Below are 212,832 nucleotides of genomic sequence, written 5' to 3'. Positions count from 1 at the left end.
AATTTTTTTCTGAAACCTGTCAAAGATCCCACATCACCCAAGCCGGGGATCATATCACACCTGAGCCAGGGGTCTCCGTGTACCTGTGGGGTGGGTTCTGGTCCTTGTCCCTGAGTGCCGGGCCTCGCCAAATTTCCAACTGTGGCCAAGCCTGGTTGGGCCATGTTTACACCACCCCTCGTGGGCCCCCCTTTTCCCCTGGGTGCCCCCCTCCTGGGTGGGGACGGCTGGCCCCTGCCTTTCTCCCTTCTGGACCAACCGTGGGCCGGGTGGATGGCTGCCTGGAGCGCGGAGCGGGTCTCCCTTGGGGGGTCCTGGCTCGTACCTGGGGTTGGGGCAGGGGGATGCCCAGAACTCCTGGGTGGTGATGGTAAATGGTAAATGGCGTATACTTATATAGCGCCTTTCTTCCTACAAGGACAAAGCGCTTTACAGTCACAGACCCATTCACCCAGTCACACACACATTCTCTCACACATTCACACACTGGTGGCGGCTCCGCTGCCAAACACAGGCGCCCGCCTACCACCAGAGGCAAGGTGGGGTTCAGTGTCTTGCCCAAGGACACTTCGACTCATGGGCGATGTTGCGATGATGAGGTGCTCGTCTCGGGCTGTGGGCCCCCTTCTCGGGTGGGGCCCTTTGTTGGGCCCTCCCAGCGCGGCGGGGGGGCTGCTCTCCTGGTTGGGCTGGGGAGGCACTCTCTTTCCCCCTATGCCTCCCTGCTCTCTGGCTCTGGGGGCTTCGCGGCGGTCCTGCTGGCCCTGGCCTGGGTGGCGGATGTGATTGCCTGGGGGGCGGTTGTTCCCTGCCTGCTGCCGTGTGGCGTTGGGGGTTTTGGCTGCCGCAGCTGCTGCGGCGGGGGTCTTGGTGTGGGGATGGCTGGGCACTCTCTCCTTTTCACATTCCACCATCCATTTTAGAATGACATAAACACTCAGTTGAGCACAGGTGTTAGCTCACCTTTGCACTAATAGTTTGCGTGATTGAATGAAATATTTCACACTAGTTGGTTTGAAGGCATAAGTATGCGTGTGTGAACACTATCTGTATTGTGTACATGTTGACATGTGGACATTTTTGCAGCTCGCAGGTGTGTTTACCACATTTGAGTGTGTGTGTGGACAGGCCCCGCCCCTTTGAGATTTGTATTACATCTGAACCTTACCGTAATGATAAACAGCCAGAAACTTGTTGCTTTATGCTGCTTCATGGTTTTACCCCCCCCCCCCCCCCCCTTCCTATTATCACCCTCTGATCCCCTCCTCTCTCTGACATCCCTCTCTCTTCGTCCCTCCTTTCCTTTTCTGTCCGGTCCAACACAAAAGATTTTCAAATATGATTAAAATGAATAAAGTTTGGCCTCAACTACAAAAGGGGTTTATTCAGACATACCTCTGGTTTGTCTGAAGATTAATAACCCCTGTTGTTAAAGTAAAATGTGTCCAACACAAGAGGCCGTCAGCTCTCATCTGCCTGCCCAGCTGTTGGACAGGACAAGTAAAAAAGAAAAACAGAAAAGATCCCACATCACCTTACCGACCCATTCCCCTGATTAATGCAGAGCTCAAAATAATCAGCAAAGCTTTGGCAGGAAGGCTGGAGAAGGTAGTGCCTTCTCTCGTACATCCTGACCACACAGGATTTTATAAAGGGAAGACATTCTTCCACTAACATCCGTAGATAAAATAACTTCATAGATCACACAAATATCAATAAACAAGAAGCAACCATTGTGTCACTGGATGTAGAAAAGGCTTCTAATTGGGTTAACTTTAAGTACCTAACAGTCACCTTGAATAAATTTGGCTTTAGACAATCCTCCATTGATTGGATTAAAATATTATATGCTTCTTCGAATGCTCGTGTCAGAACCGATGATCAAACATCTTCAAGCTTTAACTTACAAAGAGGAACCAGACAAGGCTGTCCACTATCTCCATCTTAATCTGCACTCTTTATTGAACCTCTAGCTGGTGCAATTAGGCAAAGCCAAGATGTTGAACGCATTCAGACCAGAAATGTAGAACACAAAATAAGTCTTTATGCAGTTGAATTTTTATTATTTAATCCAAATTCACAATCTTCTATTTGCAAAACCATGTCCCTAATTAATACATTTTCCTCATTTTCTGAATACTCCATAAATTGGTCTAAAAGCACAATTCTGCCAATTAACTACAATCATCTAAACCCATCATCCATTAAAATACCAACAGCCACCATAAGGTACTTAGGTATAAATATTTCTTCTAGGCTTTCTGATCTATTCATTGATAAAGAAACCTCATCAGTGGCTGTACTTCCTGAGGAGGCTGAGGAAGTTCGCCATGCCCCCAAAGATCCTCAGCCAGACCTATAGCTCTGTTGTTAAGTCCATCTTGACCAGTTGCATCACAGTGTGCTAATACAGCACTACCTCCATGGACCGCAAACGCCTGCAGAGATTGGTGAAGACTGCATCCAAGATCACCAGGACTCCTTTCCCCTAGCTGCAGAGCATCTACAAGCACAGGGTTCACAGGAGAGCTGCCTCCACCATCAAGGACCCCACCCACCTGCAACAAGGTCTGTTCACTCTCTTCCTTTCAGGACGGATGTAGAGGGGTGTGAAGTGCAGGACTACAAGACTCAGGAACTCTTTCTTTCCCTCTGCCATCAGATTCCTCAACAGCTGACAGGAATCTGGAACAAAAAACAACCTTTGAAGGCTCCCCAGCGGGTCATCAACACCACCCAAAAGATCGTTGGCTGCCCTCTCCCTACTCTGGAAACCCTCCACAGCTCCCGCTGCCTCAACAGAGCAAAAAACAAAAAAACATCATCAAAGACTCTTCACACCCCGGACACTCCCGGTTTGACCTGTTGGCATCGGGCAAATGCTACAGGGTCAAGCTAAAGGACATAAAGATTTCAGAATAGTTTTTATCCAACTGCCATAAACAAGTTAAGCCTGGATCTCATCCTACAATTTATGTTAGTTTGCGAGCTTTCTTACATTAATTATTTTTGTTATTATTATTATTTCTCCGGTTTTTAACAATTTTTACATATATTGAAGCATTTTTTATTTAGTTTTATGTATTATTTTTGTAGTGAGTTGATTACATTTTTTTTAAATGGATCAATACTGCACTGACTAAAAGGCACTTTTAATTTCATTGTATGTATGACAATGACAAATAAAGATCTATCAATTAATGTTTATTATTGCTGCTCTTACACCTTAATATTCAACAACATCGATGTGTATCATACTGTTTAGTTCATGAAAGTCTCTTTCTTGTCATGGTGCCTCTGTCAGACCCCTCCCCTCTCTGCTTGGCTCCTGATTCAACACAGCTGCTTTCACTCACCTCATCACCCGCCTGCCTTCAAAAGGAGATCCAGGACCAGTATTCATCGCCAGTTCATTGCTCCTCTATGGTGCATAGTATGGTTGCCTCGTTCATAGCCATAGTTGTTGTTTTGCTCTTGCCTAAGCCTTGCTCTCCGTTTGTCTTCAGGATTCATTCACCACGAGTGGCCGCAGCAGTCATCCACCTCCCGGATTCAAGCTCAAGAACTCTTCCTGTTCCACCACGAGCCTCTGCCTACACAAGGTTGTTTCCACCAGTGACGCCACGGGCCGCAGGAATGAACCATCTTCACCGTGGGTTCTTCTCGGACGTTACAGCTCTGCCAAAAACCATCTACAAACCAAGAACCGAAAATTAAAACCCTTCTTACTTACCATCAAACTCACCTGTGTTTTTTTTCAGGGTTCCAGCGTCTGGGTCTGTCTGTTAAGCTAGCCATGACATTTCTTACAATTACTCTGAGCTGAATTTGGACAACAGCTGATTAGTATATAGGTTTTGTAATTTACTGATGCACAGTTATATTTTATACTTGGGGTGAATGTTACAAATTATATCGTAAATATCCTATCCTATCTTTTAATTCATTAAATTATTTATTTTTAACTTGTCCTGTCCAACAGCTGGGCTAACAGATGAGAGCTGAAGGCCTCCTGCTTTGGAAATATTTTACTATAACAACAGGGGTTATAAATCTTCTGACACACCAGAGGTATGTCTGAATAAACCCCTTTTGTAATATGAGGCCAAACTTTATTCATTTTAATCGAAATCTTTGTTGTTGGACTGGACAGAAAAGGAAAGGAGGGAAGAAGAGAGAGGGATGTTAGAGAGGGGGTGATGGAGAGGTAATAATAAAAAGAGGGGGGGTAAACCATGAAACAGCATAAGGCAACACGTTTCTGGATGGTTATACTCATTACGGTGAGGTTCAGATGTAATTCATGTCTATAAGGGCTGGGCTTTTCCACACACACCCTAAAATGTTATAAACACACCTGTTGGCTCCAAAAATGTCCACATGTCAACATGTACACAATACAAATATTGTTCACACACGCATTATGCATATAAACCAACTAGTGTGAAATATTTCATTCAATCACGCAAAATAATAGTGCAAAGGTGAGCTAACACCTGTGCTCAACTGCGTGTTTATGTTCTTCTAAAATGGATAATGGAATGTAAAAAGGAGGGTGAGTGCCCAGTCATCCCCACACCAACACCCCCGCTGCAGCAGCACCTTATGGCCTTTAGAGTGAACAGCAAAGTAAGCATCTCATTGTACAAGGAAACCCGTATCCTTACTGTACATATTACAATAAACCCATTTGAAGCTCCTCTGTGGCAACAGTGCGGTTTTACATCCTGGTTGTGAAACAGCTCTACATTCACTTTAGGGTGTTGGAGCGTTCGTAGAAGTTTTCTCATCCAATCCATATGTTTTTTATGGATTTCGAGAAGGCCTTTCCACTATGTTCCCAGTGGTGTCCTGTGGAGGGTGCTCTGAAAGTATGGGGATGGGGAGTCTTACTGAGGGCTGTCCGGTCTCTGTATGACCGGAGCAAGAGCTTAGTTCCCATACCCGAGAGTAGGTTGGACCTGTTTCCTGTGCATGTTGGATTTATGCAGGGCTGGCTGGTTCTGCTCGTAGTCAGAATTTCTTGGTGCACCCAGGGGCCAGAGTTTTCTTTAAGATGATCTTACAAAGACAAAGTTGTCTTCTGCTACTGCCTTGACTTGAATGATTTAAAAAATGCACCACCACCTCCTCAATCTCATTAAACCTGCTACAGCTCTACTGTCCTGGTTTTTCTTGCAGCAAAGTTATTTAAACATCATCACTTGACAACAGCTTTAAGACCAAATGGTTTACACTTTGGTCTTAAAGACCAAAGTTGTTGGACCGGACCGGTCCAAGGTTCTGGTTGTGAACACCATAAAGGATTTTGAGAAGTGTTAGATCAAGGACGTCTGAACCAACACGCAGTAATAAATCAAAGAGTCAAATATAATTTTAAGAAATGAGACGCCTCGGAACTGCTCTATCTCTAAAAGTCTGAAGTGACCCTGATTTTCAGCACAGTTCTGACCTGCAGACAACTTTCAGCACCGCTGATAACAGCCACAGAAGGATACAGACCTTTGTCTAATGTCTGCAGACATAACAGCAAAGAGAACTATAAACTCTCTTTAACGCTTGTGCTATCCAAGGCACTTAGACATTGGGAGTTGGGTCATTTAGAACCAATAAGCAGTGCTCTGAACCTTTTTTCTTCAATGATTTGTGATCTTCACTGGTTTTCCATGGATTACATGAAATCCTCTTCACCTTTATCCACCTTTGTCATGGTAGGGAGAACACGTCAATGTAAGGATTGGGTCATTCGGACCCCTTAGGATAGCGCAAGGGTTAAACCCAGAAGAATGGCTGTTAATCAGCAGAAGGAGGAATACCAACCTTAGAGAATCGACAGAATATGGACCCTGTTATTTCTCAGCATTACAATAAAATAAATATAATAAAAATGCTTATGCAATTATTGAAGATGGTTAAATGATTGATTTCGAATTATATAACTTAACTTGCTCCAAAAATTGTTTCTTAAATTTTTTCTAATGAAACATAATTAGCACATATTTTTTACTTTCGATATTTGATCTATTTATGCTATGAATGTTTTTGAAACAGTGTTGTCTATTTTTCTTATGTAGTATTATTTTTTAATGATATACATGATTTTAAGTCTATTTTTTTACATAATAATTAATTAATTCATCTTTGTCCTGTGCTTTATTTATAACAAAGGATTCTTAATTCTGTCAGATAAAAGTTATAAACCAGATATTGATAAATCATGTAATAAAATGGTTATCGTAGAATTCGCTTCCTTCCACTCCCTTTCAGGCAATATTTAATTTATATCTAATTATAAGTTTGATATGTCATTGTATGAATGTATAACTGATGATTGTATCATTTTTCTGTGTATTTTTCTTATTTAATTGCTTGAAATAAACCATTTCAAATCAAAATCAAATCAAAACTTTTGAAATTAAGGTTCCTGCTTTATGAAGGCAATTCTTCCTGTAACTGGAAGAATGGCAGAAATTCTCAGGTAGCAGTTAGCAGTGACCTTATCCGTTAGAGCAAGGTCTATTAGGGACTTCCAGGGGCAACGAAATAAGATGGACGCATAGTGGTGAGCTCCGATTCCTCGGCGGAGAGAAAGGGCTTCCTATTCAGTAATTATAAGACAAAACTCCTTTAAATCGAATACGTCAGGAGGCATACTCAAGGATTCGGAAAAATTCGGCAAAACACACCAAAACTGCGAAAACGAGGAAGACCACGGAGAAGAACCCATGTTAGCAGAAAATGCAGCAGCTAGCCCCGATCAACAGGTCCTGCTCCAAGCGCTAGCCTCACTCTCGAAAAACCTGAAGGACTTCAAACATGACATCAAACAATAGCTTGCCGAATTCAAGAACGAAGTCATGAAGAATTTGAAAGACGACCTTGCGGATTTTAAAGAAGATATTCTTCAAAAACTGCTAAATCAAAACACGGAGATAGCAGAGGCACAAACGTGGATAACTGATTTGGACTCAGTCTGCTTGGAGATGAAAGAGACGCTTTTGACGGTGGTGAAAGAAAATGCCAAAATGCGCGACAAAATCGTTGATTTGGAAAGTCGCTCCAGAAGAAATAACATTTGGATTTACGGTGTTCCTGAAGACAAAGAAGGGGGGGTCTGTCATTGACTTTGTGAAAGAACTTTTTAACAAACACCTGTCCCTTCCGGAGGAAACAGAGCTGCAAATCCAACGAGCGCACAGGGCGCTGCTCCCCAAAACCGCCGCCACGGCCACTCCAAGATCAATAATAGTGAACTTTCTACAGTTCCACGTCAAAGAGCTGGTTCTTCGCAAACCCTGGCAGCAGAAGATCTAAATAAACGGCAGACAACTCTATTTCAACAATGACTATGCGACTGAAATCATGGAGAAAGGTAAGGCGTATGGTCCTGTCAAAGTGGCGCTAAAAGGAAAAGAAATTCGGTTCCAAACGCCGTACACGAAGATGCGAGTGCACTGGGAAACGGGTCTGAGGATCTACGAAACAGCGGAGGAGGCAATGGAGGATCTGAAACGGCGGGGAATCCAAGCAGCAGTGACGGCAAGCGCGAACACCAGCGTGACAGCGGCGGAGCGGCTGGAAGCACAATGCACAAGGGTCAACACAATGCACTTGTCTCTAAGGAGAAGCTGACAAAGTTCAGAAGAGCTTCAGAGTGAAGACACGGAGATGAGTGTGATGATAACGTTCTTTAACTGAAGAAAAGAGAGGGGAGGAGAAAAAATAGGGATCTGCTTTCCCTTATAGAAAATTTATGTTTTTAGATCTTATTCTTTATTATATTGCAGTTTTGTCTTTAGTGTAAAGTGAACTCATTTTGAACTCATCAGGACTTATTCTCCAGTGACCTTCAGTTATGCTTTATAGTTTTAGCAGCAACTAGGACCTCTTTGTGCAAATCTAGGGACGAATCCAGAGACGCAATAAATATGTCATGGACTACAGATCTACTATCTGGGTTGAACATCTTATCCTTGGGAAAGTGTTCAGATTCTTGTTCTCATGTGGAGGTTGGAGCCGACCTTCACCCTGGATGCCGGTAATGGAACCTAAGGTTATCCAGGAATGAGTGATGGGGACTCTTTTCATCGATGAACTGAGTGCACCCTCGTATCTGGTCCGACGGCAGGGAGGAATGAATCCAGAGGCTGATACTCCAGCTATTGCCCAAAGGAAGCAGGCGGGCTATCAGCTGACGGAGGAGTTTCAACACACATGTTTAAAAGACTGTTTTGGTACTTTTCTGTTGTTCTCAGGAAAACCAATGAATAATGCGCATGTAACTTGTGCGTCTGTAGGTCTTTTAACTTGAGAACCCAGATATCTGCAAAAATGTCTTTAATCTGTGTTAGAGCTATTGTCAGGGCAATAAACTTTGTGTATTTTTAATCCGGTTGAATCCTTGGTTTGCTTTACACTCTCGACTCCTGAACACGCACGGATGGAAAGATCTAAAAGCGGAAGATTTCTTTCCTACAATTTTGGTGACCCTGACGTGATGTCAGGGTGTAACGAACGCGGAACCGAACGGACCGGATTATAATGGTATATTTTATGAGATTACGAGACTTTCGTCGTAAAGTCAGGGGACAGCCCCTCCACGTGTTCGATTCTCCTGAGGGCCCTCATACAAAAGGTAAGCAGTGCTTATTGTAAATTCTGCATATTGATTACGTTTAGGGCTGCACGATATGAGGAAAACTCGCGATATGCGATATTTGTGATTAATAATGCGATAACGATATAATTTGTGGTATATAAACAAATAGCAAAACAACCAAAAACATTTCCATTTCACTTCAACAGTTTAAAAATTATACTCCAAATGACCCTTGTCGACGTAAGAGGCAAACATCAAACATTAAAGGGCTCATCTGACTGATCAACAAGGTAAACGGGTCCTTCCGATTGGTTAAATGCATAAAGGGATTTATTTCATTTGTTCAATATTTCAAGCTGCCATGAGTTTGTTTTAGCACATTTAAGGTAACCATTTATTGCGATTTTCGCCGTCTTTTGCGGTATGCATATTGCACAGCTTGATGTCGCGATAACGATACATTTGCGGTATATTGTGCAGGCCTAATTACGTTATTCAATTATTGAATAACTCTAATTAAAGGAGAAATCAAGTGTGGACGGCGTAGTGCGCGTACCCCATGAGTGATGGGTTTACTCATTTCCTTTGACAGGAAGTCCTAAAAGATGAAGGGTTGGGAATGTTAGGTCCAAAACCTGCGGCATTTCGGTGCGCGAAAACAGAAGAAATAGAAATGAAGATTAAGTTCACCCGAGTCCTTAACAGATTCGGAGGGTTGTCTGTTAGCCTTTGACATTTTGATGTATAAAAACAGTATGAATAAAGATGGTTAGGTTCACCCGTGTCCTTAGAATTCGGAGGGTTTGCGTCTGTTTGGACCTAAGACGCCTTAAGGCGGACGAAAAACAGTGTTACATAGGACCTAATTCTGCGCGTAGGATGATTTGGAAGAACAAATGACGCGTCGACCTCAACAAATTATTTTTTTATATACGGAGAGAAACCAAAGAAGGATTCAAAATAAACATGAAAGGTGAATTTGACAGAAGAAATTAGAAAAATTGTGCATTTTGTCCGGACAACAACAAAAACGACAAAAACATGACTTGACGACTGACTATGACGACAATACAGACGTGATTGCTGATGAATGGAATGAATGTATGAGGTTTTGGAGTCGTGACTGCTTATGAATGAAATATATACATGAGATTTTGGAAAGTATGGGATGAAAAACTGTTTGAAATCTGCGAATTTTGGCTTTATTTTCAATGTTTCTGTATGGATTGTTTTCTCTGGACGTGGCCATGTTGTTTCGAATTAGCCAATGACGGGACGTTTTAGTTTCTTCCGAATGCGTCGACGGCTCTGATTGGCTTTGTTTGTACCATGTGTTCGGCGTGATGTCGGACCTGTGCTAAACTTTCACGGACCAAAGCTGAAGAGTTTGCGATCTTATTTGTGGTAAAATAATGGCGGACAATGTAATTATTGAGAGTGGTCATGACCTCAGTTGTAAGACGTCGATAAAAACAAATTTTAGTGGTCTTGGTTCTACGAAAAATAGTTTTAAGCAGGAAGGCGCCTATGTGCAGCGCTTCCGACGGAAGTTTAAGCCACAACAGCAGCTTGAATAGGCGGACGGCTGCAGGACCTCTCTGTTCGAACGAAAATAACTTTCTCGGGAGTTTGCCTAAAGTATGGCAAATCAGTAAGGTAGGGCAGTAAGGTAATATCGGTCCAATATATTTTGTGTAAAATAATTTTGCAATTACTTCGGTTTGCTTATTTTGAATATATGTCTCTAATTTATTTGTATTTCCTAATTACCATGATTTAGTTCAGTTTTGCTCAAAGAAATGTTATTGACACTAATTGTAAGTATTTTTTGGTTTAGATCTGGACTCCCTTAAAAAGAATGTTTGCAATGTTTAATTTAGTTTGTATGTTTGTTTTAATATTTCCCAGATTACTTAGTGTTGGTGTTAAAGATTTATTGGTGTTAAATGATAGTTTAATGTCATGATTTGAGTTTGTTGTCTTGTTTTTCGTCCTTGTTCTTGTTCTGTCTTGTTTGTTTCTGTTTCCTGTTTTATTTTGAAAGTTCTCCTGTCTTGTCTGTTTTCTTGAGTTTTACTTCCTTTGGTCCCCATCTGCCCTGATCGTGTTCACCTGTGTCTTGTCTGCCCTGTCTGTATTTAAGTCATGTCTTTGCCTTCCTCCTGTGCTGGTTCATTAGTCTTGTCATGGTGTTTCATGTCATGCTGTCTCTTGCCACGTTCCATGTTTCATGTTCCTCGCCACGTCAAGTAAGTTTTGTTTGTTCAGAAATCCTGCTCTGCAGCGCTTTGTGTTTGGTTTTTGTTTATTAAATCCATTAGACTCTGATCCTCGTGCCTCCGCCTCTGCTACTGGGTCCTACCGGCTCTCGAGCCACCCCACCACCGTGACATTTAAAGCAGATCTCATGTTTTGATGTATTTATGGTTTGAAAAAAGAGTGTCTTCTTCCTCTTTCGGCTTTTCCCATCAGGGGTCGCCACAGCGAATCATCGTTTTCCACCTCACTCTATCATGAACATCTTCTACCCTAACATTAGCCAACTTCATGTCCTCTGTTAAGACATCCATATATCTCCTCTTTGGCCGTCCTCTTGCCCTCCTGCCAGGCAGCTCCATCTCCAACATCCTTCTACCAATATATCCACTATCCCTCCTCTGAACATGTGCAAACCATCTCAGTCTGGCTTCTCTGACTTTGTCCCTAACACAGGCAACATGAGCCGTCCCTCTGATTTACTCGTTCCTTATCCTGTCTAACCTGGTCACTCCTAAGGAGAACCTCAACATCTTCATCTCCGCTACCTCCATCTCAGCCTCTTATCTCTATCTCACTGCTACCGTCTCTAACCCATAGAGCAGAGCTGGTCTCACCACTGTCTTGTACACCTTTCCTTTGAGTCTTGCTGGCACTCTTCTGTCACACAACACTCCTGACACTTTCCTCCACCCGCTCCAACCTGCCTGCACTCGCCTCTTCACCTCTTTTCCACACTCCCCATCACACTGAACTGTTGACCCCAAGTACTTAAACTCCTGCACCTTCTCCACCTCAGCCCCCTGTAACCTAACGCTTCTACCTTGATCCCTCTCGTTCAGACACATGTATTCTGTCTTACTACGACTGACCTTCATGCCTCTTCTTTCCAGAGCAAACCTCCACCTCTCTAGCTGTTCCTCCACCTGCTCTCTACTCTCACTGCAAATTACCATGTCATCTGCAAACATCATTGTCCAGGGAGATTCCTGTCTTACCTCGTCTGTCAGCCTGTCCATCAGCATAGCAAACAAAAAGGGACTCAAAGCTGATCCTTGGTGTAGTCCCACCTCCACCTTGAACTCCTCTGTCTGACCTACAGCACATCTCACCACCGTCATACTTCTCTCATACATGTCCTGAACTACTCTGACATACTTCTCTGCCACTCCAGACGACCACATACAGTACCACAGCTCCTCCCTCGGCACCCTGTCATACGCCTTCTCTAAATCTACGAACACACAATGCAGCTCCTTCTGACCATCTCTGTACTTTTCCATCAACATTCTCAAAGCAAAAATGGCATCAGTGGTGCTCTTACGGGGCATGAAACCATACTGCTGCTCACAGATCTCCACCTTCTTCCTAAGCCTGGCTTCCACTACTCTTTCCCACAGCTTCATTGTGTGGCTCATCAACTTTATTCCTCTATAGTTGCTGCAGTTCTGCGTGTCACCCTTGTTCTTAAAGATCGGAACCAGAACGCTTCTCCTCCATTCTTCAGGCATCTTCTCACTCTCTAAAATCCTATTGAACAACCTCGTTAGAAATTCCACTGCTGTCTCTCCTAAGCACTTCCATACCTCCACAGGTACGTCATCAGGACCAACGGCCTTTCCGCTCTTCATCCTTTTCAGAGCCTTCCTAACCTCATCCTTTCCAATCTCTGCTACTTCCTGCTCCACAACAACCACATCTTCCTCCCTTCTTTCCCTGTCATTTTCCACGTTCATCAGCTCCTCAAAATACTCTTTCCATCTTTTCTGTACACTCTCCTGGGTTGTGACCACCTTTCCATCTCTGTCCTTAATCGCCCTTATCTGTTGCACGTCCTTCCCATCTCTGTCTCTCTGTCTGGCTAGCCTGTACAAGTCCTTCTCTCCTTCCTTTGTGTCTAACCTGTCATATAGCTCATCGTAAGCTTTCTGTTTGGCCTTTGCCACCTCTCTCTTCACTCTACGCTGCGCTTCCTTGTACTCCTGTCTACCTTCCTCAGTCCTTTCTACATCCCACTTCCTTTTAGCCAACCTCTTCCTCTGGACGCAGTCCTGTACTTCCTCATTCCACCACCAAGTGTCTTTACTGTCTTTCCTCTTTCCAGATGACACACCTAGCACCTTCCTACCTGTTTCCCTGATAATCTCTGCTGTAGTTTCCCAGTCATCTGGAAGCTCATCCTGACCACCCAGGACCTGTCTCAACCTCTGCCTAAATTCCTCACAAGTTTCTTCATTCTGTAGCTTCCACCACTTGGTCTTCTTTTCTGTTTTCCCTCTCTTCTTCCTGAATTCCAGAGTCATCTTACACACCACCATGCGGTGCTGTCTGGCTACACTCTCTCCTACCACCACTTTGCAGTCATTAACCTCTCTCAAATGACCTCGTCTACATAGGATGTAGTCCACCTGAGTACTCCTACCTCCACTTCTGTATGTCACTCTATGTTCCTCTCTTTTCTGGAAGTAAGTGTTGACTACAGCCATTTCCATCCTCTTCACAAAGTCCACCACCATCTGTCCTTCCAGATTCCTTTCCTTCACACCAAACCTGCCCATCACCTCCTCATCACCTCTATTGCCCTCACCAACATGCCCATTAAAGTCTGCTGCAATAACAACTCTCTCTCCTCTGGGAAAACTCTCTATGACCTCATCCAACTCACTCCAGAATCTCTCCTTCACTTCTAACTCACAGCCAACCTGTGGCGCATACCCACTGACTACATTCACCATCACCCTTTCAATTTCTAACTTTAGGCTTATCCTCTTGTCTGAGACTCTTTTCACCTCTAGAACACTGTTTACAAACTCCCCCTTCAGAATCACTCCTACCCCGTTTCTCTTCCTATCAACACCATGATAGAACAGTTTGTATCCTCCTCCAATACTACGTGCCTTGCTGCCCTTCCACCTTGTCTCCTGCACACACAGTACATCTACCTTCCTTCTCTCCATCATGTCTGCCAGCTCTCTGCCTTTCCCTGTCATTGTACCAACGTTAAGAGTCCCTATTCTCAAACCTATGTTCCTGCCTTTTCCCTTCTCTCTCTGGCCACGGACCCTTCTGCCTCCTCTCTTTCTTCGACTAACAGTAGTCAAATTTCCACCGACACCCTGTAGGTTAACAGCATCGGTGGCGGTCGTTGTTAACCCGGGCCTCGACCGATCCGGTATGTCTAAAGTGTTGTGGATGATTCGCATGGTTATTTTGGCAATTTTTACGCCGGATGCCCTTCCTGACGCAACCCTCTCTATTTATCCGGGCTTGGGACCGGCACAGAGGCAACTGGCTTGCAACCCCTGTGGCTAGAAAAAGAGTATACGTGGATGTTATACATCTGTGATTTCTAAAGCAGAAATAATGTATAAATAATAAATGAGGTACTTTCATAGAATATTAGAGTTATTGGTGTTGTTTCTGCCATTTGGGGCTTTGATGTTACTATATTTTAGCAATTGTATGTTTTGCAGATTTAAGGAAAAGTTTACATTGTAAGATTGTGTTACTGTGTTACTTTAGCAATCATGCAAATTATTTTTTAGGAACAGCAAGTCCTTATTGGTAAGTTAAATTAGGGGTTTAAATGACAAATCATGATGCTCCGATTAGTCTCAGTTTCTTGATTAAGAAGTGAATAACTAGCTGCCAGAATGGACCAGAATGCATCTAAGACAATGTATTTTTCAAAGATTTTGCTCCACATCCGTCATATCGTTCAAAGGAAAGTTTAGGGATTTTTTTCCTTGTCTGTCTTTCAACATTGATTGACTGACTTGCATCCACGGAGTTGGAGACGGTGAAAACTGAACATGACACTAATAAATTTTCTAAATGTTTTTTCAAACAGCACATAGCTTTAATGTTGCAGGACAGGTGAAGAGCAGACCCCTCCTGAGACCTCATAAATGTTTACACAGAACACCCCCTCTGCTTCATTGGGTGAGTGACAAAAAGAGCATTTCTCAGTTCTCTGGCTTCACATGAAGGAGCCGAGTTAGGAGTGACTGACCCTTAGGTCAGCTCCGCTAATCAAATGAAGCCATGACTGCATGCAAGGAGAATGCATTGGAGCGTCTGCGAGGTGATAAGAGTCGATTTAAAAATACATCTGATTCATCACTGCAGAGCACATTTGAAGAAAAAGGGCAGAGGGAGAAGTTGAACAACTGAAGAAAAACAATCATTTACACTGCAGGAAAAATTCACTCGGAATAATAAAGGTGTAAAAAAAAAAAGCAAATAACATGATGAGTTTAAATACCCTCAGGACCTGCAGCAATGTTCAGGTATCGGAAGCCGGGACAGGAGGACAGGTATCCACCTCCTGGGAGACGTGAGCCACCCAGGGGTTCCCCCAGCAGCAGCTGGAAATGGCATCTGTGGCGCTCAGGACAAATGGCAACGACTGCCCACAACAAGGTATCCAACAGCACCGCATGGCGGACATGAACAGCACCCACGACCGCTCCAAGCTCCTCCGCCGTGGCGAGGACCACAGGTGGCAAGTCGGACAAAACCATTTGGTGATGCAGGAGCTAAGGTCCCTTTGAAGCTCAGAGGTAACCCATGATGAGTCTAGTGGACACTCCATCTGCTCTGACAAATGAACATGTGACTCCTCAAAACCTGCAAAAGATCATCCGACTGACTTTTGACCAGATGGTGGAACATTCATTTGTGCATTCACCACACACGCCTGTGAATCACTTGAAAAATCTCTAAAAAGGGCTGTACTCAGCTATTCCAACTGTAAACCACACACACATACATACACATGCAAGCGTGCATTAAAACACAAACACACACAATTAGAAAGATATTACAAAATAAATAAATTCTATCTAAGACAACAAACAAGGAAACACTTAGTTTTGTTCACTTTTTTAATAAACAAAAATCCAAAGTGACTTGTTACAAGACCCAGTGCATAATACTGCATCACACAGCAGAACATTTCTGAATTTTGTTTTCTTCACAAAGTTACACAGGAGAAATATTTCAGCAACAGGTTGTCAATGCAGCTGTGGGGGACAGCCACATTTACAGCAAACTTACTTAAGCAAGTATTTAGCACAATCAAATGCAGCCTGTAAAAAAGATCTAAAGGATTTCTCAAACATTTTTTGATATATTTTGATGGCATTCGGTGTTTCAGAGGTGGAAGGTCACCTTTTGTTTTCTTATTTGTAGCACATCTGGTTTCATCACCCATATGTAAGTAATGGGACATGGATTCTGATGGTAAAAAATGTTTATGATTGTAGCAAAAGTGTCAATTAAAGTTGTGGTTAAGGTTAGGAGTGTCTTTAGAGTGAGCCTGCAAAAAACTAAATGCTGAAATTAGGATTGACCTGCAATGAACTGAATTTCCTGCTCAGAGTGTGTCCTGCCCTCACTCCAACTGCTAGTATAAACCCAGCAACCTTGGTGACCCTTCCTTTACTAAAGCAAGTGTAACAGAATATGTTCAGGGTGTTTATTTCCAAATCCAAGAAACATAAAAATATAAAAAGGAACAATAGCTTTTTGCTGTTACATCACCATGTTTGTCTTGTTTCTGAAAGGCAGGTTATAAATGCATTGTTGTTGAAACCTATATTGTTTGTGGGTTCTTGTGTCTTTTCCCAACTAGAATTTTTCCTCCTAAGTGGTCTTACTGCCCATTCACAGCTTGAAACAAGTACAGCAGCCATGGGGTGGCCGTGGTGCAGTGGTAGGGCAGTCGTGATCATGATAGTAAGGATGCAGGTTCGATTCCCGCCTTGCACACCCATGAGTCAAAGTGTCCTTGGGAGTGTCCTTGGGTAAGACACTGAACCCCACCTTGCCTCTGGTGGGAGGTTGGCGCCAGTGTTTGGCAGTGGAGCCGCCACCAGTGTGTGAATGTGTGTGTGAATGGGTCTGTGACTGTAGCGCTTTGGGCCTTGTAGGTAGAAAAGCGCTATATAAGTATACGCCATTTACCATTTTTACAGCACATGGCCATTTTCAAGGTGTCCACATAAAAAAGGAACAACAAAAGTGTATGCATTTCTACAATGGGGGAAAAGAATTTGGCAGTCAGCGATTCTTCAAGTTGTCCCCCTAAAAGAGATGGGAGATAGGTATGTCCATCTAAGATACACCTCAACTGTGAGAAACGGAATGTTAAAAAAGGATTTAAGGTAATCACATTGTTTGATTTTAAAGAATACATTCGTATAATGGTGGACAAAATAAGTATTTAGCTCCTAAAAACAAGCAAGAATTATGTTCCTTACAGACCTGTTACTTCTACTTTAAGAAGTTCTTCAATCCTTTACTGGCTACCTGTATTTCTGGCTACTGTTTGAACTGTGTTAAAAACGCCTGTCCACATCCTTGAATAGTCAGACTGAAACCTCCTCACCAAGACCAAAGAGCCGGTTAAGGACACCAGGGACAAGGTTGTAGGCCTGAACAAGACTGGGGTGAACCAATGCACAATAAACAAGCTGTTGGAGGAAAAATATTAACTATCTGAGCAATTATTAGAAAATGGAAGACAAAAGAAAAAATATTGATAATCTCCCTCCACCTGGAGCTTCATGAAAGATCACACCTGGTGGAACAAATAATTTAGAGAAGGGCAAAGAAACAGAGCATGACTGCACTGGTCAGAGAGCTGTGACCCAGTAACAAAGGTTACTATAGTAACACGTGATCTTATCATGGATTCAGTGCTCCAAATGTCACCCTGCTTAAGCCAGAACATGTCCAGGCCTGTCTGGATTTTGCTAGAGAATGATCCATCTGGATGATCCAGAGGTGGATAGTGGGAAAGTCATGCAGTCAGATTAGACCAAAATTGAACTCTGTTACAAATGCGTGCCTCTTTGGTATAAATGTCACCTGAAAAAATGCTGTGTTGAAGCATGGGAGTAAAGATATCATGCTATGGGGCTGTTATCTCTCAGATCCAACAGGACGAAGAGAATGAATCGAAACTCGCATTAGTGAGAACATAGAGAATGAAATGTGGCTGGATCTTCCACCAGCAGAACAACAACCCCAAACACATTCCCTGTTTTGTTTTTTTAATCCTGTTTCTCACAGTTGAAGTGTGTTAATGTGGGAGTGCGGTAAGGAGAGAGAGGGCCGGGGTGGCAGGTGTGACAGAGACAGAAGTATGGGAGATAGGTGACATGTACTGAAGCACTAAAAGGAAGGGGAAATATGATAGGTGGACATCAACCCCCACGAAAGACAGTGAGTGTCTGTGTCTGAGTCTGTTTCTTTTGCTGCTGTAGAACCAAAGATCCAAAGGGTTTAACCATGAGAAAGTCCTCGCCTCAGGAAATGAAGCTGCTAAATATTATAATAAATCTCCAAAAAGTTTACTGGTCCATCTGTGGTGCCTCTCTGTTGAATTAAGTTGACACAAAAAACCAGAACAGAGTGGAGATTCATGGGAGACAATAGCTGAGTTTACATGGACAAAAGGAATCGGAATGAAGGCCTGATCGGAAGGTAAATGCGTAATGTAGACACGCTGTTCGGAATAGTCTGCCCTGATCAGACTCGTTTGGATCAAGATTTCTTTCCTATCGAGGTAGGTGTGCTATACCGATTGTTGTTCATGTAAACAGTTCATTCCGATCGTGTGTCACTACTGCTCTGGTTTAACGTCATGCATAGACTGTGTTGGAGCTCAAACAGGATCAACCGGCTGCTCTGCGGACGCCCGGTGCGAAGCGCCGCTCTGCTCTCGCCCCGCTGGCTCTTCACCTCTCCCCTCTCTTACACCCCTCACGAGGGGGGTGTCGGGGAGGAGTGCTTTGTGCCCCGTGACGTCTGGACCCTGCGTGTTCCTGGCTCAGGTGCCGGTGGACCGAGTGAATTGTGACTCTGAGCAGAGCAGCTGGATTAATAACTTTGTGTTTGAGGGAAGAGAGGATGCTTTGTTACCCGTGTATTTTGTTGTTTTGTTATGTGTGGGAGACTTCAGACTGTGATCCGTCCCGCCGCTCTGGGTTAGCGGCTGCCGGACGCAGGAGAACCGTGTGTCCGAGCAGAGCTCGGACTTCCAGCTCACACAGCGGCTTTGGGGCGGTGTGTGAGTTTTTCAAAGCAGAAATGTCGCTCATTTAGTCGTGTCCAGACTAAATAAAGGCTGATGTTATTCCGAAATATTTACATGCAGCCAAGATGCAGATTGCAGCATTTCCTCCATGGATTTATGTTCATCCAACAAGGCTAATGTTGTCAGCGCGTGTTAGCCTCTCCTGGGAGCTCCGTTCTTCTTCCACAAAAAAAGCACTGACCACACGGATTAAAAATAAAATCATGAGCGAACAGGCGCTTCATAATATTCATAACATTAATAAAAGCATGTTTGGAAGATCGTCTCGTATATTACTGAGCTGCTGCATAAATGTATACGGTAGCTAGGTTTGTTTACTGTGGGACTCATTTCCTCTTCCGGTATTTTTAACACTACTGCGCATGCCCAAATGATTTATTCCGACCGAAAGTGAGACCATGTGAATGTTTGTTCTAATCGGAAAAAGTTTTTCTGATCCCATGTGCACGGTTGAATTTTAATCCGACCATTGATCCGATGAAGGTATTGTGCCCATGTAACCGTGGCTACTGTAAACTGACAGTCGTGACAGTGACTCCTCACGCAAAGCAAGGGAGATGCACCACAGACGGACCAGTGTAAATTCGGGGTAGTATGAAGGATAGATAAAAATCTGTTTTATTCACATGAAAGATCAAATGTATCCTTTTTAAAAATGCTTAGGATAATACATCCTATTATAAAATACACAAGAAAAATAAAGCATTTCAATCTTCAGGGAAACCTGGGAAATGAGAGAAACAAACTGAATAAAACCCACCTAGGTATAAGTTACAACATATTTTAACATTCAGTAAGTCAACATCAGCAGTCTGGGGAATACCTTATGATAGTTTAAGTTTAAAGTTATGCCTATGCATTAAAACACATTTTCAAAAGAACTTGTGGCAAATCCAAATGTCCTCAAATCCGGAGTAAGAAGGGGATAAACACTATAAAGAGGACCCAGCTGTGAAAGTGCAGTCCCACTGATATGCCATTTCCATCTTGAACTGCATTTGGACCTGGCAGAAGAAAAATGCATTTTATTAAAGATATATATATATATATATATATATATACACACACGCCCCTCTCACCCTTCCGCGGGTGGTTTCTCACACAAGCTCGGGTCCTCTACCAGAGGACTGGGAGCTTGATTGTTTTTATATATATATATATATATATATATATATATATAATTTCCTTTTAAGTTATTAGTGCTGCATGTTAGCTGGTAATAAGAATCAATAAAATGAATAATAGGTGAATAATAGTAGAAGCCTATTGGTTGGTTAATAAACTAGGCCACAAACAATTTGGTATGAAAATTCTGTTTGCGATTTGCATGATGGATTTTGATTTGATTTTACATTAAATGCCCTTCCTGACACAATCCTCCATACTTTCCTGGACTTAAGACAATTACATGAAAGCAATGGATTGTGGCCCTTTGTGAATTTATATGTCATATGACATTAATCTAAAAATCACTTGAAACTGTTGGACCCAAAATAAACAATTGCAAATAGTGCAATGTCCGTTTTAGTTATTCTTCACCTAATAACAGAATCAAAGTCTCAAAAAGTTAATTTTGCCTGATATAGGCTCTGTAAATAATTATCAGAAAAATAAATATATTGTTTTAACTTTTTCTGTCCAACAGCTGAGCAAACAGATGAGAGCTGAAGACCTCTTGTGCTGGACATATTTTACTTTTACAAAAGTGGTTATGAATCTTCTAACACACCAGATATAAACCCCTTTTGTAATTTACACTAAACCTTATTCATATCAATTATATTTGTAACAGTTTTTTGTTGGACCGAATGGGCTTGTTTTTCAGGACTTGGGTTTGGCCCCTTAGCTCCAGTGAAAGGAACTCTGAATGCTTCAGGATACCAAATCATTTTTGAAGAATTCCATGCTCCCAACCTTGTGGGAAAAGGTGAAACACGCGCTTCTGCACGTGTTTCACGTGCAGAAGCGCGTGTTTCACCTTCATGAAACAGAGTGGTTCGGCACAATGTTTTGGGGCGTGTGTCAACTAGCAAAGATCACGTGGTTGATGACGTATGAAGCGCCCAACGGTTCAGATGTCACTGAGGCTACAATTCACACAGACTCACCAAAACCGGACAATAAAAGATTGTAAAAACCTTGTCTGCTGTGATGAGTCTCTATTTCTACTGCCACAATCAGATGGTAGGGTCATAATTTGTCGTCAACAATTTGAAAGCATGTCACCCTGCTTTGTGTTAATTGATTGGGCTGATGGTGGTGGTGTAATGTTGTGGGGCATATTTTTTGGCCCACTTTGGATCCCTTAGGACTAATTAAGCATGGTTCCAATGCCACAGCCCACCTGATTATTGTTGCTGACCATGTCCATCCCTTTATAACAACATTTACCATCTTCTGATGGCTTCTTCCAGCAGGAAAAGGTGCAATGTCTTAAAGCCAGACTCATCTCAGACTGGTTTTTTGAACATGACAATGAATTAATTGGACTCAAATGGCCTCCACAGTCTCCAGATCTCAACCCAATAGTGCACCTTTGGGATGTGGTGTAATGGGAGATTGGCATCATGGATGTTCATCCGACAAATCTGCAGGAACTGTAGGATTCTGTCATGTCAATATGGACCAGGGAGGAATGTTTGCAGAACGTTGTTGATTCTATTCCACCAAGGATTAAGGCAAAAGGGATTCTAATATGGTACTAGTAAGGGGTACCTAATAAAGTGGCTGGTGAGTGTATAGTCCCCATTAAGCCACTTTCTACTTTTGTGGTCACGATATAGTCTCTATAGGCGTAAAGATAAAATCTAGGGGTACAAGGGGGCACTAAGAATTCTTTGATACTCACATTAGAGCATGTTACAATTAAAATGAAGCCAATGCCAGATGGAGGGTCCATTGGATTTGCAAAAAAAAAAGATGAAACATTGTTGATAAAATGCCAAAAAAGCAAGCAACCAAAACATTCAAGTTACACTGATAAACACGGATACAGTATAGGCCTTAAAATTTTCCATATTTTGTGTTAGGTAAATCTTTTATTACCATACATAGGCATTGCTTGGACTTGTAGTGTACTTCTAGTCATCTACTACACTGATTCATCTGGCTATCAATCCTTCTTTCTGAAAGACAGTAATTAATGTTGTAATGTTTTAACCAGACTTTTATTAAACAAAAATAAAAAGAAAACAGTGTTAAATGGGGTACCAATTGCTTAACCCTTGTGCTATCCTAGGCACTTTAACATTGGGAGTTGGGTCATCCAGACCCAGTAGACAGTGCTCTGAACCTTTTTTCTTCGAAGATTTGTGATCTTCACTGGTGTCCATGGATTTCATGAAATCCTCTTTTATCCAGCTTTGTCATGGTAGGGAGAACACGTCACGTCACTCAGGGCTCCAGACTGCGGCTGGGTAGCTCGGTTGGTAAGGTGGGAAGCTACCATGCAGGAAACCAGGGTTCGATTCCCGGAGGGGAATGAGCAATGGTACTGGGGGCAATTACCATATCAATGGCGAGCAGTTAACATCACCCAGTGAGGGTCCTTAGGCAAGACCCTTAACGCTACTGCCTCCCGAGCGCGGTTTCGGCTGCAGCTCACCGCTCCCCAAGGGGATGGGTCAAATGCGGAGAAAGAATTTCCCTTCGTGGGATAAAATACAGTGTATAAAAAAAAAAAAAAAAAAAAGACTGCGACCAACTGGTCGCATTTTGCGACCAAAATTTGAGAGTGTGCGACTGAATTTTACATCCAGTCGCACATGTGCGACCAGTAAATTTGCCTCCCCCACCCTACGTATTTTTTTATACATTAAATGTGGAAGGGGCACGTCAATGAGCAATGAAATAATTTGATACGCGAGCGCACACGCACGCAGGCAGACACACACACTCGCACACATACCCATGAAACGCGAGCACACACTCGCGTGATGCCCGTCTGTGAGGCGGCCACTGCATGTGAGAAGAATAAGTCACTGTAAGTGGCTAAGATATGTGGAGGGGGCGGGGCCTACAGATATTCGCGCGCGCGTAAACATCTGTGGGAAGGAAACGGAGACAAATATCATCACAACCTGATATGTGCGTCTGAGCTATGAGTAAGTGAACTATTGATTCGTTATTCCGACCTGCGGCTGGTGTACCAGTGCCAGAGTGTACAGCAGGGGTCTCAGACTCGCGGCCCGCAGGCTATTTGCGGCCCCCAAGATGATATTTTGCGGCCCCCGCCTTAATATGAAAATTTAATGTTACTGCAGCCCGCCAGTTTTAATGAATGACACTTTTTCATTGTCGTGCACGGAGATGACCAACCAATCACAGTGGGGTAAATGACTGTTGGGGGCGGGATAATGACAGGGCTTGAAAGCAGGACACCTGACAGCCCCCTCCCTCCCCGGACCACATTAAGGAGTTCCTTACTTTCCTTTCTAGAACGTATCTGTTCGCTCGTAATTTTCGAATCAGTCCTCAACTCTTAAAAGTCCCATTCTGATCAGCTTGTGATCAATTATAAAAGTGTTCCCAGGTCTTTTAGGACATAGTTTCTGCAAAACGGCAGGAGTTTATCAAAAACTTGCCTATGAATTTTGGGGTTGGACTGTTGGCGTGGAAGTGAGCCGCTTATTTCCCATGATGCTTTTGTTTACTTTCTCACCCGCTAGCCCACAGCCCCTCACAACCCCAAATTAACATTGAGGGTACAACAAAAGTGGTAAGAATATATTGGAGCTATACACCCGTACAGATTTGTGTAGACTAGAGTATGGTAATTTTACAGCTAAAATGTAATAAAAGGATTATATTTAGCAAAAACTCACAGTTATGTTTCACTCTTTAAAAGAAACTGATTTTTTAAAATTCTGTTCTTGTTTTCCCATTCATCTGTCTACCAGCACTTTTGGAAGTATGACAACATATGTGTTGCATTCTTTTTCCCTTTTCCTCTTTTCACAGCCCCCCGTATCACTCTGCTTTATTGGATTTTTTTAAATTAATTTGAATCACCAAAGATCAGTCCTAAAACTGTTCAAAACTCTAAAGACATAGGAGGTCTATGCCTACCTAACCTTCAGGATTACTATTCCGCAAACATACAGTGGTGGACAAAATTGTTGGTACCCCTAATTTAAAAAAGAAAGTCCACAATGCGCACTGAAATGACTTGAAACGTTCAAAAGTAACAATAAATTAAACTTTATTGAAAATTAAATATTCAAAATCACCCATTACTTTTGAGTTGATGATTAACAGAATTATTTAAAAAAACAAACTAATGAAATAGGGCTGGACTAAAATGATGGTACCTCCATAAAAGACTGAGAACTAATTGCCCAGAAAGCCAAGGAGAGAATTGTCAAGGACATTAGAAACACAAATATAGACAAACATGGTAAAGGTAAAGGCTATAAAACCATCTCTAAGCAGCTTGGAGTTCCTGTGACCACAGTGGCACATATTATTCAGAAGTTTAAGACCCACGGGACAGTAACCAACCTCCCTGGACAATGGAAGAGGAACATTGATGACAAATTGAGGAGACGGATAGTTGGAACTGTATCCAAAGAGCCCAGAACAACCTCCAAAGACATTAAAGGTGAACTCCTAGATCAAGGTACATCAGTGTCAGATCGCACCATTCCTTGTTGTTTGAGCCAGAGTGGACTTCATGGGAGACGACCAAGGAGGACACCGCTGTTGAAAGGAAATCAGAAAAAAGCCAAGGAGGACACCACTGTTGAATGGAAATCAAGAAAAAGCCAAGGAGGACACCACTGTTGAATGGAAATCATGAAAAAGCCAAGGAGGACACCACTGTTGAATGGAAATCATGAAAAAGCCAAGGAGGACACCACTGTTGAATGGAGATCATGAAAAAGCCAAGGAGGACACCACTGTTGAATGGAAATCATGAAAAAGCCAAGGAGGACACCACTGTTGAATGGAAATCATGAAAAAGCCAGACTGGAATTTGCAAAAATGCATGTTGACAAGCCACAAAGCTTCTGGGAAAATGTCCTTTGGACAGATGAGACAAAACTGGAGCTTTTTGGTAAGGCACATCAGCTCACTGTTCGTAAACTCAAAAATGAAGCATCCAACCAAAAGAACACTGTCCCTACTGTGAAACATGGAGGGGGCTCAGTTCTGTTTTGGGGCTGCTTTGCTGCATCTGCCACAGGGGGTCTTGAAGTTGTGCAAGTTAAAATGAAATCCCCAGATTATCAAGACATTCTAGGTAGAAATGTGCTGCCTAGTGTCAGAAAGCTTGGTCTCAGTCGCAGGTCATGGGTCTTCCAACAGGACAAAGATCCAAAACACACAGCCAAAAATCCCCAAGAATGGCTCAGAGAAAAGCGTTGGACTATTCTGAAGTGGCCTTCTATGAGCCCAGATCTGAATCCCATTGAACATCAGTGGAAGGAGCTGAAACATGCCATTTGGAGAAGACACTCGTCAAACCTGAGACAAACCTGAGAATGCTCATTGACAAATACAGAAACCGTTTCATAGCAGTGATTGTTCTCAAAAGGTTGGGCAACAAAATATTAAGTTATGGAGGTACCATCATTTATTTCCAGCCCTATTTCATTAGTTTTTTTTTTTTTAATAATTCTGTTAATCAACAACTCAAAAGTAATGGCTGAATTTGATGATTTAATTTTCAATACATTTTAAATTATTGTTACTTTTGAACATTTCAAGTCATTTCAGTGAGCATTGTGGACTTTCTTTCTTTAACTGAGGGGTAACAACTATTTTGTCCACCACTGTATTTTACTTTATGTCTTAAAACGACTTAAACCTGGTGTGTTAGATGAATCTTGGATAGATATAGAGAACACTCTCTGTGATAAGCTAGATATTTCTAATTTGCCTTTTTTCAATCCCAAAATGAAACAAAACAAGTGCTTCAGAAGTGTAAACATCAGCTCATCTCTAACAGCCTGGTGGGACTTTCTTAAAAAACAACATTTTACAATATTTCCATGCAATCAGGAACAACCCTGACATCTTACTAAACAAAAACGTCATTCACTTTACTTCATGGAAGAACAAAGGGATCCATCAGTTTCAGCATATAATTCAGAATAGAACATTTATACCCCTCCAAACATTTTCCTCAATTTATGGGATTATTAAAAAGACATTTCTAGAATACCAGCAACTCAAAACAACTATAAGTACTAAATACCGCTTGACCCAAATAGACCTAGAACTTCCTCCTCCTACAGTAACACATTTCATTGACCTTAAGAATCCAAAGCTTACCTCCAAAATTTACAAACTGATATCTAACACAGAAGACAAAATTTACTTACCCATGACAAAATGATAGTCTGAGCTATCATTGAATTCTAGTGATCAATTTTGGCTACAGATCTGTTTGAATGCCTTTAATATGACCAAAAGTCCTAATCTGCAACTTATCCAATACAAGATTCTCCACAGAATTCACTACACCGGACAAAGATTATTTAAAATAGGTCTCATTCAGTCTGCTACATGCACGCAGTGCACAGGTAATTACATAGACGACTGTAGACTAGGCATGCCCTCTGCTTCTGTTCACCTGTCCATGACCGGAAGCATGACGGTCTATTTCTAAGACCCCTACCTTGGAAGATTACGTTACTTACATTTGTTTTTAGTTATGTTCAACTGTTAAGTTTTTCTTTCTGTTCAGAATTTAGTGTTCAAAATGAGGAGCAGGGAATACATGTGCAAAAAATTCAAATGTGGAACATTATGTATGACAGAAATGTAAAACTGGCTACACTTAATATCAATGCCTTACATAATCCAGTTAAGAGGTGGAAAACATTATCCACACTAAAACAAGATAAAGCAGAAATATTATTTTTACAAGAAACACATCTCCCAGATGCTGAGCATCTAAAGTTGAATAAAATGGGCTTTAAACACATTATTTACTCTACCCATAGCTCAGGAAGGAGGAGAGGAGTGGCCACCCTGATAGCTGGGGCAGTGAATTACGAACATATATCAGAATACAGAAGACAAAGAAGGCAGGTACATAATGATAACAGGAAAAATCAATAGTATTCTAATAACATTACTAAATGTGTACATTCCCCCTGGTAGCAACTGGTCTTTTTATAGACATATTTTTGAATTAATTTCAGCAAAAAGTCAAGGAACCTTGATATGCGGCGGAGACTTCAATATTGTATTGAATAACTCACTCGATTCCTCAAATGGCAAAGGGAACTATAGAAAGATTGGGAAAATGATGAGACATCTCATGGAGGAAATGGGAATAGTTGATGTATGGAGGGAAAATAATCCAACAAAAAGAGAATATACTCACTACTCACATCCTCATAATGTGTACCCTCGTCTAGATTACATATTTATGTTCAAAAATGACCTACTAAGTTTTCAAGATACATATGGAGAGGTAAAAAACCCAGAATTAAACATAAAACCTTATAATTAAAAACAGATCAAGGTGGCAGAAATCTTCCTTGTCTACAAGATTACTTCTGTGCTGCCCAGCTGAGGCCTCTTATCTGCATGTGTTCTCCAGTTTACACTGCAGGATGGAAAGATCTAGAGCTGAAAACCTTTGAAAAAATACCATTAAAAGCTTTATTAGCTGATATCACTTTACAGGGGGAACTTCCTTTACAGCAGTGGTTCCCAAACTGGGGGGCGCGCCCAATTGGGCGGTTTTGGTTCTAAATTTGCGGGTAAAAATGGCTTTGGGCGGGTATGCATAATTTGGGCGGTTTTAGGGTCGGTTCGGCGGGTTTTTCCCCTTATGAATATATAATAACGGACTACGTTAGGCTGTGTGCCTGTTGGAGTCTTATGTACTGAAGCTCCGTGTACGCACCAGGCAGAGACGATAAGGGGCTCTGTCATTAGAACCTGTTAGAGGTGTGAAACGCCCCTCCTCTTAGAAAGGATGATACCGCGGTCGCGTGTGGGCGGAGCTAGAAATATGGTCTGATCGCTGCATGGAGCGATGTCTGTTTACATCAATGCATGGTAGACACAGACAATGTGGAGAGATCAAGTTTATTATTTTGAAGAGTTCAATTTGGTAATCATGTTTCCATGTGTGAGTTCATAAAATCATCCCAGGGAAAGTCTCTGCTTCAACTTCCGCAGTGAAAGCTGCGTCTTAATCTGACGCCCGTGTTTCCATCTCTGACAGAATCTGAAGCCAAAGCCCCGCCTCTCTACCTGTTCACCTGTTCACATCCTCTGCAGCTGAGAGTTGTTTTCCCCTGTTCTCCTCAGTGTGTCCTACACAGAGAGTGCAAAATACGGTAATCATAGCATCGGGTTGACACGATAGTCGGGCGCTCCAGCACAGCACAAGTATGAAAGAGCCGGACGCAGGCTATATCGAGGATAGAGCGGGTTAAGAAAATTAATGGTCCACTGAAGAAATATTCAATACCTTACTCATTATATATATATATATATATATATATATATATATATATATATATATATATATATATATATATATATATATATATATATATATATATGATACACACAAGCTTGTCACGTGACACACACCCACACACACCCCCCCCCCCCCCCCCTTGGGCGTATTTTGGCTGAGTCTGGCGGTTTTCAGATGACTTTTGGGCTGGAAAACTGTGAATCTATCTGGCAACACTGACGGCTTCCCGGGTTAGCTACAATGCTAGCATAACAGCATGGACAAGTTTGTGACGGCGCTCCCAGCTAAACGCAAACCAGATGATGAATCTTCACCAAATGTAGCAACTTCAAAAGTAAAGACAAGAAAATATGACGAGGCATATCTCGCACTCGGCTTCACCAGCACAACAGTGGGTAAGGAGGAAAGACCTCTAAAAATCTAAAGTCTAAAAATACTAGCTTGCGACAGTCTGAAGCCGAACAAATTAAAACGCCACTTGGAGACAACACATCCCAAGCACAAAGACAAGCCGGTGGAGTTCATCAGAAAAAAACTCACACACTGTCGTGCACAGCAGAGTTGCTTTACTAAAGCAGCATCCCTGCCTGCAAATGCTCAGCTCGCCTCCTACAAAGTTACCTACAGAGTTGCTCAGTGTAAAAAGCCACACACTATAGCCGAGGAATTACCGTAATTTACGGACTACAAGCCGCTACTTTTTTCCTGCGCTTACAGCCTTGCGGCTTGTTCAGTGACGCGGCTAATTTATGGATTTAATTGGCGGCCGCCATGTACGTACTTTCGAACTCAGTGAATAGTTTGTATTCTAGCACAAGGCATTTATATTCAACACACCTCTAAGCAGCCAAACAGCATGGACTTGACTTCAGGTCTTAGACACTTCAGTCATGGTTCAACAAAATGAAACACGCATGCCCGGCCGCATCCCAGAATCCTTTGGGGCCATTAGACCCAACGTGCATGTGATCGCCGCTACAATATGATGAAGCTTTCAAGTTAAAAGCAATCGTTAAAAGCAGCGTAAAAAAGTCCACCGTCACCAACGGGTTTGGAAAAGCCGGTTTGCTGCGTGACGGAGAGAACAGCGCATGGAGTGAATTTTCACTCCATTTACGGTTTCTAAGGAAACCGTAAAAGCGGAATTTTGCTTTGAAAAACTCACAGCCTCCGTGTGAGCTGGAGACATCTTCTCCTGCTGATTGAGCTGCGGGGCCGATGGCAGTCTGATGGCTCCCACACGTAACAACGCACCCGCCCCTCATACACAAAACGTACAGTATTAAGTCCGATTGCTCTGCACAGAAACTATTTGCTCCTTACATCGGCACAATGGGGACGAAGTGCTCCTCCTTGAAGCCGCCCTGGCCAGAGGTGTCGCAGTAGATAGGAAGGGGAGACAAGGAGCGCGCGGGGCGGGGCGCAGAAGCGTCCGCGGAGTGCAGAGGCTTCTGAATTCTGACGCACGCGCCGCACTGAGGCGCGCGCTTTTCAGTCGCCGCTGCTTTATTTTACTGGTGTGTTTTTTAACCAGTCCTGTTACTCCCATAACGCTGCTGCGACACAAGCGGAAGGAGAGCTTTTCCCGTTCACCCCTCCATGCACTGCTGATACTTGCTCATTCTTAAACATGTACAACAGTATGGCGAGCCGAGCATTGGCCCCGCCTTTAGCCCCTAAGACTCATGGGAAATGTGGAATCGCGGATGTAAATTTCCTCATTATAACTGAGGGATGTAATGTTGATTATATGGTTACTGTTTGTAATTTTATGTGTGATACCTAGATTGTCAATAAGTAAAAAAAATGAAATAAAAACACCATAACTGAGGAACTTGTGAACAGAATAGAGGTCCATGCTGTTTGACAGATGTCGATACACTCAAATACGTGAGCCAGAGGCAAAGCTGGCACCTCCCACAATGTGCTAATAAATTGCACTCACTCTGGGATGCTGGCCTTAATCTGTCAGGATGACAATATCGCCTAACACATGCGCGGCTTGTACTTTGACGCGGCTTGTGTATGTATAAAAGCAGTCAAACACGTGTAAATGGGTGGGTGCGGCTTGTAATCGGGTGCGCTTTGTAGTCCGGAATTTACGGTAATACTTCCCTCTGCGATCAACATCGCCTCAACTATGATCGACGAAGCCACTGCCAGCAAGCTAAAGGCCATTCCTCTCTCAAACAATACTATCTCAATGCGTATTTATGATGTGTCAAAAGACATAGAAGAGCAGCTAAATGACAAGGTACGGGACCGACGCTTTGCTCTGCAGATGGATGAGGGGACTGACAGTAATAAAGACTGCTTATTAATAAAATACGTCAGATTCATTGATGCCGATGATTTGACGGAGGATTTGCTTTTCTGCAAACAAATGACGAGCAGAGCCACTGCAGACGAACTGTTTAAAATAATTGACACTTACTTGAGAGAGGCCGATCTGAAATGGGAGGACTGTGTGGGGATCTGCACAGACGGGGCTCAGGCCATGGCTGGGAGAAGAGGGGGGCTGCAAGCGCTCATCAAGCGCGTCTCCCCTAACGTGCAGTGGATACACTGTATGATACACCGAGAGGCGCTGGCGTCTAAACAGCTGAGTCCCGACCTGCACGATGTTATGACGGATGTCATCACTACAGTGAACTACATTAAAACACGACCTGTCAAAGCACGTATTTTCTCTGCACTGTGTGAGGAAATGGGCTCCGACCACACAGCTGTTCTGTTTCACAGCGAGTCCCGATGGCTGTCACGTGTGAAGGTATTATCCAGGGTCTTGAACTGCGGGGTGAGATCCGAATCTTTTTGGAGGAGGAGGAAAATAAACTTGCCCACAAGTTTAACAACAACAACAAGTCACTCATGAAACTTGCGTACCTCAGTGACATGTTTCAAAAACTCAATGAGCTAAATCTGCAGATGCAGGGCAGCAACAGACACCGTCCACATGTGGCAGATAAAATCACATCATTCACAAGAAAGCTTGAGATGTGGGAGCAGCGAGTTACAGAGGGAAATATAGACTCATTTGAGAACCTGAAGTCATTCATTGAGGGCAACAAGCTGCAGAACACAGTGATCCCATGCATGAAAGCTCACATCTCTCCCCTCCAAAAGCATTTCCAGAGGGACTTCCCAGTGCAGGATCCTACACAAAATGACTGGATCCGAGACCCCTTCAGTGCAACACCACCTGCCGAATTCAGCACTACAGAGAATGAACAGTTCATTGATGTAACCTCTGATTCAACAATGAGGCTGGAGTTTAAGTCTAAGACACTAGCTGCATTTTGGATTGGAGTGAAGAAAGATTTCCCACTGCTAGGTAAAAGAGCTCTGGCCACACTCCATCCATTTGCCACGTCTTACCTATGTGAGATAGGTTTTTCTGCTGCAGATTAAAGCTGGACATTAAAAATGAACTAAGAATAGCAGTCTCACAGCTGCAGCCCCGATTTGAGAAGATCTGCAGCATGAAACAAGCCCACACCAGTCACTGAAAAGATGTTGACATTAGAGGTGCAGTTTTTGCAGAGTTAAATGTTCAGGGTTTTGTAATTTTCTTCAGAGAGCTGGTAAAGTGTAAAAGGCCACTTCCATGCAGAAATGGAGTTTATCAGAAGATGTGTTGAAAGCCATGAACACCATTATATGGTAAAATGTTATGATACATGATGCAGTGTCACTTTTAATAATTGTAAAGGTGATTTGTCTTTTTTTTTTTTTCAGGAAGAAGTTGCCATTTTGTATGACTTACAATGTTAAGTAAAGTCCAGTGGATTTTAGAAACAAAGGATTTGTATGTTTTTGTCAGTGTGGAGGGGCTCGAAAATATTCTTATCTTCAGAAAGGGCATCTAATCGACATCATGTGTCCATCCGGTGGGAAAAAACTACCCAAATGGTTTGTTTACAACCTGCAAGGGATGATGGGACCACGACACAACTAGCAGTGGGAAAGTCATTTAATAGAGATTTAAACCGCGATGCTCAATGGAATGAATTGATGTCATCAGATGCATAATACATATCTATAGCTGTGAGCTTTGAAATGGCAATGATTAAGATATGTAAAGATATGTCGGTGCCCGGTGGGTAATGACTTATAAGCTTAAAAGCCGTTCACATTAGAATAAATGACAACTTTTGAGATGGTGACTGTTTTAAAGTTTTCTAACAAATAATGTACTCACCATACAGAAAAAAAGTTGTGTTTGAATTTCCAATTTTGTTGATGGCGACACAGGTGTAGTTCCCATAATCACCTTCAGAGACATTAAAAAATGTCAGCTGTGACAGGGATCCAGTATTGATAATATTTAAGTCATCCAGTCCAGTAAAGATCCTTTATTAAAAGAGAAAAACAACAACAACAAAAAAACAGTGAAGAACTGAACATGTGAGCTACCATATTGCTGAAATGTAATCAGTTCACAGCAAATCCTTACTCCCTTGTAAACACTGATTAAAACTGATCAGTACGAAAATAAAGACGGTCTGGTGTTTTTATTTATTGGAATTTAACATGCAAATGTAAAACCCTTTACCGTCTGTCATTTTTGTACCACTCAAAGTCTGCCTCGGGCACTGCATCTGCTTCACACTCCAGAACTCCATACTGGCCAGGAGCCACTCCAACATCCCTGCCCTCTGTCACAGCTGGAGCATCTGCAGCAGGAAGCAGCAGACACAATAATTCTAAATTAGAACTATATAGCTGCACAATATACATTATTTATATCAGACGGAAAATGCAATTGGATTGATTTTTTACATTTAAGCTGTAGTCCATTACATATAAATAGAAATTACAGAATCCTTTTGTAGATCTTCAAATACGTACAGTTTACAATGATGTCCAAAGTTTGCAGATCTGTGTCAATGTTGTTGACCGCTGTGCATTCATAGGTCCCAGCTCTCTGTCTGGAAATGGACGGGATTTCAAGAAACTCATCATCCGACACCAGGTCAACTGTAAAAGATTACATGAGCCAAATCAGAGATTGTGGGAAAGGTCATTTGGAATCAATCTAAAGATGTAACAGCTGTGTTCTCATTCGGGTTATTTTTTCACGTACTATGTGACATTTGTTCCATGCTGAATGAGAGAAAAATTAAAGTTTTGTTTTTTCATGGCTAATTGAAGCACCAAATAGCTTTAGCAAAGTTCTGTTCTTGAGCACTAGCAAGTCCAGAGGATATGCCACTTCATTGGAATTATTTTTTAAAGTCATGTTCATTAGTAGTCAAGTCATTTGTCCGAAGTGCCATGTACTTCTGACATGCATGTCTAATTCTGTGAAGCCTATACCCATACTAGATATGAAACTGAGACATGAAAATACAGTATGAACTTGGAAAAATGCCAGATGTTCTTTGGTTTTGTTTTAATTATGTCACATTCTGGACAGAGCCACTCCAGTGACAGAACAAAAGGCATATGTGACTTTAAATCTCCCCCCAAGACGCTCTAAAGTAACCATAATAAATTGCACGTGGTTTCACTTTGCTGGTTTATGTGCACTGCTGAGTTACTCCTGGGAAGCCTATTTACAAGGAACATTCTCACTGACACACTGATGACTTGATGGGAGTATCAGGAGGGTTTGTTCAGGCTTGCAGCTTTCCCTCTGCTCATTTTGTTCTTGAATTTCTTTAAGACACAATACTAAGGCAGAAAGTCCAATGTCTGGAAAGAATCATCAATATTTGGAAGAGAATTAATCTAGATGAGATGGTGTCAAAGGCTGCCTTAATCCTATACAGAAAGGCACGTGGACTGCGGCCCAGCACTGAAGAATCAATCCACTCGGGAAAGAGCAGGTGATTACAAAATCGTGTTGTGCAGAGTTTCAGTTTGTTAGTGATCTATGAATGTAACTGTGTCAACACTTTGAAAAAATAAAATGCTGCTCTTTTCTAATTTGATCTAATTTCTTTTTTTTTCTACACTAGGTGATGAATCAACAGCAGTGTGTGGACAGATAATAAGCGCAGCAGTGAGGAAGACTCATTACAACTTACTAGTGCTGAAGCTTAAGGTGGGAAGCCAGCAGCTTCCCCTATATGTTGAAAGGCAGTTTGAGAGGAAGGGATGTCAAAGTCCAGCTAAAGCTATTCCTGCACATGGAGTCCGCATCGATGCTGACCAGTGGTGGTAAATGAGTGGCAATGGTGCAAATTTTCACAATGAGAGGGACCATTGATATTATAAAGGTCAGGTTGTGTTTGTGGCCTTTGGTGCTGCACAAATCAGTCATCTGGTGGACTTGGAAGCTCAGTTTGTTTTAATTCTGTTCCACAGCTTCAACACACACTTCTTCGTCTTACTGAACAGTTCCTTTTTAAAGCCCATGGCCGCCCCCTTGTGGTCGCCAACAAAATAACAGTTCTAACACATAACATCTCCTCCCCACTTAGAGCAGGTAGTTAAAGAGTAGCTTAAACTTATTTTCAACAATAAACATAACTGCAACCCTTTTTCTTAACTGTAAGACCGCTAGACACAATATCTTGCAGGTGGTTTAGTTTTTCTCAGTGGATAACATTTTATATACTCTTTTAAAGGAGTGACATCAGCCTGAGGAAACTCAGGTGCATCAACCAGCCCTGTCTTTGTGGATCCTTGATTTTTATCCTGTCCTTGATCAGTTGCTACCATGTGATCGGGAGTACCCACAGTGTGACTTGAGGGTAACTCCAGCTGACTAGACGATGATTTCACAGCAGAGTCTTGCCCCTCCTGATTCACTGGTTCTGAATGTGACGGCATCTGATCAGCGGGACGTCTCCACAATCCTTGTTCTCCAACTTTCACTTGGTACGACACAGGCCCGGTTTGCTCCTGAACTACCCCACCTGTCCACTTTTCCTCCCCCCTGCGGTAGTCATGAACTAAAACTGGTTCACCCACCACAAACTGTCTCTCTCTGGAGTGACCTAGACGACGTAACAGTTGAGAATCTTGAGACACTCTCACATTTGGCTTAATGAGATCCAGCCGAGAGCGCAACCTACGCTTTAGAAACAGCATTGCAGGAGCCTCCTTAGTTGTGACATGGGGAGTGTTGCGATAAGTCAACAGAAAGGTGTCCAATCTCCGTTGAACCGAAGCCATCCCTCTCAGCGATTTTAATACATGTTTAAATGTCTGAACAAAACGCTCTGCCAAGCCATTGGTGGCAGGTTGATAAGGTGCTGAGCGAATGTGCTTGACGGAGTTGGACCTCATAACCTTGTCGAACTCCTCCGATCAAAACTGTGGTCCATTGTCACTGACCAGGATTTGGGGAATGCCATGCTAAAAAGACTCCTCAGAACTTGAATGGTTTTTCCGGCAGTGGTTCTGTCCATTATTTGTACTTCAGGCCATTTGGAATGAGCATCCACCACAACCAGATACATGTGCCCTTCAAATGGACCAGCAAAGTCCACATGAATCCTTTCCCACGGACTTGACGGCCAAACCCAAGGATGGAGAGGGGCTAAGCGTGGTTCTCTTTGTAGCTGCTGACAGGAAGGACACGATTTCACTTGAGACTCGATCTGGGCGTCAATGTTAGGCCACCACACATAACTTTGTGCTAAACTTTTCATTTTTACCACACCCGGGTGAGCGGAATGTAGCTCCTGTAACACACACGGACGAAACTGGTGCGGTACTACAACCCGACTACCCCATATCAGGCATCCCTATTGTATTGTGAGCTCATCTCTGCGCAGCAGAAAAGGTGCTAACTCCTCAGCATCTTTAGCAGCAGGAAAACATCCTGTCGCAACCATCTCCATCACTCTTGACAGAACAGGGTCAGACAAAGTCTCCCATCTGATCTCATCACTGCTAATTGGCAAAGTTTCTAACTGCGACGCATAGAACACCTGCACCGTGTCTGTCTTTGTTTCCTCTGAATGAGCGAGTGGCAACCTTGAGAGGCCATCTGCGTTAGCATGAGCCTCTCCTTTGCGGTACTCGATGGTGTAATGATGAGCTGACAACAACAAAGCCCAAGTTGCATTCTAGCAGCAGCCATTGATGGAATACTTTTTAGAGGGCTCAGAATAGAAGTCAGAGGCCGGTGGTCTGTAAGCAGAGTGAACTTGTTACCATACAGATAATGATGGAACCTACGGAACCAAAAACTATCCCCAGAGCCTCTCACTCAAGCTGTGCATAATTTTGCTCTGCCTTGCTCAGAGTTCTAGAAGCAAAAGCTATAGGTTTTTCCTCACCATTCGGCATCACCCTGAAATAGTACCGCCCCCACCCCATAAGGGGAAGCATCACAAGCTAAACGAAGCGGCAGTTCAGCATTGTAGTGGGTTAACACATCCTGTGACACCAGCAATGCCTTCGCTTTACCAAATGCCGACTCACAAGCTTTTGACCAAGTCCATTTTTGACCATTCTTTTTTTCTTTTTTTTTTTTTTTTCTTTTTAACTTTTCCTGTCCAACAGCTAGGCAAACAGATGAGAGCTGAGGGCCTCTTGTGTTGGACATATTTTATTTTAACAAGAGGGGTTATTCATCTTCAGACAAACCAAAGGTATGTCTGAATAAACCCCTTTTGTAATTGAGGCCAAACTTTATTAATTTCAATCATGTTTGAAAATCTTTGGTGTTGGACCGGACGGAAAAGGAAAGAGGGGAAGAAGACAGAGGGACGTTAGAGAGAGGGGGGGTAGGAGGGTGATAATCGGAGGGGAAAGGGGGTAAGACCATGAAGCAGCATAGAGCAGACAGGCTTACTGGTTGTTTATCGTTACGGTACGGTTCAAATGTAGTACAAAAAGGGCTGGCCCTGTTCACACACACTCAAATATTATCAACACACCTGCTAGCCACAAAAATGTCCACATGTCAACATGCACACAAAACAGTGTTCACGAACGCATACCTATGCCTTTAAACCAACTAGTGTGAAATCTTTCATTCATTCAATCATGCAAACTATTAGTGCAAAGGTGAGCTAACACCTGTGCTCAGGTGAGTGTTTATGTTCTTCTAAAATGGATGGTGGAATGTGAAAAGAAGGAGGAGGAGCGCCCAGCCACCCCCACACCCAGACCCCGCCGCAGCAGCAGCGGCAGCCAGAACCCCCCCCAACGCCACACGGGAACAGGCAGGGAACAACCGCCCCCCGGGCGACCAAGACCGCCACCCAGGCCAGGGCCAGCAGGACCGCCGCGAGGCCCCCAGAGCCAGAGAGCAGGGAGGCGCGGAGGGAAAAAGTGCCGCCCCAGCCCAGCCAGGAAAGCAGCCCCCCCGCCAATGCAGGGCCCCACCGGAGAAGGACGCCCACAGCCCCAGACGAGCACCCCACCACCACCCAGGAGTTCCGGGCATCCCCCCGCCCCGACCCCAGGTACGAGCCAGGACCCCCCAAGGGAGACCCGCACCGCACTCCAGGCAGCCACCCACCCGGCCCACGGTTGGTCCAGGTAGGAGCAAGGCAGGGGCCCGCCGCCCCCGCCCAGGAGGGGGGAACCCCGGGGAAAAAAGGGCGGCCCACAAAGGGTGTTATAAATATGGCCCGACCAGGCTCGGCCATGTTGGAAGTTTGGCGGGGCCCAGCGCCCAGGGGCAAGGACCAGGACCCACCCCCCAGGGACACGAACACCCCCGGCTCAGGTGTAATATGAACCCCCCCACCGCGCGGAGAGAGCACCGCCGGGCCCAGGGAGCCGGCACCCAAGGGACACGGCCGCCATCGCCAAGGGGCCCACACCCCCCACCAGGGAAGGGGTAGGGGACAGATGGACCCAGGTCCCACCTTCCTTGTAAAATGTGTGTGCGTGTATGGGTGCTTGAGAGGGTGTTTGTGTGCATGTGTGTGTGTTTATGTTTGAATGTATATATTGAAGGGGGAGGGGTGTGTGTACTAAGGGGGGTGCAGTTAAAATTGGCGAGTAGGGCACTAAGGGGACATCTCCTGATTACTCACAGTGATGTCCCCTCACCCTCCACACCAAGGGGCCCTAAATGTCTAAGGTGCGGTTAAAATTGGCGGGTAGGGTGCCAGGAGGACATCTGCTGCTTGCTTGCAGTGATGTCCAAGCACCCCCCCTACCAAGGACCCTACATGTCTAAGGTGCAAATAAAACCGAAAGAGGGGGGGCCCACTCCATACGGCAACCATAGGAGGGGGGCCACTCCCAAGTAGCCCCCCCCAAGGCGCATCGCAGGCTAGACCCCCCACCCCCTCACCCTAATATGAGGTTATATAAGGAAGGGGGTAAGTTGGGGACAGCTGGTAGACTGTCCCCCGGTGGTCAAACAGCCGTCCCCCAGCCCACCCCCAGCAAAGGGGCCAGGGCCACCCAGCCCAGGGGCCCACCCCCGGAGGCGCCGACACCCTAGGCCCGGCACCACCCACCCCACACAGAGAGAGAGGAGCCAGAAAGCGTCACCCCCCCCCGGAGCAAGCCCGGCCCTAGAAGAGCTCTGGTCAGGCCTCGACGGGACCGAGGAGGCCAACCGGCCGAGGCAACCACTCATTGCCTCAGCGGAGACCCCGACCCGTTAGCCCCCCCGACCCGTACTAATAATGGGCCCCCCCTCCCCCCCAGAACGCCCCCCCACAGGACAGGGCCGACAAGCCCCCCACCCCACCCCACCCCAGACCACCCCAGATTTTTGACCATTCTGAAGCAAAGCATTCAAAGGTTTTAGGACTGGCGAGGTCAGGTATGAAACATCCATAATAATTTATCATTCCCAAGAAAGAACGAAGCTGCCCCACATTGCTGGGTGATGGCGTCTCCACAATATCACGCACTTTTTCAGGTGATTTGTGAAGCCCTGCAGCATTAATAATGTGGCCCAGGTACTCCACCGAGTCCTGGAAAAACAAACACCTGTCCTGCTTAACATGCAAACCATACTCTCCTAACTTTCTCAACACTGCATCCAATGCTCCCAGATGAGTCGCTTCATCTGGTCCACTGACCAAAATGTCATCCAAGTAACAGTGGGTAAATGGTAACGCCAAGAGCACCTGATCCATCGCTTTCTGAAATAACGCGGGTGCATAAGTGATTCCAAATGGCAAACGATTGAAACATAACAACCATTTTTCAGTTGAGATGGTTAGCAACTTCTTTGACTCTTCCTCAACTTCCATCTGCAGGTATGCATTTGACAAGTCCAATTTGCTCAAGCGTTGGCTTCCAGCCAAGGATGCCAACAAATCCTCAATGCGTGGAATTGGGTATTTGTCTACGCAGAGAACTGAGTTGATGGTTACTTTAAAGTCCCCGCACAGCCTCACAGTGCCATCCTTCTTGCTGACTGGGACCACTGGCATGGCCCAGTTACTGTGATCGACAGGAGAAATGACACCCAGACTAACTAAGCGTTTAAGTTCAGCTTCCACCTTTGGTCGAAGAGCATACGGCACCTTACGTGGGGGATGAAATTTGGGCACACAATCATCCTTTAGCGTCACCGTCGCTTTAATTCCCTTTAACGTGCCCAACTTGGTAGAGAAAACCACAGCATGTCTCTTTAATACACTTTGTAAGCTGTCTTTCTCACCTTGTTCTACCATCAACACAGACTTTAAGTCTTTCCAGTTCAGTCTAATGGCTCTGAGCCACTCTCTACCAAAAAGTGGTGGAGCATCAACCTTCACAACATACAATGGCAGGGTTGTCGACTGATTATTTAGCCTTACTTTCACTATAATGACGCCCTCCGGCGTAAGCGGCTCTCCCGTGTAAGTTTTCAGGATTACATAAGTGGACTGTAGTGGCACTTTTTTCAGTTTGGTTTCATACAGTCCCACAGGGATCAAAGACACTGCAGCCCCTGTGTCCAGCTCCATTTCCATTTCTTACCCATTTACTGTAGGCAACACTGTGATCCAACTGTATTTCTGATCACTGGTAACAGAGTTCAGTGCCAATTCTTCATCAGTTTGAATTTCAACTTCTTCGCTTTCACCCTCATTTGCATCAACTCAATACACCCTCTTCTTATCACGAACTTTGTACTTGGTTGATTTACTTTTAAAGACTTGTTTATTCTCTCTTTGTTTCTTTGCAACTTTTGAGAACCCCTTTACTCTTACACATCCTACTAATTTGACCCTTATTTCCACATTGGTGACAGTCACGATCCTTGTACCAACAGTCATCCTCTGTGTGGTTTGTTTTATCACATCTTCTATACTTCCTGGTGGGTTTCTGGGAAATTACAGCATTCACTTTCAATGACCCGCTTAACTCCTGTGCATCCCGTGCCACCGTCTCAGCTGCCACCGCCAAGTTGACTGCCTTCTGGAAAGTGAGGTTTTTTTCAATCAGCAGGCGCTTCTCCACTCACACCGCCCCTGCAGCACAATCTACACCAGCTCCGCTTCCATCTGTTTTTCCAACAAACCCGCCCATACCTGTGAGAAAGACCCACATCCCGGAGCCCAAACCATATTCCGGAGACCTGGGTAAGTGCAGGGGTTTCTTGCTTAAGTGTTCTTTAACTTTTGAGCAGAAACATCTCTCTTACGCTGGTGACCAAGCAAAGGTGTCATATGTTGTTGGTCTCCTGGATGGCAAGACATTGCAGTGGGCAGAGGCCTCTATCGACCGACATGGTTTTGGGCAGCTCTCCTATTCTGACTTTATAGAGAACTTAAAACCTGCAATCTGACAATCAGGCTGGACAACACGCGGCAGGATCGAGCGAGGCAACGAGGACCTAGTCCACGTTTGTTAACCTCGTCATGTCGGCCTTCTCACCCGCTCCATGCTGCAAGCCCTCCACCTGAGGAACCTATGCAACTGGGTCGAGCCCGCCTCTCCACTGAGGAACTCCTGGACATCTTGTCATTTCCTGTCCGAAGGGGCCAAAAGACAGCGGCCATCACTAGCAATGGAGGAATTGACAACCACGACCACCCCAACTAGCATCACCCACAGAAAGACCCTGCTCTCAGCTACGTTGTGCATCAATCAGTCATCCTATCCAGTTCTAGCATTGGTGGACTCGGGAGCAGAGGCTAACTTCCTTGACCAGACCTTGACATCCCAGATCAGTCTTCCTCTAGAGAACCTCCCTTCCCCCACTGTGGCACGGGCTTTAGATGGCTGGGAGCTACACCGAATAACTCAACGCTCAGCCCCAATTAAGCTTTACCTCTGGTAATCACCACGAACAGCTCCAATTTCATAGTTGCCCCTCCAGAAAAACCCAGTGGTCTTTGGACATCCTTGGTTGTTCTCACACAATCCTCATGAGGATTGGAGGACGGGTACCCCCCTGAACTGGAGTGACACATGTCACACATTCTGTCTTCTCTCTGTGGTGCCTTCAGGTCCTTCTATTACCTCCGCACCTGACCCACCTGACCTGTCCACCATCCCAAAAAGTCTATCATGACCTTAAGGAGGTTTTCTGCAAGGATCATGCCCTTGTCCTTCCACCACACCGTCCTTATGATTGTGCTAACGACCTGCTCCCAGGGGCCCCTCTACCAACCAGCTGTCTGTATAACCTGTCTAGACCACAAATGGAAACCATGGAAAACTACATTACAACTTCTCTAGCTGCAAGAATCATCAGACCCTCTAACCAGTTCTTATTTCAGAGAACTGGTTATTTTGTGTATGTGGAAAATGTTCCACATCTTTGAGTTCATACCACAAAAAATGGGAGCAATGACAAAAGTGTTGCTTTTATATTTTTGGTCAATGTAGATGGCATCCTCATCTTCTCCCCCTCAGTCACTGAGCACATCCAACAAGTATGACAAGTGTTACGGAGACTATTGGAAAACCGGTTATTTGTGAAAGCTGAGAAGTGCCAGTTTCACACCACCTCCATATCCTTCCTCGGTTACAAGCAGGTCAAAGCTGACCCTGAAAAGATATGTGCTGTAGCAGACATCATTACCCCCATCACTGTAAAACAACTACAACATTTTCTGGGGTTCGCCAATTTCTACCGCAGGTTCATCCGAAAGTAGAGTCAGATAGCTGCTCCCCTGACAAGTTTAACCTCTCCATCTGTCTCTTTCCACTGGTCGGGGGAGGCAGCTAAGGCCTTCTCCACGCTGAAAGAGAGGTTCAAAGCACAATATTTATAATTATTTATCGCCCCCCACGGCCCGTATTCAGAATTTTAACTAGGTTTTCAGACTTTCTGTAAACTATTGTTTTAGATTCTGATCAAATTATAATAATAAAGGATTTTAATATTCATGTTGATGACCCCAGTGACTGTCTAGGAAATGCTTTTGCAGCTTTATTAGATGATGTTGGTTTCACCCAAAGTGTGAATGAACCCACTCACTGTCATAAGCACACCCTGGACCTTGTTTTCATCCATGGTATAGAGACCAGCCAGCCGAGTGTCCTTCCTTATAACCCCATCATTTCTGATCACTTTCTAACGACCTTCCAGTTGACATTACAACATGTTACTGCTCCAATGAATAAGAAACAACTTAGAAGAAGCTTATCTGATCATTCTGTGTCTGAGTTTAAACCCGAAGTTCAACCAGTACTTAGTAATGTTGTTAGCAAATACTCTGAGACCAGCTCCCATAGCATAAGTCCTTGTATAAATGACCACTTTGTTAAGGAGATTAGAGTATGACATCGGGGTCAGAGGATCTGCCCTCCAGTGGTTGGAATCCTATTTATCTGATAGGTACCAGTTTGTTAATGTAAATGGACATTCCTCTCAGTGCACTCGAGTTGGCTACAGAGTCCCACAGGGCTCAGTTTTAGGACCCATCCTGTTTATGCTTTACATGCTACCCCTAGAAAACATAGTCAGGAAGCACAGCATTAATTTTCACTGTCATGCAGGTGATACGCAGTTGTATTTATCCATGAAACCTGACCAGAATGACAATATAGAGAAATTGAACGCCTGCATCAGAGACACCAAGACCTGGATGACAATTAATTACCTCCTCCAGAACCCATAAAACAACGAGGTCATTATACTAGGTCGTAAAATCCTCAGAGATGCTCTGTCTGATCGGATAGTCTCCCTGGATAGCATAAGTATAGCCCCCAATTCCACAGATACAAAACCTTTGGGTTTTATTTGACCAGGATTTATCATTTAAGGCTCACATATATCAGGCGTGTAGAACTGCCTTTTTTCACCTGCGAAATATAGCTAAGATCAGAAATATACTTTCTAAGGGTAATGCTTAAAAACTCATCCATGCATTTGTTACGTCGAGGCTGGATTACTGTAACTCCTTGTTAGCAGCGTGTCCTAAGAATTCCTTAAGAAGTCTCCAGCTTGTTCAGAATGGAGCAGGAACTAGCAGAAGAGAACACATCACTCCTGTGTTAGTCAAGTTCAAGATCCTCCTGTTAACCTATAAGGCCTTACATGAAATGGCCCCATCCTATATTAAGGACCTCATAGTCCCTTACCACCCAAACAGAACACTTCACTCACTAAATGCAGGACTGCTTGTGGTTCCTAGAATTAGTAAAAGTACGGTTGGAGGTAGAGCGTTTAGCCACCAAGCCCCTGTTTTATGGAATAAACTCCCAGCTCATGTAAGAGAGGCCGACACAGTTTTTACATTCAAAATTAGACTTAAAACATTCCTCTTTGGACAGGCTTATTATCAGACTAGTTAGTATTCAGAGATTATTTAACTTAATGTTAATGTGTTTACATTAAACTTAATAACAAAAACACTTTGTTTTTAGTAGGCTGCTAGAAGTTGAAGCTGGGGTAACTAAGGTGCCTTGGGATTCTGTCCTCTTTTCTCATCTACTCCTACCCTCCTTCTCTCCTCTATTCTTGATCATCATTCATCATTTAGTTCTCCATGCCTCTGTTTGTTGCAGTGATTCATGTATTGTCCCTCTTTCCCACTTCTCTCCTGGGGAGTGGGAGTGATTCTAGAGTATAGTTGGCTCATCCGTGCTCCTGTTCCTGACCATGTACCTCGTCTCTGGCTCGTCTTTACTACTGCTCTACACCTGGCTGTGGATCCTGCCTCTGGCTCGTCTCTGCTCTGTACCTGACCCTGTACATCATCTCTGCTCCTGCTCTGACACCTGGCTGTGGTTCCTGCCTCTGGCTCGACTCGCGCCCCTGACTGTCCCCCCAACCACGGCTGGAAGAAGCTCGTCGGCTGGACTTTAAATGTGTAGTTTTAGATTTAGATAAGCTAATTCTTCTCTATGAGTTCTGGTAAATCGCCTGTCCATCCTGGGGGAGGATCCCTCCTTCATGTGGACACCCCTAAGGTTTCTTCGTTGTTTCCGGAATCCATTTTTTTAGGAGTTTTTCCTTACCGCGAAGGGGTAAGGAAAGGGCAGAGATGCCAGTTTAGCTTAGTCTGTTTAGTTAACGTTGTGTATTATCCTTTTGAATTCTATGCATTCATGATCCTTTTTGATTGTTTACCTTAAAATTACTGGTACGAAGCCCATTGAGACAACTCATTCATCTATTCATTTATCTTCTACCGTTTATTCCCTTTCAGGGTCACGGGGCTGCCGGAGCCTATCACAGCCACTTGTGGGCAAAGACAGGGGACACCCTGGACAGATCGCCAGTCTGTCATAGGGCCACAATCACACACCCATGCACTCTCACGTTCACACGTAGGGACAATTTAGATTAACTATTTAACCTAAGCATGTTTTTGGACAGTGGGAGGAAGCCGGAGTCCCCTGAGAAAACACACGCATGCAACGGAGAACATGCAAACTCCACACAGAAAGGTCCGCCATTGATGTTCTGGTTCAGGTCCCCCAGCCGGGACTTGAACCGAGGGCCTACTTGCGCCCAACATGCCTGTTGTTGTGAATTTGGACTAAAAAAAAAATTGAATTGAATTAAATCTGGAACCTTCTGCCTCCTCCTCTCTCCACCTGGGTACTCCCTCAACCCCCTTCGTGACAGGGCTGGCCTTTTGGTGAGTTTCGTGGCCCTTATTTGGCTGGCAGACCTGGCATTTTTAATGGATCTTACTCATCTGAATATCTGAATTCACTGACAAAGATTCTCCAAGGCAACGAGCAACTGGTTCCACACCTGTATGCCAACATGCAACCTTTCTGTTCAAGACACAACTACAAAACTTTAATGCTGCACACTTTCCCTCCCTCACTGTCTGAGATCAAGTCTATTTTTTCAAAGGTTGACCCTTTTGCCAAAAAGGGGAAAATATGTGTCTGAGATTGCATTTCTTGTAACAGAACTCAACCAGAGTTCTCAAGATTTGTTCTGTCATTGAGTCATCATCAGCGTCTGTCACTCCTTGACTTCTATCAGTTTGGATAAAGCCAAGGTTCCTCTGATGAGAAGCCACGCAAAAAGAATGATGAGCCTTTTCGGCTTAACGTACATTTGGGAACAAACATTTTCTCTGAATCTGAACAAAGGCCAACATAATTCACATTATCGGTGTCAGATAAATGCATCTAGACAATAACGAAAAACACAATAAGAAACCACAACAAGAAAAAACTTTCTTGTGCACAAGGGAAAAAAGCAAGTGTGACAGAAGATTTCCACCACCTTTCTCCTCTTAAAGGACTGCTTCTCCCATGCACCTTTTATTAAGAACACAAGTAGGAGGTTATAATTTCCAAACAAAGAGACAAGCTGAAAAGTTCATTAGGGGGTGTCGTAAAATTAACCATTTGGGAGGGTTTTCAGTTCAAACCCTATTCCTTATCAGCTAAGGACAGTGTGTCATAAAACCTAGCTGGGGATGAGAAGCAGATGAACAAACACACAACGCTGTTTTCTAAAAAGGTAAAAAGTTCAATTTAAGTTAACATTTAAAATACATTTAAACAAATACATTTGAACAATGACAATAATAAAACACTTTCTTTCACAATAGGTGAATCAGAAATACACACAGTATTCATGTGGCTTTATGCAACCCAGAGTATGTGGCCCGCCCCTCTATTTAATTTGCTGAATTTACCCCCCAATGAAAAAACTTTGGACACCCCTGATTTGGTTAGCCAAAAATTGTGCAAGTCTTAAAAGATGAGATAGAGCTGTAATTTTTATCTCAACTACGAGAGAAAAAAAATCCAGAAAATCACATTGTTTAATTTTTAAATAATTATTTAGCAAATTATGGTGGGAAAAAAGTACTTGGTCAATGCCAAAAGTTCATCTCAATACTTTGTGCTACCTCGTTATAAAAGTTCAACTTCTGCTGTCTCACTGTTTTGGAGATTTTTTATAATGCAATTTTGTATGTTGTTTTGTTTTTTCAGTGCATTGTGTCCTGATTAGCTGTAGACTATTGCCGATCAATTTCCTCCAGACCATGTCTCCTGTAGAGAATGCATTCAGTTTGCCAACTTCACATAAGTCTTCGATCATAATCATTTCTTTGGTTTTATTCTATAATCGTGGACTTATTTTTCATGGATATTTGAACTTTGAGAGTTTAAACAAAAGAGAACAGCGTAAAAATGTTCATCTGTCAGAGGAAAGTGGATAAAGAATGTATGTCTGTATGGCAGAAGTTTGATTAAACGCAAGGGTCAGCAGCTTGTGCACATTAATAAATATTTTTTCAAACTACGGCTTATGCACTCAATTAGAACAGAAAACAATTGGAAAGAAACAAGAAAAAAGGAAACTTCAGACATGTTGGGTAAGCAAACAACTTCGACTCAAAAAAGGAAAACTGGAGTGGAACTACAAAGCTATCCTGACAGAAATAAATGCTCACTGGCACCCATAAACTCGGCTTGGATGTTGTTCAGAACTAGCTTGAAGCAAATGACCAGCAAATCTGCGAGATGGAATCATGCTTATCCAATGCCGCTGAGGATTTGTACAAGCAGATTCTGGCTGAATATAATGTGACTTCAAGAGTTGGATGAAGTTGGTTGTTGTTGAGTCTTTTGGTAATCCTTTTATCATTTTTTGTTGACAACCTTATAACTTTTATCCCGGAACGTAATCACACAGGCAAACAGGAACTAGCATTAAGTTTGATTTCCTGCTATTTGATTGGTTTGATAGGCAGATCCAACTTGACCTGCTTTTATTGGACGTCGTTCCGACATCACACACGGATGTAAACAAAAAGAGACAGAGAGACCGCAGCGCTGTCTTTGTCAACATAGTTTAAAATTTTGGATTTTTGGGAAAATAGCAAGTCTTTCCGAGTCAGAGGACTAAAGTCCAAGTCAAGTCATAAGTCACTACTGTCAAAGTCCAAGTCGAGCCTAGTTGTCACATTCATGACTCAAGTCTTACTTGAGTTTGAGTCATGTGAGTGACTGATGTCCACACCTCTGGTTAGTTTTATTGCCATCCAGTTAGGACCATTCAAGATTCAAGATTTGGTTTAGAAATACACAGGTGAGACGAGATGTTGTTTCTCACTAGCATGACATTACAAAGAAGCAAGCGATAAAATAACAATTAAAGAATAAAATATAGTAATAAAAGAAAATAAACATAAAATAAAATAAAAATACAATGAAGACCAGCATCCAGTGTGACTAAAGCAGGGGTCGGGAACCTATGGCTCGCGAGCCATATATGGCTCTTTTGATGGTCACATGTGGCTCGCAGACAAATCCTTAATTATACTTTTTTTTCATTAGACCAGTCCTTCTCGGGCGCGATGCGATGCCAGAGGCGCGTAGTAGTAACGGTGCTTGGAGAGAAAACTATCAGTTTACTGTTATCTATTATTTCACAGAGTTTGTACCACCCGGAAACCTGTGAATTGACGTGCCTAAAACTGCGCGCTCCCGTCTCTGAGGAAGAGCGCGCAGTTTCGGGGACGGGATGTGTGAGGAAGAAAGCCGGGGGGGACCGGCAGCAGGTGAATTGCGCAGGGATGGTAAAAACGTAAAGCCGCTGCCCGTCACTCACTGCAGCGTGTGAGTGAGTGCTTGGTTCCTTGTCCACATCTAAAGAACATTCAGACCTAAGATCCCGTTTAAAGTCTCAAGGTCTGCATGAAGCAGAAACTCACCTCGTATCAACCAGACTAGACCATCAGCAAAACTACCATGAGAAATACTCATCATTTATCAGCAACAGCATAACGATGTTATTAAAAAGAATTCACAGACTTATTGTACTTTAAAAGTGTTGAAATTACATCAAATGCACACATTCACTTGTATATTTAGTTTTAAACATATTTTCGCGGACTGAGTTTAACTTTGCTGTTGGGCCGCGTTAAAAGTTCTGGAGTTCATGGAACGCATCGATCAAGCAGAGATCTGATTGACTCTCAGTTCTGTCGCTCAGCCTGTTGTTAGGTAGTTTGGACCAATGGGGTTCAGCTATGGGCCGAATAAGGGAAATTGGGGGGGGGGGGGGCTGGAGCGGGAGGGGGGAATATAAAGTTGGGAGAAGCGCTCTCGTCTCGGCGGGAGAGATTCAGGAGTTGCTGAATTAATTGTACGGCGTTTGTTGCGGTCTGCAGTAACCAGAATAAAGAACCTTAAAAGAGGTTGAGTCTCCGTGCCTCAGTGTGACAAAAGGACACAACATTATTGTATGGCTCTTTGGAAATCACATTTAAAAATATGTGGCGTTTATGGCTCTCTTGGCCAAAAAGGTTCCCGACCCCTGGACTAAAGTGTTGTTTGTGGGGGGAGTAGAGTTGGGGGTAATCCTTTGGGTATTATTGCAGAGTGGAGTTTGTGAGAGCACGTATAAATTAGGAGGACAGTCCATTCAGCAGTCTCACAGACTGTGGGAAAAAGCTTTTTTAGCATCCTGCTGGATTGGTAGGTGATACCCCTGAACCTCCTCCCAGATGGCATGAGGGAGAACAGTCCATGAGAGGGGTGCTGGGGGTCCCTAAAGATGGAGGTTGCTCTGCGTAGGCAGCGCTGCTTGTATAGCTCCTCCAGGATCGGGAGAGGTGCACCAACGATCTTGCTCGCAGTCCGGACACTCTTGCTAAGTCGTTTGTCCTGAGCCTTGCAGCTGCCAAACCAGGATGTAAAACTCTGTGTAAGGACATTCTCGATGTTGCCCTTGTGGAAGGTGACGAGGTGAGGTGTTGGAATTCCAGCCTTTCTTGATCTCTGGAGGGGATGGAGACGCTTCTGTGCTTTCCTGATTACCAGTGTGGAGTTGGTGGAGGAGGACAAGTCGTTAGTGAGATGCACCACCTCACTAACTTGACACTGTTGAGCTTCTCCACTGCAGCACCGTTTATGGTCAGATGAGTGTGGTGATTGCCAGATGTCCTGAAGTCAATTACCATTTCTTTTGTTTTGTCCACGTTGATTGTTATTGTCGTTTATGAGACCGATCACTGTTGTGACGTCTGCAAATTTGACAATGTGGTTGGTGTTGTATCGAGCTGCACAGTCATGCATGAGCAGACTGAACAGCAGTGGGCTCAGGATGCACCCCTTTGGTGTGCCTGTGCTCACTGAGATGGGCCTCATTGTGTGTTTGCCGATCTTGACTGTCTGCAGCCTGTCTGTCAGGAAGCTGAGTGTCCAGTTGCAGATTGTTGTGTCCACACCTAGTAGCCTCTGCTTCTCCACCAGCTGCTGTGGGATGATGGTGTTAAAAGCCGAGCTGAAGTCGATGAAGAGGACTCTATGTGTTTTTCCTCTCCAGATGTGACAGTGTGAGGTGGAGAGTGGTGGAAATGGCATCTTCCATGGATCGATTTGCTTTGTATGCTAATTGTAAAAGGTCCATGGTTATTGTAAGACTGTTCTTGATGTGCTTTAGGACCAAGCGCTCCAGACATTTGGCCACAATTGGTGTGAGGGCCACGGGGCGAAAGTTGTTTGGGCAGGTTGGATTTGACTTCTTTGGGACCGGAGAAATAACAGCAGTTTTAGGGCTGGTGGGCACAAATGCCTGCCTGAATGAGGTGTTAAAGATGTCGGTGAAGACATCTTTCAACTGTTGCGCAGTCTTTCAGAACCCGTCATGGGATGTTGTCCAGGCCGGCCGCTTTGCGTGGATTGACGGTGGAGAAAGCCTTCCTCACCTGAGCGGTTGACAGCTGCAATGCTGTGTCGCTGGAAGACAGCAGAAGCATCTGTGCCTGGGTGGAGTTGTTTACTTCAAACCCGGCGTAGAATTTGTTCAGTTCTTCTGGTAGAGAGTGGTTGTTCTGGCATATTGTCGAGAGGGGGGGGGGCTTATAGTCTGTGATGTTCCGAAACCCCTGCCACAGTTGACGTGAATCTTTCTCGCACGCGAAGTGACTGTTGAGTTTTTGTGCGAACAGCCTCTTCTGATCCGATGTGACAGGTTTTTCCTTGCCAGACTATATGCTGCTGCATCTCCAGATTTAAATGCCTTGTCCCCGGCTCTCAACAGGGAAAATACTTCTCCTGTAAGCCAAGGTTTACAGTTTTTTTTTCTTTCTGACTGTCTTGACCACTGTCACATCCTCTACACATTTCTTAATGTAGACCTGATGCAGGTCAGTGATATTGTTGTAGGTGGCTGCTTCCCTGAAAATGTCCCAGTGAGTGGTCTCATAGCAGTCCTGCAGTGCTAAACTTGCTTCTTGTGGCCAGATTCTGATTTCTCTGATCTCTGGCTTTTCCTGCTGGTAGAATGTAGGCAGAACCGATGTAAGACTTGCCTGACTGAAGTCGCCAGCCGCTATGTAGAAGGTGTCGGGATAATCCTTTTGAAGTTTGCTGATGTTGTTATGCAGCTCTGCCATGGCTTTCTTAGTGTTAGCGCTTGGTGGTACATAAACAGCTGTTATGATCACATCTGTTAGCTCCCGTGCCATGTTGAAGGGTCGGCATTTTACAGACAGGGACTCCAGATGTGGCGAACAATGGGTCGAAACCACCACAGCGTCTTGGCACCATACATTGTTAAATGACTAGCCCGCATGTTCTTAACATCATAAGATAAATGTGGTAAAGCACACTAGGGCTGGGAATCACTGGGTACCTCACGATACGATACGATTTGCGATACATTGCTCACGATAATGATACTATCACGATATGGCAATATTGTAATAACCTATATATCTCGTCTCTAACAACTCACGATCTGTCAAACTTTAAGAAAGAAGAACTTGAAAAACTGTTTTTTGGAAAATATTTCCCCATTTTTATTTTTTAAACACCATGATACTAAACAACTTGTGTCCTATTTGGTGTAAGGAATAACAGACTTTTGTGTAACATTTCTGAAATCAGTAATACTCTGTCTTTGACAATGACAATTTTCATTTGGAAATATCTTTAAAATTTGATTTAAACAATAATGAACATGAACAGCAGCCATTATTTAGTACAAAATTGCTGTAAACAGGATACAAAATGAATAAGTCAAGTAGCATTGGTGTTAACTTTTGAAAAACAAACCCATAGCCACTGCTTATTTAAAAAAAATAGCTGTAAATCAGATATTACTTCTGTGAACAAATTATAGTGTCTTTGTTACAAATAAATGACACCATTTAGTGCAAATGTGGCGTAAACAAAAATATAATTCTCCCAGAAAAAAAAAAAAGTAGCTAGAAACTTTCCTTTAAGTTATTTAAGACATAAACTGCTTTCAAAATAAATGACCAGGGATAAAACACATGAAGAACTTAAAGTGCATCTAAAAGTTAACATCTTTGTGAACAACACGTTTGGGGAAACGCTGCATGTGATGTATGTTCATATGTTCATGTTTTTCTAGAGAACCACAGGCTTTTTAGCGTCAAGCCACCGCTCGTCTACCGCTGCTTAGAGGAGAAGTGGGGTCTAAGGGCAGGGATGTAAGTGTGTGAATGTGTGTGTGCATGGGTGAATGGGTCTGTGACTGTAAAGCACTTTGTCCTTGTAGGAGGAAAGGCGCTATATAAGTATACGCCATTTACCATTTACCATGCCTCTCTTTCTTCCATTTCCATCCCAACCCTAGCTCTGGTCTGGCCGTACAGTGCAGGGATCCTTTTTTCAGTATTTACGAGAGGAAATGTCAAAGCACGGCTCTACTGCATTAATAAAAACTGAAATCCCTCGTTCTCCACCTCGCTGCAGGGACGGAGACCGTTTTCCGTTTGTTAAATTGCCGCTGCCCTGTCTTGCAGAAGATGGTGGTAGCTTCGTCTGGAAAAAGGTATCCATGCCGGGCTGTGTCGGCAACTCCGGGTGATGCAGCTTCAAAGCTGCCAGCGCATCTTTTAAGTTGCTGCTCTCGCTTCTCATTGTTTTCCCCTCCCCCATTTTTGTTTGAATGTGTATTCTTCTTCGTCCGCCCGCAACAGCCAATCTCGCAACGAGCACCCCCTATCGCCCCTCCGAAGAATTGTCTTACCAAAGATGTTTAATATACCATTTTACAGGGTCTTTAAACGTAAATAAAAGGTCGATACTTGACGAAGACATCTCGAGAATCAATCGCGGGACTAAATATTGCGATATATCACCATGTCGATATTTTGGCACACACAATAAGTGAGACAGAACTGATGATATGAACTTATGATGATAGAACACATGCAAACACCCACACACACAGGTTAGTGAGTTTATGATGAACTGGTTATAAGAATTAGCAGAACAGTAAATAATTCATCTCTTAACCCAGAAAATGTAGAAAAGGTACATGATAATAACAAAAGTATGAAGTAAATATTTTAACAGTCACAGAAAGAAAAAAAAACATCTTGCAGCAAAAGTGGTGACCTGTAGGTACAGGGTGGATCACAAGGAGTGGTGAAAAAATGACCAAACAATGACTAGACACTCCTTAAGGAAAAAGACGATATGATGTAAAGCATTCATGTCCATCATCAGGAGGTGGCAGAAAGTAGAGCAGCTGACCTGACAAAAAAAAAGGGAAACCTTCCCATACCTATTCCAACCTGTCTGCACACGTCTCCACCTTTTTTCTCCACACACTGCATATGTATGTTATATGTAATTTACAAAATGACATATTAAAAATGTAAACTGCAACCTCGCTGTGCATTTAATGTCCTTTATCCAAAATTTCAGCTCATGCAGCTTAACCTTGCAGCCCTGCAGTCTTTTCTAAATCACAGATAGCCTCTAAAATGTAGGTAGCATTTAAACTGTACTTCATTGAAAACTGGTTAAAACCAAATGATTTACATTTTCAGTGTGGTTGTCCCTATTAACACAGGCATGTCGCTGATGGCAGATTATCTTTAAAACAGAATGGTTGTGCTTATCTGCTTGCTTATCTGCTTTCAGGCAGGCAGGATGTTATTTCTTTAGTCCTCTATGTAAACTTTACACCAGGCAGAGTACACCCAGGAAGGGTGGCCAGTCAGTCGCAGAGGCTTAACATTATTTCTTAAGCCTCTAAAACCTGAGACGTCACAGGATACATCTAAATAACATACCTCTTTAACCAACCGTTGCTTTTAAACCATTTAAATAATCAACAGGAATCAGCAAATTCTGAGAAAATACCCTTTGCATATCGGCTTTGCATCACTATGCAACACTTTCCTGAATTAAAGTGACACGAAGCCGCTTTTCTCTGCCATAGCAGTGCACTTCACTAAGTGTTGCGTTTCAGCGCAAGGTTACTTTTCTCAGTTTCAGAATCCGCTGGAACAACATTAAACAATTGAAGAGTTACAGTAAAGCTCAGATATTAAAGAGTTAATATCTCAAATGTTGGGCTACTTAGTGATGGTTAGCACTTTCACCTCACTGCAAAAAGGCCTCTCCAGCTGTTTTTGTTGTGGAACTTACAGTGTTAACTGCTCATCCAACATGCTGCCAGTTGGGTCGCAATATTTACAGTATGTCAAAGAGTGTGTGGTATTTAGGCGCCGCTGGCGACAGCTCTGGTGTTGAAGGGCAAAGGAAGAAAAAATGAACTGAAAATGCACAAACTGCCAACATTTTTGACGTATTTGCAATGCATTTAGTGTTATCTTCTCTGCAGTATTTTTTTTATTCAAAATGTTTTCACAACAAAGAAATACTGTCATGGCACAATTAGGTAGTCTAATTACGACAACGTGCTTCTTTCATGAGGATTAAAATTTAGAAACAGAAATCTTCCAACACTGTTTTATACGCCAAGAGTTGATGTCTAAAAACAACTAGATGTCAAGCAGTCAAAATAAGGTGCGAAAATAGTTCCTCCTCAGCAAGTACAAAATAAACATTACATGAGTAAATAATGCATAACAAATGTGATTCATATATAAAGTTTTTTTTGCAGCTAAACAGATATTAAAAAGGCAAACATTACCTGAGGTGGAGAGGAACTTCCAGCTGATGGAAGGCTCTGGTTTGCCACTGGCTTGGCACATAAGAGTTACATTTGAACCTTCATTAACCACGATATCTCCTGACAGGTTGATGATCTTTGGTGGTACTGAATAAAAAAAGATAGAAAAAAATGTAATTTAAAGAAAATCAATCACAGGAGTATCTCATCTAAAATGGTTCAGTTAATTTAAAGACAACAGTCAAATTGAAAACAGATGTTTTTCATGTAACACAAATGGCTTAATGTTGTTAAAAGTTCTCAGTTGCCCATGTGTTTATCTGAAAGTCCAAGTCAACTGGGCATGACTGACGTTAAACATTTCATTCCTCATCCGAGGTGATTTACTTTTGTATAAGATGAACCCTGGGAAAAAGCTTGTTAGATAAAATAAAATCAATCTGACTGATTGAAGTAAAAAAATAAAATAAAAAAAACATAAACTTAGATAGGAGTTTCCATAAATAAGAAATACACAGAGTATGGATCCATTACTTGTTTTTATTATTTATTGGGGCGGCTGTGGTGCAGTGGAAGGGCGGTAGACCTCTGGTCGGAATATTGTGGGTTTTATTCCCGCCATGTGTCAAAGTGTCCTTTCGCAAGACACTGAACCCCACCTTGCCTCTGGTGGAAGGTTGGCGCCAGTGTTCGGCAGCGGTGCCGCCACCACTGTGTGAATAGGTCTGTGACTCAAAGCGCTTTGGGCCTTCAAAGAAGGTGGAAAAGCACTATATAAGTATACACCATTTACCATTTTATTGCTCTTTTTTCTGTCTGCGTTTACCGTGAGGTTTGTATAAGGGCCCAGGTTGTTCTGTAATAATCTTTTAAACTCTTCTGGATTGTTGAGTCTAATGTCTAGCATGGGTTTCGACTTTACACTGCAGATTCTTTTTATGTTATAACATACTATGGTCTCCAAACCAAGAACTTCTCCTTTTGGAAAAGTTACCAAGCCCTGTTGGAAAATCAAACCACCTTGTCTAACTGGTGAGCAGAAAAGGATAGCCTGCTGCTTCATCAGCGTGGTGATCAAAAATCCCACACCGTCAAAGCTCTAGTTTATATCTTGTGGGACACAAAAAAATGCGACTTCTCCAGTACCGATAGCAGAACCATTGAGGTCAGATCTTACGAATCGTTCAATACCGGGGCTCAGTACCCATCCCTAGGACAGGGGCACGGTGAGGAACAATCACTGAAGCAGTCGCTTTGCATATAGCCAAAGACATGGTACCCAAATACAGTGGTGGACAAAATTGTTGGTACCCCTCAGTTAAAGAAAGAAAGTCCACAATGCTCTCTGAAATTACTTGAAACATTCAAAAGTAACAATAAATTAAAATTTATGAAAACTAAATAATCAAAATCAGCAATACTTTTGAGTTTTTGATTAACAGAATTAAAAAAAAAACTAATGAAATAGGGCTGGACAAAAATGATGGTACCTCCATAAAAGACTGAGAACTAATTGTCCAGGGGGTCATGATGAACTCAGGTATGTCCTTTAATTGACATCACAGCTGTTTTCAAACCCATAATCAGTCAGTCTGCCTATTTAAAGGGAGACAAATAGTCACATTGCTGTTTGGTGAAAAGGTATGGACCACCCTGAACATGGACAACAGAAAGTGAAGGAGAGAATTGTCCCAGGACATTAGAAACACAATTATAGACAAACATGGTAAAGCTAAAGGCTATAAAACCATCTCTAAGCAGGTTGGAGTTCCTGTGACCACAGTGGCACATATTATTCAGAAGTTTAAGACCCACGGGACAGTAGCCAACCTTCCTGGACGATGGAAGAGGAAAATTGATGACAAACTGATGAGACGGATAGTTGGAACTGTATCCAAAGAGCCCAGAACAACCTCCAAAGACATTAAAGGTGAACTCCTAGATCAAGGTACATCAGTGTCAGATCGCACCATTCCTCGTTGTTTGAGCCAGAGTGGACTTCATGGGAGACGACCAAGGAGGACACCACTGTTGAAAGGAAATCAGAAAAAAGCCAGACTGGAATTTGCAAAAATGCATGTTGACAAGCCACAAAGCTTCTGGGAAAATGTCCTTTGGACGGATGAGACAAAACTGGAGCTTTTTGGTAAGGCACATCAGCTCTATGTTGGTAGAATCAAAAATGAAGCATCCAACCAAAAGAACACTGTCCCTACTGTGACACATGGAGGGGGCTCAGTTCTGTTTTGGGGCTGCTTTGCTGCATCTGGCACAGGGTGTCTTGAAGTTGTGCAAGTTAAGATGAAATCTCCAGATTATCAAGGCATTCTGGGTAGAAATGTGCTGCCTAGTGTCAGAAAGTTTGGTCTCAGTCGCAGGTCATGGGTCTTCCAACAGGACAAAGATCCAAAACACACAGCCAAGAACCCCCAAGAATGGCTCTGAGAAAACCGTTGGACTATTCTGAAGTGGCCTTCTATGAGCCCAGATCTGAATCCCATTGAACATCAGTGGAATGAGCTGAGACATGGCATTTGGAGAAGACACCCGTCAAACCTGAGACAACTGGAGCAGTTTGCTCATGAGGAGTGGGCCAAAATACCTGTGGACAGGTGGAGAAGGCTCATTGACAAATACAGAAACCGTTTTAATGCAGTGATTGCCTCAAAAGGTTGTGCAACAAAATATTAAGTTATGGCTACCATCATTTTTGTCCAGCACTATTTCATTAGTTTGTGTTTTTCAAATAATTCTGTTAATCAAAAACTCAAAAGTAATGGCTGAATTTGATTATTTAATTTTCAATACATTTTAATTTATTGTTACTTTTGAAAGTTTCAGGTCATTTCAGTGAGCAAGGTCGACTTTCTTTCTTTAACTGATGGGTATCAACAATTTTGTCCATCACTGTATACCGTGGAGAAGACTGGGTTTATTAATTGAATTAAAAACTTAGACCCCAGATATGAGCTGTATTGTTAATCCTCTAGAAAATGGTGCTACTCTCAAGGTGAAGGGGGTAGAAGAAAAATAAAATAAAAAGAGGGGGGAAAAGTGAGGGGATACAAGTGCCGAGTTGCTAATTTGAATACGTTACGATTTTAAGCAGTGAAACACAACAGACCTAACTCTAGGTCTGAATAAACCCCTTTGTAATTTAGGCTAAACTTTATTCATTTTAATTATATTTGTAACATTTTTGTGTCAGACTGGGCGGAAAAGAAAAGGAGGGAAGAAGAGAGGGATGTTAGACGGGGGGAGTGGGTAGTAAAACACTGGAGCAGCATAGAGCAACAAGTTGCTGGATTTATAGTCATTGCGGTTAGGTTCAGATGTAAAACAAATCTTGAAGGGGCGAGGCCTGCCCACACACAATCAAATGCTACCAACATACCTGCTGGCTCCAAAAACGACCACAAACAAACATGTCATTATGTACACATTACAACTAATGTTCACACATGCATACATATGCATTCAGACTAACAAGTGTGAAAGATTTCATTTTGTCACGCAAACAATTTTTTCTTCTAAGGTGGAAGATGGAATGTAAAAAGGAGTGAGAGTTTTTAGTCCTCCCCACACTAAGGCCCCTGCCATAGCAGCAGCTGCAGCCAGGACCCCCCAACACCCGCATGGTAGCAGATAGAGAACAACCGCCCGTGTTGCAACCGCAATTGCCAACCAGGCCAGGGCCAGCAGGACCCCCACAGGGGCCCCCAATGCCAAAGAGCAGGGAGGCACAGGGAGACAGTGCAAGCCCAAGCCCAACCAGAAGAGCAGCCCCCTCCACCGCGCCAGGAGGGCCCAATGTGGGACCCGCCCCCGGAGACAACCCCCATAAGAGCAGCCCACCACCACCCTGGAGTTCTGAGAATCCCCCTACACCCCAGCCCCAGGCACGGGCCAGAGCTCCCCAACGGGAGACCCGCCCCATGCTCCAGGCAGCCACTCACCCAGCCCACGGTTGGTCCAGGAGAGAGCAAGGCAGGGGCTGGCGACCCCTGCCAGGAGGAAGACGCCCAAAAGAGGTGGGGTCCACAAGGAGTATTAGACATCACTGCCACAAGCACCTGATGTCCTTTCAGGACTCTGCCCGCCAATTTTGACTACACCCTTTAGTACACACAGCCTTTACCCCTCAAAAATAAACACTCCAAAACACCCACATATGCATTCACACAAACACACGCTCACAAACACATATACATTATAAAAGGAAGGTGGGACTTCTGATCATCAGTCCCCTACCCTATCCCTGGCAGGGGGTGCCAGGCCCCTGGCAACAGCAGCCGTGTCCCTTGGATGCTGGCTTCCTGGGCCCAGTGGCCCTCTCTTCAAGCAGGATGAGGGATCCCTGTGCTCTCTGGCAAGGCCAGGAGCCGGGGATCACATCACATCTAAGCCTAGGGCTGTCCGTCTCCTTGTGGTGTGGGTTTTGGTCCTTGCCTTCTTGCGCCCAGCCTTCTCCAAACTGTGGGTGAGCCTGGTCGGGCCATGTTTACAACACTCCTTGTGGACCCCACTACTCTTGGGTGCCCTCCTCCTGGGCAGGGGTGGCTGTGATGTAATCATTAAGGGTGCGGTATTCGATAAACTGTCTCAGACCCCCATCTTTCTTTTTGACAAAGAAGAAATCGGCTGAGGCTTGGGATGTAGATAGACTCATGAAGCCCTTTGCTAAATCCTCTGGGATGTAGGCCTGCATGGCCTCCGACTAAGGTTGAGAAAGCTGGATGGGCGTAGCTCTGGTCAGAAGGTCGATGGCAGAGTCGTAGGACCGGTGTGGAGGAAGCTGTGTGGCATACTGCTTGTTGAAGGCCTCTCGCAGGTCCTCATGTTGACCCGCCAATCCCTCCACCTCTGTTGCGCCGATCTCTTTTATAGTTGGATTGCGCCTCTCTAGCCAAGGGAGACCGATGATGACGGGACAATGAGGGGACTAGACGGCAAAGAAGGGAGTGATAGTGATCAGATGAGATGCGATGTCTTGAGTCAGGAACCGGATCTGGTCCGACCCCTCAGAACTTCTGTTTAGGGAGGTGACTGCCACCCGGGAGTTGCAGGTGAGGAAAGGAACATCGTGAGAATGAGCAAAAGCTACGTCAATTAAATTCCCAGATGTCCCACAGTGAATCATAGCCTGTGTTTCAACTACATGTTTATCAAAGTGTAGGGAAATCGGCAGATTAAAGGTTAGCATGGGTTCTTTAGCAGTTCCGCACAGCGTCATCGGTGGCAATTGGGACAGGTGTTGCGAACGTGGCCAGGCTGGCCTCAGAAGAGGCAGAGATTGTGCCGGAAACGCCTCACTCTCTTCCCTGGAGAGCTGGGTGGAGCCAAGTTGCATGGGCTCATGATTGGAGCCAGCCTGGGAGAAACGGTGAGACAGGCATGATGTTCACTGAGGCTGGGTTGCACGGCCGCCAGGTTCTCAGCAGGTTATCCAGTTTGATGGAGAAGGCTTTGAGTTGAGCAGCATGCCAGTATCCGCTGCAACTCTGCGGTGGGTCCCTCACGGAAAGCCGTCATCAGCGAGCTCCTTGTCCAATCTGTGCGGGCCATCAAAGTATGGAATCGTAGCAAGTAGGCGGCTGCGGTATGTTATCCCTGCTTGATCCCATATAACAGTTCACCGGGGTCTTAGCCATTTGCTGGATTGTTAAACTCCTCCAGATGCTGCTGTGTGAGTGGAAGGGTAATGCACCTCCAGTCCAAAGCACAGCTATCCACTCTCGTGCTTCTCCGGTCACAAGGGAGCACACAGTCTTTGTGTGGGGGCCCCTGGGCTAAGGAGACCTGGGCCCAATGTTGGGGGGGGGGGGCTGGGGGACGGCTGTTTCACCACCGGGGGACAGTCTACCAGCTGTCCCAACCCATAGTCTTCCTCATATAATCACCCATATTAGGGTGATGGGCGGGGGGTGTTCAGCCTGCGATGCAACTTGAGGGGAGGAGTTACTTGGCAGTGGTCCCCCTCCTGTGGTTGCCGTATTGAAACAGGCCCCCCACCTCTCGGTTTTAATTACACCTTGGACATGTAGGACCCTTGGAAAGGGGGTGCTTGGACATCTTTGTCAGCAAGCAGCAGATGTCCTCTCAGTGCCCCACCGGCCAATTTTAACTGCACCCCTTAGAACACGTCCCTGCCCTATTGCGCCAACCTTCTCCAAAATTCAAACTGTGGTCGGGCCATGTTTGCAACACCCCTTGTGGAACCCCACCTCTCTTGGGCGTCTTCCTCCTGGGCAGGGGTGGCTAGCCCCTGTCTTGCTCTGTCCTGGACCAACCGTGGGCTGGGTGGGTAGCTGCCTGGAGTGTGGGGCGGGTCTCTTTTGAGGGGCGCTGGCCCGTGCCTGGGGTCAGGGTGGGGTTTTTTCTTCGAACTCTTTGGTGGAGGTGGGCTGCTCATCTGGGGCAGGGGGTGCTCTCCTGGGGCAAGGCCCCACGTTCGGCCCTCCCGGCGTGGCGGAGGGCTGCTCTTCTGTTTTGGCACTGTCTCCCTGTGCCTTCCTGCTCTATGGTTTTGGGGGGCTCTGTGGCGGTCCTGGTGGCCCTGGCCTGGGTGGCGGATGTGATTGACCGGCGAGCGGTTGTTTACCTATGTGCTACAGTGTGGGTGTTGAGGGGGGTACTGGCCCTTTAACATCCCTCTCTCTTCTTCACTCCTTTTCTTTTCCGTCTGGTCCAGCAACAAAAAAACTGTTACATATACAAGTAAGATACATAAAGTTTAGCCTAAATCACAAAAAGGGGTTTATTCAAAGATACACCTACTGTGTCAAATGATTCATAACTCCGTGTAAAAGTCGAATATGTCCAACACGAGGGGCTTTCAGCTCTCATCTGTTTGCTCAGTTGTTGGACAGGAAAAGTGATTTAAAAAAATAAAAAAAGAGCTTTAACTTTAGGGATACTTTAGCATTCTCTGATGAAGTCGGCGCTGCTGAGAGGCGGTTCCCTGTTGCAGGGTGTCCGGTTCTTATGATCAGCTGTTTGCTCTGAGCATGCCTATTGAGCAACTGGGATTTAGACACAACACACCAGGAGATTTTTTGAATAGAGGGTGGGGACGCCGGGCCGGAGCCTGGTTCAAAGCAAAGAAGTGAAAACATAAGCCCGTTGTTCCTGCGATCATCACGGGGAATGTACGCTCTCTGGCTAATAAGATGGATGAGCTGGCATCGACAATCAACACCCAGAGGGAATACCGTGAGAGCAGTTTGCTGTGTTTCACTGAGACGTGGCTTCATCCACATTCTTCAGACCAAAGTGTTACTTTACCCGGCTTTGTGACCGTGCAGGCGGACAGAGAAAGGAGGGGGAATAATACAGTCCGTGAATGAGCGATGATGCAATCCAACACATATTTATGTCAAGGAATTTCAAACTCTTGGCAGTCGGACTGCAGCCTTGTTTTCTACCTCAGGAGTTTACATCCGCCATTGTGGTTACTGTTTACATTCTCCCATCAGTAGACGCCGCTACTGACGTCATCAGCAACACTATTTCCCGGCTAAAGGAAAATCAACCAATTGTATTTATAGTAATCACTGGGGACTTTAACCATGTTAACTTGCACGGGACTCTTTCTGAATTTACACAGTAAGTGGACTGCCCCACCCATGAAAACAACACCCTTGATCTGCTGTATGCTAATGCACAGGGACCATACAGCCCCAGAGCCCTTCCCCCTCTTGGGAGGTCAGACCATAATCTTGTTCTGCTCTCTCCTAAGTACATTCCTATGATCAGGACAATGGCCAGGAAGGTGAAGAAGTGGACTTGAGAGGCTGAGGAGACCCTGTAGGACTGCTTTGATTGCACAGACTGCGATGTTCTCTGTCTGTGCCATGGTGAGGACATCAACAGCATGACTGTATCACTGAATACATTCAATTACCGTAATTACCGGATTATAACCCGATACTTTTTTCACACGCTTTCAACCCTGCGGGTTATTCAATGACGCAGCTAATTTATGCATTTTTTTCTTTTTTTAAGCATTTTTATAATGGCCGCTAGGGGCGCTGAAGCAGATTGGGTAAGAGTGAGATAGAGGGAATATGGTATATATAAATAAGCCAATCCGCCCCTGCGGAGGAAAACCTCCATGGTTTCAGTGCACAGGAGGCACGTGCCGCGCAGAGGCGCGTGCCTATAGGTTACTGCTGCTCTGAGTGACTTTTTTTTTTCTCTCAGTGACTTTTACCGGTATGTTTTTTTTTAACCAGCCCTGTTTGTGCTGTTACTACCATATTGCTGCTGTGTTACAGCCGCGTCACAGGCACTGGTGGGAATAGAACTGTTACGGTGTGGGTTTTGATCACCGCTGTGATGAAGCAGTAGGAGTTGCGGTTTACCCACCCCCCAAACACAAAATCCCCCGGCTGCTGCTTCGCAAATGAATACCGGTACAAGTAATAATTGCAGTATTCTTTATTAACAAATAACAATCTAACTAATGAATTAACTGAATAGGTGTTGTTGAATGACTATGTGTATGTGTGTCAGCAAGCTGCTTGTGTAAGAGGAAGGGGCAGGAGCAGAGCAGAGCAAAAGTGAGTGAGGCTACGTTCACACTGCAGGCTGAAACGACCCAATTCCGATTTTTTTGCCCCTATGCGACCTGTATCTGATCTTTTCATGACAGTCTGAACGACACAGATCCGATCTTTTCAAATGCGAGTCAGGCCACTTGGGTATGTGGTCCTGAATCCGATACGTATCCGATGTTTTAAAATGTGACCTCCGTCTGAACAGCCAGGCCACATGTATCCGACCCGTACGTCATTGATACGCTACAAACGTCATCATTCTGCGTTGAAGTAGACGGGAACGAGAACATAAACATCAACAATGCTGCTGAGATCATTTAGTGGAAGGGAAGCGAGGTCACCGATTGGATTCATATTTGGAGTGACATCTCTACTCAGGCCAAACTCAAGGGCTCTTATCGCAACCGGGCGGTTTTTGAAAAAATTTCCAGCGTAATGGCCTAGCGTGGTGTTGAACCTTTCAGGGATTACTTTTTTTCCCTTTCCGACAGTGGTCAGAAGCACAGGGGACAGAAGGCGGATCCTCCTTTGGCGTTCACTTCCTGTTCGGACCCTCAGATTCTCCAGAGTGGGTTAATAAAGAGTCAATAGCATTTATTCTGGGGGAAACCTTTTATCATCCCTCTCCTACCTCTCTAACAAACAACATGAATGCGCCAACTGCGCCTCTCACTGCCCCTCAGAGAGGAGAGAGCGCGTGCAGCTCAGTAGTGCCCTTTCCTCTTACACACACACAAACACGCGCGCGTGACCCCAGCACATACACATCCCCATTCGACAACAGTAGGTACAGACGATTCTGGCTCCAGTGCCTTCTTAAAATGAGAAAATTGTAATTGTCTTCTGGGTCATTTCACGGTCACACGGGAGATCACAAAAGTTTGCATTTAATTGGAAATGTGAACGGCCTTGCATAAAAAATATCGGATTTTTTCCAAAAATCGGAATTGAGCATTAAAGCCCTACAGTGTGAACGTAGCCTGAGAGTGCTGCCTCTTGCGCTGCATGTGCTTCCCCCTCCCTGTGCTGTACCCGCTCCCTCCTCTTTCTTACATCCGCGGAGCGCGGTTTCAGCACAACCTAGTTCTACCCTCTCATTATGTGCAATATAATCTCATCATGTGCAATATATTGAGTGCAATATATCTCTGGCATCATGGGCATAGCTGTTTTTTTTGTTTTGTTTTTGTTCTAACTACCTCTCTGCAGAAATTTCTATTGTACATTTTGTACTTTTGTAAATTGTACTTTGTAAATTGTGCTCTTCATTTTGTGAAATTATTTTATTTTATTATAATATTATTTTGTGAGATTACTTTTCTCATGCATATTTGCACTGAATAGTAAGCGGCTTTAATTTCACTGTATGCGCGTGTGATGCGAATTGTACATGTGTATAGCGACAATAAAGGCATTCTATTCTATTCTATTCTACAACACGTTTCAATGTGAGCACATGCGGCTGATAGACAGGTGTGGCTTATGTATGTACAAAATGGTTTATACTTTAAAAAAAAATGAATGGGTGCGGCTTATAATCATGCCCTCGACAACAACAAGCAGTGAATTACAAGTGACCTGATGTGATCAATGCTTGGACCAGTAATATATATTGATGCCTGGACCGCAAAGTTATTCGCTCCACGCTTAAAAGCTAAGAAAAAGAAAACAATGAAACGTGTTTGGAAAGTTTCCTCTGGGAGAAAAGAGTCGGTGAGGAAATCAAAAAAGAGCCTTCAACTTTAAAGAAACGTAAAGCTGTTATTTACAGACAAAACTAGGAGTCTTCCTCGAAATACAGATTTGAGAAAGTTACTCTCACATACCATTAGCTGCTCGCTCTGCATAATATGTGGCAACCGATTCTTGAATGTTTCACACAGGCAGATAATAAAGATGCAGACACAGTTCACATTTATTATCATACTTACACTGAAAAAAATATAACAGTGGTTTAACTTAAAAAAATTGAAGTAATCTGTCACACCTAATATATTTGCATTGTATCAATGTAAATGAATAATTTAGCCTAACCTATTTTTTTTAATTTCGGTTAAACTGATTCTGAGAGGTGAAGAAAAGCAATTATTTTGAGTTTCTATAAATCAAAATAAATAAGTTCTGCTTTTTACTCAATGGAAATTTTCTACTTCATCTAACCTGAAAAAAACGACTTGATATAATCCATTTTTTAATCTTTGAGCAATTTACTTTTTAAAGTTGTCTCAGATAAAAATGTCAGGTTCACAATCTAACTGAATTAAGCTTTAGAATTATATATTGATGTACACAGACTCAGAACACATTTCTTCATGTAAACAATATTTATTGTTCCATGAACATATCCACATCCAAATTTACAAACATGACATCTTTAAGATGTATAAACATCAAAACTGTTTCCCAATACCAATACACTTAAGTGAGGGAAAAAAAACATTAATTGACACCAACTTAAGCTGGCTGTTCAGTCTGAAAACTTTTGGCGACACTTTTTCCCACCAAGCTCCATGAGGACTTTTTGAATGAATTCAAAAGTGTACTGCAGATTTTTGGGAAATTTTAGGTTGAGTGAATATGTCAGTTCCAAGAACATGAGAAAAGCGGTTGAAATATAGGGCACTTCATTCAGAACCTGTTTTCCATCCATCACTATCTTGATGTCTGTTGGTGGACGGAGAAGATCCTCTCTCCCAGTGAAAAAGATCGCCATGGTTTCAATCTGCGGAGCATCACTGTCCAGACCGTTCTGCAGACATAAAAAAAATTAACATATGACAACTGGCGCGTTGCTCTAAAAGGTATAATTTTGTTTTAGTTAAATAAATAAGCCTCAATGTGTATGCTCACTTTGCTTTATCAATGTTTCGGGATTAGATACATATGCCTGTGACCCCATAACATATTTTTTACTGTTAACTGTTAAGCAAAAGTTGTATTCAAAGCAAAGAAAATTTAAAACAGAAATGTCAAATGCAAACTAAATGTTGTATTCATTTTTTTTTGGCAAAGTTGTGCACAAAGTCTTAGTATTTGTGCACAACTTTATCTTTATGAATATGTTTCTTGTTGGCAGTGATCCTAACCCATACAGTGCCATGTTCCATTTCCTACATCATAAGAGTGTCATAGTTTAGAGGTGGATAACCTTACCTGGTGTTCTTTAATGAGGTGCTCAAAAGATTCACCCAAGCAGATCATCAGAGATTTTAGGATGGCTTCTCCTCTGATGGTAATGTCAACAATCTGAAAAGAAAGCTTGTCATTAGTTAAAAGTTCACTTAACCACACAACTACTCTATGGACCACTCATGTCATACAGACCCTTCATCCAGAACTTCTAAGATGTTGGTGGTCTGCTCTTTCACACGCCCTCCATTGCTCCTGATGACCTCTAGAAGTTTGGTGGAGTGTTTGTCCAACTGTGCAAAAAACTTTGCCTCCAAAGTAATTGTTGTAACTCTCAAGAAGTCTGCATTTATCTGAAAATGAAATCAGAGAACATGGATGATGATGGTCCAGTTTGTAATGTTTTAGGAGTTCAGATCGTCTTGAATAAGTATGGGCACAGTCTTTAAATTTCCACGTCGATGAGTAACTGCGGAAAACAAACAGGTGTTTAGGGTGTAGGGAGAGCAATGTTATGATTGGGCCTTCATCACAATTGCATAGGTTGTACAAAACAAAAAAAAAACTTACCAAAAGTTAGTCAAAGGCTTCCAGACAGGATGCAGAGCAGAAACCGAAGAGTGTCTTTATGAAAAATAAATAAAAATAGTCATTACAGATGATTACAGACAGTGAAAATCTCAATGATCATACACGATAATGACAGCCACACAGCTTGGAGTCATTCTCTCTGATTATTTTTATTTTTTGAATGTTGACAACAGGGAAAAACTGGGAAGTGTAACAAGCTCCTGCAGCCGCTTTTGACATTAAAAATGTGTCTGTGTTGAGTGTTAAGGATCCTGCTGCCGTATCCCATAAACTCTTTTTTTGTTCAATCATTATAAAAAATTTAATAGGTTTATTATTATTAACCTCCGACGACATACTTTGTCAAGTGACGTAATATTCACGCATGCGTGAACGGTCGGTTCGGGGAGAGCAGTTGTCCCTGTTAAATTCAAATATCCGGTGTAACATAACGTAACACGGTGCATAGGTGTTTTCCTGTAGTAAATAACATTCGACAGCAAATACACCACAAACAGCGTTTGATAGCAGTGTTGCATCGATTTGTACTCCCTATTAAAGTAAATTCACCAGTCGCAAAAAATATATGGCATGAGAGCCTCACTGTTAGTGCTAAATGTTAGCTTAACTGCACTAGCTTAACTGCACAGCAGCTAAAGTTGAATTTGCAGCAGAAAGTGTAAAAGCTTAAAATTCTTGGGGAAAACTCAAACCAATGCAAGCTTCGAAAACTGCCGACTGTATTTAAATTAGTGCCTTTGTCTTATTAGAGGTAATAACTTACCTTTAAGCTGCTGCTGTCGGTCTCCGGGCGGCGGTTAGTTCCTCCTTTCCAAACAAACTTACTGCTGCTGGGGGTAGTGGACCGACTAACGTCGTCTGAAAATTGTGTCCAGGCAGTGAAGGAAATCCTCATTTAAATGTACAAGGAGAAAACGACTGAACTAATTAATATACAATAATTTTTGTTGATGTTGTTTTACCTTACTTGTCGAGTTGTCGCTCTGAGAAGCAGTTCAGATTATGGCAGAAATACGGCCCGCCAAATTTGCATTTCATTTAGTGCGCATGCGCACATCAAACTCAACCTAATAATTGTGCTTTCACAAAACGAAAAAATTTTACTTTTGTACCCTGTTATCATTTACATTAAAGTGAAGTAAAAAAAAACAAAGACACATTGCATAACTTATAAAAATTGAGTTCAAGAGAGTAAATTAAAATTTTTATATTAATGCAATGAGTAGAAATGCATCAAACTGATGACAGCAATGGTTTACTTTTTTCAGTGTAGAAAATAACAGTTTTACGACAGTTGTTGTATTTTTCTTTATTTATCCGTTACACCTTAAAACTTAGATGCAGCTGAAGTTAGCATCCAGGTTTTAGCCTCCACTTTGACAATAAAAGGGAAATCTTTGTCGCAAAGTCTAAGTTTAAACCAGCCGCAAACATTTTACAGAGAAAAAAGATTCAATCAAATAAAGTTGCTGATTAGTGGACACTTGTAAAAAGGATATTTATGAATTTTCCTTCAGCAAGGGTGAATTAGGCAGGCAGCTGTTGAAAAACTTTAGCACCAATAATGATCCTCTGTGTTAAAAACTACACAATGAATGAATTATGTAAAAACTGTCAGAAGTCCTAACTCTGTCTCCCCCTCTGGTCACAGGCAGGAGAACTCTCCAGAGGACTTTTCAGTCCTTCAGCACTTCATCTCCCAGCACACCCAGCGTGCACGTCCGGTTTGCCACACACCTGACTCTCATTCACTCAATCAACAACAGCATACTTAAGCTCTGCACTGAGCTCAGTGTGAAGTATTGTTTGTGCCACTCTGCCTTCCTTATCCAGCTTTATACTGGGATTTGAGCTTCTGTCTCCTGACCGTGTTTCTGACTCTGTTTGCCTGCTGCCTGCCTTGACTCTTGCCTGGATCCTGATTACCCTTTCTATCCTCTGATGAACTTATGACTGTCATTGACGCCTGACCCTGAGTTAGCTTTGTGGACTTTTAGCTGAGCAAATAAACCTGCTGCAGTCGGTTCCACCTGTCTGCCTGTCCTTGTGACAAAAACAAAATAGGATGAAACCTTTTGCAAAGAAAGATGATCTGAGACGGGGTTGAGTTCTCAGTGTCATAATGGTGTTCTAGGAGAAAACTGTATTGCTGGGGGGTATTCCAGGAAGCATGTTTAAACTAGCCTGACTTTAAGCCTGAACTCTGGCTGAAATCCGCCTGAACTTGCTTACTCTGGGTATGTCGGTTCCAAAAGACCGGATATGAGTTGGCGTAATTACGCTCGACTTGGTAACCCTGGGTTAACGCACGGTACATAGAGACATTCTCAATAGATCGCCGATTTCTGGAGTCACCATGGAAACGCGTGGTGAAAAAAAAAAAGAAAGCGCTGACGGAGTCTGAGATTTTAATGACGGCGGAAAAAAATTACAAGTCCATCAAAAAAGTAACATGGCTGAAAAATAATTTAAATAATTTACTTAAATTAATTCAAACTCAATAATTGTTTATACAACTCAAATTTACGTATTTATCTAACTAAATGTCACATTACTCCATTAATCTTTTTTCCATCTTAATTACTTATATTTCTTGAAATTACATATGTCTAAGTTTGAGCCGGCAGATATGCTCATTTTTATAACAATAAAAAGAACGGAAAAAAAATGCACGGAGTGCAAAAATTCGTTAAAGAATTTTCCGTCACTGTCATAACATGATTAAGAGGTAGGGGTGCTATATAAACTCATCATCCTCTCCCTTACTCTCACTCATGGTGCAGAGACGTTAGCATAGTAGGACAAAATAGCTCGGCAAAACACGGTGAAACACAGTAAAACAGCTATACAACTAAACACATTTTGTAAAAAACCCACACTTAAACCCAAATCCGTCCAGACAGGTAAAGGGAATAATATCCCAGAATCCCTTGCGGTGCCGATCTAACGTCAGCACCAAAGTTACACCTACTTAATTGAATTAATTTGAACGAAAGGAAAATAATTGTCTGAAAACTACGTGTTATTTTTAAGGTGACCTAACAAAAAAAATGATTTATCTTAACTGAAGCAAATAATTAAGTTAGATCAAAGTAAAAAAGTTTATCTTTCCAACATCCATATGTGGTCTTATCACCCTCTCATGGTGGAAAAAGTATTATCTGAGCTTCTTCATCCACTAAGTCATCTTTAAATGGACACGCCATGCTGCTTCACCTCTCTGAAAACAAACTAAGCTTCAACTAAACCTGCTCCAGACCAGGTTATGTTCAGAGCATGAGTTGCCATGGTAACTTGACCTACCCTGAAACATACCTCCATTTCTGGAACCAAAAGCTGAGGTTATCAACTTCCTTAGCCTCAAACTTATCGTGGGAGCTAGCATAACCTGCTTTCTGGAATACCCCCCTGGTTTTGAGGTTTTTACAAATCAACAACTTTGTTTAATTTAATCTTTGTCATCTGTAAAATAAAAAAATCTGTTTTTTTTGTTTGTTTTTTTCACAAAATTTCTTTTAGTAGAATTTTAATTTGAAAAATGTTGTTTTTTTTTTTTCTTTTTTTGAGAAACCGGAAGCTTAAAAATATTAAACACAAACTTATGGGGAAAGGTCTGTAAAAATATTGTCTGACATTTAACCAATCCGTGGCCTGAAAAAGGTTGGAGACCACTGCTCTAGAGAATACTGAAACAAGTCTCAAAAACTTGCTATGAAGTCATAAAGCATACATGTTTCCAAATGTTGGTGTTTTTTAGGTTACTTGGTGCTGAAATCACCTGTAGAGCTGAAATGACCTTGTCTCTTTTTTTATTACCTTGAACAAGGATGTGCACTGAGGTTGTTCTTGGCCGACTGCTTGTCTGGACCGCACACACGTACTGCCCTTCATCTGTCATGTCCACATTGTCAATCTTGATTGTGAACTCTTCTTGGTTAAGAGTCACCAGACTAACTCTAGGATCCACTGACCACTTGTCTTCCCCAGCATAGAGAATACTAGACCGGTTTAGCCATGCTGTGCGTGTAACAGCATTTCCCTGTTCACACCTAGGAGAGAACAAACACAAACTACTTTAGTCTTTTTTTTTTTTTGGTACAAATATTCTATAACTGACACTTACTGAAATAATCTGTATTCTTGCTTTAAATAAGTCGAGCAAAAAAAATATCTTTACCTTGACTTATAGAACAGACTCTCTTTGTGTCTAATCTAACAATATTCATTTCCTGTTTGGTCACTTTCCCTAATGCATCAAATTATGCAGAGCACAAGCGAAGTAATCCCTTCCAAGGCTGTAGCAAGAGCACTACCATCACATCTTTTTATTTAATTGCTGTTTCCAACAGAGTATTACTCTGTCTGACTTACCCATTAGCAAAATGTTACTATGAAGTCATAAAAATCTTTAAGGAATAGTTAATTACGATAACAGAAGGCACTGGTAACACAAGCCCCAAGGATTTCACTAATCAGAAGTGGCCCTAGAAAATGAAGCAACAGACACTCCTGCTATGCAGGTGGGTGGCTAAATAAAGCAAGTGATTGTTATGACAGTATAGCAGGTGGGTGGCTAAATAAAGCAAGTGATTGTTATGACAGTAGATTGCCTCTTTACACTTTTTCCCAGGATTGTTCAGAATTCCAACACATCCACCATATTAATTTGCCAGTACAACAAGAGCAGGAGGCGATGGAAACATCAAGAAGAAGGAACATGACAAAGTGGAGAAATAGCAGGGACTCAGAGAAGAACTATAGAAAGCATGGAAAGTGAAAGTGACATTGATAATTGGAGCACTCTCGACAGTAAACCCCAAGCCGGAAGAGTGGCTACAACAGATACCTGGAAAGACCTCAGACTTCTCAGTCCAGCAAACAGCTAGGATACTGCGTAGGCCTCTGGTAGAGGACCCGACACACACACGTTCCCATTCAAAGAGTTTTCTTTATTTTCATGACCTTGAAACTTTTAGATTCACACTAAAGGCATCAAAACTATGAATTAGAAAAGTGTGAAACAGCTGAAAATATATCATATTGTAGTTTCTTCATGGTAGCCACCTTATGCTTTGCAGACTCTTGGCATTCTCTGGATGAGCTTCTAGAGGTAGTCACCTGAAATGGTCTTCCAACAGTCTTGAAGGAGTTCCCAGAATGCTTAGCACTTGTTGGCCCTGTGCCTTCACTCTGCGGTCCAGCTCACCCTAAACCATCTGAATTGGGTTCATGTCCGGTGACTGTGGAGGCCAGGTCATCTGGTGCAGCCCCCCATCACCCTCCTTGGTCAAATAGCCCTCACACAGCCTGGTGGTGTGTTTGGGGTCATTGTCCTGTTGAAAAATAAATGATGGTCCTACTAAACCCAAACCGGATGGAATAGCATGGATAGCAAGATGCCGTGGTAGCCATGCTGGTTCAGTATGCCTTCAATTTGACATAAATCCCCAACAGTGTCACCAGCAAAGCACCCCCACACAATCACACCTCCTCCTCCATGCGTCACGGTGGGAACCAGGCATGTAGAGTCCATCCGTTCACCTTTTCTGCGTCGCACAAAGACACGGTGGTTGGAACCAAAAATCTCACATTTGGACTCATCAGACCAAAGCCCAGATTTCCACTGGTCTAATGTCCATTCCTTGTGTTCTTTAGTCCAAACAAGTCTCTTCTGCTTGTTGCCTTTCTTTAGCAGTGGTTTCCTAGCAGATGTTCTACCATGAAGGCCTGATTCACACAGTCTCCTTTAACAGTTGTTGTAGAGATGTGTCTGCTGCTAGAACTCTGTGTGCCATTTCTGAGGTTGCTGACTCGGATAAACTTATCCTCCGCAGCAAAGGTGACTCTTGGTCTTCCTCTCCTAGGGCGGTCCGCATGTGAGCCAGTTTCTTTGTAGCGCTTGATGGTTTTTGTGACTGAACGTGGAGACACGTTCCAAGTTTCCTAATTTTTTGGACTGATTGACTTTCATTTCTTAAAGTAATGATGTCCACTCGTTTTTCTGTACTTAGCTGCTTTTTTCTTGCCATAATCCAAATTCTAACAGTTTATTCAGTAGGACTATCAGCAGTGTATCCAACTGACCTCTGCACAACATAACTGATGGTCCCAACCCCATTTATCCCTTGTGCTATCCTATAGGGTCAAGATGACCATTGACGTGTTCTCCCTACCATGACAAAAGTGGATAAAGGAGGAAAGATTTCATGTAATCCATGGACACCAGTGAGAATCACAAATCATTGAAGAAAAAAAGGTTCAGCGCAGTCTTATGTGGTCTAGATGACCCAACTCCAATGTCAAAGTGCCTAGGATAGCACAAGGGGTTAAAGGGCAAGAAATCACACTTATTAAACCTGACAGGGAACACCTGTGAACTAAAAAACATTTCAGGTGACTACCTCTAGAAGCTCATTAAGAGAATGCCAAGAGTGTGCAAAGCAGTAATCAAAGCAAAAGGTGGCTACTATGAAGAACCTACAATATGACATATTTTCAGTTGTTTCATACACTGACCAAAAATATAAACGCCACACTTTTGTTATTGTTCCCATTTTTTATGGTATGAACTCAAAGATATGAAACATTTTCCACATACACAAAATAACCAGTTCTCTGAAACATTGTTCACAAATCTGTCTAAATCTGTGATAGTGAGCACTTCTTCTTTGCCAAGACAATCCATCCCACCTCGCAGGTGTGCCATATCAAGATGCTGATTAGACAGCATGATTATGGCACAGGTGTGCCTTAGACTGGCCACAAGAAAAGGCCACTCTGAAATCTTCAGTTGTATCACACAGCACAATGCCAAAGATGTTGCAAGTTTTGAGGGAGCGTGCAATTGGCATGCTGATAGCAGGAATGTCCACCAGAGCTGTTGCTAGGGCAGGGATCGGCAACCCATGGCTGCGGAGCCACATGTGGCTCTTTCATCCTTTTGTTGTGGCTCCCTGTGACTATGGAAATACTATGAGTATTTTATAACACTACAATTTTATTTTAGTTTGTTCATTTTTCATGGCATTTTAAAGGCGCTGCTGGCTCTGTACGAAGTGTGTGCCACGTAAAAACCAGCTTCCTCAATGAGCTCGTATTTAGCGGGCGAGAACTGCAGAGATGATAGCAGGAGGACACACGCGGGGCGGCTTCCATAAACACTCCGATCTTCTGCCGGGAACTTGACGTGCCGCGGGGCAGAGAGCAACTTTCTGATGACAGAGAGTTTGCGCCAGTGTTGCCAGATAGAGTCACAGTTTTCCAGCCCAAAAGTCATCTGAAAACGCCAGACCCAGCCAAAAACCGCCCAACACAGCTTTTGTTGATGTTTTTTTTTCGTACTGGACTGATTTAGCAAAATAAAAGATTTTTCTTTTTTTTTCTTTTTATTTTAAACTTGTCCTGTCCAACAGCTAGGCAGGCAGATGAGAGCTGAGGGCCTCTTGTGTTGGACATATTTTACTTTAACAAGAGGGGTTATTAATCTTCAGACAAACCAAAGGTATGACTGAATAAACTCCTTTTGTAATTGAGGTCTAACTTTATTAATTTCAACCATGTTTGGAAATCTTTGGTGTTGGACCGGACGGAAAAGGAAAGAAGGGAAGAAGAGAGAGGGATGTTAGAGAGAGGGGGGTGATAGTGAGAGGGGGGGGTAAGACCATGAAGCAGCATAGAGCAGACAGGTTTACTGGTTGTTTATCATTACGGTACGGTTCAAATGTAGTACAAAAAGGGCGGGGCCTGTCCACACACACTCAAATGTTATCAACACACCTGCTAGCTGCAAAAATGTCCACATGTCAACATGTACACAAAATAGATAGTGTTCACAAACGCATACCTATGCCTTTAAACCAACAAGTGTGAAATCTTTCATTCATTCAATCATGCAAACTATTAGTGCAAAGGTGAGCTAACACCTGTGTTTCGGTGAGTGTTTATGTTCTTCTAAAATGGATGGTGGAATGTGAAAAGAAGGAGGAGAAGCGCCCAGCCAGCCCCACACCCAGACCCCCGCTGCAACAGCAGCAGCAGCCGGAATCCCAGAATCCCACCAACGCCACACGGGAACAGGCAGGGAACAACCGCACCCCGGGCGACCAAGACCGCCACCCAGGCCAGGGCCAGCAGGACCGCCGCGAGGCCCCCAGAGCCAGAGAGCAGGGAGGCGCAGAGGGAAAGAGAGCGCCGCCCCAGCCCAACCAGGAAAGCAGCCCCCCCGCCGCGCCGGGAGAGCCCAATGCAGGGCCCCACCGGAGAAGGACGCCGACAGCCCCAGACGAGCACCCCACCACCACCCAGGAGTTCCGGCCATCCCCCCGCCCCAACCCCAGGTACGAGCCAGGACCCCCCAAGGGAGACCCGCTCCGCACTCCAGGCAGCCACCCACCCGGCCCACGGTTGGTCCAGGGAGGAGCAAGGCAGGGGCCCACCGCCCCCGCCCAGGAGGGGGGAACCCCGGGAAAAGAAGGGGGCCCACAAGGTGTGTTGTAAATATGGCCCGACCAGGCTCGGCCACTGTTGGAAGTTTGGCGGGGCCCAGCGCTCAGGGGCAAGGACCAGGACCCACCCCCCAGGGACATGAACACCCCCGGCTCAGGTGTAATGTGAACCCCCCCACCGTGCGGAGAGAGCACCGCCGGGCCCAGGAAGCCGGCACCCAGGGGACACGGCCGCCGTTGCCAAGGGGCCTGCACCCCCCACCAGGGAAGGGGTAGGGGACAGATGGACCCAGGTCCCACCTTCCTTGCAAAATGTGTGTGCGTGTATGTGTGTTTGACAGGGTGTGTGTGTCTATGTGTGTGTGTTTATGTTGGAATGTATATATTAAAGGGGGAGGGGTGTGTGTACTAAGGGGGGTGCAGTTAAAATTGGCGAGTAGGGCACTAAGGGGACATCTCCTGATTACTCACAGTGATGTCCCCTCACCCTCCCCACCAAGGGGCCCTAAATGTCTAAGGTGCGGTTAAAATTGGTGGGTAGGGTACTAGGAGGACATCTGCTGCTTGCTGGCAGTGATGTCCAAGCACCCCCCCTACTAAGGACCCTACATGTCTAAGGTGCAAATAAAACCGAAAGAGGGGGGGCCCACTCCATACGGCAACCATAGGAGGGGGGCCACTGCCAAGTAGCTCCCCCCCAAGGCGCATCGCAGGCTAAACCCCCCACCCCCTCACCCTAATATGAGGTTATATGAGGAAGGGGGTAAGTTGGGGACAGCTGGTAGACTGTCCCCCGGTGGTCAAACAGCTGTCCCCCAGCCGCCCCCTAAGCAAATGGGCCAGGCCCACCCAGCCCAGGGGCCCCACCCCCGGAGGCGCCGACACCCCAGGCCCAGCACCACCCACCACCCAAAATAAAAGATTTTTCTAAATAAAAGATAGTTCAGACTAATAATAAAATGTGTACACTATTGAATATTTCTTCAGCGGGCCGCCTTCTTCCATCAATTGTTTAACCCGCTCTCTCCCCGCTATAACCTGCGTCCGACTCTTTCATCCTTGTGCTTCGCTGGAGCGCCCCGACTATCGTGTCAACCTATGATGACCGTATTTTGCGCTCTCTGTGTAGGAGACACACACTAAGGAGCGCGGGGGAAACAACTTTCAGCTGCAGAGGATGTGAACAGGTGAACAGGTAGAGAGGTAAAGCAGGTAGAGAGGTGGGGGAGGGGCTTTGGCTTCAAATTCTTTCTTTTTTTTTTTTTTTTTTTTAACTTGTCCTGTCCAACAGCTGGGCAGACAGATGAGAGCTGAGGGCCTCTTGTGTTGGACATATTTTGCTTTAACAAGAGGGGTTATTAATCTTCAGACAAACCAAAGGTATGTCTGAATAAACCCCTTTTGTAATTGAGGCCAAACTTTATTAATTTCAATCATGTCTGAAAATCTTTGGTGTTGGACCGGACGGAAAAGGAAAGAGGGGAAGAAGAGAGAGGGACGCTAGAGAGAGGGGGGTGATAATAGGAGGGGAAGGGGGATAAGACCATGAAGCAGCATACAGCAACAAGTTTACTGGTTGTTAATCATTATGGTAAGGTTCAAATGCAGTACAAAAAGGGCGGGGCCCGTCCACACACACACTCAAATGTTATAAACACACCTGCTAGCTGCAAAAATGTCCACCTGTCGACATGTACACAAAACAGATAGTGTTCACACACGCATACTTATGCCTTAAAACCAACTAGTGTGAAATATTTCAGTCATTCAGTCATGCAAACTGTTAGTGCAAAGGTGAGCTAACACCAGTGCTCAGGTGAGTGTTTATGTTCTTCTAAAATGGATGGTGGAACGTGAAAAGAAAGAGGGAGAGTGCCCAGCCATCCCCACCCCAAGACCCCCACCGCAGCAGCAGCGGCAGCCGGAATCCCCCCAACGCCACATGGGAACCGGCAGGGAACAACCGCCGCCCGGGCGACCAAGCCCGTCACCCAGGCCAGGGCCAGCAGGGCCGCCGCAAGGCCCCCAGAGCCAGAGGCCAGGGAGGCACGGAGGGAAAGAGAGCGCCGCCCCAGCCCAACCAGGAGAGCAGCCCCCCCGCCGCGCCGGGAGAACCCAACGCAGGGCCCCACCGGAGAAGGACGCCCACAGCCCCAAACGAGCACCCCACCACCACCCAGGAGTTCCGGGCATCCCCCCGCCCCAACCCCAGGTACGAGCCAGGACCCCCCAAGGGAGACCCGCTCCGCACTCCAGGCAGCCATCCGCCCGGCCCACGGTTGGTCCAGGGAGGAGCGAGGCAGGGGGCCCGCCGCCCCCGCCCAGGAGGGGGGAACCCCGGGGAAAAAAAGAGGGCCCACAAGGGGTGTTGTAAATATGGCCCGACCAGGCTCGGCCACAGTTGGAAATTTGGCGGGGCCCAGCACTCAGGAGCAAGGACCAGCATTTGAAGCAAGGTCTTTGGCTTCAAATTCTGTCAGAGATGCAAACACGGGCGTCAGATTGAGACGCAGCTTTCCCTGCGGGAGTTGAAGCAGAGACTCCCTGGGATGATTTTATGAACTCAAACATGGAAACATGATTACCAAGTAGAACTCTTCAAAATAATAAACCTGATCTCTCCACATTCTTCGTGTCTACCATACGGTGGCCGAGAGGTGCAAGACACGCTTACATTTAAGATACATCAACAGCAAATCCCAGTACAAATGAACAAATCACAAAACACAACAGCAAATCACGAAACACAACAGCAAATACTGAAACACAACAGCAAATACTGAAACACAACAGCAAATCATGAAACACAACAGCAAATCGTGAAACACAACAGCAAACACTGAAACACAACAGCAAATCGTGAAACACAACAGCAAATCGTGAAACACAACAGCAAATCACGAAACACAACAGCAAATCATCAAACACAACAGCAAATCACGAAACACAATAGCAAGAACTGAAACACGACAGCAAATCACGAAACACAACAGCAAATCATGAAACACAACAGCAAATCGTGAAACACAACAGCAAATCATGAAAATTACAGAGTCCTGAAACAAATACAGAATTACAAATAAATAACCCCGTTACAAATGACCAAAACCAGAAACACAACAATGAAAGCGGAGACGTGGCTTCTAACAGAAATGGACGTTATATAAAACTAATTGTGTATGATTTTTTAAATGTTATTAATTACTGTTTTCTTTATGTGGACATTTTAAATACATGAAACAGCCCTGAAGCATTTTTGCTAGAGTGGCCTTAACGGAGAGGGAATACCCTTAATACCGGAAAAGCAAAAACTTTACCTTGCTAAACGTTGTTGTAATTTTTATTGTAGTAATACAATTGAAGAAATGCTTTTGGACTGTCTTATGTATTGAAAATGTCCACATAAAAAAGACAGTAATAAGGAAATGTAAAGGATAATACACAATTAGTCTTATATTACGTCACTTCCGAGATTCAGGACGTTCCGTTTCTGTTAGACGCCGTTTCTCCGCTTTCCTTGTTGTGTTTCTGGATTTGTTCATTTGAATCGAGATTGTTTTTGTAATTCAGTATTTGTTAGTTTTCACCCAAATTGCTTTTGTGTTTCAGGACTCTGTCATTTGTTCTGTCATTGTCATTTCATGATTTGCTGTTGTGTTTCAGTATTTGCTACTGTGTTTCATGATTTGCTGTTGTTTTTCAGTATTTGCTGGTGTGTTTCGTGATTTGCTGGTGTGTTTCGTGATTTGCTGTTGTGTTTCGTGATTTGCTGTTGTGTTTCAGTATTTGCTATTGTGTTTCAGTATTTGCTATTGTGTCTCGTGATTCGCTGTTGTGTTTCAGTATTTGCTGGTGTGTTTCGTGATTTGCTGGTGTGTTTCGTGATTTGCTGTTGTGTTTCAGTATTTGCTATTGTGTTTCAGTATTTGCTGTTGTGTTTCAGTATTTGCTGTTGTGTTTCAGTATTTGCTGTTGTGTTTTGTGATTTGCTGTTGTGTTTCGTGATTTACTGTTGTGTTTCAGTATTTGCTGTTGTGTTTCGTGATTTGCTGTTGTTTCGTGATTTGCTGTTGTGTTTCATGATTTGCTGTTGTGTTTCGTGATTTACTGTGGTGTTTCAGTATTTGCTGTTGTCTTTCGTGATTTGCTGTTGTGTTTCGTGATTTGCTGATGTGTTACGTGATTTGCTGTTGTGTTTCAGTATTTGCTGTTGTGTTTCGTGATTTGTTCATTTGTACTGGGTTTTGCTGTTGCTGTATCTGAAATGTAAGCGTGTCTTGCACCTCTCGACCACTGTACTACCATGCATTGACAAACACATCGCTCCATGCAGCGATCAGACCATAACTTCAGCTGGTAGCTCCTCCCACACGCTGCCGCAGTATCATCCTTTAAATAATACAATGTGCATTTGCAGTGATGTATGTTTCAGACGGTGTCCGATTTGCTAATCTACATGTCAATCAAGTCCCGTACTTCTCAGTGAGGATTTTGATTGGCTGGTGGATTTTTAAGAAGTACTTTTTTTTTTTTTAAATCTTTTCTGGCCGATCTACACTCATGTCCTTGAAGATCGACCGGTCGATCGCGATCGACGTAATGAGCACCCTAGATATAATATATACATGCATAATATATATAATGATGTCAAAACGGGTTGTGGCTCGGGGTGCTTTCTTTTCATTAGGGGCGGTCCCAAATGGCTCTTTGAGTATAAAAGGTTGCCGACCCCTGTGCTAGGGAATTGAATGTCCATTTCTCCCCCATAAGCCGTTTCTAAAGGCTTTTCCGAGAATTTGGCAGCACATCCAACCGGCCTCACAACCGCAGACCTCGTGTAACCACACCAGCCAAAGACCTCCACATCCAGCATGTCCACCTCCAAGATCATCTGAGACCAGCCACTCGGTCAGCTGCTGAAACAATCGGTTTGCATAACCACAGAATTTCTGCACAAACTGTCAGAAACCGTCTCAGGGAAGCTCATCTGCATGCTCGTCGTCCTCATCGAGGTCTCAACTTAACTCCAGTTCGTCGTCGTAACAGACTTGAGTGGGCAAATGCTCACATGCGATGGCGTCTGGCACGTTGGAGAGATGTTCTCTTCACGGATGAATCCCGGTTTACACTTTTCAGGGCAGATGGCAGACAGCGTGTGTGGCGTCGTGTGGGTGAGCGGTTTTCTGATGTCAATGTTGTGGATCGAATAGCCCATGGTGGTGGTGGGGTTATGGTATGGGCAGGCAACTGTTATGGGCAAAGAACACAGGTATATTTCATTGATGGCATTTTGAATGCACAGAGATACCGTGACGAGATCCTGGGGCCCATTGTTGTGCCATCCAACCACATCACCGCATGTTGCAGCATGATGATGCACAGCCCCTTGTTGCAATGGTCTGTACACAATTCTTGGAAGCTGAAAACATCCCAGTTCTTGCATGGCCAGCATACTCACCGGACATGTCACCCATTGAGCATGTTTGGGATGCTCTGGATCGGCGTATATGACAGCGTGTTCCAGTTCCTGCCAATATCCAGCAACTTCGCACAGCCATTGAAGAAGAGTGGACCAACATTCCCCAGACCTCAATAGACCACCTGATCAACTCTATGTGAAGGAGATGTGTCGCACTTCATGAGGCAAATGGTGGTCACACCAGATACTGACTGGTTGTCTGAGTCCCTTGACCCCCTCAATAAAACAAAACTGAAGATTTCAGAGTGGCCTTTTCTTGTGGTCAGTCTAAGGCACACCTGTGCAATAATCATGCTGTCTAATCAGCATCTTGATATGGCACACCTGTGAGGTGGGATGGATTGTCTTGGCAAAGGAGAAGTGCTCACTATCACAGATTTGGACAGATTTGTGAACAATATTTCAGGGAACTGGTTATTTTGTGTATGTGGAAAATGTTTCCGTTCTTTGAGTTCATACCATAAAATATGGGAGCAATAACAAAAGGGTTGCATTTATATTTTTGGTCAGTGTACTTTTTTGTTATGTACATAATTCCACATGTGTTAATTCATAGTTTTTATGCCTTCAGTGTAAATCTACAGTTTCTCTTTGAATGAGAAGGCATTTTCAAACTTTTGGTCTGCACAGTGTATGTATGTATGTATGTGTGTATACATACATGTGTATACATACATGTGTACACATACGTATACATACATGTGTATATATACCCAGCACATAACTGCAGGGTGTAAGATGCTGGCAGGGAAAGCATACATGCCACAATCAAGTGGCAGGAATAATATACAGAAACATGTGTGCAGAATATGAACTGGAAACCCCAAGATCAAAATGGGAAACACCTCTGAAGGTGGTAGAGAATGAGAGGGCAAAGATCCCATGGGACTTCCAGATCCAGACTGATAGGATGGTAATGGGGAGCCAACCAGACATTGTAGTGGTGGATAAAGAACAGAGGAAATCCGTTGTGGTGGATGTGGCAGTGCCAAGCGATGGGAACATCAGGAAGAAGGAACATGAGAAACTGGAGAAATACCAGGGACTCAGAGAAGAACTGGAGAAAGCCTGGAAAGTGAAGGTGACAGTGGTGCCTGTAGTAATTGGAGCACTCGGGGCAGTAACCCCCAAGCTGGAGGAGTGGCTACAACAGATACCTGGAAAGATCAAAAGATAATTAGACATATTAATAAATATTGCTTGAAAGGGAGTGGAAGGAAGCAAACTCATATAATCCCACCCCGTTATACTATAACCATTTTATTACATGATTTATCAATATCCGGTTCACAGTTTTTATCAGACAGAATTAAAAATCATAAGATATCGATAAAGCACATGACAAAGATGAATTACTTAAGTATTACGTCAAAAATAACTATTTTAGAAATCAACATGGCAAATGCAGATCAGTCATCTGAAATATATGCAGATTATGTTACTTGTAAAAGCCATTCATATGAATAAAACATAATACTATATCAGTTAAGTAGACAAAACTGTTTCAAGAATTTTCATAGCAAAATTTCATCAAGTATCAAAAGTTAAAAACATGTGCAAAATTATGCTACATTAGGAAAGATTTTTGAATCAATTTATCAATTTTTGGAGAAAGTGAAGTAATATCATTAAAAGTCAATCAATTTAACAATTTTCAATAAGTGATTAATCATTTGTTTTACTTTTTTTTAAAAAAAATTTGTATTTTTATTTTTATTTTTTATAATAAAGTAATGATGTAGGGGAAAAGTAAAAAGGGTCCATAACTGTCGATTGTCCAAGGTTGGTATTTCTTCTTTTACTGATAACAGCTGATCTTCTGAGTTTGAACAGAGTTTGTTCTCTTCGATGTTATGACTGCAGACATTAGATTCAGGTCCATATCCTTCTTCAGCTGATATCAGCGACGGTGAAAGTTGAGGTGAAGTTGTCTGCAGGTCAGAACTCTGTTGTTATTCAGGTGACGTCAGACATACAGAGAAAGTGATGAATCCACGTGTCATATTTCTTGAAATTATTTGGCTCTTTGGTTTATTACTCCATGTTGTTTCAGACGACCGTGATTAAACACTTTTCAAAGTCTTTCATGGTGTTCACAACCAGAACCTTGGACCGGTCCTCTGGACCGAGTGGTTTGACGTAAATCCTGCAGCCTTTAACCCAACTGTTCTAAATCTGCTTACGCTTCCTGAGAAGCCGTGCATGTTTTGAGATTTCAGCATTCCTTCTGGTCAGATGGTCGTTCAGATAAGCAGCCGAATATGGAGTTAATTCAGTCTCAATAATCAGAAATGCACACAACCGGTTTTACAAATGCACACGCTCCGATTCACAAATGTCATTTTATGCAAACGTGAAAAATAAATTCGGAAATACACACCCTGTGTTTCACAAACACACAGATTGTGTTTCATACATGCACACTAAATGTTTTACAAATGCACAATAAGTGTTTCTCACAAATGTGCACACTGTTTTTCACAAAAACATTTTAGAAATTCACAATAAATGTATCAAAAATGCACAGTAAGTGCTTCACAAACATGATTTTTAGGTACACATGTGAGGTGAACCCACAGATCATTCGAATTGCAGACTGTGCATTCAAAATCCCGTTCTCGTTTGTGAATCTCCCCGTGTGTGAGAGAGATTTTTCTACGGTGAATATTGAGACTCATCTGACGGAGCGGGTCAACTAATCTCACCATTGGCTAGTGAATCTGTCAATCAAACTCATCGGCAAAGCAGGCGGGTTCGCTTTTAACCAATCGAATGGCCCCTTACACTCCTCACTTTCAAAGTGACGAGGGAGGGAGCTGTTCAGCACAGCAGTTGAAAGGACGCGGGCGGCAAACATGGCGGAGAGGTCTTCTGAACGGGATCAGTCTCAGCCCGTAAGTAATGCATTTATTTGATCATTCCCTCGTTGTACGTCCTGTAATGTTATTGAATACTAAGTTGAAGCGTTCTCCTTTGCCAAGTGACATGTGTGAATGCTTTATGAACACTGCAGCCGAGTCGTTTGCAGAGTACCCCCACCGCAAATTAGCTCAGCTTTGTTTTGCTTAGCCTGTGCAAGTTGTGTCTGTGTGAGTGTGAGTGAAGTTCAAGCCGGTGTCGGTTCAAGCTAGCGTCTATAGCCAATGATCTGTAGGTTCTTAACATGATTCATAAGGAACTAAGGGGAAAAGCATGCCGGATTTACAGCAGCAAAGAAAGTTTAATAAAAAGTATTGATTTGGAGACGGCGATTTGTTTAAACACTGATGCTATGCTATGCTAACTAGCTAGTTGTTCCGTGTGCTGCCTTATGTAAACGCGATCCGGGTTAAAGTTAGACACAGCATTTTCACAACCCAGACTTTAAGACGGGGTGGATATGTGCAACAAAGTTAATTCATATGACATTCATGAAAACGGCATTTTTTAAACATAACATACATGAATCCACTGATGAATGAAAGAAGCCTCATTAAGTTTCTAACGTTAGAACCCGTATTGTGCTGAAAAGCCCTGTGAGATTGTGTCAGAGTGACAGCCACTAAAATCCCCGTATCTTTACTTCCAATGACGTAATGACAAGAATCCCAAACATTATGTTTTTAGGCTGTTTTGTAGTCGATAAGTAGTCACAGAAAGGGTGGATGGGAGAAATCAGCTGTCAACAGTGATTTGAGTAGAAGTTACTGTAAGTATTACACACAGGCTTCCTGTGATCAGTGTCTTGTCTCTGATTTTTTTTAAAGGTGTTCTTTACTACAAGCTCAAGTTATCATAGCAAGAGTGTTTTAAAAAAATTCCCCATTCATATATTTGAAAATTATGTAATTTAAGATAAGACAGCTAAATGATCTAATCCATGTTTGTAGTGTTTTTATTTATTCTCTAGGAATTACTGAATGTGACAGCGTGACAATCTTTTGTTCCTCGTGCCATCAGGCAATACAACTCTGTGGCAGGGCATCTTACAAGTAATTTCTTTTAATTTTACCCACTGATTTTCCAATTATTTACCTTTTTTTATCAATCTTTTTATTTTGTGATATTTCTATTTGTAATGCGTGTGTGTTTATGTGTTTTTTTAAAATGGCCATTTTAAAAAAAATTCCTCAGGGATTATTAAATACCCTTCTATTCTATTCTATTTCATATTTTATCATCCTATTGTATTACTGTTTTACCTGTCAATTGGGAATTTAGCATTTTTGCCCCTGTAGATATCTGACAGTTGAAAGTATTTGTACTTGTATTCCATGTATCCTGTACCTGAAGATAGCAGAGAATTGACATTTGGATTTCTTGCATGTGGCAAGATGGCGCCTGTGTTTGGCTTAGCCGCTGCCGGCAGGACACTCTCACAGAAATTTACAGTTCTGTTTCTTTCTGTGCTTATTATTTTGTTTCTTGCAAACGACGTTTTAGCTGCTTTTGTTTACGACCGCCTTACACTGCTGTCTATTGGACTTTCGCTGATCGGCAAAGATACCTCTTCTTCCTGCGCCGGCGTTCTTCGTTCCCTGCATCTGGCGCCTCCAGCCGGTGTCCTGACTGAGGGCCTACCGGTGCCACGCGGATCTCGGTGGAGGAGGAGAGGGAAAAGAGCTGGCGTCCAGGTAAAGATCAGGCTGCGATGGAAGCGAGGAGTGTCTTGTAGACGGCGACGAGCGTTCCTGGTCAGCTGTCATCTGTCGACTTCCACCGACCCAGATGCTTTTCCCGAGTCCCTGCTTGGACACGCAGGGTCTGGTTTTCTGAGGCCGTGCTACCTGAGGACCGTTCATCCAATCTCTTCTTTGACATGGTCGCCTCTCCCTGTGGTTTCCGGATTCTCGGACTGCCTGGGTTCTAACCCTCAGCTCCTGCGGCCCCTGACGCGGGTCGCTGACAACTTGCGCCGGGCTCCCTCCCCTCTGAGCATGGCGCTCCTCAACGCCCGATCCGTGGCTAACAAATCGTTTCTGCTAAACGATCTTATCGACTCCAGGAACGTGGATCTTATGTTTCTGACTGAAACTTGGCAGCGGAATTCCGACCATTCGTCCCTCATTGAACTCTGCCCGGCCGGTTACTCCTTCATCGGACGGCCTCGGCCATCGGGTCGTGGAGGGGGAGTCGCCGCGGTCTTTCGGAATCGCCTCCTATGCCGCTCGGTGAGCGCTGTTCAGTTTTCTTCATTCGAGCTCCAGGTGATCAAAGTCGGGAATAAGTACCCCCTTCACTGTGCCGTTGTCTACCGTCCACCTGGATCAAATGGTGTGTTTCTACAGGAGTTCAGCGACTTTCTTTCTTCCACTATGAAGCTGTCTAACCTGATCATAGTTGGTGATTTTAACATGCATATTAATGATGACTCTGATCTATTTGCCAGTGGTTTTATCAGCCTAATGGACTCTTTTAACTTTACTCAGCATGTGTCTGGGCCCACACATGTTAAAGGTGGCACACTCGATCTTGTTTTTAGCTTGGGTGTGCATATTGATTTTATTTTTTCTGAGGACATTTTTATTTCTGACCATCATTGCATTTTTTTTAACTTGTCTTTTTCTGTATCACTTTCGCCTGTACGCAGAGAAGTCAGCTCTCGCATCCTTAACTCCTCCACAGCTGAGGTCTTTTCTAATGCTTTTAACCTGGTCCTTTCTCCGTGTACTGATGTTAATACTTTATTATGTAACTTTAACCGTTATTGTCTTTCCATCTTGGATGAAGTCTGTCCTGTTAAAACTAGACTGGCTCCTGTCACTAAGGTTTCCCCTTGGATTAACAATAGTATTCGCCGTCTGAAACAATTATGCAGAAAAGTTGAACGTTTATGGAAAAGAACTCACCTAAATGTTCATCTCCTTCATCTTAAGGATCTTTTAGTTTCTTTTAACAATGCTGTTAGAGATGCGAGGGCTGCATATTTCTCTAATCTCATTTCCAAAAGCAGAGGTAATCCTAAAGTGCTGTTCAACACTATTAGTGATATTGTTATGCCCAGTCCACCTGCCGTTCCCATCCATTCCAATGATGACTGTGAAAAGTTTTTATCATTTTTTATTGAAAAGGTCAGATCTGTGAGAAGCTCTCTGTGTCACACAGCTGGTCCTGGCTCTGGTTCTTTTCCTGGTCCGCCTCGTCCTGTGATTTTAGACACTTTCTCGCCTGTTTCCCTCCCTGAGTTAGTCAAATTAGTTGGCACAATGAAGTCATCCTCTTGCTCCCTCGACACGTTGCCAACTTCTCTGCTCAAAGATGTCTTCCAGTCCATTGGTCCCTGTGTCCTGTCAATAATGAACTCGTCTCTGCTGTCTGGTCAAGTCCCTGAGCACTTTAAGGAAGCTGTTGTACTTCCTCTCCTTAAAAAACCTGGGCTTGACCCCTCCCTCTTGAGCAGTTTTAGACCCATTTCTAACCTTCCTTTCATGTCTAAAATTTTAGAAAAGGTTGTTGCCAAACAACTTACAGCTGCTCTCGACAGTCATGGGATGTTTGATCATTTTCAGTCAGGTTTTCGCAGAGCTCACTCCACTGAAACAGCCCTTCTCAGAGTCACTAATGACATCCTGATGCAGGGTGATGCAGGAAAATGCTCTGTGTTACTGTTACTGGACCTGACCGCAGCCTTTGACACTGTGGACCATTACACCCTCTTGGACAGGCTGAAAAACTGGGTTGGGGTCTCCGGATCAGCCTTAAACTGGTTTTCATCATATTTGACTGGCAGATCTTTCTCTGTTGTCTTCTCCAAGTTTAAGTCTTCCTCTGCTCCTCTCACTTCTGGTGTGCCCCAAGGCTCAGTTTTGGGACCTTTATTGTTTATTTTATATCTGCTGCCTTTACAGCATATTTTAAGTTCTTTTAATGACATTTCTTATCACTTTTATGCTGACGATATTCAGCTTTATGTGTCTTTTAAACCCCAGGATGTTTTTAAAATACAGACTTTACAAAAGTGTCTGGATTCAGTTAAGAGCTGGATGAATCACAACTTTCTCCAACTCAATGAAGCCAAAACTGAGGTCCTAGTTTGTGCTCCTGACAGTTGTCTCCCCAAGATAATCCATGAGCTCGGCTCACTTGCTTCTTTTATCAAGCCCTCTGTCAGGAACCTAGGTGTAACTTTAGACCCGGTTTTATCCCTGGACTCCCATGTCGGGTCACTCGTTCGCTCTTGTTTTTATCATCTAAAAAACATTGCAAAATTGAGTCCAGTCGTGTCCCGTTCTGAGATGGAGATGCTCATTCACAGTTTTATATCCTCCCGTCTCGACTATTGCAACTCCATCTTCACATGTTTAAGTAAAAAATCTCTAGAACGGCTCCAGATTGTCCAAAACGCTGCTGCCAGGCTTTTAACCAATTCATCCAAGTTCTCACACATCACCCCGTTGTTAATGCAGCTGCACTGGCTCCCCATTCACTACAGAGTGCATTTTAAAATCCTGGTCTTAACATACAGAGCTCTTAATGACCAAGCACCAGTCTACATAAAAGACCTGGTGCAGCCATACACTCCCAGCAGGTCACTGAGGTCATGTGACCAGGGTCTGCTGGCTGTTAAGAGAACCCGTTTAAAAACTAAAGGAGACAGAGCCTTTGCCACGGTGGCCCCATCCCTCTGGAACTCTCTTCCTCTCAGCCTCAGATCTGTGGACTCAGTGTTTTCTTTTAAAAAGCAGCTAAAAACATATCTTTTTAAAATAGCTTTTTCTTAATTTCTTTTTAACATGTGTTTTTACTGTGTTTTACTGTTGTTTTATCGTGTTGTACTGTGAAGCACTTTGTGATTTTTATCTGGAAAGGTGCTATACAAATAAAGTTATTATTATTATTATTATTAACAACTGTGCAGACACCCACTTGGCCTTCTTCAGTGACGCTGTGAACGTTTATGGCTTTCCTCTGAGGTATTTATGTTATTCATAAAGAAATATTTTATTCACATATCAGGCAGTATAAGTACTTGGTTATTTGTACAAAAATAAAATTACTTTTTTTAGACTCCTCTCCATAAACAAAGGCAACTCTAAAACTCTTTCCCCTCATGAATAACATTTTACCCCCCCTCAACAGTCTCTCTCACCTCATTTTTTTCCTCAGTGATACATGTAACCCACTCCTGCAATTTTTTTAACCTAGAAATTCTACTTATTGGCATCATACATAAGAACATTACATTTTAAACTGATGTGTACCGTATTGGCAATGCATTTGTAATTATGTGTTTGAGACATGATTTTCATGTTATTGTCAGGGTGAGAGGAGATCATGGAGGAGAAAATGTGGGCATAGCCGAGTTAATGCTCACAGTACGTACAACTGACACAAATGGCTTCATTGTGGGAAAAGTGTACACACAATCAACGGTGAGTTGAACCTAGTTTTAGAAGCTTTAATATATACACATACAATTTTACACCCAGTCGCACATGTGCTACCAGTAAATTTGCCTCCTCCACCCTCCGTATTTTTTATACATTAAACATGAAAGGAGCACGTCAATGATCGATGAAATGAGAGATGAAATCATCAATGAGACGCGAGCGCACACGCACGCAGGCAGACACACACACTCGCGCGAATACTCATGATACTGGAGCACACGCGAGCACACACTCGCGTTTCATTGAGTGATGCCTGAGGCGGCCAATGCGTGTGAGAAGAATAGGGAAAGTCACTGCAAGTGGCTAAAATATGTGGAGGGGCGGGGCCTAGAGATAATCGAGCGCGCGTAAACATCCGTGGGAAGGAAACGGAGACAAACATCATCACAACTTGATATGTGCGTCTGAGCTATGAGCAAGCGAACTATTGATTCGTTCTTCCGACCTGCGGCTAGTGTACCAGTGACAGAGTGTACAGCAGGGGTCTCAAACTCGCATGAAATCGAAGCTGCAGCGAGACTGAAAGAGACCAGGAATTAGGAGTTGTCCTTAACATTCAATTTCGTTTTAATATGCCTCTCCCCCTAAGTATGAGCTGTGATATTACATCTTTTATAATTATTTTAATGTTTTGTAATGGATGTAGCCTTTTTTTAATCAGTTGGTATTTTAAATTATTTTAATTGATCAGTGAACTACAAAAACCCCATCAGGACGCATGTCCCATAATGCATTGTTTTTTAGTCTGTAGGGCAGCTTTTAGTCAGTTCAGTACTAAATTTCCAGCTGCGTTCGCTCTGATTGGTGTCTTGCTCTCACCCCTTTCTCGGGATATTTTTGTTTTGATTGACAGGTGATGTTGGAGCAAAAACAAAAATATACGTCACACACCAGGTGATCTGTGCAGTGTTGCGTCCATCTGGGTGATCTCAAACACGCTTATTGTGCATCTTGGCTGAACCTATTTGGTGTCACCAACATGAATTTCCATCCTCTAATATTTACATACATTTAAGTATTGTTTGAAACTGTGAAATTACGAAAGGTTACTACGGTAATCACTTGTTACTAAAAACTTTTTTTTATTCTAAATGTATGGTATTTTTTTTACTATTTTTACTTAGTTGTACTGTCGTGACAGCGATGGTGCTGTCAGTTTACCTTCATGTTGCATCTTCAAAAGTGCAGAATAAAATATGACACTGAATTAGAAACAGCATATTGTAATTTCTGCATCTATTGTTAAAGTATTTATTTGTAATACAGTGGAAATTAGTAGATTTGGTTAGAATGTTGATTTACGGTATGCGCCCCTAAATTTTCTGGTTGTGCCCCTAAAATTTTCAGTTGGGGGCCACTGTGCTCCTACTGAAAAAAGTTAGTCTGGAGCCCTGATACATAAAAGTGAATGATGTATTAAAAATAAATCTGACAATATAATATTTCTTTTTGCTTTTTTCCAAATACAGGATTGAGCTCCTCTGGTGTGATGTCTTCGTGAGTGTTACTGGTTTATATTACAACATCCTGCACTCTCCTGAGGACCAAGACTTGCTCAATATCAGTCACATCACGTATTCTGCTGCCATTACATTTTTCTACCACGCATTCAGGCCAGTTTGGATGTCTTTAGTGACGCGTGGGACAGCCATCCAATCAGGACGGAGCAAAGCATGACACCAAATCAGCTGTGGCAGTTGGGCTTGACCCAGAACCCTGTTTCTGATCCCTGGGTAAATGCTTTATTTAATCTCACTGTACTGGACAACTGATTTGTGTGCAGTTTGACTAAAGTGGAAAGTATCAAGAAGAGTATCATGAAATCATAATGACTACAGTGAATTTTCATCGAAAATGAATGAAAAGGATTATTGTTGTGTGGTGCAAACAATTTCCCTAAATTGTTTGTTTGTAGGGAGAATAGCACATCTGCAAGTTCAAAATGCATCACAATGCATGGCCTTATGAGCCATCAGATGTACTAATGTCACTACTTTGTTAAGGTTCACTTATTTGCAAATTATAAACAGTTATGGAGATATGAGGTCTGCCTGCAAGCAACAATATAAGTTATTATTAGTCTGTCACTGTTCCTACATAATCTAAAACACAAAAAAAACAGTGCTGTTCATAAACAGTATCTTTTTTTTTTTTTTTTTTTTTGTCAGGGTATGCTGGTTCCAGAGATTGAATGGGAGGAGAGTGGATCCATGACTGAACCTCATCCTGGGATCAATGTCCTGGTATGGGACAGTCCTCTTTTGGGTCCACAAATGTTGGAACTGCAAGACGACATCAATCCATTGTGGAATTCAGACCGTTTGGGAGTGGACCTACATCTTTACTGTCCAGTGTGTTTAGAACTTAATTTAGGCGACATAATTACATACAGAAGAAGAGAGACTGAGCGGGGCAAGACAGAGTTCAAATCAATACTGCTGTATTGTTCAAGGGACTTCATTGTATGTAAGGAAGTTATGAAAATTAGTTCCAGTTTAAATAAAATTCAAATCAGTAGAGATCCCACATTTGCTTAAATTTTGACGTTTTAATCTGTCCATGTTTTCACTGAATTTTACTCTGCAATAAAGGGTGAATGTTTGCACTTTGTTGTTCTATGACCATCTTTTGTTGTGTAGTATTTAACCAGCTATAAAACCCAGAGAGATGAGGATCTTTTTTGCAAGGGTGACCTGGCCAAGAGGTGTATATGTATATGGTTACAATATAAAATCAATGACATTTGAGTTATTAAAAAAATAAAATTAAGGTCAAGCAAAGTGACTTCGGGCTGAGCAGGGGGGGTGTATTGGGTATCTGTGATTGACAGTGAGATGAACTTGAGGTAATGTAGTCCCACTGCGTGGTACGGAGCAAAGTGATGCCAGTTTCTCCACAAAACCTTCTGTGGAAGTTGAAGATTTTTCTCCTCCACCTTCATATGATCAAGACCGTGTCTGAGTGTTGAAATGACGCTAGCATGAAAGCTAAGAGAATAACGTACAAACAATCCCGAGTGAAACATTCATTTTAAATCTCATGACCAGTACAGAGTTCGATGGATTCAATGTCAACTGCATTCAACCACTGTTGCCTTGCTTCCAGGTCCACTGAAAAGTTGCACAAGCCAGTAATTTTTGACAACCGAAGGCAATAAACCGACAAGCCATGCTAAGGCTAACACGCTAACGACCGACTGGTCCATAATCAAACATGGGCGGGGCTTTTGTCACCCGCAGAAAGCGTAGAGAAAGTGTAAGGGGCCATACGATTGGTTAAAAGCGAACCCGCCTGCTTTCCCGATGAGTTTGATTGACAGATTCACTAGCCAATGGTGACATTAGTTGACCCGCTCCGTCAGATGAGTCTCAATATTCACCGTAGAAAAATCTCTCACACACACGGGGAGATTCACAAACGAGAACAGGATTTTGAATGCACAGTCTGCAGTTCGAATGATCTGTGAGTTCACATCACGTGTACCTAAAAATCATGTTTGTGAAGCACTTACTGTGTATTTCTGATACGTTTATTGTGAATTTCTAAAATGTTTTTTGTGAAACACAGTGTGCACATTTGTGAGAAACACTTATTGTGCATTTGTAAAACATTTAGTGTGCATTTGTGAAACACAATCTGTGTGTTTGTGAAACACAGGGTGTGTATTTCCGAATTTATTTTTCACGTTTGCATAAAATGACATTTGTGAATCGGAGCGTGTGCATTTGTAAAACCGGTTGTGTGCATTTCTGATTATTGAGACTGAATTAACTCCATAGCCGAACCTTTCAGGTGTTTCCTTTGGGTCATCAAAGCTAGCTTGTGCTTGTGATTCACAAACCTGATGAGGATCGCTGGTTTATCCGTCTCCTTTCTCCTGGGGAGCAGGTGGCAGGTCTCGATGGTATTGATATCCAGGGAAATCCCTTTAGATGTGAGAAATGAAAGTATTTGCTGCTCCAAAGACTCTGCACCGATCTCCGTATTAGCACTGCTAGCTATGCTAGCGCTAGCATTAGCAGTGTTGGCCCCATCTGCATTCAGTTTCGCTCGAGGCTTGATTGGTACTCCAGTGAGAATGACATTATTCATCCTTACTTGCTGATCCACATCGTCCAGTCTTTTCTCCAGAATCTCGACCCGGTTTTCTCGCTGCTCGTTTTGAGCCAGAAATCTTCGGAACTCTTCCATCATTTCCCAAAGTGGCGTTAGCTTAGCCGACACTTGTTCCATAAAACTTTTCAGCGTTTCTTGAATAATGTCAAGAGTCCTTTTGAGGTTTTTGTATTCCTGGGGTTTCTTCTGGGGCATGGTCAGCTCTCTTTTTTGGGGAAAATCAACCTTTTAATTAATTTGAAGATGGTAGTATTCGCAGAGAGGCACGCCACGCGTCCTGCTGTGTAACCCGGAACCGGAAACCGGTAGATAGATAGATGTTCTGTTTTAGGTCCTATAGCCAGGACTTGAGCCACGGACCTTCTTGCTGTGTGGAAAGAGGAGACTGTGCAGAAGATGAGTAGATAGACTTTAGTCCAGATCGGCCTGAGCAGACGAGGTACAGCAGATGTCCTCACATCCAACATACATTTCATTTACCAAAGAAGTGGAAAATGTTTTGGGAAAGCCAAGCCCAGAGAGCATAGCTCAGTGAAACGCAGATTACATCAAACTCTTTTGGGCAACAGCAGATCAGCAATTTATTTCTGCTGGTTGCGTCCTTGGCTTGTTTAGCAGAGTCTTCAGGTGTTACGGGGAATCAGAATGAATCAAATGCAGGGACCGAGTGGCAAAAGGGGTGAGGAGACTAATTTAATTTAACAAAAGGCACCACTCCAAACATAGCAACACAGGCTTTTAGCAAAGCCAAGAACATGACAAACAGATCAGTGAACTACACTGCAACACACAGCACAGAAACAGAGGAGCTTAAATAGAACCCCACAAGTTAACTATAGTGCAGGCAGCTGGGCACCACTTCAGGTACTTGTTTTTGTATTTTGTATTTTGTTCCTCCAGGCCCCTCCTCTCAGGTGTTTTGGAAATCTGGGATCTTCCCTTTTGGGGAGGAGTACTGTGAGGATTCTGTGCTTAGGTTTTTGTGGTGTTTTTTTGTCATGTTTTGTTTTCCTTGTCCATCTCACCAGGTTCAATCACCCTCAGTCTATTTAAGGGTTTTCAGTTCCTCAATGTCAGGTCATCTGATCTGTTCTGCTCTTTTTTGTCACTCCTTTGTTGCTCTCAGGGTTTTTTCATTTTTCAGTTTATTTATTAAATGTTTTAAGTTTCTGCCACAAAGCCTGGCCTCCTGCATTTTGGGTCTTACACCACCAGTTCCTGACAGAGACAACAAAATGGTTGCCTTTGCTGCAACATGGAACTATTTGCAGATAAAAGAGCTGAGCACACTATTTTGCCAGAAGTATTCTCCCTTACATTCAAATAAACTCAGGTGTTCGATTAACTTCATTGGTCACAGATGTGTGAAATCATTAACCTAAGTTCCAGCCGCGCTTCTACAAACATTTGTGAAAGAAAGAACCACTTCCAGAAGCTCAGTGAATGAATAATACTGTGGTAGAAAGCTGCATGAGAAACATGTCCAGTTAAGAACATTCTACACTGCTAAACATTGTATTGTCATTATCATTGACATTTTACAAGCATTAAAGTGATATGGAACAACAACAGCTCAAAGTTGTGGGCAATGTCATTTACAGGGCATGGTCTGTAAATTTCTGTAAATGGTCTGTGCACAAGGACAACACTGGCCTACAACGGACTGGCAAACCCATAGACCAGAAAGTGAGTTGAATGGATAGATTATGCATGACGTGTGGTGAGGTTCACTGCTAGTGAGGCAGAGTTACCGACACATGAACCCTACAGAGTAGCTTATTCAATATTTAATTGGCAATAAAGTGTATTGTTTTAAAATGTCATTTCAATTTTTTTCTTCCGTACACCAACTTCTATGCTCGTGCATGGAAAAGAGCAAATGAGGTAATTAAAAATAAAGCGTCTTTTATGATGAAAAAGATCGAAACATTTAAGTGCAGCCCCAGAACGGTGCACTGATGGTTTTCCCCCCTCCCTAGCGCCCTGTCCTTCCATATCATATTGTGTAACATTTTGTTTTGTGCGTTTTTTCTTGTATAGCAGGTTCTTTTTTTTACTACTGCCCTGTCAAGAGGAGAGATGTATGTTCTTTTTTTGCTACCGCTGATCCTCTCATAATTTGCACATCCCCTTCTTCTACACCTAGAAAAGAGTAATTTTGTTGTACCTGTAATTATAGTGTTTCACAATGAAGGCTATTTATTCATTCATTCATTCATTCATTCATTCATTCATTAATCCATCTAGTCACCTCCATCTAACCCACCCTTCCTCTGCACCTTCCTCGCTCACCAATCACCCTCATGTCTTCAATGTACCGCATTGTCTGTAGTATAAGTTGCTCTGGGGAATAAGTCACACTTTTGGGATAAAAGTGCAACAAATCTGCCAGGCCTGGCATAATACTGCACATCGGAAGTGATTTGCATGTCAAACTTGCATCCACTGCCAGATTCTCCTCCACGTTTGTTTTGGACGGCATGGTCTCCTGCGTTTCTCCTAGTAGCAAATGCTGACACACACCTACAGCCCTGTTACATGTTTTTAAAAAATAACAACAGAGCTTTTTGTTATATTAATATAAACAACAGATCTTATGTTTTATTAATGCATGTGGAAGGTTATTGGGATGATTTTTCCTCTTGGTGTTGAAAAAACAAAAAGTACTTTTTGGAGTCATCTCAGGTGATAATTGATTTAGTTTATACTGTTTTTTTAAAAGTGGAAAATTTTATATTCACAAGAACAGTTTTTTTTTTTAAATCAAATACCTCTTTATGTTTCACAAGGACATTTGCTTTTAATTGTTTTCTTCACCTAAAAAGCAAAGGTACATGAAAAATTTCCACTTTATTTCATGATAGGCTAACAAGTTAAACTCCAATTATTTGTTTTTCTTTTCACTTTTTTTTACAATTATTTTTAATTTTGAGCAAATCATCAATGATTGTTAGTAAAGTTTATTAGGAGTCCATTATTTTATATTTTTCTCTGACTACCTGCAAACATGGTTGATTTAATGTAATTAAAATGTGTTAAAGTTGGACTTTCAATCAAATCAGGAAGTAATAAAAAATGAATGAGTACTGCTTATTAACCACAGATTAATATTCTGGGTGTTTTTTGTAAGTCTGGTGGTTTTTACATCATTTTTGTGCTGAAAAACAGCAACTAGACTGTTGTGCAGCAGAAAATCACTATGTGCTTTAAGCTCATTCTAATATTAAATCACTCTTACAGAAAATTAAAGATGACTGCCATTTTGCTCAGTTATGACATGTTAAAAAATGTAAAGATAATTGGCCCAACTTAATAGGAAAACAAATGAACCCAAACTACATAACCAGTATTGTCGGGGCTGACTGACAGGCGTGGCTGCCAGTACACGCCGACGACCCCTCTGACCATCACTGGGACATTCATATGCATTTACACACCAGTGGAGGCAGGACGGGTGAAATGTCTTGCCCATGGACACTACAGTTAACTGGGATCAAACTGCCAACCCTTCAATCATTGGCTGACCCCCTGCACCACGGCAGGTGTTCTTCTGGAATGTAATCATGGCTGAGAGATTCTCCACATTCCATCTGTCTCTGGTTCCATCAGAACCTGTTTTGTAATGATATCATTGATTTTATTTAATACAATCATGGCCAATGTTTCAAGAATTTTGTTTTGTATGTAGTGAGAGGTGTATTTAGCATTTGGTGGGAATTGTTTGTTTCATTAAATGTGGGCTTTTTTGTCACTGTGCAGTTAAACTATTTTAAAGAACAGTCCTGCAGAGAAAACACTTGTTTGTTCCTCAGTTCATTTACTGCAATGAGTTGAAATTCTTCTCCAATCAATCTATCTATTAAATTACCAGTGGTTCCCCCTGTGGGCTATACAAGCCTGTCAAGGCCCGGTCAACCCAAAACCCCACACCAGCATGTGACCAGTTTCTCTGGTCTGCATAGCAATATGCAAATTAACCGGATCTCTTCTATCTCCACCAAGGCCCCTCGTCATTCCATACCACACGATTACAGCACCACAGCCTTTTCAAGGAGTCATTGTCTGGACCAGAATGACACTATTCTGTGCCCTGGGCAAGCATTTTCCACGCCAACAACATGTCAAAGGAGACGGGGAGTCTTGTATAAGTAGAGCTTTGAGAATCACTTACCTTCTCACTTACAAAGCTAAATGCAAAATCTAAAGAGCTGGAAACACAGATGATCTTAAATTACACTTGACTAACACTGATCTTAAAGTAATTGTCTGTAACTGTGGCAGTTGCAAACCTTCATTATGAACTATCTGGTTCCTACAGACCCATTCAACTTCAGATTTCGTCACATCTTTCCCCAAAAATGATACCTCAGTGTTCATTTTTCTGACGGTCCTGAAGGCAACCTAAATCTACTTGCATCCAGTAAGCTTTAGAACGGCAGAGGAAGGTAAAGGTAAGCACAGATAATCTCCCTTTGGAGGAGCTTTTTGTCAGTGCAAAATAACTGCACTTAGTTGTGCGTGTGTGTGTGAGTAGGTGTGTGTGTGTGTGAGTAAATGTGTGTGTGTGTGCGTGTGTGTGTGTGTTGGTGGTTGTTTTTTTTACTTTTTTAACCTACACTCATATCCCTGGTACTTTTTTTAGACAGACAACTACAAAACAGTTAAAGGCATTAAATTTAGAGTTAATGGCTGTGACGGGTCGTTATTCTCCTGAACTGAGAACTTTTCTGGGACTAATCCTCTGTAGAGCAAAGCCCCTCCCCACTTTTACAACGGCTGTTCCCACTTGACCAAGCTGACAACTTCAATCATGCTCTTCCTCTTTTTTACTCACAACATAACACAAAATGCATAACTTCAAGAATAGCATTCACAGTCTAGTTTAAGGTTAAATCAAAGCTATAATACATGTTTTGCATAAAGATTTTTTTACTCACCTGAGAAAGACAGCTTCACCCTGTCGAACAGTAATATTGTCCATGACTTTATTGTTGGACTGATAGTCTCCTTGGCTGCGGACAAGAAACCCTGCAGGCACAAGAAGCAAAATCCTAATTGAAAGAACAAACAAGCATTTGGAAAAAGCAGCATATTGTTCCAGCACAAAATGCATTTTCAGCCCACTGAGACGTGAAAACAAAAAAATCCCCTATTGATGAGGCGTGTTGTAAAGACGCATGGAGATTATCCCCTCCTCCTACTTCAGTCTTAATCCAGATCTTCTAACCACGTAACTGTTGTGCAGAGGAAAAGGATGGCTATCTGTACTTCCTAGTTTGTTGTTTAAAAGAGACAAAAAACGGTTTTTGAAAGTTTCATGTTTATTTAACATCTTAATATAACAGCAGGATTAAACAAATTACACGGCAACCAACAAAACCAGTAGTAAGACACACTACTGCAAGAGAAAGATGCCAAAGCGGGGTCTGTTTAAGTCAGTGTTTTCAACCGGTGTGCCGCGGCACACTAGTCTGCTGTGAAATCTGGTCAGGTGTGCCGTGGGAAATTACCCTCTTTCTCTGATCTCAAAACATTTCCCATCTCCAGGATATCAGTTCTGTGTTCATCCAAACAGGCCCTGATTAAACACTGAGTAGTTGGGAATAAGAAAGACCATAAAATACTTTTTTCTTTGTGTTAATTTGATTCTATTAAAGACATTTTGATAAGAATGAGGGTAACGCGATTTAACCGCAGCTTCAGCTCTGTTTTTTGGGTCCCGCCCCTTTAACTGTCTCTTTTCTTTTTCTCCAAACTTGTTCTGTCCAACAACTGAGTGAACAGATTAGAGCTGAAGGCCTTTTGTGTTGGACAGGTTTTACTATCACAAAAATAGTTTATAGAACTTCTGAAAACCAGAGTGTAGACCTGTATAAACCCCTTTTTGTTACTTTATTATTTCTTATTTATTTGTTACATTTAGTGTGTGTGGGGAGAGGGAAAGAATGTGAGGGGGGGGGGGGGGGGTGGAAGAGAGTAAAAGGAAGAGAGGTGGAGGAAGTGGGGGATGCAAGCACTGATTTGAATAAGTTATTATTTTAAGCTGTAACAATTATACCAGATCTGCTGGAAAAACAAATATTACATCAAAGGTGAAAATCTGACAGGAAGATGAGCAGAACACATCTGTCCATCAATACACTGTGGGTAAGGAGGAGGGATGAAGCAGACAGGGAGCAGTGTGGCAGTGTGCACGTGCACGTGGGGGTGGAGATACATGCATGCTGCCGAAGTGAACCGTGTGTTCATGAGGGGAAGCAGATCTTCGTCAGCCAGACCAGGAGAGGGGGGGGAGAGACCCCCAAGCCAGGAGTACCCCCGGCGACGACATATGTCATCAGTCTGACCAATCAGAAGTGGTTGAAGTCTTCACTTCCTTGTTCTGATTCTGCTCATAAAGTCTCTCAGTTCCAACAAAAATACCAGATAAAGCTCGTCTTTAGTGGTGTAGCTTTCCACAGAATCCAGTGGCAGACCATGTAACTAGTGAACAAAACAATGAAGCTCAGAAAAGCAAGTTTGTCGGCATTTGGCGGCTGTTGTGACTACATCTCCCATGATGCATTGGGTTAAAGTGACAGCGTCTCAGCGTACAATGAGTCCTCCCTGTTAAACGTCTTAAAACACTACGAACACACAAACAGTTTTTAAATCTTCTTGATGAAATCAGAGGTCAACAGTTTAGTTCTCCTTCCAGGTTTGTGTTAATTAAAAGCCAAACATCCCAGAGTTTGATCCAAATCATCTTTCTGACTGAAACACTTTTCTAATAACGTCTGGATTACTTTAGATGTTAAACTAAAGAAGAGTTTCTCCTTTTTTTTACTTTTTTGGATGCTGGTGTGCCGTGGGATTTTTGTCACGGTTAAAGTGTGCCTTGGCTCAAAAACGGTTGAAAAACACTGGTTTAAGCAATCGATTCTCCCCCTTTTACCTTTGAATGTTTCATTTAAAAGCCAGCAGTTGTTTTTCTGTTTTTTCTTTAAGGTAGCTTTGGGATTTTCCAGCAAGATTTTCATTGCTCAGTCGTTTTTTTTATCAAGTTACACTATACATCGGCTAACCTTCATAAATAACAACTACAAAAAAGTAACATTTCAATTATTTCAAAAAAAGTATAATAAAACAATATAAATTCTCCTCCAAGATCAACAACATATCATTACATACTTGAGTCTTTCTAGAACTGGAGGACATATTTTGTCCCAGCCATCGAATTAAAAAACAAAAACATTGCTTTGGCTACAAGTGCTTAAAGTGAGTTTAGATTTCATTTTCCAAAGTCAAACACCAAACCAATTTAAGGGGTAAAATGGAGTTTCTGCAAAACTTAACATTAGGGTATAATGTCACACATATTGTCATTCTTCCTTTAATCTTATTTACATTTTCTTTAAGTGTACGGTGGTCTTTGTGTAAATTGACAAGTGCATCACAGCAGACAACACAAATGGGATGTCAGCAAAAAACAGATCAGTCCATCATTCCAGTCCACTGTGTGGAAAGACTTTAAATTTAGCAAAGTCATGTGACCATCCTATGTCTAGAATGTTCTAATAATGCTCCCTGTGGATTATTTGGATGTGGAAAAACAACAGTGGTGAACTTTAGAAATACAAGGAGGTGGAGCTCAAATCAGCAGCAGGATGACACTAGCACACACTAACACACGTCAATTTGCATACTGGCAGCAGAGGGGGGTAGATGATGCGGTGTTTACCCTGTTGCATGGTGCCTACAGTCATCTGGAAAAGCCCAAGTCTCACATAAGACTGTTTTTGTGGACTTTTCAAGTGCCTTTAACACTCTGCAACCACACCTCATGGGGTGAAGACTGCTCCTGATGGACGTCAACCCTCACCTGATTCACTGGGTCCTGTCCTTCCAGACAGCGAGACCTCAGTGGGTCAGAATAAACAGCAAACTCCACAGGTGTTCCAAAAGGCTCTGGGATTTCTCAACTTCTCTTCACTCTTTTCACAAATGACAGTAGAAGATCAACCCCGGGAATGATATATATAAAATACTCGGACGATACCGTCATCATGATAACCACAAATACTAATGTGCTGCAGCATAAACTGGACACTTTCTCTTCTTGGTGTACAAATAACTGCTTGGACTTAAATGTGTCAAAAAACCAAACAAGTGACCATCTGTTTCCACCATGGGCATTCCATTACACACAGTCTGTTACTAATGAAATAATTGAAGAAGTCCACTCATATAAATATCCTAGTATCATAATTGACCACAAATTCACATTTCATTTTAACAGTGAATACCTGTTTGGTAAATGCCAGCAACACCTCCAACACAAAGGTTCAATGATCGCCACACACATTTTTCACCGCCCATACAGTTTGTTGCCCTCAGGGCAGAGATTCAGATCATTACTACATAGGAAAAAGAGGGCTACATCAAATGTTGTACCAACTTCAAGTCAACTGCTAAACAGCTAAGTCAGCGGCCTCTTAAGCTTTTAATCATTATTTCGTTCAAAAATAAAATGATTGTTTTTTGTTTTTTTTGTTGCTTCAGCTGGTTTGCGTTTATATAGTTTGTGTCTTACTGTGTGTTGTAGTAATTCTACTCATTTTATTGTTGATTTTATTGATTATTTTTTGTCTCTGCTCTCTTTTCCCACCAGCAAAGGAAGTACCTACTTCACCTGCACTGTTCAGTGAATAGGATCCAATCGGATAGTTTAAAATAAACCAAAATTAAAATTGAATCTACGACGGAGTTTTTTTTTTTTTTTTACTTGTCCTGTCCAACAGCTGGGCAGGCAGATGAGATCTGACGGCCTCTTGTGTTGGACATATTTTACTTTAACAACAGGGGTTATTAATCTTCAGACAAACCAAAGGTATGTCTGAATAAACCCCTTTTGTAATTGAGACAAAACTTTATTAATTTCAACCATGTTTGAAAGTCTTTTGTGTTGGACCGGACGGAAAAGGAAAGAAGGGAAGAAGAGAGAGGGATGTTAGAGAGGGGGGGGGGGGGGGTTAGGAGGGTGATAATAGGAGGGGAGGGGGGATAAGACAATGAAGCAGCATAAAGCAGCAAGTTTACTGGTTGTTTATCATTACGGTGCGGTTCAAATGTTGTACAAAAAGGGCGGAGCCTGTCCACACACTCAAATGTTATCAACACACCTGCTAGCCGCAAAAAAGCCCACATGTCAACATGCACACAAAACAGATAGTGTTCACACACGCATACTTATGCCTTAAAACCAACTAGTGTGAAATATTTCATTCATTCTATCACGCAAACTATTAGTGCAAAGGTGAGCTAACACCTGTGGTCAGGTGAGTGTTTATCTTCTTCTAAAATGGATGGAGGAATGTGTAAAGAAGGAAGGAGAGTGCCCAGCCATCCCCACACCAAGACCCCCGCCGCAGCAGCAGCAGCAGCCGGTACCCCCCCCCCCCCCCCCCAACGCCACACGGGAGCAGGCAGGGAACAATCCACCCCCGGGCGACCAAATCCGCCACCCAGGCCAGGGCCAGCCGGACCGCCGCGAGGCCCCCAGAGCCAGAGAGCAGGGAGGCACGGAGGGAAAGAGAGCGCCGCCCCAGCCCAACCAGGAGAGCAGCCCCCCCACCGCGCCAGGAGAGCCCAGCGCAGGGCCCCACCGGAGAAGGGCGCCCACAGCCCCAGACGAGCACCCCATCACCACTCAGGATTTCCGGGCACCCCCCTGTCCCAACCCCAGGTACGAGCCAGGACCCCCCAAGGGAGACCCGCTCCGCACTCCAGGCAGCCACCCACCCGGCCCACGGTTGGACAAGGGAGGAGCAAGGCAGGGGCCCGCCGCCCCCGCCCAGGAGGGGGACACCCCGGGGAAAGACGGAGTTTTAGGGCCATCTATCAAAAAAAATAAAAAAAATAAAATTGCAAGATTTTAAGTTGTAGATTTACGAAAGTCCGTTTTACCGACACCGAACCCAGTCGTAAGTTTTCTAGTTTTGTTGTCGTAAATTTACGACTTAAAATCTCATATCCTAACTGTTACGACTTTCTTTCACGTAAATTTATGACTTAAAAGTCGTAATTTAAAAAAAACTTTTTTTTGTGTAAACTGGTCCTTAAACTATGTCATATGAATCAAATTGGCAACCATAAATTATAATAAGAATGGAATCATTGGTAACTTAAATTATTAGACCCCTAATAAATATTCTAGTGTCTATATATGAGTTTGATAGTATGTGTGTAACAGCACAAGTTTTTGTGAATACTAAAATAGTGCATGTAAAGGAGTATAATGGAATTTGTGCAACAAATATAAATTATGTCTCATATGGCCTCTCATAATACATACATACTTATACCATGGTCCGGGTGAATACTCGATTCTGATTGGCTGCTGGGTGTGCATTAAAAAGTGATATATGACAGGATGACCTCACAGTGAAGAAAGAAGTTCCAGTTACCTAGCTTAAATGTTTTGTATCACTGCGCCGGCTTCACCAGATGCCAGGCCTTTACTGCAGCGGCTTTCAGTTGCTGTTTGTTTGTGGGCCTTTTCTGTCTGAGGTTTAGTCTTCAACAAGTGAAATGCTGCTCAATTGGGTTAAGATCAGGTGACTGACTTGGCCATTCAAGAATCTTCCACTTCTTTGCTTTAATCAACTCCTGAGTTGCTTGGCTGTATGTTTTGGGTCGTTGTCCATCTGTATTATGAAACGCCGTCCAATCAGTTTGGCTGCATTCACCTGGATCTGCACAGACAGTCTGTCTCTGAACACCTTAGAATTCATTGGGCTGCTTCTGTCCTGTGTCACGTCATCAATAAACACTAGTGTCCCAGTGCCACTAGCAGCCATGCAGGCCCAGACCATCACACTGCCTCCACCATGTTCTACTGATGATGTAGTGTGCTTTGGATCAGGAGCTTCTCCACGCCTTCTCCATACTTTTCTCTTGCCATCATTCTGGTAGAGGTGGATTTTGGTTTCATCTGTCCAAAGAATGTTTTTCCAGAACTGTGCTGGCTTTTTAGCAAAGTCCAATCTAGCCTTCCTATTCTTGAGGTTTATGAGTGGCTTGCATCTTGCATTGTACCCTCTGGATCTACTTTCATGCAGTCTTCTTTTGATGGTAGACTTGGATATTGATCCGCCTACCTCCTGGAGAGTTGTTCACTTGGTTGGCTGTTGTGAACGGGTTCCTCTTCACCATGAAAATGATTCTGCCATCATCCACCACTGTTGTCTTCCGTGGACGTCCAGGTCTTTGTGCGTTGCTGAGTTCACCAGTGCTTTCTTTCTTTCTTTCTCAGGATGTACCACACTGTTGATGTTGCCACTCCTAATACTGAAGCAATTTCTGGTTTCATGTTTTTTTTCTGTTTTCTCAGCTTAATGATGGCTCCTTTCACCTGCATGGAGAGCTCCTTTGACTGCATGTTGTCTGTTCACAGCAAAATCTTCCAAATGCAGCACGAGTCCTCTAATCAACTCCAGGCATTTTATCTGCTTCACTCATAATGACATTACAAGGGAATTGCCCACACCTGCCCATGCAATAGCATGGAAGTCAATTGTCCAATTACTTACGAGCCCATGAAATGAAGGGATTGTGTTTAAAAAATGCTTTAGTTTTTCATATTTTTATCTAATCTTTTTGTTCAACCCATGGAATAAAAGCTGAAAGTCTGCACTTCAATGGCATCTGAGTGCTTTTATTTAAAATTCACTGTGGTAATGTACAGAAACTAAATTAGAAAGAATGTGTCTCTGTTCAAGCATTTATGGTCCTGACTGTACGTGTTTAGTTGTCGGCTCATTAGCCCTAAAAAAAGTACATTTAATTAAAAAATATTCTGCAGCTGTTTTTGTTGTCTTTGTTAGAGCAATGCTGAATAACATACTGGATGAAAATTTGATATTTTATAAAAATGATAAAGTGAGGGGAATTGCTCTTGTAGATTAATGTGAACAAATAATGAGGGCTCAAGCAGGGATTGATTAAATACGTTTCTTGAGTCCGTCCTCTTTGCCAAAATACCTCTGGTTTAGTTATTGACTAAATACCACTTAAGACTTCTGTCTCACTGTAAAGGTAAATATACAGAAGACACATGACTTAAAAGAAAGGACTACGAAATTTTTTGCGGCCCAAAAAATTCCCCTGTGCTTCTGTTACAACATGATCCTTCATTCTCCCCCAGCTTTGACATGCCTCATTAACCAAAACGAAGCTCTGAGTATGGCACTTCATCTCAATTATAAATCTGCTACAACACAACAAACAAGTAACACAGCAGCTGTATCACACTGAATTGCAAACGAGTAACCCAAATCTGTCAAGTTTGGCTATTGAAATGGGTTCCACCAATGTTTTCCTCCAAGTTTTTTTGAAGCGTTTCTAAGCGTTATGCCATTTTTCTCCACAAAGATTTTGCCTAAGTAGTCGAACAGGCAGCTCAACCTAGTGACAAATTAAGCATTGAAAACATAATTTATAAAAATAAGGATTTTTAGATTGTTCTCTCTAGCAATGTTAAATAAAAACAGTGCTTTTAAATAGGATTTACCATGTTGTAAAAAATCAAGACGGTGTTAAGATTATGTAAACTATTGTACTTATTAACGCCAAAAGGTTCATGAGTGTTGTTGTGACATTATTGAAGCATTTCTGTAGCATAATTAAAAATAAAAGTCAAAACAAGAAAATGCTTTTTCATTTTCAAAATAAAGCTGCATTTTTTTATTCAAAATTAAAAAGAAAAAAAACAATCTACCAAATCGCTTTTTCTTTTTTGTTCAACTCTGCTCATTCTGTCACTTAATTTTAATGATGAAGAAAATGGTATTTGACACTTCATTTTCAAAAAGTTCTTTAGTAAATGCGTAGCAAAATTCAATTAAAAATATCTTATTTCACAATTAACATGGATTAATAGAAATGCTTTTTCTTTTTCACAATGTAACTGCATCAATTAAAATGAATCCCCTCTGCATGTTTGCTATAACTATGTCACAGAATAAGCAGTGTTGAATAGTAAAATGAAAAAGCATTTTGGAGGATTGATTTTTAATTTTATTTTTTATTATTTTAGTCGGCAGAACATCTGCTGCAACTCCTTCGGCCTCTCAATCATCATCAACAGCTGCCGATGGTAGCCTACCTCCTGCTCACGCACCGGGACTGAGAATGGCGCTTTCATTTCAATTGAACAGGGACCCTGAGCAATGCGTAGGGTTGCTTATGTAGTGTAACCTGTTTTTGCATCAACAGTCAAGCCTTTATTTTACAAAAGATGCAAAAGCGTCACTGGTGTGCTCCCTCATGACCGGAGAGGCACGAGAGTACATAGTTGCGCTATGGACCGGAGGATCGCTACCCTTATGCTTCACTCACACATCAGTCACGCGAGGTTGTTCAACCATCCAGCGGACGGCAAAAACCCCGCTGGACAGCTATATGGCATCAAGCGGGGTGGCAGACTGCAACAGCCTTTTTACTGTGATTCCAGATTCTAGCGGTGTGCACAAGCTGGACTTGTAGCTTGCTGGTGACGAGGTGCAGTGGGAACTGGCGTGTCGAGATGAGGGATTATCCTTGGACCAACTCATTGCCTTCTCCCTTAAACTTGATAATCTGCTGAAGTAGCCGTGCAACCCAGCCTGAACAATCGCCATGCCCGTCTCTCTGGTTCTAACCACGAGCCCATGCAACTCTGCTCCATCCAGCTCTCTCCAGGGGAGAGTGTGAGACGTTTTCGGGAGAATCTCTGCCACTACTGCGGTTAGCCAGGCCACATCTGCAACACCTGTCCTAACCACCACCCATGGCGCTCTGCAGAACGGGTTACCATACGCTTTGAAAACCACTTCGTGAAAAACAAAGGCTATGATTGACTCGTGGGCGGTGGGGAATTTCATTGACCTGGCTTTTTCTCATTCTCATGATGTCCATATGCTCCCTTGCAATGCCCGGGTGGCAGTCACCGCTCAATGCACATTTGTCAAGGATTTGACCTTTACACTGGTGGTTACGAGGTTGCTGATTTTGAAATGTTGTTGAGAGTTGTAAAGTGTTTTCTTTGGTTCTTCAATCTTATTGTCTTACTTTTCGTTCAGAGCTTTTAGCCACCTCACTTAGTCCAGCAGCTCTCAGTTGTTTCTGCAAGATGATGTCATGGATATTAATACACCTTTCATGGTGGTGACATCAATGGTGACATTAATTTTACCTTATGATCACAATGTTACACGTTTAAAAAAAAAAGATATATATGCAAATATACGTATATATATATATATATATATATATATATATATATATATATATATATATATATATATATATATATATATATATATATATATATATATATATATATATATATACACGTGTATATATATTTAAGAAACGCCCCTCTCACCCTCCGTGGGTGGTTTCTCTTCCAAGCTCGGGTCCTCTACCAGAGGCCTGGGAGCTTGAAGGTCCTGCGCAGTATCTTAGCTTTTCCTAGCACTGCGCTTTTCCGGACTGAGAGTTCTGAGGTCTTTCCAGGTATCTGTTGTAGCCACTCCTCCAGCTTGAGGGTTACTGCCCTGAGTGCTCCAATTACCACAGGCACCACTGTCACCTTCACTTTCCAGGCTTTTTCCAGTTCTTCTCTGAATCCCTGGTATTTCTCCAGTTTCTCATCGTCACAGTGCCTCCGGCTGCTACCCCTCCCCTCCCTGCTCCTTCATTGGAACCAGCTGACCTGCATCATCTCATCACCTGGCAGACCTTCTTAAGGAGATGCATCCCAGCATACTACGCCAGTCCGTTATTCTCACTCCGGTGCTTACGTCTGGCCTCAGGTCTAGTAACTTCGCTCTAGCAAATTCGAAGCCTTGTACTTACCCTTGTCTCATGCTTTCAGGTTTTCTCACCAATGGTCACGCTGGTTCCTCGTCTTGTTCCTGTTTCACCGTCCTCGGCTCCACCTCACACTCCAAGCTGTGCTCGCCGTCCTCGGCGCTTCACCTCGTCACAGGCTGTTTACTCCGTCCTCGGCTCCACCACTTGCTCCAGACTGTGCTCGCCGTCCTCGGCGCTACACCTCGTCACAGGCTGTGTACGCCGTCCTCGGCGCTCCTCTTCGTCCACGACTCTCATCCCCTCTCAGATTAAAACTTCTGACTCTGCCTCGTCTCCTGAATTTCTTCCGGGTTCCAGCATCTGGGTCTCCATAGGGTTCGATCATGACAGAACGGACTGGCCCATACCCAGACCCAGCTGACCCGGAAGGACTCCGTCTGGCCGTCACCCACCAAGGCGTCGCTCTAGGGCGACAAGCGGAATCCTTAAATCAGATGGCGATCGCCCAGCAGGACTTTTCTCGTCGTTTGGACAGTATCGCTCAGACTCTGATGGAGCTAACCAGCCACAGACCCCCGACCGTCACTGACGGCAACACGGCGGCCGCCGCCACTAGTCCGGTCCCTGCTACGGATAGCAATGCTAACGAAAACATCCGGCTCCTCCCCGAGTGCTTCCTGGGTGACGAAGGAGCTTGTGGAGGTTTCCTCCTTCAATGTCATTTGATTTTTCAACAGGCTCCTCGTCATTACCAGGCAGACCACAGCAAGATCACACTTATTGTGAACGCTCTTCGAGGCAAGGCGCTTCAATGGGCGCAGGCTTATCTGACTGCTAATCCCATTTATCAAACCTCTTTCAAACGCTTTCTAGGGGAATTTCGACTGGTTTTCGACCAACCCCGCAAGGAGGAGGAGGCTACCCGTCGACTGCTAAACCTAAAACAACGCCACAGATCCGTGAGTGACCATCTGATTGATTTTCGGATTCTAGCGGTTGAGGCGGGCTGGCCGGATGTAGCCATTAAAGGGGTGTTCTATCAATCCCTCAGTGACTCTATCAAGGATCATTTATGCTCTCAGCCAGAAGCCAACTCATTTGAGGAACTCGTGACAGCAGCCTTACGTTCCGACGTTCGCCTACGGGAACGTCAGGCGGAACGCTCCCGCCAAGACAAGAAGGCTAATTCTTATTCTCCCTCTTCCTCTCCAGCCGCTAACTTTGTTCATGTCGTCCCCCACGATTCAGTTGGACGCTCTGCAGAGGAGCCCATGCAGATTGGCCATTCTCAGCTTACCCCTGAGGAGCGGCAGAGGCGAAGAGAGGGGGGGGCCTGTTTCTACTGTGGCCAAGCCGGTCACCTTGTTCATCAGTGTAAACTTCGTTTAAACTCCCGAACCCCCCGTTAGAAGGCAGGCCACTGGCGGGTCAATGTTCTCTCTCCACCGAGAGACTTTTTCTTTATTTACCTGTCAAGTTAAGTTTTTCTTCTAGTATTTTTGAAGGTAAAGCCCTTATTGACTCTGGAGCTGAGCAGAGTTTCATTGATGACTGTCTTGTTTCTGAGCTTAACCTCCCCACAGAACCTTTGGATATCCCTGTCAGGGCGGCAGGATTGGGTGGTCAGGTCCTCACTCACATAACCCACCGTACTAAGGCCGTTCGTCTCATCACGTCTGGTAATCATCACGAACTCATTCAGTTTTACATTACCAAAACCCCCCAGTCTCCCATCATTCTAGGGTTTCCCTGGCTTCGCGCTCATAACCCCCAGTTCGATTGGGTTAATCTCCACGTTACCAACTGGAGCACTACCTGCATGGCTAATTGCCTTCGTTCCGCCATACCCTCGGTTTCTCCTTGTTGTGATCCAGATCCTGAGGAGATCGATCTTTTTAAAGTACCTCCGTGCTATCACGATCTTAGGACCATTTTCAGTAAGACCAGGGCTGGTTCTCTTCCTCCCCACAGGCCGTACGATTGTTCCATCGAACTAGTAAAAGGCGCTACGCTGCCTAAGAAGAGGCTATTTAACTTGTCAGGTCCTGAAAAATTGTCCATGGAGAAATATATCCAGGAAGCCCTCTCGGCTGGTCGTATTCGTCCCTCATCTTCTCCGGTCGGCGCCGGGTTCTTCTTCGTCCAGAAGGACAAAACTTTGCGCCCGTGCATCGATTACCGCGACCTCAATCAAATTACCGTTAAGAATAAATATTCCCTTCCGCTCATTGATTCTGCTCTAAATTCTGTTCAGGAAGCTCGGGTTTTTTCCAAGTTGGACCTCCGTAACGCTTATTATTTGGTTCGCATGAGGGAGAGGGACGAGTAGAAGACCGCATTTAACACCCCACTCGGTCATTTCGAGTATTTAGTGATGCCTTTCGGGCTCACCAACGCCCCTGCCATTTTCCGGAATCTCGTCAATGACGTTCTTCGTGATTTTTTGAACCGTTTCGTCTTTGTGTACCTTGACGACATCCTTATTAATTCACGCGATCTGGATGAACACACCCACCATGTCCGTCAGGTTCTCTCACGGCTTTTAGAGAACCGACTGTATGTTAAAGCCGAGAAGTGCGAATTTCACGTACCCACCATTTCATTTCTAGGTTTCATCATAGATTCAGGAAACATTCGTCCCGATCCAGCCAAAATCACGGCCGTCACCAGTTGGGAACCTCCAACTTCCCGAAAACAGCTTCAAAGGTTCCTCGGCTTCGCGAATTTCTACCGTCACTTTATACGTAGCTATAGCAGCATAGCCGCCCCATTGACTCAGCTCACCTCCGTTAATAAACCCTTCATCTGGACCCCCGAGGCTCAATCCGCTTTCACTGAGCTCAAGCGCCTCTTTACTTCCGCTCCCATCCTTATACAGCCTGACCCCCTCCGGCAGTTCGTCGTTGAGGTCGACGCGTCTGATTCAGGTGTGGGAGCAGTTCTCTCCCAACGAGAGGAAGCCTCGGGAAAGCTAAAACCCTGCTCTTTCTTTTCTAGGAAGCTCTCCGCGGCGGAGAGAAATTATGACGTCGGTAACCGGGAACTCCTCGCCATTAAACTCGCCCTAGAGGAGTGGCGTCACTGGCTCGAGGGGGCTGAGCATCCGTTCATCGTTTGGACGGATCATAAAAACCTCGCCTACCTACGTACAGCCAAACGCCTAAACTCGCGTCAGGCCCGTTGGTGCCTCTTTTTTGATAGGTTCAGGTTCTCGATCACCTAAAGACCGGGCAGCAGAAACATTAAGCCTGACGCCCTTTCCCCCATATACAGTTCTGAGAGCGATCGGGACAGCTCCTACATTATTTCCCCCACGTGTATCGTGGGAAATTTGACTTGGGACATCGAGAGCAGGGTCATCCAAGCCCAGGGAGAGGAACCTGACCATCTTCCGGCGCCGCCCGGCACCCTATACGTCCCCTCCTCCCTTCGCTTGGACGTCCTGGTCTGGGGTCATACTTCACGTATGGCTTGTCATGGTGGTATCCATAGCACCCTTGAACTCCTGCAGCGCCGTTTTTTCTGGCCCTCCATGAATAGGGACGTTAGGGAATTCGTGGCGGCCTGCGACGTCTGCGCCCGTTCCAAGTCGTCCAACTCGCCACCTGCAGGTCTCCTTCATCCCTTGCCTGTCCCTCAACGCCCGTGGTCTCACCTAGCTATGGACTTCGTCACTGGGTTGCCGGCCTCTCAGGGACACACCATCATTCTCACCGTTATCGACCGTTTTTCCAAGGCCGCCCATTTCATTCCCCTTCCTAAGCTGCCCACTGCCACCGAAATGGCGGACATTCTGGTTAGAGAGGTTTTCAGACACCACGGCATTCCCAGTGACATCGTCTCTGATCGCGGACCCCAGTTTATTTCCCAGGTCTGGCGGGCTTTCTGCTCTGCTCTGGGTGCCACGGTTAGCCTTACGTCCGGTCACCATCCTCAATCCAACGGACAGGCGGAGCGTGCCAACCAAGAGCTCGAGGCTGCTCTTCGTTGTTTGGCCGCCCAGAACCCTTCCAACTGGTCATCCTTTCTCGTATGGATCGAATACGCCCACAACAGTCATCCGTCCTCTGCAACCGGTATGTCCCCGTTTGAAGCCTCCCTCGGATACTCTCCACCCTTATTTCCTTCTCAGGAGCTGGATTTGGCGGTTCCCTCTGTCCAGCATCACCTTCGGTGCGTCCAGCGCGTTTGGACTCAGGCTAAGGCTGCCCTCCTTCGCACCAAAGAGAGGAACTGCCTTATCGCTAATCGCCACAGGGTGGAGAGTCCCCCCTATCAGCCTGGACAGTGGGTTTGGCTTTCCTCTCGGGACATACCCCTCCAAGCCACTTCCCGTAAGTTAGCGCCACGCTACATTGGACCATACCCCATCGAGAGGGTCATTAACCCCTCATGTGTGCGGCTGCGGCTCCCTGCTGCGCTTAAGGTAAACCCCACTTTTCATGTCTCACAGCTTAAGCCCGTCCGGGAGAGTGCATTGTGCCCGCCGTCCGCTTCCCCACCACCCGCCCGGGTCATCGACGGCGCGCCTGCTTACACCGCCAGCGAGGTGTTGGACGTCCATCGCCGGGGGCGCGGTTTCCAGTTTCTGGTGGACTGGGAGGGTTACGTTCCGGAGGAGCGCTCGTGGATCTCCCGCTCCCTCATTCTGGACCGGACCCTCATAGACGATTTCTATCGGGCGCACCCGGATCGTCGTCCCGGACCGCCTGGAGGCGGTCGTTGAGGGGAGGTTACTGTCACGGTGCCTCCGGCTGCTACCCCTCCCCTCCCTGCTCCTTCATTGGAACCAGCTGACCTGCATCATCTCATCACCTGGCAGACCTTCTTAAGGAGATCCATCCCAGCATACTACGCCAGTCCGTTATACTCACTCCGGTGCTTACGTCTGGCCTCAGGTCTAGTAACTTCGCTCTAGCAAATTCGAAGCCTTGTACTTACCCTTGTCTCATGCCTTCAGGTTTTCTCACCAATGGTCACGCTGGTTCCTCGTCTTGTTCCTGTTTCACCGTCCTCTGCTCCACCTCACGCTCCACGCTGTGCTCGCCGTCCTCGGCGATCCACCTCATCACAGGCCTTCTACGCCGTCCTCGGCTCCACCTCTCACTCCAAGCTGTGCTCGCCGTCCTCTGCGCTTCACCTCGTCACAGGCTGTTTACTCCGTCCTCGGCTCCACCACTCGCTCCAGACTGTGCTCGCCTTCAGTTATGGTCCGGTGGTACATCCCATGCAGGGGTTTGTCCTCCCATGAGGATCTGTCCTCCAGCACTGTATCCTCTGCTCTCCATTGCCTGAGACATTCACTGAGCACACTGTCAGTTGGGGCCTTGAGCTTGATGTACTCATGCATCTTGGATGTTTCATCCTGGATAGTGGCTTCTTCACTCACTAGTCCTCTGCCTCCTTCCTTGCAGCTAGCATGCAGTCTCAGGGTGCTGGATTTGGGATGGAACCCTCCATGCATGGTGAGAATCTTTATATATATTTATATATATATATATATATATATATATATATATATATATATAAACAGATACACATGAAAGACTGGAAACTGCCAAACAAAGGCTCCTCGCCTTGAGCAGCCACCTAAAGAGGTACACAAAAGACAATGAAGCCAGACGAATGAACAGGCTGTTCGCAACCTGCGAAAGTGTACGCTGGCAGGGTCAAAACAGCCGAGCAGACCCACCAAGGCTGGAAACTGAACAGTACTGTAAAAGTATATGGGAGAAAGAGGCAGCACATAACAGCAATGCCCAGTGGCTGGTCTCTCTGAGAAAAGAACATAGCAACCTCCCTGAACAGAATCCAGTAACCATCACAGTGGCAGACATCCAAGAAAGAGTCTCAGGTATGGACAGCACCGGGCCCTGACATGACATGCCTACTGGCTAAAGAAACTCACCGCACTCCACGAGCGCCTGGCAGCACAAATGAACCAGCTGCTAAGAGATGGGACTCACCCCGAATGGCTAACGGAAGGGCGAACGATCCTAATCCAGAAGGATCCCTCAAAGGGTGCAGCCCCATCCAACTACCGGCCAATGACCTGTCTCTCCACAACATGGAAGCTCATGTCAGGCATCATTGCAACCAAGATAAATAGGCACATGGATCAATTCATGAGGAACACACAGAAGGGCATTGGTAGAGACTCCAAAGGAGCCAAACACCAACTCCTGGTTGACAGAACAGTCGCTCAAGACCGCAGTTTACGACACACCAACCTGCGCACAGCCTGGATTGATTACAAGAAAGCCTATGACTCAATGCCACACATGTGGATCACTGAATGCTTGGAGCTCTACAACATCAACAGGACTCTAAGAGCCTTCATAGGAAACTCAATGAAGCTGTGGAAACCACCCTTGAAGCCAATGGAAAGCCACTTGCACAAGTGTCCATCAAATGTGGGGTATACCAAGGTGATGCTCTGTCCCCACTGCTGTTCTGCATAGGTCTGAACCCCCTCAGCCAAATAATCAACAAGCCTGGCTGTGGATACCGACTCAGAGAATCAAGCTATATGCTAAGAGCGAGCGTGACATTGACTCCCTGATCCACACCACCAGGATCTACAGTACTGACATTGGGATGTCATTCGGGCACGAGAAATGCAGCCGGATGGTGACACACAGGATGGGTCTCACTCCCAGAAGGAACAATAGCAGACATTCAGGACAGTTAAAAGTACCTTGGAATTCCGCAGGCAAATGGCAACCTGGAGCAGGCAACAAGGAAAGCTGCAACAGCTAAATACCTCCAACGAGTAAGGCAAGTCCTGAGAAGCCAGCTCAATGGCAAAAATAAGACCCGGGCAATAAACAGCTACGCACTGCCAGTTATCAGATACCCTGCAGGAATAATAAGATGGCGTAAAGAAGAGATACAGACCACGGATGTTAAAACACGAAAACTCCTCACCATGCATGGAGGGTTCCATCCCAAATCCAGCACCCTGAGACTGTATGCTTGCCGCAAGGAAGGAGGCAGAGGACTAGTGAGCGTAGAAGCCACTATCCAGGATGAAACCGCCAAGATGCATGAGTACATCAAGCTCAAGGCCCCAACTGACAGTGTGCTCAGTGAATGTCTCAGGCAATGGAGGGCAGAGGATACAGTGCTGGAGGACAGATCCTCATGGGAGGACAAACCCCTGCATGGGATGTACCACCGGGCCATAACAGAAGTGGCTGATATCAAGAAGTCCTACCAATGGCTAGAAAGGGCTGGCCTACAGGACAGCACTGAAGGACTCATCATGGCAGCTCAGGAACAAGCCATGAGCACCAGAGCGATAGAGGCTCAGATCCACCACAGCAGACAAGACCCAAGGTGTAGATCTACCACTTCAGACAATACCCAAGGTGTAGGCTGTGCAAAGAGGCGCCTGAAACAATCCAGCACATAACTGCAGGATGTAAGATGCTGGCAGGTAAAGCATACATGGAGCGCCACAATCAAGTGGCTGGAATAATATACAGGAACATGTGTGCAGAATATGAACTGGAAACCCCAAGGTCAAAATGGGAAACACCTCCGAAGGTGGTAGAGAATGAGAGGGCAAAGATCCTGTGGGACTTCCAGATCCAGACTGATAAGATGGTAATGGCAAACCAACCAGACATTGTAGTGGTGGATAAAGAACAGAGGAAAGCCGTTGTGGTGGATGTGGCAGTGCCAAGCGATGAAAACATCAGGAAGAAGGAACATGACAAACTGGAGAAATACCAGGGACTCAGAGAAGAACTGGAGAAAGCCTGGAAAGTGAAGGTGACAGTGGTGCCTGTAGTAATTGGAGCACTCGGGGCAGTAACCCCCAAGCTGGAGGAGTGGCTACAACAGATACCTGGAAAGACCTCAGACCTCTCAGTCCAGAAAAGCGCAGTGCTAGGAACAGCTAAGATACGGCACAGGACCCTCAAGCTCCCAGGCCTCTGGTAGAGGACCCGAGCTTGGAGGAGAAACCACCCGCGGAGGGTGAGAGGGGCGGTTTTTTTTTTGTTTTTTGTTTTTATATATATATATATATATATATATACACAAATATGTAGATATATAGATATCCATCCATCCATCCATCTCCCCTCCGGTCACAGGGGCAGCAGTCTAAGCAGAGATGCCCAGACTTCCCTACCCCCAGCCACTTCCTCCAGCTCCTCTGGGTGGACCCCAGCCAGTTCCCAGGCCAGCAGAGAGACGTAGTCTCTCCAGCGAGTCCTGGGTTTTCCCCGGGGCCTCCGCCCAGTGGGACATGCCCGGAACACTTCTCCAGGGAGGCGTCCTGGAGGTATCCGGACTAGATGCCCGAGCCACCTCAACTGTCTCCTTTCGATGTGGAGGAGAAGTGAAGACCACGCAGTGACCAAGCTTCTCACCCTATCTCTAAGGGAGCGCCTAGCCACCCTGTGGAGGAAGATCATTTCAGCCGCTTGTATTCGGGACCTTGTTCTTGTTCTTGTTCATAGGTTAGTATTTGAACAAAGATCGACCAGTAAATTGAGAGCTTTGCTTTTTGGCTCAGCCCTCTTTCACCACAACGGACCGATACAGCGACCGCATAACTACGTACGCCGCTCCAATCCGCCTGTCAATCTCAAGCTCCGGTCTTCCATCACTCGTGAACAATACCCCAAGGTATTTAAACTCCTCCACCTGGGGCAGGGATACCTCACCCGCCGAGAGATGGCATACTACCCTTACAATGATTTTTCTTGATGCAGCATGCATGTCCAATAAGAAGAATTTCTAGGATGGCTGTGAAATGTAATCTAATTTTAAAGAGGTTTACTCTGATCAAGTTTCTTAATGCAAGGACAAGTAAAGCACTGTAAACCCCATGGCCTATACCCTGATGCTTCAATGAGGATCATCTGCTCCAAAGGAAGCTGTAGAAAAGGATAAAAACATTTAATTCCCAGACCCTACTAACGGTCAAGTTCAGAGAGATATCAATGATCAACCCCTTTTCTTGTATGTAAATAGATCAATACAAGAAAAACATTTTTACACAAATTATTCATTTGGTTTTTTATGTCAATTTTTGTGCTTGTGTGTCTTTTTTAAAGCATAAAGCAGTTTGTGGGAATGTGCTGCGGATTAAATGGGTATTAGTATGAATATAATATCTTCACATCTAATCTTCTGCATCCTCCTCATTCACACCAACCACCCTCATTTCCTCCTCTACATCCATTAACCTCCTTTGTTCTTCCTCCAGACCTCTTTCCTGGTAGTTCCAATCTCAGCATCATTTGACCAACATCATCACCGTTCCTCCTCTCAATGTGTCCAAACCGTCTCTATATGCTTACCTGCATTTATCTCCAAAACATCTAACATGAACAGATCCTTTGATGATTTATTTATGAAATTCAAATACAGTGTAAATAACAAAAGTAAAACTTAAGTAAAGTATGTCTAAAACTGACTTAATGCTTTCAGGAAGACATATACCGTAAATTCCGGGCTATAGTGCGCACCTGATAATAAGCCGCACCCTTTACATTTTTAAAGAATTAACTGTTTTATACACACACAAGCAGCACCTGTATATAGCCTACGTGCACGATAGAACTTCCGGTTAACTTCCGTGTTTCGAGTGTGAGGCCGACAACTTCCTGTTGGTCGTGTTATTGTTGTGGGGAGTTTTGTTGAGTTGCTAGTTTTGAGTAAATAGTAGCGGATTTCGGGTAAAAGACAGGCGTTTGGTGTTTCAACGCGTGACAAAGACTTCACAACATTGTTGTGTACCCGTGTGCGAATTTGTCAAAGTACAACAGTACTAATAAAAGCTTTCATAGCTTTCCAGTATATGTGTCGGTGAGAGCCGAATGGATGGTGAACACGGCGGGAGGACTTCACCCCAAGCAAGACGCGTCGTGTTTTGTTTTTGCAGCAATTGGAAAGAAAATGCGTCATGTAAAGACGCCGTTCGGAATACTTTGCCCCGGTCAGACTGGTTCGGATCAAAATTTCTTTCCGATCTAGATAGCTGGGTATACCGATCGTTTAGCATGTAAACGGTTCATTCCGATCGTGTGTCACCACTGCTCTTGTTTACGTCACGCATAGATGGTGTTTCGCTGAGAGAAAAAGCCCGTGAAAAGCGCCGCACCGCTCTCGCCCTGCTGGCTCTCCCCTCTCTTTCACCCCTCACGAGGGAGATGCGGGGGGATGCGTGCCCACTGACGTCTGGACCCGGCACCCGAGCTCTGCGTTCGGGTTTCGGTGCCAGTGGACCGAGTGAACCTCTCTGAGCAGAGCAGCCGGATTTATTAATGTGTTTGAGGGGAGGTTGCTTTGTTACGTGTGAGAATTCGGACTGCGAGCCGACCCGCCGCTCTGGGTTAGCGGCTGCAGGACTCGCGAGGACAGAGCAGAGCACACAGTGTGTGTGAGCTTTTCAGAGCAGAAATGTCGCTCAGTTCTTAGAAACTGTTCAAAAAAATCACATGGAATTGTGTTTCTAGCTGTGCCCCGACAAAATAAAGGCTGATATTATTCCCAGAGATTTACGTGCAGGCAGTATTCAGATTGCAGCGTTTCCCGCATGGTTTGTCCTGGATTTTGTGTCCATCAAAAGGCTAATGTGGGCTAATGTTGTTAGCCTCTCCTAACACTGGGTTCTTCTTCAGTTCTGTTCTTCCACAAAAAAAGCACTGACCACAAGGATTAAATATAAAATGATGAGCGAACAGGCACTTCATAACATTCACAACATTAATAAAAGCACGTTTGGAAGATCGCCTCTTATATACCAAGCTGCTGCATAAATATGTGACAGCAAAGGTTTGTTTACAACGGGACACATTTCCCTTTCGGTATTTTCGAGACTATATTTTTTTCGATAATTTGCCCATGTAACCACGATCCTGTAGATGTCGTTCACGGCGATTTTCGGGAGACCTTGTAGACAACGGGTGAAATATGCCATTTCGCAATCAAAATCTGCCGTGTCGCTGCTATAGAAGTCGCAAACCGGAAATGGTCGGCCTCACAATCAAGGCGGCGGAAGTAGAACTCCTTAGTTATGTGCACGGAGCCTATTGGCCTCATGCGCTCATGTTTAATCATATTATTTGAACATGTTGTAGCGTGCGTTCTGCACGTCTCCAACGGTCTCAGAGAGGGAGACGCAAATGCTAATTACATGTTCTCCTTTCCAGTATTATGGCCTACTTATTTGAACACATTCACAAACAGCCAAACAGCATGGATGTGACTTCTGCTCACATCCACCTCAGTCAGTCCCATGAGTCTTAGGGGCTGAAGGTGGGGCAAACCCCCGGGTTGCCACACTGTGTTGTAGTTTGACGATGTGAATGTGCCAAAACCACGCGTGTGTGTGTAAGAAGGAGTAGGGAGTTCGTGCAGCGAGTGAGAGCAAGAGCAGCAGAAGTGTGTCGGGGGTGTGTGTTTCTGTTTGTTATACAGAGTCAAAGAGAACTGTAAGAAAAAAAGATTTCCCCCGGAAGAAGATGAATGATTCTTTTTTAACCCACTTTGGAGGCTCTGGGGGTCCAAACGGGGAAGTGAACAATCAAAGGAAGATCTGCCTTCAGCGGAAAGGAAAGAAGAAGAAAAAAGTAATCGCATGAAAGGTTCAACACATGAAATATTTACAAAGAAAGACAATACACAGAAAGAGTTTTCAAAGTTGTAATACTTTACCTGAGCTTTTTCTTTCCAAACAGTGCCTGTGACACGGCAGTAACACGGTAGCAATATGGTAGTCACAGGGCTGGTTAAGCAAACATACTGGTAAAATTCACTGAAAGCAGCAGTAACTTATAGGCACGTGGCACGCGCCTCGGCAAAGAGGCAAGTGCTGCACAGCGCGTGTGCTGGAAGTTTTCTTCCTCAACAGTGACACACCGTAACACAGCACTAACAGGGCTGGTTTAAAAAACATGGACGTAAAAGTTACTGAGAGCTTTCTTCATTTTCCTCCTGTGCACTAAAATCATGGACGTTTTCCTCCTCAGTGATTGGAATATCGTCAGACATTCTTCGCCACACACTCCCTCAGTCTCTCCTTCGTTGTCCCTGTCAGTGTCACTCAGAGGTAAATTCACTCCTGAGCTTGCGCTGTCCTCTCTGTCACGCAGCAGACCGGCTTTTCCGTTGGTGATGGTGGATTTTTTCACACTGCTTTTAACGATTGCTTTTAACTTGCAAGCTGCGTCATATTGTAGTGGCGGTCACGTGCACGTTGGGTCTAATAGCAGCAAGGGATTGTGGGATGCGACCAAAATAGGGCTGACTATGGATGTTTCTTTTTGTTGCATCATGACTGAGGGGTCTAAGAGCAGAAGTGACATCCATGCTGTTTGGCTGCTTTGAGTGCGTCAAAATAAATGGGCTTGATACCGGAAATGAGAATTATGCAAACAGCGTCTCTCATAGCCTCCTCCTGAGACTGTTCAGAGTCAAGAGGTGCATGGTTTATGGATCATTTCCATTACTTTCAGTTATGTGAGTGACAGCTCAGATGATTAACAGCTTGAACCGTCTACTGTTCTTATTGATTTTCCTGTGAGTATCTGTTCGTGATAGTCATTCTCAAAGCGTGAGTTTACATTAAATTTGCATTCCCGTTGTCTCACTCTGACTCTATCTGCTCTAGCGCCCCTAGCTGCTGTTAGAAAAAATGCATAAATTAGCCGCATCATTGAATAAGCCGCAGGGTTGAAAGCGTGTGACAAAAGTAGCGGCTTATAATCCGGAAATAACGGTACTTCTAAAAGCAGTTCAGGTTGACTAAATCAATGAGCTAAAGAGTCTAGAGCAGGGGTGAGCGAACTTTTGGAGTCGTGGCCAAAAAAGGTTTCTAAACTTTAATAGGAGGGGCCAGACCAGCAGCATAGGCATGGAGTGTTTTGGTATTCCACCATATAAAAGAAAGAAATAACATGGAATCCGGACAAAAACATGTTTTAGTTTTGACTGAAAATTTATATATATGTATTAGGCCTGGGCGAAAAATCGATTGAATTAATTAATTCGAATTTTTTGTTACGGGTGATTAAAAAAATAACTAAATCGAGTTTTTGTGTAATTGTGCATTTTTGGCTCCCCAGAGCTTCCCTAACATTAGTTTCACACGGCAGTGTGGCAAGCGACAAACAACAATATCATGGAAAACACGGAACAGCAAGCGACAACATGGCAACCAGTGAGAGTGGGAAGTTTGTTCCCAAGAAAGGAATAAAATCATCTGTTGTTTGGAACTGGTATGGGTTTACTGCCACAGATGTGGAGGAAGACACCCCCCCATGCTGCAACATTTGCCTACAACATTTGAGTGCGCACCCCCATCACTTGTGCACGCTCTCACGCACTCTCGCATGGCATGCGCTTCCTCCTCTTACACACGCAGCATGCTGACACACACACAAATAGTCATTCTACAACACCTATATAGTTGGTTCATTAGTTAGTAGTTAGTTGTTAGTGTTATTTGTATTTATTTGCGACGCGGCCGCCGGGGGATTTTGTGTTCTCTCAAGAGACTACAAGGTGTGAATTTAAACACAGCTGGGACTTTGATTCCAAGAGCGTGTTCATTTATTTATTATTCATTCCAGAAATGGGAGTTACATTTGTCTTGAGTTTGATTAAATAAAAGCAAAATTTGCTTTAAGTTGTCGGCCGTTTTTACGTATCTCCTTCCTTAAGTAGGGGGGGAAATCTGGAAAAAATCGGAAATCGAATTAAAAAAGAATAAAATCTGAGATTTTATTTTTAGGCCATATCGCAAAGCCCAAATATATACATAATAGATATATACATAAAAATGGATAACCACATCACCGCGGTGATGAGATGAATACTGCATGTATTTTTTTAATAAAGTTACAGGAGTGCATATGGTTTGTAATTTGAACTATAATAAACACATTCATCTTTGCTAATAATATACTTTTTCAGCGGGTCCTATTTAACATAGGACATAGTTTGAACAACTTCAAGGGCTTCTGGGGGAGAAAGCCTGCTTCCTCCTGCACAAGGGAGGGACACTCCATTAATCATCATGGGGGATATCTTTTGTCTGTGTGTCTGATTTTTAATTAACTGCTTTGCATGTTTCACTAGTTGTAATGTTTACAGATAATGTTAAGTTATATATACACAAACACGGACATAAAAGACAATAGCGTAGCTAAAACAGTTGGAGTTACTTGGATTTTAATTGCAAGTATGCCTACCGGCAGTTTCACATGGTATAAAGCAATATAACCATTGACGGCGCTAGAAAAAAATGGCCACAAATTTAGTGTCTAAACCAAATACTTTCAGGGGACACATCTGCAGGATAATCAGGCTCGAGTCCCTCTTTTTTCAAAAGTGGCAAGAAAATATTTGTCTGTATGCGCTACGAGCACGCCATCAGAGCGTGTTTTCAGTGTGCCTGTAATCATCGTCACCCCGTTAAGGTCCTTGCTGAAACCTGAGGTTAATAGGGATGGGTATCGTTAAGGTTTTAATGGTACTATTACTCTCATTGATACTGCTTATCGATCCGGTATTTTAACAATACTCTTATTGATACTTTTTGAGGACGAAAAATGAATAAATAAATAAAAAAATAACAAATTAAGAACATAAAGTGTTTTATTTCCTCATTATGCAACAACTTTGTTTTTTTAACAAAACATTTTACTTTATACATGATAATGTTCCAATACAAACCTGGAATGCATGTGGATGTGTTAGACCAGGGTTCGCTAACCTGAACCTTTCAAAGAGCCATTTGGATCAGTTTCCCACTGAGATGAAAGTACAGGGAGCCGCAACACTAGATGTGTTAGAAAAATGTTTTTGCCGACATATCGCGATAGTTCATTTGGCAATACTGGAAATGCTGTCAGGATATTTAATTAATTATGTAATTTAATTATGTTTTTCTTTATAAGTTTGATGTTTCCTTTGATCTTTTGTCCATTTTCCACAACCTTGAATAGACTTTTCTGTCTGTCAAACACTCAGACTTAAGATGATGGAAACAGATTCACTTTGATGCAGACTCCTTTTTATTTGTTTGTTTTTCTTTAAATCCAGTAAACCTAATAAATTATATTAATTTTATGGATGACAACTATTTTTTATTAGGAAGCAGCTGTTAGTTTGTCTGGAATCATAAGAGGTCATCTAAGCCCCGCCCCCGCCTCTCTACCTGTTTGCTGTTTTCTACACAGACAGCGCATCATACGGTCATCGTAGCAGCAAGGTGACAGGATAGTAGGGGCGCCCTGATTCAACTTTAATTAACCCTTGTGCTATCTTAGATGACCCCATCCTTACATTGACGTGTTATTCCTACCATGACAAGGGTGGATAAAGGTCAAAAGATTTCATGTAATCCATGGACACCAGTGAAGATGACAAATCATTGAAGAAAAAAGGTTCAGAGCACTGTCTAGTGGGTCTAGATGACCCAACTCCCAATGTTAAAGTGCCTAGGATAGCACAAGGGTTAGTTTTACACAGAAATGGGTGGTCTTAGTCTAGAGGATGAAAGGATTTATTTTCTTTTTTGGGCGCTCCCGTGTCCCCTACGAGATTGCCACTGACTGTCTTTCCATAAAAACTTTCCATCCCATAACAGACTCTGGTCGGCGTTCACAGCTGCAGACACACCCCCTCCAGGTGTTCACGCTGCTCTCTTCCTGCTGCCTGCTTGCTCTAACTGATGGTGTCAAAGGAACCACGACAATGTGAGAACATGATAGTTATTTTACAAAAACACAGAGAGCCACACCACAGGGAGGAAAGAGCCGCATTTTGGACCGTTTAGCTCTTTCCGCCATCGTATATCTTTGGTAGCGTTTGTATGTGCGCGCGACGCGTACTGTCTGAACAACAGCCCCGCACCCCGTGTACACAAATAACCAAACAGACGTCTAATCTTCAGCAAGATTAGCAAAATTAATATCATCATTTAGTAACAGAAAATTGACTGACTTGATGAGTTAAATATGGCAGATAACGTTTATATCTTGTGGGACACAAAAAAAACGTAACTTCTCCAGTACCGATACCAGAACCGTTGAGGTTTGATCTTAACGATACTTCGGTCTTGGTCGTTCAATACCGGGGCTCGGTACCCATCTCTAAAGGTTAACATGTTGGTGTTTCTGTCACGCAACATGACGACGGACAAATAAAAGCAGCAGCACGACTCGTTTCAGCGGCACTTGTTCACTTTTTGTTATATTTTGCACTTTAAAAAAGGTTCTCAATGTTTACCTGTATAGTTAGTTAGTTAGTTATCATAGTTAGTTATTTGCCGTCATTTGTCTTTTGTTAATTAATATACTGAGTTGTAATTATTAATTTCCATTGTATTCATTTTCATTACAAGCTTTATGCATTCTTGGGTGCGCGACACGGCAGTCCGGCAGAGGTTTTTGTATTCAGGGGGGTGTGCGGGCATGCGGTTAACCATGACACCGTGAGTCCTACTGCTTCATCACCGCGGTGATCACAAATCAAACACGTCACAGCTCTACATTCATGTAGTGTTCGAATATTTGGAAAAATGAAAAACAACTATTACTACATGTTTGCACAAAAACCTTTTGCACCCAATGGTCATTTTATTTGTAGTGCGCAAACCATAGGAAGACTCCACAGTTACAGGAAAAATAAAAAATTAATAAGGATCATCAACATAATTTATTTCAGTTTGGCGGGCCAGATTCAATAGGTGCTATATTAATTAAGTTTCATTCATTCATTCACAATCCTTTTAATAAAATAACCAATGCTATTTATTAAATAAAAAATAACCTAATAACTCTCTGCGATCTTTAAAGAAAAAGTTAGGAAAAACAATACTACCGTATTTTCACGACTATAAGGCACACTTAAAAGTCATACATTTTCTTCCGCCAGCAGGGGGCGCCCTTTGAGCCAGTTTGCCTAATGTGTAGTTGTAGTTCGTAGAAGAAGATGGAGTGAGGAAGGGGGAGAGAGGTAAAGGCCAAGTGGAACCTATGCAGTTGCATTGCAACTATCTACATCTTAAAACTTTCTAGGCTCCTTCTACCTCATAACCCTCAACCATTTCAGTACGGGGGGAGTAAGCAGAAAAGCAGCTTGCCCACTGCTTTAAGCTGGTGTTTTCACAAGCCCTAAGGAGAAATGCAGAGAGAGACTGGCGCAAGTATATGTGTGTGTGTGTGTGTGTGTGGTTGTATGTGTGCTGAAGGCAGCAGGTTTTCGCTACCGCACATGAAGAAAGGAGACGTGAAAGCATGCACAGCTCAAGTCTGTGTGTGTGTGTGCTTTAAGGCCTGTTCACACCGGGACGAATTTCGCCCGCTATGTTCGCCGACGTTTAACGCCTCGTCACTAAACAAAGGGCACCAGTGTGAGTTTGCACACCGACTCGAAAAAACGCCACACGTCAAAGCGTCACTTTTTAAAAAACGCCTCGGGTTTTTTTTTTTTTTGGTTTGATGCGCGGCGTCAAAAACTATACGTCTAGCGCTTGTGTAGGATAAGGAGGAAGGGAGACAATAGCGCGCAAGTGAGTGACCATTCAGTTTGTGTTATTCAGTTAGGGAGAACATTAACAAAAAAAATGTTTCCTCTAAAAAAAAACAGACTGGATTTTTTATTAACCCACTCTAGAAGCGCTGAGGGTCTGAACGGGGCATTAACATGCCCGCGCCTTAACACCAGGTGCGCCTTTTGTATGTGTCAAAGACGGAAAAATCCCCCCTGACTGAGACCGCGCCCTAACATCCGGTGCGCCCTATGGTTGTGAAAATAGTATAATTAAGTATATATTTCCATCTGTACAGTATTCCCTCGTTTATTGCAGGGGCTACGTTCTAAAAAGGCCTTGTCACAGGTGAATTTCGTGCACTTTTTTACACATTTCTGAGACAGACATGAAGATTTTCACGCTTTATGACAATGCGCCACACCACATACTAAACAGTCTGCTTTTAGTGAAAAAATATAGCAAGAATACATTACTAAAAGTTGATTTTGTATCCATTTCTTTTGTAAGTTAACACTGTATAAGCAGGATAGTGGCCTTTGAAGTGTCCATTCTCACAAATTGACAGATTTCACGAAAGCAACCTTCCTCCGCTTCAGGTTTACGTATCATTCATTCATTTCTAATAATGGACACTTGGTTGGGCATTATCCCTTATATGTAAATTCACTTAGATCCTCCTCAAATGTGTTCTACAAGTTCTATTTTATTAGCTGACAGTAATTATTTAATTGTGAAAACTCACATATTTTTCCAGCTCTGTTGCTTCAACTGTAGCACAGCAGTGTGCTGGACCTTTAGACCTTTCCAATATGGCGTCTAACTTTGCGTATGTAATTCACAGCGCAGCAACTTTAGCCTATATAACTCATTGGATTAAAACATTCTAGTTGCATGTAAACAGTAGTGTAAACAATTTCAAAAGAAAAGGACAGTTTATTTTAAAAAGAGATAACCTTCTCTGCTATTACCACAGAAAGCATTTAAAAGATTAAACATTGTATGCCATGTCTGTTTGGTTAGTCTTCCTTTAGCATGTTCAAAAATTCAAATTTTAATTCAAATTAATTTATTTATATAGCACCTTTCATGTAAAAAAAACAGCTCAAGGTGCTGTACATAAAAACAAACAAGAATGCACTTGTGCACATGTTGCACTTGAAGTGAAAATAAATTGTGGCCTAAGTAAATGGCGGGAGCACATTTTCAGTTGAGCTAAGAGATAAGCAAATGAAATAAAGATAAGGAAAAGCTGCTTTTGTTGTTGTGCATTGTAAAATTTTAGCATGACATGCTGCTAGCTAACCACAAGTGTTAAAAAAATGTCAGTCAAGCCAAACTATAGTTTTAAAGTTTAAAGTTTAAAGCATAGATAATTCAACAATTTTCACTGAATACACAGTTAATCTTTCCATTCTTTACTATCGACACTGCTGGCAAAAGGAGAGTATGCTTCATTTAAAATGATTTGTTCCAATTTCTTAAACTTAAATTAATCACATAGTGGCCAAATCAAGACACTTTACAGATAAATGTCAATTGCAACTTTCTCTGTACATTTTCCAGTTGCTGACAAATGTAGTCTGCAGGTTCAGCTCCTTAATAAAGGTGTGCTCGTTCTGACGGATCGGTCTGGAAATCTGATGAGCTGCTGTAGTCCAGGGTCAAAAACTATACTTGGATGCAAACAGCAGCCAATAATGGGTGAGTAGTCTTCATCAGTACTTAAAAAAAGTAACACTTTATTTCATCCAGGATGTCAGTACTTTTTCAATTCAGCTGAAAACAAATTAATTATTAAATGTTATGTTCTTTTGTTCTCGTCATTTAACAGACTTGATACAGTTATAACAATCCTGATATGTAAAATGTAATTTCGGTTAGTGCATGTTGAGTTGTTTCTCTCAAACATTTTTCTAATCTGATCAAAGTTGTAATTAGTTGTAGAAAATATGAAGAAAATATCTGTTATTCTTTCTCTTTATTCTTTTAGATCTTACAACTAATTTGGTGGCAGAACAATCACTATCAGCATTAAAACATGCAAGACCATTATCCCACCACCACCACCACTTTCCATACCAAACTCTTAAGCATCTCCACCATCTTCCACTTTATCAGATGCAACCATAGCCTTCCAACATAATAAGCAAAAGAAAGGAGGTGAAGGAGACAGACCGAGATGGAGTTTAGCAGGCAAAGTGTCAAATCAGTTGACCATGTGTGCAATAGTGTTTTTTTCTCTGTCTTTTGTCTTCTAAATGTAAATTGATCTGAAACTTTAACAAAGCAATATATTTAATGTTTTTAGTCTGAAGAAATAGGTAAAAACATTGTGCTGATTTTTTTTCTAAATAATCGATTGTTTATCTATGATGTCATAAAGTGCAGCTGTTTTACTGCATTACTTGCTGTCTTTATGTCGAATACTGTCACCAACTAAACGACAGACAGACAAAGAATACATTTATGGAAAATGAAGACACGTCATAAAAATGTCTACAATAGTTCATAAAGAATGACATTATTAGCATGAGCTGAGTCCTCATAAGGCACGAGATGATCCTGGTGTTGCACAATAGAGGCTGCGCTCTGCGTGCACGTTCCACCTTGCAGCCTGAGCCCACTACCCCTCCTCTTTTCCACTCATGTGCGTGTGTGACAGGAGACAGGGACGGCAATTCTCAGGTCTCAGGCTGTTACAAACTTTGTGATTTAACAGATAATAGTAAACCAATAGTGGCGTAGATTTTTTTTCCAAGCACTGAGTCAGCTGTTTGGTGAAGAGTGCAGAGAGGCTCTATTCATAATTAGAATGCAACATAGTCAGTCTTGTCAGTCTTTAACGTGTTCTCTCGTTTCCTTGATACACCAGAATTGGTCATTTCAAATTATTGTAGTAAAACTGAATCCTGACACCTATCAAGTTTGTTTGTGTTGAAAGTTTAACTCGGACTTTCTCACGATGTTTGGGGATGATGTAACAAGGAGATTTCTTGCAAAGTGGCTATCCTATTTCAAGAACAAAGTTATTGCCAGAAGCCAATATCTTCCATTGACTTCCTACATAGAGGAGTTGTAGGCATTTACTGACCCTGAAGCTAGGGATAACTCAGGTTTAGCTGAACATTTTTACTGAAAAAGCCTCAGTTTCAGTTTCATGTTATTTTATGGCTACATCAAAAGATCACGGCAAAAAATAAAAATCCACCAGGAATAGCTCAGCACAGGCAGCCACACTGTCTTGTAAGATTGCTAATAGATGTTCCATTAGCATCCTTGATTTCAAAATGAACAATGTTTGTGTCTTTGATTTATATGCAGGTTTTTCTATGTTTTAAGTAATAAAATCCAAACATTTAATGATTTCTACATTTTTGTCACTCGTACTGCAAGATGGAGCCAATCTGTCATGTTGGACGATGTTGCAGGCAGCAGAACATTCTCCACGGTATCCCCAGACTCTGTCACGTCTGCCACATGTGTTCATTGTGAACCTACCTTCATCTGTGAAGAGCATAGAGCATAGTGATGAATTTGCCAATCTTGGTGTTTTCTAGCAAATGTCTTGCCTGATGATGGGCTGTAAGCGCAACTCTGTGGGACGTCGGGCCCACATACAACCCTCATGGAGTCTGTATAACAGTTTTATCAGACGTGGACATGTGTGGCCTGCTGGAGGTTATTTTGCAGGACTCTGGCAGTGCTTCTTCTGTTTTTCCTTGCATAAAGGAGGAGGTTGGGGTCCTAACGCAGGGTTGTAGTGTCCAATGGCCTCCTCCACATCTCCTGGTGCACTGGCCAGTCTTCTGGTAGTGCCTCCATAAGTTGGTTGTTGGCATGTAAATCTACTACCATTCTTGCCTCTCAGCCAGAAGGCCCAAAGGTTTGCGTGTTTTAACCGTGCATGTGTCAGTTTTCTCTGTGCACTCCTGCTTCATCCCACAGTTGATTTGTGACTTTAAATTGTCCCTTAGGTGTCAGGAATGTGAGTGTGCGTGGTTATCTAACTTTGTGTTGCCCTGCAAACTGGCAAACTGTGCAAAGTGTACACCGCCTTTGGCCTTCAACAGCTTTGCAGGCTCCAGCATTCCTGTGACTGCAACCAGGAATAAGCAGAAAATGGATGAATGGATGGTGTGAAAATGCAGGCCAACTGAAGTTCTACACAAATGAAGCTAGTTGACCTGACCCTCCTGCTGGGCTGCAAACAAGATTCTAGTGGCCTAAAACATTTTACATCAGCGCCCAAAATGATACAGACAAGGAGCTGAACCTCCCAGGATGGAAACTGTATGAACAACTGTGAAAGGGTGGGGTCGCTGTTGGCAGTTCCAATGGCCAGTTGTGAGGGCGCAAGTATGTCCTGGTCCCAAAGGAGAGCCTGATCACAACACTGAGGTAAAAAGGAAAACCACACTGCAGACTGTCTGCTCGTCACATTATCACTATTTTGCCATAGAAGCTGCTCCATGCCAACACTTCTTGGGTTGGTAATAATGAAGAGCAACAAACATGGCATCCAGCTTTAGGTCATGCGAGTTTACTTGTAAAGAGTTTGATTAATGCACTACTGTGTCCCAGCACAGTAGAAGGTAACCCTTTTTCAGTGACACTGGATGAAGCTGTGATGAGTGTTACTCTTGTAAAGAATTACTTTTTCTTGTTTTGGTCTTTGTCTTTCACTTGAGACTTTGGGGATGTCGGTTTTCATTTTCCTGTGTGTTCATTCAGTCCCTTAATAGTAGCCTATGATTTTTTGAATGCATAGAAAAACAACTCTCTCAAGATGACAATACGCTCAGTTATGTCAATACAATAAAAAAAAAATTTAAAAAAAAGAATTAAAGTAAATTTTTTCCAAAAGAAGAGGACTAAACAAGGAAATATTTTATGAACATTATTATTATGGCCCGCAGCAGCAGTCACTGACTGCAAGGACCATATTGTTTTCGCAGTTGGAACGACGACTTCGCCGCCTTTCAGCGAGAATTTGACCCCCGCCGCATGCTCGAAAAGTCACCAAACCGTGCACACACCTGGGATAAATTGCAAATGAATTTTCCACAAAGTCAACGTCACCCCCCCGAAGACGATGACATCACGGCCAGCGATCCCGTCAAAAAAATGAATGGGCCGAAAATCGCGTATGGGGCCGAACAAAATGTACTTCAAAATACAGCCGCGAAACCAAGACACACGTGTCGGGGATATCCCAAAGATGTTTTGAAAGCATTATGGGACGGCCACACGACCTACGGCTTGGCGGCCATTTTGTGGCGAACTCTGAGAATTGGCGATTTTCGTGTTTTCCCACAATATGGGGAAAAGACACTTTTGTTTGAAGGATTTTCACGCAATTGCACACACTTGCTGCCAGCTCCAGTCTACAAACACCCCAGAAGTGTCGTTGACCTTTGACCTTGGGAAAAGGCCGCCATCTGGAATTTTCTCAAAAAAGCACCTTTAGCACCAGATACAAACGAAAACTCGTCGTTGGAATTTTCCTCAATCGTCTCGTAACTTTTCGGGCACCAACGGCCAGCTACTCTGGACAAAATGTTGGAATTAGAAGTTGTAGATTTTGAACGGCGTGCGCGTGGCGAGCTAGCAACCGTTGCCATCTTGGCTAGCTCGCACATTTTTCATCGGAATGTCGTGAAGAGGAAATATGCGATTCCTTGGCCTGCGCTGAACAAAACGATGCTACGCACGACAAGATCGATAAAGGAATGTGGGCGTGGTAAGCAAAAAACCGTCGCAAAAAAATGTGCCGACTCGGCAAAAACGAAAAAATTCGGAACTTTTTTTTTGAGAATCGACTAACGAAACCCATATACCCTTGTCCGCGATATCCAAAGGACGTTTTGAAATCATTACGGGATGGTGACACGACCTACGGTTTGGCGGCCATTTTGTGCCAAAATCTGCCATTTTGAGTTTTTCGCGTTTCTACACAATATGGAAAAAGGAACTTTTTTTCGAGCGATTTTCACGAAATTTGACTCACATGTTGCTAGAGCCAGTCCACAACTACCTCTGGAGTTTCGTCCACCTTTGACCTCGGGAAAAGGCCGCCATCTTGAATTTTCTATAAAAAACGCCTTTACCCCTGGATTCAATCGTAAACTTGTCGTTGGAATTTTCCACGATCGTCTCGAAACTTTTTGGGCATCAACGGCAAGCTACTGTGAAAAAAATGTTGCAATTAAAAGTTGTAGATTTTGAACGGCGTCCGCGTGGCGAGCTCGCAAAGTCGCGCACTGCTATTCCTCATACCTTATTATGGCCCGCAGCAGCAGTCGCTGACTGCAAGGACCATATTGTTTTCGCAGTTGGAACGACGACTTCGCCGCCTTTCAGCGAGAATTTGACCCCCGCCGCATGCTCGAAAAGTCACCAAAACGTGCACACACCTGGGATAAATTGCAAATGAATTTTCCACAAAGTCAACGTCACCCCCCCGAAGACGATGACATCACGGCCAGCGATCCCGTCAAAAAAATGAATGGGCCGAAAATCGCGTATGGGGCCGAACAAAATGTACTTCAAAATACAGCCGCGAAACCAAGACACGCGTGTCGGGGATATCCCAAAGATGTTTTGAAATCATTATGGGACGGCCACACGACCTACGGCTTGGCGGCCATTTTGTGGCGAACTCTGAGAATTGGCGATTTTCGTGTTTTCCTACAATATGGGGAAAAGACACTTTTGTTTGAAGGATTTTCACGCAATTGCACACACTTGCTGCCAGCTCCAGTCTACAAACACCCCAGAAGTGTCGTTGACCTTTGACCTTGGGAAAAGGCCGCCATCTGGAATTTTCTCAAAAAAGCACCTTTAGCACCAGATACAAACGAAAACTCGTCGTTGGAATTTTCCTCAATCGTCTCGTAACTTTTCGGGCACCAACGGCCAGCTACTCTGGACAAAATGTTGGAATTAGAAGTTGTAGATTTTGAACGGCGTGCGCGTGGCGAGCTAGCAACCGTTGCCATCTTGGCTAGCTCGCACATTTTTCATCGGAATGTCGTGAAGAGGAAATATGCGATTCCTTGGCCCGCGCTGAACAAAACGATGCTACGCACGACAAGATCGATAAAGGAATGTGGGCGTGGTAAGCAAAAAACCGTCGCAAAAAAATGTGCCGACTCAGCAAAAACGAAAAAATTCGGAACTTTTTTTTTGAGAATCGACTAACGAAACCCATATACCCTTGTCCGCGATATCCAAAGGACGTTTTGAAATCATTACGGGATGGTGACACGACCTACGGTTTGGTGGCCATTTTGTGCCAAAATCTGCCATTTTGAGTTTTTCGCGTTTCTACACAATATGGAAAAAGGAACTTTTTTTCGAGCGATTTTCACGAAATTTGACTCGCATGTCCGTATTATAAGTCTACAATTACCTTTTGAGTTTTGTCGACCTTTGACCTCGGGAAAAGGCGGCCATCTTGAATTTTCTATAAAAAACGCCTTTACCCCTGGATTCAATCGTAAACTTGTCGTTGGAATTTTCCGCGATCGTCTCGAAACTTTTTGGGCATCAACGGCAAGCTACTGTGAAAAAAATGTTGCAATTAGAAGTTGTAGATTTTGAACGGCGTCCGCGTGGCGAGCTCGCAAAGTCGCGCACTGTTATAACTCCCATGCATTTCAATACTAAACAGTGAAAATTGAATGCATGCATTAATGCCTGAAACTGAATACATTGAAAAACACTGGATATGGGAATATAAGGAATGTGGGCGTGGTTAGCATAAAACCACTGTTGCTAAGGACGACAAAAAGTTTACTTTTACCGATTTGTCCAAAACTGACGTCAATCTGTACGTCTTCTCAAGGGGACAAAAACATAAAATGGTTGCTATGGAGATAAAATAAACAAAAAAGCCGCCATTTTGGAAAAAGTGGTTTTTTTATCAACTTATGGCTTATAGCTCTCACCAATGGAGGAATGTGTTTTTCTGAGTCAGTTGATGATGGTGATCGCTATGCTAGCACTTTTAGCCACATTAGCATAGCTAGCATAGTTAGCATAATTAGCATTTTAGGTAATGTGTTTTTCTGAGTCAGTTGATGATGCTGATCGCTATGCTAGCACTTTTAGCCACATTAGCATAGCTAACATAGTTAGCATAATTAGCATATGCAATTTTGACTAGCCTTCGTCAAAAGTGGGCGGTGAGGGCGGTGGTGCGTAGAGTTGGGCGTGGAAGGCGTGGAAGGCGGGTTGCGTCTGCGGGCCATACAACGCCGCTTGCGGCTTTAATTATATTTGAATTCTTGCCTAAAAAACTTTAAAAGATATAAAACAAGCCTACAAGCAAAGTAAGCAGTGAAGGCTGTAAAACTGAAATTCACCGATCTGGTGCATTGGTCAGCAGTTAAGAAGGGAGGAGTGTTCAGGACTGCTCATTAGAGGGATCGAAATGACTTTGTGATCCTCATTATCAGTCTTCCTTTCTTCATAATCTACCTTTTCCTCTGCCACATTGATTGCAGTCACTGGATGTGTCGTTTAATCAATATTTCCCAAAAGACAAATCGTTTGTGTGCCCGCTGTCAACAAAAGCACAAACAGCATCAAACTGAGAAAGGATGAAACCAGAAGCAACGGTTCTGCTTACTGCAGGAAGTTCAGTTTAAGCTTCCCAGAGGGATTTTATTACAAATGTTTGTTTCTGATGAATGCAGTATACATGAGGGCCTCCAAGCAGTGTTTCCTGACACTCACTTATCTTTTCTATTTTTAAGGATCATTGTCATTTAAAGTAACAGTAATTCATTAAGGAAGAACAGCAGCTATTTTCAACATAGTGGTCATGATATATTGAGAGAAAAAATATCACAGAAAAAGAGGTTTTATCTAAACCAGGACTCACATCTTTTTGGCACGTAGGTTACTTCTGAGGCGACAAGCTGCTGTAAACCATCTAATGGGGGGGCCGACATTTCAAAAGCACAGCTAGCATAGCCACTTCAGGGTGAATGGCGGCCCCTGCTGGAGGGCCCCTAGAAGCATGTGCTTCTAGACCAGGGGTCTCAAACTCAATTTACTTGGGGGCCACAGAAGGCAGGGTCTAGCTCAGGCTGGGCCGCAACTTCAGCGCACAAACACACACAACTTGTGAGTGTCTGAGAGACAATAAATGTGTATGGAACATATACTATACTATACTATTAACCATACTCTATTATTAACTGTTTTCTGTACAGAATTTACTTGTAAAACTCTCATTCAAATAAAATAGAATATGTAAATAAATAAGTAAATAAATCAGTAATTCATTTCTGTTTATTTAATCTTCTATATCTGCTGTTTTCTGACTTAAATGTTCTTATTAACACAGTTCAGTTAACACTGTTGAAATCTAACTATTAAACCCAAAAGAAGACTCCAATTCTACAGTTCTTTAACCTCCATCAATGGTTCTTCTGAACACGGATTCTCTTGTCTTTATTCTTACTTATGGACACTTGGCTGCACTTCCTCCCAAACAGCTGAGACCCTCAGTGTGATTAATGATGATTGTCTGTAAATCTGGACTGAACTTGGACTTATTGAAATTTAAGAATGATAAGAGAGTATGTGCTCCCAATTTTGTGTCTGTGTGGAACCTTTTTTTTTTAAAAGTTTACTCTTTAAACCACAGATAAGTAAAGGAGAAACAAAATTCAGTAGCCATTTTTGGATTTTCTTTCTTATGACTTTTTGCACATTTAAACCCTGGTCAAAAGTTATCTTAGAGCAACCGGTCAGCCACTCCTATATTTTCATAGTTGAATTCAAACTAAGGGGAGTCAAAGAATGGACGCTGTTCACTGGAGATCAGAACAATTGATACAGATACCTGAGATCAGAGAAAGGCTCCAAATTGGATGGAAGTTCATGTTGGCGACACCAAATATGTGCAGCCAAGATGCACAATAAGCGTGTTTGAGATCACCAAGGTGGACAAAACGCTGCACAGATCACCTGGTGTGTGACGTATGTTTTTGCTCCAACATCACCTGTCAATCATCACAAAAATATCACAAGAAAGGGGCAGGGGCAAGGCCCCAACCTACGCCACAAAACAATGCGTTGTGCAAAACGTGTCCTGACGGTTTTTGTAGTTGAGTAATCAATTAAAATCATATAAAATACCTATTGATTAAAAAAAATGCTACATACATAAAACATTAAAAAAAAGTATAAAAGATATAATAACACAGATCATACTAAGGGGGAGAGGCATATTAAAACTAAATTGAATGTTAAGGACAACTGCAACTTTCTTTTTTTTTTTTTTTTTTTTTTTTTTTTTTCTTCCTTTTAACTTGTTCTGTCCAACAGCTGAGCAAACAGATTAGAGCTGAAGGCTTTTTGTGTTGGACAGGTTTTACTATCACAAAAAGAGGTTATATAGCTTCAAGAAACTAGAGTGTAGATTTGTATAAACCCCTTTTTGTCGTATTATTTTTTATTTATTTGTTACATTTAGTGTGTGTGGGGAGGGAGAGGGGAAGAATGTGAGGGGAGGGTGGAAGAGAGTAAAAGGAAGAAAGGTGAAAAGGTGGGGGATACAAGCACTGATTTGACTAAGTTATTAATTTAAGCTGTAACAATTATACCAGATCTGCTGGAAAGACGAATGTTACATCAAAGGTGAAAATCTGACACTAAGATGAGCGAAAAAAAAACTGTTCATCAATACACTGTAGGTAAGGAGGAGGGATGAAGCAGACAGGGAGCAGTGTGGAGTGTGCACGTGCACGTGGGGGTGGAGATACATGCATGCTGCCGACGTGAACCGTGTGTTCATAAAGGGAGCCAGATCCTACCCAGCCAGACCAGCCAGACCAGGAGAGGGGAGGAGAGCCCCCCAGGCCAGAAGCCCCCCCAGCATCCGGACCCAGGCAGCCCGGGAGGGGAGGAAGAGGGGACCGCCCACCCCACCAGCCAGGCACAGAGAGGGCCCCCCTACAGGGGCCCCCCCAATGCCCAGAGGCACAAGCGAACCCAGTGTCCGGCCCCCAGGCCACAAGACAGGAGCGCTTAGCCGTACCAGGCGGCAGCCATGGGGGCCACCGGACGCCGGACACCGAGACAAAGGCCAGGGACGAAGCCAGGGCCCCCGGAGCCCATGAGCCGGCCACCAACCGACCGGCGCCCCGTCCCCGCAAGCCAGCCCAGGCACGCGACCCTAGCAACCTAGGGATCGCCACGCACCCACAGCCACAGCCACCCCCCTAAAACCCTATGCACTACAACCCCCCCCCCCCCCCCCCCCCCCCGCCATAATATCTGACCCCCCCTCCCCAACCCTCTCAGTGCCCTCCCCTCTCTGTGATGGGGAGGGAAAGCCCCAGAGGGTCCCAGCGAGCCAGCCCCCAGGTCGGTCCTACCCATGCACTCACACACACATACTCACAATCATCTGGTTACCCTCCCTACCCCCGCCGCCAAGCAGTAACCCCCCCCCCAGCCGGCCGACCCCCAGCGCGGCATGCCCGACCCTTCCCGCAGCCGACAGGACACCCATAAGCCCGGCCGCCCTGAGAGGACCAGGCGGGTGAAGACCGGCCGCCCCCCCCGACCCCACCCATGTATGGAGGTGTGGGAGTGCTGTATGTGTGCTGCAGGTAAAATAGGAGGTCACCAGTGTGGGGGGCTCCACCGCTGCCAAGCCGCAAAGCCCCCCACTCCGGAGTCCCTCTGTGAGTGGTGTGTATTTGCTGTGTGTGTGCTGCTAGCATGCAGTCTGTGTGTCTACAGAGGAAGTTAAAATTGTGGGGGGGCCAGCGAAAGGTGAGCACGGATGTTTCACCGTGCCCCCCTCCACCAGACCCTCTCCACAAGGCCCTAGATGAATCAGAGTGTCTAATATGCAAGTAAAAAGCGGGGAGGAGGGCGGGTGCCAACGAGAACCCAGAGAGGGGCATCCCCGGTGAGCCCCGCCAGCATACCCCTCCCATCCAGATCCCGGGGCCCTATGTGCCTGTGTGCAATATTTGTTTGGGTGAGAGCGGGGAGGAGCGGGCGCCCCCCCTCCCAGAGCGGCCGGGCAGCCAGAAACGCCAAGCCAGCCGCAGTTGGAGGCCAGAGCCTCGCGGCGCCGAGAGACAGCCAGCAAGGAAGGGTCCCGGTGCCAGAACAGGGGGGCAGGGGGTCCAGCCCCACCATTCATACCCTGGCCCCCCTAAGGACTAGCACACTGCCCCCCCAGGCCCCCCCCCCCAAAAAATAAATAAATAATAATAATAATAATAAAATAATTAATATAATAATAATAATAATAATAATAATAATAATAATAATAATGAAATAAACCCACCCAAGTGAACCCATTAACCCCTGCTGTGACTGCGGCGCCGACCCCCGGGGGGCCAGGCCACGCGCCAACTACCGGCCACGGGCGAAACACCGGCCACGGGCAGACGACCCCAGGCCCCAAGCCCCCCCCCCAGCCCCCGCCACGGCGACCAGCCACCCAGCACGGCACCCGGCCGCCGTTCCCGGTCAGCCGCACTGCCTACCCTGCGCCCAGCAGGCACCCGCCCAGGAACCCCTGCCAAGTTGCCGGCAGAGTGTGCGCCCCCACCACCACCCCACCCAGGCAACCAGAGCCCCGAGCCGGGAGAACGACAGGCCCGGCAGAGCCCACCCCCCCAAACCCACCCCGGCCCACCCAACCAGCCAGGACCCGGCTCAACCTATCACCATCCCACCCCCACTAGGTGATGTGACTAACCAGCTGGAGCCAGGGAGAGTCTGAAGCCGACAGGTTTTTTGTGGAGGACATTATCTCTGAACTAATATGCTCTGACATGAGGTTTCTGTAGTGGTTGATGCTAAGATTACTTTTAGATTTCCAGTTTAGGAGGATAGTTTTCTTTGCGATACATACAGCGGTGAGAACCATATAAGCCTTGTTAGATTCCATGTTGATGTTATTCAGGTCACCTAATATGCAGAATTTGGGGCAAGCAGGAATCTTATGATTAAACCAGATTGATAAATCCTCACAAACCTTACGCCAGAATGATTGGACAGGTGGACAGACCCACAGGGCATGCAAATAGTCGTCTATGTTGTTACCTATGCACTGTGTGCATATAGCAGACTGATTGAGACCCATTTTAAATAACCTCTGTCCGGTGTAGTGAGTTCTGTGGAGAATCTTGTATTGAATAAGTTGCAGATTAGGGCTTTTGGTCATATTAAAGGCATTCAAACAGATCTGTAGCCAAAATTGATCACTAGAATTCAATGATAGCTCAGACTCCCATTTTGTCATGGGTAAGTAAATGGTTTCATCTATGTCTGATAACATCTTATAAATTTTGGAGGTGAGTTTGGGATTTTTAAGGTCCATGAAGTGTGTTACTGTAAGGGGAGGGTCTAGGTCTATTTGGGTCAGGCAGTATTTAGTGCTTATAGCTGATTTAAGCTGCTGATATTCTAGAAATTTGTTTATATTAATTCCATAGGTTGAGGATAACGTTGAGAGGGACATAAATTTTCTATTCTGAATTATATGCTGGAACTGCTCGATTCCTTTGTTCTTCCATGAAGCAAAATGAATCATGTTTTGTTTTTTTCAACTGCAACTTTCTGTTCTCCTTCAGTCTCGCTGCAGCTTCGCCTTCATCTCACAACCCCTCCCCTCCCCGCCTGCAGCTGTCTGGCCTCCTCAACGATCCAGGCACGCCACTGGTTCATCTCAAACACGACTATCGTTGCATTTTCCACACGTATTTTTAGTGTGTCTAAGACAGCATTTTGTTGTTTGTTGGGGGGGCTGTCAGGTTTCCCTAAATGTTCTCCTGCTTTCAAGCCCAGTCAATGTTACGCCCCCAAGAGTCATTCACCCCACTGTGATTGGTTGGTTCGTCAGCTCTGCGCACAACACAAGTGTCATTCATACAAACTGGCGGGACGCACCAACGTTAAACTTTAATATGGCGGGGGCCGCAAAATATCATGTTGGGGGCCGCAGATGTGAACCGCTGGCCGCAAGTTTGAAACCGCTGTTCTAGAGGACACTGCTGCCTGAATGGCTTCGGAATCCTGGGCGGGAACCGCTGACCGTGCAGCAGGCACCGTGGCAGGACGGCTGGGCCAGACAGGGCGTTTTGGTACCGCGAAGAAGCATGCAGGCTGCCCCGGGCCTCAATAAATGCTCCTGGGGGCCAGGGCGGTCCTCCACTGGGTACCCAGAAGAGAACAAAAATGTCCATATTGGTAGATGGACTGGTGGAAAACTTCAGGGCCACACAAAGTCAAAGGTGAAAAATCATGTTTGTGTTTCATTTTTGATTTCTATTTTAAAAACAAATGAACACGAAATAATGACATGTTTCTGTCACCAAGTTTTCAAAATCTTCCGAGATTATAGTCTTTAAGTTAATGTTTTATTCTTCAGCTGCAGCTCAGACATCCACACAAACTACTTCCTGGTGACCCTTTTGTTTCAGACAAAAACGTGCGTTTAAACGTCCATTATCCGGCCGCTTCATTTTCAGTTCAATGCGTAAATCCAAAAATCAAAAGTCGATTTGTTTTTTGTTTCTCTCATTTTTTATTTTACTTTGAAAAATGAGTGGCTTTTTTTCAGTTTTGAAATCACTTATTTCAAGTCAAAACAGGAAGTAATAAAAATTGGGTGGTTTGTTATTGCCAATAACAGCTAATTCTTCACTGCTCAACCTTTTGGGCATTTTTTTTGGTCTGGCAGTTTTTGGATGACAATAAGTTATAGGGGTGTCACAATTTTGACTTTAAATTGAAATCGATCAAAGTCTCAAACTTCGACTTAAAAAATGGAATTGTCGTTGCTGCCACGCCCCTATGTTGCGTCTGGTTATTTGCCAAGCAGAAAAAAACACGTGTATAAGTGCTGCGAGTCAACCTCCTCTAACAGCCACTCAAAAGATAGCATGGCAACTGCAGATGCAGGAGAACTCGAATCCTCTGCTCTTTCACGGAAGTTGCTGGTGTGGAAGTATTTTGGATTTCCAGTGAGTTATGTTGACAACGTTCGCGTTGTCGACAAAAAAACAACAGTTTGCAAGCTGTGCTTTGTGCGTGTACCATATTCTCTCACGGGCAACAAGACCAACATGGCAGGGCATCTCCGCAGGTACAGTACCTAAAAAAACTTAGATTTATCTGTTAAACCAACAACTACACAAACTACTCTTCTGTCTTCGTTTGGAATTAAACTTCCAAGTAACTCAACCTCGTGCAAATGCAATTACGCCTGCGGTCGGAGAATTCATAGCCGCAGACATGCGACTTAATTCGGTGGTGGAAAACTCCGGTTTTAGCATTTAATTAGCGTGCTAGAGCCACGCTAAAAAATCCCAAGTAACGCATCTCACAGCTACGGTGATTCCCCCCAATGTACAATAATGTAAAAGACAAAGTTATTGAAGGTCTGAGCAGCTCACATTTATTTGCCTTGACCACAGATTGCTGGACATCCAGAGCAACACAGAGCTTCATGACTGTCACAGAACATTACATTAATGATGACTGGGAAATTCAAAATCCAGTCCTTCAAACTGGCCCGATAAATGGAGCACACACAAGTGAACATTTAGCAGAAGTGCTGAGGGAAATGGTAGTGGAACGGAAGTTGGACAGACAAAACTCAACCATGCCTGTGACAACTGATAATGCTAAGAACATTGTCAATGCCTCAAATGCAGCAAGATTGTCACCACACATTGGATGTTTAGCCCACACTGGGAATCTGGCCTCCCAGAAGGGGTTGGGAGTAAACCAGATTTCCCGTCTTTTGGGCAGAGTCAGGAGGGTGGTCACTTTTTAAACACAGCCAGCTTAAAGTCAAACAAGACATGCTTCAGCTTCCTCCTCACAAGCTGGTTCAAGAGTTCATTACAAGGTGGAACTCCAGCTATGACATGATCACACGCTATTTAGAGCAACAAGCTGCTGTCTATTCTGCACTTGCAGAAAAAAATGCCAAAGACTTTATCACCCTCTCTGATCAAAATGTCACTGTTCTGGAAGATGTATGTCAGGTACTGAAGCCCCTGAAAACAGTCACAACCTTGATGAGTTCCGAACAGCAGCCTACTGTGTCTATGATCATGCCCCTACAACACACCATCCTGACATCTATGAAACACAGTGACACAAATTCCACAATTGTAAAGGATGTTAAATCTGCTATAGAGGCAAACTTTGAAGAGAGGTATTCAGACCCAAGACTTCAACAGTTCCTGAATGAGAGCACTGCCTTGGATCCTAGGTTTAAGACTTTACCCCACCTGGATGACAAATCTCGGAATGAGATCTTTAATTGTCTGGAGGAGAAAATTTTGCAAGAGCACCCCACACAGGTATGTGATGCATTTAGTCTAATGTGATAAAATAACCATCTTATTCTGTAAAGTAGTTTTTTTTTTTTCCTTCACATTCATAATATTTCAGGAATAGGACTAATCACAATATGCTTTCTGCTTCTTGTTGTCACACTTAAATATAATTTCTGCCTGTTCATTACCTTAAACAACTGTGTTTTCTGTGACTATTCTCATTTTCTTAACCCTTGTGCTATCTTAGATGACCCCCCCTTCCATTGACATGTTCTCCCTACCATGACAAAGGTGGATAAAGATGGAAAGATTTCATGTAATCCATGGACACCAGTGAAGATCACAAATCATTGAAGAAAAAAGAACATGAAAATATAAAAAAAAAATCACATTTGTCGTCTGCCCATAGAAATGTAAATAGTTAATATTTTAGCAGTTCTTTTTCCATATTCCTCTTTAAGAAGAACTGCAAAATTGTTACAGTTGTCTTGTGTTGTTTTATTATAAAAAATGTTAATGTTTTTGACAACTGAAAGAGCAGCTCTAAACAACATATCCATCTTTAGGAAGAACATGAAAGAATGAAAAAACACAATCATCATTCTCAGGTGATAAAAAGTAGTTATCACTGCGGTATATGTTCATCTGTTCAGAAATACTTTAAGACACTTAATTGTTCAGAGACTATGGACACGTCTGTTTTCTTGTTTTTGGTTGTTTTGTTGTGAACTTGAATGTCATCTTTTGTGAAGAAGACTGCACTTACAAAAGAGAAACTGGATGGCAGTTTATTTTAAGTTTTCAATTGACTCAGATATAAGTTATTGTAACATTATGTTTTTAATAAAAGTTTTAAATTTGACAATGTAGTGTGGTACACTGCATACAAAGGTCAGATATTCTATTGCATTAAAGTCTAGTTTAAAAAATGACAATCTGTGCTTTAAAAAGAATGAATGTAAAAATCGAGAATCGAATCGAACCGTGATCTTAGAATCGAAAATGCAATCGAATCGAGGATTTGGAGAATCGTGACACCCCTAATAACTTATGAATAATACTTGAAACCAAATCTCAAGACCAGTAGCAGCAGTTTGTCAGGCTTAGGGTCACTAATGCATTGCTGAAAATGTGCATTAGAAACAGCAGCAACCATTTCCTCTCCACTTGAAGCACCTAAAGCAGGGGTCGGGAACCTATGGCTCGCGTGCCATATATGGCTCTTTTAATGATCACATGTGGCTCGCAGAGAAATCTTTAATTATACTTTTTTTTTCATTAGACCAGTCCTTCTCGGGCGCGATGCGATGCCAGAGGCGCGCAGTAGTAGCGGTGCTTAGAGAGAAAAATCTGCGCCAGCTCTATCACTTAACTATGATCTATTATTTCACAGAGTTTGTACCAGCTGGAAACCTGTGAATTGCCGTGCCTAAAACTGCGCGCTCCCGTCTCTGAGAAAGAGCGCGCAGTTGCGGGGACGGGATGTGTGAGGAAAAAAGCAGAGGGTGGGGGTGAGGGGTTGTGGGGACCGGCAGCAGGTGAATCGCGCTGGGATTGTAAAAACGTAAAACCCGCTGCCCGTCTCTCACTGCGGCGTGTGAGTGTGTGTTTGGCTCCAGGTCTGCATGTGAGCAGTCTTTGTCACATCTAAAGAACATTCATACCAACCTAAGATCACGTTTAGAGTCTCAACGCCTGCGTGAAGCAGAAACTCACCACGGATCAACCAGACTAGACCATCAGCAAAACTACCACGAGAAATACTCATCATTTATCAGCAACAGCATAACAATGTTATTAAAAAGAATCCACAGACTTATTGTACTTTAAAAATGTTGAAATTACATCAAATGCACACATTCACTTGTATATTTAGTTTTAAACATATGATCGTGGACTGACTTGGACTGGGTGGCTGTTGGGTCGCATTAAAAGTTCTGGAGTTCATTAAACGTATCAAGCAGAGATCTGATTGGCCCTCAGTTCTGTCGCTCAGCCTGTTGTTAGGTAATTTGGACCAATGGGGTTCAGCTATGGGCCGAATAAGGGAAATGGGAGGGCTGACGCGGCAGTGAGGGAATATAAAGTTGGGAGAAGCGCTCTTGTCTCGGCGGGAGAGATTCAGGAGTTGCTGAATTAATTGTACGGCGTTCGTTGCGGTCTGCAGTAACCAGAATAAAGAACCTTAAAAAAGGTTAAGTCTCCGTGCCTCACTGTGGTAAAGGGACACTACATTATTGCATGGCTCTTTCGAAATTACATTTAAAAATATGTGGCGTTTATGGCTCTCTTGGCAAAAAAGGTTCCCGACCCCTGACCTAAAGGATAAATTAGAAAGACATTAGCAGTAAAAACTCTACTTTGGTATCCAAAGGAGAACTGCATATTTGCTTCTATGCTTTTCTAATATGTTGTCATAAAATCCCAATTAGAAGAATTCCTGTCATCTTCTGCAATAAACTTCAACTTATTGCACATAAACACAACAGGTATGCCAAGCTAAACAAAGCTTATGTTTATCCTGTTAAAAAAGTACAAGTCAACACAAAAGTCTGAGAACTACACCAAAACATTTCTGCCACCAAGAGGGCAGAAGCAGTAAAACAGGTTAATGTATATTTGTCAAATGCCTAATGTGGGAAACATCCTCTATACCAGTAGGAATCTATTTCAATAAATTCATATTCTATGGAGAGAAATCTTAACCCTATGTGCGCGTGCGTAGTTCTTGATTTGCAACCGATAGAATACATTTTGTGTGTAACTGTGTGTTCGTTCAATTGAGTATTCACATGTACACTAATTTAAAAAACTAATATAAAAAATGTACAAAGTACAAAAAAATACAGAATACAATTTACACATGCACACCTTGAAATGAATGCAGCTCAAAACTAACTATGAATTCAATACGGCTTCTACACATACAAATCTTACAATGGTACATGCCAATTGCCGGATACACACACGCAAAACCATATTTACGCACAGATCAGATTTAAAGCTTCTTTCAGGTCTCCAGATGTGATGCGTTGTGTGTTACTAGAATGCTAGAAAACTAAATGTTACTAGAATGCTGGGTCATCAGAGTTTTCTGATCAGCCTCTTTAAACTTAGATTGTGAATAATATCCAGTAAAAACCTTTTTTTCCTTTTTAATTACCGTAAATTCCGGACTATAAGCCGCTACTTTTTTCCTGCGCTTACAGCCCTGCGGATTATTCAGTGCCGCGGCTAATTTGTGGATTTATTTGGCGGCCGCCTAGAACGTACTTTTTTTTTTTTTTTTTTACTTGTCCTGTCCAACAGATGGGCAGGCAGATGAGAGCTGAGGGCCTCTTGTGTTGGAAATATTTTACTTTAACAACATGGGTTATTAATCTTCAGACGAACCAAAGGTATGACTGAATAAACCCCTTTTATAATTGAGGCCAAACTTTATTAATTTCAACCATGTTTGAAAATCTTTGGTGTTGGACCGGACAGAAAAGGAAAGAAGGGAAGAAGAGAGAGGGCCGTTAGAGAGAGGGGGGGTAAGAGGGTGATAATAGGAGGGGTAAGACCATGACCCCCCAATGGATACCCGCTCCGCACTCCAGGCAGCCACCCACCCGGCCCACGATTGCTCCAGGGAGGAACAAGGCTTTTTCCTAACTGCGAAGGGGGGTCTAAGGGCAGGGATGCCAGTATAGCTTAGTCAGTTTGTTAGTTCTGTTTAGTATTTTACTATTGAATTCTATGTATTCATGATCCTTTTGAGTTCATGTTTCACTTTTTCATTTACCCATACGAAGCTCATTGAGACGACTGTTGTTGTGAATTTGGGCTATACAAATAAAATTGAATTTATTTGTATTTCACTCTGTAACACCAAACATGAGCGCGAACTGTTAGATTTTGATGAATATCACTACATGTTTTTTTCATGGGTTTCAGGCTTCATGGCTAACGGAAAGGTGACAAAGTGTCTGCAGTCTCGTTTATTACTGGGCAATATATAATATTCTGAGAAGATGTCTGTACCAGAGAGCACAGGTGAAGGCTCACATGCAGCTAGAGCGGTCCACTGCAGAAAAATCAACACGCACGTGTGTACTCCTTCCTCCTACACACTCAGCGCGCTGACACACATACACATAGTCATTCTACACTTACATAGTTAGTTCATTAGCTAAATAGTTATTAGTTACTGTTATTTGTTAATAAAGAATACTGCATTGTAATTGTATTCATTTGCAACACGGCCACCGTGGGATTTTGTTGTTGGGGGGGGGGGGGGGTGTTGCGGTTAACCTCGACACTGCCCCCCCTGCTGGTTCATTACCTCAGTGATCTTTGGATCACACCGTCACAGCTCTAAACATGGGTTAGTATTGGTGAAAGTTCATCAATTACACATTTGTAGAATTCGCCGGGGAGTCTATCGGTTCCTGGGGATTTGTTGTTCTATACTTTTTTTATGGCTTCTCTAACTTCCATTTTCAAGATATCTTTTATCATATTAAGATATTCATCTTTAAATAAGAAGTTAGGTGCAGGTTGGTAAGAAAAGCCTCTGTTTCTATTTAAGTCTTAGAGTCTTTATGCAAATTCTTGTGGAATAATCCAAAGGCCTCTGCTATTTCTTTTGGATCCTGAACCTTTTTTTTTTTTATGCATGGCGTGGACAACTTTAGAAACTAGACGATTTGCCTAACTTGTGTCTTATATTTTTCTACTGCCCTCATAGAACCTTTGAAACACGGCATAAGACTGTACAATATGACATAAGAACAAGACTCTGTAACTAAAAAGAACTTAAACTTGACTTCCAAACCAGAATAAAAATAAAAGAATGAGTCTATTATGAGTTCTAATGTTAACAGTTGAGAGTGGTGACAAAAAAAAAAACTCTCCAAAAATGCACAATGTGCTGCAACTATCTGAAAGTGATCAGCTAAACTAGTAGGGGTGTAACGGTACCCTAAAATTTCAATATGGTTAGATTGAGAATTTCACAGGGCTAGGTTCTGAACATTTTTGGTATTTTTTCGGTACAGAAAGGCAGAAAAAAATTTCTTGCAAAATGCATTTATTGTTTTTATATAACTTTAAATAAAATTGACCTATGTAGGTGATATTCTATATAAAATATTACAACTAGCCAAAACCTTTGGATACTTAACATTGGCCTGACAAACTTTTTGCATTAGCCATGCTGCTACTGTTGACATGCTAACTGCCATCTCTGTCACCTAATACCTGTGGAACCTTTTCTGCAATGATGTTTCTGAATGTGGTCACAGGGGAGATCCTCTCCAGGGTCGAAGGCGGATCTTCCTTTCGGTTTCACTTCACGCTACAAAAGTGAACCGAACGGAAATTGCTGTACCGAAATTCAGTTCAACTACCTGTACCGTTACACCCCTACAAACTAGAGTCGCTTAAAGGGATAAAAATAAAGCGAAAATGGAGTACAAAATGAGGGTTTGGGTGAAACAAAGGAAGAGGAAAAACTCCAGTCAGATGGGAAAGTCCCTCCCACTATCAGTTTAACTCTATTTGCACCAACCCAAAGTAAACTTCAAATCAGCCAGATACCCGTTCACTCATTCCTACTGAGGAAATACAGTCCGTTTTAAACCTGGTTTTCTTATTTTCATCAGTGTATCCTTATTTTAAAAGGTTATCTGTTAAACAAAGGATCCAGACACTTGGAATGACAAATCTGCTTACTTTTCTGATGTATGTATGTATGTATATACCAAGGCTATGTCCCACCAAGGTGGGGTAGCCTAGACAGGGCACACAATTTTAACTCCCTCCTTCTCTTCCCCAAACCCTCCTCCTTCAGTGTGTGTGTGTGCGTGTGTGTGTGGGTGTGCGTGTGTGGGTGTGTGTGTGTGTGTGGGTGTGTGTGTGTGTGTGTGTGTGTGTCTGTGAGACTGGTCTAAGGCCTAGTCTACGCCACACCACACTGCACCAGGATCAGCTGCACACTCCAGTGTGGGCACCTCCACAGCAGGGCCTCAGCCAAGGGTGGTTTCCCCTTGCCGCTTCATCCCAAGACCAGACCTCTACCACACCCATCCATTCATTCATACACAAACTCTCTCCACCCATCCCTGTCCTGAGCAACCTCTCTCCCCTGCACCACAGTCATCCCTCTTGCATTCAGCGCTCTTTTTACACCCTCTGTCCATCCCATTCGCGGTCTTCCTCTCATTCTCACTCCACTCACATCAGATTCATATACCCTTTTCACCAAACGCTCCCTTTCCATTCTTTCAACATGTCCAAACCATCCCAGTGCCTTTTGCTCTGCTCTATAGGCCAACTCTCGCATCACACCAGTTCTCTCTCAGATAACTTCATTTCTCACACGATCCATACGCGTCACACCACACATACTCCTCAAACATCTCATCTCAACTACATTCAACTTCCTCTTTTCCGCCACTTTCAGACTCCATGTTTAAGCCCCATATAACGCTGCAGGCACCACCACACCCTCATACAATCTCCTTTTCGCATCCTTTCCCAGTGACCTACATTCAAACACTCTCTTCATTCCACCCCATATCTTTCGTACTTCATTCATTCTAAACTCTACCTCTCCCCCCATTCCACCATCCACACAGACACACGACCCCAAATACTGAAAACACTCTACCTCTTCCAACAACTCCCCATTTAATGCCACATTCAATCTACGTTCACCCTTTAACCTCATACACCTCATCACCTTACTCTTTTCCACATTCACTCTCAACTTTCTTCTGTCGCACACCCTTCCAAACTCCTCAACCAGACGTGCCAAGTTCTCTTCTGAGTCAGCCACTAGTGCAGTATCATCTGCAAACAGTAACTGATTCACACTCCATTCGCTGACGTCAGTATTTATCATGCTCACACCCGTACCCTACACCCTTTCATTCACCTCTTTTACCACACCATCCATATACACGTTAAACAACCACGGAGACATCACCCATCCCTGACGCAGGCCAACCCTCACAGGAAACCACTCACTCATGCTATTTCCCACTCTCACACACGCTCTACTGTTTCTATAAAAACTCTTCACACCTTCCAACAATCTACCATCAATACCATACATACTCAACACAACCCACAACGCCTCTCTATCAATCCTATCATACGCCTTCTCTAAATCCATGAATGCCCAAAACACCTCCCTCCCCTTAGCCAAAACCTTTTCACACACCTGTCTCACAACAAACACCTGATCCACACCCCATCTACCTCTCCTGAAACCACACTGCTCTTCACCAATCATACACTCAGTTCCCTCCACTACCCTATTAATCAGCACTCTCCCATACACTTTGCCTACAACACTCAGCAGACTAATACCCCTAAAACTACCACATTCATACTTATCACCCTTACCCTTGTACAGGGGAACCACACACGCACTCATCCAATCAAGCGGCACCTGCCCATTTGCAAAACACACATTCAACAATCTCACTAACCACTCAATCATGATCGCTCCACCACACTTCAGGCATTCAACAGCACACCCATCCACACCTGCAGCTTTTCCTACTTTCAACTTTCCCACAGCTTGCTCAACTTCCTCTCCCCTGATCAACGATTCATTCAACTCTCCCAATACATTCAGTCTACTTTCCCTTCCATCCATCCCAATCACAGCATCCCGATCTTCCTCCACATTCAGCAGCCTCTCAAAATACTCCGCCCACCTTTTTCTTACTGCATTCCCCTCATTCAACATCCTTCCATCCTCTGTTTTTACTTTCTCCTCCCTCCCAGACACTCCCTTTCGCACCCTTTTCACCTCCTTCCAAAACATTTTCTTGTTCTCTCGAAAATTATCAGTCAACTGTCTGCCCCACCTTTCGTCCGCAGCCGCTCTTGCCTCACGCACAGCTCTCTTAGCATCCCTTTTCTTCTCCTTATAACACTCATATGACTCCCTGTCCTTTCTCTGCAGCCATAATTCGTACGCACATCTCTTCTCAGCTACAGCCAACTTTACATCCTCGCACTACCATTCACTTCCCTTTCTTACACCACCCCCAACACGTCTCACACCACACACTTCCTCTGCACTTCCAACCACTGCACTTTTGAACTGTTGCCATTCTTCCTCCACTCCAACAACCATTTGCTCCTTCACCATATTCCACTTGCCACCTAATTCCTTCTGATGCTCACACATTTTCTCTCTGTTCTTCAAAACACTCACTCTCAGAACTTCTCTTGCCTCTCCACTCTTTCTCGATCTCACCCATGGCATACCCACACACAACCTTCCTTCCACCAAATAGTGATCAGGCATACCTCCACTCTCTCGCCTCCTCACACTTACATCCAGCAATCTACTACATGCAACCTTTGAAACCACCACATAATCCATCAGTGCTTTATCAATCACTCTTCCACTACTCTGCCTCACCCACGTATACTTATGGATCTCTTTCTTTGTATTCCCAATTACCATCTCTCTTTCAGTGCACATTCCTATCAGTCTCTCACCATTATCATTCTTTCCAGGAACACCATGCATGCCAACAACACCCTCAATTTTCTCATCACCCACTCTAGCATTCAGATCTCCCATCAGCACTACATTCACATTTGCTCCAAATCCTTGCAAACACTCATCCAAGTCATTTCAGAAGGTCACTCTCTCCTCTTCATTCCTCTCACTGCCAGGACCATATGCACTCACGAACACCCACAACTCCTTCAGAAATTTCACTTTCACCCACATCAGTCTTGGTGAAACCTCCTTCCATTCAACCTCACGTCGTCTCACTTCACAGCTCACCAGCAAACCCACACCTTCTCTTGCTCTCCCGCTCTCTACACCAGACATCCTCCCACTCACACTTCCAAACACACACTCCCCCTTCCTTTTCATCTTTGTCTCACTCAGTGCTAACACGCTCATTCTCCGCCTTCCAAACATCCTTCCAATCAGATCTCTTTTGCTTCCGTCCGTACTACACCCAATTCAACGATACATTCAACAACCCAATCTTAAGGGGTTGAGGAGGTAATCTCCCCTTCCCAACTCTGCCCTGTCCGTAGTTAGGAATATAGTTACAGGGGAGAGGATTCCCAGTCCTCTCGCTCCGTCCCTTTTAGTCGCCTTTTACGACACGCAGAGAATACGCTGGTAGTATTCTTTTTTGACCCCCCTAACCACAGGGATACTTTTCTGATAGGTGTAGATTATTTTCCATCTCTAAGCAAAATGTCCAAGTTTGCGTTGCTCATTGTGAGACCCGATGTCTTTGAAGTTTGCGTGGTGTTCAAGTTATGGCGCATCAGGGGCTTTCTGGAAACCTTCCCATTGCTCATCTTTCACAAAAATTCCCATCTCTCGGAGGGTCGGGGCTGCATCTGCGTGGGTGGCAAAGGTTTTGATGCCAGATTGCAGGTGGATTTTCAGCTGTGCAGGAAATGGGATTGGGCTTTCATTTTTTTATCTTGCAGCTGTTTAATCACCTCTCGCACTAGTTTGCGTTTCTTTTGCACATCTGCGGTGTAGTCCTGGTCAAAGAAAATCTGTTGTTCCTCGTATGCCACGTCCTGCTTTTTCCATGCTGTTTGGAGGATTCTGTCTTTAATTCTGAAGTCAGAGAACAGAAACAGACACTCTGTCAAGTGTGTTCTAGTATTCCTCTTTATGAGGTGCTCAAGCTAGTGGTAGCTCACAAAACATCTGCTGCATTGTTCTGCAAACATTTTTACAGCGTGTATTTAGTTGAACTTTTTATTCAAGCATATTTCCAAAGATGTTAAAATAAAATAGTGTTTGTTAAATATATGTTGTCATTTTTAATTTTTGTTAAAGAAAGTAATAGGAGAGAAAAAACAAATCGATTAAACAAAAAAAAAAAAGAATTTGGTGTGAAAAAAATCAAAGATTTAAGTTTTTGGCTATATTGCCCAGCTCCATAAAGAACATGGATCTAATTACTAAAAAAGGTACTTGCTTGACCATTTTTCTAGAGTGGGCTTGCACTGCCCTGCCCTTAAAATATCACACAGGCTTCCTTTTTACCACCCCTTAATCAAAAAGACAGGATCGTAACACTTTATGACTAAAAAGCTAACTAGGAAAAAATTGCCCAAACTGTAAAGACCACAAGTGAAAACCTCTTCACAACAGCAAATTTAATAGGCAAATGAAGAAAAGAGTGAGACGACTAAAGTTACACGAGTTGCTGTACTGTGTGCTACAATCCCACAGCTGACCTAACAGAGCTAGTTTAGCCCAGAGAAGACCCAAACATGCATTTGTTACAGTACATAACCAACACACATTTAAAGGTGCGGTCAAGAAAACCTTGCCTTCCATTTGACTACCGGTAATTTTGTGAACAACTAAGTGCTTCAACTAAAGCCACATGTTAATACAAGCAGTTGAAATAGCTTCAGGGGGAGAGAAGGACTTAGAAAGTTAAGCTTTTCTAAACTCTCATCTCATTATGCGCTTAGAACAGATCTCAGATGAGGAAGAACACATTTAACATGCATATGCTAGAAATGCTTTCACTATTTTTCATACTTTCCCAAACTTCAGGCAACGGTTGGACTAAATCTTGAATGTCAGATCTAAAGAAGGCTGAGCTGCTGCAGGTTCTAATCTCCAACATTGGAGCCCTGCTGTCTTCACACATGGATTAACCTGACCGCCAGTCACTTTGGATTAACAATCAACTCCCATCCAGGGGACAGTTAGATGATTTCTCCTCTTCTGTGAAGGAGAAAGCATGCGGTTGCTGCTCATTTGACTGCATGCGCAGCCGGTATAAAGAATCGGTGTCGGTGGAAAGCCTCGGCGGCAGCAGCGCTCCTCATTGCAGCCCTAACTATGGACAACAGAACAGATACATGAGTGGAGAACAGCTCGGATCCACGTCTATGACTTACCTTGCTCCATCACCAGGACAATCATCATGGCAGTCAGCACAGCCCAGCACAGAGGACTCTTCATCTTCACAAGTCTGACGGTCTGAGGCTGTCCTCGCAGAGAAATTCTCCAAACTCTCCTGTTCTGTCAAGCATCCAGTGACGAAAATCCTCTTCTGCCTGAGTGAGAGGATCACCGTAGAGGTGATTTCTGCAGCACAGCGGGAGCAAGACACAGACTTCCGTCGTGTGATGTCTAAGTAAAAGATGCTGTCACAATTCCGTGTTCCTGCTTCGCTAAAACTCCTGGGACTTTTATTTTGAAGTAAAAAAGAACCCAGTTCCTGTCCTGATGCCACTTAATTCTTTCTACAGTTTCTTAGGAGGGTCTGCGTCTTGTGTTTTCCAGCTGGCAGCCTTTTCTTAACCCTCCTGACCAGTGGAGGCCGACACATGGCCACCCCCGGGGCCACCCCACCAGTTACTATAAGTCAGGGGTCACCAACCTCTTTGAGACTGAGGACTATTTTATGGGCACTAAGTATGAAGGGCGCCACAGGACCTGTTTGCTAACCCCCCCCCCCCCACACACACACACACACACAAACAATTTGATGACATCCTTTTGTGTGCCCTACTTTACTTGCTCATTTTACACAAGAAATGCATGAATTTTCTAGACTCGTATTACAGGGGGGTCAAACTCAGTTGCAGAGGGGGCCTAAATCCAAAACACACTTTAGGTTGCAGGCAGAACAAGATAAACTTTTATTGAACACACTAAAGCTAAACTTTTAGACCTTAAAACTTAAACTTTTTAAACATAAATATGAATAAAAACAGAAAGGAATATTAATCCAGAATAATAAATACATTCTGTCAAAATTATGCATATATGAACAAAGCCAGGAAATATTAATAATTAAAAATAATAAATCAAATAATTCTGTTTTCTTTGTTCTTTTGTAATTTTTGTTTTGTAATTTTCTTAGAGCTCAACTCCTGAAATCATTTTTAGCAACAAGTTAATTTCTGCTTGGTGTGTGATGTTCTGTCTTTGGTCCTGTGTGTGTCTTTGGTCCTGTGTGTGTCTCTGGTCCAGTGTGTGTCTCTGGTCCTGTGTGTGTCTTTGGTCCTGTGTGAGTCTTTGGTCCTGTGTGTGTCTTGGTCCTGTGTGACTCTTTGGTCCTGTGTGTGTCTTTGTCCTGTGTGACTCTTTGGTCCTGTGTGTCTCTGGTCCTGTGTGTGTCTTGGTCCTGTGTGACTCTTTGTTCCTGTGTGTGTCTCTGGTCCTGTGTGAGTCTTTGTGAAACCTATCAGAGAGATTTGATTATTTAAAAACCTGCTATTGTGAAATTCATGTTTAGGTCTCATAAAACATTAAAAACTAAATTACTTATTTACTTATGCATATATATTATTTCTTTTTCCCATATTGCTGGGATATAGAGGCTGGCTCTCCTCTTTGCTTGTTTGCTTTTGATTATGTCCTTTTTATGTACTGTCTTGTTGTGTATGTGGTTATTGACAAAAATTGAAAAATAAAAGTTTGAAGAAAGAAAACTAAATTACAGAACTCATCACTGGGATTACTCCAAAAATATTTAGCATTTTTCTAATTTAGTGCAACACCAACAGTAAAAATCCTCCAAAATCCTAAGTACTTTAATAAACAAATGGGGGGAGGGGAGGGGCCCACACCCTGCTGCCTTTGCGTGCGCAGACATCAATAGCTTGACTTCCAAACTCCTTGGATTCGAGTCCTTCCTGCTCCTGGGTCCTTTCTGGTTACGAGCCGTAACATTACACTGCAACCATGACAGACCCAGCGGGAGGTTTGCAATCTAGAGTCTTACCTGGTTCATCCACGGAAAGTGGTCCTACAGGAGCCGTGCTGTCTGACCTGACTCACGAGATGCGCAGCTGCATGTCTGGTATGCAGCAGCTCCATGACCGCCTCGCCAGATTGGAGCAGGCTTCTCCGTCTCCGCTACGAAAGATCCAACTGGGCCATCCTGAGTCGTTTGGGGGAACTGCTGAGGACTGCCAGGTGTTCCTTACTTCCTGCCGCCTTCATTTTGACTTCAATCCGAGCGATTTCCCCTCTGAGCAGAGCAAGGTGGCGTTTGCTTTGAGCTTCCTGACGGGCCGAGCTAAGCGATGGGGGTTGTTGGAGTGGGCTCGCGGAGCTGAACTGTGCCGCTCCTTCCGGACATTTTCCACCCAACTTCTCAGGGTGTTTAATCCTAGCACACCCCAGCGAGTAGCCGCTTCAGAGCTTCTCCGTCTCCAGCAAGGAGTTTGCAGCGTCTCGGATTACGCGGTGGATTTCCGTATCCTGGCTGCAAGCACCCGCTGGTTGAAGGAGGAGCTGGTGGACGTCTTTCTTCAGGGCCTCTGCAGCGCGCTCAAAGACGAGCTGGCAGCGAGGGAGATTCCGGAGGATCTAGAGGAGCTGATCGACCTGGCCGTGCGCATCGATCGGAGGATGAGGGAGCGGGGCCCACAGCCGCAAAGCAGCACTTCCTGTCCGCCGCTTCCTGTGGAGTTCCCACCGCTCCGATCCAGCCACCTGGCTCCACAACAGGTTTCCACTCCTCCCCCAGAGACCATGCACCTGGGTTCAGGTCGTCTAACTCCTGCAGAACGTCGGCACCGTATGAGAGGGGGACTGTGTTTGTACTGTGGGCAGTCTGGTCACTTCATCCACAACCGTCCAGGAAAGCCCCAGGGTTCAGCCGCTAGGAGGGACCTGGTGACCCGCGTTTCTTCTTTTTCTCCCCCCACCCGACCACCTACCGGGAGCATGGTGGCTTATAAAGGAGCTCAGGAGGAGCTTGAAACACTGATTGACTCTGGTTCAGATGGAGATCTGATCTCACAGGAGGTGGTAAGCAGACTTAGGATTCCTGTTGAGGCTCTGTCTCCTGCCCTTCTCATCCATGCCATAAACGGGTCCATTATTCACACTGTTACAGCACGTACTGTGAATGTTAAGGTGACTGTGTCAGGAAACCACTCTGAACTCATGAGGTTTTATGTAGTGAACTCTCTGAAACCTCAAGTGATATTGGGTTTTCCCTGGTTGTGTAGACACACACCTCATATTGACTGGACTTCAGGACGTGTGTTGTCCTGGAGTTCTTACTGTCTGCCAAATTGTACAAAAGCTGCCTCTGTTCGTTCCTCACTTCAGAAACCTCTTTCTGAACCTCTAGATCTCAGTTCGGGTTCTCCTGCTTATCATGACCTTGGTGCAGTGTTCAGCAAGATTCGCGTGGCTGCACCCCTCCACAGACTAACATCAGCTAAGGTACGTTTTATCTGGGACGAGGGGGCAGATAGGGCATTTACCGAGCTGAAAAGACGTTTCTCTACAGCTCCCATCTTAACTCAGCCTGACACCTCCAAACAATTCATTGTGGAGGTGGATGCGTCTGAGACAGGAGTGGGGGCTGTTTTGTCTCAGAGAGCGTCTGATAATAAAGTTCATCCCTGCGCATTTTTCTCCTGCAAGCTCACTCCTGCAGAAAGAAACTACGACATTGGGAACAGAGATCTACTTGCCGTCAAACAGGCTCTTGAGGAGTGGCGTCACTGGCTGGAGGGGGCTGAAAGACCATTTCTGGTGTGGACTGACCACAAAAACCTGGAGTATATCCGGACTGCCAAGCGTTTAAACCCTCGCCAGGCGCGGTGGGCCTTGTTTTTCGACCGCTTCAACTTTACTCTCTCTTATCGGCCTAGCAGCAAAAATACCAAGCCTGACGCTTTGTCCCGTGTTTATCAGAGAGAGGAAGGAGGGGAGTCTTCTACATCCAGCACCATTGTTCCCCTCTCGTCTGGTTTTGGGGGCTACCCGGTGGTCTTTGGAGCGCAGAGTCAAAGCTTCGGTTCCAGACCCCACTAGCATCCCATCTGGTTGTCCCACAGAGTGTCTGTATGTCCCTTCTCATCTACGACAGTCGGTCCTGAAATGGGGGCATTCGTCATCATCAGCCAAGGAATTGGCAGTTTTAGTTTCGCAACATGTGTTCCGTCTGCATGGCTGTCCGCAGAACATAGTCTCGGATCGAGGACATCAGTTTATAGCTTCCTTTTGGAAGGAGTTCTGTAAATTGTTAAGGTCAGTTCAAGCTCTGGTTTCCACCCTCAGACCAACGGCCAGGTGGAGAGGTTCAACCAGGATCTCGAGACCACTCTACGGGCTATATGCTCTAAGAACCCCAACACCTGGTCATCTCAACTACCCTGGGCAGAATACTCTCACAACTCAATCGTCAATACCACTGGTTTTTTACCCTTTCAGGCAGCCTATGGTTACCAACCACCCCTCTTTCCACACCAAGAGCAGAAAGCTACTGTTTCGGGTCCTGCAGCATTTGTACGGCGCTGCCGACAAGTCTGGGAGAGTTTTCGGCACAAGCTGTTAAGGAACCAGGAGAGGTTTACAGGAGTTGCTAAACGCCGGAGAACTGCTGCTCCCATGTAAAAGGTGGGAGATAAAGTATGGCTCTCCTCCATGGACGTCCCACTGAAAGGGGGTTCACGTAAGCTCATGCCTCGCTACATCGGACCGTATCCTATTGTTGGAATCATCAACCCTGTGGCCGTCAAGCTTCGTTTGCCACGGACCCTCAGCTGCCAGCTGCATTCCCCCCTCCTCCCTCTGTGTTCTCACCAGGCTTATTAGCTGTTCACTATTTTCAATTATTGTGTTTGGTTATTTAAGCTTCTGTCTTTGTGGTTCTGTTGTCGCAGTGTCCTGTTTAGTCCTGTCTGTTCTCACTTGGTTAGGAGTATGTTGGTTATTAAAAATTTTTGACTTCCAAACTCCTTGGATTCGAGTCCTTCCTGCTCCTGGGTCCTTTCTGGTTACGAGCCGTAACAGTATGTTATGTCAATTTTTCCGAGAACGAAGAAAAGTACATACATTCTCATTTTAAGAAGAAAAGTACAGCAGAAGGAGAGAAAGAGATGTTAGGGGAGAAACAGAGAAGTAGTGAGGAGGAGGAAGATGAGACAGAGCAGCATCATCCTCAGCTAGCATGAAAGACAGAAGATAGTGCGGAAGATGAGACGGCAACAGACGAGGGACAGTCAGCATCATTGGTCTGAGAAACAAAGCAGAACTTAGCAAAAGGACCTCGACCTGTTCCTGGACCAACAGGTGAAGTTAGAATTATGTTGCCCTAATAATAAAACTGTTTCATGTTTATTATTCTAAATAGAAATGTCTACAGATATAATTAATATTTACCATGGAACGGTATCATTATTATTATTTCAGAACAACTGATTTGACTTTTTTTCATTATCTCCCAGTGAAGAGCCGAACACCCCAAGCAGACACAGCTAAGCACTAAATAGAAACAAAATAAATCAAAATATATCAGTAGGCATTTAACTCTGTTACTTTTCTAAAGGCTTTTTTACTCCTTTTAGTAGAATGAATTTTGAAAATATAGCTAATGGCTGATGGCCCCCATGAAAATTTCCAGATGTGACCCTGCTGCACGATGGCGCAGTGGTTAGTGTTTCTTGCCTCACAGTGAGAAGGCCTCGGTTGGAGTCCCGGCTGGGACCGTTCTGTGTGGAGTTTGGATGTTCTCTATGGAAGTTTTTCTATAGCATAATTAAAAATACGTCAATACCAGAAATGCTTCTTCATTTTCAAAATGAAGATGCATTTGTTGACTCAAAATGAAGAAGAAAAAAACAATCTGCCAAACCGCTTTTTCTATTTCTTCTTCAACATCGCTTATTCTGTCACTTAATTATAATGATAAAGAAAATGGTATTTGACATTTCATTTTCAAAAAGTTCTCTGGTAATTGTAAATGTCTAAGGCGAAGTTAAAATTGGCGGGTAGGGAGCTAAAAGGACATCTGCTGCTTGCTGGCAGTGATGGATAAGTTTTTTAGCATCACTCTTAGAAAGTATATTTCTGATCTTAGCTACATTGCACAGTTGAAAAAAATGCAGTTTTACACGCCTGAGATATGTGAGCCTTAAATGATAAATCCTGGTCAAATAAAACCCCAAGGTTTCTAACTGTGGAATTGGGGGCTATACTTATGCCATCCAGGGAGACCATCTGAGCAGACAGAGCATCTCTGAGGTTTTTAGGACCAAGTATAATGACCTCAGTTTTTTCTGGGTTCAAGAGGAGGTAATTAATTGTCATCCAGGTCTTGATGTCACTGATGCAGGCATTCAGTTTCTCTATCTGGTCATTCTGGTCAGGTTTCATGGATAAATACAACTGCGTATCGTCGGCATAACAATGAAAATTAATGCTGTGTTTCCTGACTATGTTTCCTAGGGGTAGCAAATAAAGCGTAAACAGGATCGGTCCTAAAACTTAGCCCTGTGGGACTCCGTAGCCAACTCGAGTGCACTGAGAGGAATGTCCATTTACATTAACAAACTGATATCTATCGAACAGATAGGATTTAAACTGCTGGAGAGCAGATCTATGCTCTAATCTATGGAGTAAAATACTGTGGTCGATAGTGTCAAAGGCTGCACTGAGGTCCAACAGGACCAGAATAGAAAGTAGTCCCTTTTCTGAGGCCAATAACAAGTCATTAGAGACTCTAACTGGTGCAGTTTCCGTACTGTGGTGAGGTCTAACAGGACCAGAATAGAAAGTAGTCCCACAGAACGGTCAGATAAGGTTCTTCTAAGCTGTTTCTTATTCACTGGGGCAGTAGCATGTTCTAATGTAAACTGGAAGGTAATCATAAAGTGATCAGAAATGATGGGGTTAAGAGGAAGGACACTCAGCTGGGTGATCTCTATACAATGGGTTAGAACAAGGTCCATGGTGTGCTTGTGACAGTGAGTGGGTTCATTCACACTTGATCGACCTGGCCGTGCGCATCGATGGGTTGGGTGAAACCAACATCGTCTAATAAAGCTGCAAAAGCATTTCCTAGACAGTCACTGGGGTCATCAACGTGAATATTAAAATCCTCTATTATTAAAATTTGATCAGAATCTAAAACAATAATCGATAGGAAGTCGGAAAACTCAGTTAAAAATTCTGAATATGGGCCCGGGGGGGTGATAAATAATTATGAATAAAACTGGTTTTCGAGTCTTCCTGTTTGGGTGATTTATAGAAAATATGATGCTTTCAAAGGAGTCATAAACATTTTTAATTTTAGGGCTGAGAAGTAAGCTAGACTGTGATAATACTGCCAAACCACTTCCTTTCCCTGAAATCCTGGATTTCTGATAGTTATTGGAGGTGGTGGTGGGGGGGGGGGGGGGGGGTGCTTCATTCAGTCTAACATAGTCATCCTGTTGGAGCTAAGTTTAATCATTATGATGTCATGTAGCCGGGGTGGCTGGTTCGCCGTTTGGCTCTGCTCAGTTTATTGTATAATATTTTGTTTTTTACTATTTTCACGAGGACCATCGAGTCTCTTCTGGTGTATAATCGCGAGGAGTTGTTAAACATTAGAAAAAACTTTGACTCATGCATACTTTACAACACCAAACCCACGTCAGACTCATTCTACCTGTCGGCAAATGTGCCAGACTGTTTCCTCCGCATCAAGGCGCTGATCCCCAAAAAGCGCAAACGCTGTGGAGTACGATCTGGTCGACTTGTGGAACTGAAAGCCTGGCTGTCACGTTCAGTGGGCATGTTGTGTCCCTCCTCAATTCCTCTGGATTATATGGACTGCTACAAGCGGTATCTCTCTCGGCGCACGTCTTTTCCTGTCGGCGTTTGGCTGCAACCCATAGTTGGACAGCTGGAGGTGGTCTGCACGTTGCGCCCGAGCCGCTCCTTCCGGGCTTCAGGTCGAGTCATCCCAGGTAACCTCAGCCGGGCAGCTTCAGCGACGGGGGTGATTTCAATTAACTGTGCTCTTCTGAATGCAAGGTCTATTGGAAATAAGACTTTTGCTTTGCAAGATTTTTTCAAGTCCGAGGGACTTGATTTGTTGTTTTTGACGGAAACGTGGATCAAATGTGGATCAACACCGGTGAGTCAGTCAACTTTTTGGAGCTTTTACCCCCTGACTGCACTTTTATTAATGCTCCACGGACCACAGGTCGTGGCGCAGGCCTAGCCACGGTCCTGAAGAACGGTTTTGATCTCAAGATTTTATCTCCTGCGTCTTTCTCCTCATTTGAACTGAGCTGCTTTGAGCTCCGGCAGGCACACCCAATATTATGCGCTGTTGTGTACAGGCCACCTAAGCCCAACATGAACTTTATTGAGGAATTTTCAAACTTCTTGGCCGATATGCTGACTCAATATGACAAACTGTTGGTTGTTGGGGACTTGAATGTACATGTTTGTTGCCCTTTAAAGCCAATGGTGAAAGACTTTCCAAACTTAGTCAAGGCTTTTAATTTAACACAGCATGTCACTGCTCCCACTCACATACGTGGACATACTTTGGACCTTGTGCTATCATATGGTTTTCCAGTGGACAATATCTCGGTGGGTGCCAATGTATTATCGGACCATAGTCCTGTTATGTTTGCTTTCAATATGCACCACAATGTGAAAGTCTCTGGTCCCGTTCGTCTGAGTCGCCCCATTAGAACTGAGACCGCTTCTACTTTCCCTCCTCTCTTCAATGCATCAATGCTGTCTCACGATTGTCCTCATGCAGTCAGTGGCACAGAAGAGTTGATGAATTCTTTTATTTCAACATGCAGCAAAGTCTTAGACTCAGATGCTCCATTAACAGCCACTCACCAGAAACGGAAGCTGGAGCCATGGCTCAATGAAATTACGCGGGACGCTCGGCGTCTGTGCCGTAGAGCAGAGCACAAATGGAAAAAGGATCACCTGCGGGTCTCACATGACATTCTTAAAGACAGTTGGAGGAAATACCAAGATACCATTAAGGCCGAAAAAGCTAAGTATTTATCCAGCTTGGTTTTAGAAAATGTAACAAAGCCCCACATTCTTTTTAAAACTATTGGTTCTGTTTTTAACCCCAATCCATCTTCCACTCTACAGATGACAAATGAAATGGTGGAAAGTTTTTTTTTCTTTATTAACAACAAGGTAGCTGCTATTAGGGCAAATATTTCCCCATGCACTTCATTCTTAAAATCTCCTCTGGTGCAGGACTCTGTTGGTTTTACCCAATTTAAGTCGGTGTCAGGGTCTGAACTGACTGGGATTGTTAATAAGTTAAAAGCAACATCTTCTCCCTTGGATCCAGTCCCACCTTGCTTTTTTAAACAGGTTTGGGCACACTTAGCACTTTAGTCACAGAGATCGTCAATAGCAGCCTGTCATCAGGTCTTGTCCAAACCTTCTGCAAAAAAGCTGTTGTTGAACCTCTACTTAAAAAGCCGGGTCTGGATCCAACATGCTTGGCCAACTATCGACCAATTTCAAAGCTGCCATTGGTGACTAAAATTTTGGAAAGTGTGTAATGGCACATCTGCAACTTTATTTGGATGATAGTGGGATTTTAGACACTTTTCAGTCAGGCTACAAGACATTTCATAGCACAGAGTCTGCTCTTTTGAAAGTTTTTAATGATCTTTATTTAATCACAGACTCTGGTAATTCTGCTATTTTAGTACTTTTAGACTTGACTGCTGCTTTTGACACAGTGGATCACACAACTCTTTTAAACCGCCTTGAATATTGGGTGGGAGTTAGGGGAACTGCCCTGAACTGGTTTAAATCTTACCTCTCTGAGCGGTCCTTTATAGTTAGGCTGGGGGACTCCACTTCTTCCTCTACTCCAATACTTTCTGGAGTTCCCCAGGGTTCAATTTTAGGCCCTGCACTTTTTTCTTTATACCTGCTTCCTTTAGCTGAAATTTTTAAGAAGCATGGCTTGTCAAATCATTTTTATGCAGATGACTGTCAACTGTACATGCCCATTGTTAAAAATAATGGAAGCAGCCCACTGACACCCTTACTTAACTGTCTGGGGGACGTCAAAGATTGGTTGGCCCAGAACTTTTTAAAACTTAATGAGGAGAAAACAGAGGTCATAATATTTGGACCCAAAGCCAATCTTGACTTGGAGCCCATTCAGCATCATGTGAGGCCCACAGTCACCAACCTTGGCGTCATCGTGGACAGTGATTTTAAATTTGATAAACAAATAAATGGCGTTTTAAAATCAAGTTTTTATCATTTGTGGCTTGTATCTAAAGTTAAACCCTTTTTATCTTTTAAGATTTTTGAGCAGGTCGTGCACGCTTTTATCTCTTCACGACTGGACTACTGCAATGCACTTTACACTGGGGTTTCCCATAAGGCACTTTCCCGGTTGCAGTTAGTCCAGAACTCTGCTGCACGACTTTTAACAGGAACCAAAAAATATGAGCACATCACACCTATTCTTGCGTCTTTGCACTGGCTTCCTGTTAATTTTAGGATTATTTTAAAATTGTATTGTTTGTTTTTAAAGCTCTACATGGACTGGCTCCAAAATACATCTCTGACCTCATTCAGATTTATAAACCAGCTCGTGCTCTGAGGTCAGAGGGCCAGCTCCAGCTTGTGGAGCCCATGACGAGGCTCAAAATGAGGGGAGACAGAGCGTTCTCTGTTGTCGGCCCTAAGCTGTGGAACGCTCTGCCATTGCATGTAAGAACAGCGCCCTCTGTGGAGTGTTTTAAATCCCGTCTTAAAATGCATTTTTACTCTCTAGCTTTTAACACTGCATGAGTTGTGTGGTCCTCTGTGTTTTTATCTGTATTATTTTTTTAATCTATATTTATCTGTGAATCAAAGAGGTTCATTGTGTCTATAAATTATACTGTGTACTTAAATCATACAATAATACAATCATCTGTTTTTAACCCTTGTGCTATCTTAGATGACCCCCCCCTTACATTGACGTGTTATTCCTACCATGACAAAGCTGGATAAAGGGGGAAAGATTTCAAGTAATCCATAGACACCAGTGAAAAACACAAATCATTGAACAAAAAAGTTTCAGAGCACTATCTAGTGGGTCAAGATGACCCAACTCCCAACGTTAAAGTGCCTAGGATAGCAGAAGGGTTACAGACGTCACAGACCACCACCTGATGACGACCCTGACGAAGGCGGAAGGTATTCCACTGAAACATGTAGGTACATTTTATAAAATACAAACAAACCAGTTTCTGATAAAAAAAATAATTTAAGTAAGCAGTATATTTATCTGTGTTTTTATCTTGTTTTTACCTTGTTTTTATTTTATTTTTATCCACTTTACTTTTGTACTTTGTTTTTATTTTGTTTGGTAATCTTTTGTCTGGTTTTTGGTCACTGTACAGCACTTTGGAAACTGCCTGTTTGAGAAATGTGCTATATAAATAAAGTGGATTGGAGTCTCGGGTGCTCTGCTCTCTGCAGTGGTAGGGCTGTCGACCCATGATCGTAAGATTGCAGGTTCAATTCCCGCCTTGCACGCCCATGAGTCAATGCGTCCTTTGGCAAGACACTGAACCCCACCTTGCCTCAGGTGGTGGGTGGGCGCCTGTGTTCGGCAGCGGAGCCACCACCAGTGTGTGTGTAAATGTGTGTGTGACTGGGTGAATGGGTCTGTGACTGTAAAGCGCTTTGGGCCTTGTAGGTAGAAAAGCGCTAAATAAGTATACACCATTTACCATTTATGCTTCCTCCCAACCGGTACAAACCCTCTCTGTGTTCCGGCTGCTTGGAAGGCGCTTGGGTGCTAACTGGGTTAGCCCTGGTAATGCGGCCCGCGCTATGAGTAACGATCTAGCGAGAGTATGGTCATCTTTGTCTGATTTTAGAAGAAGGATTATGTTGGCTGAGTTCATGTTAGGTGGCAGTGATTGGCTTTCCTTGATAAATATGACCATTTTATAGTTACAATGGGAAGCAATTAACTCACCCAGTGAGGGCCTTTGGGCAAGACTTTTGTAAAACTCTTTTATGTGTTAACATTAATGAATTTCTGTTGAAGATACAAGAAGAAAAATTTGGCAACAAAATCCCCCCCTATTTCATCGAACCCATTTTCTTGTCAAGTGGGGGTTCTGAGCGCTTGCTTGTGTCTTTGGAGCTCCACTCGGACTCAAAGCCACCAGAGACAGAGTTGACACTATTAATAGCTGCTCACAAAATTCTTTATAAAACTCAGCAGGAAAGCCATCAGGGCCTTGTGGTTTGTTGTTAGTTGTTCCCATGTTCCCAAGTTACCTGGAAATGGCATTACATGAGCTAATTGAGTTTTATTTTGCTTTTTGATTTGTCTACAAAGAGATTGCAGCTTGCTTGCTTACCGTCACAATTACATCATTTCTGAACTTCATCTTAACCCTTGTGCTATCTTAGATGACCCCCCCGCCTTCCATTGACGTGTTCTCCCTATCATGACAAAGGTGGATAAAGGTGGAAAGATTTCATGTAATCCATGGACACCAGTGAAGATCACAAATCACTGAAGAAAAAAGGTTCAGCGCACTGTCTAATGGGTCTAGATGACCCAATGTTAAAGTGCCTCGGATAGCACAAGGGTTACACCAGTTTTAAAGTTATGTGGTTTGTTTCAAAAAAGGGTCCAAATTATATTATATATTCCTGCGACAAACTAAAGCCATTTGTTATTTGTATTAATGGCCAACCCGGTCTCATCCTAAAATGTGTAGTAGCTACATTTGTCCAAATGGAAATGCGTGAGAGTTTTACAAAAACGCCCTCCAAACTGTGAGGCGGATACGTTTCATTTTTCTATTCATTTTCCACGAGCCTTCTCAGGATCACGTGACTTTGGAGGTTTGGCCTGCCGTGAGCAAAAAACATGGCGGATGCACGTTCATTTTTCGGTGGAATATCCCATAAAATAAGATATTTTGAGGACTAATTTTTATTTTGACAACATTTCTAGTGAGAAATATACCATTTTCTTTTAAAATATGTTTTCATTTTGGACATACAGTTTGTAGTTTGCTTGTTTCGTTCAACTTTTTCTCCTAAAGGCTCTGTTACGTTGGAGAAACACGTTAACTTTCATTCATATCTGCAGACGTGTGCGTGGGTCACGTGACTAATTCGATTCTCTTTTTTTCCGCAGAAAATGCAATAAAATAGGAGTGATTGTGGACTAATTTATTTTTGAAAACATTTCTAGCAGTATATATCCCCTTTATTTTCGTAATATCCATTCATTGCAGACATGCAGTTCGTAGTTTGTTACGTTCAACTTTTCCTCAAAGGATCTGAAGGCGTTTGATCTTTTCCATAAATATATGCGGGCTGATGTGGGTCACGTGACGTGACCTGAGTTTCTATTTTTTCATATAGAAGATCTCGTAAAAAGGTACGTTGCTATTTATTAATTATTTTTATTTACATTTCTACGGATCCGTGTATAGGTTTCATGCTGTGTTGTTGCGACTTTGAAGGACATTTAAACAAACAGGAAGAATGTTGTTCAGGAACGGACTGGAGAGTTCTCTAAATTTACTTAGCGATTTGTTTTATTCAATATTCTTTTACATGTTAAAGTATTCACACTACAAGTCTAAATGCTGTGTACAATGTCTGATCTTTTCCATCATATCTGTGGGCTGATGTGGGGTCATGTGACGCAATTTCTTTTTTTTCCCTTGGAAAAAAAATCTCGTAAAATAAGATCGTCTGATGTTTAATATTTACGTTTAATAACATTTCTAGGGACCGATGTACTCTGTCGTAACGTCCATGCAAGCATATTTTTTCAACATCAACTAGTTGAGTTAAGAAATACACTGTAAATAAAAAAAAAAAAAGACGTTTGGCTCTAAACTGGTTTTGTGATTGGTCCCACGTTTATCGGGAAGGTTAAGTTCTAAAAATAAACCCAGCGACAAGCAGGTGTTAATTTTTATTTTTTACAGAAATTAAGGTTTCCATTATTAATGCAAACTTTTTGTTTTGCAGGTACTTAAAGAAACAAAACATCACATGTTTCTCAGAGGGAAGGTATCATGTCGCAGAGGAAACGACAGATTGCTATGGAGTTATTTCAGTCTCAATAATCAGAAATGCACACAACCGGTTTTACAAATACACACGCTCCGATTCACAAATGTCATTTTATGCAAACGTGAAAAATAAATTCGGAAATACACACCCTGTGTTTCACAAATGCACACTAAATGTTTTACAAATGCACAATAAGTGTTTCTCACAAATGTGCACACTGTTTTTCACAAAAACATTTTAGAAATTCACAATAAATGTATCAGAAATGCACAGTAAGTGCTTCACAAACGTGATTTTTAGTTACACATGTGATGTGAACTCACAGATCATTCGAATTGCAGACCGTGCATTCAAAATCCCGTTCTCGTTTGTGAATCTCCCCGTGTGTGTGAGAGATTTTTCTACGGTGAATATTGAGACTCATCTGACGGAGCAGGCTGCCTAATGTCACCATTGGCTAATGAATCTGTCAATCAAACTCATTGCAAAGCAGGCGGGTTCGCTTTGAGCCAATCGAATGGCCCCTTACACTTTCTCCATGCTTTCTGCGGGTGGCAAAAGCCCCGCCCTTATTTGATTCTGTACCAGTCGGTCGTTAGCGTGTTAGCCTTAGCATGGCTTGTCGGTTTATTGCCTTCGGTTGTCAAAAATTACTGGCTTGTGCAACTTTTCAGTGGACCTGGAAGCAAGGCAACAGTGGTTGAATGCAGTTGACAGAATCCATCGAACTCTGTACTGGTCATGAGATTTACAATGAATGTTTCACTCGGGATCGTTTGTACGTTATTCTCAGTCTTAGCTTTCATGCTAGCGTCATTTCAACACTCAGACACGGTTCCCTTCGGTCTTGATCATCTGAAGGTGGAGGAGAAAAATCTTTAACTTCCACAGTAGGTTCTGTGGAGAAACTGTCATCACTTTGCTCCGTACCACGCAGTGGGACTACATTACCTCAAGTTCATCTCACTGTCAATCACAGACGCCCAATATACACCTCCCCTGCTCAGCCCAAAGTCACTTTGCTGGACCTTAATTTTATTTTTTTAATAACTCAAATGTCATAGATTTTATATTGTAACCATATACATATACACCTCTTGGCCAGGTCACCCTTGCAAAAAAGATCCTCATCTCTCTGGGTTTTATAACTGGTTAAATACTACACAACAAAAGATGATCATAGAACAACAAAGTGCAAACATTCACCCTTTATTGCAGAGTAAAATTCAATGAAAACATGGACAGATTCAAACATCAAAATTTAAGCAAATGTGGGATCTCTACTGATTTGAATTTTATTTAAACTGGAACTAATTTTCATAACATCCTTACATACAATGAAGTCCCTTGAACAATACAGCAGTATTGATTTGAACTCTGTCTTGCTCCCCTCAGTCTCTCTTCTTCTGTATGTAATTATGTGGCCTAAATTAAGTTCTAAACAAACAGGACAGTAAAGATGTAGGTCCACTCCCAAACGGTCTGAATTAAACAATGGGTTGATGTCGTCTTGCAGTTCCAACATTTGTGGACCCAGAAGGGGACTGTCCAATACCAGGACATTGATCCCAGGATGAGGTTCAGCCATGGATCCACTCTCCTCCCGTTCAATCTCTGGAACCAGCATACCCTGACAAAAAAAAAAAAGATACTGTTTATGAACAGCACTGTTTTTTTTTATGTTTTAGATTATGTAGGAACAGAGACCCACTAATAATGACTTATGGAGATATGAGGTCTTCCTGCCAGAAACAATAACTGTTTTTAATTTGCAAATAAGTGACTCTTAACAAAGTAGTGACATTAGTACATCTGATGGCTCATAATGCCATGTATTGTGATGCATTTTGAACTTGCAGATGTGCTATTCTCCCTACTTGATTTAAAAACCAAACAATTTAGGGAAATAGTTTGCACCACACAACAATAATACTTTTCATTCATTTTTGATGAAAATTCCTTGTAGTCATTGTGATTTCATTATACTGTTCTTGATACTTTCCACTTTAGTCGAACTGCACACAAATCAGTTGTCCAGTACAGTGAGATTAAATAAAGCAGGGTTTTTCAACCAGTTTGCCGCGGCACACTAGTGTGCCGTGGGAGATGGTCAAGTGTGCCGTGGGATATTGCCCTACTTCACTGATCTAAAAACATTTTCTATCTCCAGGATGTCAGCTCTTTGTTCATCTAAACAGGCACTGATAAAACACTGAGAAGTTAGGAATATGAAAGATCTTAAAATGACTTTTTCTTTGTGTTTATTTAATTTTATAAAATACATTTTGATAAGATTGACGGTACCGCGATTTAGCTGCAGCTATAACTGTGTAAGGAAAAGTCCCGCCCCTTTAACTGTCTCCGCCAATCATTCTTGAAGGTTTAGTCACATGTCATCAGTCTGACCAATCAGAAGTGCTTAAAGTTTTCCCTTCCTTGTTCTTAATTCTGCTGATAAAGTCGCTCAGTTATAACAAAAATACCAGCTAAAGCTCGTCTTTAGCGGTGTAACTTTCCACAGATTCCGGTGTCAGACCGTGGAACAAGAGAACAAAGGTTGAAAAACACTGAAATAAAGCACTTACCCGGGGATCAGAAACAGGGTTCTGGGTCAAGCCCAACTGCCACAGCTGATTTGGTGTCATGCTTTGCTCCGTCCTGATTGGATGGGTGTCCCACGCGTCACTAAAGACATCCAAACTGGCCTGAATGCATGGTAGGAAAATATAGTGGCAGCAGAATACGTGATGTTACCGATATTGAGCAAGTCTTGGTCCTCAGGAGAGTGCAAGATGTTGTAGTATAAACCAGTAACACTCATGAAGACATCACACCAGAGGGGCTCAATTCTGTATTTGGAAAAAAGCAAAAAGAAATATTATATTGTATGAATTTTTTTTAATACATCATTCACTTTTATGTATATATTAAAGCGTCTAAAACTAGGTTCAACTCACCGTTGATTGTGTGTACACTTTTGCTGCAATGAAGCTGTTTGTGTCAGTTCTACGTACTGTGAGCATTAACTCGGCTATGCCCACATGTTCTCCTCCGTGATCTCCTCTCACCCTGACAATAACATGAAAATCATGTCTCAAACACATAATTACAAATGCATCGCCAATACGGTACACATCAATTTAAAATGTAATGTTCTTATGTATGTTGCCAATAAGTAGAATTTCTAGGTTAGACAAATTGCAGGAGTGGGTTACATGTATCACTGGGGAAAAAAATGAGGTGAGAGAGACTGTTAAGGGGGGGTAAAATGTTATTCATGAGGGGAAAGTTTTAGAGTTGCCTTTGTTTTCAGAGGAGTCTAAAAAAAGTTATTTTATTTTTGTACAAATAACCAAGTGCTTATACTATAAGCATACTTATATGTGAATAAAAGATTTCTTTATGAATAACATGAATACCTCAGAGGTAATCCATACACGTTCACAGCGTCACTGAAGAAGGCCAAGTCTGCACATTTGTTGTCTGCTATCTTCAGGTGCAAGATCTATGGAATACAAGTACAAATACTTTCAACTGACAGATATTTACAGGGGCAAAAATGCTAAATTCCCAATTGATAAAACAGTAATACAATAGGATGATAAAATATCAAATAGAATAGAATAGAAAGGTATTTAGGATGTCACGCTTCAGTAATTCCTAGAGAATAAATAAAAACATGACAAACATGGATTAGATTATTTAGCTGTCTGAGATTAAATTACATAATTTTCAAATATTAGAAAGGGGAATTTTTTAAAACACTCTTGCTATGATAACTTGAGCTTGTAGTAAAGAACAGCTTTAAAAAAATCAGAGACAAGACACTGATCACAGGAAGCCTGTGTGTAATATTTACAGTAACTTCTACTCTAATCACTGTTGACTGCAGATTTCTCCCATCCACCCTTTCTGTGACTACTTATTGACTACAAAACAGCCTAAAAACATAATGTTTGGGATTCTTGTCATTACGTCATTGGAAGTAAAGATACGGGGATTTTAGTGGCTGTTACTCTGACACAATCACACAGGGCTTTTCAGCACAATACGGGTTCTAACGTTAGAAACTTAATGAGACTTCTTTCATTCACAGTGGATTCACGTCTGTTATATTTTAAAAATGCAGTTTTCATGAATGTCATATGAATTAACTTTGTTGCACATATCCACCCCGTCTTAAAGTCTGGGTTGTGAAAAGACTGTGTCTAACTTTAAGCCGGATCGCGTTTACATAAAGGCAGCACACGGAACAGCTAACTTACTAGCTTGTTAGCATAGCATAGCATGGTTTAAACAAATCCCCGTCTCCAAATCAATACTTTTTATTAAACTTTCTGTGCTGCTGTAAATCCGGCATGTTTTTCCCCTTAGTTCCTTATGAATCATGATAAGAACCTACATTGGCTGTATATCTAGCTTGAACCGACACCGGCTTAAACTTCACTCACACTCACACACAGGGCAGGCAGCACAATAATTGAGTCGAAAGCCGGCTAGTTTCGAGGTCCCTGGTTGGTTGTAGTTACTCGTGTTGTGTGAAGAGCTGGTATGCCAAGTATAAAACTTGACAAAACCATCATTAGTCCTCCCCCGCTTTCATAAAAAATATGACCGCATAGGCTAAGCTAAGCTAAGCTAATATGCCGTGGGGGTACTCTGCAAACGACTCGGCTGAAGTGTTCATAAAGCATTCACACATGTCACTTGACTAAGGAGAACGCTTCAACTTAGTATTCAATAACATTACAGGACGTACAACGAGCGAATGATCAAATAAATGCATTACTTACGGGCTGAGACTGATCCCGTTCAGAAGACCTCTCCGCCATGTTTGCCGCCCGCGTCCTCCCAACTGCTGTGCTGAACAGCTCCCTCCCTCGTCAGTTGAGAGTGAAGAGTGTAAGGGGCCATTCGATTGGCTAAGAGCGAACCCGCCTGCTTTGCCGATGAGTTTGATTGACAGATTCACTAGCCAATGGTGACATTAGTCGACTCGCTCCGTCAGATGAGTCTCAATATTCACCGTAGAAAAATCTCTCACACACGGGGAGATTCACAAACGAGAACGGGATTTTGAATGCACGGTCTGCAATTCGAATGATCTGTGAGTTCACATCACATGTGTAACTAAAAATCACGTTTGTGAAGCACTTACTGTGCATTTCTGATACATTTATTGTGAATTTCTAAAATGTTTTTGTGAAAAACAGTGTGCACATTTGTGAGAAACACTTATTGTGCATTTGTAAAACATTTAGTGTGCATTTGTGAAACACAGGGTGTGTATTTCCGAATTTATTTTTCACGTTTGCATAAAATGACATTTGTGAATCGGAGCGTGTGTATTTGTAAAACCGGTTGTGTGCATTTCTGATTATTGAGACTGAAATAACTCCATACATTGCAGTTGTTTTTTATACAAACTTTATTGACTGTAACAATTCAAAACAACAATTCCAAACAGCAACAAGAAAGAAACAAACCAGGGGATTATTATGAAATTTTTCACAAAAACATTGAAACTGACACACAGATTGAATTTTTTTAATGCTTTTTTATTGTCAGAGTTTCTTATTGTGTTCATGTTTTGTTTGAACTCATTGATAAAGTTAGAAAAATGCAGGGTATGATTTCTAACTTTGTATTTATGAATGTGCCATATGAATAAAAATAAAAAAAGGTTAATGATGTAGAATTGTTCTTTTTTATGGGATGGACAGTGGGTGAGGCACGACAGATTACAGTAAAACAGTCAAACTGCTACCACAATAGCGTTGAACTTCTGTTGAGAATAATTCATTCATAAATCTGTCTATATATTAGAATATCAGCATCTGGGTCATTTACGTCTATTTTAACGTAAAAGGGGCTAAAAAGAACTAACATCAAACAACAACTACTAATAAATATTATAGGAAATAAGGAAACTAAGTATAAAAAAGTAAAACAAAATAAATGTACACAGTATAATATTTATTATTGTAAATAAAAAAATAAACATGTCTGACTAAGAGTGGGGGTTGAGGTCGGGGGGTTTTTTGTCTCTTTTTTGGAATCCAGCGTAGAGGCCATGACCCCCCCCTGCAAGAAAAGTAGAGAAGGTTCAATCAAACAGTGATAGAAGACAATGGGCTACAGTTTGTTCACTCAGTGCTTACAGGACGACTGTTTTTAATTTGATTAGTGTCAATTATCCTTTGTAGGAAATATTAGTATTATTCAAATATTCATGAATAATTACAATATTACATTGATTTTTAACGCATAGCACAAAAGCATCAAATAATCAATATCTAACAACTTGTAGAACATGAATAATAAAACTTGGACATGCATCCATCATCTACCCCTTTTGTCCTTTTATCGACAAAGAAAATTAGAAAAGATTTATATAATTTTAAATAAATAAAAAAAACAAATTAGGCTGATTATTATTTGGACTCATTTATTTGCGACCAAGCAAAAAAACTGATGGAAATTCATGTTGAAGAGGCACGTTGCTGGATTGTCCGCACGTATTTTAACCATAACCCCACCTTCTTTACTTGCAAACAGGCACTTCAAAATAAATAAATCAATTCATTAATAATATATACAACATAAAACATGACGAGCACTCCATTAACTCCATCTGGGTTTCATAAATAAAATAAAAACGTTTACCACTCAAAACAATCATCAGAACTCTAACACAGTAAATATGCCAAACAAATTAATAAAAAAGCATTTGATTTTTGATTTGATATGGTTTATTTCAAGCAAATTAAGTAGAAATAATACACAACAGCAATATAAACATCAGTTATACATTCATACAGTAACTAATCAAACTTAGGATAATTAGACATATTAATAAATATTGCTTGAAAGGGAGTGGGAGGAAGCGAATTTATATAATCCCACCCCGATTATACTGTAACCATTTTATTACATGATTTATCAATATCCGGTTGCCAGTTTTTATCAGACAGAATTAAAAATCATAAGATATCGATAAAGCACATGACAAAGATGAATTACTTAAGTATTACGTCAAAAATAACTATTTTAGAAATCAACATGGCAAATGCAGATCAGTCATCTGAAATATATGCAGCTTATGTTACTTATAAAAGCCATTCATATGAATAAAACATAATACTATATTATTAAAGCAGACAACACTACTTCAGGAATTTTCATAGCAAAAATTTCATCAAGTATCAAAAGTTAAAAACATGTGCAAAATTATGCTACATTAGGAAAGATTTTTGAATCAATTTATCAAGTTTTGGAGAAAGTGTAGTAATATCATTAAAAGTCAATCAATTTAACAATTTTCAATAAGTGATTAATCATTTGTTTTACCTTTTTTCAAATATTTTTTTTGTATTTTTTTTTTTTTTTATAATAAAGAAATGCTGTAGGGTAAGAGTAAAAAGGGTCCATAACTGTCGATTGTCCAAGGTTGGTATTTCTTCTTTTACTGATAACAGCTGATCTTCTGAGTTTGAACAGAGTTTGTTCTCTTCGATGTTATGTCTGCAGACATTAGATTCAGGTCCATATCCTTCTTCAGCTGATATCAGCGACGGTGAAAGTTGAGGTCAAGTTGTCTGCAGGTCAGAACTCTGCTGTTATTCAGGTGACGTTAAAGTGATGAATCCACGTGTCATATCTCTTGAAATTATTTGGCTCTTTGGTTTATTACTCCACATTATACATTAGAGTTCTACTTTAAAATAGTAATGATGTAAAATAAAAACTGCTCCTTTTTTCTTTAAATGTCTTCATTGCATATTAATCTTTTCCTCCAATCACACGGCTGCATTCTGAAAGATGAAAAGTGTAAACTTGTTTAAGAGATGTTTAAGAGGACTACTGTAAACTAAGATAAATGTGTTAGTTAAAATAAAGTAATAATGCATAGTTATTTTATAATAAAAGACTAAAAAAGACAAATTAATAATACAAAATCCAAATCTTTACAAATTCTGCAAGTATTTTGTCGTATTACTTTTTACTGGTGGAAATGCAAAGAAAAGCGGCAAATTAGAAGAACTGGTTTGAACATGAATTATTGCACAAAGACGGAAAGGTGGGCGTGTCTCCAGGAAAAAGATCCTCATGACAACCAACATGATTTTTGATACGGAGGCTGATGTTGAAGGAGAAAAGAAACGTCAACAGCCAGTGCTGATCAGAACACAATCCAATGTTCTCATCATTTGAATAAATCCTGAAATGTTCATCTGCTGCTGTTTGTCTGCATTTCTTGATGAAATTTTGCTGCAAAATAAACCCATTAACCATCACTGTTCTGTCTGTGATGGAAGAAACGCCAGGGCTACTATGGGAAGATATACGGTAGTCAACATTTTCTTGGAAAGGATTTTTTTAAAATAATATTTTATAGAATCTTTTAATAGTGTGTAAAATGTTTTTAACTACAAAGCATTTTAATTGCATGTTATATGTTTTATATCAACTGTAATGCCCATTAAAAAGAAAATCACAAATAAACTTGAACTGAATTATTTCTTTCTTATTAAAGATTTGAGGAAAAGTGTAAATATAACCACCAGATGAATGATTCTGTATTTTCATATTTCTTTGGAGAAACATTTGTTGAGGATAAAAAAACACAGGAATATCTAAAAAAACATATCATTTTTGCTAACTGTGCAGAAAAATAAGATTGTACCAGGATAGTAAAATGTCAGAAGTTGGCACACTGGTGGACAGCTGTGGGGCTGAAGTGGTGGGAGGATGGATGTCTGAAACAGTTGATGGTTGGACGGCTGAAGCACTGGAGGGCTGCTGGTTTTTCCAACCTTAATGGATGAAAATGATGAAATGATTAGTGTGGTTGTTTTGGTGAGACATGAGCAGATCTGCTGACGGTTCACAAAGTTTCTAATCAAACTAGAGTTCATGCAGATTGAAGATGTCGTGTCATCAAGCTTCCATGAATAATGAGGAACAACAACAGACTGAGGTGAATGTAAAATTATTATTACCAGTATACCTGATACAAGGCCTTCATCCAGGCAAAGCACGTTTGTGCTTGATCGGGGAACTTAGGGGGCACAACATGTGTGGTGAGAGGCGGGACTTTTTGGCAGGTTTGGCAGCAATTTTTGTATCGTCATCGTCAAAATTTAAATGATCATATAACACTGTGAACAGATCAACAATTGGTTAATGACTCTGAGTCACAGATGGTAAATACATACCAATATTACCAAGGCGTTCTCTTTTGGCCTGAAATCTTTGTAGCCCACCTTATATTTGGATGTTTTGGCGGCCACAGCGATCACAGTTGATGCAAGAAGTTGTCGAGCCTCGTGGAAGAGTCAGCTGAAAATAGGAAAAGCAGAATTTTTATGTCTCCAGTTCCCCATTATTATAAGATTTGGGGAAAATATTGCCATATTAATGACAATGGTTGTTAGTTTTACAATTAAATTAAGGTAGCAATTGAAGTCTAACAGTTTTGTAAGAATGTGCAGGTTATAATTACTGAATTTTAAAAAGAAAAGTTATAAAAAAAAGGTCATGAAGACTTGGTTTTGAGCTGAAGACGTCTTTCCTCTAATCCAAAATGATTTATGGAATAAAACTGGTAAAAAAGCAGTTTGACTGGATCAGAGGAAAGGTTTTAGCGAGTGTGACGTCACCCATTTCCTTCCAGATCCATCATAACAAAGTAAATTCTGTCGTCGTTTCTCTGTGATACAGACGTCACCACGTTGGAGCCAGTTGACAGTGATTGATCTGAGTATCAATTCTATGGCAACTACTGTCGCCAATCAGGAGTAAGCTTGTTGAAAGTCCACACTGCTTCCACTGAAAGTGAGCTTGGTGGAATTTGTCAAACAAACATTCAAGGTGGCACATGCTATTACTGAGGCATCTGTTGGTCAGTCTATAATTTGAATAACTTGTGATAAAGAAACAGTTTTGTAAAACAAATAACTGGAATTAGCAAAAACATGTTTAAAAGGGTATCGCAACAAGAATGGTTAATCTGAGCCATAGAATGACTGACTAACAGCTGTTTGTTTCTCTGTAGAAGTCCATAGGATTATGGCTGCTTGTACTTCCTGTTTGGAACGTGAGGGGGAGGAGTCGGTCAGTCCAGGTCTCTGAGACAGAGACTGTTTTAAAATATTTACAAAACCAAGTCCAGATGATCGTTGTTACGTTTTGTGTAAATTTGGAGAAAAGCCCTAAATAGGTCTATCATAACACTTTAATATATCAGTAAATTACTGTTCCTTTTTTTGCCGGGAAACCGGCGGTGGCGCGAGCGCTGCCATAATTAGCTAATGTAACCCCGATTCTCACAAACCTCCCTTCCTCTGCTCCACCACAATAACTATACAGTCGAAACAAATAATACATTTTTCTATGACGATCATAGTAACCTGCAGTCGTGTTACGTTCAGTCTCTCGATGGAGGCCGTATTTTTCAGCACCGCTCTTCCGTCAGTGATAACAGCTGCATTCATCTGTCAGATGAAAATACTTTCAGATGATCATAAAGTATTTTCATTAATGCCTCGTGTGTTCACATTTCTTACCTTTGAGACTTCTTTAGCTCGTGCAGAGATGCAGAAAGCGCGACAACCAGATTACCTTTGACGCCCAACACCCACCGACCGGCGCACGGACACGTGGGGGTGGGGTGGCTTTACGTGCACGGCGCGCACGCATGCGTATTTGCACTAAAATTTTCACATGGCCTCTTTGACATTTAAACCTAATGTGGCATTATGGTTTCCCCGGTGAATGCCGCCAGCAGAAAACTAAAACCAAAAGCGCAGGACTCTCCGACACAGGAAACCGAGACTGTGCTTTTAAAGAAATAGACAACCTTTATTTGAAATTGTTAAAATTCCTATTCTAAAAGATACCCAAAAGAGTCACTAAACCAGCCCACAAGTCAGCTGCACCCAGCTGTGCGCTCTGTTGCAGTGCACCCGGCTCAATGCCACACCCCTTGCATCCAGTGGCCGTAGCCGACGCCAGTCCTAGGTGGTGGGACACTGGGCCTGGTTGTGCCTGGGGCGATGGAAGGCCAGAAGGGGGGGACTCGCTCCAATAGCTGTTAATCCTGCTGTGTCACACCGCTCGCCAGTGCGTGGATGGACAGCAGTCACTGACACTCTGTATGGAGCACACACACGGTCCCCAAAAATGCCGGCCGTGGCACCGCTCTTGGACCACGGTGCACCAGGTTGGGCAGAGCAGGGATGAAACAAACAATGGAAACCGAAACAGCGGCACCTACAAAAAAAGTACACACACACACACACACACACACACACACACACACACACACACACACACACACACACACACACACACACACACACACACACACACACACACACACACACACACACACACACACACACACACACACAGCTCAAGAGGACTCTAGTAAATCAAAAGATATTCCACATCAACAGCATGAGAGTAACATGAAAGAAACAAGCCAACATTTATCTACAACATTACCACAGTCTTTACCTGGAGGTATCATTCCGTTCACGTCTGCTCCAGCTTTTCTGACTTCCGCTTGTTCCAGCCACCGGCCTGAACGGCGAGGATGTCTGTGCAGAATGAAAGGATCAAAATGTATTAAACTGAGAAAACAAACTACACAAAAAGGATGCATCTTCAATGAGTATTTACCAGTTTTTGACACATATGTACTCTGAACATGTGTCTGCTGAAGAGAGGAAGCTGTTCAGTCGGTTCAGTCCCTTTCCCTGATGTTGTCCCTTCTTGATTTCATCCTCGGATCCTCATCATTTCAACCAAAATGTATGTTTGCAAACTTTCTGTTTGCAAACATACAAACATTTCTGAATTTTTAGCTATTATAAAATCGTTCCCAGTGTTTTTTTTAATTAAGATCATTTTGTTTTTTTAAGACATTTTTCTGCAGCACAGCAGCTCATAAGAATTTCACCTCAGAGCTGTGGTGCAGATGTTTGCCTCTGCTAATTTTCCATAAACCGTTTGTTGATTCTCTCTCCCGCTAGCTTATAGCACCTCACAAGCCCTAGCCGACATTAGATTAGCATAGCAAAAAAAAAAAATCAATGAGCAACATTGGAGCTATCCATGTGTACACTTTTGAGCCAGATACCAGCTCAGACAAGGGAACTCAGGACATTAATGGATCTACTGGTTTTTGTCTGCAAGTGGATGCATCAGAATTGGAGCGGAGTAGAGACTTTGGCCCGTTCATGGCAGTTAGAGCGTCACAAATAAGAGCTTTTTGAGACAATGGGTTTCATCTTCTCCTGATCCATCGAGATTTGAATAAATACTCAGAAACAGTTTTAATCTTATATTATTGTGTATGTGTTTATATTTTTGTTAATGTTCTCAATAATGAGAAAAATGTTTGATCTTAAAAACATGACTTCCATTGGAGCGGCTCTTTAACTTTGTTGACAACGCTAGGATAAATAAATGTGGTCAGCCAAATCAGCCATAATTGTTTGAACCAGGGGTCTGCAGCCTGAGGCTCCACAGCCACAAGTGGCTCCTTGACCCCTCCTTTGCGGTTCTACGACAAGAAATAAAAATGTTTTTAATTCAAACAAATATCCTAGCGCATCACGCAAAACAAAACAGTCAGATAAGTCAAACTTTACTCAACTTGGTGATCTACTCAACAGTTGAAGCAAAGTATTACTGTGCCAGGTTCCTGACTACAGTACCCATAATGCTTCAATAATCTATCAAGCGGTGATGCACAATATTTTAAGAAATTCCAGCATTTATGACGAATTTTTTTAAACCTGACAACGTACCACAAAAAATCAATTTGAGGTCAATACGCACAATTTAGAGGGCCTACACCATGCTAGCCATTTAGAATAAACTATTTCCTCGATCTCTGAGGCTCCGCCTTTCTCTTCTTGTGGGTGTCGCCTATTTCATGACATCAACCTAGAGTCGGCGTCGGCAGCGTTTCTGCGTTTCTTCCATCCAAACTTTTGCAAAGATGGATGTGAATATTGTGCAATGAAAGCATTTTGCTGATCACCACTAGCTCCATTGAGAAAATGGGCGTGTCTGTTAGCCTGGAGGCGGTTTTAGCTGCACAGGCTCTTCCTAGAAGAGGCTGCTCCTCACTTATGATGACATCACAATGTGAGGACCCTCTTATTGTGAATTGGGAGGGGCTGGTGCTCAGAGGGTTTCAGAGGAATGCTGAGAGATGCGTGAATGGATCAAAATACCCCTGTGGATTCGTTTTTGTGAGGAATTAACGTTATAATACACTTTAAAATTTTAAAACGTTGATGTTGCATGATATAGGCCCTTAAAGAAATACTGGCTGAGATGTACTAACAACATAAAATCTACAATGTGTAAAAAAAAAGCCTTTGTAAACCCCAGTAGTTATCCAGTTTCCAAAATAACATAAATGCAAATGAGTGTTTGATTTTCTAAAGGCTGAAGAGACACCTTGTGTGTCCTACTGAGTTCTGGACAGTGAGACATTAGAAAGGCTCTTAGCTGTTTAAAGGGCTGCAGACCCCGTTTCTGGCTAAATGAACCAAAAGGAAACTTACCTCTGCGGAGACCACGTGACGTTTCCGCCCCCGTCCTCTATACCAGTGTTTTTCAACCAGTGTGCCGCGGCACACTAGTGTGCCGTGGGAGATGGTCAAGTGTGCCGTGGAAAATTGCCCTCATTAACTGATCTAAAAACATTAACCATCTCCCGGAAATCAGCTCTGTGTTCATCCAAACAGGTCCTGATAAAACACTGAGTAGTTAGGAATATGAAAGATCATAAAATACTTTTTTCTTTGTGTTTAATTGATTCTATTAAAGACATTTTGATAAGAATGACGGCACCGCGATTTACCTGCAGCTATAACTGTTTTCTGAAAAGTCCCGCAGCTTTTACTGTCTCCACGACTCCACCAATCATTCTTGAAGGCTTAATCACATGTCATCACTCATTTCCAACAAAAACACCAGCTAAAGCTCGTCTTTAGCGGTGTAGCTTTCCACAGAATCCGGTATCAGACCGTGGAACAAGTGAACAAAACCATGAAGCTCAGAGACGCGAGTCTTTCTGCCGTTTTTCGCAGTATTCACACTACATCTCCCATGATGCATTGGCTTAAAGGGACAGCGCCCCAGCGTACAATGAGTCGTCCTTGTTACACGGATTGAAACCACAACGAACATACAGTTTGTATGTAACTTAACTTTTATTACATCTTTCAGAAAAAACATCTACAACTTCCTGCTTTTTCTGCCACAATTATCACAAAAATGCACGTCAGATTGCCGGGGGGGGGGGGGGGGGGGGGGGGCTGTAGATCAAAACAGACTATGAGTTTCTGCTTCTTCTTTTTTTGGGATGCTGGTGTGCCGCGGGATTTTTGTCAAGGTTAAAGTGTGCCGTGGCTCAAAAAAGGTTGAAAAACACTGCTCTATACAGAAGAGGCCTTCACCTGCGGCCTTTTAAATTTAAGATGAAAAAACGCCTCGTCATTCAACGTTTATCCTAAACAGCCAACACGTTTTTACTAAAAACCCATCTCTGGTTTCCCAAATCTAAACATTACATTTCTACAGAGAAAAGTTCAAAGCATCGCCCACCTTCCAGCTGTCCAAGAGTTTTTCAGCCGCACGCCTTCCTGCGGGTTCATCCGGGGGTTTCCGGGGGAGTGGGGTGGGGGTGCCCGTATGACGCTGCGTTCACTGGCTTTTCGAAATGCGCACTTCATATCAATTGGGGCAAATTGAAGGCTTAAAAGCCTGTTTACTTTAGATAATATATCCTATTTAATATATCCTATTTAAAACATTATTGAAAATTACTACAGGAAACAGTGATGAAACCTTTTTTAACAGATAAATTAGAGCACTTCATTGTAATACTATAATATATGAGATACGTCAAAAAAATTGACAGTTAAAGATAAAAAAATATAATAGATGCTAATATTTTATAAACTCCATCAAAATAATTGTTTCATCTCATTTATTATAATATTTATAGTTTTTTTTATCACACAACATTAGACTCGTAGTGTAAATAAATTAAAATGCAGAAAAATCAATTTAAAGAACTCTTTGGTCCGTCCCTGAACTCAACATTTTTCCGGTTTGTTGTCACATGTCAATCAAAGCCCGATCGCCGCAACAGCAACACGGAACGAGAAAACCTATACACGGGTCCCTATAAATGTAAATAAAAGAAATTAGTAAATCGTAACGTACCTTTTTACGAGATTTTCCACAGGAAAAAAAGAGAAAGGCACGTCACGTGACCCACGTCAGCCCGCATATATGAATGGAAAAGATCAGACGCTTTCAGATCCTTTGAGGAAAAGTTGAACGTAACAAACAAACAACTTCCTGTCTGCAATATTACGAAAATAAAGGGGATATATACTGCTAGAAATGTTTTCAAAAATAAATTAGTCCACAATCACTCTAATTTTATGGTATTTTCTGCGGAAAAAAAGAGAATCATATTAGTCACGTGACCCACGCGCACGTCTGCAGATATGAATGAAAGTTAACGTGTTTCTCCAACGTAACAGAGCCTTTGGGAGAAAAAGTTGAACGAAACAAGCAAACTACAAACTGTATGTCCAAAAAAAAAGCATATTTTAAAAGAAAATGGTATATTTCTCACTAGAAATGTTGTCAAAATAAAAATTAGTCCTCAAAATATCTTATTTTATGGGATATTCCACCGAAAAATGAACGTGCATCCACCATGTTTTTTGCTCACGGCAGGCCAAACCTCCAAAGTCACGTGATCCTGAGAAGGCTCGTGGAAAATGAATAGAAAAATGAAACGTATCCGCCTCACAGTTTGGAGGGCGTTTTTGTAAAACTCTCACGCATTTCCATGTGGACAAATGTAGCTACTACACATTTTAGGATGAGACTGGGTTGTAATGGTAACGGGTGAAAAAAACAAACAGTTGAATTTAAAAAAAAAACTAATGGGTGCGCACACGATACCAACTGGTGTCCACCTGTTACTATTTTTATTTTTTTGGCTTCGTTTTTTTTTTTTTTTTCTTCTTCAATGGCTCTTTAGGGGTTCCGTAAGTAAACATTGCGTTAAACAGATAACATTGGTGTCAGACTTGTAGTGGGGAGGCTACGAACTTGCTTTAAATACTGTTCACTTATTTAGAAAATTGAGTTTGAGGGCGGCCGTGGTGCAGCGGTAGGGCGGTCGAACCACAATCATAAGCTTGCAGGTTCAATTCCCACTTTGCATGCCCATGAGTCAAAATGTCCTTGGGCAAGACACTGAAACCCACCCTGACTCTGGTGGCACCTGTGTTTGGCAGGACTCTGTGACTGGGTGAATGGGTCTGTGACTGTAAAGCACTTTGTCCTTGTAGATAGAAAAGTGCTATACAAGTATATGCCATTTACCAAAATTACCTCGGCATTTTATTTTGCACTTAATACCCAACTTCCTGTTTCTGAAAGATCTGTTCTGGATTTAATTGATGTGCCGTTCAGATGTCTGGCTAAAGTAAAAAGTGTCTCCTTGACTAATACAGAGTTTTCCTAAAATGTGAACCATATTTAACCTTATTAAATGAACTTTGATGATTGCGTTAGTCAGTCCCCAACTCTGTCTCTGGTGGCTTTGAGTCGGAGTGAAGCTGCAAAGACACAAGAGCTCAGAACCCCCACATCACAAGAATATGGGTTCGAAGAAATAGCGGGGGATTTTGTTGCCACATTTTTCTTCTTGTATCTTCAACAGAAATTCATTAATGTTAACACAAAAAAGGGCACTAGGGCACTTTTTAATATGAGGGAAAAAGGGCATGGGTTCAAGGACCTTTAGGGCCCCATGTGTGAGCGTCCCTGAAAGAGAGAATTTCTCTCCAGTGAAAATTGTTTTGATTGCACGCATTTTTGAAATTCAAGTTTTTCTCAAGTGGAAAAAAAAATGTTGCGTGCGCACATTTTTTAAAGTTTTACCGTCAAAATGCTTGCATAGAAATCTTTCCATCCAGAGCCTGAAGAATTGCTTTCTGTTCTGCAGACGTGGTGATCGTTGACTGGGTTCCAGACTGGCTGGTTAAACTTCAGCTCTGTTTTTCCACAGATCCCTGCACTGCTGATCACCAGGTGCAGGTGAACAGAAATACACAATTTTATCTCTATTATTTCTGAATCTCAAGAAGAAACACACCTTGACAGAGAAGCCCACTATAGGCTGCAGCTTAAATGAACAGATTAGGTAAGTGTTTTTCAACCGGTGTGCAAACTATTTAATTGAAACAATTTATTCAGCCAAAAAGAGATAAACCTTTTTTGGTAAGGTTACGTTTGTGATTAAGACAAAAGAAAAATTAATACAACTTTGTGTTCACTTTCTGTGTAGTTACAATTGAACCCAAGTAAGCATAAAATTTTGGTATTCTTTATGTAACATTTGTCACACATGTTTTTTTTTTTTTTTTTAACTTGTCCTGTCCAACAGCTGGGCAGGCAGATGAGAACTGAGGGCTTCTTGTGTTGGACATATTTTACTTTAACAATAGGGGTTATTAATCTTCAGACAAACCAGAGGTATGCCCTTTTGTAATTGAGGCCAAATGTTTGAACCATGTTTGAAAATCTTTGGTGTTGGACCGGACAGAAAAGGAAAGAAGGGAAGAAGAGAGAGGGATGTTAGACAGAAGGGTGGTAGGAGGGTGATAGTGGGAGGGGGGGGGGATAAGACCATGAAGCAGCATAGAGCAGCAAGTTTACTGGTTGTTTATCATTACGGTGCGGTTCAAATGTAGTACAAAAAGGGCGGGGCCTGTCCACACACACTCAAATGTTATCAACACACCTGCTGGCTGAAAAATGTCCACATGTCAATATGTACACAATACAAACAGTGTTCACACACGCATACTTATACCTTTAGACCAACTAGTGTGAAATATTTCATTCATTCAATCATGCAAACTATTAGTACAAAGGTGAGCTAACACCTGTGCTCAGGTGAGTGTTTATGTTCTTCTAAAATGGATGGTGGAATGTGAAAAGAAGGAGGGAGAGTTCCCAGCCACCCCCACACCAAGACCCCCGCCGCAGCAGCGGCAGCTGAAACCCCCAACGCCACACAGCAGCAGGCAGGGAACAACCGCCCCCCGGGTGACCACATCCGCCACCCAGGCCAGGGCCAGCAGGACCGCCGCGAGGCCCCCAGAGCCAGAGAGCAGGGAGGCATGGGGGGAAAGAGAGCGCCACCCCAGCCCAACCAGGAGAGCAGCCCCCCCGCCGTGCCAGGAGAGCCCAACGCAGAGCCCCACCCGAGAAAAGCGCCAACAGCCCCAGACGAGCACCCCATCCCCGGGAGCGCCCCCAGTTCTGGGCATCCCCCCGCCCCAACCCCAGGTACGAGCCAGGACCCCCCAAGGGAGACCCGCTCCGCACTCCAGGCAGCCACCCACCTGGCCCACTGTTGGTTCAGGGAGGAGAAAAGCAGGGGCCAGCCACCCCCGCCCAGGAGGGGACCACCCCTGGGAAAAAGGGGGCCCACAAGGGGTGTTGTAAACTTGGCCCGACCAGGCTCAGCCACAGTTGGAAATTTGGCGGGGCACAGCGCTCAAGGGGCAAGGACCAGAACCCAACCCCCATGGACACGGAAACCACCGGCTCAGTTGTAATGTGAACCCCCCGCATGGAGAGAGCACCGCCAGGCCCAGGAAACCGGCACCCAGGGGACACGGCATGACAGTTAAAATTGGCGGTTTGGGCACTAATCATCATATACTATCATATAACATTTAAAAATAAATAAATCACTGTTAAGAAAGAACATATTATTGTTCTCATGTTGTTTTTGTGAGGTTATATACAATATATTGTTAATAAACTGAAAGGAAAAACAACTCCCTGGACATATTTTCAACCATATTAGTTGGGAATAATTATTGAAAACTATCACAACTTTTATTACAACATATAGGAAAAACAGCTGCAGCTGTTTTCTCATATGTTTCCTATATGAGAGCTGCAAGCTTTCCTTTTTTACTTTTTTGGATGCTGGCGTGCAGCAGGATTTCTGGCAAGGAAAAAGTTAACTAAAACACTGCTTTAGGTAAATAAAAAAGAGCATAGAGTTTTGTCCTTTAACCCTTGTGCTATCCTATGACCCCACTCTTACTTTGACGTGTTCTCCCTACCATGACAAATGTGGGTAAAGGTGGAAAAAATTCATGTAATCCATGGACACCAGTGAAGATCACAAATCATTGAAGAAAAAAGGTTCAACACACTGTCTAGTGCAGGGGTGGCGAACACGCGGCTCTCGACCTGCATGCGGCTCTAGTTTATGCATGCGGCTCTAGTCTAGGCTTAGTTAAATGTAGGTATATCACATTAGTCATGAGGAATTGATGATTTTATTGTCGTCAGTGTTGAATACATTAAATATACACTCACCATTTAACAAACACATTTAGAAAGCATTGCTTTTATGTGTTATGCATTTCAATTGTACATTTCATTCAATATTATAGCATATGATGTCTAATGTATACTGATTCTCCTTTATTAGGTGTTTGCTTGAGAATATACATGGAAGATGTGACTGGTTTTATTGTATTGCAGATGCCGATGGTCAGTACATACTGATGGAGCCTCCTGCATCACCACAGTCTGTCGTAATTGTAAGTGATTAATGTTGTTAGATCCTTAGTTGTCTGTTTGGTAGATCAAGCATCTTTACATAATTACACTGCAGGATGAGGATGAAGAGACCGCATCTGCAGTGACAGATATTGAAAGACCTAGACCCATCGAGGTATGTGATGTCCCGCCACTCTGTTAATTCCTGTTTTAAACGAGATACATAATGTCATATCAATTTCAGAGTATTGCTGGGGATGTTGATGCAGATGCGGGTCAATGCAGCCCCACCATGAACCTTGGCAGTGTAAGGACATTTCTGCAGATAAATCTTCTTATGTTAATATCTGGTATGTATTGCAAGCGTCAAATGCCAATCCTGTGGAATTACTTTGTCTTTGTAGTTTCCTGCCAAAGAGCTGTACAAGGTCTATTTACAGCGTAAGATCCGTAAATGTGACCTTGAAATAGAATTGCTGGAGCATCAGCTGAAGGTGAGACACTTATATGAATATTTCATCTGTTAATTGTTTAATAGACAATTAAGCAATAAAGTCACTTTATTCCATTACAGCAAATAAAGAAATAAAAGATATCAGCCTTTGAGTCATGCTTTCTTATTTTTATTGGATGTAATGTAAGCTGATCATGTCCCGTACCACTCTGCCATCTCTTTGGTCAGCATGGTCCAATGGGGCATCCTCTGGGCCGTCTTCTTCAAGAGGTGGGGGGGCCCTCTCACCTCTCATGGTGGCTATGTTGTGCAGTACGGCACATGCAGCTATGATGTCACATGCCCTCTCTGGTTTGACCCTGAGCCCACGTAGGCACTGAAATCGAACTTTCAGGATTCCTATGGTCATCTCCACCCTGGCCCGTGTTCTGCTGTGTGCCAGGTTAAAATGCGCCTGTGGTCCAGGCTGAGGTTCAGGGTAGGGGGTCATCAGGAATGGCAGGCAAGGATACCCCCTGTCCCCCAGTAAGTAGCCATTGAAATGTCCTATAATGGCAGTAAAATTGTATAATTCACATCACATTAAATGCATGACATTGTATAAGGAACGTAAAGCGATTTATACCTTGGTGGAATTTGGGACACAATGATGACTCTCTAAATATCCTGGCATCATGAACAGAACCGGGCCATTTGGCTTCTATGTTTGTGACGAGGTGGGTGGCATCACATATTACCTATATGGTGGGAACAGTAATCAGTATGAAGAAAGGATGATAGGAATTATGATACAACTGCCATATATTGTTACCTGCACATTGATGCTATGCATGGACTTCCTATTAACATAATCTCCTTCATTGACTGAAGGAGATTTAATAGGAACGTGTGTTCCATCCATGCACCCAATCACATTTGGGAACCCTGAAATAGGAGGATATATAATTTAGTATGCTTGTGACTGAAAATTGTATAGATCTATCGATAAAGCAGTGTGTAAATGTTGATATTAAGGGACAAACCTGCTATTCTTTAATGACCCTCAGTGGTTTATGGCCAGGAAACTGCACAAGATATCCCAGCATGCGTTTGAGTGCCAGACATGCTGTCCGAACTGCCCGACACACAGTTGCCTTTCCCACATGTTCTGCATCACCCACGCTGTATAAGAAACTCCCTGTCGCAAAAAAACGAAGGGCGATGCATAAAATGTTCTCGGTGCTCAGCGCTGCTCCCCGATGTGTCACATTCGATATGAACGGCTTCAAAAGATTTGTTAAATAAATTAAGGAGTCTCTAGAAAAACGATAACGCTCCAGTAAATAATCATTTGGAAACGAAAATACATCGATACGTGGTCTTAACACCCTCTCACGGCGGAAAAAGCCCCGTATGATCCTGGCTTCTTCATCAACTATGTGCTCTTCAAATGGACACGCCATGCTGCTTCACCTCTCTCATAACAAACTAATCTTGAACTAAACCTGCTCCAGACCAGGTTATGTTCAGAGCATGAGTTGCCAGGGGAACTGAGCTTATCCTGGAACATACCTCTGTTTTTGGAACCGAAAACTGAGGTTATCAACTTCCTTAGCCTCAAACTTACCGTGAGAGCTAGCATAACCTGCTTCCTGGAATACCCCCCCGGTCTCAAGCTGCTGTTGACGTTCTCCTACATATATTATGTCTGCCAGTCCCTGTTTATTACCTTAAAACACGTGAAATCAAGACATCGGTCCGTTTTGACCGACACTCACGTAAAGGAACTGATCAGAGAGGCTACAACTAGCCCGGGGGTTAGCCCCGCCTTCAGCCCCTAAGACTCATGGGAAGTGGGGAATCTTAAGTGTAAAACCATGAGCCAGGGAGCTGTTAGCAGAAGTGACTTGCATGCTTTTTGGCTGTATGTGTGTGTTCAAGTTAATGGACTCTTATAATGGACAAGGGGGGGTGCAAATAATGCAGCCATTGTAATGTTAACTTAGCACTTGTGTGCTTGAAGAATGAATTGAGTCATTGCAATGTATTAACATTTAATAAATGATTTGCTTTTGGTGCGAAAAGTCAGTCATTCAATATTAAATAAAAAACATAAAAAAGCAAGATATTCTAATAAAGGTAAAAATTCATTTAAGTTTCACCCAACTGAAATGAAATGTATTTAATGTGTTTTTGTGAATATGAATTACTTATACAGCAGAAGGATACTCTGTCCAGATGTTTGTGTATTTGTTGGTGTGAGGGTCATTGAAAGAGGAATGTTGAAATAGAAAGAATTACCAGTTAAATACTGTTGGATAAACGGTGAAATATTCAGTTTTTATCATCATAAATCTGAATTCAGAGGAGTCAGTGGCTCATCAGCCATCAACCTTACTGCACGTCACTGAGTAGTTGTGTGTGTCAGAGAGAGGCAGAGAAAAGAGAGATAGAGAGACAGAGAGAGTGTGTGTGAGATGAGAGAGAGGTGCCTGTGTGTGTGGAGGGGGTATCTGACCTCCAGGGTAGTTGCTGTGTTAACTCTGGCTAAGCTGCATTTGATGAGTGTATGGAGGGTGGACACTTTCCTTGAAATAAACACAAGTACAATACTTGCTGTTGTATTGTAGGGAGAGGAGTGTTTTATGGAAAATTATACAGCTTTAATTGCGTGTTTGTGTGTGTCTTGGCAGGTCAGTGTGTGGTGTGGCTCTTTGACTCTCACAGTAAAAAAATTCGGCTCCTGGTGTCAAACTTGTTCGCCACCCCTGGTCTAGTGGGTCTAGATGACCCAACTCCCAATGTTAAAGTGCCTAGGATAGCACAAGGGTTAAATGTGACAGTTAGGGTTGACTGACTTTAAATACAATTTACTTGTCTAAAAAGCATCTCAAAAAGTGATGATGCGGTGTTTCTCAATCCAGGTCTTTGTAAGTAAATCTATAAGTAAATTATACAAACATACCGGAAAAGTATTGCCCGGCAGGCACCCAGCCCCAACATACTCCATACTGATGTGGTCAGTGGCGGTTTTACAGTAACTTACTCCTCAGGCAAGTTTTCAAAGGAGTTTTTTTCTTTAAATATATGTTCAATTTGTGTAATACCTTTAGCGTGCCAGGTTGAGAAGTTAACCATTTTGTTGCTTATTAGGATGTCAGATTTCTACCAAGCAGGAGTTAGTTTACTCAGTGTAGAATAAAAATGTGTCATTTTAAGGAGTTCCCACCATGCTGTTAATGTACCTTTAATATTATTCCATTTAAAGCAAGCATACCAATCTAGCCACAGGGGTTGCAAGCCAGTTGCCTCTGTGCCGGTCCCAAGCCCGGATAAATAGAGAGGGTTGCGTCAGGAAGGGCATCCGGCGTAAAAATTGCCAAAATAACCATGCGAATCATCCACAACACTTTAGACATACCGGATCGGTCGAGGCCCGGGTTAACAACGACCGCCACCGATGCTGTTAACCTACAGGGTGTCGGTGGAAATTTGACTACTGTTGGTCGAAGAAAGAGGGGAGGCAGAAGGGTCCGTGGCCAGAGAGAGAAGGGAAAAGGCAGGAACATAGGTTTGAGAATAGGGACTCTTAACGTTGGCACAATGACAGGGAAAGGCAGAGAACTGGCAGACATGATGGAGAGAAGGAAGGTAGATGTACTGTGTGTGCAGGAGACAAGGTGGAAGGGCAGCAAGGCACGTAGTATTGGAGGAGGATACAAACTGTTCTATCATGGTGTTGATAGGAAGAGAAACGGGGTAGGTGTGATTCTGAAGGGGGAGTTTGTAAACAGTGTTCTAGAGGTGAAAAGAGTCTCAGACAGGATGATGAGCCTAAAGTTAGAAATTGAAGGGGTGATGGTGAATGTAGTCAGTGGGTATGCGCCACAGGTTGGCTGTGAGTTAGAAGTGAAGGAGAGATTCTGGAGTGAGTTGGATGAGGTCATAGAGAGTTTTCCCAGAGGAGAGAGAGTTGTTATTGGAGCAGACTTTAATGGCCATGTTGGTGAGGGCAATAGAGGTGATGAGGAGGTGATGGGCAGGTTTGGTGTGAAGGAAAGGAATCTGGAGGGACAGATGGTGGTGGACTTTGTGAAGAGGATGGAAATGGCTGTAGTCAACACTTACTTCCAGAAGAGAGAGGAACATAGAGTGACATACAGAAGTGGAGGTAGGAGTACTCAGGTGGACTACATCCTATGTAGACGAGGTTATTTGAGAGAGGTTAATGACTGCAAAGTGGTGGTAGGAGAGAGTGTAGCCAGACAGCACCGCATGGTGGTGTGTAAGATGACTCTGGAATTCAGGAAGAAGAAGAGAGGGAAAACAGAAAAGAAGACCAAGTGGTGGAAGCTACAGAATGAAGAAACTTGTGAGGAATTTAGGCAGAAGTTGAGACAGGTTCTGGGTGGTCAGGATGAGCTTCCAGATGACTGGGAAACTACAGCAGAGATTATCAGGGAAACAGGTAGCAAGGTGCTAGGTGTGTCATCTGGAAAGAGGAAAGACGGTAAAGACACTTGGTGGTGGAATGAGGAAGTACAGGACTGCGTCCAGAGGAAGAGGTTGGCTAAAAGGAAGTGGGATGTAGAAAGGACTGAGGAAGGTAGACAGGAGTACAAGGAAGCGCAGCGTAGAGTGAAGAGAGAGGTGGCAAAGGCCAAACAGAAAGCTTACGATGAGCTATATGACAGGTTAGACACAAAGGAAGGAGAAAAGGACTTGTTCAGGCTAGCCAGACAGAGAGACAGAGATGGGAAGGACGTGCAACAGATAAGGGTGATTAAGGACAGAGATGGAAAGGTGCTAACAACCCAGGAGAGTGTACAGAAAAGATGGAAGGAGTATTTTGAGGAGCTGATGAACGTGGAAAATGACAGGGAAAGAAGGGAGGAAGATGTGGTTGTTGTGGAGCAGGAAGTAGCAGAGATTGGAAAGGAGGAGGTTAGGAAGGCTCTGAAAAGGATGAAGAGCGGAAAGGCCGTTGGTCCTGATGACGTACCTGTGGAGGTATGGAAGTGCTTAGGAGAGACAGCAGTGGAATTTCTAACGAAGTTGTTCAATAGGATTCTAGAGAGTGAGAAGATGCCTGAGGAATGGAGGAGAAGCGTTCTGGTTCCGATCTTTAAGAACAAGGGTGACACGCAGAACTGCAGCAACTATAGAGGAATAAAGTTGATGAGCCACACAATGAAGCTGTGGGAAAGAGTAGTGGAAGCCAGGCTTAGGAAGAAGGTGGAGATCTGTGAGCAGCAGTATGGTTTCATGCCCCGTAAGAGCACCACTGATGCCATTTTTGCTTTGAGAATGTTGATGGAAAAGTACAGAGAAGGTCAGAAGGAGCTGCATTGTGTGTTCGTAGATTTAAAGAAGGCGTATGACAGGGTGCCGAGGGAGGAGCTGTGGTACTGTATGAGGTCGTCTGGAGTGGCAGAGAAGTATGTCAGAGTAGTTCAGGACATGTATGAGAGAAGTATGACGGTGGTGAGATGTGCTTTAGGTCAGACAGAGGAGTTCAAGGTGGAGGTGGGACTACACCAAGGATCAGCTTTGAGTCCTTTTTTGTTTGCTATGCTGATGGACAGGCTGACAGACGAGGTAAGACAGGAATCTCCCTGGACAATGATGTTTGCGGATGACATTGTAATTTGCAGTGAGAGTAGAGAGCAGGTGGAGGAACAGCTAGAGAGGTGGAGGTTTGCTCTGGAAAGAAGAGGCATGAAGGTCAGTCGTAGTAAGACAGAATACATGTGTCTGAACGAGAGGGATCAAGGTAGAAGCGTTAGGTTACAGGGGGCTGAGGTGAAGAAGGTGCAGGAGTTTAAGTACTTGGGGTCAACAGTTCAGTGTGATGGGGAGTGTGGAAAAGAGGTGAAGAGGCGAGTGCAGGCAGGTTGGAGCGGGTGGAGGAAAGTGTCAGGAGTGTTGTGTGACAGAAGAGTGTCAGCAAGACTCAAAGGAAAGGTGTACAAGACAGTGGTGAGACCAGCTCTGCCATATGGGTTAGAGACGGTAGCAGTGAGACAGAGACAAGAGGCTGAGATGGAGGTAGCGGAGATGAAGATGTTGAGGTTCTCCTTAGGAGTGACCAGGTTAGACAGGATAAGGAACGAGTACATCAGAGGGACGGCTCATGTTGCCTGTGTTAGCGACAAAGTCAGAGAAGCCAGACTGAGATGGTTTGGACATGTTCAGAGGAGGGATAGTGGATATATTGGTAGAAGGATGTTGGAGATGGAGCTGCCTGGCAGGAGGGCAAGAGGACGGCCAAAGAGGAGATACATGGATGTCTTAACAGAGGACATGAAGTTGGCTAATGTTAGGGTAGAAGATGTTCATGATAGAGTGAGGTGGAAAAGGATGATTCGCTGTGGCGACCCCTGATGGGAAAAGCCGAAAGAGAAAGAAGTTAAAGCAAGCATACCGCTTAATGGAACTTGTAATAAATGGAAGATCTAAATGTAATAAATGAGTTTAATCTCTTCACATAATGACTGCTCTATATCCAACCATAAGTAGGCTGTTGGTTATTACTATTCCCTTTTAAAATATACTGTGGTCTATGAGTATGGAAGTAGTTGTGGAAGTTTGGAAACTCTGAGCGTCCAAGAGACTTTTCAAACCAATTCTTGATGGTTTATTTTTCCATAAAATCTTGGATATGGGTGTATCTAATGATTTAAACCATGTTGCAGGTGATTGTATATGGATCATAGAAAACAGGTAGTTAATCTTCTGTAGTATTTTCCTTTTTATTCGAAGCTATTTTGTCCTCGAGTAATATGGGTATGTTAACCCATCGCTTTAAGTTGTCCTGTATATTTTTAGGTAATGGTATACAGTTTAATTGCACCAAGTCTGATAGACTGGATGAGTAAGTGACACCGAGATATTTAATATCCCCTGTCTTTAATGGTATATTTAAAGTTGGCTCCACATTACCATTGAGTGGTAATTTATTCTAGTTAATGGAGTACTCACAAATTGACAAAAAGGTGTCAATAACTGCCACAGATCTGGAGATGGAGAATGCTGAGTTTCAGAGAGCTAGTATACAAAGAGAAATGTTTTAATACTCTCTTCTGATGGGTCAATTTGTGATGAGCATAAATTCCTATAGAATTCTTTAAATGTGTTATTTATTTCCTCTGGGTCATGGGTAAACTTCCCAGTTTCTGCCCTGATTGAGGAGATTTGTGTTTTTTTATTGAGTTTGTTCATTCATAGTATTGTTTAACTTGAATTTACATTAACTCAAATCTGTATGTGCTAATTTTCAGAGTCAGCATAAACAGCATCAAAAGCTGTAATTTTATTTTCTAATTCAGACTCACTGGCTTTTTCTTTTTTTTGTTTTTATTATGAGCAAAATAACTTCTCGTTACTGCTTTTGTTGTCTCCCAAATACACAGGGAAACATCTGGAGTATCATCAGCAGCTGCTGATTTAAACTCTGCTGAGGAGGATCAGTTCATTGAAATGATGTCAGACTCCACCCTGAGGATGACGTCTACAGCTCAGACACTCCCTGAATTCTGCTGGGTGTGGAGAGGCAGCATCCACTCATGGAGCAGAAGGCTGGGGGCATTCTGCTTCCATTCTACATCCTATCTTTGTGAGATTTTCTGCTGTTGCCACTATGAAATCAAAGAACAGAGCTATGCTCAGTATTGAGCAGGACTTGAGAGTTGCAGTAACAAACCTGCAACCTCGTTTTGAAAGGATGTGTAGCACAAAGCAGGTACATTGCAGCCATTAACACAACTTGTTTCTTTTTGCTCATAGGTTCAATAGTATTGTTCTTACAAAGTGAATGATCCTTTATTTATTTATTTTTGTCTCTAGCGGCAGGAATGTTTAAGATTTTGATATGGTTTTAAAGTTTAGCATGTTTGTCTTATTTTGTCACAGTCCTGGCTTATTTTGAGTGGGTGGGGGATGGAGGGAATGCAGTGACATGTGGTGAGGTTGATGGCTGGTGAGGCACTGACTCCTCTGGGGTCAAATTTACAATAAAAGAACTGAATATTTCACCATTTATCTAACAGCAGCTAACAGCTTATAAAATACACACAAGAACATATTTGTCCTATAGAGAATATTTCTTTTATAGACATGGATAGAACTCTCTCCTTGTGTATAAATTATTCATATGTACTGTAAACAAATTAAAGAATACAGATGTGTTCAGCACACATTTGATTATCAGTAAAGTGGTATTTTTCCAACTTCAAATTCTGGAGCTTTAATCAGTGTTATCAAATGTTGTCTGTGAAAATGATCGTAAAAATAAAATAAATGATTTTACTTACATTTTTATCCACTTACTCCCATGTTATTTTAAAAAAAGCAAACATTTAAAAACATGTTTGGTCTTACTTTTTAAGTCCGTCTGCCGATCCTTCTCCACAAAAAGGTCTATGATCTGTTGGAAAAGCCTTATTTTCCTTTATTTTATGAGTTTCTGCCTCTCAATGAAGACTGACGTTCTTAGTCTTTTTCTACGGCAGCAGTGTAGCTACTAAGCAGCTGTGAGCTCACATCTGCCCCCTGCTGGTGAGGCATGCCTCACCTAACGCCCTTTCTGCAGGCATATAGCAGTGCTTTCACCACAAGTCTCTGTTAACATTGAGTCCTGCTGTCGGCCATGAGGCACAGCGCTCCAGAGCCTCACCCGGAGATTCAGTTAATTATGGCCCGCAGCAGCAGTCACTGCTTGCAAGGACCATATTGTTTTCGCAGTTGGAAAGATTTGGGCGCCTTTCAGCGAAAATGTGACCCCCGCCGCATGCTTGAAAAGTCACCAAAATGTGCACACGCCTGGGATAAATTGCAAATGAATTTTCCACAAAATCAACGTCACCCACCTGAAGATGATGACATCACAGCGAGCGGTCCCGTAAAAAAAATGAATGTGCCGAAAATCGCGTATGGGGCTGAAAAAAATGATTTCTAAATACATGAAACCAAAACACACGTTTTGGGGATATCCCAAGAAAGTTTTGAAATCATTATAGGATGGCGACCCACGACCTACGGCTTGGCGGCCATTTTGTGGCGAACTCTGAGAATTGGCGATTTTTGTGTTTTTCCATGATATGGGAGAACAACACTTTTGTTTGAGCAATTTTCACGGAATTGTACACACTTGCTGCCAGTCTACAAACACCACAGACGTGTCGTTGACCTTTGACCTTGGGAAGAGGCTGCCATCTTGAATATTTTATAAAAAGCACCATTGCTACCGGATACAAACGTAAACTTGTCTTGCCTTGATAAAAGGTGGCCAATGAGGGCAGTGCTGCGTAGATGTGGGCAGAGATGGCGCGGCTGTGGTGCATAGAGGTGGGCATGGAAGGAGGGTTGCACCTGCGGGCCAAATAACGCAGCTTGCGGCTTTAATTTACCTTTCTAATTTATCACGATCGTGACAGGTGATGCTGTGCCTCACTTGCCTCATCTGACCGCACAGCAATGGCCTGCAGATACCTGAAGAAGTGAGTGTTGGGCAGTTTAAACTTTTTTAATAATAATTCAAATGAAGCTAAAGTTCCCTCTATGTAAAAGTCTTTTACTGAAACTACACCACGACTTCTCCACAGGGCAAAAGTCTTATCAGTAAATGATGGAGGAAACGGGGGGTTAAGAGAGTGGCAACATTACAGATATTTTTTGGAATCCAAGGTGCTGTTTGACTTGAGTCCATATCTTTAAACAATGCTTAACTATAATATTATCGATATAAGATATGGGAGGTAGTTTAAGAGGAAAACACAAAAGAGAGAGTAGTGTAGCATAAGCAGAAGTACAAGACAACTCCTCTGTTGGTAACCAGGCTGGCATAACCATATAACTTTGACACCAAAATAATATTGTACGGATATTGGCAGCCCAATTGTAAAATAGAAAGTTAGGTAGGGAGAGGCCGCCATTATCTTTGCTTTTCTGCAATATGATTTTTCTCATCCTTGGAGGCATTTTTTCCCATAAAAATTGGGCAATAGTATTATCAAGGGACTTGAAAATTTGCTTTGAAATGAATACTGGTGGGCATTGAAAAAAATATAGAAGTTTAGCAGTGATGAAAGTCTTCCGGGAATTCCCGGAAATCCAGATTTTTGAGCAAACCGATCGTATCTTCCTGGAAATAAAGACTTGATTTCTATGGACAAATCGCTTTCCGGATGAAAAAATTGTCTGAAATCGGCGAATTTTCGCTTGATTTTCTATATTCCTCCGTGGGTCGCTTTCTTTATGGGCGCGGCTATCTTGTCTTCATCTTCCCGGCCTATTGACCAATGACGGGACGTTTTAGTTGCTCTAAGATGCGTCGACAGCTCTGGTTGGCTCTGTCTGGTCCCGATAATTCTCCTCGCCAACGTACAATCTCTGGCGAACAAGATGGATGACCTCATCAGCAGGTTGGCTTCACAGCGACACATCCAGGACTGCTCCGTCTTTTGTCTCTGTGAGACATGGCTCGGACAAGGGACCCCCGACAAGGCCATAACACCGGCAGGATTCAGTGTTTACAGAGCCGACCGCGGCGCCGCTGACTGTGGCAAAACGCGCGGGGGGGGAATATCTGACTTTTAAGTGTAGGCCATTCTACCTACCAATGAAGCTCCAATGCATCATTCTGAGCACTCTTTACATCCCCCCCTGAACGAGGCAGCTGCACTCCAGGAGCTGCACAACATGATCAGCAGGCAAGAGAACACCTACCCTGATGCTGCATTTGTGATCCTAGGAGATTTCAACCACTGTGATCTCCGAAAAATCTTCCAAAATTCCACCAGTTTATTGACTTTCCCACCAGGGGAAAAATATTCTGGATAAATGTTACAGCAACATCAAAAGCGCATATGCTGCCACCCCAGAGCCTCACCTCGGAAAGAGCAACCACTTAGCCATCCTGCTGAAGCCCACCTACACCAGGAGGCTTAAAGCAGATCCAGTCACAACCAGGACTCTATTGACTTGGACTGAAAAAGCTGTGGAAGAACTGAAAGGCTGCTTAGAGGCCACAGACATGAGCATATTTAAAGCAGCTTCACCTAACATTGAGGAAGACACGGACACAGTAAGTAGCTACAAGGACTGGTGCATTTCCATTTGCATTGCTACTCGGACCATCCGCATCTTCCCTTACCAAAAACCCTGGTTCAACACAGACGTGGGCATAAAAATACACAAACTGTGTCAAATCATGAGACAGCACAGCATCCAAACACGCCCGCTATGACCTCCAGAAGTCCATCAAAGCTGCCAAAAGATGCTACAGACAGAAAATTGAGAGCTGCCACAGGAAAACCAACACAAGAGGCCTGTGGCAGGGGATTAAATCGATCACCAACTACAAGACAAACACCATCCTATCAGAGTTCCAGAATAACATCCCGCCAGTCAGCCTCAACAGCTTCTATGCAAGGTTCGACCAGAACAACAAAGAGGTCCCCCAAAAGACCTCCTGGGCCCCAGAAGAGGCTGCGCTGCAGGCGTCTCACACACAGGTCCCTGAAGCAGGTGAACCCACACAAGGCGACGGGACCGGACCACGTGTCACCAAGGGTTCTGAAAGCCTGCGCAGAGCAGCTAGCAGAGGTGTACACAGACATATTCAACCTCTCGCTATCGCAGGAAAAGATTCCCCCGAATCTTCAAGTCCTCCGTGATCGTGCCGGTCCCGAAGAAAAAAACACACGTTGCAACGTTGAACGACCTAAGACCCGTGGCTCTCACTCCTGCAGCAATGAAATGCCTGGAAAAGCTGGTTCTGTCCCACATCAACTCCCTGGTCGACGAATCAGTAGACCCCCACCAGTTCGCCTATCGCCCCAAAAGATCAGCAGAAGATGCGGTGGCACTGGCACTTCACTCCACCCTGCAACATCTGGACACCAAGAACACGTACACCCGGATTCTGTTCCTGGAAGCTCTGCCTTCAACACCATCAGGCCCCTGAAGCTGTCTTCAAAACCGGCAGATCTGGGAATACCAACACCCACCAGAAACTGGGTTCTTGACTTTCTCACTGACCGACCACAGGTGGTGAAGATGGGAAAGGAGGTTTCTGCTGAGCTGACAGTCAGCACCGGTACACCACAGGGGTGCTGCCTCAGTCCAAAGCTATTCTCACTTTACACCTATGACTGCACCTCCCCTGACTCCAACAACATCATCATTAAGTATGCAGACGACACAACCGTCCTCGGCCTCATCAGAGGAGGGGATGAGTCTGCATACAGAGACCTGGTGCACAGGATCACCGTCTACGGAGAGGACAACGACCTTGTTCTCCACGTAGAGAAAACAAAAGAAGTAAATGTGGACTACAGAAGGAAAGCACCGCCACATCAACCGCTCATCATCAACGGGACTGTGGTGGAGCGGACCGACTGCCACCGGTTCCTGGGTCAGCAGATCACTAACAGCCTCAGCTGGGAAAGAAACACTGTTGCCACAGTGAAGAAAGCCCAGCAGGGGCTGTGCTTTATCATGCTGCTGGAGAAGGATGGTCTAAAGCGCCGGACCCTCACCCAAGCCTACAGGGGGCTTGTGGAAAGCATCCTCACCAGCGGACTAACAGCCTGGTTTGGAAATACCATCATAAAAGAGAAAAAGATGCTGCAGAGGGTCATTAACACAGCTGGCAAAATTATGGGTTGCAAAATTCTATAAACAGTGCTGCAGGAGAAGAGTGTCCAAGATCATCAGAGACAGACACCACCCTGCTCACGCACTGATCCAGTGTGTGGACTCAGGCCACAACCTCAGACGTTGCAGGCCTGAAAGCATCCAAGCACACACCACACGCTTCCACAACAACTTTTTCCCTGCAGCAATCCGAATGTTGGCAAAGGACATCGGAAAGGGAAGACTGGACTGAATCACTAAGTGCAATAAACAATAATATGTGCAATAATTCTTCTGAACAGACTGGGACGCTGCAATATTCATAATTTTTATATACCTTGTACTTTTGTTGTCTAATTTTAACTTTATTCTATTTATTTTTCTAATTTTTTGTCCTTTCTTATTTACATGAGAGATGCCAAAAAAAAAATTCCGATGTACCACATGTGCAAACGGCAATAAAACCTTGAATCTTGAATCTTAATGCCAAAACGAAAGAGTTTCAGGGTATGAAACAGGTAAGGCCACTCCACCCGATCAAAGGCCTTCTCAGCATCCATGGAGATGACCATTTCGGGGGTGTCAGTTGGAGAGGTGCAGTATAAAATTTTCATAAGCCGCCTAATATTATGATATGAATGTCTTGTTTTAATGAAGCAAGTTTGGTCAGCGATGATTAATGTGGGCATCTACATTACAGTAGAGGTCTTAGGACTGTGCTGCAATCCGTCCACTTTGATCAATTTGGCTTTATTTTGGTGAGATGGACAGATTCATTCAATACATTAAAAATGTTTTTCTTTTTCATGACGTGGTTTATGTCACAGCTAGGCAAGCAGGAGGAAACCCAGGTGAAGGAAAGAAGCACATGCAGATTTCAATCAGTCCAAGGGCTTTAACTGCAAAAGCTATATTTGACTGACATACTCAAGCTCAGCAAACTAGCCAGGAAGCAGAACAAGCCAACACTGAAGGCACAAGCAAAGTTCCTTAAATACACTGAGATTAATTACTAAAGTGCAGGCAGCTGTGACTGCTTAACAGGTTCCACAGGAGAATGGGCGGAGCCGCAGCTAGCCTAAAAGAAGCAAAAGAAAAGACAAACATGACAGTTTAATATTGTGATGGATGTATTTCCTGGCATAGCTTCATTATTTCAGATATAAAATTAGGATTACAATGTTCAGTCCAGTCTTGTAATGATACTGCATGAGACCCTATTTGGCCATTAGCCAAACAAATTTTAGAACCAAATTCAAACAATCTGTACGTCTATATCTTCTGAGTTAGCAATTGGTTTAGAGCAGACTAGTTGGCTTTAACACTTAAAAAGTGGATTGAGAAGACTTCCGGGGGCAGCGAAATGGAGGCATATTGGTGAACTCTGATTGCTCGGCGGAGAGAAAGAGCTTCCTATTTAGTAATTAAAATACAAAATTCCTTATCGAAAATGTCAAAGGACAAAACCTCAAGGTCTCTGGACAAATACAGGCAAAACACAACAATTGGTTTTAACATTTTAGTAATAAAAGTATTTTAGCTTTGGTACCTCAATCTCCTACCTTTTGTGTGCATCCGCCAAAAACAAAATTCCCTCGGGACCACAATATCAAAGTCAATATCAAACAAGAGCTTGCCGAATTCAACAAAAAAGTCAAGAAGAATTTGAAAGACGACCTTGCGGATTCTAAAGAAGATATTCTTCAAAAACTGCAAAATCACAACACGGAGATAGCAGAGGCACAAACGTGGATAACTGATCAGGAGTCAGTCTGCTTGGAGATGAAAGAGACGCTTTTGACCAATTAAGACTGAAAGAAAATGCAAAAATGAATGACAAAATTGTTGATTTGGAAAGTCGCTCCAGAAAAAAAAAAATTCGGATTTACAATGTTTCTGAAGACAAAGAAGGTGGGGTCTGTCACTGACTTTGTGAGACAACCTTTTAACAAACTCCTGTCCCTGCTGGAGGAAACAGCTGCAAATCCAACGAACGCAAACCCAAACCCGCCGCCACGGCCACTCCAAGATCAATAAAAGTGAACTTTCTACAGTTCCACGTGCACATCTCCAATGACCTCACCTGGAGCACCAACACTTCCTGCCTTAAACCACAGTGTCACAAACATAGCACTGTTGTCAGAAAAAGACGATTGGAGTTTGAAACAATGTAAAATATTTGGGATTTCAAACCTGAATTACTCAAAATGTCTACAGTAAAAGTGTCTGGAAAAGTCAGTCTGTGTATTTAAAATAGTCTTGAAGAGAATAAAAGGAGCTGATGGCCTGGATTATGGCAAAATCTTAAACTACACTGTCTCAAACATTACATCTCTCTCAGAAAAAGACGATTGGACTGTGAAAATTGTAAAATATTTGGGATTTCAAACCTGAATAACTCAGATGTTCTACAGTAAAAGTGTCTGGAAATATCAGTCTGTTAGTTAAAATAGTTTGGAAGAGAATCTAAGGAGCTGATGGCCTGGATTATGGCAAAAACCTAAACAACAGTGTCTCAAACATAGCACTGCTGTCAGAAAAAGACGATTTGACTTTGTGAAAATGTAAAATATTTGTAATTTCAAACCTGAATAACTCAATATTTCTAAAGTAAAAGTACCTGGAAATATCAGTCTGTTTAATTAAAATAGTCTTGAAGAGAATAAAAGGATCTGAAGGCCTGGATTATCGCAAAATCCTAAACAATAGTGTCTCAAACATAGCAGTGCTGTCAGAAAAAGACGATTGGACTGGGAAAATGGTAAAATATTTGGGATTTCAAACATGAATTAAAGCAGCAAGCGGCGTTGTATGGCCCGTAGACGCAACCCACCCTCACTTCCCCCACCCCCCTCACCGCCCACCTTTCATCATGGCTATTCAAAGCTGCATTTGCTAACTATGCTAATGTTGCTAACTATGCTAATGTGGCTAAAAGTGCTAGCATTGCGATCAGCATCATCAACTCTCTCAGAAAAACACATTGCTCAAAATGCTAATTATCCTAACTATACTAGTTAAGCTAATGTGGCTAAAAGTGCTAGCATAGCGATCAGCATCATCAACTGACTCGGACAAACACATTGCTCCATTGGGGAGAGTTATATGTCTTAAGTTCATAAAAAAAAACACTTTTTTCAAAATGGGTGCTTTTCTGTTACATAGCAACCATTTTATGTTTTGGTCGCCACGGGATGACGAACATATCTACGTCAGTTTCAGACAGAAGAAAAGTTTTTGTCATCCTTAGCAACAGTGGTTATATGCTAACCACGCCCACATTCCTTATATGTCCATATCCAGTGTTTTTCATTATGTTCAGTTCCTCACATGGATGCATGCATTCAAATTTCACACTATTCCATTGAAAAACATAGGAGTTATAACAGTGCCCCACTTTGCTAGCTCGCCACGCGCACACCGTTCAAAACCTACAACTTCTAATTCCAACATTTTTTCCACAGTAGCTTGCCATTGATGCCCAAAGATTCAAGATGATCGATGAAAATTCCAACGACAAGTTTTCGTTTGAATACGGTGGTAAAGGTGTTTTTTATAGAAAATTCAAGATGGCGGCCTTTTCCCGAGGTCAAAGGTCGACGGAACTCCAGAGATGATTGTAGACTTACGCTAGGGACATGTGAGTCAAATTTTATGAAAATTGCTCGAAAAAAAGTTCATTTTTCGATATTGGGTTAAAATGCAAAAATCTTAAGATTTTGGCACGAAATGGCCACCAAACCGTAGGTCATGTCGCCATCCCATTGTGATTTCAAAACTTCGTTTAGATATACCCCACAAAGGTATCTGGCTTTTGTTAGCCGATTCTTTAAAAAAAAAATCTGATTTTTTTTTTTAGCCGAGTCAGCCCTTTTTTTTGTGATCGTTTACCACGCCCACATTGCAGCAGTGGAGCGGCTGGAAGCTGCATCACCATGGAGACAGGTCAACACAACGCACCGCGCTAAGGAGAAGCTGACAAATTTCAGAAGAGCTTTAGAGTGAAGACACGGAGATGAGTGGTCTTTTTGTAGTAGAGTGGTAGTTGGCCAGCCAATTCCCTCTGTTTGTTCTGAAAGACTTTCAGGTTACAAGTCTGTTTGTTATAGTTTTAATATATTTTAACGGTTTTTGTGTGTGACTATTGACTGTTTTTGCAACGTAGCTGTCATGTGCCATTACTTCAAATGTTGTGTTTAGCCAGTAGAGGGCAGTGTCGCGGGAGCCACCGTTGAACATTCATTTTGAAGAAACACAACGCTTCCTGTCTTCCTTTTTTAGCGTTCTGACTCTGTTGTTTATCCGCATGAATGAAAAGCTCTTCAAGAAAGAAAGTTATCTGTGATGTTGTAAGGTAATTTGCGCATACCATGTAAACCCTTTTATTGCTTTTTTTGGCTTTTCAACATACTTTATTGTGACTTGGATTGTTTAGAGTCGTGGTATTGAGGGATCCATTACACGTGTGTACCGTGTGAGAGGGCAGCGCCATTTTCAGTGTTCCTGAATGTGAAGTACAGCTAAGAACTGTGAGTTTTTCTCTGGTTTGTTTATTTGTGATTTTTTCCGCAGTGGTTACTTGATGACTTGTGAGTGATTTTGATTTTTTATGTTCATTTCTCTGTGCTCAGAGTCCATTGCCATATTTTATTTATTGCCATTTAAAAAGTTTTGTATAAATCTTTTGCCAAAACCAGTTGCCACAGAACCACCTGTTTTTGTGTTGTCTAAAGAGCAAGTCTGGCATTTTTATTTTTTTACAAGAATAAATTGCTGTATAAAACCCCAGTCATTGTGTCCTGTCAGGCAACGTCATTTCTCCAGGCTTCATTTTAATTTCTTATAAATGGCTAACGTTATTTAACTGAAGTAAAGAGAGGGGAGGAGAAAAAATGGGTATCTCCTTTTTCTTTTTTTTTTGTTGAGCACCCTCTTTTTGTTCAGGCCGAGTATACGAGGTGATCCACATTAAGACACGAAATGTTGGACAATTCTAACGTTGGTTTCACTAGGGAGGGCCCCAAGCAGAAATTGGCACTTTACCCTCTACCCACCCACAGGAACCCAAAAAGATGTAAATCCTACGGGTGGAAGCCACATTGTTCAGTGTTTTTTTGTTGTAAAATATTTCAGGTTTATGTTCTGTATTGAATTGCCTTACAAACATCTCAATATTCATGGTAATGGAAGGTTTTAAGATACTGTCGTTAAATGTCTAACAGTCTAAATAACCAATAGAATGGAAACAAAATTTTGCTGCTTTTAAGAAGGATAAAACACAAATATTATACCTTCAGGAAACCCATCAAGACAAGAAAATAAGGAACTAAAGAAATTTGAATATACTGAATGTTTTATAGAACTAATAGAAAGAAACATACTGACCATCGCACTAAAACTGTTATATATAACACTTAGAGAATTTGGGTTTGTTGATATATGGAGGTCACTACATCCGCTCAAAAGAGACTACAGATACTCTGCTCCCCATAACACTTATTCAAAAATCGATTATTTCTTTATTAACAGTGAAGAAGCATATCGGGTAAAGAAATGTGAAATTCAAGGAGCAGAATTTTCCGACCTTGGTGCAATTTATCTGGAAATAGGGATGAATAGACAAACAAAATGGAGACTAAACACGGGAATATTGAATAACAAAAACACAGTTGAGGAGCTGAAGAAAGATATAAACTTGCAGTTTATAAGCAACCAAACTGTGCAGATGTACATCAAATGAAAGATAGACTTGCCAACAATTGGAGAAATACAGAATTTAAAATTAACTTCCCCAATCACAAAGCATTCTAGGTAGACTCAAATCTAACAAACCCCCTGGTAGTGATGGCTTATCAACAGAATGGTATAAATCTTGTGCCACTTCTGGAACAATCATTTAACTATACACTCGAACATTGATAAATTCCTCCGTCATGGAAAGAAGCGGTGATAGCAGTAATCTAAAAAAAAAACAATAGCCAAACCTGCTCGGACTACCGTCCCATATCCCTTCTTAATGTAGATTATAAACTTTATACCTCAATTATTTCCAAACGATAGGAATTCTTTATTAGTGACATTATTGCACATTGTCCACAGCAGCTCCAGATGCTACACAGGCAGAGGAGCTCAACTGCTTCTTTGCTCGCCATGAAACAGTCCAACACCACCCCACCACGCCGGAACCACCCCCAACCCCCACCGGTCCCAGCACACCCCCACTCACTGTACAGGAGCACGACGTCAGACGGGTGCTCTTAGCAGTGAACCCCAAGAAGGCTGCTGGCCCCGACGGAGTTCCAGGCAAAGTGCTCAGGGCGTGCGCCCATCAGCTCGCCCCCACCTTCACAAAGATCTTCAACCTCTCCCTGGCCCAGGCAGCAATACCATCCTGCCTGAAATCAGCAACCATAATCCCTGTGCCAAAAACATCTACTACCACCAGCCTCAATGACTATCGCCCAGTGGCCCTCACACCAGTCATAATGAAGAGCTTTGAAAGGCTGATGCTCCAGCACATCAGAGACCACCTCCCTACTGACTTGGACACCCACCAGTTCGCATACCGCAGGAACAGATCCACAGAGGACGCCGTAGCCGTGGCTCTCCACTCCGCACTGAAACACCTGGAGCAGCAGCAGAGCTACGTCCGGATGCTCTTTGTGGATTACAGTTCTGCTTTCAACACAATAATCCCGGACAGACTCTGCAATAAACTGCTCACTCTCGGCCTCCCACCCCTCACATGCAACTGGATTAACAACTTCCTCACAAACCGAACACAAATTGTGAGACTTGGCCCCCACCACTCCTCCACCCGCACACTGAACATTGGGGCCCCACAGGGCTGTGTGCTAAGCCCCCTGCTGTACTGCCTCTACACTTATGACTGCAGTCCGGCCCACAACAACAACTGCATCATCAAGTTTGCCGACGACACCACGGTGGTCGGACTCATTCCCAGGGGGGAGGAGTCTGCCTACAGAGAGGAGGTCCTGAAGTTGACAACCTGGTCCTCAGAGAACAACCTCACCCTTAACACCAACAAAACCAGGGAGATCATAGTCGACTTCAGGAAACATGGTGCGGACCCAGCCCCCCTCCTTATTAATGGGGAGCATGTGGAGAGGGTCCACACCTTCAAGTTCCTCGGCATCACCATCTCTGCAGACCTTTCCTGGACAGCCAACACCACCGCCATCATCAAGAAGGCTCAGCAGCGTCTGCACTTCCTGAGGGTCCTCAGGAAGAACAAAATTAGCACCAACCTGCTGCTGACCTTCTACCAGTCATCCATCCAGAGCCTGCTCACATACTGCATAACTGTTTGGTTCGGCAGCTGCACGGCCGCGGATAAAAAGAGACTGCAGAGAGTCGTAGAGACGGCTCAGAAAATCATTGGGTGCCCTCTCCCCACCCTGATGGACATCTACTCCGCGCGCTGTCTCACTAGGGCTCAAAACATCATTAAGGACAGTTCACACCCCGGCTCAGACCTGTTCAACCTGATGCCCTCTGGGAGGCGCTACAGAGGAATCCTTCTGCTTTTTTGTTGTATGCTTTATCTGTGTTTTAAAAGGCAATAAAAAGAAAGTTTAAAAAAAGGGGATTAAGAAAGTGGCTTTAAAATCTCTTCCTAGAATTATGATTTACCTTTGAATTTCCAATTCATTCATTCCTTCATTCATTCAGCCATTCATTTATCTTCTTAACCGTTTTGTCCCTTTCGGGGTCGTTACTTACTTACTACTGGCCATCTTGAAAAGAGGTCTTTGATCATTTTATTCATTGTAAAAGATCAAATCTTCTGGGTTGTTAAGGAAACAAAGAAAATATTGACCACTTATTTAAAAGCCTATTGTAATCACCAGAAAGCTGTCTAGAAATGAATGCAAACCTTTGTTTTATGTAAAATATATGCCAGGTGTTAGTGAATAAGTATTTACTCCTACATGCTGTAGGTTCAAAAAGAGGGATCTGTTTAACACTGTCACACTATAATTTAAAATATTCAAGACCAATAAAGTATTAATCCTCTTATAGTGTCACTTAAGGTTTATTCCCCTTTGTATTTTTAAGCCTATAAAGCATTTATTGTCTCTTCACTATATAATTAAAACTTACTAGTTCATCGTGATGAATTATGTTGCATCAATTGATCACTTGGACCAACAACAGGTTGAATGTGATCGTTATACAATTCTTAAACATGTGAAAGGTTGGAAATTGAGGATCTTCCACCTGCAGGAACCTGTTAGTCTTTGCAGTCACAGTCATCTCATTAAGGTTGAGAGGCCCAGACATGGCACATGCTGCTCAGTGACTTGCGTTAGAGTCTAGTCTGAGCTGGATTTGTTATAAAGCAGATCACTGTGAAGACCCTGACTAAAGAGATTTTGGTGGAGAAATGCTATGAGGAAATCCTTTGCCTCTGTTTTCAAGCTGAATGCCCAATTAGTTGATCTTTGTTTGCCTTTACGACATATCCATTCTTAACATTTAAAGGTTCATGAAACAAAACAGATACATATCATTTATCCAAGTTTAAAGTTAAAGAAATTGTCTAAAGCAGATAAGTATGCAAGATTGTTTTTCTTCTAAAATTTGGCAGAGTTTCCTGTTAAAATTCTACAAATCAATCTCAATCTTAGACAGACAGACAGACGAGACTTTAATTTGTCATTGCCACATGTACAAAGAAATATAAAGTGCTCTTAGGTCAGTTCATCATTCATCTATGAAAAGAATCAACCCGTATTGTAACAGTAGAATCTGTCCAACGCAAGAGGCCATCTGTTTGCTCAGCTGCTGGAGAGAACAAGTTAAATAAAAGAAGAAAATTATTTACAGTCTTATTATTTACAGTTTATTTGCAACTAACAAACACTGCATTGTTCAGTCATTTAAACATCCATATATGTGCCACTGATAGATAAAAAGTGCTTTATTTAGTCATTAAAATAATAAATTAAAACTAATTTATGTAAAACTGCAAAAAGGTGCATCAGTCAATAACATAAATTTACAATTAGGAAATCGTTTTAAAAGGAATTAAAATTAGTATAGTAAATAAATAAATAAATGAACTATATTATTTTTGTCTTCTAACCTGATAAAAGAGTGTAGGAAGACCAGAGTGTTTTCAGGCAAAGTGGTTCCCATTGAAGCATTTTGAGCAATTAATCCATTAAGACCCAGTTGATCCTTAAAGTCTCATGGAGAGTGGGACTGTAAAGAGTTTCCATGGAGTTTAAAGTTGAGGTGGGGAGCAGCAGTTGGTGCAACAGTGGACTTTGCAGATGCAGCTAAAGCCTTTACAGCAAAGCAGTTCATTCATGTCATGACAGTAAAAAACTGATCTAAAACAATTTAATGAAAACATCCACTTTATTATTTATATAAATGTAAAAATGAAGGTTTTCAAAAAAAACAAGAATCTCAATTTAAAGAGATTTTTGTCTTTTTGTTATTTTGTGAAACCAGGATATTTTATACCACATGAAAAACTGCACACACATCAGTTCCTGAATTAACAAAATAAATGAAAAACCAGAATATAGTTTAAAGTTTAACAATTTACACATACCAAAGTTCCAACTCATCATCTTCAACACCTGCTGAAGATGGAGTCACAGAGAAACCCAGCTGTGCACAGGAGGAACCTGCAAACTCCACATGGAAAGGACCCAGCTGGGATCTAAAGAGTCACTTTTGCAATTTTTTAGGTGCAAAAGTGACTCTTTCTCCATGGAGCTAGCGGTGGTTGGCAAAACGGTTTCCTTTTCTATGCATAATATGCACATCTTTGCAAAAGTTTGGGTGTTGTTGGTTTTCATGAACAAAATGCAAACACACTTCCGAGGCTAGCTCTGGGTTGATGTCATGAAAAGCGCGGCACCAAGAAGGAGCAAAAACCGGTGCTTTCAGAGATTGAGTCATCTTCCTTCTTTGAAAATAACTTATATTTCATTAAAACATCGTTCTTTAGTGTGCTAAAGGTAATATATTATTTATGGATGTAGTTTACTCTGAAAGACAAAAAAATAGGATGACATAGGCACTTTAAAGGAAAAAAGTCTGCAAAGGCTATCTGAAAAAAGCTTTACGCTGTTTGACCACCGGGGGACAGTCTACCAGCTGTCCCCAACTTGCCCCCTTCCTCATATAATCTCATATTAGGGTGAGGGGGTGGGGGACTTAGCCTGCGTTGCGCCTTGGGGGGGGTACTTGGCAGTGGTCCCCCTCCCATGGTTGACGTATGGAGTGGGCCCCCCCTCTCTCGGTTTTATTTGCACCTTAGACATGTAGGACCCTTGGTGGGGGGGTGCTTGGACATCACTGCCAGCAAGCAGCAGATGTCCTTTTAGCACCCTACCCGCCAATTCTAACTGCACCTTAGACATTTAGGCCCCCTTGGTGGGGAGGGTGATGGGACATCACTGTTAGTAATCAGGAGATGTCCCCTCAGTGCCCTACCCGCCAATTTTAACTGCACCCCCTTTGTACACACACTCTTCCACCCTCGAAATATACATTCCAACATAAACACACACACATGCACACACCCACCTTCACTAACACACACAAAATCACACACAGTCATTTCACAAGGAAAGTGGGACCTTGGACCATCTGTCCCCTACCCCATCCCTGGTGGGGCGTGTGGGGCCCTTGGCAACGGCGGCCGTGTCCCCTGAGTGCCGGTTTCCTGGGTCCGGCGGTGCTCTCCCCGCGCAGGGAGAGGGATCCCTGAGCTTTATGGCAAGCCCAGAAGCCGGGGATCACATCACACCAGAGCTGGGGGTGTCTGTGTCCCTGCGGGGTGGGTTCTGGTCCTTGCCGCTGAGTGCTGGGCCTCGCCAATTCCCCTCTGTGGCCGAACCTGGTCGGGCCATGTCTACAACAACCTTTGTGGGCCCCCTTCTCTCTGGGGTGCCCCCCTCCTGAGCCGGGGCGGCTGGCCCTTGTCTTGCACCTTTCTGGACCATCTGTGGGCCGGGTGGGTGGCTGCCTGGAACGCGGAGCGGATTTCCCTTGGGGGGTCCTGGCTCATACCTGGGACCTGGGACCATACCTGCCCGGACCCCCTGGGTGGTGATGGGGTGCTCGTCTGGGGCTGTGAGCACCCCTTTCGGGTGGGGCCCGGCGTTGGGCCCTCCTGGCGCTGCGGGGGGGCTGCTCTCCTGGTTGGGCTGGGGTGGCACTCTCTTTCCCCCATGCCTCCCTGCTCTCTGGCTCTGGGGGCCTCGTGGCGGCCCTGGCCTAGGTGGCGGGCGTGGTCACCCGGGGGGCGTTTGTTCTTTGCCTGCTGCCGTATGGCATTGGGGGCTTCTGGCTGCCGCGGCTGCTGCGGCGGGGGTCTGGGTGTGGGGATGGCTGGTCACTCCCCCTCCTTCTTTTCACATTCTACCATCCATTTTAGAAGAACATAAACACTCACCTGAGCACAGGTGTTAGCTCACCTTTGCACTAACAGTTTGCGTGAATGAATGAAATATTTCACACTAGTTGGCTTGAAGGCAAGAGTACAAGTTAAAAAAAATAAAATGAAAAAATCTCTAAGGGACTATATTCGGAGCAGTTATTTTCTTAGGCCATCCAAAAACCACTCCAGTGTGTTTTAAGTAACATGTTCTTGTAGCATTTTTGTCATGTCAGAGGATATATATATATGAAAAAAAACGCCCCTCTCACCCTCCGCGGGTGGTTTCTCCTCCAAGCTTGGGTCCTCTACCAGAGGCCTGGGAGCTTGAGGGTCCTGCGCAGTATCTTAGCTGTTCCTAGTACTGCGCTTTTCTGGACTGAGAGGTCTGAGGTCTTTCCAGGTATCTGTTGTAGCCACTCCTCCAGCTTGGGGGTTACTGCCCCGAGTGCTCCAATTACCACAGGCACCACTGTCACCTTCACTCTCCATGCTTTCTCCAGTTCTTCTCTGAGTCCCTGGTATTTCTCCAGTTTCTCATGTTCCTTCTTCCTGATGTTTCCATCGCTTGGCACTGCCACATCCATCACAACGGCTTTCCTTTGTTCTTTATCCGCCACTACAATGTCTGGTTGGTTCGCCATTACCATCCTATCAGTCTGGATCTGGAAGTCCCACAGGATCTTTGCCCTCTCATTCTCTACCACCTTCGGAGGTGTTTCCCATTTTGACCTTGGGGTTTCCAGTTCATATTCTGCACACATGTTCCTGTATATTATTCCAGCCACTTGATTGTGGCGCTCCATGTATGCTTTCCCTGCCAGCATCTTACACCCTGCGGTTATGTGCTGGATTGTTTCAGCCGCCTCTTTGCACAGCCTACACCTTGGGTCTTGTCTGGTGTGGTAGATGTACACCTTGTGTCTTGTCTGGTGTGGTAGATCTACACCTTGGGTCTTGTCTGGTGTGGTAGATCTACACCTTGGGTCTTGTCTGGTGTGGTAGATCTGAGCCTCTATTGCTCTGGTGCTCAGGGCTTGTTCCTGGGCTGCCAGGATGAGCGCTTCAGTGCTGTCCTGCAGGCCAGCCCTTTCTAGCCATTGGTAGGACTTCTTGATATCAGCCACTTCAGTTATGGTCCGGTGATACATCCCATGCAGGGGTTTGTCCTCCCATGAGGATCTGTCCTCAAGCACTGTATCCTCTGCTCTCCATTGCCTGAGACATTCACTGAGCACACTGTCAGTTGGGGCCTTGAGCTTGATGTACTCATGCATCTTGGATGTTTCATCCTGGATAGTGGCTTCTACGCTCACTAGTCCTCGGGCTCCTTCCTTGCGGCTAGCATACAGTCTCAGAGTGCTGGATTTGGGATGGAACCCTCCATGCATGGTGAGGAGCTTTCGTGTTTTAACATCCGTGGTCTGTATCTCTTCCTTTGGCCATCTTATTATTCCTGCAGGGTACCTGATAACTGGCAGTGCGTAGCTGTTTATTGCCCGGGTCTTATTTTTGCCATTGAGCTGGCTTCTCAGGACTTGCCTTACTCGTTGGAGGTATTTAGCTGTTGCAGCTTTCCTTGTTGCCTGCTCCAGGTTGCCATTTGCCTGTGGAATTCCAAGGTACTTGTAACTGTCCTCAATGTCTGCTATTGTTCCTTCTGGGAGTGAGACCCCTCCTGTGTGGTCTACCTTGCCTCTCTTTGTCACCATCCGGCTGCATTTCTCGAGCCCGAATGACATCCCAATGTCAGTACTGTAGATCTTGGTGGTGTGGATCAGGGAGTCAATGTCACGCTCGCTCTTAGCATATAGCTTGATGTCATCCATGTAGAGGAGGTGACTGATGTTGGCCCCATTTCTGAGTCTGTATCCATAGCCAGTCTTTGTGATTATTTGACTAAGGGGGTTGAGACCTAGGCAGAACAGCAGTGGGGACAGAG

General features: G+C 43.1%; 1 protein-coding gene and 3 long non-coding RNA genes across 6 annotated transcripts; all 4 read right to left on the bottom strand.

Annotated features, from left to right (window-relative positions):
• Positions 1-19,180: 19,180 nt before the first annotated feature.
• Positions 19,181-153,345, bottom strand: LOC101164539 (opioid-binding protein/cell adhesion molecule-like). Of its 2 annotated transcripts, XM_011473260.3 has the most exons (8): positions 152,847-153,345; positions 98,180-98,270; positions 70,651-70,883; positions 54,578-54,703; positions 33,259-33,387; positions 32,963-33,083; positions 32,609-32,760; positions 19,181-19,951 (listed from the first exon to the last, which is right to left on the bottom strand). In XM_011473260.3, exons 1-8 carry the CDS (start codon positions 152,908-152,910, stop codon positions 19,863-19,865), a joined length of 1,005 nt encoding a protein of 334 aa, XP_011471562.1. In that variant the 5' UTR covers positions 152,911-153,345; the 3' UTR covers positions 19,181-19,862. The 2 variants fall into 2 exon arrangements, with proteins under 2 accessions (XP_011471562.1, XP_011471561.1); XM_011473259.3 differs by lacking the exon at positions 152,847-153,345 and having other exon boundaries at positions 98,180-98,418.
• Positions 65,424-68,231, bottom strand: LOC105354965. Of its 2 annotated transcripts, none has more exons than XR_002874652.1 (5): positions 67,598-68,231; positions 66,814-66,867; positions 66,439-66,712; positions 66,268-66,360; positions 65,424-65,863 (listed from the first exon to the last, which is right to left on the bottom strand). It is a non-coding gene; the product is annotated as an uncharacterized LOC105354965 (long non-coding RNA). The 2 variants fall into 2 exon arrangements; XR_002874651.1 differs by having other exon boundaries at positions 66,439-66,596; positions 67,598-68,126.
• Positions 153,346-169,774: 16,429 nt separating the features above from the next.
• LOC110014600 lies at positions 169,775-171,590 on the bottom strand. The gene is made up of 3 exons (XR_002874617.1): positions 171,546-171,590; positions 170,172-170,257; positions 169,775-169,821 (listed from the first exon to the last, which is right to left on the bottom strand). It is a non-coding gene; the product is annotated as an uncharacterized LOC110014600 (long non-coding RNA).
• An 873-nt stretch (positions 171,591-172,463) lies between these two features.
• Positions 172,464-175,946, bottom strand: LOC111948700. Its single transcript, XR_002874659.1, has 2 exons — positions 175,439-175,946; positions 172,464-172,836 (listed from the first exon to the last, which is right to left on the bottom strand). It is a non-coding gene; the product is annotated as an uncharacterized LOC111948700 (long non-coding RNA).
• Positions 175,947-212,832: the final 36,886 nt, after the last annotated feature.

The sequence above is a fragment of the Oryzias latipes genome, chromosome 14, assembly GCF_002234675.1.
Source record: "Oryzias latipes chromosome 14, ASM223467v1".
In the NCBI taxonomy this organism is placed as follows: domain Eukaryota; kingdom Metazoa; phylum Chordata; class Actinopteri; order Beloniformes; family Adrianichthyidae; genus Oryzias; species Oryzias latipes.
The sequence above is the reverse complement of the archived record's forward strand: the minus strand, read 5'-3'. Positions and strand labels throughout refer to the sequence as shown.

What these genes read in the sequence shown, in the direction of transcription:
- LOC101164539 (XM_011473259.3), bottom strand. Translation starts at nt 98,355, where the DNA reads ATGCATTTTGTGCTGGAACAATATGCTGCTTTTTCCAAATGCTTGTTT. An exon ending in AGTGCACATCCTTGTTCAAG is followed by an intron (nt 54,704 to 70,650) that starts GTAATAAAAAAA and finishes TTTTTTATTCAG; the next exon opens with TACCACCAAAGATCATCAAC. An exon ending in TGGTACAAAAATGACAGACG is followed by an intron (nt 32,761 to 32,962) that starts GTAAAGGGTTTT and finishes CTTTTAATAAAG; the next exon opens with GATCTTTACTGGACTGGATG.